This window comes from Rhamphochromis longiceps, linkage group LG13, assembly GCF_057381845.1.
Source record: "Rhamphochromis longiceps isolate RC_006_pf linkage group LG13, R_longiceps_female_GT1.1, whole genome shotgun sequence".
NCBI classification, from domain to species: Eukaryota; Metazoa; Chordata; class Actinopteri; order Cichliformes; family Cichlidae; genus Rhamphochromis; species Rhamphochromis longiceps.
The window spans coordinates 32,193,198-32,481,555 of record NC_140569.1 but is presented as its reverse complement, the minus strand read 5'-3'; the positions used below and the strand labels follow the sequence as shown (position 1 = coordinate 32,481,555).

General features: G+C 41.5%; 2 protein-coding genes, 1 long non-coding RNA gene and 1 pseudogene across 5 annotated transcripts in view; 3 read left to right on the top strand and 1 right to left on the bottom strand.

The window, feature by feature from the left end:
- Positions 1-101,302: 101,302 nt before the first annotated feature.
- birc6 (baculoviral IAP repeat containing 6) lies at positions 101,303-229,806 on the top strand. Of its 3 annotated transcripts, none has more exons than XM_085429023.1 (73): positions 101,303-101,731; positions 112,529-112,710; positions 115,930-116,067; positions 121,740-121,933; positions 125,318-125,429; positions 127,360-127,442; positions 127,533-127,758; positions 128,296-128,465; positions 129,161-129,219; positions 130,525-132,183; positions 138,128-138,277; positions 138,365-138,590; positions 139,605-139,765; positions 139,945-140,076; positions 140,246-140,377; positions 140,786-140,952; positions 141,329-141,462; positions 141,599-141,760; positions 141,884-142,015; positions 142,414-142,511; positions 142,612-142,759; positions 142,872-143,005; positions 143,851-143,997; positions 144,082-144,269; positions 144,857-145,168; positions 145,344-145,443; positions 145,648-145,862; positions 145,999-146,207; positions 148,573-148,925; positions 149,050-149,269; positions 152,235-152,371; positions 152,568-152,705; positions 153,573-153,700; positions 153,909-154,037; positions 154,286-154,501; positions 154,597-154,780; positions 155,381-155,584; positions 156,018-156,151; positions 156,837-156,990; positions 157,104-157,220; positions 157,329-157,489; positions 157,934-158,060; positions 158,164-158,274; positions 160,391-160,649; positions 160,765-161,336; positions 161,945-162,120; positions 162,238-162,334; positions 162,894-163,088; positions 163,204-163,404; positions 163,972-164,251; positions 164,329-164,585; positions 165,249-165,357; positions 165,706-165,942; positions 166,065-166,908; positions 167,126-167,269; positions 168,168-168,297; positions 173,558-173,689; positions 173,818-173,979; positions 174,097-174,270; positions 178,290-178,489; positions 178,723-179,056; positions 179,443-179,660; positions 182,712-182,876; positions 183,442-183,613; positions 203,126-203,348; positions 204,731-204,876; positions 207,638-207,748; positions 209,067-209,284; positions 211,862-212,023; positions 212,445-212,522; positions 215,743-215,931; positions 224,401-224,535; positions 228,577-229,806. In XM_085429023.1, the coding sequence occupies exons 1-73, from the start codon at positions 101,521-101,523 to the stop codon at positions 228,754-228,756; spliced, it is 14,994 nt and encodes a 4,997-aa protein (XP_085285149.1). In that variant the 5' UTR covers positions 101,303-101,520; the 3' UTR covers positions 228,757-229,806. The 3 variants fall into 3 exon arrangements, with proteins under 3 accessions (XP_085285149.1, XP_085285150.1, XP_085285148.1); XM_085429024.1 differs by having other exon boundaries at positions 153,906-154,037; positions 155,381-155,554; XM_085429022.1 differs by having other exon boundaries at positions 153,906-154,037.
- Positions 229,807-232,392: 2,586 nt separating this feature from the next.
- On the top strand, positions 232,393-237,976 carry LOC146656132 (uncharacterized; annotated as a pseudogene).
- Positions 237,977-249,066: 11,090 nt separating this feature from the next.
- ttc27 (tetratricopeptide repeat domain 27) overlaps positions 249,067-288,358 on the top strand; it is an 80,721-nt gene continuing 41,429 nt past the window's right edge. Inside the window, exons 1-9 of the mRNA XM_085429033.1 lie at positions 249,067-249,373; positions 255,879-256,062; positions 258,421-258,544; positions 261,236-261,379; positions 265,475-265,577; positions 268,548-268,706; positions 269,933-270,072; positions 275,914-276,026; positions 284,845-284,911. Of these exons, the coding sequence (XP_085285159.1) occupies positions 249,280-249,373; positions 255,879-256,062; positions 258,421-258,544; positions 261,236-261,379; positions 265,475-265,577; positions 268,548-268,706; positions 269,933-270,072; positions 275,914-276,026; positions 284,845-284,911 (1,128 nt within the window). The 5' untranslated portion in view covers positions 249,067-249,279. The remainder of the gene's footprint in view (positions 249,374-255,878; positions 256,063-258,420; positions 258,545-261,235; positions 261,380-265,474; positions 265,578-268,547; positions 268,707-269,932; positions 270,073-275,913; positions 276,027-284,844; positions 284,912-288,358) is intronic.
- On the bottom strand, positions 262,709-264,167 carry LOC146656131 (uncharacterized). The gene is made up of 2 exons (XR_014914352.1): positions 263,927-264,167; positions 262,709-262,808 (listed from the first exon to the last, which is right to left on the bottom strand). It is a non-coding gene; the product is annotated as an uncharacterized LOC146656131 (long non-coding RNA).

Sequence of the window (288,358 nt, the reverse complement as noted above, 5' to 3'; positions counted from 1 at the left end):
GAGAAACGCACTGTCTTGGCGAAAGAAAGCGTTTTTGTACAACTTCATATAAATAGCTGTAACTTTTGATAGAAGACTCGGATACACATGTTTATGGCTTTATCTTATAGAACTCAAGGTCTCCGTGCTGGGCAAACAGGTTTTGCAGCTGTTTGAGCTAAGATTTCCAAGTTATTCACATAATGAAAACCTATACTTTGTTTCGGTCGAGTTCCCCATTCAAATGCATGTAACAGTGAGAAACGCACTGTCTTGGCGAAAGAAAGCTATTTTGTACAACTTCATATAAATAGCTGTAACTTTTGATAGAAGACTTGGATACACATGTTTATGGCTTTATCTTATAGAACTCAAGGTCTCCGTGCTGGGCAAACAGGTTTTGCAGCTGTTTGAGCTAAGATTTCCAAGTTATTCACATAATGAAAACCTATACTTTGTTTCGGTCGAGTTCCCCATTCAAATGCATGTAACAGTGAGAAACGCACTGTCTTGGCGAAAGAAAGCGTTTTTGTTCAACTTCATATAAATAGCTGTAACTTTTGATAGAAGACTCGGATACACATGTTTATGGCTTTATCTTATAGAACTCAAGGTCTCCGTGCTGGGCAAATAGGTTTTGCAGCTGTTTGAGCTAAGATTTCCAAGTTATTCACATAATGAAAACTTATACTTTGTTACGGTCGAGTTCCCCATTCAAATGCATGTAACAGTGAGAAACGCACTGTCTTGGCGAAAGAAAGCGTTTTTGTACAACTTCATATAAATAGCTGTAACTTTTGATAGAAGACTCGGATACACATGTTTATGGCTTTATCTTATAGAACTCAAGGTCTCCGTGCTGGGCAAATAGGTTTTGCAGCTGTTTGAGCTAAGATTTCCATGTTATTCACATAATGAAAACCTATACTTTGTTTCGGTCGAGTTCCCCATTCAAATGCATGTAACAGTGAGAAACGCACTGTCTTGGCGAAAGAAAGCGTTTTTGTACAACTTCATATAAATAGCTGTAACTTTTGATAGAAGACTCAGACAAACATGTTTATGGCCTTATATTATAGAACTCAAGGTCTCCGTGCTGGGAAAACAGGTTTTGCAGCTGTTTGAGCTAAGATTTCCAAGTTATTCACATAATGAAAACTTATACTTTGTTTCGGTCGAGTTCCCCTTCAAATGCATGTAACAGTGAGAAACGCACTGTCTTGGCGAAAGAAAACGTTTTTGTACAACTTCATATAAATAGCTGTAACTTTTGATAGAAGACTCGGATACACATGTTTATGGCTTTATCTTATAGAACTCAAGGTCTCCGTGCTGGGCAAACAGGTTTTGCAGCTGTTTGAGCTAAGATTTCCAAGTTATTCACATAATGAAAACCTATACTTTGTTTCGGTCGAGTTCCCCATTCAAATGCATGTAACAGTGAGAAACGCACTGTCTTGGCGAAAGAAAGCTATTTTGTACAACTTCATATAAATAGCTGTAACTTTTGATAGAAGACTTGGATACACATGTTTATGGCTTTATCTTATAGAACTCAAGGTCTCCGTGCTGGGCAAACAGGTTTTGCAGCTGTTTGAGCTAAGATTTCCAAGTTATTCACATAATGAAAACCTATACTTTGTTTCGGTCGAGTTCCCCATTCAAATGCATGTAACAGTGAGAAACGCACTGTCTTGGCGAAAGAAAGCGTTTTTGTACAACTTCATATAAATAGCTGTAACTTTTGATAGAAGACTCGGATACACATGTTTATGGCTTTATCTTATAGAACTCAAGGTCTCCGTGCTGGGCAAATAGGTTTTGCAGCTGTTTGAGCTAAGATTTCCAAGTTATTCACATAATGAAAACCTATACTTTGTTTCGGTCGAGTTCCCCATTCAAATGCATGTAACAGTGAGAAACGCACTGTCTTGGCGAAAGAAAGCGTTTTTGTACAACTTCATATAAATAGCTGTAACTTTTGATAGAAGACTCGGATACACATGTTTATGGCTTTATCTTATAGAACTCAAGGTCTCCGTGCTGGGCAAATAGGTTTTGCAGCTGTTTGAGCTAAGATTTCCAAGTTATTCACATAATGAAAACTTATACTTTGTTTCGGTCGAGTTCCCCATTCAAATGCATGTAACAGTGAGAAACGCACTGTCTTGGCGAAAGAAAGCGTTTTTGTTCAACTTCATATAAATAGCTGTAACTTTTGATAGAAGACTCGGATACACATGTTTATGGCTTTATCTTATAGAACTCAAGGTCTCCGTGCTGGGCAAATAGGTTTTGCAGCTGTTTGAGCTAAGATTTCCAAGTTATTCACATAATGAAAACTTATACTTTGTTACGGTCGAGTTCCCCATTCAAATGCATGTAACAGTGAGAAACGCACTGTCTTGGCGAAAGAAAGCGTTTTTGTACAACTTCATATAAATAGCTGTAACTTTTGATAGAAGACTCGGATACACATGTTTATGGCTTTATCTTATAGAACTCAAGGTCTCCGTGCTGGGCAAATAGGTTTTGCAGCTGTTTGAGCTAAGATTTCCATGTTATTCACATAATGAAAACCTATACTTTGTTTCGGTCGAGTTCCCCATTCAAATGCATGTAACAGTGAGAAACGCACTGTCTTGGCGAAAGAAAGCGTTTTTGTACAACTTCATATAAATAGCTGTAACTTTTGATAGAAGACTCAGATACACATGTTTATGGCTTTATCTTATAGAACTCAAGGTCTCCGTGCTGGGCAAATAGGTTTTGCAGCTGTTTGAGCTAAGATTTCCAAGTTATTCACATAATGAAAACCTATACTTTGTTTCGGTCGAGTTCCCACTTCAAATGCATGTAACAGTGAGAAACGCACTGTCTTGGCGAAAGAAAGCGTTTTTGTACAACTTCATATAAATAGCTGTAACTTTTGATAGAAGACTCAGACAAACATGTTTATGGCTTTATCTTATAGAACTCAAGGTCTCCGTGCTGGGAAAACAGGTTTTGCAGCTGTTTGAGCTAAGATTTCCAAGTTATTCACATAATGAAAACCTATACTTTGTTTCGGTCGAGTTCCCCATTCAAATGCATGTAACAGTGAGAAACGCACTGTCTTGGCGAAAGAAAGCGTTTTTGTACAACTTCATATGAATAGCTGTAACTTTTGATAGAAGACTCGGATACACATGTTTATGGCTTTATCTTATAGAACTCAAGGTTCCCGTGCTGGGAAAACAGGTTTTGCAGCTGTTTGAGCTAAGATTTCCAAGTTATTCACATAATGAAAACCTATACTTTGTTTCGGTGGAGTTCCCCATTCAAAATGCATGTAACAGTGAGAAACGCACTGTCTTGGCGAAAGAAAACGTTTTTGTACAACTTCATAGAAATAGCTGTAACTTTTGATAGAAGACTCAGACAAACATGTTTATGGCCTTATATTATAGAACTCAAGGTCTCCGTGCTGGGAAAACAGGTTTTGCAGCTGTTTGAGCTAAGATTTCCAAGTTATTCACATAATGAAAACTTATACTTTGTTTCGGTCGAGTTCCCCATTCAAATGCATGTAACAGTGAGAAACGCACTGTCTTGGCGAAAGAAAGCGTTTTTGTACAACTTCATATAAATAGCTGTAACTTTTGATAGAAGACTCGGATACACATGTTTATGGCTTTATCTTATAGAACTCAAGGTCTCCGTGCTGGGCAAACAGGTTTTGCAGCTGTTTGAGCTAAGATTTCCAAGTTATTCACATAATGAAAACCTATACTTTGTTTCGGTCGAGTTCCCCATTCAAATGCATGTAACAGTGAGAAACGCATTGTCTTGGCGAAAGAAAGCGTTTTTGTACAACTTCATAGAAATAGCTGTAACTTTTGATAGAAGACTCAGACAAACATGTTTATGGCCTTATATTATAGAACTCAAGGTCTCCGTGCTGGTCAAACAGGTTTTGCAGCTGTTTGAGCTAAGATTTCCAAGTTATTCACATAATGAAAACTTATACTTTGTTTCGGTCGAGTTCCCCATTCAAATGCATGTAACAGTGAGAAACGCACTGTCTTGGCGAAAGAAAGCGTTTTTGTACAACTTCATATAAATAGCTGTAACTTTTGATAGAAGACTCGGATACACATGTTTATGGCTTTATCTTATAGAACTCAAGGTCTCCGTGCTGGGCAAATAGGTTTTGCAGCTGTTTGAGCTAAGATTTCCAAGTTATTCACATAATGAAAACCTATACTTTGTTTCGGTCGAGTTCCCCATTCAAATGCATGTAACAGTGAGAAACGCACTGTCTTGGCGAAAGAAAGCGTTTTTGTACAACTTCATATAAATAGCTGTAACTTTTGATAGAAGACTCGGATACACATGTTTATGGCTTTATCTTATAGAACTCAAGGTCTCCGTGCTGGGCAAATAGGTTTTGCAGCTGTTTGAGCTAAGATTTCCAAGTTATTCACATAATGAAAACCTATACTTTGTTTCGGTCGAGTTCCCCATTCAAATGCATGTAACAGTGAGAAACGCACTGTCTTGGCGAAAGAAAGCGTTTTTGTACAACTTCATATAAATAGCTGTAACTTTTGATAGAAGACTCGGATACACATGTTTATGGCTTTATCTTATAGAACTCAAGGTCTCCGTGCTGGGCAAATAGGTTTTGCAGCTGTTTGAGCTAAGATTTCCAAGTTATTCACATAATGAAAACTTATACTTTGTTTCGGTCGAGTTCCCCATTCAAATGCATGTAACAGTGAGAAACGCACTGTCTTGGCGAAAGAAAGCGTTTTTGTACAACTTCATATAAATAGCTGTAACTTTTGATAGAAGACTCGGATACACATGTTTATGGCTTTATCTTATAGAACTCAAGGTCTCCGTGCTGGGCAAATAGGTTTTGCAGCTGTTTGAGCTAAGATTTCCATGTTATTCACATAATGAAAACCTATACTTTGTTTCGGTCGAGTTCCCCATTCAAATGCATGTAACAGTGAGAAACGCACTGTCTTGGCGAAAGAAAGCGTTTTTGTACAACTTCATATAAATAGCTGTAACTTTTGATAGAAGACTCAGACAAACATGTTTATGGCCTTATATTATAGAACTCAAGGTCTCCGTGCTGGGAAAACAGGTTTTGCAGCTGTTTGAGCTAAGATTTCCAAGTTATTCACATAATGAAAACTTATACTTTGTTTCGGTCGAGTTCCCCTTCAAATGCATGTAACAGTGAGAAACGCACTGTCTTGGCGAAAGAAAGCGTTTTTGTACAACTTCATATAAATAGCTGTAACTTTTGATAGAAGACTCGGATACACATGTTTATGGCTTTATCTTATAGAACTCAAGGTCTCCGTGCTGGGCAAACAGGTTTTGCAGCTGTTTGAGCTAAGATTTCCAAGTTATTCACATAATGAAAACCTATACTTTGTTTCGGTCGAGTTCCCACTTCAAATGCATGTAACAGTGAGAAACGCACTGTCTTGGCGAAAGAAAGCGTTTTTGTACAACTTCATATGAATAGCTGTAACTTTTGATAGAAGACTCGGACAAACATGTTTATGGCTTTATCTTATAGAACTCAAGGTCTCCGTGCTGGGAAAACAGGTTTTGCAGCTGTTTGAGCTAAGATTTCCAAGTTATTCACATAATGAAAACCTATACTTTGTTTCGGTCGAGTTCCCCATTCAAAATGCATGTAACAGTGAGAAACGCACTGTCGTGGCGAAAGAAAACGTTTTTGTACAACTTCATAGAAATAGCTGTAACTTTTGATAGAAGACTCAGACAAACATGTTTATGGCCTTATATTATAGAACTCAAGGTCTCCGTGCTGGGAAAACAGGTTTTGCAGCTGTTTGAGCTAAGATTTCCAAGTTATTCACATAATGAAAACTTATACTTTGTTTCGGTCGAGTTCCCCATTCAAATGCATGTAACAGTGAGAAACGCACTGTCTTGGCGAAAGAAAGCGTTTTTGTACAACTTCATAGAAATAGCTGTAACTTTTGATAGAAGACTCGGATACACATGTTTATGGCTTTATCTTATAGAACTCAAGGTCTCCGTGCTGGGCAAATAGGTTTTGCAGCTGTTTGAGCTAAGATTTCCAAGTTATTCACATAATGAAAACTTATACTTTGTTTCGGTCGAGTTCCCCATTCAAATGCATGTAACAGTGAGAAACGCACTGTCTTGGCGAAAGAAAGCGTTTTTGTACAACTTCATATGAATAGCTGTAACTTTTGATAGAAGACTCGGATACACATGTTTATGGCTTTATCTTATAGAACTCAAGGTCTCCGTGCTGGGCAAACAGGTTTTGCAGCTGTTTGAGCTAAGATTTCCAAGTTATTCACATAATGAAAACCTATACTTTGTTTCGGTCGAGTTCCCCATTCAAATGCATGTAACAGTGAGAAACACACTGTCTTGGCGAAAGAAAGCGTTTTTGTACAACTTCATATAAATAGCTGTAACTTTTGATAGAAGACTCAGACAAACATGTTTATGGCTTTATCTTATAGAACTCAAGGTCCCCGTGCTGGGAAAACAGGTTTTGCAGCTGTTTGAGCTAAGATTTCCAAGTTATTCACATAATGAAAACTTATACTTTGTTTCGGTCGAGTTCCCCATTCAAATGCATGTAACAGTGAGAAACGCACTGTCTTGGCGAAAGAAAGCGTTTTTGTACAACTTCATATGAATAGCTGTAACTTTTGATAGAAGACTCGGATACACATGTTTATGGCTTTATCTTATAGAACTCAAGGTTCCCGTGCTGGGCAAACAGGTTTTGCAGCTGTTTGAGCTAAGATTTCCAAGTTATTCACATAATGAAAACCTATACTTTGTTTCGGTCGAGTTCCCCATTCAAAATGCATGTAACAGTGAGAAACGCACTGTCGTGGCGAAAGAAAACGTTTTTGTACAACTTCATAGAAATAGCTGTAACTTTTGATAGAAGACTCAGACAAACATGTTTATGGCCTTATATTATAGAACTCAAGGTCTCCGTGCTGGGAAAACAGGTTTTGCAGCTGTTTGAGCTAAGATTTCCAAGTTATTCACATAATGAAAACTTATACTTTGTTTCGGTCGAGTTCCCCATTCAAATGCATGTAACAGTGAGAAACGCACTGTCTTGGCGAAAGAAAGCGTTTTTGTACAACTTCATAGAAATAGCTGTAACTTTTGATAGAAGACTCGGATACACATGTTTATGGCTTTATCTTATAGAACTCAAGGTCTCCGTGCTGGGCAAATAGGTTTTGCAGCTGTTTGAGCTAAGATTTCCAAGTTATTCACATAATGAAAACCTATACTTTGTTTCGGTCGAGTTCCCCATTCAAATGCATGTAACAGTGAGAAACGCACTGTCTTGGCGAAAGAAAGCGTTTTTGTACAACTTCATATAAATAGCTGTAACTTTTGATAGAAGACTCGGATACACATGTTTATGGCTTTATCTTATAGAACTCAAGGTCTCCGTGCTGGGCAAATAGGTTTTGCAGCTGTTTGAGCTAAGATTTCCAAGTTATTCACATAATGAAAACCTATACTTTGTTTCGGTCGAGTTCCCCATTCAAATGCATGTAACAGTGAGAAACGCACTGTCTTGGCGAAAGAAAGCGTTTTTGTACAACTTCATATAAATAGCTGTAACTTTTGATAGAAGACTCGGATACACATGTTTATGGCTTTATCTTATAGAACTCAAGGTCTCCGTGCTGGGCAAATAGGTTTTGCAGCTGTTTGAGCTAAGATTTCCAAGTTATTCACATAATGAAAACTTATACTTTGTTTCGGTCGAGTTCCCCATTCAAATGCATGTAACAGTGAGAAACGCACTGTCTTGGCGAAAGAAAGCGTTTTTGTACAACTTCATATAAATAGCTGTAACTTTTGATAGAAGACTCAGACAAACATGTTTATGGCTTTATCTTATAGAACTCAAGGTCTCCGTGCTGGGAAAACAGGTTTTGCAGCTGTTTGAGCTAAGATTTCCAAGTTATTCACATAATGAAAACTTATACTTTGTTTCGGTCGAGTTCCCCATTCAAATGCAAGTAACAATGAGAAACGCACTGTCTTGGCGAAAGAAAGCGTTTTTGTACAACTTCATATGAATAGCTGTAACTTTTGATAGAAGACTCGGACAAACATGTTTATGGCTTTATCTTATAGAACTCAAGGTCTCCGTGCTGGGAAAACAGGTTTTGCAGCTGTTTGAGCTAAGATTTCCAAGTTATTCACATAATGAAAACCTATACTTTGTTTCGGTCGAGTTCCCCATTCAAAATGCATGTAACAGTGAGAAACGCACTGTCGTGGCGAAAGAAAACGTTTTTGTACAACTTCATAGAAATAGCTGTAACTTTTGATAGAAGACTCAGACAAACATGTTTATGGCCTTATATTATAGAACTCAAGGTCTCCGTGCTGGGAAAACAGGTTTTGCAGCTGTTTGAGCTAAGATTTCCAAGTTATTCACATAATGAAAACTTATACTTTGTTTCGGTCGAGTTCCCCATTCAAATGCATGTAACAGTGAGAAACGCACTGTCTTGGCGAAAGAAAGCGTTTTTGTACAACTTCATATGAATAGCTGTAACTTTTGATAGAAGACTCGGATACACATGTTTATGGCTTTATCTTATAGAACTCAAGGTCTCCGTGCTGGGCAAACAGGTTTTGCAGCTGTTTGAGCTAAGATTTCCAAGTTATTCACATAATGAAAACCTATACTTTGTTTCGGTCGAGTTCCCCATTCAAATGCATGTAACAGTGAGAAACACACTGTCTTGGCGAAAGAAAGCGTTTTTGTACAACTTCATATAAATAGCTGTAACTTTTGATAGAAGACTCAGACAAACATGTTTATGGCTTTATCTTATAGAACTCAAGGTCCCCGTGCTGGGAAAACAGGTTTTGCAGCTGTTTGAGCTAAGATTTCCAAGTTATTCACATAATGAAAACTTATACTTTGTTTCGGTCGAGTTCCCCATTCAAATGCATGTAACAGTGAGAAACGCACTGTCTTGGCGAAAGAAAGCGTTTTTGTACAACTTCATATGAATAGCTGTAACTTTTGATAGAAGACTCGGATACACATGTTTATGGCTTTATCTTATAGAACTCAAGGTTCCCGTGCTGGGCAAACAGGTTTTGCAGCTGTTTGAGCTAAGATTTCCAAGTTATTCACATAATGAAAACCTATACTTTGTTTCGGTTGAGTTCCCCATTCAAAATGCATGTAACAGTGAGAAACGCACTGTCGTGGCGAAAGAAAACGTTTTTGTACAACTTCATAGAAATAGCTGTAACTTTTGATAGAAGACTCAGACAAACATGTTTATGGCCTTATATTATAGAACTCAAGGTCTCCGTGCTGGGAAAACAGGTTTTGCAGCTGTTTGAGCTAAGATTTCCAAGTTATTCACATAATGAAAACTTATACTTTGTTTCGGTCGAGTTCCCCATTCAAATGCATGTAACAGTGAGAAACGCACTGTCTTGGCGAAAGAAAGCGTTTTTGTACAACTTCATAGAAATAGCTGTAACTTTTGATAGAAGACTCGGATACACATGTTTATGGCTTTATCTTATAGAACTCAAGGTCTCCGTGCTGGGCAAATAGGTTTTGCAGCTGTTTGAGCTAAGATTTCCAAGTTATTCACATAATGAAAACCTATACTTTGTTTCGGTCGAGTTCCCCATTCAAATGCATGTAACAGTGAGAAACGCACTGTCTTGGCGAAAGAAAGCGTTTTTGTATAACTTCATATAAATAGCTGTAACTTTTGATAGAAGACTCGGATACACATGTTTATGGCTTTATCTTATAGAACTCAAGGTCTCCGTGCTGGGCAAATAGGTTTTGCAGCTGTTTGAGCTAAGATTTCCAAGTTATTCACATAATGAAAACCTATACTTTGTTTCGGTCGAGTTCCCCATTCAAATGCATGTAACAGTGAGAAACGCACTGTCTTGGCGAAAGAAAGCGTTTTTGTACAACTTCATATAAATAGCTGTAACTTTTGATAGAAGACTCGGATACACATGTTTATGGCTTTATCTTATAGAACTCAAGGTCTCCGTGCTGGGCAAATAGGTTTTGCAGCTGTTTGAGCTAAGATTTCCAAGTTATTCACATAATGAAAACTTATACTTTGTTTCGGTCGAGTTCCCCATTCAAATGCATGTAACAGTGAGAAACGCACTGTCTTGGCGAAAGAAAGCGTTTTTGTACAACTTCATATAAATAGCTGTAACTTTTGATAGAAGACTCAGACAAACATGTTTATGGCTTTATCTTATAGAACTCAAGGTCTCCGTGCTGGGCAAACAGGTTTTGCAGCTGTTTGAGCTAAGATTTCCAAGTTATTCACATAATGAAAACCTATACTTTGTTTCGGTCGAGTTCCCCATTCAAATGCATGTAACAGTGAGAAACGCACTGTCTTGGCGAAAGAAAGCGTTTTTGTACAACTTCATAGAAATAGCTGTAACTTTTGATAGAAGACTCAGACAAACATGTTTATGGCTTTATCTTATAGAACTCAAGGTCTCCGTGCTGGGAAAACAGGTTTTGCAGCTGTTTGAGCTAAGATTTCCAAGTTATTCACATAATGAAAACCTATACTTTGTTTCGGTCGAGTTCCCCATTCAAAATGCATGTAACAGTGAGAAACGCACTGTCTTGGCGAAAGAAAGCGTTTTTGTACAACTTCATATAAATAGCTGTAACTTTTGATAGAAGACTCGGATACACATGTTTATGGCTTTATCTTATAGAACTCAAGGTCTCCGTGCTGGGCAAACAGGTTTTGCAGCTGTTTGAGCTAAGATTTCCAAGTTATTCACATAATGAAAACCTATACTTTGTTTCGGTCGAGTTCCCCATTCAAATGCATGTAACAGTGAGAAACGCACTGTCTTGGCGAAAGAAAGCGTTTTTGTACAACTTCATATAAATAGCTGTAACTTTTGATAGAAGACTCAGACAAACATGTTTATGGCCTTATATTATAGAACTCAAGGTCTCCGTGCTGGGAAAACAGGTTTTGCAGCTGTTTGAGCTAAGATTTCCAAGTTATTCACATAATGAAAACTTATACTTTGTTTCGGTCGAGTTCCCCTTCAAATGCATGTAACAGTGAGAAACGCACTGTCTTGGCGAAAGAAAGCGTTTTTGTACAACTTCATATAAATAGCTGTAACTTTTGATAGAAGACTCGGATACACATGTTTATGGCTTTATCTTATAGAACTCAAGGTCTCCGTGCTGGGCAAACAGGTTTTGCAGCTGTTTGAGCTAAGATTTCCAAGTTATTCACATAATGAAAACCTATACTTTGTTTCGGTCGAGTTCCCCATTCAAATGCATGTAACAGTGAGAAACGCACTGTCTTGGCGAAAGAAAGCGTTTTTGTACAACTTCATATAAATAGCTGTAACTTTTGATAGAAGACTCGGATACACATGTTTATGGCTTTATCTTATAGAACTCAAGGTCTCCGTGCTGGGCAAACAGGTTTTGCAGCTGTTTGAGCTAAGATTTCCAAGTTATTCACATAATGAAAACCTATACTTTGTTTCGGTCGAGTTCCCACTTCAAATGCATGTAACAGTGAGAAACGCACTGTCTTGGCGAAAGAAAGCGTTTTTGTACAACTTCATATAAATAGCTGTAACTTTTGATAGAAGACTCGGATACACATGTTTATGGCTTTATCTTATAGAACTCAAGGTCTCCGTGCTGGGCAAATAGGTTTTGCAGCTGTTTGAGCTAAGATTTCCAAGTTATTCACATAATGAAAACCTATACTTTGTTTCGGTCGAGTTCCCCATTCAAATGCATGTAACAGTGAGAAACGCACTGTCTTGGCGAAAGAAAGCGTTTTTGTACAACTTCATATAAATAGCTGTAACTTTTGATAGAAGACTCGGATACACATGTTTATGGCTTTATCTTATAGAACTCAAGGTCTCCGTGCTGGGCAAATAGGTTTTGCAGCTGTTTGAGCTAAGATTTCCAAGTTATTCACATAATGAAAACTTATACTTTGTTTCGGTCGAGTTCCCCATTCAAATGCATGTAACAGTGAGAAACGCACTGTCTTGGCGAAAGAAAGCGTTTTTGTACAACTTCATATAAATAGCTGTAACTTTTGATAGAAGACTCGGATACACATGTTTATGGCTTTATCTTATAGAACTCAAGGTCTCCGTGCTGGGCAAATAGGTTTTGCAGCTGTTTGAGCTAAGATTTCCAAGTTATTCACATAATGAAAACTTATACTTTGTTTCGGTCGAGTTCCCCATTCAAATGCATGTAACAGTGAGAAACGCACTGTCTTGGCGAAAGAAAGCGTTTTTGTACAACTTCATATAAATAGCTGCAACTTTTGATAGAAGACTCGGATACACATGTTTATGGCTTTATCTTATAGAACTCAAGGTCTCCGTGCTGGGCAAACAGGTTTTGCAGCTGTTTGAGCTAAGATTTCCAAGTTATTCACATAATGAAAACCTATACTTTGTTTCGGTCGAGTTCCCCATTCAAATGCATGTAACAGTGAGAAACGCACTGTCTTGGCGAAAGAAAGCGTTTTTGTACAACTTCATATAAATAGCTGTAACTTTTGATAGAAGACTCAGACAAACATGTTTATGGCCTTATATTATAGAACTCAAGGTCTCCGTGCTGGGAAAACAGGTTTTGCAGCTGTTTGAGCTAAGATTTCCAAGTTATTCACATAATGAAAACTTATACTTTGTTTCGGTCGAGTTCCCCATTCAAATGCATGTAACAGTGAGAAACGCACTGTCTTGGCGAAAGAAAGCGTTTTTGTACAACTTCATATAAATAGCTGTAACTTTTGATAGAAGACTCGGATACACATGTTTATGGCTTTATCTTATAGAACTCAAGGTCTCCGTGCTGGGCAAACAGGTTTTGCAGCTGTTTGAGCTAAGATTTCCAAGTTATTCACATAATGAAAACCTATACTTTGTTTCGGTCGAGTTCCCACTTCAAATGCATGTAACAGTGAGAAACGCACTGTCTTGGCGAAAGAAAGCGTTTTTGTACAACTTCATATAAATAGCTGTAACTTTTGATAGAAGACTCGGATACACATGTTTATGGCTTTATCTTATAGAACTCAAGGTCTCCGTGCTGGGCAAACAGGTTTTGCAGCTGTTTGAGCTAAGATTTCCAAGTTATTCACATAATGAAAACTTATACTTTGTTTCGGTCGAGTTCCCCATTCAAATGCATGTAACAGTGAGAAACGCACTGTCTTGGCGAAAGAAAGCGTTTTTGTACAACTTCATATAAATAGCTGTAACTTTTGATAGAAGACTCGGATACACATGTTTATGGCTTTATCTTATAGAACTCAAGGTCTCCGTGCTGGGCAAATAGGTTTTGCAGCTGTTTGAGCTAAGATTTCCAAGTTATTCACATAATGAAAACCTATACTTTGTTTCGGTGGAGTTCCCCATTCAAATGCATGTAACAGTGAGAAACGCACTGTCTTGGCGAAAGAAAGCGTTTTTGTACAACTTCATATAAATAGCTGTAACTTTTGATAGAAGACTCGGATACACGTTTATGGCTTTATCTTATAGAACTCAAGGTCTCCGTGCTGGGCAAACAGGTTTTGCAGCTGTTTGAGCTAAGATTTCCAAGTTATTCACATAATGAAAACCTATACTTTGTTTCGGTCGAGTTCCCACTTCAAATGCATGTAACAGTGAGAAACGCACTGTCTTGGCGAAAGAAAGCGTTTTTGTACAACTTCATATAAATAGCTGTAACTTTTGATAGAAGACTCAGACAAACATGTTTATGGCTTTATCTTATAGAACTCAAGGTCTCCGTGCTGGGAAAACAGGTTTTGCAGCTGTTTGAGCTAAGATTTCCAAGTTATTCACATAATGAAAACTTATACTTTGTTTCGGTCGAGTTCCCCATTCAAATGCAAGTAACAATGAGAAACGCACTGTCTTGGCGAAAGAAAGCGTTTTTGTACAACTTCATATGAATAGCTGTAACTTTTGATAGAAGACTCGGACAAACATGTTTATGGCTTTATCTTATAGAACTCAAGGTCTCCGTGCTGGGAAAACAGGTTTTGCAGCTGTTTGAGCTAAGATTTCCAAGTTATTCACATAATGAAAACTTATACTTTGTTTCGGTCGAGTTCCCCATTCAAATGCATGTAACAGTGAGAAACGCACTGTCTTGGCGAAAGAAAGCGTTTTTGTACAACTTCATATGAATAGCTGTAACTTTTGATAGAAGACTCGGATACACATGTTTATGGCTTTATCTTATAGAACTCAAGGTCTCCGTGCTGGGCAAACAGGTTTTGCAGCTGTTTGAGCTAAGATTTCCAAGTTATTCACATAATGAAAACCTATACTTTGTTTCGGTCGAGTTCCCCATTCAAATGCATGTAACAGTGAGAAACACACTGTCTTGGCAAAAGAAAGCGTTTTTGTACAACTTCATATAAATAGCTGTAACTTTTGATAGAAGACTCAGACAAACATGTTTATGGCTTTATCTTATAGAACTCAAGGTCCCCGTGCTGGGAAAACAGGTTTTGCAGCTGTTTGAGCTAAGATTTCCAAGTTATTCACATAATGAAAACTTATACTTTGTTTCGGTCGAGTTCCCCATTCAAATGCATGTAACAGTGAGAAACGCACTGTCTTGGCGAAAGAAAGCGTTTTTGTACAACTTCATATGAATAGCTGTAACTTTTGATAGAAGACTCGGATACACATGTTTATGGCTTTATCTTATAGAACTCAAGGTTCCCGTGCTGGGCAAACAGGTTTTGCAGCTGTTTGAGCTAGGATTTCCAAGTTATTCACATAATGAAAACCTATACTTTGTTTCGGTCGAGTTCCCCATTCAAAATGCATGTAACAGTGAGAAACGCACTGTCGTGGCGAAAGAAAACGTTTTTGTACAACTTCATAGAAATAGCTGTAACTTTTGATAGAAGACTCAGACAAACATGTTTATGGCCTTATATTATAGAACTCAAGGTCTCCGTGCTGGGAAAACAGGTTTTGCAGCTGTTTGAGCTAAGATTTCCAAGTTATTCACATAATGAAAACTTATACTTTGTTTCGGTCGAGTTCCCCATTCAAATGCATGTAACAGTGAGAAACGCACTGTCTTGGCGAAAGAAAGCGTTTTTGTACAACTTCATATAAATAGCTGTAACTTTTGATAGAAGACTCGGATACACATGTTTATGGCTTTATCTTATAGAACTCAAGGTCTCCGTGCTGGGCAAATAGGTTTTGCAGCTGTTTGAGCTAAGATTTCCAAGTTATTCACATAATGAAAACCTATACTTTGTTTCGGTCGAGTTCCCCATTCAAATGCATGTAACAGTGAGAAACGCACTGTCTTGGCGAAAGAAAGCGTTTTTGTACAACTTCATATAAATAGCTGTAACTTTTGATAGAAGACTCAGACAAACATGTTTATGGCCTTATATTATAGAACTCAAGGTCTCCGTGCTGGGAAAACAGGTTTTGCAGCTGTTTGAGCTAAGATTTCCAAGTTATTCACATAATGAAAACTTATACTTTGTTTCGGTCGAGTTCCCCATTCAAATGCATGTAACAGTGAGAAACGCACTGTCTTGGCGAAAGAAAGCGTTTTTGTACAACTTCATATAAATAGCTGTAACTTTTGATAGAAGACTCGGATACACATGTTTATGGCTTTATCTTATAGAACTCAAGGTCTCCGTGCTGGGCAAACAGGTTTTGCAGCTGTTTGAGCTAAGATTTCCAAGTTATTCACATAATGAAAACTTATACTTTGTTTCGGTCGAGTTCCCCATTCAAATGCATGTAACAGTGAGAAACGCACTGTCTTGGCGAAAGAAAGCGTTTTTGTACAACTTCATATAAATAGCTGTAACTTTTGATAGAAGACTCGGACAAACATGTTTATGGCTTTATCTTATAGAACTCAAGGTCTCCGTGCTGGGCAAACAGGTTTTGCAGCTGTTTGAGCTAAGATTTCCAAGTTATTCACATAATGAAAACCTATACTTTGTTTCGGTCGAGTTCCCACTTCAAATGCATGTAACAGTGAGAAACGCACTGTCTTGGCGAAAGAAAGCGTTTTTGTACAACTTCATATAAATAGCTGTAACTTTTGATAGAAGACTCGGACAAACATGTTTATGGCTTTATCTTATAGAACTCAAGGTCTCCGTGCTGGGCAAACAGGTTTTGCAGCTGTTTGAGCTAAGATTTCCAAGTTATTCACATAATGAAAACCTATACTTTGTTTCGGTCGAGTTCCCACTTCAAATGCATGTAACAGTGAGAAACGCACTGTCTTGGCGAAAGAAAGCGTTTTTGTACAACTTCATATAAATAGCTGTAACTTTTGATAGAAGACTCAGACAAACATGTTTATGGCCTTATATTATAGAACTCAAGGTCTCCGTGCTGGGAAAACAGGTTTTGCAGCTGTTTGAGCTAAGATTTCCAAGTTATTCACATAATGAAAACTTATACTTTGTTTCGGTCGAGTTCCCCATTCAAATGCATGTAACAGTGAGAAACGCACTGTCTTGGCGAAAGAAAGCGTTTTTGTACAACTTCATAGAAATAGCTGTAACTTTTGATAGAAGACTCGGATACACATGTTTATGGCTTTATCTTATAGAACTCAAGGTCTCCGTGCTGGGCAAACAGGTTTTGCAGCTGTTTGAGCTAAGATTTCCAAGTTATTCACATAATGAAAACTTATACTTTGTTTCGGTCGAGTTCCCCATTCAAATGCATGTAACAGTGAGAAACGCACTGTCTTGGCGAAAGAAAGCGTTTTTGTACAACTTCATAGAAATAGCTGTAACTTTTGATAGAAGACTCAGACAAACATGTTTATGGCCTTATATTATAGAACTCAAGGTCTCCGTGCTGGGAAAACAGGTTTTGCAGCTGTTTGAGCTAAGATTTCCAAGTTATTCACATAATGAAAACCTATACTTTGTTTCGGTCGAGTTCCCCATTCAAATGCATGTAACAGTGAGAAACGCACTGTCTTGGCGAAAGAAAGCGTTTTTGTACAACTTCATAGAAATAGCTGTAACTTTTGATAGAAGACTCAGACAAACATGTTTATGGCCTTATATTATAGAACTCAAGGTCTCCGTGCTGGTCAAACAGGTTTTGCAGCTGTTTGAGCTAAGATTTCCAAGTTATTCACATAATGAAAACCTATACTTTGTTTCGGTCGAGTTCCCACTTCAAATGCATGTAACAGTGAGAAACGCACTGTCTTGGCGAAAGAAAGCGTTTTTGTACAACTTCATATAAATAGCTGTAACTTTTGATAGAAGACTCAGACAAACATGTTTATGGCCTTATATTATAGAACTCAAGGTCTCCGTGCTGGGAAAACAGGTTTTGCAGCTGTTTGAGCTAAGATTTCCAAGTTATTCACATAATGAAAACCTATACTTTGTTTCGGTCGAGTTCCCCATTCAAATGCATGTAACAGTGAGAAACGCACTGTCTTGGCGAAAGAAAGCGTTTTTGTACAACTTCATAGAAATAGCTGTAACTTTTGATAGAAGACTCAGACAAACATGTTTATGGCTTTATCTTATAGAACTCAAGGTTCCCGTGCTGGGAAAACAGGTTTTGCAGCTGTTTGAGCTAAGATTTCCAAGTTATTCACATAATGAAAACCTATACTTTGTTTCGGTCGAGTTCCCCATTCAAAATGCATGTAACAGTGAGAAACGCACTGTCTTGGCGAAAGAAAGCGTTTTTGTACAACTTCATATAAATAGCTGTAACTTTTGATAGAAGACTCGGATACACATGTTTATGGCTTTATCTTATAGAACTCAAGGTCTCCGTGCTGGGCAAACAGGTTTTGCAGCTGTTTGAGCTAAGATTTCCAAGTTATTCACATAATGAAAACCTATACTTTGTTTCGGTCGAGTTCCCCATTCAAATGCATGTAACAGTGAGAAACGCACTGTCTTGGCGAAAGAAAGCGTTTTTGTACAACTTCATATAAATAGCTGTAACTTTTGATAGAAGACTCAGACAAACATGTTTATGGCTTTATCTTATAGAACTCAAGGTCTCCGTGCTGGGAAAACAGGTTTTGCAGCTGTTTGAGCTAAGATTTCCAAGTTATTCACATAATGAAAACCTATACTTTGTTTCGGTCGAGTTCCCCATTCAAATGCATGTAACAGTGAGAAACGCACTGTCTTGGCGAAAGAAAGCGTTTTTGTACAACTTCATATAAATAGCTGTAACTTTTGATAGAAGACTCGGATACACATGTTTATGGCTTTATCTTATAGAACTCAAGGTCTCCGTGCTGGGCAAACAGGTTTTGCAGCTGTTTGAGCTAAGATTTCCAAGTTATTCACATAATGAAAACCTATACTTTGTTTCGGTCGAGTTCCCCATTCAAATGCATGTAACAGTGAGAAACGCACTGTCTTGGCGAAAGAAAGCGTTTTTGTACAACTTCATATGAATAGCTGTAACTTTTGATAGAAGACTCGGATACACATGTTTATGGCTTTATCTTATAGAACTCAAGGTTCCCGTGCTGGGCAAACAGGTTTTGCAGCTGTTTGAGCTAAGATTTCCAAGTTATTCACATAATGAAAACCTATACTTTGTTTCGGTCGAGTTCCCCATTCAAATGCATGTAACAGTGAGAAACGCACTGTCTTGGCGAAAGAAAGCTATTTTGTACAACTTCATATAAATAGCTGTAACTTTTGATAGAAGACTCAGACAAACATGTTTATGGCTTTATCTTATAGAACTCAAGGTCTCCGTGCTGGGCAAACAGGTTTTGCAGCTGTTTGAGCTAAGATTTCCAAGTTATTCACATAATGAAAACCTATACTTTGTTTCGGTCGAGTTCCCCATTCAAATGCATGTAACAGTGAGAAACGCACTGTCTTGGCGAAAGAAAGCGTTTTTGTACAACTTCATATGAATAGCTGTAACTTTTGATAGAAGACTCGGATACACATGTTTATGGCTTTATCTTATAGAACTCAAGGTTCCCGTGCTGGGCAAACAGGTTTTGCAGCTGTTTGAGCTAAGATTTCCAAGTTATTCACATAATGAAAACCTATACTTTGTTTCGGTCGAGTTCCCCATTCAAATGCATGTAACAGTGAGAAACGCACTGTCTTGGCGAAAGAAAGCTATTTTGTACAACTTCATAGAAATAGCTGTAACTTTTGATAGAAGACTCAGACAAACATGTTTATGGCTTTATCTTATAGAACTCAAGGTCTCCGTGCTGGGCAAACAGGTTTTGCAGCTGTTTGAGCTAAGATTTCCAAGTTATTCACATAATGAAAACCTATACTTTGTTTTGGTCGAGTTCCCCATTCAAAATGCATGTAACAGTGAGAAACGCACTGTCTTGGCGAAAGAAAACGTTTTTGTACAACTTCATAGAAATAGCTGTAACTTTTGATAGAAGACTCAGACAAACATGTTTATGGCCTTATATTATAGAACTCAAGGTCTCCGTGCTGGGAAAACAGGTTTTGCAGCTGTTTGAGCTAAGATTTCCAAGTTATTCACATAATGAAAACCTATACTTTGTTTCGGTCGAGTTCCCCATTCAAATGCATGTAACAGTGAGAAACGCACTGTCTTGGCGAAAGAAAGCGTTTTTGTACAACTTCATATAAATAGCTGTAACTTTTGATAGAAGACTCGGATACACATGTTTATGGCTTTATCTTATAGAACTCAAGGTCTCCGTGCTGGGCAAACAGGTTTTGCAGCTGTTTGAGCTAAGATTTCCAAGTTATTCACATAATGAAAACCTATACTTTGTTTCGGTCGAGTTCCCCATTCAAATGCATGTAACAGTGAGAAACGCACTGTCTTGGCGAAAGAAAACGTTTTTGTACAACTTCATAGAAATAGCTGTAACTTTTGATAGAAGACTCAGACAAACATGTTTATGGCCTTATATTATAGAACTCAAGGTCTCCGTGCTGGGAAAACAGGTTTTGCAGCTGTTTGAGCTAAGATTTCCAAGTTATTCACATAATGAAAACTTATACTTTGTTTCGGTCGAGTTCCCCATTCAAATGCATGTAACAGTGAGAAACGCACTGTCTTGGCGAAAGAAAGCGTTTTTGTACAACTTCATAGAAATAGCTGTAACTTTTGATAGAAGACTCGGATACACATGTTTATGGCTTTATCTTATAGAACTCAAGGTTCCCGTGCTGGGAAAACAGGTTTTGCAGCTGTTTGAGCTAAGATTTCCAAGTTATTCACATAATGAAAACCTATACTTTGTTTCGGTCGAGTTCCCCATTCAAAATGCATGTAACAGTGAGAAACGCACTGTCTTGGCGAAAGAAAACGTTTTTGTACAACTTCATAGAAATAGCTGTAACTTTTGATAGAAGACTCGGATACACATGTTTATGGCTTTATCTTATAGAACTCAAGGTTCCCGTGCTGGGAAAACAGGTTTTGCAGCTGTTTGAGCTAAGATTTCCAAGTTATTCACATAATGAAAACCTATACTTTGTTTCGGTCGAGTTCCCCATTCAAATGCATGTAACAGTGAGAAACGCACTGTCTTGGCGAAAGAAAGCGTTTTTGTACAACTTCATAGAAATAGCTGTAACTTTTGATAGAAGACTCAGACAAACATGTTTATGGCTTTATCTTATAGAACTCAAGGTTTCCGTGCTGGGAAAACGGGTTTTGCAGCTGTTTGAGCTAAGATTTCCAAGTTATTCACATAATGAAAACCTATACTTTGTTTCGGTCGAGTTCCCCATTCAAATGCATGTAACAGTGAGAAACGCACTGTCTTGGCGAAAGAAAGCGTTTTTGTACAACTTCATATAAATAGCTGTAACTTTTGATAGAAGACTCAGACAAACATGTTTATGGCTTTATCTTATAGAACTCAAGGTCTCCGTGCTGGGAAAACAGGTTTTGCAGCTGTTTGAGCTAAGATTTCCAAGTTATTCACATAATGAAAACCTATACTTTGTTTCGGTCGAGTTCCCCATTCAAAATGCATGTAACAGTGAGAAACGCACTGTCTTGGCGAAAGAAAGCGTTTTTGTACAACTTCATATAAATAGCTGTAACTTTTGATAGAAGACTCGGATACACATGTTTATGGCTTTATCTTATAGAACTCAAGGTCTCCGTGCTGGGCAAACAGGTTTTGCAGCTGTTTGAGCTAAGATTTCCAAGTTATTCACATAATGAAAACCTATACTTTGTTTCGGTCGAGTTCCCCATTCAAATGCATGTAACAGTGAGAAACGCACTGTCTTGGCGAAAGAAAGCGTTTTTGTACAACTTCATATGAATAGCTGTAACTTTTGATAGAAGACTCGGATACACATGTTTATGGCTTTATCTTATAGAACTCAAGGTTCCCGTGCTGGGCAAACAGGTTTTGCAGCTGTTTGAGCTAAGATTTCCAAGTTATTCACATAATGAAAACCTATACTTTGTTTCGGTCGAGTTCCCCATTCAAAATGCATGTAACAGTGAGAAACGCACTGTCTTGGCGAAAGAAAACGTTTTTGTACAACTTCATAGAAATAGCTGTAACTTTTGATAGAAGACTCGGATACACATGTTTATGGCTTTATCTTATAGAACTCAAGGTTCCCGTGCTGGGAAAACAGGTTTTGCAGCTGTTTGAGCTAAGATTTCCAAGTTATTCACATAATGAAAACCTATACTTTGTTTCGGTCGAGTTCCCCATTCAAATGCATGTAACAGTGAGAAACGCACTGTCTTGGCGAAAGAAAGCGTTTTTGTACAACTTCATATAAATAGCTGTAACTTTTGATAGAAGACTCAGACAAACATGTTTATGGCTTTATCTTATAGAACTCAAGGTCTCCGTGCTGGGAAAACAGGTTTTGCAGCTGTTTGAGCTAAGATTTCCAAGTTATTCACATAATGAAAACCTATACTTTGTTTCGGTCGAGTTCCCCATTCAAAATGCATGTAACAGTGAGAAACGCACTGTCTTGGCGAAAGAAAGCGTTTTTGTACAACTTCATATAAATAGCTGTAACTTTTGATAGAAGACTCGGATACACATGTTTATGGCTTTATCTTATAGAACTCAAGGTCTCCGTGCTGGGCAAACAGGTTTTGCAGCTGTTTGAGCTAAGATTTCCAAGTTATTCACATAATGAAAACCTATACTTTGTTTCGGTCGAGTTCCCCATTCAAATGCATGTAACAGTGAGAAACGCACTGTCTTGGCGAAAGAAAACGTTTTTGTACAACTTCATAGAAATAGCTGTAACTTTTGATAGAAGACTCAGACAAACATGTTTATGGCCTTATATTATAGAACTCAAGGTCTCCGTGCTGGGAAAACAGGTTTTGCAGCTGTTTGAGCTAAGATTTCCAAGTTATTCACATAATGAAAACTTATACTTTGTTTCGGTCGAGTTCCCCATTCAAAATGCATGTAACAGTGAGAAACGCACTGTCTTGGCGAAAGAAAACGTTTTTGTACAACTTCATAGAAATAGCTGTAACTTTTGATAGAAGACTCGGATACACATGTTTATGGCTTTATCTTATAGAACTCAAGGTTCCCGTGCTGGGAAAACAGGTTTTGCAGCTGTTTGAGCTAAGATTTCCAAGTTATTCACATAATGAAAACCTATACTTTGTTTCGGTCGAGTTCCCCATTCAAATGCATGTAACAGTGAGAAACGCACTGTCTTGGCGAAAGAAAGCGTTTTTGTACAACTTCATAGAAATAGCTGTAACTTTTGATAGAAGACTCAGACAAACATGTTTATGGCTTTATCTTATAGAACTCAAGGTCTCCGTCCTGGGCAAACAGGTTTTGCAGCTGTTTGAGCTAAGATTTCCAAGTTATTCACATAATGAAAACCTATACTTTGTTTCGGTCGAGTTCCCCATTCAAATGCATGTAACAGTGAGAAACGCACTGTCTTGGCGAAAGAAAGCGTTTTTGTACAACTTCATATAAATAGCTGTAACTTTTGATAGAAGACTCAGACAAACATGTTTATGGCTTTATCTTATAGAACTCAAGGTCTCCGTGCTGGGCAAACAGGTTTTGCAGCTGTTTGAGCTAAGATTTCCAAGTTATTCACATAATGAAAACCTATACTTTGTTTCGGTCGAGTTCCCCATTCAAATGCATGTAACAGTGAGAAACGCACTGTCTTGGCGAAAGAAAGCGTTTTTGTACAACTTCATATGAATAGCTGTAACTTTTGATAGAAGACTCGGATACACATGTTTATGGCTTTATCTTATAGAACTCAAGGTTCCCGTGCTGGGCAAACAGGTTTTGCAGCTGTTTGAGCTAAGATTTCCAAGTTATTCACATAATGAAAACCTATACTTTGTTTCGGTCGAGTTCCCCATTCAAATGCATGTAACAGTGAGAAACGCACTGTCTTGGCGAAAGAAAGGTATTTTGTACAACTTCATAGAAATAGCTGTAACTTTTGATAGAAGACTCAGACAAACATGTTTATGGCTTTATCTTATAGAACTCAAGGTCTCCGTGCTGGGAAAACAGGTTTTGCAGCTGTTTGAGCTAAGATTTCCAAGTTATTCACATAATGAAAACTTATACTTTGTTTCGGTCGAGTTCCCCATTCAAATGCATGTAACAGTGAGAAACGCACTGTCTTGGCGAAAGAAAGCGTTTTTGTACAACTTCATAGAAATAGCTGTAACTTTTGATAGAAGACTCGGATACACATGTTTATGGCTTTATCTTATAGAACTCAAGGTTCCCGTGCTGGGAAAACAGGTTTTGCAGCTGTTTGAGCTAAGATTTCCAAGTTATTCACATAATGAAAACCTATACTTTGTTTCGGTCGAGTTCCCCATTCAAAATGCATGTAACAGTGAGAAACGCACTGTCTTGGCGAAAGAAAACGTTTTTGTACAACTTCATAGAAATAGCTGTAACTTTTGATAGAAGACTCGGATACACATGTTTATGGCTTTATCTTATAGAACTCAAGGTTCCCGTGCTGGGAAAACAGGTTTTGCAGCTGTTTGAGCTAAGATTTCCAAGTTATTCACATAATGAAAACCTATACTTTGTTTCGGTCGAGTTCCCCATTCAAATGCATGTAACAGTGAGAAACGCACTGTCTTGGCGAAAGAAAGCGTTTTTGTACAACTTCATAGAAATAGCTGTAACTTTTGATAGAAGACTCAGACAAACATGTTTATGGCTTTATCTTATAGAACTCAAGGTCTCCGTCCTGGGCAAACAGGTTTTGCAGCTGTTTGAGCTAAGATTTCCAAGTTATTCACATAATGAAAACCTATACTTTGTTTCGGTCGAGTTCCCCATTCAAATGCATGTAACAGTGAGAAACGCACTGTCTTGGCGAAAGAAAGCGTTTTTGTACAACTTCATATAAATAGCTGTAACTTTTGATAGAAGACTCAGACAAACATGTTTATGGCTTTATCTTATAGAACTCAAGGTCTCCGTGCTGGGAAAACAGGTTTTGCAGCTGTTTGAGCTAAGATTTCCAAGTTATTCACATAATGAAAACCTATACTTTGTTTCGGTCGAGTTCCCCATTCAAAATGCATGTAACAGTGAGAAACGCACTGTCTTGGCGAAAGAAAGCGTTTTTGTACAACTTCATATAAATAGCTGTAACTTTTGATAGAAGACTCGGATACACATGTTTATGGCTTTATCTTATAGAACTCAAGGTCTCCGTGCTGGGCAAACAGGTTTTGCAGCTGTTTGAGCTAAGATTTCCAAGTTATTCACATAATGAAAACCTATACTTTGTTTCGGTCGAGTTCCCCATTCAAATGCATGTAACAGTGAGAAACGCACTGTCTTGGCGAAAGAAAACGTTTTTGTACAACTTCATAGAAATAGCTGTAACTTTTGATAGAAGACTCAGACAAACATGTTTATGGCCTTATATTATAGAACTCAAGGTCTCCGTGCTGGGAAAACAGGTTTTGCAGCTGTTTGAGCTAAGATTTCCAAGTTATTCACATAATGAAAACTTATACTTTGTTTCGGTCGAGTTCCCCATTCAAATGCATGTAACAGTGAGAAACGCACTGTCTTGGCGAAAGAAAGCGTTTTTGTACAACTTCATAGAAATAGCTGTAACTTTTGATAGAAGACTCGGATACACATGTTTATGGCTTTATCTTATAGAACTCAAGGTTCCCGTGCTGGGAAAACAGGTTTTGCAGCTGTTTGAGCTAAGATTTCCAAGTTATTCACATAATGAAAACCTATACTTTGTTTCGGTCGAGTTCCCCATTCAAATGCATGTAACAGTGAGAAACGCACTGTCTTGGCGAAAGAAAGCGTTTTTGTACAACTTCATATGAATAGCTGTAACTTTTGATAGAAGACTCGGATACACATGTTTATGGCTTTATCTTATAGAACTCAAGGTCCCCGTGCTGGGAAAACAGGTTTTGCAGCTGTTTGAGCTAAGATTTCCAAGTTATTCACATAATGAAAACTTATACTTTGTTTCGGTCGAGTTCCCCATTCAAATGCATGTAACAGTGAGAAACGCACTGTCTTGGCGAAAGAAAGCATTTTTGTACAACTTCATAGAAATAGCTGTAACTTTTGATAGAAGACTCGGATACACATGTTTATGGCTTTATCTTATAGAACTCAAGGTCTCCGTGCTGGGCAAACAGGTTTTGCAGCTGTTTGAGCTAAGATTTCCAAGTTATTCACATAATGAAAACCTATACTTTGTTTCGGTCGAGTTCCCCATTCAAATGCATGTAACAGTGAGAAACGCACTGTCTTGGCGAAAGAAAGCGTTTTTGTACAACTTCATATAAATAGCTGTAACTTTTGATAGAAGACTCGGATACACATGTTTATGGCTTTATCTTATAGAACTCAAGGTCTCCGTGCTGGGCAAACAGGTTTTGCAGCTGTTTGAGCTAAGATTTCCAAGTTATTCACATAATGAAAACCTATACTTTGTTTCGGTCGAGTTCCCCATTCAAATGCATGTAACAGTGAGAAACGCACTGTCTTGGCGAAAGAAAGCATTTTTGTACAACTTCATAGAAATAGCTGTAACTTTTGATAGAAGACTCAGACAAACATGTTTATGGCTTTATCTTATAGAACTCAAGGTTTCCGTGCTGGGAAAACAGGTTTTGCAGCTGTTTGAGCTAAGATTTCCAAGTTATTCACATAATGAAAACCTATACTTTGTTTCGGTGGAGTTCCCCATTCAAATGCATGTAACAGTGAGAAACGCACTGTCTTGGCGAAAGAAAACGTTTTTGTACAACTTCATAGAAATAGCTGTAACTTTTGATAGAAGACTCAGACAAACATGTTTATGGCCTTATATTATAGAACTCAAGGTCTCCGTGCTGGGAAAACAGGTTTTGCAGCTGTTTGAGCTAAGATTTCCAAGTTATTCACATAATGAAAACTTATACTTTGTTTCGGTCGAGTTCCCCATTCAAATGCATGTAACAGTGAGAAACGCACTGTCTTGGCGAAAGAAAGCGTTTTTGTACAACTTCATAGAAATAGCTGTAACTTTTGATAGAAGACTCGGATACACATGTTTATGGCTTTATCTTATAGAACTCAAGGTTCCCGTGCTGGGAAAACAGGTTTTGCAGCTGTTTGAGCTAAGATTTCCAAGTTATTCACATAATGAAAACCTATACTTTGTTTCGGTCGAGTTCCCCATTCAAAATGCATGTAACAGTGAGAAACGCACTGTCTTGGCGAAAGAAAACGTTTTTGTACAACTTCATAGAAATAGCTGTAACTTTTGATAGAAGACTCGGATACACATGTTTATGGCTTTATCTTATAGAACTCAAGGTTCCCGTGCTGGGAAAACAGGTTTTGCAGCTGTTTGAGCTAAGATTTCCAAGTTATTCACATAATGAAAACCTATACTTTGTTTCGGTCGAGTTCCCCATTCAAATGCATGTAACAGTGAGAAACGCACTGTCTTGGCGAAAGAAAGCGTTTTTGTACAACTTCATAGAAATAGCTGTAACTTTTGATAGAAGACTCAGACAAACATGTTTATGGCTTTATCTTATAGAACTCAAGGTTTCCGTGCTGGGAAAACGGGTTTTGCAGCTGTTTGAGCTAAGATTTCCAAGTTATTCACATAATGAAAACCTATACTTTGTTTCGGTCGAGTTCCCCATTCAAATGCATGTAACAGTGAGAAACGCACTGTCTTGGCGAAAGAAAGCGTTTTTGTACAACTTCATAGAAATAGCTGTAACTTTTGATAGAAGACTCGGATACACATGTTTATGGCTTTATCTTATAGAACTCAAGGTTCCCGTGCTGGGAAAACAGGTTTTGCAGCTGTTTGAGCTAAGATTTCCAAGTTATTCACATAATGAAAACCTATACTTTGTTTTGGTCGAGTTCCCCATTCAAAATGCATGTAACAGTGAGAAACGCACTGTCTTGGCGAAAGAAAACGTTTTTGTACAACTTCATAGAAATAGCTGTAACTTTTGATAGAAGACTCAGACAAACATGTTTATGGCCTTATATTATAGAACTCAAGGTCTCCGTGCTGGGAAAACAGGTTTTGCAGCTGTTTGAGCTAAGATTTCCAAGTTATTCACATAATGAAAACCTATACTTTGTTTCGGTCGAGTTCCCCATTCAAATGCATGTAACAGTGAGAAACGCACTGTCTTGGCGAAAGAAAGCGTTTTTGTACAACTTCATATAAATAGCTGTAACTTTTGATAGAAGACTCGGATACACATGTTTATGGCTTTATCTTATAGAACTCAAGGTCTCCGTGCTGGGAAAACAGGTTTTGCAGCTGTTTGAGCTAAGATTTCCAAGTTATTCACATAATGAAAACCTATACTTTGTTTCGGTCGAGTTCCCCATTCAAATGCATGTAACAGTGAGAAACGCACTGTCTTGGCGAAAGAAAACGTTTTTGTACAACTTCATAGAAATAGCTGTAACTTTTGATAGAAGACTCGGATACACATGTTTATGGCTTTATCTTATAGAACTCAAGGTTCCCGTGCTGGGAAAACAGGTTTTGCAGCTGTTTGAGCTAAGATTTCCAAGTTATTCACATAATGAAAACCTATACTTTGTTTCGGTCGAGTTCCCCATTCAAAATGCATGTAACAGTGAGAAACGCACTGTCTTGGCGAAAGAAAACGTTTTTGTACAACTTCATAGAAATAGCTGTAACTTTTGATAGAAGACTCGGATACACATGTTTATGGCTTTATCTTATAGAACTCAAGGTTCCCGTGCTGGGAAAACAGGTTTTGCAGCTGTTTGAGCTAAGATTTCCAAGTTATTCACATAATGAAAACCTATACTTTGTTTCGGTCGAGTTCCCCATTCAAATGCATGTAACAGTGAGAAACGCACTGTCTTGGCGAAAGAAAGCATTTTTGTACAACTTCATAGAAATAGCTGTAACTTTTGATAGAAGACTCGGATACACATGTTTATGGCTTTATCTTATAGAACTCAAGGTCTCCGTGCTGGGCAAACAGGTTTTGCAGCTGTTTGAGCTAAGATTTCCAAGTTATTCACATAATGAAAACCTATACTTTGTTTCGGTCGAGTTCCCCATTCAAATGCATGTAACAGTGAGAAACGCACTGTCTTGGCGAAAGAAAGCGTTTTTGTACAACTTCATATAAATAGCTGTAACTTTTGATAGAAGACTCGGATACACATGTTTATGGCTTTATCTTATAGAACTCAAGGTCTCCGTGCTGGGCAAACAGGTTTTGCAGCTGTTTGAGCTAAGATTTCCAAGTTATTCACATAATGAAAACCTATACTTTGTTTCGGTCGAGTTCCCCATTCAAATGCATGTAACAGTGAGAAACGCACTGTCTTGGCGAAAGAAAGCATTTTTGTACAACTTCATAGAAATAGCTGTAACTTTTGATAGAAGACTCAGACAAACATGTTTATGGCTTTATCTTATAGAACTCAAGGTTTCCGTGCTGGGAAAACAGGTTTTGCAGCTGTTTGAGCTAAGATTTCCAAGTTATTCACATAATGAAAACCTATACTTTGTTTCGGTGGAGTTCCCCATTCAAATGCATGTAACAGTGAGAAACGCACTGTCTTGGCGAAAGAAAACGTTTTTGTACAACTTCATAGAAATAGCTGTAACTTTTGATAGAAGACTCAGACAAACATGTTTATGGCCTTATATTATAGAACTCAAGGTCTCCGTGCTGGGAAAACAGGTTTTGCAGCTGTTTGAGCTAAGATTTCCAAGTTATTCACATAATGAAAACTTATACTTTGTTTCGGTCGAGTTCCCCATTCAAATGCATGTAACAGTGAGAAACGCACTGTCTTGGCGAAAGAAAGCGTTTTTGTACAACTTCATAGAAATAGCTGTAACTTTTGATAGAAGACTCGGATACACATGTTTATGGCTTTATCTTATAGAACTCAAGGTTCCCGTGCTGGGAAAACAGGTTTTGCAGCTGTTTGAGCTAAGATTTCCAAGTTATTCACATAATGAAAACCTATACTTTGTTTCGGTCGAGTTCCCCATTCAAATGCATGTAACAGTGAGAAACGCACTGTCTTGGCGAAAGAAAACGTTTTTGTACAACTTCATAGAAATAGCTGTAACTTTTGATAGAAGACTCGGATACACATGTTTATGGCTTTATCTTATAGAACTCAAGGTTCCCGTGCTGGGAAAACAGGTTTTGCAGCTGTTTGAGCTAAGATTTCCAAGTTATTCACATAATGAAAACCTATACTTTGTTTCGGTCGAGTTCCCCATTCAAATGCATGTAACAGTGAGAAACGCACTGTCTTGGCGAAAGAAAGCGTTTTTGTACAACTTCATAGAAATAGCTGTAACTTTTGATAGAAGACTCAGACAAACATGTTTATGGCTTTATCTTATAGAACTCAAGGTTTCCGTGCTGGGAAAACGGGTTTTGCAGCTGTTTGAGCTAAGATTTCCAAGTTATTCACATAATGAAAACCTATACTTTGTTTCGGTCGAGTTCCCCATTCAAATGCATGTAACAGTGAGAAACGCACTGTCTTGGCGAAAGAAAGCGTTTTTGTACAACTTCATAGAAATAGCTGTAACTTTTGATAGAAGACTCGGATACACATGTTTATGGCTTTATCTTATAGAACTCAAGGTTCCCGTGCTGGGAAAACAGGTTTTGCAGCTGTTTGAGCTAAGATTTCCAAGTTATTCACATAATGAAAACCTATACTTTGTTTTGGTCGAGTTCCCCATTCAAAATGCATGTAACAGTGAGAAACGCACTGTCTTGGCGAAAGAAAACGTTTTTGTACAACTTCATAGAAATAGCTGTAACTTTTGATAGAAGACTCAGACAAACATGTTTATGGCCTTATATTATAGAACTCAAGGTCTCCGTGCTGGGAAAACAGGTTTTGCAGCTGTTTGAGCTAAGATTTCCAAGTTATTCACATAATGAAAACCTATACTTTGTTTCGGTCGAGTTCCCCATTCAAATGCATGTAACAGTGAGAAACGCACTGTCTTGGCGAAAGAAAGCGTTTTTGTACAACTTCATATAAATAGCTGTAACTTTTGATAGAAGACTCGGATACACATGTTTATGGCTTTATCTTATAGAACTCAAGGTCTCCGTGCTGGGCAAACAGGTTTTGCAGCTGTTTGAGCTAAGATTTCCAAGTTATTCACATAATGAAAACCTATACTTTGTTTCGGTCGAGTTCCCCATTCAAATGCATGTAACAGTGAGAAACGCACTGTCTTGGCGAAAGAAAACGTTTTTGTACAACTTCATAGAAATAGCTGTAACTTTTGATAGAAGACTCGGATACACATGTTTATGGCTTTATCTTATAGAACTCAAGGTTCCCGTGCTGGGAAAACAGGTTTTGCAGCTGTTTGAGCTAAGATTTCCAAGTTATTCACATAATGAAAACCTATACTTTGTTTCGGTCGAGTTCCCCATTCAAATGCATGTAACAGTGAGAAACGCACTGTCTTGGCGAAAGAAAACGTTTTTGTACAACTTCATAGAAATAGCTGTAACTTTTGATAGAAGACTCGGATACACATGTTTATGGCTTTATCTTATAGAACTCAAGGTTCCCGTGCTGGGAAAACAGGTTTTGCAGCTGTTTGAGCTAAGATTTCCAAGTTATTCACATAATGAAAACCTATACTTTGTTTCGGTCGAGTTCCCCATTCAAATGCATGTAACAGTGAGAAACGCACTGTCTTGGCGAAAGAAAGCGTTTTTGTACAACTTCATAGAAATAGCTGTAACTTTTGATAGAAGACTCAGACAAACATGTTTATGGCTTTATCTTATAGAACTCAAGGTTTCCGTGCTGGGAAAACGGGTTTTGCAGCTGTTTGAGCTAAGATTTCCAAGTTATTCACATAATGAAAACCTATACTTTGTTTCGGTCGAGTTCCCCATTCAAATGCATGTAACAGTGAGAAACGCACTGTCTTGGCGAAAGAAAGCATTTTTGTACAACTTCATAGAAATAGCTGTAACTTTTGATAGAAGACTCGGATACACATGTTTATGGCTTTATCTTATAGAACTCAAGGTCTCCGTGCTGGGCAAACAGGTTTTGCAGCTGTTTGAGCTAAGATTTCCAAGTTATTCACATAATGAAAACCTATACTTTGTTTCGGTCGAGTTCCCCATTCAAATGCATGTAACAGTGAGAAACGCACTGTCTTGGCGAAAGAAAGCGTTTTTGTACAACTTCATATAAATAGCTGTAACTTTTGATAGAAGACTCGGATACACATGTTTATGGCTTTATCTTATAGAACTCAAGGTCTCCGTGCTGGGCAAACAGGTTTTGCAGCTGTTTGAGCTAAGATTTCCAAGTTATTCACATAATGAAAACCTATACTTTGTTTCGGTCGAGTTCCCCATTCAAATGCATGTAACAGTGAGAAACGCACTGTCTTGGCGAAAGAAAGCATTTTTGTACAACTTCATAGAAATAGCTGTAACTTTTGATAGAAGACTCAGACAAACATGTTTATGGCTTTATCTTATAGAACTCAAGGTTTCCGTGCTGGGAAAACAGGTTTTGCAGCTGTTTGAGCTAAGATTTCCAAGTTATTCACATAATGAAAACCTATACTTTGTTTCGGTGGAGTTCCCCATTCAAATGCATGTAACAGTGAGAAACGCACTGTCTTGGCGAAAGAAAACGTTTTTGTACAACTTCATAGAAATAGCTGTAACTTTTGATAGAAGACTCAGACAAACATGTTTATGGCCTTATATTATAGAACTCAAGGTCTCCGTGCTGGGAAAACAGGTTTTGCAGCTGTTTGAGCTAAGATTTCCAAGTTATTCACATAATGAAAACTTATACTTTGTTTCGGTCGAGTTCCCCATTCAAATGCATGTAACAGTGAGAAACGCACTGTCTTGGCGAAAGAAAGCGTTTTTGTACAACTTCATAGAAATAGCTGTAACTTTTGATAGAAGACTCGGATACACATGTTTATGGCTTTATCTTATAGAACTCAAGGTTCCCGTGCTGGGAAAACAGGTTTTGCAGCTGTTTGAGCTAAGATTTCCAAGTTATTCACATAATGAAAACCTATACTTTGTTTTGGTCGAGTTCCCCATTCAAAATGCATGTAACAGTGAGAAACGCACTGTCTTGGCGAAAGAAAACGTTTTTGTACAACTTCATAGAAATAGCTGTAACTTTTGATAGAAGACTCAGACAAACATGTTTATGGCCTTATATTATAGAACTCAAGGTCTCCGTGCTGGGAAAACAGGTTTTGCAGCTGTTTGAGCTAAGATTTCCAAGTTATTCACATAATGAAAACCTATACTTTGTTTCGGTCGAGTTCCCCATTCAAATGCATGTAACAGTGAGAAACGCACTGTCTTGGCGAAAGAAAGCGTTTTTGTACAACTTCATATAAATAGCTGTAACTTTTGATAGAAGACTCGGATACACATGTTTATGGCTTTATCTTATAGAACTCAAGGTCTCCGTGCTGGGCAAACAGGTTTTGCAGCTGTTTGAGCTAAGATTTCCAAGTTATTCACATAATGAAAACCTATACTTTGTTTCGGTCGAGTTCCCCATTCAAATGCATGTAACAGTGAGAAACGCACTGTCTTGGCGAAAGAAAACGTTTTTGTACAACTTCATATAAATAGCTGTAACTTTTGATAGAAGACTCGGACAAACATGTTTATGGCTTTATCTTATAGAACTCAAGGTCTCCGTGCTGGGCAAACAGGTTTTGCAGCTGTTTGAGCTAAGATTTCCAAGTTATTCACATAATGAAAACCTATACTTTGTTTTGGTCGAGTTCCCCATTCAAATGCATGTAACAGTGAGAAACGCACTGTCTTGGCGAAAGAAAGCATTTTTGTACAACTTCATAGAAATAGCTGTAACTTTTGATAGAAGACTCAGACAAACATGTTTATGGCTTTATCTTATAGAACTCAAGGTTTCCGTGCTGGGAAAACGGGTTTTGCAGCTGTTTGAGCTAAGATTTCCAAGTTATTCACATAATGAAAACCTATACTTTGTTTCGGTCGAGTTCCCCATTCAAATGCATGTAACAGTGAGAAACGCACTGTCTTGGCGAAAGAAAACGTTTTTGTACAACTTCATATAAATAGCTGTAACTTTTGATAGAAGACTCGGACAAACATGTTTATGGCTTTATCTTATAGAACTCAAGGTCTCCGTGCTGGGCAAACAGGTTTTGCAGCTGTTTGAGCTAAGATTTCCAAGTTATTCACATAATGAAAACCTAAACTTTGTTTCGGTCGAGTTCCCCATTCAAATGCATGTAACAGTGAGAAACGCACTGTCTTGGCGAAAGAAAGCATTTTTGTACAACTTCATAGAAATAGCTGTAACTTTTGATAGAAGACTCAGACAAACATGTTTATGGCTTTATCTTATAGAACTCAAGGTTTCCGTGCTGGGAAAACAGGTTTTGCAGCTGTTTGAGCTAAGATTTCCAAGTTATTCACATAATGAAAACCTATACTTTGTTTCGGTGGAGTTCCCCATTCAAATGCATGTAACAGTGAGAAACGCACTGTCTTGGCGAAAGAAAGCGTTTTTGTACAACTTCATAGAAATAGCTGTAACTTTTGATAGAAGACTCAGACAAACATGTTTATGGCCTTATATTATAGAACTCAAGGTCTCCGTGCTGGGAAAACAGGTTTTGCAGCTGTTTGAGCTAAGATTTCCAAGTTATTCACATAATGAAAACCTATACTTTGTTTCGGTCGAGTTCCCCATTCAAATGCATGTAACAGTGAGAAACGCACTGTCTTGGCGAAAGAAAACGTTTTTGTACAACTTCATAGAAATAGCTGTAACTTTTGATAGAAGACTCGGATACACATGTTTATGGCTTTATCTTATAGAACTCAAGGTTCCCGTGCTGGGAAAACAGGTTTTGCAGCTGTTTGAGCTAAGATTTCCAAGTTATTCACATAATGAAAACCTATACTTTGTTTCGGTCGAGTTCCCCATTCAAAATGCATGTAACAGTGAGAAACGCACTGTCTTGGCGAAAGAAAACGTTTTTGTACAACTTCATAGAAATAGCTGTAACTTTTGATAGAAGACTCGGATACACATGTTTATGGCTTTATCTTATAGAACTCAAGGTTCCCGTGCTGGGAAAACAGGTTTTGCAGCTGTTTGAGCTAAGATTTCCAAGTTATTCACATAATGAAAACCTATACTTTGTTTCGGTCGAGTTCCCCATTCAAATGCATGTAACAGTGAGAAACGCACTGTCTTGGCGAAAGAAAGCGTTTTTGTACAACTTCATAGAAATAGCTGTAACTTTTGATAGAAGACTCAGACAAACATGTTTATGGCTTTATCTTATAGAACTCAAGGTTTCCGTGCTGGGAAAACGGGTTTTGCAGCTGTTTGAGCTAAGATTTCCAAGTTATTCACATAATGAAAACCTATACTTTGTTTCGGTCGAGTTCCCCATTCAAATGCATGTAACAGTGAGAAACGCACTGTCTTGGCGAAAGAAAGCATTTTTGTACAACTTCATAGAAATAGCTGTAACTTTTGATAGAAGACTCGGATACACATGTTTATGGCTTTATCTTATAGAACTCAAGGTCTCCGTGCTGGGCAAACAGGTTTTGCAGCTGTTTGAGCTAAGATTTCCAAGTTATTCACATAATGAAAACCTATACTTTGTTTCGGTCGAGTTCCCCATTCAAATGCATGTAACAGTGAGAAACGCACTGTCTTGGCGAAAGAAAGCGTTTTTGTACAACTTCATATAAATAGCTGTAACTTTTGATAGAAGACTCAGACAAACATGTTTATGGCTTTATCTTATAGAACTCAAGGTCCCCGTGCTGGGAAAACAGGTTTTGCAGCTGTTTGAGCTAAGATTTCCAAGTTATTCACATAATGAAAACCTATACTTTGTTTCGGTGGAGTTCCCCATTCAAATGCATGTAACAGTGAGAAACGCACTGTCTTGGCGAAAGAAAACGTTTTTGTACAACTTCATAGAAATAGCTGTAACTTTTGATAGAAGACTCAGACAAACATGTTTATGGCCTTATATTATAGAACTCAAGGTCTCCGTGCTGGGAAAACAGGTTTTGCAGCTGTTTGAGCTAAGATTTCCAAGTTATTCACATAATGAAAACTTATACTTTGTTTCGGTGGAGTTCCCCATTCAAATGCATGTAACAGTGAGAAACGCACTGTCTTGGCGAAAGAAAGCGTTTTTGTACAACTTCATAGAAATAGCTGTAACTTTTGATAGAAGACTCGGATACACATGTTTATGGCTTTATCTTATAGAACTCAAGGTTCCCGTGCTGGGAAAACAGGTTTTGCAGCTGTTTGAGCTAAGATTTCCAAGTTATTCACATAATGAAAACCTATACTTTGTTTTGGTCGAGTTCCCCATTCAAAATGCATGTAACAGTGAGAAACGCACTGTCTTGGCGAAAGAAAACGTTTTTGTACAACTTCATAGAAATAGCTGTAACTTTTGATAGAAGACTCAGACAAACATGTTTATGGCCTTATATTATAGAACTCAAGGTCTCCGTGCTGGGAAAACAGGTTTTGCAGCTGTTTGAGCTAAGATTTCCAAGTTATTCACATAATGAAAACCTATACTTTGTTTCGGTCGAGTTCCCCATTCAAATGCATGTAACAGTGAGAAACGCACTGTCTTGGCGAAAGAAAGCGTTTTTGTACAACTTCATATAAATAGCTGTAACTTTTGATAGAAGACTCGGATACACATGTTTATGGCTTTGTCTTATAGAACTCAAGGTCTCCGTGCTGGGCAAACAGGTTTTGCAGCTGTTTGAGCTAAGATTTCCAAGTTATTCACATAATGAAAACCTATACTTTGTTTCGGTCGAGTTCCCCATTCAAATGCATGTAACAGTGAGAAACGCACTGTCTTGGCGAAAGAAAACGTTTTTGTACAACTTCATATAAATAGCTGTAACTTTTGATAGAAGACTCGGACAAACATGTTTATGGCTTTATCTTATAGAACTCAAGGTCTCCGTGCTGGGCAAACAGGTTTTGCAGCTGTTTGAGCTAAGATTTCCAAGTTATTCACATAATGAAAACCTATACTTTGTTTTGGTCGAGTTCCCCATTCAAATGCATGTAACAGTGAGAAACGCACTGTCTTGGCGAAAGAAAGCATTTTTGTACAACTTCATAGAAATAGCTGTAACTTTTGATAGAAGACTCAGACAAACATGTTTATGGCTTTATCTTATAGAACTCAAGGTTTCCGTGCTGGGAAAACGGGTTTTGCAGCTGTTTGAGCTAAGATTTCCAAGTTATTCACATAATGAAAACCTATACTTTGTTTCGGTCGAGTTCCCCATTCAAATGCATGTAACAGTGAGAAACGCACTGTCTTGGCGAAAGAAAACGTTTTTGTACAACTTCATATAAATAGCTGTAACTTTTGATAGAAGACTCGGACAAACATGTTTATGGCTTTATCTTATAGAACTCAAGGTCTCCGTGCTGGGCAAACAGGTTTTGCAGCTGTTTGAGCTAAGATTTCCAAGTTATTCACATAATGAAAACCTATACTTTGTTTCGGTCGAGTTCCCCATTCAAATGCATGTAACAGTGAGAAACGCACTGTCTTGGCGAAAGAAAGCATTTTTGTACAACTTCATAGAAATAGCTGTAACTTTTGATAGAAGACTCAGACAAACATGTTTATGGCTTTATCTTATAGAACTCAAGGTTTCCGTGCTGGGAAAACAGGTTTTGCAGCTGTTTGAGCTAAGATTTCCAAGTTATTCACATAATGAAAACCTATACTTTGTTTCGGTCGAGTTCCCCATTCAAATGCATGTAACAGTGAGAAACGCACTGTCTTGGCGAAAGAAAGCGTTTTTGTACAACTTCATAGAAATAGCTGTAACTTTTGATAGAAGACTCAGACAAACATGTTTATGGCCTTATATTATAGAACTCAAGGTCTCCGTGCTGGGAAAACAGGTTTTGCAGCTGTTTGAGCTAAGATTTCCAAGTTATTCACATAATGAAAACCTATACTTTGTTTCGGTCGAGTTCCCCATTCAAATGCATGTAACAGTGAGAAACGCACTGTCTTGGCGAAAGAAAACGTTTTTGTACAACTTCATATAAATAGCTGTAACTTTTGATAGAAGACTCGGACAAACATGTTTATGGCTTTATCTTATAGAACTCAAGGTCTCCGTGCTGGGCAAACAGGTTTTGCAGCTGTTTGAGCTAAGATTTCCAAGTTATTCACATAATGAAAACCTATACTTTGTTTTGGTCGAGTTCCCCATTCAAATGCATGTAACAGTGAGAAACGCACTGTCTTGGCGAAAGAAAGCATTTTTGTACAACTTCATAGAAATAGCTGTAACTTTTGATAGAAGACTCAGACAAACATGTTTATGGCTTTATCTTATAGAACTCAAGGTTTCCGTGCTGGGCAAACAGGTTTTGCAGCTGTTTGAGCTAAGATTTCCAAGTTATTCACATAATGAAAACCTATACTTTGTTTCGGTCGAGTTCCCCATTCAAATGCATGTAACAGTGAGAAACGCACTGTCTTGGCGAAAGAAAGCGTTTTTGTACAACTTCATATAAATAGCTGTAACTTTTGATAGAAGACTCGGATACACATGTTTATGGCTTTGTCTTATAGAACTCAAGGTCTCCGTGCTGGGCAAACAGGTTTTGCAGCTGTTTGAGCTAAGATTTCCAAGTTATTCACATAATGAAAACCTATACTTTGTTTCGGTCGAGTTCCCCATTCAAATGCATGTAACAGTGAGAAACGCACTGTCTTGGCGAAAGAAAACGTTTTTGTACAACTTCATATAAATAGCTGTAACTTTTGATAGAAGACTCGGACAAACATGTTTATGGCTTTATCTTATAGAACTCAAGGTCTCCGTGCTGGGCAAACAGGTTTTGCAGCTGTTTGAGCTAAGATTTCCAAGTTATTCACATAATGAAAACCTATACTTTGTTTTGGTCGAGTTCCCCATTCAAATGCATGTAACAGTGAGAAACGCACTGTCTTGGCGAAAGAAAGCATTTTTGTACAACTTCATAGAAATAGCTGTAACTTTTGATAGAAGACTCAGACAAACATGTTTATGGCTTTATCTTATAGAACTCAAGGTTTCCGTGCTGGGAAAACGGGTTTTGCAGCTGTTTGAGCTAAGATTTCCAAGTTATTCACATAATGAAAACCTATACTTTGTTTCGGTCGAGTTCCCCATTCAAATGCATGTAACAGTGAGAAACGCACTGTCTTGGCGAAAGAAAACGTTTTTGTACAACTTCATATAAATAGCTGTAACTTTTGATAGAAGACTCGGACAAACATGTTTATGGCTTTATCTTATAGAACTCAAGGTCTCCGTGCTGGGCAAACAGGTTTTGCAGCTGTTTGAGCTAAGATTTCCAAGTTATTCACATAATGAAAACCTATACTTTGTTTCGGTCGAGTTCCCCATTCAAATGCATGTAACAGTGAGAAACGCACTGTCTTGGCGAAAGAAAGCATTTTTGTACAACTTCATAGAAATAGCTGTAACTTTTGATAGAAGACTCAGACAAACATGTTTATGGCTTTATCTTATAGAACTCAAGGTTTCCGTGCTGGGAAAACAGGTTTTGCAGCTGTTTGAGCTAAGATTTCCAAGTTATTCACATAATGAAAACCTATACTTTGTTTCGGTCGAGTTCCCCATTCAAATGCATGTAACAGTGAGAAACGCACTGTCTTGGCGAAAGAAAGCGTTTTTGTACAACTTCATAGAAATAGCTGTAACTTTTGATAGAAGACTCAGACAAACATGTTTATGGCCTTATATTATAGAACTCAAGGTCTCCGTGCTGGGAAAACAGGTTTTGCAGCTGTTTGAGCTAAGATTTCCAAGTTATTCACATAATGAAAACCTATACTTTGTTTCGGTCGAGTTCCCCATTCAAATGCATGTAACAGTGAGAAACGCACTGTCTTGGCGAAAGAAAGCGTTTTTGTACAACTTCATAGAAATAGCTGTAACTTTTGATAGAAGACTCAGACAAACATGTTTATGGCCTTATATTATAGAACTCAAGGTCTCCGTGCTGGGAAAACAGGTTTTGCAGCTGTTTGAGCTAAGATTTCCAAGTTATTCACATAATGAAAACTTATACTTCGATTCGGTCGAGTTCCCCATTCAAATGCATGTAACAGTGAGAAACGCACTGTCTTGGCGAAAGAAAGCGTTTTTGTACAACTTCATAGAAATAGCTGTAACTTTTGATAGAAGACTCGGATACACATGTTTATGGCTTTATCTTATAGAACTCAAGGTCTCCGTGCTGGGCAAACAGGTTTTGCAGCTGTTTGAGCTAAGATTTCCAAGTTATTCACATAATGAAAACCTATACTTTGTTTCGGTCGAGTTCCCCATTCAAATGCATGTAACAGTGAGAAACGCACTGTCTTGGCGAAAGAAAACGTTTTTGTACAACTTCATATAAATAGCTGTAACTTTTGATAGAAGACTCGGACAAACATGTTTATGGCTTTATCTTATAGAACTCAAGGTCTCCGTGCTGGGCAAACAGGTTTTGCAGCTGTTTGAGCTAAGATTTCCAAGTTATTCACATAATGAAAACCTATACTTTGTTTTGGTCGAGTTCCCCATTCAAATGCATGTAACAGTGAGAAACGCACTGTCTTGGCGAAAGAAAGCATTTTTGTACAACTTCATAGAAATAGCTGTAACTTTTGATAGAAGACTCAGACAAACATGTTTATGGCTTTATCTTATAGAACTCAAGGTTTCCGTGCTGGGAAAACGGGTTTTGCAGCTGTTTGAGCTAAGATTTCCAAGTTATTCACATAATGAAAACCTATACTTTGTTTCGGTCGAGTTCCCCATTCAAATGCATGTAACAGTGAGAAACGCACTGTCTTGGCGAAAGAAAGCGTTTTTGTACAACTTCATATAAATAGCTGTAACTTTTGATAGAAGACTCGGACAAACATGTTTATGGCTTTATCTTATAGAACTCAAGGTCTCCGTGCTGGGCAAACAGGTTTTGCAGCTGTTTGAGCTAAGATTTCCAAGTTATTCACATAATGAAAACCTATACTTTGTTTCGGTCGAGTTCCCCATTCAAATGCATGTAACAGTGAGAAACGCACTGTCTTGGCGAAAGAAAGCATTTTTGTACAACTTCATAGAAATAGCTGTAACTTTTGATAGAAGACTCAGACAAACATGTTTATGGCTTTATCTTATAGAACTCAAGGTTTCCGTGCTGGGAAAACAGGTTTTGCAGCTGTTTGAGCTAAGATTTCCAAGTTATTCACATAATGAAAACCTATACTTTGTTTCGGTGGAGTTCCCCATTCAAATGCATGTAACAGTGAGAAACGCACTGTCTTGGCGAAAGAAAGCGTTTTTGTACAACTTCATAGAAATAGCTGTAACTTTTGATAGAAGACTCAGACAAACATGTTTATGGCCTTATATTATAGAACTCAAGGTCTCCGTGCTGGGAAAACAGGTTTTGCAGCTGTTTGAGCTAAGATTTCCAAGTTATTCACATAATGAAAACCTATACTTTGTTTCGGTCGAGTTCCCCATTCAAATGCATGTAACAGTGAGAAACGCACTGTCTTGGCGAAAGAAAACGTTTTTGTACAACTTCATATAAATAGCTGTAACTTTTGATAGAAGACTCAGACAAACATGTTTATGGCTTTATCTTATAGAACTCAAGGTTTCCGTGCTGGGAAAACAGGTTTTGCAGCTGTTTGAGCTAAGATTTCCAAGTTATTCACATAATGAAAACCTATACTTTGTTTCGGTCGAGTTCCCCATTCAAATGCATGTAACAGTGAGAAACGCACTGTCTTGGCGAAAGAAAGCGTTTTTGTACAACTTCATAGAAATAGCTGTAACTTTTGATAGAAGACTCAGACAAACATGTTTATGGCCTTATATTATAGAACTCAAGGTCTCCGTGCTGGGAAAACAGGTTTTGCAGCTGTTTGAGCTAAGATTTCCAAGTTATTCACATAATGAAAACCTATACTTTGTTTCGGTCGAGTTCCCCATTCAAATGCATGTAACAGTGAGAAACGCACTGTCTTGGCGAAAGAAAGCGTTTTTGTACAACTTCATAGAAATAGCTGTAACTTTTGATAGAAGACTCAGACAAACATGTTTATGGCCTTATATTATAGAACTCAAGGTCTCCGTGCTGGGAAAACAGGTTTTGCAGCTGTTTGAGCTAAGATTTCCAAGTTATTCACATAATGAAAACTTATACTTCGATTCGGTCGAGTTCCCCATTCAAATGCATGTAACAGTGAGAAACGCACTGTCTTGGCGAAAGAAAGCGTTTTTGTACAACTTCATAGAAATAGCTGTAACTTTTGATAGAAGACTCGGATACACATGTTTATGGCTTTATCTTATAGAACTCAAGGTCTCCGTGCTGGGCAAACAGGTTTTGCAGCTGTTTGAGCTAAGATTTCCAAGTTATTCACATAATGAAAACCTATACTTTGTTTCGGTCGAGTTCCCCATTCAAATGCATGTAACAGTGAGAAACGCACTGTCTTGGCGAAAGAAAACGTTTTTGTACAACTTCATATAAATAGCTGTAACTTTTGATAGAAGACTCGGACAAACATGTTTATGGCTTTATCTTATAGAACTCAAGGTCTCCGTGCTGGGCAAACAGGTTTTGCAGCTGTTTGAGCTAAGATTTCCAAGTTATTCACATAATGAAAACCTATACTTTGTTTTGGTCGAGTTCCCCATTCAAATGCATGTAACAGTGAGAAACGCACTGTCTTGGCGAAAGAAAGCATTTTTGTACAACTTCATAGAAATAGCTGTAACTTTTGATAGAAGACTCAGACAAACATGTTTATGGCTTTATCTTATAGAACTCAAGGTTTCCGTGCTGGGAAAACGGGTTTTGCAGCTGTTTGAGCTAAGATTTCCAAGTTATTCACATAATGAAAACCTATACTTTGTTTCGGTCGAGTTCCCCATTCAAATGCATGTAACAGTGAGAAACGCACTGTCTTGGCGAAAGAAAGCGTTTTTGTACAACTTCATATAAATAGCTGTAACTTTTGATAGAAGACTCGGACAAACATGTTTATGGCTTTATCTTATAGAACTCAAGGTCTCCGTGCTGGGCAAACAGGTTTTGCAGCTGTTTGAGCTAAGATTTCCAAGTTATTCACATAATGAAAACCTATACTTTGTTTCGGTCGAGTTCCCCATTCAAATGCATGTAACAGTGAGAAACGCACTGTCTTGGCGAAAGAAAGCATTTTTGTACAACTTCATAGAAATAGCTGTAACTTTTGATAGAAGACTCAGACAAACATGTTTATGGCTTTATCTTATAGAACTCAAGGTTTCCGTGCTGGGAAAACAGGTTTTGCAGCTGTTTGAGCTAAGATTTCCAAGTTATTCACATAATGAAAACCTATACTTTGTTTCGGTGGAGTTCCCCATTCAAATGCATGTAACAGTGAGAAACGCACTGTCTTGGCGAAAGAAAGCGTTTTTGTACAACTTCATAGAAATAGCTGTAACTTTTGATAGAAGACTCAGACAAACATGTTTATGGCCTTATATTATAGAACTCAAGGTCTCCGTGCTGGGAAAACAGGTTTTGCAGCTGTTTGAGCTAAGATTTCCAAGTTATTCACATAATGAAAACCTATACTTTGTTTCGGTCGAGTTCCCCATTCAAATGCATGTAACAGTGAGAAACGCACTGTCTTGGCGAAAGAAAGCGTTTTTGTACAACTTCATAGAAATAGCTGTAACTTTTGATAGAAGACTCAGACAAACATGTTTATGGCCTTATATTATAGAACTCAAGGTCTCCGTGCTGGGAAAACAGGTTTTGCAGCTGTTTGAGCTAAGATTTCCAAGTTATTCACATAATGAAAACTTATACTTCGATTCGGTCGAGTTCCCCATTCAAATGCATGTAACAGTGAGAAACGCACTGTCTTGGCGAAAGAAAGCGTTTTTGTACAACTTCATAGAAATAGCTGTAACTTTTGATAGAAGACTCGGATACACATGTTTATGGCTTTATCTTATAGAACTCAAGGTTCCCGTGCTGGGAAAACAGGTTTTGCAGCTGTTTGAGCTAAGATTTCCAAGTTATTCACATAATGAAAACCTATACTTTGTTTCGGTCGAGTTCCCCATTCAAAATGCATGTAACAGTGAGAAACGCACTGTCTTGGCGAAAGAAAACGTTTTTGTACAACTTCATATAAATAGCTGTAACTTTTGATAGAAGACTCGGACAAACATGTTTATGGCTTTATCTTATAGAACTCAAGGTCTCCGTGCTGGGCAAATAGGTTTTGCAGCTGTTTGAGCTAAGATTTCCAAGTTATTCACATAATGAAAACCTATACTTTGTTTCGGTCGAGTTCCCCATTCAAATGCATGTAACAGTGAGAAACGCACTGTCTTGGCGAAAGAAAGCATTTTTGTACAACTTCATAGAAATAGCTGTAACTTTTGATAGAAGACTCAGACAAACATGTTTATGGCTTTATCTTATAGAACTCAAGGTTTCCGTGCTGGGAAAACAGGTTTTGCAGCTGTTTGAGCTAAGATTTCCAAGTTATTCACATAATGAAAACCTATACTTTGTTTCGGTGGAGTTCCCCATTCAAATGCATGTAACAGTGAGAAACGCACTGTCTTGGCGAAAGAAAACGTTTTTGTACAACTTCATAGAAATAGCTGTAACTTTTGATAGAAGACTCAGACAAACATGTTTATGGCCTTATATTATAGAACTCAAGGTCTCCGTGCTGGGAAAACAGGTTTTGCAGCTGTTTGAGCTAAGATTTCCAAGTTATTCACATAATGAAAACTTATACTTTGTTTCGGTCGAGTTCCCCATTCAAATGCATGTAACAGTGAGAAACGCACTGTCTTGGCGAAAGAAAGCGTTTTTGTACAACTTCATAGAAATAGCTGTAACTTTTGATAGAAGACTCGGATACACATGTTTATGGCTTTATCTTATAGAACTCAAGGTTCCCGTGCTGGGAAAACAGGTTTTGCAGCTGTTTGAGCTAAGATTTCCAAGTTATTCACATAATGAAAACCTATACTTTGTTTCGGTCGAGTTCCCCATTCAAATGCATGTAACAGTGAGAAACGCACTGTCTTGGCGAAAGAAAGCGTTTTTGTACAACTTCATATAAATAGCTGTAACTTTTGATAGAAGACTCGGACAAACATGTTTATGGCTTTATCTTATAGAACTCAAGGTCTCCGTGCTGGGCAAATAGGTTTTGCAGCTGTTTGAGCTAAGATTTCCAAGTTATTCACATAATGAAAACCTATACTTTGTTTCGGTGGAGTTCCCCATTCAAATGCATGTAACAGTGAGAAACGCACTGTCTTGGCGAAAGAAAACGTTTTTGTACAACTTCATAGAAATAGCTGTAACTTTTGATAGAAGACTCAGACAAACATGTTTATGGCCTTATATTATAGAACTCAAGGTCTCCGTGCTGGGAAAACAGGTTTTGCAGCTGTTTGAGCTAAGATTTCCAAGTTATTCACATAATGAAAACTTATACTTTGTTTCGGTCGAGTTCCCCATTCAAATGCATGTAACAGTGAGAAACGCACTGTCTTGGCGAAAGAAAGCGTTTTTGTACAACTTCATAGAAATAGCTGTAACTTTTGATAGAAGACTCGGATACACATGTTTATGGCTTTATCTTATAGAACTCAAGGTTCCCGTGCTGGGAAAACAGGTTTTGCAGCTGTTTGAGCTAAGATTTCCAAGTTATTCACATAATGAAAACCTATACTTTGTTTCGGTCGAGTTCCCCATTCAAAATGCATGTAACAGTGAGAAACGCACTGTCTTGGCGAAAGAAAACGTTTTTGTACAACTTCATAGAAATAGCTGTAACTTTTGATAGAAGACTCGGATACACATGTTTATGGCTTTATCTTATAGAACTCAAGGTTCCCGTGCTGGGAAAACAGGTTTTGCAGCTGTTTGAGCTAAGATTTCCAAGTTATTCACATAATGAAAACTTATACTTTGTTTCGGTCGAGTTCCCCATTCAAATGCATGTAACAGTGAGAAACGCACTGTCTTAGCGAAAGAAAGCGTTTTTGTACAACTTCATAGAAATAGCTGTAACTTTTGATAGAAGACTCAGACAAACATGTTTATGGCTTTATCTTATAGAACTCAAGGTTTCCGTGCTGGGAAAACGGGTTTTGCAGCTGTTTGAGCTAAGATTTCCAAGTTATTCACATAATGAAAACCTATACTTTGTTTCGGTCGAGTTCCCCATTCAAATGCATGTAACAGTGAGAAACGCACTGTCTTGGCGAAAGAAAGCGTTTTTGTACAACTTCATAGAAATAGCTGTAACTTTTGATAGAAGACTCGGATACACATGTTTATGGCTTTATCTTATAGAACTCAAGGTTCCCGTGCTGGGAAAACAGGTTTTGCAGCTGTTTGAGCTAAGATTTCCAAGTTATTCACATAATGAAAACCTATACTTTGTTTTGGTCGAGTTCCCCATTCAAAATGCATGTAACAGTGAGAAACGCACTGTCTTGGCGAAAGAAAACGTTTTTGTACAACTTCATAGAAATAGCTGTAACTTTTGATAGAAGACTCAGACAAACATGTTTATGGCCTTATATTATAGAACTCAAGGTCTCCGTGCTGGGAAAACAGGTTTTGCAGCTGTTTGAGCTAAGATTTCCAAGTTATTCACATAATGAAAACCTATACTTTGTTTCGGTCGAGTTCCCCATTCAAATGCATGTAACAGTGAGAAACGCACTGTCTTGGCGAAAGAAAGCGTTTTTGTACAACTTCATATAAATAGCTGTAACTTTTGATAGAAGACTCGGATACACATGTTTATGGCTTTATCTTATAGAACTCAAGGTCTCCGTGCTGGGCAAACAGGTTTTGCAGCTGTTTGAGCTAAGATTTCCAAGTTATTCACATAATGAAAACCTATACTTTGTTTCGGTTGAGTTCCCCATTCAAATGCATGTAACAGTGAGAAACGCACTGTCTTGGCGAAAGAAAACGTTTTTGTACAACTTCATATAAATAGCTGTAACTTTTGATAGAAGACTCGGACAAACATGTTTATGGCTTTATCTTATAGAACTCAAGGTTCCCGTGCTGGGCAAACAGGTTTTGCAGCTGTTTGAGCTAAGATTTCCAAGTTATTCACATAATGAAAACCTATACTTTGTTTCGGTGGAGTTCCCCATTCAAATGCATGTAACAGTGAGAAACGCACTGTCTTGGCGAAAGAAAGCGTTTTTGTACAACTTCATAGAAATAGCTGTAACTTTTGATAGAAGACTCAGACAAACATGTTTATGGCTTTATCTTATAGAACTCAAGGTTTCCGTGCTGGGAAAACGGGTTTTGCAGCTGTTTGAGCTAAGATTTCCAAGTTATTCACATAATGAAAACCTATACTTTGTTTCGGTCGAGTTCCCCATTCAAATGCATGTAACAGTGAGAAACGCACTGTCTTGGCGAAAGAAAGCGTTTTTGTACAACTTCATAGAAATAGCTGTAACTTTTGATAGAAGACTCGGATACACATGTTTATGGCTTTATCTTATAGAACTCAAGGTTCCCGTGCTGGGAAAACAGGTTTTGCAGCTGTTTGAGCTAAGATTTCCAAGTTATTCACATAATGAAAACCTATACTTTGTTTTGGTCGAGTTCCCCATTCAAAATGCATGTAACAGTGAGAAACGCACTGTCTTGGCGAAAGAAAACGTTTTTGTACAACTTCATAGAAATAGCTGTAACTTTTGATAGAAGACTCAGACAAACATGTTTATGGCCTTATATTATAGAACTCAAGGTCTCCGTGCTGGGAAAACAGGTTTTGCAGCTGTTTGAGCTAAGATTTCCAAGTTATTCACATAATGAAAACCTATACTTTGTTTCGGTCGAGTTCCCCATTCAAATGCATGTAACAGTGAGAAACGCACTGTCTTGGCGAAAGAAAGCGTTTTTGTACAACTTCATAGAAATAGCTGTAACTTTTGATAGAAGACTCAGACAAACATGTTTATGGCTTTATCTTATAGAACTCAATATCCCCGTGCTGGGCAAACAGGTCTTTGCAGCTGTTTGAGCTAAGATTTTAAAATTATTCACATAATGAAAACCTATACTTTGTTTCAGGCGAGTTTCCCATTCAAATGCATGTAACAGTGAGAAACGCATTGTCTTGGCGAAAGAAAGCGTTTTTGAACAACTTCATATAAATAGCTGTAACTTTTGATAGAAGACTCAGACAAACATGTTTATGGCTTTATCTTATAGAACTCAATGTCCCCGTGCTGGGCAAACAGGCCAGCCGTTTGAGCTAAGATTTTAAAATTATTCACATAATGAAAACCTATACTTTGTTTCAGGCGAGTTCCCCATTCAAATGCATGTAACAGTGAGAAACACACTGTCTTAGCGAAATAAAGCGTTTTCGTACAACTTCATATAAATCGCTGTAACTTTTGATAGAAGACTCAGACAAACATGTTTATGGCTTTATCTTATAGAACTCAATGTTTTGCAGCCGTTTGAGCTAAGATTTTAAAATTATTCACGTAATGAAAACCTATACTTTGTCTCGGGCGAGTTTCCCATTCAAATGCATGTAACAGTGAGAAACGCATTGTCTTGGCGACAGAAAGCGTTTTTGAACAACTTCATATAAATCGCTGTAACTTTTGATAGAAGACTCAGACACACATGTTTATGGCTTTATCTTATAGAACTCAATATCCCCGTGCTGGGCAAAAAGGTTTTGCAGCCGTTTGAGCTAAGATTTTAAAATTATTCACATAATGAAAACCTATACTTTGTCTCGGGCGAGTTTCCCATTCAAATGCATGTAACAGTGAGAAACACACTGTCTTGGCGAAAGAAAGCGTTTTTGAACAACTTCATATAAATCGCTGTAACTTTTGATAGAAGACTCAGACAAACATGTTTATGGCTTTATCTTATAGAACTCAATGTCCCCGTGCTGGGCAAACAGGCCAGCCGTTTGAGCTAAGATTTTAAAATTATTCACATAATGAAAACCTATACTTTGTTTCGTGCGAGATCCCCATTCAAATGCATGTAATCGTCAGAAACGCACTGTCTTGGCGAAATAAAGCGTTTTTGAACAACTTCATATAAATAGCTGTAACTTTTGATAGAGGACTCAGAATCACATGTTTATGGCTTCATCTTAAAGAATTCAATTTCCCCGTGCTGGGCAAAAAGGTTTTGCAGCTGTTTGAGCTAAGATTTTAAAGTTATTCACATAATGAAAACCTATACTTTGTGTCGTGCGAGTTCCCCATTCAAATATATGTAATAGCGAGAAACACACTGTCTTGACGAAATAAAGCGTTTTTGTACAACTTCATATAAATAGCTGTAACTTTTGATAGAAGATTCAGATTTACGTATTCATGGCTTTATCTTATAGAATTCAATATCCCCGTGCTGGGCAAACAGGTTTTGCAGCTGTTTGAGCTAAGATTATAAAGTTATTCACATAATGAAAACCTATACTTTGTTTCAGGCGAGTTCCCTATTCAAATGCATGTAATAGCGAGAAACGCACTGTCTTGACGTTTTTGTACAACTTCATATACATAGCTGTAACTTTTTATATAAGACTCATAAATACATATTTATGGCTTTATCTTATAGAATTCAATATCCCCGTGCTTGGCAAACCGGTTTTGCAGCTGTTTGAGCTAAGATTTTAAAGTTATTCACAAAATGAAAACCTATACTTTGTTTCGTGCGAGTTCCCCATTCAAATGCATGTAATAGCGAGAAACACACTGTCTTGACGAAGTAAAGCGTTTTTGTACAACTTCATATAAATAGCTGTAACTTTTGATAGAAGATTCAGATATACGTATTCATGGCTTTATCTTATAGAATTCAATATCCCCGTGCTGGGCAAACAGGTTTTGCAGCTGTTTGAGCTAAGATTTTCAAGTTATTTTCAGGCTCAGGAGGGACTCGGAGGCAGACCGTCACTAAGGTTCACAATTTTATTTACACGTAGACACCAGGTGCGGGTATATACAAGTGAGGGGGCACAGGAAGAGGGTCTCCGGGGAACACAGGCACGGGAAGGGAACGGCTATATACACAATCCACTGAAGCTCAGGTAGCTCGGGCTCCGGTCTTTAGGTCACCAAACGGCGGTCCTCAGGCTGGCGAGAAATCTGGCACAGAGAGGAAATGCAGGTAAGTAGTGGCACGACAGAAACTCGGAAAAAGGGCTCAGATAGGTGATGACACTGACGAGTGTTACACAATAATCCAGCGAGGAAGCACTCTCAGCAGCTGCCTTAAGAAGTGAGTGAGATGATTGTTTGCAGGTGTCCGAGCCAGGGGCTGGAGCCGTCATGACTCCGCCCCGGTAGAGCGCAGTGCGCGGAAGGGGAGAGAGGAAGATGCAGCACAACAAAAACACTTGTAGCCATACAGAGTCAGCTGGGAAGGCACAGGGTCATGACAGTACCCCCCCCTCAACGGGAGCCCCTGGGCGACCTACCCGGCTTACCCGGATGCCGCCGGTGAAACTCGCGGAGCAGACCAGGAGCCAGAACCGCCGACCGGGGCACCCAGGAACGTTCCTCTGGCCCGTAGCCCTCCCAGTCCACCAGGTACTGAACGCCCCTCCCCCGCCGCCGAGAGTCCATAATGCGGGTGATGTTGAACACTTCCTGCCCATCCACGAGCCGGCCGTTGGCGAGGTCAGGCAGTTGTGGGCGTACTCAATCCAGGGGAGCTGCTCGCTCCAAGTAGTCTGGTTGAGAGAGACGACACAGCGGAGTGCCGCTTCGAGCTCTTGGTTGGTACGCTCGGCCTGTCCATTGCCCTGAGGGTGGAAGCCCGAAGAGAGACTGACCGCGGCGCCGATCTGCATGCAGAACTCCTTCCAAACCCGAGAGGTAAATTGGGGTCCCCGGTCGGAAACGATGTCCATCGGAATGCCATGAAGCCGGAAGACATGGGTGGTGAGCAGCTGGGCGGTCTCCAGGGCTGTAGGGAGCTTCGGGAGGGCGACGAAATGAGCTGCCTTGGAAAAACGATCAACGATAGTGAGGATGGTGGTGTTACCTGATGATGGTGGGAGCCCCGTAATGAAGTCCAGCGCTATGTGGGACCAGGGCCGTCCTGGCGTGGGGAGCGGTTGAAGAAGCCCGGCAGGTGGTCGGTTGGGACGTTTGTTCCGGGCACATGTGGTGCACGCCATAACGTACTCCCTGGCGTCCTTGTCCAAGGAGGGCCACCAGAAAAACCGCTGGAGGAAGGTGATGGTGCGGCGGGCTCCTGGATGACAGGTGAACCGGGCAGTGTGGCCCCAGTGGAGCACCTGAGGTCGGACAGCACTAGGGACAAACAACCGACCGGGGGGGCCCGTGCCCGGGTCGGGGTCAGTATCCTGGGCCTCGCGCACGAGAGCTTCGATCTCCCATGTGACAGCGCCAATAACACAGGTAGCTGGAAGAATCGGTTCTGGATCGGGGTCTCCCTCCGTACTGGAAAACTGACGGGAGAGTGCATCGGGCTTCACGTTGCGCGACCCTGGTCTGTAAGTGATAGAGAAGTTGAATCTTGTGAAGAAGAGGGCCCACCTGGCTTGTCGTGAATTTAGGCGTTTGGCGGACCGGATGTACTCAAGGTTCTTATGGTCGGTCCACACGATGAACGGGTGTTCCGCGCCCTCAAGCCAGTGCCTCCACTCCTCCAGGGCCAGTTTGACCGCTAGCAACTCCCGATCACCGATGCCATAGTTCCGTTCTGCGGGTGAGAGACGACGAGAAAAGAATGCACAGGGATGGAGCGTACCTTCAAATCGCTGCGACAGAACTGCTCCCACTCCAGAGTCCGAAGCATCCACCTCCACCACGAACGGTTGCCTGAGGTTGGGCTGACGGAGGATGGGGGCGGTAGTGAACTTCTCCTTTAGCAGGGAAAAAGCCTCCTGAGCAGAGAGGTCCCACTGAAAAGGAACATTGGGGGAGGTAAGTGCAGTGAGAGGTGAGGCAATCTTACTGTAGTCCTTTATGAAGCGTCGGTGGAAGTTGGCGAATCCTAGGAACCGTCGGAGTTGCTGGCGGTTCGGCGGTTGAGGCCAGTCCACCACGGCCCGGACCTTCTCGGGGTCAGGTTTGAGATCCCCCCGAGAGATGATATAGCCCAGGAAGGCCACCGTGTCGACGTGAAATTCACATTTCTCCGCTTTCACGAACAACCGGTTCTCCAGGAGGCGCTGCAGGACCTGCCTCACGTGGCTCTCGTGCTCTGCCTGGGACTTAGAGAAAATGAGAATGTCATCTAGGTACACAAAAGCACATCGATCAATAAAATCCCTCAGAACATCATTAACTAGGGCCTGGAAGACCGCGGGCGCATTGGTTAAGCCAAAGGGCATAACGAGATACTCATAGTGTCCGATATGCGTGTTGAAAGCGGTCTTCCACTCATCTCCTTCCCGGATTCTCACCAGGTGGTAAGCGTTCCGCAGGTCTAGTTTGCTGAACACCGTGGCCCCCTGGAGTAGCTCGAAAGCAGAATTCAGGAGGGGAAGAGGGTACTTGTTCTTTACAGTGATCTTGTTGAGGCCGCGGTAATCAATACATGGCCGGAGCGTCTTGTCTTTTTTTGCAACAAAGAAGAATCCTGCCCCCACGGGGGAGGATGACGGGCGAATTAACCCAGCAGCCAGAGAGTCGTTGACATATCTCTCCATGGTTTCCCTTTCGGGCTGTGTGAGGCTGTAGAGGCGGCCAGAGGGGAGAGGCGCTCCAGGGAGAAGATCAATGGCACAGTCATTGTGGGGGAAGCGAGCCCGCCTCATCCTTACTAAAAACTGCTGCGAGGTCATGATAGACGGAAGGAACCGAAGATAGCTCTGGTGACTTTGAAGGCTTCCCGGGGGGGGGGGGGGGGGGGGGGGGAGAGGGAGCAGACAGCGTGGCGGCCCGAAGGCAGGTCATGTGGCAGCCCATACCCTACCCCATAACTTGCTCTTTCCTCCAGTCGATGTGTGGGTTGTGTTGTGAAAGCCATGGATAACCTAGTACAAGCGGGGTCACTGGTGCCTTAAACACACAGAAACAAACGTTCTCAACGTGGTTACCGGAGAGAGTGAGTGTGACAGGTAGGGTGATGTGCGTTATGTCAGGCAACCGGTGACCGGACAGGGCGGACACGCGGAGAGGATGAGGCAGTGGCCGTGTGCCAATGTTGAGCTTGGAGACTAGCGACGCATCAATGAAATTCTGTTCTGCACCAGAGTCAATTAACACAGAGAGGGAATGGGACAACGACCAGAGGGTGAGTTTTGCAGGCAGCAAGAGACGGGGAAGAGGCTTGTTGCTGGACAGGTCGCCCACCAGTACCCTCTCAATTACTGGCGGGCGCCTCCTTTTGCCAGCGCCGGGCAGGCAGAGATGAAATGCCCCTTGCGACCGCAATACAAACACTCACCCGCGGAAAACCGGCGTTGTCGATCCGCAGGAGTGAGTCGAGAACGTCCCAGCTGCATGGGTACCTCCTCCTCAGTTCCAAACGCTCCAGCCTCCCGTGCGTCGGGTTGGGGCTCCCGAGAAGCCAGAGGCTCGCGAAACTGCCGCCTTCGTGAGCTCTGGCGCGCCCGCAGGCGATCATCCACCTGAATACACAGGGACATTAATGCATTCAGAGAGGCAGGAAGCTCCCGCATCATTATCTCATCCTTGAGCTCTTCGCAGATATTATTTAACAGAGTGGTCTTCAGAGCCTCAGGTCCCCATTTGGTCTGTGCAGCTAGGGTCCAGAAATCAACAGAAAAGTCAGCCATGCTTCGCCTACCTTGCTTCAGATTAATCAAACGATAGCCAGCTGCCTCCGTACTAGAGCCTTTATCAAACACCGACTTGAAGCGCGACAGGAAGTCGTCATAAGACATTCCGGGGCAAGCCTGCAGCTGGGCCTGGGCCCAGGCCAGGGCTTGATCACGTAGTAGCTGGGTGACGTAAGCGATCTTAACCCCGTCAGAAACAAACACATGGGGCAGTAATTGAAAGTGCATAGAACACTGCAACAAAAATCCCGCACATTTTCCCATCTCCCCAGAAAAAGCCTCAGGTGAAGGCAAAAGCTTATCCAGTGAAACCGCGGAGGCTACTGAAGCAGCCTGGGTAGCTGTGGCTGTTGTAGTGACGGCAGGAGCGTGTGTTACCTGGGGAGGGGCCGCGGGAGGCTGGTCCTCAGCCAGCGGAATCCGTTGGGCGAAGGCCTGCGTTAGAGACGCCACGTCTCCGCTGAGCTTCACCAGCATTTGTTCGTGTCGGTGCAGAAGCTCCTCCAGAGACATGAGGGCTGTCGCTGCCGAGGCTGGGCCTGCTGAGTCCATAGCGGTGGCTGGATTATTCTGTCAGGCTCAGGAGGGACTCGGAGGCAGACCGTCACTAAGGTTCACAATTTTATTTACACGTAGACACCAGGTGCGGGTATATACAAGTGAGGGGGCACAGGAAGAGGGTCTCCGGGGAACACAGGCACGGGAAGGGAACGGCTATATACACAATCCACTGAAGCTCAGGTAGCTCGGGCTCCGGTCTTTAGGTCACCGAACGGCGGTCCTCAGGCTGGCGAGAAATCTGGCACAGAGAGGAAAGGCAGGTAAGTAGTGGCACGACAGAAACTCGGAAAAAGGGCTCAGATAGGTGATGACACTGACGAGTGTTACACAATAATCCAGCGAGGAAGCACTCTCAGCAGCTGCCTTAAGAAGTGAGTGAGATGATTGTTTGCAGGTGTCCGAGCCAGGGGCTGGAGCCGTCATGACTCCGCCCCGGTAGAGCGCAGTGCGCGGAAGGGGAGAGAGGAAGATGCAGCACAACAAAAACACTTGTAGCCATACAGAGTCAGCTGGGAAGGCACAGGGTCATGACAGTTATTCACATAATGAAAAACGATACTTTGTGTCGGGCGAGAACTCCATTCAAATGCATGTAATAGCGAGAAACGCACTGTCTTGGCGAAATAAAGCGTTTTTGTACAACTTCATATAAATAGCTGTAACTTTTGATAGAAGATTCAGATATACGTATTCATGGCTTTGTCTTATAGAATTCAATATCCCTGTGCCTGGCAAACAGGTTTTGCAGCTGTTTGAGCTAAGATTTTAAAGTTATTCAAATAATGAAAAACTATACTTTGTGTCGGGCGAGAACTCCAAACGCATGTAATAGCGAGAAACGCACTACCGTGGTGAAATAAAGCGTTTTTCATGGTCTTCATAAAGACAGTTGTAACTTTTGATAGAAGACTCAGATATACATATTCATGGCTTTATCTTATAGAATTCAATATCCCCGTGCTGGGCAAACAGGTTTTGCAGCTGTGTGAGCTAAGATTTTCAAGTTATTCACATAATGAAAACCTATACTTTGTTTCGGGCGAAAAAGTACAGGAAGTGCAGAATTATTAGGCAATTTGTATTTTTCAGGAATAATTTTATTGTTGAACAACAACCATGTTCTCAATGAACCTAAAAAACTCATTAATATCAAAGCTGAATGTTTGTGGAATTAGTTTTTAGTTTGTTTTTAGTTTTAGCTATTTTTGGGGGATATCTGTGTGTGCAGGTGACTATTACTGTGCATAATTATTAGGCAACTTAACAAAAAACAAATATATACCCATTTCAATTATTTATTTTTACCAGTGAAACCAATATAACATCTCCACATTCACAAATATACATTTCTGACATTCAAAAACAAAACAAAAACAAATCAGCGACCAATATAGCCACCTTTCTTTGCAAGGACACTCAAAAGCCTGCCATCCATGGATTCTGTCAGTGTTTTGATCTGTTCACCATCAACATTGCGTGCAGCAGCAACCACAGCCTCCCAGACACTGTTCAGAGAGGTGTACTGTTTTCCCTCCTTGTAAATCTCACATTTGATGATGGACCACAGGTTCTCAATGGGGTTCAGATCAGGTGAACAAGGAGGCCATGTCATTAGTTTTTCTTCTTTTATACCCTTTCTTGCCAGCCACGCTGTGGAGTACTTGGAAGCGTGTGATGGAGCATTGTCCTGCATGGAAATCATGTTTTTCTTGAAGGATGCAGACTTCTTCCTGTACCACTGCTTGAAGAAGGTGCCTTCCAGAAACTGGCAGTAGGACTGGGAGTTGAGCTTGATTCCATCCTCAACCTGAAAAGGCTCCACAAGCTCATCTTTGATGATACCAGCCCAAACCAGTACTCCACCTCCACCTTGTTGGCGTCTGAGTCGGACTGGAGCTCTCTGCCCATTACCAATCCAGCCACGGGCCCATCCGTCTGGCCCATCAAGACTCACTCTCATTTCATCAGTCCATAAAACCTTAGAAAAACCAGTCTTGAGATATTTCTTGGCCCAGTCTTGATGTTTCGGCTTGTGTGTCTTGTTCAGTGGTGGTCGTCTTTCAGCCTTTCTTACCTTGGCCATGTCTCTGAGTATTGCACACCTTGTGCTTTTGGGCACTCCAGTGATGTTGCAGCTCTAAAATATGGCCAAACTGGTGGCAAGTGGCATCTTGGCAGCTGCACACTTGACTTTTCTCAGTTCATGGGCAGTTATTTTGCACCTTGGTTTTTCCACACGCTTCTTGCGACCCTGTTGAATATTTTGAATGAAATGCAAAGCAACACAAGCCCTGGTGAAATGTGGATGTTATCAACGAGTAGCACAGGCTCTGGTGTAATGTGGATGGCCTCATCCAGCACCACATGCCCTGGTGTGGTGATGATGGCCTCAGCCAAAAACAGTGGCCCTTCTGTGTTGTTGATGTCATCAGCCAGCAACACAAGCCCTGGTGAAATGTGGATGGTTTCAGACAGCACCAAAGGGCCTGGTGAAATGTGGATGGTATTGGCCAGCACCAAAGACCCTGGTGTAATGTGGATGACCTCAGCCAACACCACTGGCCCTGGTGTAATGTGGATCGCATTAGCCAGTATCACAGGCCCTTCTGTGTTGTGGATGTCATCAGCCAGCGACACAAGCCCTGGTGAAATGTGGATGGTGCTGTCCGAAACTACAGCACCAAAGGGCCTGGTGAAATGTAGATGGCATCAACGAGTAGCACCAAAGGCCCTGGTGTAATGTGGATGGCCTCAGCCAAAAGTATAGGCCCTGGTGTGGTGAAGATGGCCTCACAGGAAGCACTGTCCCTGATGTAAAGTGTATGGCCTCAGCCAACAACAGTGGCCCTGGTGAAATGTGGATGGTATTGGCCAGCACAACAGGCCATGTTGTAAGGTGAATGTCCTCAGCCAGTAGCACAGGCCCTTGTGTACTGTGGATCGCATCAGCCAGCGACACAAGCCCTAGAGAAATGTGGATGGTATCAACGAGTAGCACAGGCCCTGGTGTAATGTGGATTGCCTCATCCAGCAACACCACAGGCCCTGGTGAAATGTGGTTGTTTTCGGCCAGCACCACTGGCCCTGGTGTAATGTGCATGATATCGGCCAGCATCACAGGCCCTGATGTGGATGGCATCAACGAGCATCAAAGGCCCTGGGTAGGTAAAGATGGCCTCACAGGGAGCACTGTCCCTGGTGTAATGTGGATGGTAGAAGCCGGCATCACAGTCTCTGGTGTAATGTGGATGGCCTAAGCCAACAACAGTGGCCCTGGTGAAATGTGGATGGTATTGGCCAGCACCAGAGGACCTCGTGTAATTTGAATGGCTTCAGCCAACAGCACAGGCCCTCGTGTGGTCAAGATGGCCTCACAGGAAGCACTGTCCCTGGTGTAATGTGGATGGCCTCAGCAAACAACACTGGCCTTGGTGAAATGTCGATGATATTGGCCAGCACCACAGGCCCTGCTGCAATGTAGATGGCATCAGCCAGTAGCACAGGCCCTTGAGTATTGTAAATGGCATCAGCCAGCAACACAGGCCCTTGGGTAATGTGGAAGGCTAGCAGCACTGGCCCTTGTGTAATGTGGATGGTATCAGCCAGTAGCACTGTCCCTGGTGTAATTTGGATGGCCTCATCACACAACACTGGCCCTGGTGTAATGTGAATGTCCTCAGCCGTGACCACAGGCCCTGATGAAATGTTGTTGGCCTCAGCCATGACCACAGGCCCTGGTGAAATGTAAATGTCCTCAGCCAGTAGCACAGGCCCTGGTGTAATGTGGATGGCCTCATCCAGCAACACCACAGGCCCTGGTGAAATGTGGTTGTTTTCGGCCAGCAACACAGGCCCTTGGGTAATTTGGATGGCTAACAGCACAGGCCCTGGTCTGGTGAAGATGGCCTCAAAGGAATCACTGGCCCTGGTGTATTTTCGATGGCATCAGCAAGCAGCACAGACCCTGGTGTAGTGAAGATGGCCTCAAAGAAATCACTGGCCCTGGTGTATTGTGGATGGCATCAGCCATCAACACAGGCCCTCGTGAAATATAGGTGGCCTCAGCCAGCAGCACAGGCCCTACTGCAATGTGAATGGCCTCAGGCAGCAACACAGTCCCTGGTGTAATGTTAATGTCCTCATCCAACCCCATGGCCCTACTGCAATGTGGATGACCTCAGCCAGCAGCACAGGACCTGGTGTAATGTGGATGGCGTAATCTAACAACACTGGCCCTTGTGAAATATGGATGGTATTGGTAAGCACCACACACCCTGGTGTAATGTGGATGGCCTCATCCAGCAACACCACAGGCCCTGGTGAAATGTGGTTGTTTTCGGCCAGCAACACAGGCCCTTGGGTAATTTGGATGGCTAGCAGCACAGGTCCTGGTCTGGTGAAGATGGCCTCACAGGAATCACTGGCCCTGGTGTAATGTGCATGATATCGGCCAGCATCACAGGCCCTAATGTGGATGGCATCAACGAGCATCAAAGGCCCTGGTGGGGTAAAGATGGCCTCACAGGAAGCACAGTCTCTGGTGTAATGTGGATGGCCTAAGCCAACAACAGTGGCCCTGGTGAAATGTGGATGGTGTTGGCCAGCACCAGAGGCCCTGGTGTAATTTGAATGGCTTCATCCAGCAGCACAGTCCCTCGTGTGGTGAAGATGGCCTCAAGGGAAGCACTGACCCTGGTGTAATGTGGATGGTAGAAGCTGGCATTACAGGCCGTGATGTTTTCTGGATGGCCTCAGCCACACACCCTGGTGTAATGTGGATGGCCTTATTTTACACCACTGGCCCTGGTGTAATGTGGATGGCCTCATCCAACAGTACAGGCCCTGGTGTGGTGAAAATGGCCTCAAGGGAAGCACCGTCCCCGGTGTAATGTGGATGATAGAAGCCAGCATTACAGGCAGTGATGTTTTCTGGATGGCCTCAGCCACACACCCTGGCGTAATGTGGATGTCCTTATTTTACACCACTGGCCCTGGTGTAATGTGCATGATATCGGCCAGCATCACAGGCCCTAATGTGGATGGCATCAACGAGCATCAAAGGCCCTGGTGGGGTAAAGATGGCCTCACAGGAAGCACTGTCCCTGGTGTAAAGTGTATGGACTCAGCCAACAACAGTGGCCCTGGTGAAATGTCGATGGTATTGGCCAGCACCAAAGGCCCTGGTGTGGTGAAGATGGCCTCACAGGAAGCACTGTCCCTGGTGTATTGTGTATGGCCTCAGCCAAGAACAGTGGCCCTGGTGAAATATGGATGGTATTGGTCAGCACCACACACCCTGGTGTAATGAGAATAGCCTTAGCCAACACCACTGGCCCTGGTGAAATGTGCATGATATTGGTCAGCACCACAGGCTCAGGTGTAATGTAGATGGCATCAACGAGCAGCACTGTCCCTGGTGTAATGTGTATGGCCTCAGCTAAGAACAGTGGCCCTGGTGAAATGTGGATGGTATTGGCCAGCACCACAGGCCCTGGTGTAATGTGGATGGCCTCATCCAACAGTACAGGCCCTGGTGGGGTAAAGATGGCCTCACAGGAAGCACAGTCTCTGGTGTAATGTGGATGGCCTAAGCCAACAACAGTGGCCCTGGTGAAATGTGGATGGTGTTGGCCAGCACCAGAGGCCCTGGTGTAATTTGAATGGCTTCATCCAGCAGCACAGTCCCTCGTGTGGTGAAGATGGCCTCAAGGGAAGCACTGACCCTGGTGTAATGTGGATGGTAGAAGCTGGCATTACAGGCCGTGATGTTTTCTGGATGGCCTCAGCCACACACCCTGGTGTAATGTGGATGGCCTTATTTTACACCACTGGCCCTGGTGTAATGTGGATGGCCTCATCCAACAGTACAGGCCCTGGTGTGGTGAAAATGGCCTCAAGGGAAGCACCGTCCCCGGTGTAATGTGGATGATAGAAGCCAGCATTACAGGCAGTGATGTTTTCTGGATGGCCTCAGCCACACACCCTGGCGTAATGTGGATGTCCTTATTTTACACCACTGGCCCTGGTGTAATGTGCATGATATCGGCCAGCATCACAGGCCCTAATGTGGATGGCATCAACGAGCATCAAAGGCCCTGGTGGGGTAAAGATGGCCTCACAGGAAGCACTGTCCCTGGTGTAAAGTGTATGGACTCAGCCAACAACAGTGGCCCTGGTGAAATGTCGATGGTATTGGCCAGCACCAAAGGCCCTGGTGTGGTGAAGATGGCCTCACAGGAAGCACTGTCCCTGGTGTATTGTGTATGGCCTCAGCCAAGAACAGTGGCCCTGGTGAAATATGGATGGTATTGGTCAGCACCACACACCCTGGTGTAATGAGAATAGCCTTAGCCAACACCACTGGCCCTGGTGAAATGTGCATGATATTGGTCAGCACCACAGGCTCAGGTGTAATGTAGATGGCATCAACGAGCAGCACTGTCCCTGGTGTAATGTGTATGGCCTCAGCTAAGAACAGTGGCCCTGGTGAAATGTGGATGGTATTGGCCAGCACCACAGGCCCTGGTGTAATGTGGATGGCCTCATCCAACAGTACAGGCCCTGGTGTGGTGAAGATGGTCTCACAGGAAGCACTGTCCCTGGTGTAATGTGTATGGCCTCAGCCAACAACACTGGCCCTGGTGAAATGTGGATTATATTGGCCAGCACCACAGGCCCTGGTGTAATGTGAATATCCTCAGGGCCATTGTGTTTTCTGGAACGCATCAGCCGGCAACACAATCCCTGGTGAAATGTGGATGGTATCATCGATTAGCACAGGCCCTGGTGTAATGTGGATGGCCTCATCCAACAGTACAGTCCCTGGTGTGGTGAAGATCGCCTCACAGGAAGCACTGTCCCTGATGTAAAGTGTATGGCCTCAGCCAACAACAGTGGCCCTGGTGAAATGTGGATGGTATTGGCCAGCACAACAGGCCATGTTGTAATGTGAATGTCCTCAGCCAGTAGCACAGGCCCTTGTGTACTGTGGATCGCATCGGCCAGCAACACAAGCCCTGGAGAAATGTGGATGGTATCATCGAGTAGCACAGGCTCTGGTGTAATGTGGATTGCCTCATCCAACATTACAGTCCCTGGTGTGGTGAAGATCGCCTCACAGGAAGCAGTGTCCCTAGTGTAAAGTGTATGGCCTCAGCCAACAACAGTGGCCTTGGTGAAATATGGATGGTATTGGCCAGCACCACAGGCCCTGGTGTAATGTGAATGTCCTCAGCCAGAAGCACAGGCCCTTGTGTATTGTGGATCGCATCAGCTAGCAACACAAGCCCTGCTGAAATGTGGTTGGTATCAACGAGTAGCACAGGCCCTGGTGTAATGTGGATGGCCTCAGCCAGCACAACAGGCCCTGGTTTGGTGATGATGGCATCACATGAAGCACTGGCAGTGGTGTAATGTGGATGGCCTGAGCAAACAACACTGGCTCTGGTGAAATGTGGATGGTATTGGCCAGCACCATAGGCCCTGGTGTAATGTGGATGGCATCATCCAGCACCACAGGCCCTGGTGTGGTGATGATGTGAAAACTAAGTCCTGTGAAAACTAAGGTCTCTAATCAGAAGTATTTGACTCCGTGGTATAATTCTCAAACATGTAGCCTAAAGCAGATGACTCGTAATCTGGAGAGGAAATGGCGTGTCACAAATTTAGAGGATCATCATTTAGCCTGGAGAAATAGTTTGCTGCTTTATAAGAAAGCCCTCCGCAAAGCCAGAACATCTTACTATTCATCACTGATTGAAGAAAATAAGAACAACCCCAGGTTTCTCTTCAGCACTGTAGCCAGGCTGACAAAAAGTCAGAGCTCTTTTGAGCCAACCATCCCTTTAACGTTAACTAGTAATGACTTCATGAACTTCTTCACAAATAAAATTTTTATCATTAGAGAAAAAATTACCAGTAATCATCCCACAGATGTAATATTATCTACAGCTACTCTTAGTACCATTGATGTTAAGTTAAACTCTTTTTCTCCAATTGATCTTTCTGAGTTAACTTCAATAATTACTTCCTCCAAACCTTCAACGTGTCTTTTAGACCCCATTCCTACAAAACTGCTCAAAGAAGTCCTGCCATTAATTAATTCTTCAATCTTAAATATGATCAACCTATCTCTAATAATCGGCTATGTACCACAGGCCTTCAAGCTGGCTGTAGTTAAACCTTTACTCAAAAAGCCATCTCTAGACCCAGCAGTCTTAGCTAATTATAGGCCAATCTCCAACCTTCCTTTCATATCAAAAATCCTTGAAAGAGTAGTTGTCAAACAGCTAACAGATCATCTGCAGAGGAATGGTTTATTTGAAGAGTTTCAGTCAGGTTTCAGAGCTCATCACAGCACAGAAACAGCTTTAGTGAGGGTTACAAATGATCTTCTTATGGCCTCTGACAGTGGACTCATCTCTGTGCTTGTCCTGCTAGACCTTAGCGCAGCATTCGATACTGTTGACCATAATATCCTATTAGAGCGATTAGAACATGCTGTAGGTATTACAGGTACTGCACTGCAGTGGTTTGTATCATATCTATCTAATAGACTCCAATTTGTGCATGTAAATGGAGAGTCCTCTTCACACACTGAGGTTAATTATGGAGTTCCACAGGGTTCAGTGCTAGGACCAATTCTGTTTACATTATACATGCTTCCCTTAGGCAGCATCATTAGAAGACATAGCATACATTTTCACTGCTATGCCGATGACACCCAGCTCTATCTGTCCATGAAGCCAGATAACACACACCAATTAGTTAAACTGCAGGAATGTCTTAAAGACATAAAGACCTGGATGGCCGCTAACTTTCTGCTTCTTAATTCAGATAAAACTGAGGTTATTGTACTCGGCCCTGAAAATCTTAGAAATATGGTATCTAACCAGATTCTTACTCTGGATGGCATTACCTTGGCCTCCAGTAACACTGTGAGGAACCTTGGAGTCATTTTTGACCAGGACATGTCCTTCAAAGCACATATTAAACAAATATGTAAGACTGCTTTCTTCCATTTGCGCAACATCACTAAAATTAGAAATATCCTGTCTCAGAGTGACGCTGAAAAACTAGTTCATGCATTTATTACTTCCAGGCTGGACTACTGTAATTCATTATTATCAGGATGTCCAAAAAACTCACTGAAAAGCCTTCAGCTAATCCAAAATGCTGCAGCAAGAGTACTGACAGGGACTAGAACTTTTTAGAAAGAGAGAGCATATTTCTCCTGTTTTGGCTTCCCTTCATTGGCTTCCTGTTAAATCCAGAATTGAATTCAAGATCCTGCTCCTCACATACAAGGTCTTAAATAATCAGGCCCCATCTTATCTTAATGACCTTGTAGTACCATATCACCCTATTAGAGCACTTCGCTCTCGCTCTGCAGGCCTACTTGTTGTTCCTAGAGTATTTAAAAGTAGAATGGGAGGCAGAGCCTTCAGTTTTCAGGCCCCTCTTCTGTGGAACCAGCTTCCAGTTTGGATTCGGGAGACAGACACTATCTCTACTTTCAAGATTAGGCTTAAAAGTTTTCCTTTTTGCTAAAGCATATAGTTAGGGCTGGACCAGGTGATCCTGAATCCTCCCTTAGTTATGCTGCAATAGACGTAGGCTGCCAGGGGATTCCCATGATGCATTGAGTTTTTCCTTTCCAGTCACCTTTCTCACTCACTATGTATTAACAGACCTCTCTGCATTGAATCATATCTGTTATTAACCTCTGTCTCTCTTCCACAGCATGTCTTTTATCCTGTCTTCCTTCTCTCACCCCAACCAGTCGCAGCAGATGGCCGCCCCTCCCTGAGCCTGGTTCTGCCGGAGGTTTCTTCCTGTTAAAAGGGAGTTTTTCCTTCCCACTGTCGCCAAAGTGCTTGCTCATAGGGGGTCATATGATTGTTGGGTTTTTCTCTGTATCTATGAAGCGCCTTGAGGCGACTTTTGTTGTGATTTGGCGCTATATAAATAAAATTGAATTGAATTGAATTGAATGATGGCCTTACAGGAAGCACTGTCCCTGGTGTAATGCGGATGGCCTCATCCAACAACACTGGCCCTGGTGAAATGTGGATGGTATTGGCCAGCACCAGAGGTGCTGGTGTAATTTGAATGGCTTCAGCCAGCAGCAGAGGCCGTCGTGTGGTGAAGATGGCCTCACAGGAAGCACTGTCCCTGGTGTAATGTGCATGGCCTCAGCAAACAACACTGGCCTTGGTGAAATGTCGATGGTTTTGGCCAGCACCAAAAGCCCTGCTGTAATGTAGATGGAATCAGCCAGTAGCACAGGCCCTTGAGTATTGTGAACGGCATCAGCCAGCAACACCACTGGCCCTTGTGAAATGTCGATGGTTTCGGCCAGCAACACAGGCCCTTGGGTTATGTGGAAGGCTAGCAGCACTGGCCCTTGTGTAATGTGGATGGTATCAGCCAGCACCACTGGCCCTTGTGTGGTGATGATGGCCTCACAGGAAGCACTGTCCCTGGTGTAATTTGGATGGCCTCATCCAACAACACTGGCCCTGGTGAAATGTGGATGGTATTGGCCAGCACCACAGGCCCTGGTGTAATGTGAATGGCCTCATCCAACAACACTGGCCCTGGTGAAATGTGGATGGTATTGGCCAACAACACAGGCCCTGGCGTAATGTGAATGTTCTCAGCCGACACCACTTGCCCTGGTGTAATGGGGATGGCATCAGCCAGTAACACAGGCCATTGTGGATTGTGGATTGCATCAGCCAGCAACACAGGCTCTGGTGAAATGTAGATGACCTCAGACAGCAGCGCAGGCCCTGCTGTCGTGAAGTTGGCCTCAGAGGGAGCACTAGCCCTGGTGCAATCTGGATGCCCTAAGCCAGCAATACAGGCCCTGGTGTGGTGATGATGGCCTCAGCCAAAAGCACTGTCCCTGGTGTTATGTGTATGGCCTCAGCCAACAACAGTGGCCCTGGTGAAATGTGGATTGTATTGGCCAGTATCACAGGCCCTTCTGTGTTGTGGATGTCATCAGCCAGCAACACAAGCCCTGGTGAAATGTGGATGGTATCAACGAGTAGCACAGGCCCTGGTGTAATGTGGATGGCCTCATCCAGAACCACAGGCCCTGGTGTGGTGATGATGGCCTAACATGAAGCACTGGTAGTGGTGTAATGTGGATGGCAACAGCCAACAACAGTGGCCCTGGTGAAATGTGGATGGTATTGGCCAGCACAACAGGCCATGTTGTAATGTGAATGTCCTCAGCCAGTAGCACAGGCCCTTGTGTACTGTGGATTGCATCAGCTAGCAACACAAGCCCTGGTGAAATGTGGATGGTATCAACGAGTAGCACAGGCCCTGGTGTAATGTGGATGGCCTCATCCAGCAACACCACAGGCCGTGGTTAAATGTGGTTGTTTTCGGCCAGCACCACAGGCCCTTGGGTAATTTGGATGGCTAGCAGCACAGGCCCTTGACTGGTGAAGATGGCCTCACAGGAATCACTGGCCCTGGTGTATTTTCGATGGCATCAGCAAGCAGCACAGACCCTTGTCTAGTGAAGATGGCCTCACAGAAATCACTGGCCCTGGTGTATTGTGGATGGCATCAGCCATCAACACAGGCCCTCGTGAAATATAGGTGGCCTCAACCAGCAGCACAGGCCCTACTGCAATGTGAATGGCCTCAGCCATCAACACAGTCCCTGGTGTAATGTTAATGTCCTCATCCAACCCCATGGCCCCGGTGCAATGTAGATGGCCTCAGCCAGCAGCACATGACCTGGTGTAATGTGGATGGCATAATCTAACAACACTGGCCCTTGTGAAATATGAATGGTATTGGTAAGCACCACACACCCTTGTGTAATGTGGATGGCCTCAGCAAACAACACTGGCCTTGGTGAAATGTCGATGGTATTGGCCAACACCACAGGCCCTGCTGTAATGTAGATGGCATTAGCCAGTAGCACAGGCCCTTGAGTATTGTGAACGGCATCAGCCAGCAACACAGGCCCTGGTGAAATGTGGATGGTATCAACGAGTAGCACATGCACTGGTGTAATGTGGCTGGCCTCATCCAGCAACACCACTGGCCCTTGTGAAATGTGGATGGTTTCGGCCAGCAACACAGGCCCTTGGGTTATGTGGAAGGCTAGCAGCACTGGCCCTTGTGTAATGTGGATGGTATCAGCAAGCACCACAGGCCCTGGTGTGGTGATGATGGCCTCACAGGAAGCACTGTCCCTGGTGTAATTTGGATGGCCTCATCCAACAACACTGGCCCTGGTGAAATGTGGATGGTATTAGCCAGCACCACAGGCCCTGGTGTAATGTTAATGTCCTCAGCCAACACCACTGGCCCTGGTGTAATGTGGATGGTATTGGCCAGCACCAAAGGGCCTGGTGTAATGTGGATGGCCTCAGCCAAAAGTACAGGCCCTGGTGTGGTGAAGATGGCCTCACAGGAAGCACTGTTCCTGATGTAAAGTGTATGGCCTCAGCCAAAAACAGTGGCCCTGGTGAAATGTGGATGGTATTGGCCAGCACCACAGGCCCTGGTGTAATGTGGATGGCATCAACGAATAGCACAGGCCCTGGTGTAATGTTTATGGCATCATCCAGCACCACAGGCCCCGGTGAAATGTGGATGGTATTGGCCAGCACCACAGGCCATTGTGTAATGTGGATGGCCTCAGCCAACACCACTGGACCTGTTGAAATGTGGATGATATTGGCCAGCACAACAGGCCATGTTGTAATGTGAATGTCCTCAGCCAGTAGCACAGGCCCTTGTGTACTGTGGATCGCATCAGCCATCAACACAGGCCCTCGTGAAATATAGGTGGCCTCAGCCAGCAGCACAGGCCCTACTGCAATGTGAATGGCCTCAGCCAGCAGTACAGGACCTGGTGTAATGTGAATGGCATAATCTAACAACACTGGCCCTTGTGAAATATGGATGGTATTGGTAAGCACCACACACCCTGGTGTAATGTGGATAGCCTTAGCTTACACCACTGGCCCTAGTGTAATGTGCATGATATCGGCCAGCATCACAGGCCCTATTGTGGATGGCATCAACGAGCATCAAAGGCCCTGGTGGGGTAAAGATGGCCTCACAGGAAGCACAGGCCCTGGTGTAATGTGGATGGTAGAAGCCGGCATCACAGTCTCTGGTGTAATGTGGATGGCTTAAGCCAACAACAGTGGCCCTGGTGAAATGTGGATGGTATTGGCCAGCACCAGAGGCCCTGGTGTAATTTGAATGGCTTCAGCCAGCAGCACAGGCCCTCGTGTTGTGAAGATGGCCTCACAGGAAGCACTGTCCCTGGTGTAATGTGGATGGCCTCAGCAAAAAACACTGGCCTTGGTGAAATGTCGATGGTATTGGCCAGCACCACAGGCCCTTCTGTAATGTAGATGGCATCAGCCAGTAGCACAGGCCCTTGAGTATTGTGAATGTCCTCAGCCAACACCACTGGCCCTGGTGTAATGTGGATGGCATCAGCCAGTAGCACAGGCCCTTGTGTATTGTGGATGGCATCAGCCAGTAGCACAGGACCTGGTGTAATATGGATGGTATTGGCCAGCACCACAGTCCCTGGTGTGGTGATGATGGCCTAGCCAACAGCACTGTCCCTAGTGTTATGTGTATGGCCTCAGCCAGCAACAGTGGCCCTGGTGAAATATGGATCGTATTGCTCAGCACCACACACCCTGGTGTAATGTGAATGGCCATAGCCAACACCACTTGATCTGGTGAAATGTGCATGATATCGTTCAGCACCACAGGCCCAGGTCTAATGTGAATGGCCTCAGCCAACAACAGTGGCCCTGGTGAAATATGGATCGTATTGGCCAGCACCACAGGCCCTGGTGTAATGTGGATGGCATCAACGAGTAACACAGGCCCTGGTGTAATGTGGATGGCCTCATCCAGCACCACACGCCCTGGTGTGGTGATGATGGCCTCAGCCAAAAGCACTGTCCCTGGTGTTATGTGTATGGCCTCAGCCAACAACAGTGGCCCTGGTGAAATGTGGATGGTATTGGCCAGCACCACAGGCCCTGGTGTAATGTGGATGGCATCAACGAATAGCACAGGCCCTGGTGTAATGTTTATGGCATCATCCAGCACCACAGGCCCCGGTGAAATGTGGATGGTATTGGCCAGCACCACAGGCCATTGTGTAATGTGGATGGCCTCAGCCAACACTACTGGACCTATTGAAATGTGGATGATATTGGCCAGCACAACAGGCCATGTTGTAATGTGAATGTCCTCAGCCAGTAGCACAGGCCCTTGTGTACTGTGGATCGCATCAGCCATCAACACAGGCCCTCGTGAAATATAGGTGGCCTCAGCCAGCAGCACAGGCCCTACTGCAATGTGAATGGCCTCAGCCAGCAGCACAGGACCTGGTGTAATGTGAATGGCATAATCTAACAACACTGGCCCTTGTGAAATATGGATGGTATTGGTAAGCACCACACACCCAGGTGTAATCTGGATAGCCTTAGCTTACACCACTGGCCCTAGTGTAATGTGCATGATATCGGCCAGCATCACAGGCCCTAATGTGGATGGCATCAACGAGCATCAAAGGCCCTGGTGGGGTAAAGATGGCCTCACAGGAAGCACAGGCCCTGGTGTAATGTGGATGGTAGAAGCCGGCATCACAGTCTCTGGTGTAATGTGGATGGCTTAAGCCAACAACAGTGGCCCTGGTGAAATGTGGATGGTATTGGCCAGCACCAGAGGCCCTGGTGTAATTTGAATGGCTTCAGCCAGCAGCACAGGCCCTCGTGTTGTGAAGATGGCCTTACAGGAAGCACTGTCCCTGGTGTAATGTGGATGGCCTCAGCAAAAAACACTGGCCTTGGTGAAATGTCGATGTTATTGGCCAGCACCACAGGCCCTTCTGTAATGTAGATGGCATCAGCCAGTAGCACAGGTCCTTGAGTATTGTGAATGGCATCAGCCAGCAACACAGGCCCTTGGGTAATGTGGAAGGCTAGCAGCACAGGCCCTTGTGTAATGTGGATGGTATCAGCCAGTAGCACAGGCCCTGGTGTGGTGATGATGGCCTCACAGGAAGCACTGTCCCTGGTGAAATGTGAATTTCCTCAGCCAACAACACTGGCCCTGGTGAAATGTCGATGGTATTGGCCAGCACCACAGGCCCTGGTGTAATGTCAATGTCCTCAGCCATGACCACAGGCCCTGATGAAATGTTGTTGGCCTCAGCCATGACAACACTCCCTGGTGAAATGTAAATGTCCTCAGCCAGTAGCACAGGCCCTGGTGTAATGTGGATGGCCTCATCCAGCAACACCACAGGCCCTGGTGCAATGTGGATGCTCTCTGCCAGCAACGCAGGCAGTGGTGTGGTGAAGATGGCTTCATGGGGAGCACTGTCCCTGGTGTAATGTTGATGGCATCAGCCAGTAGCACAGGCCTTTGTATATTGTGGATGGGATCAGCCACCACCACAGGCCCTGGTGAAATGTAATTGGCCTCAGCCATGACCACAGGCCCTGGTGAAATGTAAATATCCTCAGCCAGTAGCACAGGCCCTGTTGTAATGTGGATGGCCTCATCTAACAACACTGTCCCTGGTGAAAGATGGATGGTATTGGTCAGCACCACACACCCTGGTGTAATGTGAATGGCTATAACAAACACCACTGGCCCTGGTGAAATGTGCATGATATCGGTCAGCACCAAAGGCCCAGGTGTAATGTGGATGACATCAACGAGCAGCAGAGGCCCTGATGGGGTGAATGTGGCCTCACAGGAAGCACTGTCTCTGGTGTGATGTGGATGGTAGAAGGCGGCATCACAGGCCGTGATGTAATGTGGATGGCCTCTTCTAACAACACTGTCCCTGGTGAAATATGGATGGTATTGGTCAGCACAACACACCCTGGTGTAATGTGAATGGCCATAGCCAACACCACTTGATCTGGTGAAATGTGCATGATATCGTTCAGCACCACAGGCCCAGGTGTAATGAGAATGTCCTCAACCAAAACCACTGGCCCTGGTGTAATGTGGATGGCATCAGCCAAAGTGTTTCCTCACTTGGCTCATGCGAGCCCAGCCCAATTTTTACTCTTTAAGTGTGCGCGTGTGTGTATGTGTGTGTGGGTGGGGGTGGGGGGATATATGTGTATTGAGAGTGTGGGGAGTGAGTTGGAGGGTGGGGTGGGCTGCTTTTAACTATGTAAAGCACTTTGTGCTACATTTTTTCTGTATGAAAAGTGCTTTATAAATAAAGATTGATTGATTGATTGATTGATTGATTGATTGATTGTGTATTGTGGATGGCATCAGCCAGTAGCACAGGCCCTGGTGTGGTGAAGATGGCCTCACAGGAAGCACTGTCCCTGGTATAATGTGTATGGCCTCAACTAAGAACAGTGGCCCTGGTGAAATGTGGATGGTATTGGCCAGCACCACAGGCCCTGGTGTATTGTGCATGGCCTTAGCCAACACCACTGGCCATGGTGAATTGTGCATGATATTTGTCAGCACCACAGGCCATATTGTAATGTGGATGGCATCAGCAAGTAGCATATGCCCTGGAGTGGTGATGATGGCCTCACAGGAAGCACTGTCGCTGGTGTAAAGTGTATGGCCTCAGCCAAGAACAGTGGCCCTGGTGAAATGTGCATGGTATTGGTCAGCACCACACACCCTGGTGTAATGTGAATAGCCTTAGCCAACACCACTGGCCCTGGTGAATTGTGCATGATATTTGTCAGCACCACAGGCCCTGGTGTAATGTGGATGGCATCAGCAAGTAGCACAGGCCCTGGAGTGGTGATGATGAACTCACAGGAAGCACTGTCGCTGGTGTAATGTGGATGGTAAAAAGCCAACAGTACAGGCCCTGGTTAAATGTGGATGTATTGGCCAGCCCCACAGGCCCTGGTGTGGTGATGATGGAATCACAGGAAGCACTGGCCCTGGTGAAATGTGGATGGTATTGGCCAGCACCACAGGCCCTGGTGTAATGTGAATGTCCTCAGCCAGTAGCACAGGCCCTTGTGTATTGTGGAACCCATCAGCCAACAACACAAGCCCTGGTGAAATTTGGATGGTATCAGCGAGTAGCACAGGCCCTGGTGTAATTTGGATGGCCTCATCCAAAGACACTGGCCCTGGTGAAATGTGGATGGTATTGGCCAGCAGCACAGGCCCTGGTGTAATGTGGATTCCCTCATCCAACAAGACTGGCACTGCTGAAATCTGGATGTATTGGCCAGTAGCACAAGACCTTGTATATTGTGGATCGCATCAGCCAAAAGCACACTCACTGGTGTGGTGAAGATGGCCTCATAGGAAGCACTGTCCTTGGTGTAATGTGTATTGCCTAAGCTAAGAACAGTGGCCCTGGTGAAATGTGGATGGTATTGGCCAGCACCACACACCCTGGTGTAATGTGGATGGCCTCATCCAACAGTACAGGCCCCTGTGTGGTGAAGATGGCCTCACAGGAAGCACTGTCCCTGGTGTAAAGTGTATGGCACACACACACACACACACATACACAGTATTCTTTGTTCACATGTATACCTATGTAAGATGTTATATGTTAATGACCCATATTCATGTAACCACAATAAAAGGAGTGCTATGGGGGACCTGGCTGAGAGTCTGACGGAGGTCAAGTGGTGGAACGACACTTAGCTCCAGGCAGGTCTCCCTCATGCATGAGTAACATGAAGAACTTTGCCTACTTCGGGTCTTGCTTGCTGTGTAATTATATTGCCTTCAACGTTCCAGCGAATAGGTTCAAGCTACAAACCTATCAGTACAGCACTTCAGAGTCACACAGCTAGCGATCGAAGATTTATATGAATTCGACAAGCTAAACGCATTATGTACTGTACAGCAGCGGTCTCCAACATTTTTTGCATCACGGACCAGTTTAATGTCAGATGGACCGGCCTTTAAGGTGTTGTGGATAAATACAAGAAAATAAAATTATACAGACAAAGATAAAAACTGTGGTATTTTCTAAATATAATAATAAACGCGAATTCAGCTGTGTAATTGTGTAACTGTCATGAAACTTAGCAAGCAGTTTGCTAACTGTAGCATGGGAGATGGGTGGTCTCGTAGGGTGTGTTGCATTGAAATCTGCTGCAATGAATTACTGCGTTCACCAGATATCAACACAATTTCGATCCGCTCCTCACGTGTTAACCTCTTCGACATGTCAATGGCTGTGAACAAAGAGAAACTTGTAAATAACTCATGAATGAATAAAGTTACGTTGAAACCAAGCACACCATTGTTTTTCTTGTGACATTACCAATAAGTTTGATGTGTCACATGGCCCTCTTCCTATTGAAAAAACAAAAGTTGTATCCAAGATGGCCGACTTCTAAATGGCCACCATGGTCACCACCCATCTTGAGGAGTTTGCCCCCTCACATATACTAATCTGCCACAAACAGGACTTTAATATCACCAACCATTCCCATTTTATTACAGTGTATCCATATAAATGGCCCACCCTGTATTTCATTCAATTGTATATAGTATTTTATTTTATTCTATTCTATTGTGTACAGTATCTTATTGATATCTTATTCCAGTTTATTTCTCTAATTTTTCTATGCAACTTTGCACTGTCCACTGCTGTAACAAAACAAATTTCCCACGTGTGGGACTAATAAAGGTTGTCTTATCTTATCATATCTTATATTACCTGAAAGGGCCAAGCTGTATTGCAAGAGTAACACTTCTGTTGCCATTGTCACATAGGGCAATAATAGACTGGCACGTGTGAGAGTGACACAGTTACACATTTATCTGTACAGATCATGGATTTATCTACAAATACTAGATGTTGAGGTGTGGATATTGACTAAATTCATTTTAACATGGATGAAATGAATTTTGAACTAGATCTTGTTTAGAAAAAATTGGTACAACACAACCAAAAAACAAAGATAGCGACCTGTCTTTGGTTTGTGATCACCAGTGGGTACTATCACACGCATTCACTTTTGAGAGAAAAAAAGAGTTGAAGAAAACATATGCTAGCTATCTAATCAGCATTTTTAAGTTAGATTTAACGAACGGCAGCAATCATCAATACTTCAAATCACTACTTCAAAGCAGTGTATTAAAATAAGTCATTTTTATTATATAAAGATGCTGAATTACAGTTAAAAACCAAATTGTACCAGTGCTAGATTGCATTTTTTATTTTTGCTTAACAGATGCCAAAGAAATCAGTGGCAGACAAAACTGCAGTATCTGAAGTCCCCTGTTCTTCAAAACAAGCAGTCATAAAAAATGGAAACATTCCAACATGGGATGACATGTGGCAAAATCTGTGCAAACAACTTGGTGAAAAGATGACACCAAAAGCCCTTTAAACCTCTGTCAAATTAAACAGACACAATGTTTGGGCTGCTCTGGATTACAGTAATGAAAACAGAACCACTGACACAGACAGCAGTGACAATGACAATGCTTTTGAACCAAGGACTCTCCTTCACAAAACGAAGACTGCAAGACTTTAAATGTGGATCCCATTTGAACAGTGATACATTTGATACATGCGATTCCAGATAAAGTCACACACAAAAAGAGGGGGAATACACCATTTTGAAGCCAGGTACATGGACTCATGTAGTAAACCAGGGAACCTCGAAAGAAAGCCAAGGTGTACCCACAACTGTGTTTTGTTTCATAAATATCAGAGGAGGAGCGTATTGGCCAGCTGTATATTACATGTGAAAAGGAAGCTGAAATTCACTGGCCAAAGGTGCTGAAGTGTGTAATGGCAAACACAGATGAATCCATGCACACTGGCCTTTTCCAGAAGTGTGTGGGCACAAGTAACAAAAGAACTTTGTAAAGGCAAACTGCAGCCCCGTGTATGAAGAGCAAAAAACCCAGCAAGTCTGTTGCAAAATCATGAGTTGGATACCAGCGTAAAACACCTGCATGATAGAACAACCGCGCTTTATGAGGAAAGGTAATGTGAAAACTGTTGTTTGTTTGATTTGTTTTTAATTACTGTGAACATTTGGTTTATGGTGGAGTCAAATCTGATGTTAGCTAACAGTTAGTGTGCTTTGCTCAGAGAGAAGTGGTTTTAAAAAAAATGGAGAAAAGTATGAAAACACAATGTTTCTGTGATTTCTGTCCTTTGCTAAACATCAAAAGTAGCATGCAATGCAGTTTATATATATATATATATATATATATATATATATTCTAATTTTTGCCTCATAACTTTTGCACTGTCCACTCCTGCTGTGACAAAACAAATTTCCCACGTGTGGGACTAATAAAGGTTATCTTATCTTATCTTATCTTATATATATAGTCAGTTAGTTAGATAGATAGATGTGGATGTTCCTTGTCTCATCCTGGATTGTGGTGCTGACACTCACCAGTCCCTGGCCTCCTTCCTTCCGCTTAGCGTACAGCCTCAGAGTGTTAGACTTGGGGTGAAACCCTGCATGCATGGTAAGGGGCTTTCTTGTCTTGATGTTTATTATCCCAGCCTGATCACGGGCAGGGCATAGGTGTTGATAGCCCGGATCTTGTTCTTACTGTTCAGCTGACTCCTCAGGACTTGTCTGACCCTCTGCAGGTACTTGGTGGTTGCAGCTTTCTTAGCGGCCTCTTCATGGTTTCCATTTGCCTGTGGGATCCCCAGGTACTTGTACCTGTCCTCAATGTCTGCAATGTTGCCCTTTGGTAGTTCAATCCCCTCAGTTCCCACTACCTTCCCTCTCTTTGTTAACATCTGACTACACTTCTCCAGTCCGAACGACATTCTGATGTCATTGCTGTATATCCTGGTAGTGTGGATCAGTGAATTGATGTCTCGTTCACTCTTGGTATACAGCTTGATGTCATCCATGTACAGGAGGTGGCTGACAACTGCTCCATTCCGTAGTCGGTATCTGTAGCCAGTCTTGTCAATGATCTCACTGAGGGGGTTTGGGCCTATGCAGAAGCAGTGGGGACAGAGCATCTCCTTGGTAGATCCCGTACTTGATGGTCACTTGTGCTATGGACATGAAGTTGGCCTCTAGTGTTGTACACTGTTAGGTTTAATGTATGTGTTGTAGGTTGCCATTTAAAAAGCTAGAATGCTTCTGTTTGCTATCGAGGTAACCTACGCATATGACTACGTGCAGGACCTTGATAAGGGGAACAAGCAGCCTTGAGAAGAACAGATTCTACTTACATATCACCGCCTCTACCCAGGGGATGCCATATCCTGCATTTACGGACTTCCTAAGATCCACAAGGAAGGTGTCCCACTCAGACCCATTGTCAGTAGCATAAACTCAGCCACTTACAACATCTCGAAACACCTTGCTACCGTCCTAGCACCTCTTGTGGGGAACACCCCACATCACATCAAGAACTCCACCGACTTCACCGACAAGGTCCAGAAACTTACCCTGGACCCAGGTGAAACCATGGTGTCCTTTGATGTAGTCTCCCTCTTCACTTGCATACCCACTACGGAGGCCGTGGAGACTGTCAGAAAACGACTACAAGAAGACAGCTCCTTGGAAGACAGGACCAACCTCACACCCGATCAGATTTGCACACTGTTAGACCTCTGCCTCACCACTACATATTTCAAATACAACGAGGGTTTCTACAGACAAAAACATGAGATGAGATGAGATGATGAGATAGCCTTTATTTGTCAGTTGCAGGTCTTTTGCCCACAACCGAGATGACAGACCTTGCCGACTGTACATACAATACACAAACATCACATTGGGGAGACAGGTCAAGCTAGGTAGTGAGGGAAAAAACATCGAAATGTGTAACACAGAAGGATAATACAGGAATGCACAGATATCAACACACCATAGCACAATAAACACAGACAGCAACATGGGAAAGAGTTCCAGTGTGTACATCTGATCTGGGACCGCTGCAATCTTCGACTGCGCCTCCAACTGACCCAATGTCCACATCAGAGGGGAGGTAAGCGTTGGAGGTGGCGTTGGATCCGGGGTAGGGAGGCCTCTCCAAGATCTTATCCGTGCTGACTCAATGAGCCCATTTTGAGAAACTCACGCCTCTCCCATCGTTCCAATCCCAGCGGGCAGCCTTGTGGGGGTTTGAACAGCCGGTTCAAACCCCCATTTCTTAATTCTTCAATAAGTCAGGGCCAAGCCAGCTCCGATCAGCCAGAAACCTGTTACCATGGTTTCGAACAGGTAGATATCTTCAGCACTCAGGCTCACCCAAGCCCAAACTTCTCGTTGAGAAAGGGGTGTCAATTGCATTTAGGGACCAGTTGATCCAATCCATAATTCCTCTTTTGGGTTTTAGAGAACAGACTGTGAGAGAATGTTCCAGGAAAAATACAAAAAAAAAAACACGAGACTAGACAAGGACATAAGCAGGGAAGATAAGGGAGAGGAGAAAAAGTGCATCCGCCTCCTCCGAGAGCCAAAGGTGACACGGGGGAGCCATGGGCGAGAATGCCCAGACCTCTACATCGGAGAGACCAAACAGCCACTTCACAAGCGCATGGCACAACATAGAAGAGCCACCTCCACGGGACAAGACTCAGCAGTTCATCTGCATCTAAAGGACAAAGGTCATTATTTCGAGGATGCCAATGTTCACATTTTGGACAGAGAGGACAGATGGTTTGAAGTGAAAGAAGCCATTTACGTCCACTGTGAGCGACCATCTTTGAACAGAGGCGGTGGTTTACGACACCAACTGTCTGCCATCTATAATCCAGTTTTGAGATCCCTTCCCAGACGCTTTAACGCCCACTCACATCCTGGGCCATCTGACCTCAGGAAATCACATAATAGGGTGGGGCCAGGTTTCACAATCGGCTGATTGGGACCCACACCCACTTTCACACCTCAGCTCATGTGATTAGAGGATCACCAGGGGGTCCTTTGTCCTTCTCTGGGGGGAAACTCCCACTGGGTTTAAATTTGGGACTCTCCACCATTTGACCTTAGAACTGAAGAAGCTTCTCGGGTGAGAGGTGAAACGTCTTCAGGCAACTCAAAGAAGTCCAGACGCTTTTCTTTCCAAGCTCCTTAACAACACTTAAACTCCCGGAGAGCAGCCATTTGGCTTTTCTACCTTTAAAACCCGGAGAGCAGCCAAATGGCTTTTAGCTAGGCTTTAGCTTCAGCGAAGTGGAAGCTAAATTGGCTAGTCATTCATATGTAAATTAGGTTGTTACCTGGGAATTCTGGAGGGAGTGTCTGTCTAGATGTCTGTCTAGTGGATTGAGGAATTTTCCTGCGAATCTTGTTGACTGTGCCGAGGATGGTAGTTTTCCGTCTAAGAAGTTTTTGCGCAAGTGAAAGCGATGTGAAAAAATTGTCCTTGGTAACATTTCTGCCCTTGTCTAGGGATGGTTCCATCAGCCTCATTACTACATTTTCAGAAAGTCTCTCCCCAGTGGGACGATTGGGGTCCTTGCCAAGATATGGGAAGACATTGCAAATGTACTTGGATTTTAGGTCGCAAGCCACCCAAAACTTGATCCCAAACTTGTCAGGTTTACTTGCAATATACTGCAGGAAACAGCACCGAGTCTTTGATGGGAAAAGCTGTTCATCAACGGTGATATGTAGACCAGGGTTGTAGCACGTGATGCAGTTGGTGACAAATGATCCCCACACACTGGAAATGGCAGCGAACTTATCAGTCTTTGCTCGATCACTGCGGGTGGACTTGTCATCAAAGCGTAGGTGTTGCATGATGTCTTGGAAGCGGTTTCGTGCCATAGTTCCAATTATCTGTGGGTTTCCCAGGTTTGCTGACCAGCAGTCATTTAGAGATGGAACCCTGTTAACCCCCCGCAAGATGACAATTGCAATAAATGCCATTAGTTCAGGGAGGTCCATGAACCAATGAACATGCTCCGTGCACCACTCAGCAGGCCATTTGTAAATATGTGTACAAATGGTTGGTTTTTTGTACTGTTTTTATCAATAAATCTCAGCAACAAAGGACATACACCCATGTGTGTTGATTTCTCCCTAAGATGGCAAACTGAAACACTCCAAGTTGGTGACTTTTGGAGATTTATTTCCCTGGATGATTGAGAATGCATCAAGACGAACACAAAAGGAAGTTCACAGCTTTTAGCAGCTCCCCCACCCCCTCAATCACACCCCCCCACTCCCCTCCCTCCAGAATTCCCAGGTAACAACCTAATTTACATATGAATGACTAGCCAATTTAGCTTCCACTTGGCTGAAGCTAAAGCTTAGCTAAAAGCCTACCAGCCATTTGGCTGCTCTCCGGGTTTTAAAGGTAGAAAGGTAGAAGCCTGGCAGTGCTACTGTTAAACTACAATGACCTGGGTGACTGAGAACCACAGATTCTACCGACAACAATCTGGGAGAGCTGCACTCCCATCATATAACCACACATTGTATAACCATGCTTTCACAGCACAATTACACTTTGTAACCAGATATAGGTAATACAGCAACATGCTTTATGTGCGTTCATGTGTGTAACCAATAAAAACAACTTGAAGGGGGAAAGCAAGTTGAAGTGGGTTGGAGACAACTGCTTCCCTCTCGCGAGTGAAAACCTGAGCTCTGTGTGACTTTGTTCCTGAGTGAGCTTCTGTTTCTCCAGCAGTATTAGGGGTAAAACTCTGACAAACTCCCCCAAAGAAACCAAATTCCAAGAAATCCTAAGATGGAAATGCTTGCACACACTTGTGATTATGTGCAGAGGTCCACCCTACCAGCCAACCTCAGATCTCCACACATGTACAAACTAAGGTACATAAGTCTGCACACATCCAGATATTAACAGATACACACACATTATGCCGGCTTGTACACATACACGAGAGACACGAGAGTTCTTCTTTACTGATGTTTACTGTGCTTCTCTTAACATACACAGGTACACCGTAGAACTGGTGAATACAAATGTACAAGAAAATTATATTTCAGCATATTAGAATATAAAATTCACAAAATATAAACAAACATACCACTTTGGCCTGCAAGTAGACAAACCGGTGTAATTGGAACTTAGGACTTATTTCTTCTTTAACATTCACACGGCTAGACCGTCACCATGAGCAGCTTCTCTGACCTTACTTCCCAAAACAGGAAGTGACCTCTGCCCTTACCTTATACTTACAAAATTAACCGGTTATTTTCCATGTATCAAATTAACTGTACACCAATCTGGTAGGCAAAAAAGGAAAATGTTAACATGCTCAACACAAAAATAAAACATACAAAATAAAATGCGTTAATTACATTATCATTACAAGAGTTCCGCCTAGTGGTCAAATAATAACATTTCACCAACTGTTACACTCCCACCATCACACTATCGCAACAGCATGTGTGATCCTAAAGGAATTTGACCCAACAATGAACTTAGCGAAGGTTAACCAATAAACATTATGTTTAGTTTTTACTCTGCTTCAAGTAAAAGTATAGTCTTATGTATGGGTCTCTCTAAAATCGTCTTAGTTGTGTGCTTCCCCTTATTGTCTCTAGTAGAGTCACCAACGAGAAGCTTAACTTTTCTGACTCTGCCGTCAGCTCCTGGAGTGACTTCCACAACTTTGGCGAGTTTCCATTGATTTCTTGGAAGACAGTCTTCTTCTACGTCTACCAACAACTGCTCACACTGCCAAACCAATTCACCGGACAATTATATCCACGCTCTTTGGTTCTGTCCACCAGTTCAGAAGTTTTGGCGCGAGATATGTGAAGACTTATCGAAGTGTCTGAAATGTAACATTCCAACTTCCCCCTTAGTGTGTTTGTTGGGCAGCTTAGATAATGTCACTTCAGAAAAGAATATCGCCCATATGGTTTTCACTGCCCTATGCATAGCCAAGAAAACAGTCCTCATGAACTGGAAAAATAAAAATAATCTTAATTCTAACCAATATAGAAATTATCTATTAGATTACATTAGTCTTGATACAGCCTCTGCCACCACATCAGATCAATTGCTCTGGGCTCCTTTGATCAGCTCCATCACCTAGTGGGGGTGGGGGGTCATAGTTTGGTCCCGCCTTCACTGTTGTGATTGGTGTGGGGGTAGGGACAGGCTTAGGGCGTCGGGGGGTTCCCCGGAGGCATCTTCCTTGGGGGGCTCAACCCGGGGTAGCGGTCATGTCCGGTTAGGGGCTCTGTTGGCTCTCAGGTGACTGTTTCCTCGCGGCTGCGTGCAGTGGGGCTAGGGGAGGGTCTGTGCTGACGGACGTGGGTTACTGACCTGGTAGCCTGGCTGCCCCTGGGTGGGTCCGGGATGGGCGTGAGGTTCTGGGGGCGCTCCGTCTCTGGGCTGGGGCCCGGGCCGGGCCTCGGGGGCTTGGGTCCTGGTTGGTGTGTTGCCGGGGTTGTGGGCGGGTGGGTGCATGGGGGCCCAGCCCTGGAGCAGGGTGCCGCCGGTACATCGAGCCACCTGGGGGGCTCTTCAACTGGTGGGGGAGATTGTCACATCTTGCAGGAGCTTTCCTCTCCTCGGGAGCTCTCTCTGCAGGAGGGGGAGATACAGGAGAGGTGGAGGAAGATCTCAGCCTGGGTGTTTATTGTCTTATGTAGTCTGGAAGATGAGTGGATGGTGGGGTGGGTGCAGTTTTCTCTGTGGTGGGGTTGGGTGGACTGTCCCGGGCTCTGTGGGGCCGGGGGGCGCTGCTGCACTGGGCCCCGGTCTGGATGGGCCTGGGCCCCCTTTCCCTGGCGGGTCGCGGAGTATGGGGGTGCCTACTGGGGTCAGCGGGGGAGCTGGCCCCAGGGAGGGGTCACTTGCCCCTCCCTTCCTTCCCTCCCCATCTCCAGCTGCCTCCCTCTTCCCGCTCCACCACAACCACCCACACATGCAGGACCTTGGAGTAGGGGTATGTCACCAGGGTGCAGAGGAGGCTACCCCCCCCCCCCCCTCTGTCCCCTTCTGGCTGCCTCTGCCTCAATTTTATCCCACAACTTAGACATTCACATTACTCACACTCTCATTACACATACATATAGGATCTTGGGGGTGGGCACGATACACGGAATCCAAAGTACCATCAGGGTGTACACCCCACCCCTGGCGTCGTTGCCCACCTCTCAAGGTTAAATACACGTAGACATTGAGGGCTAGCAGGAGGGACCATGCGCTTACCTGCTGCTCTCTGGCAGGTAGCTCCATGCCCTCCTGTGTTTTAATTGCACCTTAGAACACACATGCATCAACACTACAATGAGCGGGTGGAGGGAGGTTTGGAGTCTTCTCTCACCCCCATTCTCTGCGACCTGCTGGTGCGGGGGGGCTAGGAGGAGGAGTTGGCCGTCCGACTGCGGTCTGGAGTGTGGGGCCTCCCTGCTGCTGCGGAGTCGGGGCGGTCTGCCTCCCCCCACCGCAGGGAAAAGGGTAACACCACCTGGGTCTGGGTGCAGTTCCCCCTCCAGGGGCAAGGGTACCTAGACCCGGTTTGTAGAGTACACTTGGGGAGTGTGATCGTGTGTACAGCGTCTCGTTTTTTTTTTCTGTCTCCACGTTGGTTGAGTGTGGAGTAAGTGCATATGAGAGCATGAGGGTGGGAATGGATGTTTGTATATGTGTGTGCCTGTATTTCTGTGTCTATATGTCAGGTTGAGTGTCAGGCGCCACCTCTCTGGGGACATCTTAGGCCCTCCAAGGTTTGGAGGCCTATCTCCCCCCACCACCACTTCCCCTGCCAGTGGCGGACTCCCTCAGATATCGGTGCGTTGGTGGTTTTTTGTGTCCGGGGATGGGCGTCCAGGTACACACTGGCTCACTCCTTGGCGGCCGCTTATCGGGGCCTGGAGCCTGGGGCTCGCTCGGGCCACTTCGGAGGTGGGGTGCCCCTGGCCTCTAGGCCTGGGGCTCGGTCACTCAGGCACGGCTGGCTGTCGGCGGAGCTCACGGGCGCGTCACTGCAACTGCCCCTGGCTTCTACTCCGTGGCTGCTGAGTGAGCCCTCATCTGGGACTCTCCTCAGCTCTTTCTGGGACAGTGGCGCGGCTGCCCCTCTGTTGGTCTTCCTTGGTCTCTTGTGTTCTGGGGGCCTCTGGATGTCTGGAGTTTTTATCTCCTCCATACCTGCTTCATGCCCTGGAGGACGGGGCTGTGGCCCCCCCACACCCTCTAGCAGATCATTACATGAAGGAACCTTTTAAAAAAAACAAAAAAACAAGCGTGTCCATGCTCACAGGTGTACACACGGGTGATCACACCCACAAACTACACCCTTTTCGGCTCCTACCTCAAAGCACACTGTGTTCTGTTGATCTTATGTGCTGCACAATAATGTTTAATATTTAGTATTTACTGTCATATTCCCATATATCATTGTGATGCTGTTTATTCTATTACTCTTGTTCTCTTCTGCTTGTTTTCTTTTTTCTTTCTCAGCAGGTGATCCAGGTGATTGATATCTGCATTTTTTTTTCTGCCCGTTCTGTTGGTTTTTGTTTTTTGCCCTTCTCCCCCGTCCCTCTTCTCAGCTGTTTCTCTTTCCCTCTTTCTTTCTCCCCTTCTTTCCCCCAGTCAAGTCTGTCCCGTATTCAGTAAGTGAAAATAAAAGAAACAATAAAAGGTGAATCAAATGGACCATTACGGCAAGGCTGGGATGGTCAATTTGGTAAAGTAAATCCATTGGGCATCTTTCTTTGCCTTTAGACAACAATTCTGATGGCAAAAGAGCCAAACGGGACAGGCCAAAAAAAAAAAAAAAGGAAGACAGTCTTCTTGTAATAACACAATGTCATTTATTTTTGCATTTCTTCTGTTTTTATTCCATTTGCTTCTCTGTTGCAGGTTTAACAGATATTCCTTTCTCCACCTTGTCCAAAATACATTCGCCAAATATTGTACTCGTTTCCATCTTTTCTGGAGGTAGAGATCTTTAGCGAATTCTCCAGGTGGTGGTGAGATCACTGCTGATTTCATCATCAAAATATGGTTGGGTGTCAACGGCTCCAGTCCTACAGGGTCGGTGATAGACTGTACAGTCAGTGGTCGACTGTTCACTATTGCCATAGGTTCATACATGAATGTTCTCAATGATGAAGTGTCTAATCTTGAAGCTGACTGTCAGGATCTGACGGCGCCCTGACCGGTCGACCTGCCAGTGTGTGTATATCTGTGTGCGTGTGTATGTGTCTCTCCTATCGCCCTGTCTTCCCCTCCGGCTCCGCTATGATGTGTTAGGAGGTAACCTAGCAACAGGCTACCTCCGACCCGGAAGTGCTGTAGCCCGGAGCTGCCGCACCTGCAGTCAATCCACCAGCTGCTGCCAATCAACTACCATCTTCAGCAGGGCTACTTAATGGTGTGGCTGAGCGACAGACAGCGCTGGAGTATTGCACTAAGCCTGGTAGTGTTTTCGAGTCGCTAACGTTATTGAAGTGCTGTCTGATCTTCGTACTCATTCTGCTGTCGTGTGTGTGTGTTCACCCAGAGATTGACAGAGGATTTACGGACACTAAGGAAGCACTTGGAGGAGAGACGGGCACTTACTACCACGCACGGGCTTACGCGGAAGGAGGGACGCACTATCACCATTGTTGCACATTTGAACTGTTGTCACCTTGCTGCACTGTAAATAAATGCACTGTCATTATTTCTGAGCTCCGCGCCTGAGTCCACTCTTTAACAACCTGACACTGACTGGTCAAGAATGGATTTCAGAACATTTCTTATTGTCCGAATCTGCCTCTCCCAGACTCCTCCCATGTGGCTAGAAGCAGGTGGGTTGAAAACGAAAGTTATTCCCAGCTTTTTGACCTTCACTTGAGTTGCTTACGTTAGAAGCTCGTTTCTTGCACCGATAAAATTGGTGCCTTGATCACAATGCAGCTGACCTACGTTGCCCCGTATTGCTATGAAACAATGGAGTGCATTGAGAAAACAGTCTGCACTGAGATCATCTAGAACTTCTATATGTATAGCTCTCGAGCACATACATGTAAACAAGAGTCCATATCTCTTCAAGTCTTTCCCCCCTTCTTTTACACAGAATGGTCCGAAGCAGTCCATACCGCTGTATGTTAATGGAGGGGTAGCTTCCAGTCTTTCTGGTGGCTGGTTGCCCATCCTTTGTTCTTGATTGCCTTTCCTGTACTTTCTACATTTGACACATTTGTATATAAATAACGATACTTCAGTACTGCAGCCAATTACCCATATGCCATTGGAGCGTATCTCATTTACTGTCATCCCTCGGCCTTGATGATGCGTCTTCTCATGAAAATGTTTGATGAGCAAGAGCGACACATGATGTTTCTTTGGCAGAATGGCTGGGTGTTTGATGTTGGGATGGATTGACGCTGTTGTAAGTCTTCCTCCTACCCTCAAGATATTGTGTTGATCAAGGAATGGACTTAACTGAAGTAGCTTTGAGTGAGATGGTCTGACTTCCTCCTTATCCTTAAGATCTTAATTTCTTTTCCAAATGCTTCTCCTTGAACTGTCCGTATGATGAACTCCTCGGCTTCTTTCCTTTCTTCCAATGTAGTACTTTCATTGGACATTTCCTTTGAGTTATTTGCATACTTTACACGTCGTCTTAATCTTGCTATTGCTTTCACAACTCTCGTCCAATCTGAGAATTTTTCCAGTCATTCTAAAATGGATTTCTCTTCTTTTGCCTTAACTGCGAATACTGTTGTGACTTTGAGTTCTGGATCTTCGATACTGATCTCTTTCACTTTAGCATCTTCTTTTGGTATTGACTCTTCTTCAACACTTTTTTCAACAAAGTCCATCTCTAGCACATTAAGTGTCTCGGCTGGAGTAAGTATTTCTTTGACTTTGTTTCTGCTTACAAAGTGAACTTCTGTTTTGAGCTTGTGAGCTGGTCCTACAGCTGGCAAGACTTGTCTAACAATAACACGATGGCTTACTCCTATTTCATCTTCACAATCACCTTCAGAGTCACTGTAGCCAATGATGCTCCAGCCAAGCAGAGATTTCTGTGCAAATGGCTGGTCTCGATCACCACTGACCACCGCTAGAGGGAGCAATGCTTGAGGACAGTTATATTCGATCAGTAGTCCAACTTCACAATCAAGCTTGGGAACCATCTCCTTTGATAAATGTTTCAAATGTGACCAGTTCTCTGCTGTTTTGTTTGTGGGAATATGTGATCTGTTAGCAGGAATGTAGTCTCTGCTATAGCTTGTTGGTAGTTTGATTCTCGTTTCAGAGTAAATGCCTCTTACTTGTAAGTCCTTTAACTTGCTGCTTGGAACAACTTTTGTTTTGGACGTTATAGTGGAAATCTTGAGTTTAACTGGCTCTAACATGGCGTTGAGCGACTGAGCTGTGTCTTTCAAGATGAAAGTGGTGTCACTTTGAGTATCGAGCAAAGCATACACCAACTTTTCATTCTCTGGTTCATCCACAGTTGATACATAAACTGGGATAACTGAGGAAGTACAACCTTCTGACTTTTGTTGCACAACTCTGTTGGATGTAACTTGGTTAGATACTTGCTCTTGTACTTCAGAAACCTCTGTTTCCTGGTTAGTCTTTTTTATTTATTTATTTTTTTACTTTTTATTTTATTTATTTGAACAACTCACCTGTCCATTACGCATACAGTTTCTTCAGAATAACAGAATACAAAGAGAGTCACAAACTCAAGACAGTGAAATTAGAAAGAAAAAGAAACAAACAAATATATATGTATAAAAATATAGATACATAAATAATAAAATTAGAAAAATAAGATAAAGTAAAACAAAAGAAAAAAAAAAGGAAACATGCCTGTGGTGTCAAACATTTCCATCGTTCATTTCACTTTTTTTTTTCTTCTTGTATGCTCATCTTCATTCAGTTCAGTCTTTTTTCCCCTTCCGTTGTACGTCAACCATTTTCCCCAGTCCTTCAAAAAGCGGTCTTCCTTTAATTTCAGTTTATATGTAAGGTTCTCCATCTCCATAATGTCCTCCACAATTGCTACCCACTGCTGCTTTCCTGGTGTTTCTGTCTTAAGCCAGTTTTTGGTGATGGCCTTCTTTGCTGCCAAAAGGAGAATCTTAGCCAGGTAACGATCCTTTACATCTACAGTACCTTCCAAGTACCCTAGATACAAAACAAGGCAGGTTCTAGGAATAATATAACCTAATATATCACAGAGAGCTGAGTGAATTTTAACCCAGAAAGTGTGAATTTTTCTGCATTTCCAGAAAATGTGTGTATGGTCTGGTTCATCCCATCCACACAGCCTCCAACATTGTTGTTGTGTATTGGTTTGTTTATTTTTAATCTTAGGTGTAATAAAATAGCGAATTTGATTTTTCCAGATGAATTCTCTCCACCTCAATGAGTGAGTTGTATTCTTATGTTCTTTCCATGTTTCATACCACACCCCCTCAGTGATTTCTTCACTCAGCTCTCTTTCCCATTTTACTTTAACATATACAGTTGATTCCTGTCTTGATTCCATCAAACATTTGTATAGGGTAGACACTGTTTTTGGAATAACACTTTTATATGCCAGTATAATTATTTTTATAATAGGATGGATTTTGTCTTCCTCTATTTTTATGTTTTTATTAAAGTAATCTCTCACCTGTAAGTATCTGAAAAAATCCTTGTTTTTTAAGTTGTATTCCCGTTTTAATTCTTCAAAACTTTTAATTTCTCCTTTTTTGATTAATAAACAAATTGCTGTGATTCCCTTTTCATTCCAATTTTTAAAACCAAGATCCAATTTTCCTGGTCTAAATTCTTCATCGAAGGCTATCCATTTTAGCAAACCAAGCTCTTTGCCAATCCTGAACTCCCTTACTGTATCATACCATACATTTAATGTAAAGGATATTATCGGGTTCCTATCTTGGTCTTTAGTTACGTATTCAGGGGTCTTTTTCATACCCATGTTTGTTTGGATTGGGACATTGAGTGTGGAGAGCTCCACATCCTTCCAGCGAGCCCCGTAATCATCACTACACCAATATGTTATCTGGCGTATCTGTGCAGCACGAAAATATTCTTTTAAATTAGGAAGCGACATTCCTCCTTTCTCCTTAGTAAGCTGTAAAGTAGTGTATCGTACCCTTGGCCGCTTGCCTTCCCAGACAAATCTAGATATATACTTATCCCATTCTGAGAATTGGGTTTGAGGTATGCTTATCGGAAGAGAGAGGAATAAATATAGCAATCGTGGTAAGATATTCATCTTTATCACATTTATCCTGTCACTAAATCCTAACGGATATGTATTCCATCTTTCCATATCCTGCCTTATCCTGTTATTTATATGTCCATAGTTACTTTGATATAGTTTGTCATAGTTTTTGGTTATATTTATACCTAAATATTTAAGGGTTTTTGCCTCCCACTTTATTTCCCATTCCTTAAGATTTTGAGTTGGTATACAATTAAACATTAGAACTTGAGTTTTAAGTATATTTACTTTGTAGCCAGAAAGCGTACCAAATTTTCCTAACATTTCTGTAAGCTGCATAAAAGAGTTTGTGGGGTTTTTGAGGGCTATCAACACGTCATCAGCAAATAGACTAATTACATGCTCTTGTCTATTGATTTCTATTCCTGTTATTAGGGCGTCTTGTCTAATCATTTGTGCCAATGGCTCAATATACAAGGCAAATAAGGTTGGACTTAAACAGCAACCCTGTCTAGTTCCTCTCTCTAGTTGGAATGTCTTTGTCAATGAGCCGTTAACTTTTAGTCTTGCAGTCGGTTTGTCATAGAGAGATTTAATACATTGGATTGATTTCGTAGTGAACCCGAACTTTGCCATGGTTAGGTACAGGAAGTCCCAGCTGACTCGATCGAAGGCTTTTTCTGCGTCTAAACTTATCAATGCAGCCGGTATCTTGTCTTTATGTATTTGGTGTATGATGTGTAGGGTCCTTCTAATATTGTCTTGTGCCTGTCTATTTTTGACAAAACCTGCTTGGTCCTCATCTTGACAGACGTCCCTCGGTGCTCTCTCTCTCCCGGCTGTTTATCCCTTTTTCCACGTTGTACCCTCTCGCTTGCAGGTCGTTAGCAGCCTCCTCCGCGTTGCCATAAGTTTTCACTCCATTTGGCCAGTGGATTCGCATCTTGCTGAGAGGAGTCTGGAAGCGGATGCCTTCTTTCTTTAATATCTTTTTGATATTCACGTACGCTTTACGTTCTTGCACCATTCTCACCAAGTAGTCGTGGTCAAAATAAACCCTGCTTCCGTCCAGAGTGACTATTTTCTTTTCCCATGCCTTTTTAAGTATCATCTCTTTAGTTGTGAATTGTTGGAAATTGACAACGACTGACCTTGGGGGGAGACCCGCTGCCGGTTTCGGGGTTAATGCTCGGTGTGCGCGTTGAATCTGGAGGGTGATGTTAATATTAAGCTCCTCTCTGAGCCAGGCTTCCAGAAACTGGGTCAGCGATTCTGCCTTAGATTCGGCTCCCTCTTGTATTCCGTAGATCCGCAGATTGTTACGTCTGGATCGCAGTTCCAAGTCATCCAATTTGGTCATCATCGCTTTTTGTTCTCTCATTAGTTCTGTCAGGGTTTGATTGGCCTCGTGGCTCCATGTCTCCATTTCTTCCGTGCGCGTCAGCGCAGCTTCTAATTTCCCTTCTTGTTCTTTAAGTTCTGTAGTCATGCTCTTAAACTTCTGGTCGATATCTTCTTTGAATTTAGCCAGTTCGTGTCTCATTTGGCCAGTAATTTCTTCTTTGAACGTCGTGAAGTCTGATTTCAATTCATTTTGGAGTGATTGAATTTGTTTGCTAATACAATCCAGTCCGTTTTGAAGCCCGGCCATATTAGCTTCAGGTGCTAGCTTGTCCTCGTTGTTCGGATGTTTTATGTCTTTACCTTGGGTGTCCGTAGTTTTTTTACTCTTTGCTTTTGTTGTCCCTCCGCTCATCTTCCAAAGTTGTTCTGTCTCACGCTTCAATTCGTGTTTTAGCGGAGTTTATCTACTTGGCTTACGGGAGCTCTGTACTTATGCAACCATACTGCTCTACCGCCACACCGGAAGTCCTCCTGGTTAGTCTTTGATTGTTGTTGGCTATTCTTTCTTTGTTCCTTGTCTCTTTTCTCTCTGTCTTGATGTAGACAAGTTGGGTGAGGCTTTTGGCATTTGTCACACACACTTCTGGAAGTACAGTTCTTAGAGTTATGACCAGTCTTGAGGCAACCAAATCACAGTTTTTCAGACTGCACGAACTTTACTCTCTCTTCAACTGGTTTGTCCATTATCTTGCGACATTTCTGAAGCGTGTGACCAGGTTTCTTACAAAAGAGACATGTGAGATTTGTCCTTTCACTAGAGCTAGTACTAAGTGACTTAGCATTCAGCATGTAGTTTCTTTTGGGCTTGTCTTTGAATGCATGCTTGTCTTGTTCAGTTGGCTTTATTGCAGGCAGAGAAGTAATAGTATTACATGCAATTCTTGCTTCTTTATTCAGGAATTTGACAAAATGACTAAAATCTGGGAACATTCTGTGTTCATCTTGAAACTCTGTCACCGTTCTGTTCCATCGTGCACTTAGCCAATCAGGCAGCTTTGCAGCTATCCTCTGATTTTCCACGCAATCATGCAAAACTTGTAAACCTTGAATATAAGGTATGGCTGACTCAACACTGCTTAGAAAATCTGCAAACTCACGTAGATCTTTAGTGTCTTTGTTGTTAATTTTTGGCCATGACTGAATCTTGTCACGATTTGATTTGCCTATCACAAAGGGATCTCCAAACCTGTCGTTGAGTATCTCCCAGGCAGCATGATAAGCGGTGTCTGTTCCAACCAGAAAATGTCCTTCAATAGCCTTCTTCGCTGGACCTCCAACATACTTTCTCAGGAAGAAAAGCTTTTCTTGAATTGGCAGATTCTTGCGGTCAACTAATGTTTGAAAAGACAACTTCCAGTCGTTATACTGCAGCGGATCACCTGTGAAGACTGGAGGCTCTGGGATTGGGATTCTGTTTGCAGTGATAGCTTCAGCGAGCATCCTTACAAGATCAGTAGAGGGCGTTTCATTTGCACTACGAATTGCTGTTTGAGGAACAGAGGCTTGGAGAGGTGCAGTTTGTTGCGGAGCTCTAACTTGAGAGGGGATGAATGGTTTCGAGTTCACATTTGGAAAGCTTGGTTGCGGGGAGTAGAGTTGGATGTCTCGAGACCGGTCTTGGTCTCGAGACCAGTCTCGAGACCACTTTTACGTGGTCTTGGTCTCGTCTTGGTCTCGACGGACTTTTGTCTTGGTCTCGGTCTTGGTATCGCTGTTTCGGTCTTGAGTTCTCAAATCGACATAGTGTTCGGGAGATTTGGAGTCAACCATCAGCGGAGCGGGGGGGTGGCTTACTGGGCTTAAGCCCAGGTCATTTTTTCAGAAGCATGGGGTCTTTTGGAGCGTAATTTGTTAGTTAGATGCCTGACTGACAACTGTATAAAACAAAAACAACACACGAAGCACAGAGTGCACCGTCGTAAATTCCCCCTAATTTTGGTATGATCCGAGCTCAGGCACTAGGCGACTGAGCACAGCACCCATGTGAGCGAGGGGGGTAAAGCTGCTGCCTGCGAGTTTGCTGCAGACAGAGGACAGCTTAAGTTTGACCAGGTACCAAAGCAAATCATTCGTACTGAACTAATAATGTATATATGACGGTGTATCACAAAAGATTGATATCAAACTGATCACTTGGTTGCGTTACTTGCTCTTCGAGTGAATCAACAAATGGATAAATAAAAAGCCGAACAGCAATGCTGATTTTTTAGAGAGTCTTAGCTTACATTTCATATTTTCAGTTGTTTCCCTCCACGGATAAACAAACTCTCTAAATTGTACTGATGTACACAACAATGGACATAAGGAGCTTCTTTCAAAGAAAAAACTCTGGTAGATGTTATTTTATATATTATGCTTTGGATGTTGCTTAGTATATCTATGCAAAACAAGAGGAATTTCAATACACAGCAGTATATTCACAGTTGAAACCAGATATTACATACACTTTATGGAGAAAACATAAAAACTTTTTTTTACTGTTAAACATCAATTTAGAGTAAACTTCTGTTTTAGATAAATAAATGTTGAAATATCTTTTGAATTAGTTAAATGTCAGAATAAAAAGAGGGAGCTGTCTATTTTAATCACTTTCATCAAATTTAGGAGTACATATACACTAAGTTTATTGTTAATTAATAGGAAAACTCCAGACGATTCCATTCTGAGCTGAAGAAGCTTCTGATAGGTTAGTAGAGTCCATGTGAGTAAATTGGTGGCACACCTGTGGATGCATATAAGGCAAAACACAGAGCCTGTTTCTTTGACATGGGAAAATCAAGAGATGTCAACCAAAACACCAGGAAAAGAACTGTGGAGCTCCATAAGTGTGGCTCAATTTGAATACAATTTGGTGCCATTTGCAATAAGAAATACAGACAGTTTCTCTCTTTACTCTTAAAGTTAACAAATATGTTTTTTATATTTATCAATCTAAAAAAATAAAAGTTTAGTCTGATTTGATGTTACAATTAAAAACGTGTTTGTGTTTTTATCTGAAGAGTACATAAATATCTGGTTTCAACTGTATATTTGATGATGTTGGTGTTTGGCTTGACTGTCAGCACAAAGAGGGAGAGAGAGGAACAGAGAGGGAGAGAGAGGAGCAGAGAGGGAGAGAGAGAATGACGACAGAACAGAGATGGAACAAGAGCAGGTGAGACACACATGTTAGTCAAATGGTTGTTTGCCAAAACTCATCAGAACATGTATCTAGTACCTAGTGTTTCTTTTTAGATACCATTTGTTACTTTTCAAATTCTATGTTTATTAAGTTATGCAGGCTTGTTTGCACAACAAGGCTAAATAATTATATAAACTTTTCTCAATCTAAATATTGTACTTTGGTAGAATTAAAAAATAAGTGTAGTGCAGGTCTATGATGATTTTTAGTGCTACTATCATCTAGTTCTGATTCTGGTTCTGTCTTGGTTACTGTTGTAGTCCTGTTTTAATTCCGGATCAGTTCTGGGTCTGGTTGAATTGGGGTTTAGTCCCTGTGTCTTGATACAGGCTCGACTTTGTTTAAAGACTTTTTTTGTCTCGGTCTCGACTCGGTCTCGGTCTTGGTCTCGTCTCAACTTGGTCTTGGTCTTGTCTTTGTCTCGATACCCTCTGGTCTTGGTCTTGTCTTGGTCTCGGATTAGGCGGTCTTGACTACAAGTCTAGCGGGGAGGAACTATCTTGTCTTACTTGGGAATGAACAGGAGACTTGTCTTCATCCTCACTGTTCACACTTTCAGCATACACCTTCAGTCTTGCTTGTGCTGCATTACGCTTTTGCAATGCTTTCAATAGTTCCACTTCCTTTCTCTTTTCATTTAACCTTGTCTTTATTGAGGTGCTCTCAGTTAGAAATTGAGCTCTTTTCCTTGCATCCTCAACTTCAAGTTCTCCGATTTCTTCCTCACACTCATGCTGTGTTTTCATTATTTTAATGACTTCTTCCGTAGCTGCTACTTCAGCTGCAGCTTCTTGTCTTTGTTGTAGTGTGACCAGAGATGATTGCTTTGACATCCCAGAGATAGACCTTGACTTATATGTGATCCTTGAAGAAGTGCTGGTTGAACTGCTGTCATACACGGGCTCTGAATCAGGCCAGGGTATACTATTTGGATCACCATCTTCTTCTAAAAGGCACCGAGCCTTTGCTCTGGCAGTTTCACTGATAGCCATGCACACATCACATCTTCTGCGCATTTCAATAACAGGACTTTGTATTTTCCTGATCTCATCATGAATGTTACAGATGTCAGTCATACTAGCGTCTATAACACTTACAGCTTCAGGTATTAACTCAATGTCTTTACTCTTCACCATTCTTTTAAATAAGTTTATGTGGTATTTCCACTTCTTGTAAACTCACTCAAAATTGTTTGTCAAGTCATTTAACTTGGCTTCTTGTGTCTATATGTCAGGTTGGGTGTCAGGCGCCACCTCTCTGGGGACATCTCAGGCCCTCCAAGGTTTGGAGGCCTATCTCCCCCTACCACCACTTCCCCTGCCAGTGGCGGACCCCCTCAGACATCGGTGCGTTGGTGGTTCTCTGTGTCCGGGGATGGGCGTCCAGGTACACACCGGCTCACTCCTTGGCGGCCGCTTATCGGGGCCTGGAGCCTGGGGCTCGCTCGGGCCACTTCGGAGGTGGGGTGTCCCCGGCCTCTCGGCCTGGGGCTCGGTCACTCAGGCGCGGCTGGCTGCCGGCGGAGCTCACGGGTGCGTCACTGCAACTGCCCCTGGCTTCTGCTCCGCGGCTGCTGAGTGAGCCCTCATCTGGGACTCTCCTCAGCTCTTTCTGGGACAGTGGCGCGGCTGCCCCTCTGTTGGTCTTCCTTGGTCTCTTGTGTTCTGGGGGCCTCTGGATGTCTGGAGTTTTGATCTCCTCCATACCTGCTTCATGCCCTGGAGGACGGGGCTGTGGCCCCCCCACACCCTCTAGCAGATTATTACAAGAAGGAACCTTTTAAAAAACAAAAAACAAGCGCGTCCATGCTCACAGGTGTACACACGGGTGATCACACCCACAAACTGCACCCTTTTTGGCTCCTGCCTCGGGGCGCACTGTGTTCTGTTGATCTTGTGTGCTGCACAGTAGTGTTTAGTGTTTGGTATTTGCTGTCGTATTCCCATGTATCATTGTGGTGTTGTTTGTTCTGTTGCTCTTGTTCTCTTCTGCTTGTTTTCTTTTTTCTTTCTCAGCAGGTGACCCAGGTGATTGATATATGCATTTTTTTCTTCTCTGCCCGTTCTGTTGGTTTTTGTCTTTTGCCCTTCTCCCCCGTCCCTCTTCTCAGCTGTTTCTCTTTCCCTCTTTCTTTCTCCCCTTCTTTCCCCCAGTCAAGTCTGTCCCGTATTCAGTAAGTGAAAATAAAAGAAACAATAAAAGGTGAATCAAATGGACCATTACGGCAAGGCTGGGATGGTCAATTTGGTAAAGTAAATCCGTTGGGCATCTTTCTTTGCCTATTAGACAACAATTCTGATGGCAAAAGAGCCAAACGGGACAGGCAAAAAAAACAAAAAAAAACAAAAAAACAAACTTGGCTTCTTGTAAGGATTGTCCTTTTTCAGTGAGAGTGCGTCTGCGCTGGCTTCTGCGTAAGCTTTCTGACTGTGTGCCTTCAGTAAATACTGAGCACTGTGGAGTTTCTTCTCCATTTGTCTGCTCTTTACTTTCATCATTTTGAAAATTTTCATCAGCACTTTCTTCTTCAGTGGGCTGTATTGCATCTTCTTTTTCATCTGCCATGTTGTCTTAATAGTATTTTCACTTGACTTTAACATTTACTTGATAAATCTTGATTTTAGCTGCTCCTTAATATGAAAGGTCACTTTGAATTTCAAATGGAACTGAGGCTTGATAACAATTTACAAGTGCTTTGTTACTTCCAAAACACGGACTTTTGTGCTTGCTTGATTATCTTTCACTTGTTAGCTTGCTTCTTTACGTATCCAATGCATTTGCTGGAGCATGTGATACTTCTCTTGCTAGTAGCTTCTCTTGCTAGTAGCGTCTCTTGCTAGTAGCTTTGTCACTACCCGATCCGTACCGGAAACCCGATCGGTACCCCGCATGCGCAAATCTTACGTCACTTCCTCTCTTTGCCAACATTGCGACATTCAATATATTTGAATGATACCGTTAGCGCCCAGTTAGCTCCTAGCATTTCTCAACAGCTCTGCCTCCTTTTCGACTCCCCGGGACATTTAAACAATGGATAATCCGTATACAAAGAAATTCATGCTTTTCTCCTCAACAGAGAGCGTCCCCCGATTGAGCAACAGCGCCGTAAAATAAGAAGAATGGCGCCTAATTACAGAGTTAATAATGCAGACTTTGTAATATCTCACGTGTAGATTCATCAGCCAGATTAAGTGTTTACTGACAATTGACAGTGATAGCGCACATCATCATCACTATTCCAACAATCCTCTCCTCACAGACAAGCATAAACACACTCGACTATCGCTAAATCAGATTTAACACACGTTTGTAATGACGATAATTCAGTTTATAATAGGGTTTATTCGCTCGGTCAGCAGGTGGCGGTATCCTCGTACACTGGGGAGTAAACTGCCATTAAACGAACAGAAGAAGAAGAAAACATCTGCACATGCGCGGTACGGATCAGGTAGACCCGATTTGTACGTTCAGACTTTACACACGCGCAGTAAGGATCGGAGAGTCCTGATCCGTAACTTTCTTTTTATTTTTCGTTTTTGTCTACATTGTACTGAAATGCTTCATTATTGCAAACATTTTAAGATGTTTGCAATAATGATGTTAAGAATAACAAATTCTTAACATCTTAACAGATACTCTGACCCATAACTATCGTAAAACGCTACGACCGGAAGTAGAAACCTTTCGCGCATGCGGGGTACCGATCGGGTTTCCGGTACGGATCGGGTAGTGACAAGCTTCTCTTGCTAGTAGCGTCTCTTGCTAGTAGCTTCTCTTGCTAGTAGCTTCAGTCCAACCATCTCATTGCCTTCTCCGGAGCAGTGTAGTGTTCTACTATGCCGGCTTGTACACATACACGAGAGACACGAGAGTTCTTCTTTACTGATGTTTACTGTGCTTCTCTTAACATACACAGGTACACCGTAGAACTGGTGAATACAAATGTACAAGAAAATTGTATTTCAGCATTAAAACATATTAGAATATAAAATTCACAAAATATAAACAAACATACCACTTTGGCCTGCAAGTAGACAAACCGGTATAATTGGAACTTAGGCATTTCTTCTTTAACATTCACACGGCTAGACCGTCACCATGAGCAGCTTCTCTGACCTTACTTCCCAAAACAGGAAGTGACCTCTGCCCTTACCTTATACTTACAAAATTAACCGGTTATTTTCCATGTATCAAATTAACTGTACACCAATCTGGTAGGCAAAAAAGGAAAATGTTAACATGCTCAACACAAAAATAAAACATACAAAATAAAATGCGTTAATTACATTATCATTACAAGAGTTCCGCCTAGTGGTCAAATAATAACATTTCACCAACTGTTACACACATGGCCACCCTTTATATCGGTGGACCTCCACCAGGCGTCACTGCCCTCTCCTTAGAGAAACCCTCAACAGAAGAGTTGAGAAACACAAAACTTGTGAGATCTGTATGTCCTTGTGAGTCTCCACCTGTTACTGTGGCATCGTGGCTCAAGAGTTGGGAGTTCGCCTTGTAATCGGAAGGTTGCCGGTTCGAGCCCTGGCTTGGACAGTCTCGGTTGTTGTGTCCTTGGGCAAGACACTTCACCCGTTGCCTACTGGTGGTGGTCAGAGGGCCCGTGGGCGCCAGTGTCCGGCAGCCTCGCCTCTGTCAGTGCGCCCCAGGGTGGCTGTGGCTACAATGTAGCTTGCCATCACCAGTGTGTGAATGTGTGTGTGAATGGGTGGATGACTGGATATGTAAAGCACTTTGGGGTCCTTAGGGACTAGTAAAGCGCTATATAAATACAGGCCATTTACCATTTACCATTACCGCCTGGACTGTCTCAAGACAGACCAGACCAGGTGCACCACAGACACTTCAAACCTCATCTCAGGACAAAAACTAAAAGAACAACATAAAAAAGGAGAAAACTTGCCTTAGAAACATGCAGGGTTAGAGGAGACGGCAGCCGTGTAGAGGTGAGCCTGTGTGCGTCTTTTTTCTTTTAGTGAACAACAGAAAAACAGAAAAATGAAAGAAAACTTACCTTAAAAATCTGTAGGGTTTTCTCTGAGACATGTTGGAATCTGTAAACAGTTGCTCCCAAAAGGATCCAGATGTTTCAAAATACTTCTCTGGCGAACGTTTCAATTCTGAGAACATAAATGCTGTGATTAATGGACTAAAAGTCATCGCTTCTCACCCCTATTTATGGATCCAAGGATCAAAGGATCAAATTGGTGGTAAGATTCTAAATATATGTGATGTCATAATCCTGTTAAATAGTCCCAATTTCAGACCTCATCTGAGGGCAAAAACCCCAAGAACAACATAAAAAAGGAGAAAATGTACCTTAGAAACATGCCGGGATGCAGGAGACGGCAGCACTGTAGAGATGAGGACACGCATCAGTTTGAAATAAACAAAACAATAAGCACAGTTGTACAGACACATACACACACACACACTCCCAAAAACTAGCCAGCCCTCATGAGGAGGTTTCGATGCGCTCCAGGTGCGAGAAAGAAAGCAGGAAAAACCGGGAGTGGGCCGCCTCACCGCTCTTTACATTAATGGACCGCCCCAAAGAAATCCAAACACTGAAATGTTTGCAAACACGTGATTATGCATAGACGTCCACCCTACCAGCCAACGTCAGAACTCCACGCATGCACACATTAATGCACATACATCTGCACACATCCAGAGAAACACTCCCCCAAAGAAATCGAAACATGGAAAATTTTGCGCACACTGCACACACACTCAGAGAATGTTCTGGTGAGTCTCCACCTGTTGCAGGTGAGTGCAGCCTGGACTGTCTCAAGACCAGTGTTGGGAAGGTTACTTTTAAAATGTATTCCATTACAGAATACAGAATACATGCCCCAAAATGTATTCTGTAACGTATTCCGTTACGTTACTCAATGACAGTAACGTATTCTGAATACTTTGGATTACTTAATATATTATCATGCTTTTTACAACAACGTGAATGTACTATTGCTGTGTGATTTATTACTGTTACTGAAGGTCCGCGACTCCGAACTGTAGTAAAGGCACCTCTGACTAATACGGCGGGGTCCCTGTCGGCTCGTAGCCGAAAAATAGCTTTACTTTGTTGTGTGGGTCAACTTTTCTTGCGAGAGACAGAGAGAGGCGTTGAAAGGCTGCTCCAACAGAACTTATTGTTTCGGAGGAAAACACGAACACGGTGTACAGTCGAGTCTTAATAGCTTACTTACAACTGGGCTCGTCAGGCTCTCTTCTTGGCTGAAGTGGTTATTATTATATTTACATGCTTCCAGCTCCCGTTTTTCCTCGATGACAACTCGTACCTTTCCACTCCCCTTTTTCTCCCTCCTCGCTCACAGACCCATAACGTGTATGGCAGTCCATTCTCCCTGCAACACGGACTACACTGCCCATGATGCTACATTCTTTAGAGCTATGCTTGTAGCATTCTGCCTGTTAGCTTAGCACAACAACAACAACAACGAAAAGGCGCTCTCTCACCCAGGAAACACACAGTCGCAGAGAGAGAGCGTCGCCCTGTAACCATGGCAACCGTAACGCTGCCGCCTGGAACAACAGAACGTAGCTGTCAAACAAAACCCAAACAGTCCTGACCCGCGACAAAATGAAACAGGAAAGTACCGCAGTGTAATCCATTTATTTCAACAAAGTAACTGTATTCTGAATACCACCTTTTTAAACGGTAACTGTAACGGAATACAGTTACTCATATTTTGTATTTTAAATACGTAACGGCGGTACATGTATTCCGTTACTCCCCAACACTGCTCAAGACAGACCAGATCAGCTGCACCACAGACATTTCATACCTCATTTCAGGAGAAAAACTGAAATAACAACATAAAAAAGGAGAAAACCGACCTCAGAAACATGGCCAACATCTGTTTGATTAGACTAACAAATAATGGTTGGCCATTTTCAGGTGCTCGCCTAACCTTCAGTAGTTGTTCGAGCTCATCGAGACGCTTAAGTTTTATATATCGAGTTTCCTTGGATTGATAATCTGTCTCGTATTGAAATTGTTCTTTGGTCAGTTTTGCCTGTTGCCAGAGATGGGCAGTAACGCGTTACTGTAATCTGATTACTTTTTTCAAGTAACGAGTAAAGTAAGGGATTACTATTGCAAAAACGGTAATTAGATTACCGTTACTTTCCCGTAGGAACGCTGCGTTACTGCGTTACTAAAACCGTGATTTTTTGCGAGAATGTCTCACGACAGTGACGTAAGCGAGTGCGCTGTTCGTGACAACAGCTGTGTGCAGATCAACAATGGATCACATATCGATTGTGGGAGAGAGTATGAGCGTGCAGCGTTTAAAGCGTGGAAGTACTGACGTTACTTTGAGTTTGATTCCATAAAAAGTGACAAAAACATTAGCGTCCATCGTGCGTGGGAAGAAAACTTCTTTTTACAGCGAAAAAACCCCCTAAATTTCCAAACAAGCACCGAGTGCGCAACGACGTAATGGGAAATTCACAGAGAAACTCGCGGATTCTTCAACTGACCACGGCACACCTGCACCAGGGTAAACCTCCGCCTACCATAGTCCTGCTTTACAGGTGAAAATAGAGCAACAGGACCACTGAGTCTTTGACTTTATTTATTTTCTGCTGTGTTTTACTTGCATCTATTTGAAAGAGTGAGTGTAAACACAATTTTTTTTTTATTTTATGTGCTGGAATGTGTAGAAAATAGGTTTAAATGTTAAACTAATTTATTCAAGTCAGAGAATGTTGCATATAATTAAATTTTTGCTTGATGCATAAAGTTAAAAGATTAAAACTAATAAAACAAGTTAAAAAAAAGAGACTTTTCCATTTGATTACATTTTGTATGATGGATTATGCAGAAAAAGTAGAATTGGGCTGAAAGATCTATCGCTTTATCACCTCTTCAGGTTGTAAATCGTGTTTTTAAAAAGTAACTAAGTAACTAAGTAATTAATTACTTTTGAAAATAAGTAATCAGTAAAGTAACGGGATTACTTTTTGGGGGAAGTAATCAGTAATTAGTTACTGATTACTTTTTTCAAGTAACTTGACCAACACTGCCTGTTGCAGATTGACTTTATATTTTATAATTTGGTGGCCTGAATACTTTGAACATATAGAGATAACTTGTGCTATTTTACCAATGTTAGTGAGAATAGAAACCTAGTTCCTGTCTATATGCCCCTTAAATTTAAAAATTGCCATTTAATCTTTAGGACATTAAGTTCCTTGCAAAAAGGAAAGTCAGAGGATAGTGGATTGGAGAGATGGGTGTGTCAGTCCAAGTCAAAGAAGAGTTGAGTCTGACAAAACTACTTTGAATGTTGTGTACATGAATTATTCATATATCAACTCACATACACTTACACCATGTAAGGAAAAATCACAAAGAAAATGATCCATGTTCTCTGTATAAGTACTTAGTGCCCAGGACCTTTAGGCTCGGTGCTGACTGGTGAGACAAAGCTGATGTAATCAGTCAGTTGGCAAAGTATTGAGAACTGTAACCTCTTAAGTTATCTTGTGTGGAGAAAAACAGTCCAGGGATTTACTTAATATGTTTAATTTACTTAACACCTTAATGTGAAAACTAAACTGCAAATTCCATGATGTATTTTTTAAGCAGGAACCCACTGTGAATTCTCTCTGAGGCCCAAAAAACAGATGGTGAGAGTACTATCAGTTTGGTCATTGTGTTGTAGTAGTTTTGATTCCAAGTTTTCAGGGTGCATCATTGGCTATAGCAGATGTTTTAGAAGAAAAGGTGAATTAAGTTCTATGTATTTTTAAAAAAAATGATCTTGCTTTTATTCATTTTATCTGTTTTAATTCTGTTATTATGAGAGGATCCCACTCCTTACAACAGCGCTGCCAGTTTCCCATGATAATAAAGTTATTTATATAGTTATTATAAGTTCTTATCTTTATATTGATTAAAAGACTATGCTCTACACAGTCCTGTACATTTTCTGTTATTGAGAAATGAATATAAAATCTGCCCTAGCACTTGCACAAGTGATGGAATTTCCTTATACATTAATTTTAATACTGGCAAACGACTTATTAGAGTTGCATAGAATTTAAAAATAAAATCAGTTTCCTCTCGGGTTGACCCCAGCAAGTTTTCAGGGTTTAATTGTTTTCTCACATTACTGTGCAGTTAAAAAAAAGGTCTGCTTAGGTTGCATTCCAATTCTAACTGAAAAAAAATATTGCAGGAAACTCTTTTTCTGGGCAGTGCTTTTCCATGATGCCCTAATTTACATTTTTCACTTGAAATATCAAATTCATCTGTGTTTAGTGTTTGAAGCCGATGATCACTGTAAAAATTCAGTTAACGCATAGAACCAAAATATAACCAATTTAATGTACTTTTTGTTGCGGAGCCACTGTTTTGTTGTTCTTAATGATTTGTCCAGCCGATGTTCTCGTTTGGTGTCGGCGTTATCGCGGGATGTGGTGCCGAGATACGCTAGCTCCGTTTACCTAGAGTGTAACTGACAGAAAGCCCAGCCTGGAGTTTGTCGGCGCTGATGGTGAATAGCCACTGCTGCGGTGACGGCCGGAGGAGAAGAAGCCGCAAAAGGAGTCAGCAGTGGCAGAGGAGTGACAGTTTGGACTTAGTCTTATAGATTTAGCAGTATTACGTCTACCATCGGATCTTTACAAACCTAAAAGGGAAGGGAAGGGAGAAATAAGGAAAGATGGCGGCCGCGGCCTCGCCGGGCTCGGGCTCGTCCACCTCCTCAGACTGGATTGTGCTGAGAGACGGTTGCCTGCGTTGCGACGAGGAGGGCCTGCTAAGCCTGTCCTACCACCCGGCCCTCAACGCTATCTTGGCCGTCACCAGCCGCGGCAGTATTAAAGTAATTGACGGCACTTCGGGGGCCATTCTTCAGGCTTCAGCATTGCACGGTAAATATCGGAGTCCTCTGTCAAGCCATTTCACCAGCAGTTTCAGTTTTGACAAGCCAAACACTGACTGTCAACAGACACTAAACACGACACTGGCTGAGTTGTAACCTCAGCCCGCTAATGTTAGCTCTTACTAGCATGGCCTAGTCAGGGTATTTGGCAACTAGGATTTATGTAGCCTTTTCTGCCTAAACCAGGGTCATCGTCTTTGGACATTGGTGTGTTTATGATCAAACAAGTTCAAGTTCTTCTTGAACACCTGCGTTTGCTAATGTTTGCTATAGCTGCAACTTGACATATCTCCCATGTCTGCTAATAGCTGGAAAGTGCCAGTTAGCCGGTTAACCTTCCCGGTCAGTTTCTGTCATATTGGTGGTCATGTATGATGTGTCGTTAAAACTACAGTTTACACGGTGGCTATCTGAAGTATCAGAATTACTATCACCCGCTTGGATGTGGTACTATGTTCTTCGCTGAATTGTTGTGATAGTCAGTAGGCTAGCTAGCGGCTCCCCGGGTGCTTTACTTCACAACCCACCGGGTGCACTGTCAGTTGTTTGGAAGTACTGGTGTGATGTTCAAAGTAAACTCACTGTGCCAGTGTAACAGTGTGGACGTGTTTGTTCACATCAGTTAACTTAATAAAGCTTTAGAGAGTTTGTCAGAAAGTTACTTTTGACGGAACATGTTAAAGCATTGTATAGTCAGGTATAGGAGGAGCACGACGTGCTCCTCCTATACCTGACTATTATACCATGGTGTTTGAACATTAGTGCATAGATGGAGTTTTTACAGAACTGGTGAAAGAGAAATTCATTACCATTGTTGGTTTGGGTGCCCCATAGGAAGCTTTGGTATTGTTAACATATTAATGGCACCCGTTTGCTAATGGTTGCGTGTCTTTCATCCTGACTTTTATTATTTAATAAAATTTGCATATTTTGAAATGTCTGTTTATTAGGATTCGTTTCTTATAATGGCACCTGTTATTACTTTGTCTAAAGAGGTAATAGGTAGAACCTTACAACAGCTACGTTTTTGGTGCTCTTGGTCTCTTTGACTCTGCAATATTGTGTAAACAAACAAACAAAAAACCCTGCTTGCTTTTATGATTTGCAGTCCAAGGTGGATTGATATGGGCAAAGGAAGAACCCACTGAATTCTGGTGGCAATCTGAATAGAGGTCTGTTGATTTGGCTGAGGAATCTCATATCATATCAGAAAGGAGTATTGGCTTTGGAAATGGTATTTGCTCATAATGTTCACCTCTGATTTCCTCATCTTATAGAGGTCCACCATATTGGACGTGATGTGCGGTAACAATCATGTTATATGTATGGCCAATATGCGTACTTAACATAGAAATTATTGTTCCCCCCTCCTCACAAGGCCTATATCATGCTGCGTGGTTAGGTACATTAAAAATCAAGGACAGAAAGAGATTTTTTTTTTCTAAAACACTATCCTGTTGTTTCAGATAACAGAATTGGAAAAAGGTCAGATTAATAGTATAACAATCTTACATTATTTGACCTTGTGAAATCACCATTGTCAGTTTCAAGCAATATTTGACCATTTAAAATTTTTACATTTATATTTTCGTGATATCTTTCTAGGTTTTTTTTTTTTTCTTCTTTCTCATCTTCTTCAGCTGCCTATTCCGGGACTACTCTTGCTTTCTCATATCCACCTCATCCTCTCTCCTCAACTAAACTTAGGGTTGTAACATAAGAAATTCTACATAAGCACATTTAATTTAATTTTGTTATTGTCGCAATTAGCTATCCTTAGCAGATCAGACATGCGATGCTGTCGTCTCTGGACAGCTGACATGAGATGGCTAAACAACAACATAATGTTAAAAGCTAGCGTCATGCCAGCTAACATTAGACTCTAGTGTCCTAAAACTTTTAAACTATCTCCACTCTGATCACCAGTTTGATTACATTCTCACACCACAAGAGTTCATTTGGCTTCAAAGAAGTTTCGTTAACAGCCATGAATAGCAGCAAAAAGGAGCTAACAGCTGCACAGCAGTGGAAAATTCTAACAATTCACCTCAGTATCACTGTCATTAATCAGAAATGAGCTATACTGACTCGTTTACTCATAGTTGCTATAGTTTGTCCCATTTACATAATTTTTAACAGGTTTTTCATTTTGTTTCAGAAGTTTTACACATCCAAAATGGTCAACAAGTTAATATCACATGTCTGCAAAACCTCTATAGAGCTAAATGACTTGGTGCTTGCATTATAAAGTGTGTTGTTTTGTGGCTAAGAAATGGGAAGTGACTGAACTCATGATACAAAAATCCATATTGTTTTACAGTTGTTCCATCTTACTTTACCATAAAGACCACGTGGAGCTGTTCAAGTATGCTGGGTCACTGAAAGTTGTATTGCTCAGCTAATGAGGGAACTGGAAAAGCATCAGTAAAGTTTTTTTTAATTTTTTGTTGATGATTATCCAATGGTTCTTGTTGGATGCAAGTAGGTAAAAATCACTGGAGGCACTTTGACTTCATGTTGAGTGATTACAAAGAGACCAATGCCTATCAAGTCTAAGTCTTAATCAGGGTTAAACTCAGAGCCAGAATTAAATACCAGCAATTAGCAGCAATTTGCAAACATCTGAGGCATATTATAGAACCCCGAAGAACATCAGAAATAAAGGATCTAAAGCATTTTGGATTTATAACAAAGGGGATGAATCTCGACATCATTATGAATTTATAACACATTAATAGTTTTATCTTGATGTCTTATCTTGATTGTGTTGTTTTTAATGATTACTGAAGGTCAAAATTATTACAGTAGATAAAATTATAGATCAGATTTGATGTAAACATATAAACATTATTACTACACATAGTCTCTCTTGTAAATGTCAGACTTAAACCAAAAAATTACTACGATTAAAATTTTTAGCCCCCATTGGTAATAGTCAGTTGCATAACCCTTTTGCTGGTTATCATCCTGCAGTTGTTTGTTGTGATTTTCAATATGTCTCACACGTTTTTTAACAACCCAAACTCAACTTCCCAGACAAGTCTCTCAAACCCCTGCAGATTTAATGTCGTCTGACATGGACCTTGGTCTTCAGTTCATACCACAGATTTTTAAAGATTAAAGTCAGAACTTTAAGAAGATGCCTGTCTGTTTTTTTCCAGTTTTTTTTTACTTCCTACCTTTCTACCTTATCTTACCTTAAAGAAGAGCAAACACAACAGTCAATGAGTATTATACTCGGACAAAAAAAAGTTGATCTGTGTATAAAGAGTAATTGAGATGTAAAACATGAGAGAAATCAAGTGGTTTGATATCAGAGCTTATTTGTATGTATTATGTATTTTTCACTATCTGAACTTTTTTTTGTTTTGTTTTTGTTTTTTTAGGTTAGAAAAATCAAAGCACTGCTTTTCCTTTTGTTTTCGTGCAGTCTGTGCTGCCGTGTATTTATTATCACTGTGTTAATGTTCATATACTGATTGTTTTGCCTCTCGTAAATATCATATCACCGTAGGGCTATGCGATATCACCAAAATCTCATATCCTGATATAAGACATTTTTCGTCCCGACAACGATATTTATCACAAAAATTTTACATTTTCTGTAAATTCTGTGAATCTCTTTGAACTCGACTTGTGCAAAGTTTTTTCAGCTGGACGTCGTGTACCTAGAATCGAGTGTTACATAAGTTGAAACGGAGGCAATTTTCTTTGTGAGTATTTATTACCCCCGTGGTGCAGGGGAAAGCCTGTCCTAAGGTTTTGTTTTTTTTTTCTTAGCAGCTGATGGCTCTTTTTAGCTTCTCATCTGAAAACACTCTGCGATTTGGTTTATTTTGAAAAATCTCAACAGGATCTTCAACTTTATTGTGAAAGGTCAGCCCTATAGAGAACCATAGAGTGGTTCTATATAGAACCCTATATAGAACAGCCCTATATCACCGTAAAGGTGACTCCTTTAGTATACCCAGTCTCTCAAACCTTCATTATACTCTACAATGTAATATATAATATATAAAGTCTCATAGTCACAAAAAATTGGCAGGCACGTGGACATCTTCACAGACCTTTGTGCTCACTGTCTGAAAATGAAATTTATGTCTACAGACTCAAGGACATGAAAAATCTCAACTCCTAAACTAGAGCTGGGCGATAGAATGATAACGATATGTATCGCGATATAACTTTTTCTCGATAGAAAAATTAAACTATTGCGATAGACCTCGCCGCTCTTGTCCTCTTAAAAAAAAAAAAAAACAGCCAAACCAAATTAAGTAGTGCAGAGCCGAACCAATCACAGCCGCAGCGTTATGTCACGTGACTTGTTACGTACAGCACAAGTGCCAAGCTGCACATGTGTATTTGTTTGGGAAGCAGCCAGCCACCGTACCGCCCGGGTAATGGAGGAAATGAGTGTGCCGACTAGAAAAATCAACCGAGCGTGACCGAAGAGAAAACAGATGATGGTTCCAATGCCGGAGAGATTGTCGAACGGAAGAGCCATAGAAGTTCCGTAGTGTGAAGGTATTTCGGCTATTTCAAGTCTGACAAAAAACAGAGTAGCGTTCACTGTAAATTGTGCCGAAAGCAAGTCTGGAAATACAATAAACTGGTGCATGCTCAGGCTACGTCCACACGTACCCGGGTATTTTTGAAAACGCAGATTTTTCTATGCGTTTGCACCTTTCGTCCACACGTAAACGGCGTTTTTGGTCACTGAAAACGAAGAGTTTTAAAAACTCCCACCAGGGTGGATATTTTTGAAAACTCCGTTTTTGCATTTACGTGTGGACTAGAAAAACGGAGAAAACGCAGCGTCAAAGGTGTGCGCATTTTTTGACGTCACACTGTGCGCCACGTTATTGTTTCGGTGAAATGAATTTCTACAATACTGTTACTATTAATTCTACTCTCTGCAGTGTTTAAATGCTTACATATACACACAGTTACTGTCCCTCCACACATACGACTCTGTTCTGCTTCTGTGCCCCAGCTTAGTTTACTTTTTCCCACCGAGGCTTCTAGACTTCTGATTGGCGATTCCTAACCGTGGACCTAGGAACCTAGGATTATTTTTTAAAACGGAAAATCTCCGTTTTCAAAAATACCCGTGTACGTGTGGACGTAGCCTCAGTCTCTGACTGGAAGCGCTAATTCGTCATTCGGCTTTTGTCAGACTAAAGTAACTGTTAAAACTGTTTGAAAAGCTAAGCTATACAACAAGGAGAGATTGAGAATTTCCTTTTAGTTCTCAGTAGAGCTGGGCGATAGAACGATAACGATATGTATCGCGATATAACTTTTACTCGATAGAGAAATTAAGCTATCGCGATAGACCTCGCCGCTCTTGTCCTCTTAAAAAAAAAAAAAAAAAAAAAAAGGTCAGCCAATCTAAATTAAGTAGCGCAGAGCCGAACCAATCACAGCCGCAGCGTCACGTCACGTGACTTGTTACGTACAGCACAAGTGCCAAGCCGCACGTGTGCTTGTTTGGGAAGCAGCCAGCGGGTAATGGAGCCAGCGCGTAATGGAGGAAATGAGTGTGCCAACTAGAAAAATCAACCGAGCGTGACCGAAGAGAAAACAGATGATGGTTCCAATGCCGGAGAGATTGTCGAACGGAAGAGCCATAGAAGTTCCGTAGTGTGAAGGTATTTCGGCTATTTCAAGTCTGACAAAAAACAGAGTAGCGTGCACTGTAAATTGTGCCAAAAGCAAGTCTGGAAATACATGCGTCACACTGTGCGCCACGTTATTGTTTCGGTGAAATGAATTTCTACAATACTGTTACTGTTAATTTTACTCTCTGCAGTGTTTAAATGCTTACATATACACACAGTTACTGTCCGTCCACACATACGACTCGGTTCTGCTTCTATGCCCCAGCTTTGTTTACTTTTTCCCACCGAGGCTTCTAGACTTCTGATTGGCCAACATTTCTGCACGGTTAGGAATCTAGCGCCACCTGCTGCTTTGGCATGTTCATAGCAGCGTTTTCCTTCATTTCTGCCTTTATGTGTGGACGGGATTATTTTTTAAAACGAAAACGGAAAATCTCCGTTTTCAAAAATACCCGTGTACGTGTGGATGTAGCCTCAGTCTCTGACTGGAAGCGCTAATTCGTCATTCGGCTTTTGTCAGACTAAAGTAACTGTTAAAACTGTTTGAAAAGCTAAGCTATACAACAAGGAGAGATTGAGAATTTCCTTTTAGTTCTCAGTTTATTTGATATTGACAAAAGTTAGTCAGTTTTGTCTGTTCTTCTGTAAAACAAACTAAGATTTATTTTTAGAATTAATATTTTGTTTCTAAGTGGAATTGACAATTTAGTAGTCTGTTTTGTTTGTTCTATTTTGAAACTTAAACGCTTTAGCGGCTGCCTTTTGTGTAGTTTGCAATATTTGCCTTTATTTATCTGAAAAAGTCTCATGTTCCTTAAGTACATCTACCCTGTTGAACTTATTATGGGAAATAAATATTTAAATAAAAACAAGCTGCTGATTATTTCACATTTTACTTGTGAGCAACAGCACATTTAAATCTTACAAATATAGTTATTTGGCTTATATCGTGATAGATATCGTTATCGCCTGAAATGAAAAAAACATATCGTGATATGAAAAAATCTCATATCGCCCAGCTCTAGTTCTCAGTTTATTTGATATTGACAAAAGTTAGTCAATTTTGTCTGTTCTTCTGTAAAACAAACTAAGAAACAAAATATTAATTCTAAAAATAAATCTAAGTGGAATTGACAATTTAAGTCTGTTTCGTTTGTTCTATTTTGAAACTTAAACGCTTTAGCGGCTGCCTTTTGTGTAGTTTGCAATATTTGCCTTTATTTATCTGAAAAAGTCTCATGTTCCTTAAGTACATCTACCCTGTTGAACTTATTATGGGAAATAAATATTTAAATAAAAACAAGCTGCTGATTATTTCACATTTTACTTGTGATCAACGGCAAATTTAAATCTTACAAATATAGTTATTTGGCTTATATCGTGATAGATATCGTTATCGCCTGAAATGAAAAAAACATATCGTGATATGAAAAAATCTTATATCGCCCAGCTCTATCCTAAACTTAAATGCTTTTTTTGAAATTGTTTTTAAGGCACTTGCACACATGATGGAATTTTTTTTCCCCCCCCTGGAAAGTTCATGTTTGCTAAGAATTAGGGTTGGGCGATTGGTCGATATAATTGTCCAATCACCTTTTACAAGGGTGGTTTATTTATTTATTTGCCCATGAGTAAGTTTGTTAATAATGATGGAGCTAATAGAAACAGGCAACAGAAAAAAAAAAATAGCGCTGTTTTAGCAGCACCCTCTTTCATCTGTGAACGAAATGCACCCTCCTCAGAGTGCGCCCAAGTGCTTGTTAATGGAGCTGCAAAAGCTGGTGATAGTCGTGGAATTTAGCCGTGTTTGAGTATTTTGCTCGCACTATATGTCTGCACAAGTGACACACCGCTTTAGTTACATCCTTAGGTTTACCTCTTTCATCTAGTTTTTTTTTTTTTTTTTTTTTTTTTTTTTTTTTTTTTTTTTCTTTCATCTAGTTTAAAGCCAAAGAAATCCCAAATTGGTGACTTGTTTTTTTTTTTTTTTAGCGCTTCCAGCGTTAACACGCCGTCATCACATCTGGTGCGCAGACTGAGTCAAAATCAGGTGGGTTGAGAGAGTTAAACGCGGTCATCGTGATTAAACTTTTTAAGCCACGTTAACGCTGATGCGCATATATATATATATATATACATACATACATACAACACCCAGCACGCCCCTGCGGGCGGTTTATCCTTCAAGCTCGGGTCCTCTACCAGAGGCCTGGGAGCTTGAGGGTCCTGCGCAGTATCTTAGCTGTTCCCAGGACTGCGCTCTTCTGGACAGAGATCTCCGATGTTGTTCCCGGGATCTGCTGGAGCCACTCGCCTAACTTGGGAGTCACCGCACCTAGTGCTCCGATTACCACGGGGACCACCGTTACCTTCACCCTCCACATCCTCTCGAGCTCTTCTCTGAGCCCTTGATATTTCTCCAGCTTCTCGTGTTCCTTCTTCCTGATATTCCTTCCGCCAAGTAACCCCGGCGGAAGGGGCTACATGAATAGGATGAGGGACCTATATATATATATATATATACACACACACACACACACACACACGAAACCATAAAGCTGCACTTTCTTTTTGCCTTATAGTCTGATTTGTCATAACTTCTCCGTTTTGTGGTAAGCTTTTCTTTGGCTGTCACTTCTTCACCCTGACCTGTCTTATTTGGCTCAGCAGAACTAAAATATATATCTGTCTGTGAAGGTTCTCAGTCATCCAGGTCATCATAGTCAAATATAAATCCTGCTGCTTTTACACACGCACTCACATAAGCTCAGCGATTCTCTGCGCGATCAACCTCTCACATGTTTAAGCTTGCTGCGGGAGATTTCACTTGTCATGTTTGCATAGTAAGCTAACAATTAATAAGACGATGTCAGAGGAATTGGTGCGCAAATTATCATCACTCACAGATCAGTGCTGTCACTCTCTATACACAGTTCGCGCGATTGCAAAGTGAAAGCAAAAAAACAAGCGCAAATTCAAACGCGATTTCAATATGTCACATATTGACAGTGGCTCACCAATGCCAATGACATAATTACTCAGCTACATTTCCGAAAGAATGCAAAAGCATTGACATATATTTTTCCTTCCTACAATAGCCCGACGGGCAGGGCAGAGATAGATTTTGGTACCCCAACTGAAAAAATCGCTAGCCCCGGGACGTTGGGCTAGCGATATTGCGAGCCCTGTATCTGATTGAGGAATCACTCATCTTTGGAAAAGAGAGTTTATTACAGAGAAATGTCTCTTTCCAAAATAAAAGCTATACTATACGCTTCTTCTGGGCTATATTCTCAGCAGCATAAGGAGAATCATGTGCTAACAGCTGTCTAAATGACTCGGCTAAAGTTAGTAGCATGCTTGTTGTTTTTGTCTTTGCACTAGGATGATGTCGGCGCAAATGTGCAGTCATATTCGTTGTGTTCCCACTAGTGCTTTCAGGTTAATCTCGTTGAAATGACCTTAACGCCACAACACGGCAAATCTCCGTTAACGAGCTACCGCCGATCGCCCTGTGCATGGGGCTAGACGGCCAACACGTTAACGAGCTAACTGCGCTAACATACTAGTTCCCACCCATGTAATTGAGCATTGCATGGCACATCCAACATACTGTTTTACTTTAGTCCATGACTCGCTTACCTTCAGGGTCATACGTCACATGAAAACCAAAATAATTCCAAACGCCAGATCTGAATGAGGGTGGGGGAGGTGCCCTGCGCTCTTCCTTCTGTCTATGCTGTCTGTGTGGAGCGCTCAGTGGATCTGCGCTCGACAGTGCAGCCTAGGCAGAGTAGTCGAACGCAAATTCACTGAGCGCTCCACACAGACAGCATCGTCAGAAGGAAAGTTGATAAAATAAATTACAAATGTTGTATTGTTCGATACATATGCGTACCGAACCGAAAGCACTGTATCGAACGGTTCAATATCGATACGAATATCGTTGCACCCCTAATAAATATATAAATATATATATATATATATACATACACACACACACACACACACACACACACACACACACTCTCACTCACTCACTCACAGATCAGTGCTGTCGCTCTCTATAAACAGTTCGCACGATTGCAAAGTGAAGGCAAAAACCAAGCGCAAATTCAAACGTGATTTCAATATGTCACATATTGACAGTGGCTCACCGATGCCAATGACATAATTACCCAGCTACATTTCTGAAAGAATGCAAAAGCATTGACATATATTTTTCCTTCCTACAATAGCCCGACGGGCAGGGAAGAGATAGATTTTGGTAGCCCGACTGAAAAAAATCGCTAGCTCCGGGACGTCGGGCTAGCTCAGAGACCAAAAACAGGAGGCTTTGGGGGAAAAAAAGGTCGCCAAATTCTTTGCTTCTAGTTTTGACTTTTTCCTATACCTCAGCTGATGTGGAGATTTTGTCTGAAGAAGAATATTGTTGTTCAAAAGAATATTGCAGCGGCACTCACACCGTAAGTACTGGTATAAATGATATGGAGCTGTGGTAATGTCATGGTCGCCGTGTGAAGCAGAAGTATTGGAATGGCCAATCTGCCTGCAGTGATCTCTATTTTTGTTGATGGAGACAATATGTGGTACAACCACTGTGTGGGACAGTTTTGCTTGTACTGTTGTTGGTCTGTCATCCAGATGGAGAACAGTGAAACTATAACATAAAAAGTGCTCAAGTGGATCCAACTGTTTAAAAACAATAATTGTCCACTGCAGTAGACATTTTTTGTGCTTTTCCCTTCCTTGTTCCAGCTGTCCCTAATCACGTCCAGTGATTTGCAGTTAGGGTTTTGGAGGACAGCACAAAAGCTCATGTGCAGTGACTGAAAACCTCTCTTTAGCCCCTTGTCTGAACAGAAATGTATACATTGATGAAAAAGTTTGCAGAAGCAGAAATTTTGCTTGAGGAGCTCTGATTTGCAGATTCACAACCCTGTTGATGAAACTCTGAAGTAATCAGTTTGTGGAAATTTACCATTCTTCTTGCATCTGATAAATTGCTTGCTACCAACAGTGAATGGCAATAAAATATCAACTGCATTGATTTTAATGGACACGTAAGTTGGTTCCAGCATGTTTTGCATATAATGCATTAGTGACATATAAACAGCCTTCAGACATTCACATTATGTGGTGTGTGTCCTCTGTCTCTGTCCTAGCTAAACCTGGTGGCCGTGTCAGGTGTCAGTACTTTCCCGCAGTGGACAAGGTGCTCTTCGTGGACGACTATGCAGTTGGATGCAGGAAGGACCTGAATGGCATCCTGCTCCTGGACACAGCCCTCCAGCCACCAGTGGCAAAACCTGAGGATATGGTTCAGCTAGAGCTACCGGTCACAGAGGTGAGAGAACATATTTGCCCTTCAATTCACTGTGTACATGGACATCTGGTCTCTGTTTCAGAAAGTTAGGTGGAAACTGAGTAGCTTAAGCCTGAGATTAAACTTTGGGTTTTCTGTTACAGAAACTAACCAATTTCTGTAACTGTAATGGCTCAGTTACCATGGTTGCAGACTCTAACCTTACTTGCTCGATGAGAGTTTTTTTTTTGTTTTTGTTTTTTTTCTTCAATTGAGTTTTTGTCTGACTCCTCCCCTCCTGCTGCATTTGAAGCACTTGTCTGACTCTTTCATTTCCTCATTCACAGAGTGCGTAATGAAGCTCACATCGGATAATGTTTGCAGAAGTTTTACATTTTAAAAAAACCCTGAAATCCCACTTGGGTATTATTTTGTTACCCATTTCTTATATTTACCATTTATATTGATCAGTTTTATAACTAATCAGGACTGGACAGATTTATTATCAGCTCAGAATAACATGTATTGCCTGTGATTCTGTAACTGTGGAAAGTAAGGCATCTGTCAAGTTGTCAGCCTCTTCCCTTGCACTGAAACAATCACTTTAAAAAATAAATAAAATGGTTATTCTTCCTGTTGTGATTGGCCATGCTGCAAAGAACATTCCAATCATAACTGTGATCATGTTGGATATTATTGGAATATTTCTCAGTGAATATGATCCAATAAAGTTATAGAAATGCACTCATTAAATGCTGTCAAGCAACTTTTGGAAATGCAATACAATTTTAAACTTTGAGCCTTGACATCTTTTTCACACCAAATCACCTTAATTGTTACTATGGATGCAGATTGTAATTTAATTTACAAAGGTCAATGTCCATAAACTCTGTTAATTACATGTAAAGACAAATCTTTCAAGCCTGTTGGTTTAATTTGTAATGTCCTTGGGATTTCCATACACCTGTAGCCATACTTCAGTATATAAGTGAGGTTTATTTTTAACACACCTTTCACAATTAAGGTCACAGAGTGCCTTACACCAAGATGCAAACACTAAAACAGACCCATGAACAACACAAGGTCATACACATAATTGGCCTAATGCTTTTCTGAATAGGAAGAGGTATTTTTAGAGGTTGCCTCAGAATAAGTCAAACAAGGAATGAGGAACACTGATTCCAGAGTTTTGGACCCACTTGCTAAAGACCTCTGTGTAAAAACTTTTTAAAATGACTATGAGGTATCAACCATAATCTCAAATGTGAAGACCGAAGAGACTGGTTAGAAGAGCTGGTTCATATAAGCTCTGAGATATACTGGGGTGATTAACATGTTTTTACTTAGCAGTGTTCCTTAGAGGGAAAAATTTAGGAATTAATCTGTTTCTGACATGACATTCCAGGAAAACACTACAGGAATAGAACATGCAAGCTAGTTTTAGAGGAGGAGCTTTCTTTGACACTTCGGATGATAAGAGTCTCTGTTTTGTCATAATTTACATAAGGAAAAGGAGCATTTAACCCAGACTTGATAGCAGTCAGACAGGTTTGTGGATCAGAAAGTTTGTTAGGTCAGAAAGAACAGGGCAGCTGGATATCATCTGCATAAAAATCGTAACATGCGTTTTTCATATTGATGATTATCTGTCCAAGAGGCAACATTAACAAGGTAAATGTTACAGGTCCCAAATCTGATCCTATGAAACACCACAGGATAAGGCGGCAGAAAGAGAAATTAAATCTTGAAAGTCCTGAAATGAAATACTCTGTTATACAGATATAATTTTAGCTGTTAGCATAATTACAGCAAATAAAGTTGTTAAAGATTTCACTTTACTGTAGGGTTGGTGGGTGATGAAGTTCCAACCAAAGTTTTGCAGGAGAGCGGCAGTTTAATGGGGGACGTGTGCAGTGTCGTGAAGAATGCTTACGCACAGTGCGCAACTGTGTTTTTGGACCAAAAGGGGGTATTGTTGGTTGACTTTCTACCTGTTGGGACCACAATAAATGCTGACAGGTACTGTGAAACACTGGAAGAACTCAGAAAGGCATTTCAGAACCGGAGAAGAGAATGCTGAGCAAGGGCGTAAGCATTCTCCACGACACTGCGCGTCCACACATCGCCCGTCAAACTGTCGCTCACCTGCATTAGTTTGGTTGGAACTTCATCACCCACCCACCCTACAGTCTGGACTTTGCACACAGTGACTACGACCTGTTCCCAAAGTTGAAAGAACACTTGTCCGAAAGGCGATTCTGCAGCGTCGGCGAGCAACTATGACATGGGCATTGTAAAACTGCCACAGTGTCTACAAAAATGCATTGACCGAAATGGCGATTATGTAGGAAAATAAGTCTTCAAGCTTTAAAATGATGTAAATATTCTAGAAAATAAACGGTTATTTGTATTTCTAAAACAATAGGACACCTTATTTTGGGATTGCCCTTGTACTTCTAAAAGTCCGCTTGAAGGCTGCTGGCTGGACACGTGTAGTTAGTGCAGTGTAATGTGAATTCTCTGTGCATGAGTCCGCACAGTCCCAAAAGTGGCTGGCACAAGGATGTCCACATGGACCTTTGCGCTCACTGTCCAGTGATGAACCTAGCAAACCCACTTACACTGTTCGGGAGTACACTAGCAATATGATAGCCTGATGTGGGGTTTGTGTGTTCTTTTGGTCTCACACTTTTGTGTGAAAAGTTCACGTGAATGAACTGCTACACTATCCACCCAGTAGTACACAGAATATTTAATTTAAGAAAGTGTAATACATGTGCACATGATCCAAATCTGTAAGAAACTCTTGGATCTGTTTGTCACAATTTAGATATAATTGTTTGTTTGTCTTTAAAAAAAAAATTGACAGTTTTTATCTTTCATAAATTGTAGGGTAATAGGTTGGTTTGTGTAATGGTTTGATATGCAGTTTGTAATTATGACTCAGTCCACATTATGGCATCAAATGGCAGGAACAACCTAGGAATCCATTAATTATAGTGGGAGAACTAATGCCTAATTCAGCAAAAGGGTAACAAACCACAAGCAGCAATACGGTGACCCCAGATCATCGTAACTAAGTGGAGCCACAGCCACAAAGCAGATGACAGTATAGTGAATTGTTCTAGTTTTGCATCACAAAGCTTAAAACACAGGACTGCAGAGACAATACAAATGTCCTCAAACTGAGGTTGTAGCTTTTTTTTTTTTTTTTACTGAATATGTAAGTGTTAAATCTAATATGTGTTTGTGTCTGTTCAGGCCCAGCAGATACTGTCAGCCTGCCAGGAAAAGATTGATGTGTCAAACACTGAGGGTTACGAACTTTTTATCACCCAGCTGAAAGAAGGCCTGAAGAATACCTCACATGAGACAGCAGCTAATCACAAAGTGGCGAAGGTGAGTTTAATTTAAAAAAACCTTTTGTTTTCTAACTGTATGTCTCTGAGCTTCTGTACTGGAATTACTGTTCGGAAACTGTTCTTGAAGTATACTGAGAGATGTGCAGGAAATGTGATTTTATCGTGGTGGAAGCAAAACAGCAAAAGTATGAGGGAATTCATGACAGCGTTTATCAAATGTGAAGCATAGTTTTGATGTTCTTTGACTGTTGGTTCAGTCAATTTTGGTTAGAGAGAGACAAAACCTGCAGTTTCAGAATCTAGAACAAAAAAAAGATGTAAACACAAAGCGTGGACCCGCCGACGCATCAGAAGCTGTCGGCTTTCAGCCCTGGCGTGTCTGTGGACGTGCCAACTGGTGAGAAAGCCGACATCTCACTAATTCTGATACGTCGGTGGGTCCACGGTTTACGTTTACGTCTTTGTGTGGAATCCGTTTACCTGCTCTCATTTACTGTTTTAGTTGTTTGGTTGTTGTTGAAATAGTTTTGTGAACTTTAACCTGAGATTCTGGCATTTCTGGCAAAGTACATTTATATTTAAAAATTTATTCAGGAATAAAGTGATGAATCCATATTACTTATTCAAGTTACTGATCTCTCTCTATCTATCCGCCAGCACTTTCAAACATGCACACAAAAGGCTACAGGAGTATCTGGACAACGGCCAATCAGAGAGGTCCCACCCCTGACTATCTATGATTGGTTTAGACCATGATATGGGTGTAATTGTGTGGTCAACAACAAAAACATGAGTTGCGGAGACTCTTTTTGTTTTTGTTTTTTACTCAAACTGCTGGTCGGTGCAACCTATAATTTTTTTTATTTTATTTTTTTTGTCGCACCATTAAGAAATTAAGTCGCATACATATGCAGTGTGCTGGGAACGTCTAGCAGAGGCCCCAGTCCGCGAGATCTTCAACGCACACCTCCGGCAGAGCTTCAACAGCATTCCGAGGGAGACTGGGGACATTGAGTCCGAATGGACCATGTTCAGCGTCTCCATTGCCGAAGCTGCTGCATTGAGCTGCGGCCGCAAGGTGGTTGGTGCCTGCCGTGGTGGTAATCCCCGAACCAAATGGTGGACACCAGAGGTGAAGGGAGCCACCAGGCTGAAGAAGGAGTCCTATCGGGCTTGGTTAGCCTGTGGGACCCCGGAGGCAGCCGACGGGTATCGACAGGCCAAGCGGAATGCGGCTCGGGCAGTGGCTGAAGCAAAAACTCGGGTGTGGGAGGAGTTCGGAGAGGCCATGGAAAAAGACTTTCGGACTGCCTCGAAGAGATTCTGGCAAACCGTCAGACGTCTCAGGAGGGGAAAGCGGTGCTCTACCTGCACTGTGTATAGTGCTGGCGGAGCGCTGCTGACGTCGACTGAGAAAATAGTCAGGCGGTGGAAGGAATACTTCGAGGACCTCCTTAATCCCACTGACACGTCTTCCGAGGAGGAAGCAGAGTCTGGGGATGAGGGGAATGACCCGCCAATTTCCGGGGGCGAGGTCACTGAGGCAGTTAAACAACTCCTTGGTGGCAGAGCCCCTGGTGTTGATGAGGTCCGCCCCGAGTTCCTGAAGGCTCTGGACGTTGTAGGGCTGTCCTGGTTGACACGCCTCTGCAATGTTGCGTGGAGATCAGGGGCAGTACCTGTGGACTGGCAGACCGGGGTGGTGGTCCCCATCTTTAAGAAAGGGGACCGGAGGGTGTGTTCCAACTACAGGGGGATCACACTCCTCAGCCTCCCTGGGAAAGTCTATGCCAGGGTGCTGGAAAGGAGAGTTCGTCCATTAGTCGAACCTCGGATACAGGAGGAACAATGCGGTTTTCGTCCTGGTCGCGGAACACTGGACCAGCCCTTTATCCTCTCCAGGATACTTGAGGGTGCATGGGAGTTTGCCCAACCAGTCTACATGTGTTTTGTGGACTTGGAGAAGGCATTCGACCGTGTCCCTCGGGGTGTCCTGTGGGAGGTGTTGCGGGAATATGGGGTGTCTGGCCCATTGCTACGGGCCATTCGATCCCTATACAACCGTTGCAAGAGCTTGGTTCGCATTGCCGGCAATAAGTCGGGCTCGTTCCTGGTGGGTGATGGGCTCCGCCAGGGCTGCCCTTTGTCTCCGGTTCTGTTCATAATTTTTATGGACAGGATTTCTAGGCGCAGCCAAGTGGCGGAGGGCTTTCGCTTTGGTGGCCTCAGAATCTCATCTCTGATTTTTGCAGATGATGTGGTTCTGTTGGCTTCATCGGGTGAGGGCCTCCAGCTCGCACTGGAACGGTTCGCAGCCGAGTGCGAAGCAGCGGGAATGAGGATCAGCACCTCCAAATCTGAGGCCATGGTTCTCAGCCGGAAAAGGGTGGAGTGCCCACTCCGGGTCGGGGATGAGTTCCTGCCCCAAGTGGAGGAGTTCAAGTATCTCGGGGTCTTGTTCGCGAGTGATGGGAGAAGGGAGCCGGAGATCGACAGACGGATTGGGGCTGCAGCTGCAGTAATGCGGACGCTGCACCGGTCCGTCGTGGTGAAGAGGGAGCTGAGTGTAAAAGCGAAGCTCTCAATTTACCGGTCGATCTACGTCCCTACCCTCACCTATGGCCACGAGCTGTGGGTAGTGACCGAAAGAACGAGATCGCGGATACAAGCGGCAGAAATGAGCTTCCTCCGAAGGGTGGCTGGCCTCTCCCTTAGAGATAGGGTGAGAAGTTCGGCCATCCGGGAGGGGCTCAGAGTAGTAGGGGCTGAGGTGGTTCGGGCATCTGACAAGGATGCCCCCTGGGCGCCTCCTGGGTGAGGTGTTCCAGGCATGTCCCACCGGGAGGAGGCCCCGGGGCAGACCCAGGACACGCTGGAGAGATTATATCTCTTGGCTGGCCTGGGAACGCCTTGGTATTCCCCCGGATAAGCTGGAGGAGGTGGCTGGGGAGAGGGAGGTCTGGGCCTCTTTGCTTAGGCTGCTGCCCCCGCGACCCGGCCCCGGACAAAGCGGATGAAGATGGATGGATGGATGGACATATGCAGCCAAATTGGTCGCACTCTAGAGCCCTGCATATAGATAGTCTTCTCACAAAACCCTACTTTTGTATTTATTTTTATATTTTGGTGCCAAAAGCAAATATTACTCGTGATTCAAGGAGTTATTTACACCTGGGTCTGTCTAATGGATATGGTATGTTAAAAGGTCCTGTTCACACCATGTAGTGCTTTCCAAAATCAGTACTTGGTTTTTGTTAACTGTTACTGTGTGTACACAATGTGTCACTGTAATCCTGGAACACTGAGCTAGTACATTGGATTTAATTGTTCTGCTGGCCAGTTTATTCCCAAATTTGGCTGCAACTGCAAATTTAGGCCATTAAGGCCAAATGTGTTGGAAGGACATTTTGAAGTGACTGTGGTTCTGTGGCCTGTCTCCCCCCCCACCCTGGACCCCCACCAATTCGCATACAGTCAGAACAGGAGCACAGAGGATGCAGTCTCCATCGTGCTGCACTCTGTCCTCTCACACCTGGACAACAACAACACCCACGCCAGAATGCTGTTTATAGACTTCAGTTCAGCATTCAATACAATCCTCCCTTCACAACTCATCAGGAAGCTAACAGACCTGGGCATCAGTTCCCACATGTGTAAATGCTTACTGGACTTCCTGACCAACCGGCCCCAACGTGTCCAGCTGGATAACCACTGCTCATCTACCATCACAATGAACACTGGTGTACCACAAGGCTGTGTGATGAGCCCTTTCCTCTACTCCCTCTTCACCCATGACTGCAGACCTGCCGATGGTTCCAACGCAATCATTAAGTTTGTAGATGACACCATGGTGATTAGCCTCATCAATGACAACGATGAGGCCGCCTACAGGGAGGAGATGGATCGGCTGTGGAGCGTGTTGAGCAGCTTCAAGTTCCTGGGTGTCTACATCTCCGAGGATCCCAACTGCTTCAAGCTGGAGGACTCTGAGAAAGAACCACCTGTCCTCAGACATCCTGGTGAAGTTCTACCGCTGCACCATCAAGAGCACTGTACACCGTGTACATTGTAACATACCCATAATAGACCCATATTTTTGTATCTGCTAATATATATTTTGTAATATATCTATATTATTGCTAAAGCACTTTCTGGATAGATGCAAACTGCATTTCGTTGCCTTGTACTGGTGACATGTGCAATGACAATAAAGTTGAATTCTATTCTAAGTGTTCTGTGTGTAATTTCTGCTGATAAGTTTTGTAGTAGTAGGACAGGACAAAGCAGGACAAAGCTGCTGCTACTGGCAGGTGTGCTGCTCTGCAGCACTTTTCCTTTGATGCCGTAACAATTATCTGTAAAAGAATTTTGATGATGCATGCATGCATGTATGGATGATACCTATTTGTGTGAATGTTATTCTGGATTTCATTGGAAAATCCAGGCCGCATAAGGCCGCTTGATTTTGTCCCTGTGTTTCTCTCCGTTTTTGTGTTTGTTTGTTTGTTTTGTTTTGTTTTGTTTTTAAACCCAGGACTCCCAAAAAGCAGCCAGTTCAGTTTATACTAAGATACAGCAGTGCAGAATTTTGTTTACATTACATATTGTTTATGTAACCCACTTGGTTTAATGGTAGACCATTAAATTGTCGACGCATGCCACACACTGTGTTTAGGATGTAGGTTTTCTTTATTTACAGTGATGCAGTTTACTCTTTCAGTCTGCCACGTCCGCCAGCTCCACCGTTGTCTCCAACTCCACACACCTCCAGGTGCCGGTACACTAGTGAAATAGGGGAGGCATGATTAGGCAGTGAACACCATCTGTTTTAACCAACCTCCCCTGGCAACTACCGACAGAACCCACTGCACTCCTTCCCTGCAGCCGAGCCACAGACCACACTCCGCTATAGTCTACTAAACTATTATTTTCTTTTAAATCCCCAAATGCAGCAGTGGTATATAGAAATTTAAGGATCAATGTAAACCACCAATAACATTTGAAATGGCTCATTTCAAACATGAACTTTAAACAACACTTTGAGTTTAGCACTCTGAAACATAAAACCGTAAACCCAAATAGGCCGATTGCTATCTGCTACTGCCACAGACTACTAAGAGCTGTTGCTACAGCTCCATTCTTTGTACCCATGTGCAATTTTAGGAATGCACCAAGCTCTCTATAGGTTCTCATGTGTGGCAAGAGATACTTTCCTGACAGCTCAATATTAAATTAATAACTGAGTAATATTTATTTGTATAGCACGTTTTATCAATAAAAAATTTAAATCCCAGCACTATCTGAAGCAACACTGAATACCACTGTGCACCCTGAATATAACAAAGTTTGTCAACATCTCACTACACATAGTCATCACCTCAATGCACTTATTTTTGTAGTTCAGTTTACCAAAAAGACAACGCACAATAAACAAAGTTAAGAAGATTCCTGTTTGGTTTTAGTTATTTTTATTTTTATAAAGATACTTCAACAATACGGTTGTCATGAAGTTTTTGTTTTACACACAGCTATCGTGAAGTGAAAAAGAGTGTAGGCCGAGTTGCGAATGGGACCACCAAAGTCATGGTTCTATTTTGATGCTGCTTAACTGTTGTTTTGTTTCAGATATGATTATATATAGACCCAACTCTTTCCTTTGACTATGCTCATAACTGCCTTTCCTTTCTTCCCCTATGCTTCTGATCTCAGTGGGCAACAGTGACCTTCCATCTTCCCCACCATGTGCTGAAGCTCGTGGCTAGTGCCATTGTCAGCGAGCTGAAGAAGATAAACCAGAACGTAGCTGCCTTGTCTGTGGCCTCATCCATCATGGACAGGCTCTCCTACCTCTTGTCAAGCGCCAGACCTGAGCTTGGGGTGGGCCCTGGGCGCTCTGTAGATAGGTGAGAGTAAGCTTTGTGTCACATTGTGCATATTCAGGTCATTTGCACTTGAATCAGAATAAATTTTTTAGGTATAATGCAAGTATGTTTTTGATTGAGCTTTTTAAACACAATAAAGAGTTTGTGGAGTAGTGTGTAGAGACGGTACCTTGCTCAGGGGTACTGCAGGGTTGCAAATGGTGGATTTGAACCCCTGACTTTCTGATCATGGGGCGAGTGCTCTACCTACTGAGCTATCCCTGCTCTATCTTTCAACTTAACCACTTAACTTAACCCTCTGAGACTTAAACATATGACAAAGTTTTCACACATACACTGCGTTCCAAATTACTATGCAAATTGTGTTTAAGTCTCATTAAAATTAAATAAGTTGTTTTTCAATTAAACCCATGGATGGAATAGTGTGTCAGGGCTCTTTGGATCACTGAAATCAATCTCGGACAACTAGGATCATTAGTTTGCCAGCTGAGCCCAACTAAAGGAAAAACTACTAAAGAAGGATGTTCCACATTATTAAGCAGATCAGCATTTTCAAGCAATATAGCAAGGAAAAAGGATCTCTGCTGCTGCTGAAAAGCCTGAAATAGTTGAATGCCTTGGACACGTAATGAAAACCTTAGATATTTCACGAAAGCATGATCACCATAATGTTAAGAGATTTGTGGCTGAATCAGAGCACACATGGGTTCATGCAGATAAAGGTACAATGATGAAGGTTTCTGCCAGACAAATACATCAGGGGGGCAGCTGCTAGAAGGCCATTACAAAGCAGCAAACAGATATTTGAAGCTGCTGCCGCCTCTGGAGCCCTGCGAACATCAAAGTGTAGGATCCTCCAGAGACTTGCAGTTGTGCATAAACCTTCTATTTGGCCAACCCTAACCAATGCTCACAAGCAGAAACGGCTGCAGTGGGGCCCAGAATTACTTGAAGACTAATTTTCAAACAGTCCTGTTCAATGATGAGTGCAGTGGAACCCTAGATGGTCCAGATGGATGCAGTGGATGATGCTTGGTGGATGGCCACCATGTCCCAACAAGGCTGCAACGTCAGCAAGGACGTGGTGAAGTCATGTTTTGGGTCAGAATCACGGGGAGAGAGCTGGTTGGCCCCTTTAAGGTCCCTGAAGGTGTGAAAATGACCTCTGCAAAGTATGTAGAGTTTCTGACTGACCACTTTCTTCCATGGTAGAAAGAGATGAGCTGTGCCTTCCGCAACAAAACCATCTTCATGCAAGACAATGCACCATCTCAAGTTACAAGGAATACCTCTGCATCATTGGCTGCTATCAGCCTAAAAGGAGAGAAACTCATGGTATGGCCCCCATTCTTCCCTGACCTTAATCCTATTGAGAACCTTTGAGGCATCCTCAAGCAAAAAACTATGAGGGTGAGAGGCAGTTCACATCCAAACAGCAGCTCTGGGAGGCTATTCTGACATCCTGCAAAGACATTCAAGTAGAAACTTTCCAAAAACTCACAAGTTCCATGGATGCAAGAATTGTAAAACTGCTATCAAATAAGGGGTCCTATTTTAATATGTAACTTGACCTGTTAAGATGTTTTTGTTTGAAATAGCTTTTGATTTCAGTAAAATTGATTTACTAATGCTGCCAATTCAACAAATGACCATTTTCAATTCTCTACAACCTATAAAATGTTTTGAAACTGTGTGCGTAATAACTTGGAACAGTGCATTTTAAGTTTTTTATTTTTGAAAAACGTACTGTTTTCATTGGGAGTTTTGTTCAGTAACATTTGAATTATACTCTTAACCCTCCGGCTATCCTGGGCCCTTTTTGTGCCACTTTCATGTTTTAAATGCATGCCATTTCCACTGTGTTCAGTGGAATATAACCAAATTTGCCAAAGGATAGTTTTTTTTCTGTCAATTTTAATATTTCAGTGTGAATTTCTTAAATCAGCCTAAAATGGCTGAGCAGCAAAAATCCCCACACCTCAAACCCTGGGGACCGTTTTCGGCCCATTGACTTCCATTATAAACGCTATTTTTCACTGCAGAATTATTACCGTTAACATCTGGGTGACGGCTTAGGTTTCGTTTTTGTTTTGTAGAAGAGGCCTTAGAGTTGTAATTTTTTTATTTGTCCACCAGGTGGCGCCCTTGCTCCACATTTGACCCCTGCTGGAAAACAGTGGGCTGCTTAGAGAGACCTGCGGGAAATGAAGCCTCATTTCCGGCGTGCAGCAGCGGCTTCGCCCGCTGATCGGGCGGGACCATTTTCGGCCCCTAGGACCGTGAGAGGGTGCTTTTTTTTTTTTTTTTAGTCAACAGGAAATGACGTATTTGTTGTCACGTGGTATCGGGCGTGTGTGCTGGAAAAAGGGGTCCCCGGTGATCGTGCCCCGGTAATCGTCGCGACTTACCCCGGCAAGATGCACTTATTTCGGCCTAGAGGAGGAGCATTTGCCGCCTGGAGACCATTTTCTGGACCTGAAAAAAAAAATAAAAGGCGATCGAAATGAATGTTGGTGCCAATCTTTAGTCCATCTAAAGGCCTAATTATAATAACAATTGAATATTACCTCAAATGTTTTTTTTTTGGAAAATATTCAAGTTTTATGTTTTTTGGGGCAAAAAAAGCAGTGCGCTCATGTGACGAAACCGGGATATAAAGGGTTAAAATCCGCGAAATGTAATTAAAACTTGACATGAATATTTCAAGGAGAAGTAGGTCTAAAAGATTGGCTAATTTAAAGTGGAATAAAATATTAATATATAAATTTTTTATAGCACTTTTTTGGGCGTGGTCGATTAGGACCGATAGTGTGTGCATTTTATGAAATGCGCTCCTGCAAAAAAAATAAAAGTGGATCGAAATGAATTTTGGTGCCAATCTTTGGACCATCCAAAGGCCTAATTATAATAACAAACAAATATTACTTCAAATGGTTTTTTTTTTGGAAAATATTTAGTTTTTTTGTTTTTTGGGGCTAAAAAAACGGTGCGCTCATGTAATTAAACTGCGATTAAAAGGGTTAAAACCCCCGAAATATAATTAAAACTTTACATGAATATTTCAGGGAGAAGTAGTTTTAAAAGATTGGCTAATTTAAAGTGGAAAAAAATATGAATATATAATCTTTTTATAGCATTTTTTGGGGCGTGGCCGAAAACGGTCCCCAGGGTATTAGGTGTGATTTTTTTTTAAAGGATCGCCAGAGGGTTAATGGTTGATGACTCAAACATTATGCTGACTGTCATTTGAATCGACAATTTCAGAAAATCAAAGAAAAATATAATTTGCTTAATAATTTGGAATGCGGTGTAGTGTAAACTACAACAACGATGTAGTCAAAACAGCATACCAGGTGTAATTTCAAGAATGCCTTGTATTATTCTAAAAGGTCTTGTTCTCTGCAGATCCCTGATGTACAGCGAGGCCAACAGGAGGGAAACATTCACATCGTGGCCACATGCTGGGTACAGGTGGGCTCAGCCTGATCCAATGGCACAAGCAGGGTTTTACCACCAGGTGGGTTCTGTGAGAATTCTAAACTGCCTTTACATCTGTCAGCTCTGACGAGCAATGTTATATGCACACATGTGGTTCACATGAATCACAATATTTGCAAGCACTCAAAGGGAAGATTTGCATGGTTAGTGGAAAATGTTGACATTCTACTTGACTGCAAGATTATGAAGTTAAAGGAACACACATGGACTCATCCAACCATATAACCATGTTAATTTGCTTTGTAATGCAAACTAGCTAAAGCTATGACAACTTTAAGTGCACCATTTGATAGGTTTGTAGCTCGAACCTATTCGCTGGAACGTTGAGGACAATATAATTACACAGCAAAGCAAGACACGGGTAGGCAAAGTTCTTCATGTTTCTCGTGCACGGGAGAGACCGGACAGGCGCCGTTCCTTCGCTTGACCCCAGTTGCTCTCGTCCGTTCTCCCGTAACACTGCCCTTTTATTGAGGTTACATGAATATGCATAGGTTCATTAACATATGACGTCTACATACAAACAAAGAGTACCTTGCCTGTGTGAGTGTGTGTGTGTGTGTGTGTGTGTGTGTGGTGTGATTTGTGTGAGGTCAAGATGTGACCCTGTGAAGACTCCCCAAAGCTGGTGCCAGGCGTCTAGCAGATCTATCTAAACAAAAGGCTCTTATACTTAAAGAGATATACGTGTGTTTGCTATACCATATATCAACAAAGAGAAGATAGGACCTCTCTGATGTTCCTAGACTGTGGGTGTGCATTCTAGTGTGGAATACACACCAAGCCTTTGCAGCCTGCTAAAGATCACAGTCCTATCACTACACAATTGATTATACACCTCTAAGCATATATGGTTAAATATTTCTAAGCATAAATGACAATCAACAATACAAAACCTAACACCATTTTTATCTGTAGTGATTTCATGTTTGTTTGTTTTTTTATTAGTGCTGTCAATAGATTAAAAAAAATTAACTAACTAATCTCACAATTTTCTGTTATTAATTGCGATTAATCTCAATTACTTTATTAATAGCCTGGCTCCAATTACATTTTTTTATTCTTTATATTTTAAGTAATTATCGTTGTTCACCGAAGTCCAGTGGTCTCCGGTGAGAGCGACATTCCTTACTTGCACAAGCTTGCTGGACTGCTGAGCCCTCTGGTCCCCATACAAAGTGTGCAGTCTCGACACAATGATTCCTCTCGAGGGCAGATTGTAACACTCATCTCCTGATGCAGCACGAATGACTTCTCTCAGTCCATCATCTTCTACTATGCTAACTGGTCGGCAGTTTTTAGCTATCCAAACAACCAAGGAATTGGTTACCTTTTCTCTCACATTTTTTGTTATTCGTCCACAAGCACCATACTCCTGAAGCGTAGACTGGCGAGGTCCCGTAGAGGTGGATTCAGTTGGGTGTTTTGCTCTCAGGTGATACGCCAGTGATGAACTGCTTCTGTGGTACTTGAATTCAGCGTTGCAAATTGTGCATCTTACTCTCGTTTTGTCCAACAAGCCATCAGGCAACTTCTTAAAGAGAAACTTTCCACCCAAAAGTCCGCCCTCGTCCATGCTTGCGTGTGTTAGCTAGTGTTAGCTAGATAGTAGCATGGTGTCACTTCTTCTTCTTCTTCTAATCATTTCTGTCAGGCCAAACGCCAGCATAGCACACTGTTGCCCCCTCCTCCAGAGGTGCTCATGAATTTAAAGGTCTTAGATTACAGGAAATTAATAAAAAAACAAAATCAGCGTTAAATTTTTTTAATGCATTAAACATTTCGCGTTGATCTTAACAATTAACGCGATAATTTTGACAGCACTATTTTTTATATATATTTATTTTTTACAACATGTGCTGTACAAACACTACATTCTTTACAATAAAAATCAGCAGGGAAAGTAGGCGGTCAGTGAAATTAACCCCCTCCCTACTGTGTTCCTGCAGCCTGCCTCATCAGGGGATGACAGAGCCATGTGTTTCACCTGCAGCGTGTGCCTGGTCTGTTGGGAACCAACAGACGAACCTTGGTGAGTGGATTATTAAATAAACACACATGCATCTTACTCACAACATAATAATTGTATTATAATGGCAAGCGTTTCTTTATTACTCCCCAGGTCTGAACATGAGCGGCATTCTCCCAATTGTCCATTTGTGAAGGGAGAGCACACACAGAACGTCCCACTGTCGGTGACACTGGCAACAACACCCGCACAGTTTCCAAACAGTCCTGATCGTTCAGACAAGATTGCTTGCTATGGTTTTGGCAGCTGCCCACAGTTCCTGGCTGCTGCCACCAAGAGGGGCAAGATTTGCATCTGGGATGTCTCCAAAATGATGAAGGTCAGAGTACCAACCAATCCTTGCCTGGCTGACTCTTTACCTGCACAATGGAATGCATGCACAACACAGCACTTTATAGTGCCCTACCAGGTCTTAGAACAAAAAGCAATGCAACAGTGATATCACAAATCCATCGACCTACTTTATTGGTAAAAGGCATGATGCCAGCAAGGGCACTCAAAAATGTCTGGTTAAAGCAGCTGATTAAAGTAACTGATCCTTGTTACCAACCCAAAGCACGTCTTTTAAGTTATAATTTCCCAGATACACATGGTGCATAGAAACAGTTGAGCAGCTTTGTTTTACTTTGTTACCATATCAGATTTGTAAAGAAGTCACACTATAACTAAGTCTATGTACGAGCCTCAGCAGGACACTAATACACTTCCTGAGGCTCTTTTCAACATGTTACATGATTTGATTGCTTACTTGCTTAGCTTGGAGCATAAGCAGACAAAAGTTGAGTGAGTAGGGCAGTCTTGTTTATGTTGTTGACTATGACTCCAGGTAAAAAGTGTGTACCTGTGTGTTCAACAGGTGCACTTGAAGTTTGACATCAACCCATATGACCCAGCCATTCTGAGACAGTTGATCCTGTCTAGTGGTGAGCAGGGCCAGCATGCACTAACTGAGTCTCGGAGACCAACTTTGGCATGGTTAGAAGAGTCATCCTCCTGCTCCGATTTACCCAAACTCGAGGGAGACAGGTAAAACACATTCACATTTTAATTCATTTAAACTTGAAAGATAATTTTATAGGAATATTGTGTTTGAAATTATTAATAAGGGTACAATGTTTTAGAGTTGACCAGCCCTTTCAGACTCATGGATTTTATAGTATTTCCAGTACAGAGAATGTTCCTGATACAAATTGAGAAGAAAATGTTCTTTGTTGCAGCATGTTTCTCCTGACAAACTCCAGCATACATTTCTATTCTGTATTCAACAGTTTATTTATTAAATTAATTATCTATAAAAACCCTATACAAAATGTATATTCAAAAATTAACTGGTTGAGTGTGGGGGGAGCATGTATAGCCAGTATCAGAAACTAATTTGAGCGTATAATGGCATCTGCTTCTTGGGATTTTTGTGGTGAACTTAGGTTTGAACTGATTGGTTTGTTCTGCTTTAAGTAGATGATAATGACTTGTCTGTGACATAAAATGTGACAGTTTAGCAAGAGGTAATGCTTTTCTGTTATGTGAGGAAAAAAGGTGAAAGTGTTTAAAAGGGGGGAAAAAAAAGAATAAAGAAAACCAAAAAAATACAATAAACAATGTAAAAATAAAAGTAAAAAGAAAGAGGGATTTAACTTAGTATTTGTAAGTTTTTACAGTCAGGGTTCTTAGTTTTTGTTTTATGATATTAGTCTTGATTTTTCTCACTTGTTGTTTTCCAGTGATGACCAGTTGGAGGACTCAGACAGTGATGAGCATTCCCGGTCAGAGTCAGTAACAGGTACAAGCATTTGTAACTTCCTTTTTTTTTCTTCCTTTTTTTTTGTAAAAGTTCAAAGAAACTATTGACATTGTTGTAGTTTCATTTAGATATTTCTTTTTATTTTGACTTTGACTTAACATTGATACTAATATTACTTTGTTTCAAATATTTCATGTGTCTAGCATCTGGTATTTAAAGTTTTATATTCTTTTTGTTGTTTAATGATTGTCAGCAAGCATCTTCTAGGTACATTTTTTGGCAGTAGGAGCCTATTACATTCTGCAAATTGCTGGGAAACCAAGTGAAAGTACATATTTCAGGGCAAAAAATTGTCACGGAGTTCAGTGTTTCTCTTTTTTAATAAATAGAATGAATAAATAGAATGTTTTAATAGTCTGAAATCATAACAATCATGAGATACTATGAGTGCACTAAGTTCCCAGTAGGGTTGGGTGACTGGACAAATATATCGACGATAGGCTGAGCCCATCGGCCATCGTTTTTACAAGGGCGATTTACTTATTCATTTGCCCATGAGTGAGTTTGCTAATAATGATGGAGCAGTCAACAGGAAAAAATAATAGGGCTGTTTTAACAGCACCCTCTTTCATCTGTGCGCAAATGCGCCCTCCTCAGAGTGCACCGAAATGCTCGTTGATGGAGCTGCAGAAGCTGGTGATAGCCCAGCATACTCAGCGGTGGACACGTACATGCTGTGCAAGTTTGTGGTGTTTCAGTACTTTGCTCGCACTATATGTCTGCACAAGTGGCACACTGCTGTGGTTACATCCTTAGGTTTAACTCTTTCATCCCAAATTGGCAACTTTATATATTTTTTTTTAGGGCTGTCAGCGTTAACGCGCCATCATCACGACTAACACAATTATCAGTTAACCCATCTGTTGTGCAAACTGAGTCAAAATCCCTGAAATGTCTCTGTCAACGCATTTCGGGCAGTTTGTCCAAAGTTTATTCATTCTGTGCTCTAGATGGGTTGAGCGCGTTAAAAATTTGAATCGCGTTAATCATGACGACCGCGTTAACGCTGACAGCCCTAATTTTTGGGGGAAATTAGTTCGTCCATGTTTGGACTTCTGTATTGTTAACACACAAATCAGTCCGTGCATGATTACATTGCTCCGCCCATCAAAAAGTCTGCGAATATTTTGCCCATCGTCGATTATTGGACTGATAATTGTTGGTTGGAAGATTTTTACAACCCTATTTCCCAGCCTCATTTAAATAATGTTGTTTGAATTACTGATTTTGTTATAGTTTGGCGAAGACTAACTTGGACCATTTTTTTCCCCCCTTCTCTTTCAGGCCAGCCGTCCCAGTGGGAGAGCATGGATGTGAGCCTAGGAGTGACGGCACTGAGTGTGCTCCAACAGCCTGAGAAGCTTCAATGGGAGGTAGTAGCCAGTGTGTTGGAGGATACTGTTAAGGACCTCGAGGAGCTTGGTGCCAACCCTTCATTAAACCAAACTAAGATTCATAACCAGGCCAAAACAAAGGACAAGGCCCCTGACCACCACAACATTCCCTTTCCTTGCTTGTTGGCTGGAGGCCTGCTCAGCTATCGCTCAGCATCCAGTGTTCCCATGGTTCGACCTACAACCACAACCACAGCTACAACACGCAGGACCGCAGATGGTCCACTTAGGACTCATGGGACCGAGCCCTTTCACCCTGGACCTCTACAGGAACAGGGTCCTATGGAGATAGAGACTTGTAATCCTCAAACTGCAGCACAAGAGCAGGGTTTCTCTAATTTAGCAGGTTCCCAACCTGCTAGCCCCTCTTCTCTTCCAGCTGTACGCAGGACTATACCTGTGCTTCTGCTGTACAGTATCAGAGAAGTAGATGACAAGTCCTCAGGACAAGTCTTTGCTCAGATGAATAACCTAATGAGCAAGGGGCTCCATGAGGAGGGCTTCACTGTGCCACAAATCATTGAGATGGAGTTTGACACCCACGAGCAGCTTCTTCTTCAGGACCCCCCCATCACTTATATTCAGCAGTTTGCTGATGCTGCCAATCTGGCAGGGTTGGATGGGCATATGGAAAAATGGAGCACACTGGCTGCAGCAACAGCCTCCAGTCCGCCTCGACCTGGAGCACTGGTACAGTGCTTGAGGCTGCCCAAACAGCTCGAGGAGGAGAATCTCTATGTGGACTCGATAACACCCTGCTGGGATGGTGTGCACCTGCTGGTTGCCCTGCAGCCCTGTGGCTCTGAGTCTCTGAGTGCTACAAACCAAGTAGAAGCTCTTAATAATCTCAACCGCCTGCACTCTGCACTCTGCAGCCAACGAAAAGCAGACCCCTTACATCCAGTTGCAAATGGGGTGGAAGGCCACCACCCAGGTGGATCGCCACCACAGACACCGCTCATCCTTCCCCCAGGAGACCAGCAGCAGCAAAGGTCCCCAAGTGATGAGAGTGGAGGTGGATATCTTGCACTATACAAGCTCAACTATTCCACCCGTATTGTCACCTTGGATGAGGAACCTATCAAAGTACAGCAGATCTGGGACTCTCGGGATGCCATTACCTCCCTTATTTTGCTTCCTCCTGATGTGCTTGACAGCAGGGAAGATGACAGTGAAGAGGCTCCTGAGGAGGCTCTCCCAACAACTCCAAAAAATAGCTCTTCTGGGCTTGGAACAGGTCCGTCAGGCTCTGCTGAATCTGGAACTGGGACTGTGTGTGGAGCAGCTACCAACAGCAGCAATACTACTGTTACCAGTCCCTCCACCTCTGCCTCCACCCACAAAGACTCCAAGCGGCTGGAGGTGACAGGCCTGGGCCACCTGGTGGTAACCACACGGGCTGGGTTTATTATGATACTGGACCTGTCCACACTAGAGGTCCTAGCTAAGGTGGAGCCACCTAAAAAGGAGGGGTCAGCAGAGGAGACGGACCCATTTGTCTCAGTTACCTATTGCTCTGGGACAGATCGCCTTTGTGCCTGCACCAAAGGTAGGTTTTTCCCTTCTTTTTGTTTCTGCATATTTCCCTGCTGACAGTATTGCTGCTGATGGAATAAATAAACAGACTTTATCTTTTTATGAAAGTTTTTCTTTCATGTGTGCAAATTTTCTTAGACTTATATCATCATATTATGTATTTTATGTTATAACTCATTAAGTCTAGTGTAAAAGTAGTGCCCTTTTGTTCACAAAGTTTATGGGTGTTCTGTATAAAACAATTAAGGGTCGGATTTATGTTAGATTCTTATTAGTAATCTCAACATAAAATCTGGGCCATGTGTATGTCAGTACTTTGGAAATTCCTTACTCATCCATCCATCCATCCATCCACTTTCTTCCACTTTATCTGGGGCCGGGTCGCGGGGGCAGCAGCCTAAGCAGAGAAGCCCAGACCTCCCTCTCCCCAGGCACCTCCTGTAGCTTATCCACTCAGCTCGTGGCCATAGGTGAGGGTAGGGATGTAGATTGACCAGTAAATTGAGAGCTTCGCTTTTATGCTCAGCTCCCTCTTCACCACGACGGACCGGTGCAGCGTCTGCATCACTGCGGCCGCAGCACCAATCCGTCTGTCGATCTCCGGCTCCCTTCTCCAATCACTCGCGAACAAGACCCCGAGATACTTGAACTCCTCCCCTTGGGGCAGGAACTCATCCCTGACCCGGAGTGGGCACTCCACCCTTTTTTGGCTGAGAACCATGGCCTCAGATTTGGGGGTGCTGATCCTCATTCCCGCTGCTTCACACTCGGCTGCGAACTATTCCAGTGCAAGCTGGAGGCCCCCACCCGATGAAGCCAACAGAACCACATCATCTGCGAGAAGCAGAGATGAGATTCTGAGGCCACCAAAGTGAATGCCCTCCGCCACTTGGCTGCGCCTAGAAATCTTGTCCATAAAAATTATGAACAGAATCAGTGACAAAGGGCAGCCCTGGCGGAGCCCATCACCCACCGGGAACGAGTCCGACTTATTGCTGACATTGCGAACCAAGCTCTTGCAACGGTTGTATAGGGATCGGATGGCCCGTAGCAATGGGCCAGACACCCCATACTCCCGTAGCACCTCCCACAGGACACCCTGAGGGACACGGTCGAATGCCTTCTCAAAGTCCACAAAACACCCCCCAAGTATCCTAGGGAGTATAAAGAGCTGGTCCAGTGTCCCGCGACCAGGACGAAAACCGCATTGTTCCTCCTGTATCTGAGGTTCAACTAGCGGACAAACTCTCCTTTCCAGCACCCTGGCATAGACTTTCCCAGGGAGGCTGAGGAGTGTGATCCCCCTGTAGTTGGAACACACCCTCCGGTCCCCCTTCTTAAAAATGGGGACCACCATCCAGTCCAGGGTTATTGCCCCTGATCTCCATGCAACATTGTAGAGGCATGTCAACCAGGACAGCCCTATAACGTCCAGAGCCTTCAGGAACTCGGGGCGGACCTCATCCACACCAGGGGCTCTGCCACCAAGGACTTGTTTAACTGCCTTAGTGACCTCGCCCCCAGAAATTGGTGGGTCACCCCCCTCATCCACAGACTCTGCTTCCTCCTCGGAAGACATGTCAATGGGACTAAGGAGGTCCTTGAAGTATTCCTTCCACCGCCTGACAATTTTCTCAGTCGATGTCAGCAGCGCTCCACCAGCACTATACACAGTGCAGTGCACTTTTTCCATGGCCTCTCCAAACTCCTCCCACACCCGAGTTTTTGTTTCAGCCACTGCCCGAGCCACATTCCGCTTTGCCTGTCAATAACTGTCTGCTGCCTCCGGAGTCCCACAGGCTAACCAAGCCCGATAGGACTTCTTCAGCCTGGTGGCTCGCTTCACCTCTGGTGTCCACCATTTGGTTCGGGGGTTACCACTATGACAGGCACCAACCACCGTGCGGCCGCAGCTCAATGCAGCAGCTTCGGCAATGGAGATGCTGAACATGGTCCATTTGGACTCAATGTCCCCAGTCTCCCTCGGAATGCTGTTGAAGCTCTGCCGGAGGTATGTGTTGAAGATCTCACGGACTGGGGCCTCTGCTAGACGTTCCCAGCACACCCTCACTACGCGTTTAGGTGCCCCGGGTCTGTCCAGCGTCCTCCCCTGCCACCTGATCCAACTCAACACCAGGTGGTGATCAGCTGACAGCTCAGCCCCTCTCTTTACCTGAGTGTCCAGAACATATGGTCGCAGGTATGGTGATACAATTACAAAAATCAATCATCGATCTGCAGCCTAGAGCGTCCTGGTGCCATGTGCACTTATGGACACTCTTATGTTTGAACAAGGTGTATGTTATCGCCAAATTGTGATTTGCACAGAAGTCCAATAACAAAGCACCGCTCGGGTTCAGATCAGGGAGGCCGTTCCTCCTAATCGCCCCTCCAGGTCTCGCTGTCGTTACCCACGTGAGCATCAAAGTCTCCCAGCAGGACAACAGAGTCTCCAGGTTGAACTGCCACTCGCAGATGACAGTCAGGACCCGTTCCCTGACCCTAAAGTGAAGAAAGAAGAAACCCCCTCATCCACCAGGAAGAACCCCAACATCCTTACTCGGTTTCTCTTGTTTTATTTTAAGTAGTTGAATTATTTTATGAAATAATTGGACTGTGATTTTTGAAAAATATAACATAAATTTTTTTTAATGTTTTATTCTCTACATGATGCAGTATTATTTCTTGAATGAAAGGACATTTTGCATAACTAGTGAAACAACACTGTGTTCATAACAATGATGGAAGATGTCATCGAGTGACTCATTGGTTTGTTTAAAAGCTGTTGACTAGAAAGATTCCAGCATTTGTTTATTTTCTTTTTCTTGTGTAATATATACGGTGGGACTAATGAACCAGCAAACACAGATTTAGGTTGAAATCCAGCTCTTTGCGTGAAAACCTTTGTCTTCAGTGAATACACATGAAGAAGTTAAACAGTGTAATGGAATGCTATACTGCAAAAGTCTTAAGCCACGTATGATTTCGTTATATTCTACAAGGAAAATGGGACATTGGTGCAGTGATTTATTGAAACAAAAATAAAAAAGAATTCTCAAGAGCTTAAAAGTCAGTATTTGTATGTTGTAGTATGGTTGTCTTTTATTCTTTAGGCACGCCTTCTTGTCATTTCTTTAAGTAGTCTTCAGGGTTCTTGAAGTACTTTCCAAAGCTCTTCTTTGGATGTTGGCTTGATTTTGTTCTGTTGTCTATGTAGATGATCCCACACTATTTGAGGTCTAGGATCTGTAGGTAGGCCAATCCATGGTGTTCCATTCTGTGTTGAATGTAGGTATGTGTGGTGGGGCGTGGTCTGTGGTGCCGCATGGACGCACCTGCACGGCATCTGCAAATCACACCCGCGGTGTTAAATCACGGGGAAGCAGGGTTGAGAGGGTTGTTATGGTGGTGTAACAAAGAGGCAGTTATACTGTCAGCTCATCTTGATTTATTTTCCTATCTCTTAAATACATGATTTTTAGATACTGTTGATCTGTTGTAGGTAATTCCCTTTCATTGAACTTACTCAGTGCAGCAAATATAGTATGGGATGTCATGTCCCTCTGTGTCCTGGCTGAAGATGCCTATTCATATCTTTAAGACAGATTGCTCGATTGACTCACAGGTAATCTTCATCCAACTCCAAAGGCAAGGAGAAACCTGTCAATGTACCTGCAGCGAGCTAGACTAACCACAAGGAGTATGTTAATGAATTAGCTGAGAATGAGCCAGAACCATGCAAAGGTGCTGTTTCCCCTCATGTTCTTGCTCCCTGAGAGATGCAAGTTATGATTATTTCTTCATGATGTAGCTCCTTATCCCTTATCCCCCCGTAGTCATTACAGTTGTGCACATAGACCTTGTTCTTGAAAATATATATAAGTACACTGTCTTCCAAATTATTTTGCTAATGATATTTTTCTCTGATTTTCTGAAATAGTCAATTCAAATGACAGTCAGCATAATTTTTGAGTCATCAACCATTAGTGTAATTCAAATGTTACTGAACAAACCTCCCAATGAGAACGGTATGTTTTTCAAAAATAAAAAACTTAAAATGCACTGTTCCATATTATTAAGCACACAGTTTCAAAACACTTTAAAGATTGTAGAGAATTGAAAATGGTCATTTGTTGAATCTGCAGCATTAGGAGTTCATATTTAGAGAAATCAAGTTTTTTTTTAATCAAAAACATCTTAACAGGGCAAGTTACATATTAACATAGGAACCCTTATTTGATAGCAGTTTCACAGTTCTTGCATCCATGAAACTTGTGAGTTTTTGGAGAGTTTCTATTTGAATGTCGTCGCAGGATGTCAGAATAGCCTCCCAGAGCTGCTGTTTGGATGTGAACTGCCTCTCACCCTCATAGTTTTTTGCTTGAGAATGCCTCAAAGGTTCTCAATAGGATTGCGGTTAGAGGAGGATGGGGGCCACACCATGAGTTTCTCTCCTTTTAGGCTGATAGCAGTTAATGATGCAGAGGTATTCCTTGCAGCATGAGATGGTGCATTGTCTTGCATGAGGATGATTTTGTTGCGGAAAGCACGGTTCTTCTTTTTCTACCATGGAAGAAAGTGGTCAGTCAGAAACTCTACATACTTTGCAGAGGTCATTTTCACACCTTCAGGGACCCTAAAGGGCCAACCAGCTCTCTCCTCGTGATTCCGACCCAAAACATGACTTCACCACATCCTTGCTGATGTTGCAGCCTTGTTGGGACATGGTGGCTGTCCACCAACCATCCACGACTCCATTCATCTGGACCACCCAGGGTTGCACTGCACCCATCAGTGAACAAGACTGTTTGAAAACTAGTCTTCATGTAGTTCTGGGCCCCACTGCAGCCATTTCTGCTTGTGAGCATTGGTTAGGGTTGACCAAATAGAAGATTTATGCACAACTCACAAGTCTCTGGAGGATCCTACACCTTGACTTTTGCGGGGCTCCAGAGGCGGCAGCAGCTTCAAAAATATCTGTTTGCTGCTTTGTAATGGCCTTTTAGCAGCTGCTCTCTTAATCTGATGTATTTGCCTGGCAGAAACCTTCCTCATTGTACCTTTATCTGCATGAACCCATGTGTGCTCTGATTCAGCCACAAATCTCCTAACATCATAGTGATTACGCTTATGTTTTTGTGAAATATCTAACGTTACATGAACATTAACGTGTCCAAGGCATTCAACTATTTCACTTTTTTAGCAGCAGAGAGATCCTTTTTCTTTCCCATATTGCTTGAAAATGCTGGTCTGCTTAATAATGTGGAACATCCTTCTTTAGTAGTTTTTCCTTTAACTGGGCTCACCTGGCAAACTAATGATCATAGGTGTCCGAGATTGATTTCAGTGATCCATAATGACCTGAGACACCATTCCTTCCATGAGTTTAATTGAAAAACAACTTATTTAATCTTTATGCCACTTAAACACATTTTGCATAATAATAACAAAGGATGAAGCAAGCTGTTTTATCTGTTTACCCTTGAAGGTCCATCCTTTAAGATCTACTTGCTGATTGGCTGCCCCTTGGAAATAGAAGGTTGAGTTGCTGGTGGTTTAGGGTTATGTGCTCACAACCAGAGGCGTTTGTCTGAGAGCAGAAGGTCGTCTTATGTGGCCTTTCATAATGTTATGAAAAAGTTGAAGCATTACCAGGACAAAAATTAGACCATTTTGTTTCCTTTTCATATTATTTAAGACAATTTTCAAATTGCTAAATGACAGTTAGAATTTTCTTAGAAGTTCTTCGAATTTTTTTGTCTGAACAATTTCACTGTGAAATTACTACCAGTGTCTATATTTATTTATTATTAGAACAAAATAACAATAATTTAATATGAATTTATTATATGAAACAACATAAAATCTCCTGAATAAGGATTAATATTTCTGAAAAACTGGAGGTTCTTTTTAGAGTATCTTTTTCTAATGTTTTTTTTGTTTCTGCTCTCCTGAAGGTGGAGAACTTCATTTCCTTCAAATTGGAGGTGTGTGTGAAGATGTAGATGACGGAGACATGTTTATTGATGGCCCCCTTTCTAAAGGGGCTGAACTGCTGCTTGAGGGGGCCAAACCCTCCTCTAACCCTTCTAGCCCCGGGATTACAGGTAGACCTGTCTCTAGACACACTGAGTCAGTAATTCACTACATCAGTTTTGATGCGTAACTTAAAAAGTGTTCTGGCCTTTGTTTAGGAGTGGACCTACTGGTAGATCAACCACTGACCACAGAGATTCTGATGTCCCTGGTAGAGCTGACACGCTTTGAGACTTTGACCCCACGCTTCTCAGCCACAGTTCCCCCGTGCTGGGTGGAGGTGCAGCAGGAGCAACAACAGCGACGCCACCCACAGCACCTTCATCAGCAGCACCATGGAGATGCAGCCCAGCACACACGTACTTGGAAACTTCAAAGTGACAGGTAGCAGTTTTAATTATCTGTACTGTTATGTCTGAGCTAGTGGCTTTATAGTGTAGGGATGCAAATTTGCCTAACAAGTGAAAGACTGCAGGAGAAAACGCAGTCCCACAGGTTTGTGAGGAGATTTTTCTTTAAGAATCACTCTTCCTTGAAATCTTTGCCTGTTGCCAACAAAGATAACAAAATACTAACTTTTTTTGTATGTATTAAGTACCGACTAGTGCTGTTGTACTGGTTTCTCCCTTCCCTGCTTTTACTGTCAGTGTAAATGGACCTCTCACATAGTGAGCAGACAAGAGAGGTGGAGCAAACATTTGAGCCAAGTTTAGTCTCTTAGATAACTGTTAGATTGAGCAAGAGAAGCAGACAGGGAAAGCATTAACGAGCTAAGCTTTTTAATTTTAGTCAACTTGAGTTTGTGCTAAAGTAAAAAAAATGTACAGAAAAAAGAAGCTGTTGGTGTAAAATCATCAGATCCTTTGCTCTTACCCTTAGCTTTAGTATGCTAGCCCACTAGCAACAGGTACACTCCAGCTGACACGCAGGGTAGAAAATCCAAAACCGTATAGAAATGACATGTACGGATCAACTTGTTGTCACCAGTCTGTGTTCCGGGTATCAGTAACACATCTCCCAGTTGATAACCAACATTTTGAATATTTATTTATGAATCTGCTGCTAATGTATCAAAACAGTTGTCAGTCTTGTTTGCTAGTCAGGTCTTCGCACATGTTCCAGTCACACTTAGACATAACTCATGTTTTGAATCATATGTACTTGAATCTCAGCTATAATCAACAGTTCTAGAGCAGCAAATTCTACTTTTGGTTTCTGTTTTGTATCTGAAATCTTGATCATACTTTCCTCATCTACTGGAGTTACAGACATTTCACCATCAACTGGTATGCTCACGAGTCTGTGTGTAGCTTGACATGCTTAATATTTGAAATGGTTGATAATGTGATCGTGTAGGAATACTTTCTTTAATAATGATGACCTCTGTTCTGTCTTCAGCTCTAGCTGGGATGAGCATGTGTTTGAACTGGTGCTGCCCAAGGCCTGCATGGTGGGCCATGTGGACTTTAAGTTTGTCTTGAATGCCAACATCGTCAACATTCCTCAGATCCAGGTCACTCTGCTTAAAAACAAAGCACCTGGGCTGGGCAAAGTCAGTGGTGAGGACATTGTTTTTATACAATTAATGATTGCTTTTAACCAGCAGTGTTTCAGATTAAAGCAGCTTTCTTTTGGGGGGGAAGTTTTCATCATTTCTCATTCAGTTAGTATGTATTTTATTCTTACTAGATAGAACTGACTTTATACATCTCAGTATTACTCCTTATCGCTTCAACAGAAACAGCTGTGGACAGGCAGATCTCGTTCCCTCTTTCCAATGTCCTTCATGCAAATGGAGAGAGAAATGGCCAACCTGTAATGCAAGACTTCACAGAGGACATCCAGTTCATGGACATAGAGGAGACATCAGGTCAAACATTTTAGGCAGTTTGAATTTATAAACACTTATTTGCCCTGCAGATGATCACTCACCTAGAACCTTTCATTTCAGATGATGATTCGACTTTGAAATTATTTCTTTCTTTTTGTAAATAAACTGTATGTAAACATAAAATTGTGGTTTCATATGCTTATTGCAGGCTCCATGTTGTGTCCATTCCTGGAAGACCACAAGGAGGACATCCTGTGTGGTCCAGTATGGCTGGCCAGTGGGCTAGACCTCTCTGGCCATGCTGGTATGCTCAGCCTCACTAGCCCCAAGCTGGTAAAAGGTAATAAACACATATACTGAAAATTAAGACCTGGCTATCAGACTAAAGCAGTTTCTATAGCCACCTGAATCTCGTACTGGTTTAGAATTAATATTTGTTTCTCCAGTGGCATTGGTGATCATCAAGACTGCCAAACACACAGTTCATTTCAAGTTGATGTAAATATAGGAATGATGACAATAAAGTTAATTTGTCAAACCAGTATTCCAAACTACTTTGGAAGCCCTTTATTTGGAAATTCATGGTCAAACTCCTAGATCGTCGTGACATAAACAATTCAGTGAGATGGTTATAATGCTGACTGTTAGATGTGAAATGACTTCCTGATCATAGCCTGCAGTTCATATTCATCTACACAGGTGTGTGTCAGTGTTTTACAATTGTCCTGTTGATCCCTCTCTGCTGCAGGCATGGCAGGAGGGAAGTACCGCTCTTTCCTGGTTCACATCAAGGCAGTAAGTGATAAGGGCACGGAGGAGAACCCCCGCCCCGTGGTGAGAATGCCTAGTTCCAAGCCTCAGGGCACCAAAGCGCACTCACTGTCAACCCTCCTTCAAAGGGCTCAGGCTTCTAAGGTACACAATTACAGTTCCTAAGCCAGTCAGATGGCACATAAGTGTTGGATTTCATCAAGTTACAGCCCGTTTAGAGTAATGTTTCTATATGTTTTGTCAACCGAGGCTGTCGGCTCATTTGTTTCCACTGAAAGTGGAGAGTTTATTTATTTTTTAAATAAAGAAAAAAACGGAAGATGTTAACTTGATTGGTCCAAAGTGAACTATTGAATAATTCTTATACTATGAAAAGTCTTGCTTTTGCAATCATTTTGTTTTCCAAGATAAAAACATTCCAAAAAAAATGAACAGCTGGTCTACCCTTGACTTTGTGAAACTACCAAATGCCAAACAAAGCCACATTCATGTATTTGCTACCTTTTATTTTTGTGTGTAGGAGAAAGTCTCCGCAGTGAAGACGGAAACCTCAGCTCCATCAAAGAAAGTAGAAAACCTGCGAGGATGCGACCTGCTTCAGGAAGTTTCAGTCACAATCAGAAGGTTCAAGAAGACGTCAATTCCCAAAGAAAGGTCAGATAACTGCTGAGGTGCTGCTGGCACTGTGGTCAGGTTAAACATTTAACACAGATACATTTTTGCTTAGATGGTTTTTGTGGTGGTTTTTTACAAGTTAGCTGGTCTGTGTCTGCTGCTCTGTCGTTTTCAGGGTCCAACGCTGTGCAATGCTGCAGTTCCCAGACTTCCATGAGAAGCTGCTGGATGCACTGTGTCGGCGAACAGAGGGCGACCCAGCCACGGAGCATGCCCAGAGCCTCATCCTAGATATCTTGTGCTGGCTGGCTGGGGTCTTCTCCAATGGACCTTGCAGGTAGAAGTCAACCTGGAGACATACAGATATAAGATAGCATTACCATAAGGGCTCTAGATTATACATGACCATCACGTTCACATTGTACTAATTGGAATATTGCATTTTGTGTCCTGTTTTTAGCCTAAAAGAAGGAAAGGAGAGTCTGCAGGTGAAAACCAGGACGAGGCTTACCGATATTGTACGGGTGTGTTTCTTTGAGGCTGGCCGGAGTATAGCACACAAATGTGCTCGCTTTCTTGCACTTTGCATTAGGTAAGAAGCCTGTTTGAGCCAAAGATGCAGACAGTTCTTTTACAATTGGGCAAATTTACAACTTAACACGCATAAGGTAGAGGCCTTGTTCACTGATGGAGTGCTAAGATGCTGTTTGTTAGGCAGGTCCACTTATTTGAAAAGGGAAGAGAGACAGAGTGTGCAGTTAATTTCTCACATTCGGCATAAAAAGAAAGTAATGGGTGCTCTGCTGAATGCGTGGTGTCAGCCAACATTATGTTTTTAAGGGTGAGAGGGCTCTACCACAAGTCAAGGCTTACATTAGGGGTTATTAATTTCTTGTAATGTAACATGTGTTCTCTCTTGGTATCTTGTGTTTTGTTTTTTAGGTTTACTTAAATAAAATAACAAGCACGTAGTTTTGTTTCTTGTTACAGTAATGGGAAAGGAGAACCAAGTCAGCAGGGTTTTGGCGTGAGCCTTCTGAAGGCTCTGCTGGACAATATGCCTTACTTGCCTGCAGCAGCAACTGGTGGTGAGTGATTGAGCAACATCTAGCACTCTCCCTTGTCTGTGTTTCTTGACTGTCCAGACTTGATGTTTTACCCTCTCCTCTTTCTTCTGTGGGCTTCCAGGCTCAGTGTTCTGGTACTTTGTGTTGTTAAATTACGTGAAGGAGGAGGACCTGGCAGACTGCAGCACTGCTTGTGCCTCCCTGCTCACCGCCATCTCTCGACAGCTGCAGGACCGCCTCACACCACTGGAGGCCCTGCTGCAGACCAGGTATCTGTATAGCTCTTTAGTCTAAACCCTAGGTTCATAAATTACGTTTTTCTCATCTTATCGTCACCTTATTTTATCCCCCTTTCTTGGATGTTTATCTATTCGTTCCCAGGTACGGACTGTACAGCTCTCCATTTGACCCAGTGCTCTTTGACTTGGAGGTCAGCGGTTCCTCATGTAAGAATGCCTTCAACAGCAGCATCGGAGTGCAGTCTGATGAGATCGACCTCTCCGACATACTCTCAGGTATGAGCACTAAAACTTCACAGGAATTTCTTTCTGTGACCACTGACCTGAACTTGCAGATCTTAAAGCACTGCTCTCCTTTATCACAAGAAGGCTCTATAATGTGAAAATGAAATACATTTTAATGACCAAGTCTGCTCTGACACCTAGTTGAGAGGGGAAAAAAACTCAAAGCATCTTTTACCTCGCAGGGCTTTTTAAAGTACAGTGTGCAAAATATACACTGAACAGTTTCATAATATCTACTATATAATAAATCATTTCAAACTACAGACTTGTCTTGGCTTGTCAGATTTCAGTGAGACTTTTTGCAACTTCTGATTTGGCCTTTCCTGTTGAAGCTGCAACTTATGTGGGTCTACCCATCCACACACCAAAATTGCACCTTCACTGGACCTGAAAGATTCCAGTCAAGCTTTATGCAAAAAAAAGCAAGCTAGTAAACTGAGAAACCCTTGAAGCCCATCAAGTGGAGACACTTCTGTTGAAATAAAATTCCACAGGGTAACTTGAAAGGAGGCTGAATAAGGTGCCCCTGAGTCCTCCCTTAGTTAAGCTGCAATAGGTCTGTACTAAAAAGTGTGGGGTTTTTTGGTGTGTGTGTGTGTGTGTGTGTGCACCCTCTCCAGTCACCGTCAACAAGCCACGGCAACTGGCTGCTCCTCCATTTGCCAGTTCTGCTGGGGGTTTCTTCTTGTTAAAAGGGAATCTTTCTTTCCCACTCTGACCAAGTGCTTATGGAAAAAATTAAAAAGAGCATTATGTTTTAAGGGTGAAAGGAGGAACTCAAATGCTTGTTAAGCATATTTTTTTTCAGTTAGTTTTGAATGTTGTATGTTTCGTAGGGAATGGAAAAGTGAGCAGCTGTGCAGCAGCAGAAGGCAGCTTCACAGCATTAACAGGACTCTTGGAGGTGGAACCTTTGCACTTTACTTGTATCTCCACCAGTGATGGCACACGGGTGGAGCGAGATGACGCCAGCATGTTCACTGGTAACCATTTGATCTTAGCTTGGTTTTAGCTGAGGTTTTAGTATGGGAACTGTCCTTTCTTGAAGTTGTATTCTTTGTTTCCAGTGAGTACATTTGGTGTGACCCCAACAGTGGGCGGCCTGTCAACGGGAACGGTTGGAGAAGCTTCTACGGCTCTGAGTTCTGCAGCTCAGGTGGCTCTCCAGTCGTTGTCTCATGCTATGGTGTCAGCAGAGCAGCAGCTGCAGGTCCTGCAGGAGAAGCAACAGCAGCTGCTAAAGCTGCAGCAGCAGGTGAAGAACTAGTTCAGTTATCTGGCCTGTTTAAGCTGCAGGAGCTCAACAAAACTCAATGACAGGAGTGCGGTCATATTAGCATTTTCTTACCCTAAGACAGACTAGCTATTAGAACACAATAGAATAGAACAGAATAGAAATGGTTCAAAAGTAAATAATCACACACTAGGTAGAGAAGTGATGAAATAGGAGTTTGTTTGGCACTGGTTTCTGAGAACCAAATGACCAAACTTATTTAGCAGAAATCTTTATGACATGATGATGTAAGAAAAAGTCTCAAAGGTTCATAAAGGATATGAAGCCAAATGTTACAGATTGTTAATTTCTTCCACCGAGAAATGCTATTATTGTAGCAAGGACTTGATACAGTTTAAAAACCTAACCACAGTTCATGGCTGTGGAAACCATGTTCTGACTGGACACTAAATGTTTGCACAAAACTGAAGAGATCCAAGAAATTAAAAGACAAGAAATGCTGAAAGCTTTTTCCAGTTTTGGATTTCTCTAAAGTTTGCCATGTTGCTCTAATACAAATCTAGTGTTTTTATCCTGTGGCTGTAATATTCTTTGTATGCTGTAAACAGAAGGCCAAGCTGGAGGCTAAGCTGCATCAGACCACCTCAGCAGCAGCAGCTGCTGCCTCAGGCGTGGGACCTATACACAACTCTGTGCCTTCAAACTCTTCCTCCGCGCCAGGCTTTTTCATTCATCCTTCTGACGTCATCCCCCCAACACCTAAAACCACACCCCTCTTCATGACCCCTCCTCTCACACCCCCCAATGAGGTGGTTTCTGCAGCCTTCAGTGCTGAGCTGGCTCACCTGTTCCCTGGTTCCATGATGGACCCTGGGCCTGTCAACCTGGCTGCACACAAGAACACACAGAAAGCCAAACCAGTTAGTAACAAGTAGCTCCATGCTTTGTGGCTATTTATCCCTGAGTCATTGGGATATTTATATAGCTATTGCTGCATATATCACTTTCAACAAATGATTTTAGATCTAGATAGATTTATCTAACTTGATAGATTGCTTTGCAGTAAAATGAGAAATGTCTCTCTTTCTGCCTCAGAGCCCAATGGGCAGTGGTCTGGCTTTGGCCATTTCCCAGGCATCTCACTTCCTGCAGCCTCCTCCACATCAGTCAATCATCATAGAGCGGATGCACTCGGGTATGTCATGTAGGACTATTCCATATTGACCACCTAACCTAGTGCTTAAATGTCAATATTTTAAGACTGGAAGATTCTGAAACTTTCTGAAAGTTTTAATCATGTTTCATTTGTTGCTAATTACGTTAGGAAATACCGTCAAATTAAATATTTGTGGAAAATAAACTGAGCTTGCTCATGAGTGTGCTATGTTTTTCCTCCCAGGAGCTCGCCGTTTTGTAACTTTGGACTTTGGCCGTCCTGTTTTGCTGACGGATGCTCTGATCCCCACCTGTGGCGACCTGGCCTCTCTGTCCATAGACATCTGGACTCTGGGTGAGGAGGTGGATGGCCGCAGGCTGGTGGTGGCCACAGACATCAGCACCCACTCCCTCATTCTGCATGACCTGCTGCCACCACCTGTTTGCAGGTTCATGAAGGTCTGTTTCTCTCTGTTTTACTTTGGGGCAGAGTTGTGGGTTGGCTTACGTGATGTTTTAAATTTCTTTGTTGAGTTAAAAATCTGCCGCAATGATGGATGTAATACTGCTATTGTGGGCTGCCTCATATTCTCAGATCACTGTGATTGGGCGCTATGGCAGCACCAATGCTCGTGCTAAGATTCCACTGGGCTTCTACTATGGCCACACTTATATCCTGCCTTGGGAGAGTGAACTGAAGCTGATGCATGATCCTCTTCGGGGAGAGAGCGAAGCTGCCAGTCAGCCAGATGTGGATCAACACCTGACCATGATGGTGGCTTTGCAGGAGGACATCCAGTGCAGGTGAGACAGGAAGTAAAGCAGATACAGATGCCTCATTTGAGTTTGACTATAGCTTCATTGAACAGACTTGAGATATTTGGTGGTGTCTGTGGCTCAGGAGGTTGAGCAGGTCATCTCCTAATTGAAAGGTCAGTGAGTTGATTCCTGGCTACTCCAGCCTGCATGCCAAATATCTTTGAGCAAGATACTGAACCTTAAGTTGCTCCCGATGTGTTTATCACAGTGTTAATGTGTGTGAATGCTAGATGGAAATGGTTAAACAAGACATGTATAAAGCACTACAATGTCGTGAAAAAGAGTTTGACCTCTTCCTGATCTCCTAATGTTTGTGTATATTGTATATCACACTTTTTATATCACTACGTGTATCACAAGGTTTCAGATCATCAAACAAACTTAATTATTAGATAATGATAACACAAATAAACACAAAATTCAGTTTCCAAATGAAGTTTATTATTATTAAGGGGAGCTGGTTGGTTACCCTAGCAGCAACAGCTGCAATCAGGTGTTCACAGTAACTCCCAAAGAGTCTTTTACCGCACTGTGGAGGAATTTTGGCTCACTCATCTTTGCAGAATAGTTGTAATTCAGCCACATTGGAGGATTTTCAAGCATGAACCCCCCTTTTAAGGTCATGCCACAGAATCTCAATTGAATTCTGGGTCAAGACTCTGACTAGTCCACTCCAAAGTCTTCATTTTGTTTTTCTTAAGCCATTCAAAGGTGGACTTGCTGGTGTCTTTTGGACCATTGTCCTGCTGTGAAACCCGAGTACGCTTCAGCTTGAGATCATAACCAGACAGCAGAATTCATGGTCCCATTTACCACAGCAAGTCTTCCAGGTGCTGAGGCAGCAGAGCAGCCTCACCAGCTTCACCACTGTTCAGAGTTTTCTCCATTTGTGTATAATGGATCTGACTGTGGTTCAGTGAAGTTCCAAGGCTTAAGAAATGGCTTTTAGCCCTTTTCAGACTGATAGACATCAGTGATTTTGTTTCATTAGATCATGGTCTGCTTCAATTTGTCAGATGGGTTCTATTTAAGTGGTTTCTTGATTCAACAGGTCTGCCAGTAATTAGGCCTGACTATGTTTAGTAAAACTGAACTTAAATATCCAAAAGTTGATTCTGCTCATCTGGACGTAGCATTTTGTGGGAGAAACGTTTCGTCACTCATCCAAGTGACTTCTTCAGTCTCAGCTGACTGCAGGTTTCCCCAATCTTATAAACAGTACATTTACACAATGACTGAACCCAGCCCACTGAAGGAACAATGGGCTGGGAGGTCAGTTCCTTAATCTTAATATGCAAATTCTCATGACCATTGATCAACAACCACTGACCAAAACCCACTGATCAAAGACCACTGATCAATGGCCATGAGTACCATTCACAGAGTTGGGGAATGGCTGCAATCATAGCATTGTAAGATGGCGAAAGCTGTACCCTTAAGCCCCCTCCTCAATTCAGAGATGGTCTTTCCCTTTTCACGTAAATGGCCTCCTTGACTCCGCGCTCAAACCAGCGTTCCTCCCTGTCCAGGATGTGTACATCCTCATCTTTGAAAGAGTGTCCACTAGCCTGACGAGGTAGCTCTTCTGTGTTGTGCCGTCCGCTTCGCCAGAGGTTGTTTGGTTTCCCTGATGTATAAATCCTGACAATCCTCCTGGCACTTAACAGCGTACACTATGTTACTCTGTTTGTCTCGGGGGACCCGATCCTTGGGGTGGACCAATTTTTGGCGCAGCGTGTTTTGGGGTTTAAAAGCCACAGAGACCCGGTGTTTAGAAAAAATGTGTCTCAACTGCTCCGATACTCCTGACACATATGGGATCACTACAGGGTTCGCTTGGGCAGCGGTTGTCCTTCTCTCCTGGATCGGCTGGAGCTTTCTTTAGGTGCCTTTCCAGTTTTGACAAAGGTCCACCTGGGATAACTTAAATAATGTAGTGATTTCATCTGAGGGGCGATCGTGGCTCAAGAGTTGGGAGTTCGCCTTGTAATCGGAAGGTTGCCGGTTCGAGCCCCGGCTTGGATAGTCTCGGTCGTTGTGTCCTTGGGCAAGACACTTCACCCGTTCCCTACTGGTGGTGGTCAGAGGGCCCGGTGGCGCCAGTGTCCGGCAGCCTCGCCTCTGTCAGTGCGCCCCAGGGTGGCTGTGGCTACAATGTAGCTTGCCATCACCAGTGTGTGAATGTGTGTGTGAATGGGTGGATGACTGGATATGTAAAGCGCTTTGGGGTCCTTAGGGACTAGTAAAGCGCTATATAAATACAGGCCATTTACCATTTACCATCTGCAAAAGAAGTTTGTAAATTTTTTGGTGGTGTTGTGAATTTTCCAATTTTGTATTTATTTACCAGGTATAATCTAGCTTGCCATCGGCTAGAGACTCTTCTGCAGAACATCGACCTGCCACCTCTCAACAGCGCCAACAATGCCCAGTACTTCTTAAGAAAACCAGATAAGGTTGTTGAGGAAGATCAGCGTGTTTTCTCAGCCTACCAGGACTGCATCCAGCTGCAGCTACAGCTTAACCTGGCTCACCATGCGGTTCAGCGGTTGCGTGTATCACTGGGTACCAGCCGCAAGTCACTCTCAGCAGCTGGGGCTCCGGAAGCAAAGGAGCTAGTTCACAACTCCTCCACAGAGCAACTGAGAACCATCATCCGCTACTTGCTGGACACACTGCTCAGCCTGCTGCATTCTAATAATGGTGAGCTGAACTCTGCTGGATCTGCTTTTTAGTGAAGTTGTACATTTCACAGATGACTTTGTTAGTAACGTGTGGATTGAAACGCTGTTACACATGATTGATTCATTTTTATGGGTATTTTTAGGCCATTCTGTCCCCTCGGTGCTCCAGAGCACATTCCATGCCAAGGCCTGTGAGGAGCTCTTCAAACATCTTTGCATCAGTGGGACGCCCAAGATCCGACTTCATGCCGGCCTGCTGCTGGTGCAGCTTTGTGGAGGCGAGCGCTGGTGGGGCCAGTTCCTCTCTAATGTACTGCAGGAGCTCTACAACTCTGAACAGCTGCTCATCTTTCCCCAGGACAGGTAAAGAACTATCAGATTCCATATAGTCACAACATTTTAGATTAATGTGAAATTCAATAAATAATAATAATAAATAATGAAAAAAGGTAGGGTTTTTAATGAAAAATAAAATAATTTTTCAGTCCCACAGGAAAATCTAATCATGACATTACACATTGGTTTGTATCAAAATGTTGACTTCTAATGAACGGTTAAAAAAAAAAAGAAGGAAGGAAAGGAAAGGAAACATAAACCAAATCAAAACCAACCTCTCCCAGTCGATGTTTAACCCTCTGCAGTTGATGGATACGCTGGCACGTCCAAATCACATGACCAATTTAAGATGACACAGCAACAAGATGCAACGACCCAGATTCTTCATTTCAAAAGTGTGGATGTGTGGACTGTATATGAATTTATAATTGTTGATCGGCCATGTAAACCCAGAGTTATGATAAAAAATACATGTGGTGTATTTTTCTGAATAAAACAGTGGTATTTACTCCTGGAAGAAATGGTAGAAACAGTGTTTTCTAACTACAGTGCTATAGCAAGAATTCTCCGCTTGCAGAGCAAAAAGAAAGGAAAAGAAAAAAAACACCCCTTCCCTATTGGTGTTAAAGTGTACCATGTTGACCAATCAAAAAAGTATATGGCAACATGTGGTATGTGGTTGGCTAGGGTGGCACTAACAAAGGCAGAGCAGTGAATGAGGGATGGGGCTCTCACATGTACTCTACCCACATAAACTGTCTGGAACTTCTGGCAGTTCACCTGTCGCTAAAACATTTTCTGCCTTGGCATAGAGGTCATCATGTTTCATTGAGATCGGACAATTCCACATTTGTGGCCTACATCAACAGACAGTGCCCCAAGTTACACACACTGGCACACAGACTGATGGTCTGGAGCAGTGTTCACCTGCTGTCTCTGAGAGCAACTCGCATGCCATGGATCTTGAACTTTGGAGCAGATCTTCTCTCTAGGGGCAACTCACTGTGTGGAGACTGGAAGCTTCACCCGAGGTGGTGAAGCAGATCTGGCTGCAATTCGATCAGGCGACTGTGGACTTGGAGAATGCTCAGTGTCCCGTTTTTTTTTTTTTGTTTGTTTTGTTTTGTTTTGTTTTGTTTTTTCCCCCCTGCACGATTAGAAAGCTCCACTGGGGATGGATGCTGTGGCTCACAATCTCCAAGAACCCTCCTCTATGCCCTCATTTCTCCAACTCTGCCCAGAGCGAGAGAGAATGGTCACGTTGTCATCCTGATAGCCCCACACTGCCCAGGGAAGCACTGGCTGGTGGAGATTTTTCAGCTGCTGCGCAGAGACCTCCTGTCTCTTGCATGGGGGAAATATTCCATCCCCACCTAGAGAGGCTAGCTCTATGTGAGTAGTTTAACCTGAACACTGTGGGGCTTCCCCACAGTGTTATCGACGCTAGTCACTGTTCTAGAGCGTGGCGTGTGTTTGAAAAGTGGTGCTTAGAGCTGCATTCTCTTGTTTCCCTTTTGAATCCCTGGAACAGGTTTGAGTTAACATTTCTGTCCTTGAAGACAACTCTATATGAAGGTCAACCTTGCCTTTATCCCAAAGGTTCTTGGCACATGTTCCTCTGTAGAACTGCTGGCCTTTTACCCACGCCTTTCACCTCAGATTCCCACATATGGGAAATCCTGTGTATAAACAGCGCCTTTCCTATTGGATAGTAGGAGCAATTGCCCTGGCCTTCACTAGCAGGGGTCTTCAGCCTCTTGCCCCACTAGAGGTCTGGCAACCTCATGGGCTCTCTTTAAGGGAGTTTCTATCCAGGAGGTGTGTGCAGCTGCATGGTGGGCCTCACCTCACACATTTGCTAGGTTTTACAGGCTAGATGTAACAGCGCCTAACCTGGTGCATTCAGTCCTCTGTCTTCCCAGGTGGGAGCTTCTCCCCTGTGAAGTGCTATTGGTGACAGTTGTCTTCTCAGCAGGCATGTCTGTCAATCTGGGAGTTAGTCTTCCTCCTATAGTGAGACACGAAACAAATGCTATCAAAGAGAACTTCAGGTTATGTATATAACCCCGGTTCTCTTGAGTAGCATGAGTTAGTGTTTCACCAGACCACCCGCCTTCTATGGAAGCAAGGAAGAGGTGGACTTGCTTTGAATGACATCTGAGGCACTAGCCCCTCATGACATGGGCGTCACTTAGCCAGCCTGTAAAGACGTAAATGTATTTGAGCTTCTGATGAGGTCACACAGGAGGCCTTCTCATAGTGAGACACTCACTGTACTATGCTACTCAGAGAACTGGGGTTATACACATAACCTTAGGGTTTGTTTTTTGTTTTTGTTTGTTTGTTTAAAATAAACAAATCCACAAACTAGCTGATGTTTAGTTCTAACTTCGGCTCCTGAAGCACAGAGACTAACAATATCCAATAGGGAGTCGCACATGATGATGGGGACCAGTAAGAAGTTCGCCATCAAATAATTTATACAAGCAATGAACAGTCTCACAAAGACTTGCATGGCTATGTGAACAAACAGAGAACACTCAAAACAATCAACATCAGGGCACAAACTGCAAAGAATATGGAATACACCAAAGACTATCATGAAGCCATGCATATCCTGAACATGTAACTCTTCCAGCCATGTTATTATGCTTGTAGGTGTATTTTGTTTTTAAAGGGAATTGTACTTAATTTTCATGTCATTTATTGTCACAGCTTGGATCATAGATGCTTGGCTTTTAGTGTTGCCTTTTCTCTGGTTACTATGCTGAGGCAAGTCTAAAAACTGCAAAAGTATTTCACTGCAACACAGTAAAGTGCCCTCTCAGTCTTTTGGCTGCTTAGATTTGTCTACTCATACATGGAGATGCAGAAGCACAAATTATGTAGCACGTCGTTTGGCTTGTTCTTCTGGAGACATCAAACTTAGCTTTCAGGTCTTATGGATGCTGTGGATACTAACTGCAGTATGCTTAATCTGTATTCATGTTAGGGTATTCATGCTCCTGTCATGCATTGGCCAAAGATCCCTAAGTAACAGCGGTGTTTTGGAAGGCCTTCTGAATCTCCTGGACAGCCTCCTGTCTCCACTGCAGCAGCCACAAGCTGCCGCTCAGCGCAGAACTGAAGGTAAAGCAACTGAGAATAGCGTCTTTGCAGCACCTGATATGTTAACTTGAGTTAGTAGAAGTTACAGATAGAGTTAAAGTCAGTGTTAATTATTATGTAGTCAGATTTATTTATTTTTAAACAGACTGGTTTGTTCAAGAGTGTGTTTGAAATGAAGTTGATTTTTTGTTTGTTTGTTTTTGTAAAAATTAAACAGGTGTTTTGGATATTCCCATGATCAGCTGGGTAGTGATGTTGGTCTCCAGACTGTTGGACTATGTAGCAAGTATCGAAGATGAGGCCTCAGGAGGGAAGAAGCACCTGGGAGGGAAAGAGCGGGAAAGACCTGTAACAGGTAAAATACCTGCATTCTACATTTCCCTGATATGTGTAAATGTTTTTTGTTTTTTTTAAATTTTCTTTTTCTTTTTTTAATCTATAGGCACTGGAAATTGTGAAATTGAAACAAAACATAAACAGATGTTGATTGTCACTGACCAGTTGCTGATTGCAGTTTTGCTGTTAATTCATTGATAGCTTTGAAAGGGTATCAATTACCAAACAGCAGAAGCTTAATAGTAATCTTTATGAATATCAACTCAGTGAGGAACTGAATAGATATAAATAGAATATAAAATATTGCACATATAAAAGGCTCAGACAACGCTTGCATGAAGTGGTTGGCAGAATATCAACATTTTTACTCACTACGCAATTAGATGACACAATGCAATTGCTTTTTTTTTTTCATTCTCCAATTTAGAAGTCTACAACTGCAAGAGAGCACAAAACAAAATTATGGTTAAACATTTAGCAATGACTGCTTATTAAGGTAGTTCCTAAATATAGGTAGAAAGATGGTATCTGAATAACTAAAGAGAAAAAGTGGTCAGGATTTTTACTCTTTACTTAGTGGTTGGACTTTGTTGAAAAAAGTCTCAAATCCATAAATCTTTGATGCTTATGCTTCAAATGGATGATGATTAACAAGATCTTGCTAACTCAGCTGCACATTAAATGACATCAATGCAAACATACATCTTTTACATATGATTGGAAATGGTTACAATCAAACTGCACTGTATGCTAAAGATGTTTGTCGCAGTCCTCAAACTCAGCTAAATCATTTGGAATTAAGCTGTTTGATTGTACGTCATACTCCTTAGTTGTTTGTCAGTCTTGTGTTACCTTCATTAATGTGCTGTATTTTTTTGTCCTGCAGGTATTCAGTGGAGTTTCATAAATAACAGCCTCCAGTCTCAGAACTCCAGCAGGTCAGCCAAAGGCAGCAGCAGCCTGGATCGCCTGTACTCACGCAAAATCCGTAAGCAACTTGTCCATCACAAGCAGGTAAATGTGTCCCATTTCAAAAGCAGCACACCTTCATATTTGTTTTTCTCAATTTTTAAGTGGTTAATTAAAACTTGATTTGAAATTTGCATTTGTTAGAATCAGGTTAGGGATTGTTTCCTATATTGGAATGCATCCAACAAGTAGATATTTCTGGAGTGATACTTTTACAGTACATAAACTTATTGTGGCCTTTTCATTGCAGCAGCTAAATCTATTGAAAGCAAAACAGAAGGCTCTGGTGGAGCAGATCGAGAAGGAGAAGATCCAGAGCAACAAAGGCTCCTCCTACAAACTGTTGGTGGAACAAGCCAAGCTGAAACAAGCTACATCCAAGGTGAGCAGCTCACCACACACTCAAAAAGATTAGGCTGTGAAGGAGGGCTGCAACTAAATCTGCCATTTCTTCTTTGATTAGTTGATTAGTCAGTGATTATTTCAGTAGCTTGCTGAGGGCAAACCTCCTGTTCTCCTGTTCCAGTACCTACTCCACCTGTGAATATCACCCTTTTGTCTCATCCCAATTCTGTGCATCACGGAGATTAATTTTCAATACTACAACTTGTTAATTTTTTCCTTTTTCAGCACTTTAAAGACCTGATCCGTCTGCGGCGGACAGCTGAATGGCCCCGTTCCACATTGGATACAGAGTCCACAACAGCCAAAGAAGCCCCAGAAGTAGAACCTCTGCCCTTCACTTTATCTCATGAACGCTGTATCTCTGTGGTGCAGAAGCTGGCCCTCTTTCTCCTCTCCATGGATTTCACCTGCCATGCTGATCTGCTGCTCTTTGTCTGCAAAGTATTTATCTAACACTGGGAGTTAATCTAACACTGGGAATATATATACACAAATTTGACAGTCTAAAACTACAAATATTTATCTTATTTGTTTAGGTCCTGGCTAGGATAGCCAACGCCACAAGGCCCACAATCCACTTGTGCGAAGTGGTGTCTGAGCAGCAGCTAGAACGCCTGCTTCTCTTGCTTGTGGGAACGGATTTTAACCGGGGGGACATCTCCTGGGGAGGCGCCTGGGCACAATATTCCCTCACGTGTATGCTACAGGACATCCTGGCTGGTGTGTTTTCAGCTTAGCGTTACATTTGTTTGAATCTGATTAAAACGCACTGTTTGTGAGGCGAGCGGGTGACATATTAAATCTTGTGTGAAGCTGAACATTTAGTTTGGCACATTGTTGTTGCTGGAGTTTCAATTTGGCTTTAGAGCAGATTATTGTACCAATTGTTGTTGTTTTTTTAATCTCTTTGAAAGTTGGGGAATTATATTTGTATGTTCTCACATTAGCTTGAGCAAAAAACGTGGTGTGCAGACTTTGGTGCACATATTTGTTTCAACAGGGTCCTTTTCTTTTTTTGTCTCTAACTTTTTCCAACTGTAACATTTTTTTACTTTAGTTTTGACATAGTACCATTTTCACAGAGCCACTGGTGTGGTTGTACAATGTTTACAGAGCACATTTCACAAGCTTTTATCAAAGCAATAATATAGAATATAATGAGGCACATTAAGCACATGGATTGTAAATTTTCTTATTGTTATTGATGTAAAAATTAGACTTGGTATTCAGATTTTCTGTTTCATGTTTGGTGTCCTTTAACAACTTCATCTTCATTAAGTCGGTGCATGTCTGGTGTACTTGAACATGTATTCTTCTCAGGTGAACTGCTGTCTCCAGGCTCTCTAGATGTCATGGATGAGGTGGTGGTGTGTGAGGAAGCCGGGACATCGTCCTCCTCTGCGGGAGCAGATTCGGAGGACTCGCTGTCCCAGCCAGCACCCATCCCCCTGGTAGAGAGCATTGATGAGGCCCTTGTGCCTGATATCATCGCAGGTACTACCGGGACCTCCTCAGTATTCCAAAGTGCGTGGGTAGCCCTCTATAACACCCCCCCCCCCCCCACACACACACACACACACACACACACACACTTACACTGACTTGAGTGACATGTTTATTGTTTTTTCTCACAGTGTGTTGTTATTATTTGTAGCTATTATGAATTGGAGTGAGCAGTTCAGGCATAGTTCCAGCCAGTTTTAGGCCTTTAATTTTTGCACAATTTCAGTGTGTATTTTATTTTTCCTTGTGCCAGTTTACCTCACAGGGTGAGCAGGCAACTATATTCAGCAAGGCTAAATGCAGTGACCTAGCTAAAAAAAACTACTCCCATACAAGACTACAGTTTTAGCTGGATTGGGGTTAAAATTGTCTACAGATGTGAGAGATTTTCTTGCTTGTATGTTTTTGTAATGTGCGTGCTTGGCAATATTAAAGCTGTTTTCACTATCCAAAGGTGCTCCACCTCTGTCATCTTTGGAAAAAGATAAAGACATAGACTTTGACTTGCTACAAGACCTGATGGATGTTGATATTGATCCTTTAGATATTGATTTGGAAAAAGATCCACTTGCTGCCAAAGTGTTTAAGGTATGTGCATGATAACAAGCTACTTTCATTCTTTCTGTCATGTCTCTACTGGAAATTAATGCAGTGACACTCACTAAGGTTGGGTGATTGGACTAATTTATTGGCCATCGATGATAGGCTGGGCCTTTCACAGATCGTTTTTACAAGAGCTATTTATTTATTTATTTGCCCATGAGTAAGTTTGTTAGTAATGTTGGTTGAAGCTAGGAGAAACAGTCAACAGAAAAACTAAAAGCGCCGTTTTCGCAGCACCCTTTTCCAGCTGCAAGCAAATGCAGTGATTCATTTACTCAAACTCATACCAGAAAGAAAGACAGGCAGTAGCCTATGTTCAGAAAAACATGTTGTTGTTAAACCTGAAATAAAGGACTTTTTTCTCTTGCTTAAAATCACAGTTAAGATATAAACTAATGTTGCTGTAAGATCAAACAACCTGAAAAGAGTAACAAGCTATGTTTGTTAGCTAAGTGATCTAAAGCATCACAGAAAACGAACTCATTGCAAATGACGTTTTCAAAGTAATTCTTCTGCCTTCATTTGACTACTTTGAACTTGATGTAATTATTAAGGTTATGTTTGCTGTGGAAAACTAAAAAAGATTCAAAAGCAAATGTAGAAATGAATTCTGTCTGCAGACAGTTGATGTCCTTACATTTACCATCCCCTTTCTCATGTTCATCTTTAGCCCATCAGCAGCACGTGGTATGACTACTGGGGTGCTGACTATGGCACATATGGGTACAACCCATACATTGGGGGGGTTGGTATCCCAGTGTCCAAACCTCCAGTTGTTGCTGAAAAGCCAGGGTCGCAGGGTCTGTCAGTGTCCGTGTCACAGGGTGAGGAGAGGCCTAATTTTATCTTTTAGGGGTTTTTTTCTCCAATATGGACCTGAACACATTTTCTGCATTCTTTCCATGCCACTTTTTGAGCTTCTGCCTCTGTTTCACAGCACTGGATGCCCGACTAGAAGTGGGCCTGGAGCAGCAGGCTGAGCTGATGCTAAAAATGATGGCAACTCTACAAGCGGACTCCATTCTACAAGCACTCACTTCCAGTTCATCCACAGGTAAATGAAGTAACAGTTTAAAAGTGAAGTGAAGCACACATTCTTTCCAGTGTTCCAGTGTTGGACTTGTGCTGATGGTCTGATACTGATTTTCTGTTGTGCTTATAGTGAGCCAGTCTTCCAATGGGACTGATGACTCCCTGCTCAGAGCTCTCCATAGTGGAGGCTCTCCCCCAAACAGCAGCCTGATAGTCCAGCCCTCATCCATCCCAATTCTGAGTGCCTGCTTCAACAAGCTCTTCTCCATGCTGCTGGTCCACCATGTACAGGTCAGAACAGCCACTAACTGGAATCACAGTTTAAGATGCTTTGATTCAGATGCTTAGTACTCAGGAGTACAAAGTCATTGGACCCACAAGATCAATTACTCTTACCTGCTGTTTAGTCCAATGCTCTACTTTAACTTCTTTTAGAGTAAATTTGAAGTATAATATCTAACTTGTAACTTAAAAGATTAAACAAACCTCTTTTTTCCCTTCTGAAACATGTCTGCACTTGAACAACCACACTGTACTGTGCTGTATTTATTAAACCTTGTAAATTGAACATCTGGAATGTACTGACAGAAAAGTGATTTTATTGGTTGGACTCTTCTGAAAGGACTTATTTTTAAATATAAGTGGTGACCACTGCAGAATTTTGTATGTATGACTTCGATAAAGAAGAGTAAGGGAACACCCACAGACACTAAATGTTATTTTCTCCACTCTCAGCTGGAATCCCTGCTGCAGCTCTGGCTAACGCTCAGTCTGAACACTTGTTCTGGGGGCAGCGAGGAGAGCGGGTCTGACATCTTTCTGTTCAATGCCAGCCGAGTGCCCACCATCCCGCTCAACCAAGGTTAGGGCTTTTCTACTCCGCTCTCTAATTTGGAGCTGTATGGAGTTTATATATGGTTACATTGCTTTATATTGTTCTTTTTTGTGTTTGTGTCTGTGTTCAGCATCCATCAGCAGTTTCCTAACCGTGCTGGCGTGGTACCCCAACACTTCCCTGAGAACATGGTGTCTGGTTCTGCACTCTCTCACTCTGATGACTAATATGCCAGCTTGCGGTCAGTACTCGGCTCTTCACTGGTTTGTTTACCAGTGGATTTTCTTTTCACATTATTTTCAAATGACTCTGCAAGGGGTATCATTGAGAAAGTTGTTTAATAATGGATTGCATTTATATAGTGCTTTTCTAGGCACCCAAAGCGCTGTGCAATTCCACTATTCGTTCACTCTCACATTCACACACTGGTCCAGGCAGACCACAGTTGTAGCCATATCGCACCATCGGCCCCTCTGGCCAACACCAGTAGGCGGTAGGGTAAAGTGTCTTGCCCAAGGACACAACAACCAGGACAGAGGTGGATCGAACCGGCAACCTTCCGGTTACAGATGAGCTTCCCAACCACCTGAACAACGGTCGCCCCCGTTTAAGCATTCTTGTATGTTTCTGTTTTCATGTTTATGAAAAAATGTTAAAAAATCCAAACTAATCCACCTTTTTATAGTGCACCCGCGTTTCTTTTCAGTCATTTCACTCGTTCAGCACATATCAACCCCACACATGTCCTGGCTTAAGACAACTCTGTTGACACGTTCAAGGCAGGTGACCTGTAATGACATATGTGCGACCCTCTTGGACATCTATAGTCCTATCACAGTCATTCCTCAGTTTGTACACTCTTCATCACGGTAACAACACCTCTGCTGAGTCGGGCTAGCTAGCTACTGTTAGTTAGCTCTGTTGTCTACCAACTTTAAGGTAGCCTTCATTGTTGTTAGCCATCACTGCCCGGTTGGAATGTGGGCTCCTTCAGCAGCACTAATGTTGAAGGTTTCCTGAGCATTGTTTCTTGCTTTGCGTTTTGATATGAGTATCAAATCCAAGCAAGCAAAGCAAAAATGTTGTGTTCACCCCTTTCCTCAGGTGTGTGGTTTCACTTTCCATGATAAGGTGTACCCTGTTTGCCTGGGGATTGTCCACACTAGGGTGGATTGGCTGAGCCCATAGTTTGTGACTTTTGCCGCCATGTCCCACATTTGGTTCTGAAAAGATGGGTGACGTTTGTGGATAAACTGCTTGAAAGATGGCTATAACATGGATTGACCCTCTCCTCTCCAAATTTAGGGAACATGCTTCATCTGAGTCAGATGATATCAGATTAAGCAATTGATGCCAGTCGATGCCCCAGCAAATAGATGACCACATGATGTATGTTGATGAGTTTCCCAAGTGAGAGACGAACTGTGCAAGAGCACTGGCCAACCTCAGTCTGAGTTAACCACTCAGCAGGATGACATGCTGGGCATCGGCCTGAATATGCATGGTATGTTAGAGGATGAGCTGTACCAGCCATGACAACATGTTTCCTGTTTTCTGCATCCACCTCAGAAAGTGGAATGATTCACAGGCGTTTTCCCTCAGAGCCAACAATGGTCAAAAGCTGCCTACCCATATTCCCAGATTTTAATGACACGGTTCGCTCAAGCAACTGTCTACCTGTGTCACTGTGTCCTGCTATAGACAGTATGTGGCGCTGAATGGTGTGGAAGTGGCTGGCTTAGTCAGTCCACCTCCTGCCGAGCCATTCCTGGTGGCTTAATAGTCCCACAACCGTTGGGGCCGTCCACTGTGAATGACTGTTAGTCCAATAATCTCACAGTTGACATTCAAACTCCAACTTAAATGGTCACCTTCCTTTGCACCACCACCGAAAAGCCAACCCTCTAAACTTCTACTCCCCCATTCATGCCTGCGCGTAGCCATGCCCCCGACACTTGCGCAGTAGGTTACATACATCTTAACATGATCCTTGTTGAACCATTGCATTGTAGGTGGCTTACAACAACGGCTATCAGCCACCTGCATGCAATGGAGTCTTGCTATCCCTTGTCGTTTTTTTTTTGTTTTTGTTTTTTTAACATCTTGGCTCTAATGTGTTGACTTGCATGATCAAAAGTGGGTCAGTGACCCTCAGGACTATGTCAAAGGGAACAGCTCACTAGGGATTAAATACCTGTGACTCTCTATCATTTGAGTAAGACATGAAATGTCTTCATAAACCTAAAAAAAAGTCCAGCTGACCCCCCCCAGTTGTCTAGATTACCATAACCTGCTTTTATTATTATTATTATTATTATTACTATTTTGTTTAAAAAAAATAACTTCTGAAATTCTAGTCTCCAACAACGGGATGAGCTCTCAGGAAAGCACAGCTCAGCAGATGGTGTCTGATCCCAACCTGATCCATGTCTTGGTGCGCTTCCTGTCTGGCAGCAGCACCAATGGGACAAGCCAACACAGCTCTCAGGTGGGACCAACTGCCACCCAGGCCATGCACGAGTTCCTGAGCCGCCTGCAGGTTCACCTGTCCTCCACATGTCCACAGATGTTCAGCGAGTTCCTGCTCAAACTCATGCACATCTTGTCTACTGAGAGGTACATTTTCACTTTTTTAGTTGTTAGTGTACATTAGGTATAATCAATAATTTTGACAGTAAGTATAATGTTTAATGGTATGAGTGGTTCTAATTAATGGTTCTGAAACTCTCAGGGGTCCATTCCAGTCAGGCCAGGGTCCATTGGATGCCCAGGTGAAGCTGCTTGAGTTTACTCTAGAGCAAAATTTTGAGGTGGTGTCAGTGGCCACTATCACCTCAGTTATTGAGTCCATCACGTTCTTGGTTCACCACTACATTACCTGCTCAGATAAAGTGGTTTCTCGCAGTGGCTCAGACAGCTCAGTGGGAGCCAGAGCTTGTTTTGGGGGTCTGTTTGCCAACATAATCCGGCCAGGAGACGCAAAAGCAGTCTGTGGAGAAACCACACGTGACCAGCTAATGTTTGATCTTCTCAAGCTGGTGAATGTGCTGGTGCAACTACCTTTGTCTGGAGACAGAGAGTTCAGCGGGCGGCTGCCACCATCAGGCAGTGGAGCAGCTGATAGCAGTGTGTCTGATGAAGAGAAGGTCTGTGGCAGCAAAGAAAGTGTAGCTGGTGGATCAGCATCCAATCAGGGCCCTCCTGCAGGTGTGGCTGATCTGGTGCTTGCCAATCAGCAGATAATGAGCCAGATCTTGTCTGCGCTGGGCCAGTGCAACAGCAGCGCCATGGCCATGATCATAGGTAAGACAACTCTACAAAGAATTATGTGATCTACCAAATATTTCAGCACTCAGATAAACCTTGCTTCTGGAATTAAAAACACACATATCACCGAAATAGTACACAACGCACCAAATGGTGCACAAAGATAGTTTGAACAAAAGCCAGTGAACAAAGTTGAGTTTCTAGCAGGCAGAGAGCCTGATATTTTCTTGGTAAATGACAGCCAAAAATTGTGCAACATTAGCAGTAAATGTTGTTTTTACATCACCTGGCCACAAACTCTTAAGTGAAGCTGCAGTGGGATAGAAATATTAAGTGTTATGTTTAGGATGTTAAGCACGGTTTGTGCAGAAGCAGCCTCTTGGTCACAAAATACATTTGTGAGGTTAGCTAATTTTATACACACTTGAGTTATAACTAACTAAATTAGTAATGACAATTGTATACCAGTAGCCATCTAACATTAGCAGCACTACCATAAAACTCTGTAAGAGTAAGAATGCGTCTGATAAAATTTCACTTGTGGCTGAATTGTTCCTTTAACAAAGCACCAAACATATTTAAATGTATGTGGACAAGCATTGCCTATAACTATGAGCTGACTATTCTTGCTCTGTGTTCTGCAGGAGCCAGCGGTCTCCACCTGACTAAACATGAGAACTTCCACGGTGGTCTAGATGCCATCTCAGTGGGTGACGGCCTCTTCACCATCCTTACCACTCTGAGCAAGAGAGCCACCTCAGTCCAGGTCATGCTACAGCCCATCCTCACTTACATGGCTTGTGGTTATATGGGCAGACAGGTGAGCTTCATTCTGCTGGGGTCTGGCCTTTGATCATCTGAACAAATACAGAGCAGTGCTGACGCATATTTATTTATTTATTTATTTTCCTCCATCTTGTTATTGCACATTCTTTAGGGATCGCTCTCCACCTGTCAACTGTCAGAGCCTCTTCTGTGGTTCATACTTCGAGTGTTGGATACCAGTGAGGCTCTTAAGGCCTTCCATGACATGGGTGGGTGTATACACCTAATATCTGTATATTTCTTTGATTGTCAAAGCATTGTGTCCATAGTACTACCAAGACCTTACTCATAGTTTCAACATTCATGTCAGAGAGCCCCAAGCTTTAAGATTTGAATAGGTTTTAAAGTTTTGCTGTTGAGTTTCTTTGTAAACCAAGTATTTGAAGTACAAGTTACTCCCTCATCCATGTTTCTTAGCTTGCAGTTCCATCTTCCCAGCTTTTGTTTGCACATTGAGCCATATCTTGTTCAATAGAATAGTATTTAGCACAATTAGGTGTTAATGGTCATGGAAAAATATCTCCATAACCATTAAAACCCACATGGAGTTTAAGTCACAAAAGGTTCTTTTTGTTGATCAGCGCCCGAAGAGTCACCTGACATCTTTGTCACGCCACTGATTGTGGAAGGAATTGAAAAATTTAGCAAAGTCAGATTTTTTCAGTCGTTTCTAATTGAAATTGAACATAGGTGCATTGCATAAGAATAGCAGTCAATGGTTTATGCTGTACTTGATGTATAAGAAAGCATAACTTTGTCTTTAACCAGGAGGTGTCCAGTTGATCTGTAACAACATGGTGACCAGCACTAGAGCCATTGTGAACACTGCACGCAGCATGGTGTCCACTATCATGAAATTCTTAGATACAGGTCCAGGAAAGACGGCAGATGGAAACCTCAAAGCCAGAGTGATGACATCGGAGCCGGACAATGCTGAGGGACTCCACAATTTTGCTCCTTTAGGTGCTTTCAGCTAATTTTGAATTCCATCACTCCATCTCATAGGACAATACCTGAATAAAATTGACAATCGTATTCCTACTCTTCTCTAATCTGCATGATCTGTGTTGCTTCCCAGGTACTATCACATCCAGCAGCCCAACAGCACAGCCTGCAGAGGTCCTCCTCCAGGCCACCCCTCCACACCGACGGGCCCGCTCCGCTGCCTGGTCTTACATCTTCTTGCCAGAGGAGGCCTGGTGTGATCTCACTATCCATCTTCCAGCTGCCGTGCTGCTGAAGGAGCTTCATATCCAGCCGCACCTAGCTTCTCTAGCTAGTGAGTAGGAATTTCTTTAAAGATGAGTGGGCCACAACCTCTCTTGAGATTTGTGTAAACCTGGTGACCAATAAATGTCTAACAGCTGTGCTTGCCACAAGGGTTTCTCAATCAACTACTAAGCCATTTTTTGCTTTGTGATTGAATATTCAACTCAATGACATGTCAACTCAATGACATGTCAGTGTCATTGAGTTGACATGTCATTGAGTTGAGTTGTAATTTTTTGTAATTACATAAAAATTACAAACTTTTATGTAATTTGTTTTTTCTGGAATTTTGGTTGATATTCTGTCTCAATTAAAATGAAACTACCAACAACTGTTCATTTCTAGTTAGTAAGCAAACTTAGAAATTCAGCCTGGGATAAAGTAATTATTTTCCCTACTGTAAATAAACTATACTAAAATGTTGGTCAAGAGGACACTGCTTTTCCCTTCACATTGAGCTAAATTCCTGTTAATTAAAAAAAAAAACAGTGGCAGACATTATGGTGTTTATTCAGTAATCTTCGTTTCACTTCAGGAGTTCACCCATTCATTTTCTGCCTTTCGTCTTACCAACCAGCCTGTCCCTCCTCGGTCTCAGTGGAGATCAGTGCTGATGGGGTCAACATGTTGCCGCTGTCCACGCCAGTCATCACCAGTGGCTTGACGTACATTAAGATCCAGCTGGTGAAAGCAGAGGTGGCTTCGGCTGTTTGTCTGAGGTTACATCGGCCTCGTGATGCCAGCAACCTGGGTCTCTCTCAGATCAAACTCTTGGGTCTGACAGCATTTGGTAACACCTCCTCTGCAACAGTCAACAACCCCTTTCTGCCTTCTGAGGACCAGGTCTCCAAAACAAGGTAATCATGATGCATCCTGTATGCAGTGTGTGTCTATATTTGGCTGTTGGTGTGAACTTCTCCATCTCCCTGTACAGCATTGGTTGGCTGCGTCTTCTCCACCACTGCCTGACCCACGTCAGTGACTTGGAAGCCATGATGGCCAGTGCTGCAGCACCCACTGCCAACCTGCTGCAGACCTGCGCCGCACTGCTCATGTCACCTTACTGTGGCATGCACTCACCCAACATTGAGGCTGTGCTGGTCAAGATCGGCTTGCAATCCACACGCATTGGACTCAAACTCATCGACATTCTGCTGAGAAACTGTGCTGCGTCTGGCACCGACCCTGCCAGTGAGTCACTCATAGCTGAGTCACTACTGAGACGTGACTATATGTCCTTAAAAAGCATAAAAAACCCCCATTGAAAATAGCCACATTTATTACAATGAGAGATTATTAAATGATGTGGCGGTTTGAAAGATTAACAAGGTCAAGTTTCACATGTTGTTTTGCCATTTAGAAAGGTTTTTTCTAGCATTAATGAATCTGGTGCTGTATTGTTTTTGCGCTGTGTGATTGCAATACATATAGCTGTAAATGTGATCTTATCTTATTATCTTATCTGTCTGGTGTTTTGTCTTGAATTTTTTTGTAAATATTTATCTGATATTGCATTATCCAAATACATTTGGTTTAACTACATTTTATGGGGCAAAAATACAAAATATTTGTTAGTGGTCTGATTATTAATTACAGACCACTTGTGATTCTTAGCCTTAGTAAAGTGTTGAAATTGTTGTGTAAAGCAATGGATTTAACAAGACATTACACAATACACAGTGCAATGTTAAACTAACCACTTCCCAGTAAACCTGTTAATATTTGGACTGTGGAAGAATTTTCTGACACATGTGCATCATGTTCTGGGCAGGCAGCATGACTTTGTCAGCATTTTTATTTTTAAAAATGTTTCAATAATTTAACATCATCAAAAAATGTACTGTTTCTTTAAAGATTTGAACAGTCCTCTGCTGTTTGGACGACTAAACGGCCTTTCCTCAGATTCCACCATAGACATTCTATACCAGCTGGGCACCACACAGGACGCAGGGACCAAAGACAGGTACTCCTCCGTCTTTGCCACGACTCAACACTCCCCCTTTAGGTTCTCTCAAAGTGCATAAAGTGCATCAACTGATGAGAAACAGTCTCCCGTCAAGGTGATATTCCGGACAGACTCATAAGCTGATAGTAAAAAGTGTCCTTTCACTCTCCTTTTCATTTTTTTTTTTTGTCTTTTTACTGTCATCTCATTGTTTGTTGCATATAAATTCTGCCCCAAGGTGGTTCTCACTAAGAAATTGAGGACCTTTTTTATGTAAAAAAAACAAACAAACAGAAAAAACATTACCGTGCCCAGCACTTGAGCCATTTGACTTATTTGTCAAATCTCTGAATTCTAAACCTCCAGGATCCAGGCTCTTCTGCAGTGGGTCCATGACTCTTCCCATGTGGCAGCCCATAAGATGAGTGGTCCAATGGGATACATTGGGCATGCTGCTGGCTCTTCCTCTGCTTCATCAAGGGAGTATGGTCTCCTTATGCCATCGCCCTCCCACCTCCACTGTGTGGCAGCCATCCTCTGGCACAGCTATGAGTTGCCTGTCGACTATGACCTGCCTACACTGCTCAACAGAGAGCTCTTTGAGTCAGTCCAGTGTCTTGTAGTTATTACACATGCATGTAGTTGGATTCATTAGTGGGTTTAAACAATATTCTTCTTAGCAGATTTATTACTGATTCCACTCTTTTCTTTGCTGTTCCCTTCAGGTTGCTGTATAACTGGTCCATGTCGCTGCCATGCAACATTGTGCTGAAGAAGGCCGTGGACAGCTTGTTGTGTTCCATGTGTCACATCCATCCCAGCTACTTCTCCTTGCTAATGTCCTGGATGGGGATTGTCTCACCACCCATCGCCACTCACTCTCAGGCTCAGCAGCGACGTCTTGCCATGACTGATGATGGCAAAAAGCAGCATGATGCTAACACCACTGCGGCGGGACTTACCGACGACTCCAAGCATGCCAGGCCACACATTAATCTGTCAGAATCCCAGCTAACCACACTAGCGGCTGCCTCCCAGTCACCAGGAGCAATAGAGCAGCTGCTGGATTCAGGCTTGCCCTCGCTGTTGGTTCGCAGCTTGGCTCAGTTCTGTTTCAGCCTCCTGGCCAGTGCAGACCTGCCTTTGCCCGCTGGTCAGGCCGAGAGACGACACCATCATCACCACTTTCACTCGTCCTCACACAATCGCCCGCCTCTCTCGGCAGAGCTGGCTGCTCCAGTGCTCCGGTTTCTCACAGAAGTAGGCAACAGTCACACCATGAAGGACTGGCTGGGAGGACCAGAGGTCAACCCACTGTGGACGGCACTGCTGTTCCTACTGTGCCACTCCAGTGCCAGTGCTGGGGCCAATGCTGGCTGTCAGCCTGGATTTGCTGCAGGTTCTCCTCCATCCCAACCTCAGCCTTTAGGCTCACGCTTCTCCTTGGCCTCCTCAGGGCAGACAGGAGGACTCACCACCCAGCAGAGGACAGCACTGGAGAATGCCACTGTGGCCTTCTTTCTCCAGTGTATCTCCTGCCACCCTAACAACCAGCGCCTTATGGCACAGGTCCTCTTACTAGTTATTATAGATGAAATAATAATAAAAATTAAAATAATAATGTTTTTCTTTTAACTTGTTAGATGTAGATTTGCACACATAATTAGACAAACGTGTTATTTAATGATTGCTAGTTGGTAAGCTAATTTATTTATAAATTGAAATTCAAATGTAGATATTCATTGGTTTCGGTCTTGGTTTTTAAGACTTCTGTCTTTGGCTGCAGGTTCTCTGTGAACTCTTCCAATCAGCACCTCAGCGAGGCAATGTACCCGTCTCTGGAAACATCTCAGGCTTCATTCGAAGACTGTTTCTGCAGCTCATGCTGGAGGATGAGAAGGTCACAGTCTTCCTACAGTCTCCCTGTCCGGTGGGTAACTCAATTATGTGGTCAACAGCGTTGCTCAGAAGTTTTACACAAACTATTGTGCTTTTTCTTAAATAAATGTTATTTCATTAAAGACTTTGAAATGAGGATGTGACATACAGCAAATGCCTGATGAAGTACTTGCTGTGAGCTTAAGGTGGCAGTGCAGCAGTATGAAGCATATCGTTAGCTTCATAGCATAATTGCCTAAGTCATTTGACTAAGTCAATGACTTAGGCACTTATGCTATGAAGCTAACGATATGTTTGTTTGTTTTTTTCTGTATCACAACGGTCCCTTCACACTGATTCATGCCTGGCATTATGTGTTCTCAGTTACACCCTAATGGTTTATACTTTCTACTGCTCAGTTGCTGACTGTTACAAAAGCTTTGGAGACATGAGTGCCTGGAAGCATTGTATGGAGAAATTGGTTAATTACCCAAAGCAAGTCATTTTTCATTCATCTAGCTGAAATATCTCAATAATTGAGTAAATTTAGTGCAAACATTTATGGATTCCAGGTACTAAAGGTGATGTGATTTGAAAAAGGCATAAAGTTCTGGGCAACTTTGTTTAGGGCCAAATTGCGACACCTACTTAACAAAAGATGCTCAGACTAGGGCAGCTGTTTCAGTGATTCGCATGAGGCGTACAGCCTGCACCATGCAGTGAAGTCCCAAAAACTACAAAATTAAGAAAACCTTGGGGGTGGCCAAGATGATAGAAAGATGTCAGAACACACAGTGCTTTGTATGTTACAGAGCAATGGACTATTTGGCTGTAGACCAGAAAACAGCTAAATAGTCCCATATTGACAGCAAGTACAATATACTCTTTATGTTTAGTTTCTGCAGCTAACCTGATTGTGGTGTTTTCTTTTTTCCTTTCCTCCTCCTCAGTTATACAAAGGACGGATCAATGCAACCAGCCACATGATCCAGCATCCCATGTATGGAGCAGGCCACAAGTACCGCACCCTTCATCTACCAATTTCCACCACATTGGCTGAAGTCTTGGACCGGGTTTCTGGTATGTTTCAAGACAGAAAATTTCTCATTACAACAACAACAACAACCACATAAAGACTTCACTGCTCATAGTATGTACCAGTACATGTAGATGTTCCTGCCTTCAGGTTACACTTGCATTGTAACTGATGGAAAATGTCTTCTCTGCTCTTGACTTGAATGAGATTGCATGCACTTTGTTTGGGAACCACAACACTGTATAGTATTCACTGACCTTTTTTGACCTCCTTTTCTTCTTTCCCCTCACACCTTTTTTTCCCGTCCTGGGTGGTCCATAAAAAAAAAAAAAAAAAAATTCCCTGTGCATCTCCTCTTAGCTCCAGAAAGCTTGAGAGGGGAGGTGTAATGGAGTCATCTTGACCACCTCAGCTGGCTCCTTTCAGTGCAAATAAGCAAAAGCTCAGTTCCAAGCTTTCTCAAGTCATTCCAAAACACAAAACTGTTCCAGGACTCTACAGTCCAATTAATTTTTTCAACAAATCTACTTTTCCATCAACGTTTGATTAAATATTTTTTCTTTTTTTTAAAATCAGTTTTGAGAGTTACAAGATTTCAGAAAATTTAAGCTCTTGCTTGTTCAGACATCTTTTAGAAGTCTTTGTTTTTGCCTCCATCAAGTCCTTATGTAAAGTTTTGTCAGTGAAACATCTTTCTATTTTTTTTTCTTCTTCCAGCTATTCTTTTCCTTGAAGAAAAGATGCTCATTCTTACACTCACATGAAAATGTCCTACTATAGCATAAATTTTCTCCTACCAGTATCGATTGGAAATCTTTCTTGGTGTAATAAAACATTTCTTTTAGCTTTTGAGAATGCTGTATAGAAACTCCGTCATGCTAGCTAGCACGCAGTACGAGTTATTGTAACTGACTGTAAAAAGTCAGCATAACGAAAATAAACTCCACCTAAACTTGGTTTATATCTGACCAGATAGACTGCAGTCATAACTTCTTACCTGAAGTTCAGTTCACCTGACACTCAGACCGGCGGCCGCCTCGGGTCTCTCCTCCTCCTGCCTCACCTTCCCTCATCTACCCACTGGCCTCTGTGGAAGCCCCGCCATAGCCACCACCAAACAACTGAGTTATTTTTACACATCGGCCAACATCTAGCCAATCCACCACCTCTCATTGTTCATGCCGTTACAAATTAAAAAAAAAAAAAAAAGCACTTTGGGTGCCTTGAAAAGCACTATATAAATGCAATCCATTATTATTATTATTATTATTATTATTATTATTATTATTATTATTAAAAAAAAATCATCTGCCCATAAAAACGAAAAATCACCATCGGGCATACCGGGCGATGGCCAGTCCAGCTATGTCTTGCAGTAACAGTGGCTGTTTTCATATTTGCAAACTCATGAAGCCAGGAGGCCATTTTGGAAGAGTTTGGAGGAGAAATACACAATTGTTGTGCCAATAGAAACTGTTTGAATGTAAGCATTTGACAGATGAAGGAAGCTGATGTACGGGGAATATGTTTGCAAATTGTAATAGGAAAATCAAATTATGTTTTTTTGTGCTCTAAATATGTTAGACCATAAAAGTTTCACACTAAATTATTGTCAAATAATGTTTTGAAGCCTCTAAACTAGCTTCAATAATATTGTCTTGCCTCACAGCTCGCAAATGTGTACTTCACTGTCCTGTACAAACTTGCACTGTGTTAAACAGGACAAGGCAACTGCTTCGGTTAAGCTTCCCATTGGAGCATTCCTCCTTTGGTCTCTCTTTGAATTTTAAACACCATCTTGAAGTAAATATGTTGTAACAAGTTTGTAGCACAGCAAACATAAATTACAGCATATCCCGCTGAACACTGTATTGTCAGTGTTAGTTTACTGTCTGATTCCTATTGCATATTTATCAAAGTATCTTGTTTACAATTCTTTGTTCAGTGAATGTGAAACGTAGTAATCCTTCTCTTAATTTCAGAAGTAAGTTTATTCCCAGAGATGTGTGCTCATTAAAGGTAGTATCAACAGTAGTGATAAAATAAATGGCAGAAATTACATTCTTACCACCAACACAGAATTTGGGAGTTGATACTTAAGTCCAAAAATACACTTCTCTTTCAGTCTTCTGGCCGTGGTTATCCAATGAGCAATCGTTACATTACCCTGGATAAGAGACATTAAACATTCATTTAGACTTAACATTGGTCCATAACCAAAATGCTACCGAACAGTCAGACTTTGCTAATTTTGTATCACTGAAAGTGAAAAAGATACTTAAAATTGGTCCCTGCCTCTAGTTTTTAAGGTATGCTAATAGGTCCATTCTAAGACTGAAATGTGAAACCTTTTGGGTGGCTGTGCTCAGGAGGTCGAACAGGTCATCTACCAGCTGGAAGTTTTGTTGTTTGATCGTGGCTGCTGCATGCAAACATATCCTTTGGCAAGGTACTGCTTTGGGAGTTACTTAACCCTTAGATTCATAATCCGGTGGAGTAAAAACCTATGTGAATGGTAAATGGACTGGTTCTTTATATAGTGCTTTTCTACTCTTGAGCACTCAAAGGGCTTTTATGTTGGATAGAAAGCACGTGGGCGTAGGAAAAAAGTGATCATGTGACTCTGTGAATGAAGCATGTTGTATAAAACACTTAGAAATGCTCTACTAGAGGAACCCCAAAAGTTGATTCAAAAGCATCGTAGTATGTAGTAATATTCAGATGGGCACTCTCTCTTAAGTATTCTGCCACTTTTGTTTAAAATAGAGTCTTATGGATTGAATTATACAAGTATAAAAGGCAATTGAGGGCAGCATAGTGGCACAGTGATGGGGAGTTTGCATATTTGCAAGTTCTCTCTGTGTTTGCATGGGTTCTCTGGCTTTCTTCCACAGTCCAAAGACAGATGCAGTTGGTGGGATTAGGTTAATTGGTGAATCTAGTTGTCAATATGAATCGTTGTTTTTGTCTCTATGGCTACGTTCACACTGCAGGTGAAAGCGCATCAAATCCGATTTTTTTGACCCTATGCGACCCATATCCGATCATGGTGTGACAGTGTGAACGGCACAAATCCGATATTTTCAAATCCAATCTGGGTCACTTTCGTATGTGGTGCTGAATCCGATACATATCCGATGTTTCAGAAAGCGACTGCTGTTTCAATGGTCATGTCGCATTAAATCCGTCTTTTACATCACTGACACAAGACAGACGCCAATTATCAGCTCCGGAGAAGACATCGTGAACGCTTCCTGTCCATCCAGTGAAACTGTTGGGAAGACAACGTTGGAGAAACGTGAACATTTTATATGTTCTGTATAATCTGCAGATTCTGACAGAAATCTGCAGCTATCCTTGGAAGCACAGCTCCTCTAAAACAGCAATAAGGATCATTATTAGGTTATCTACATTATTATGTAAATAACAAATAACTTAAAGCAAAATTTGGGAAATGTAAAGTCCGAAGTCTTTATATTAAGGGCCATCAGTCAAACAATACTGTTTGCTCTGGGTCTAAACAGAGCCGTTGTGTGTGTGACGTCTTCTTTTGTGCATGCGGGCCGCTTTGAGCGTTCACACTAGAGCGCGTTTGCTGTCGCATTTTATTTGTAGTGTGAACGAGCAGACAAAAAAATCAGATTTGATCAAAAAATCTGAATTGAGCATTAAGACCTGCAGTGTGAACGTAGCCTATGTGTTGGCCCTGCGACAGACTGGCAACCTGCACCCTGCCTCTTGCCTTATGGTAGTTGGGATAGGCTGGATAAGCGGAAGAGAATGGATGGATGAAATGCAATTGTAAAGTTTGGGTTGGGTGGGTTGGTTGGGACTTATGCTGGCTGGTGTCCTTTGCCCCCTGGTCCTTTACAAAGTGGAATTGGACCTTAACTATCTCTGTTCTTTTAATGTGCAGCAGTAGCTTGGCACATGCAAGATTTAGAATAGCTTCATTTACATAGAGATGTACTACTGATGTTGGGGGCAGGCTGAAATGGTGGTTGGGAGTCACATTGCGCAACGGGCTTCCCGTCAGCAGTCGGTGAGTTGGGTGGCTGCCCTTTGAGACTGCAGGGCTGCCCTAGTACCATGATTGTGCTCGCTGGTGTCCTTCTGCATCTGATTATTGTCTCTTTGCTTGTGCAGTGCTATGGACTCCGCGTCCTGAATGTCTGTGCTGCCTGGGCGGGAGCAGGATATACACCCTGGCCTCAGTTGGGTTAAAGAGTAACCCCAAATACTGGTGGAGAATATTTTGTCTGGCTTATCGTGCTTGCACGCTATTGGCTTCACTGAGGATTGTAGCCACTTGGGGTCTGAGCTCATAGTTTCTCATCAGTGTTACGATATTTAAACTTTGGTGAGTCGTTTGACTTTGATGTGGGGAGGGATCAAAAAAAAAAATCTAAGAGAGCTACACGGTAGCCTGGCAGAAGTAGGAAGTGGAAAATTTCAGATTTTGTAAATGAGACTAGTGAGGTCTAAAGGCTACAGAACCACTGCCAAGACATTAGTGCATGACTTAGCCAAGTCAGGAATTGTAGTCTCAAAGAAGACCATTACTAGAAAGCTGTACAGGAACGAACTGCAACGTTAAAGACCACGAAAAAACACTTCTGAAGAACACAAATCCAATCTGAAGTATGCTGATGCAATTGGGAAAAAGAATATGCATGCTACAAGTAGGTCCTTTAATCAGTTGAGACAAAAAAACTAGAGCTCTTTGAGCATAGAGATCCTGTTTATGTTCGGAGAAAGAAGGGAGAGGTGATCAACTCACGCTTTTCAACTTTAACTGGCTTTGTAAAGTAAGGACACAAGGGGGCAGCCCTTTCTCAAATTCCAAGCAAAATTTGATTAATTAAGAACTGGAGAAGTCATGTTTTTCAGTTATAAGAGCTGCAGTTTTAATTACAGCCTAAATTATTAACAAAATATCCCAGCAGTCAGCTCTGTCCTTGCAGTTTAATTCACTTGGCATTCTCTGGCTATCAAGGTCAGCTGTGCAGCGCTGATGCTGTGAGCTTCGGTATTACCTGTTAAGTACAAGGCAGCTATGATGAATAGCTCACCCCCTGGGACCTTGAAAAACCTGATACACTGCTGCTGTTACAGGGCAGTATGCATGTCTATAAGACATATCATCTTCTGGCTGTTCTTGTGTGGGTGAACAAATTTTGCATCTGATGCATCTTTTCTTTCCTTCTTTCTTTTAGCTTGCTAATGTTATTTAAACCAAAGCAATAAAAAAAACCAAGAAGTGTGACAAAATATATATTTAATTTTCTGTGTCTGTTTATCCAGATACACCCAGCATTACTGCCAAACTGATCAACGAGCAGAAAGAGGATAAGGAGAAGAAGAATCATGAAGAGAAAGAGAAGATGAAGGCAGACAACGGCTTCCAGGACAACTACAGTGTTGTAGTAGCCTCAGGTACAGTATGTGTGTCTTGTGTCATTTACACACCTAATAATGACACAGTATATAAGCTATGATGCATTTTGTTGAAAAACAAATATTGTTCTGTATTTCTGTATTTTTATTTTCTTCTCTGCCTTCAGGCTTAAAGTCCCAATCAAAGCGAGCTCTTTCCACCCCTCCCCGGCCTCCATCAAGGAGAGGCCGTGTCATGAGTGACAAGTTAACTGCTTCATCCAGTGTGGATCCTTCAGCTAAAACCATCAGTGTCCCTGTCTTCCACCTCTACCACAAGCTGCTTCCAGGTGCCACATACACAACCGATTCATATCAGACAGCAACAAGCGCAGGTCTTTGAGTAAAATGTAAAATGTTCACATATTACCGAAGAGAAACGGTGTGTACTCTATCCTCTTATCCAGGTCAGCCACTCCCACCTGAGATGACCCTGGCCCAGCTACTCACACTTCTGTATGACCGCAAGCTACCGCAGGGCTACCAGTCCATCAGCCTGACAGTGAAACTGGGCTCCAAGGTCATCTCTGACCCCGGCCTTTCAAAGACTGACTCGTTCAAGAGACTCCGCACTGAGAAAGGTAATAAAACACACAGCTCCTAAGGAGGAGTCAGTTCAGATATTATACTGATGTCCCACTAAAAATATGCTTTAAAAAAATCAATACAGCTGACTTATTTATTACTTTAACTGTAAAACTTTTGATGATTAATTACAATTTTAACTTTTTGTAAGCAGTCTAAATTCCTTCACTGATAATTTAGAGATTTCTCTTTTGCACATGAGCGCAAAACATAAACAAGCCAAATCTTTGTGAAAGATGCATCAAGCTGCACCCAATACGTGAAGTCAGACATATGAACAGCACCAAACATCCAGTCATTTCTAAACTAAAATGCAGACACCCAGCCATATATGCAGCATTTTCTAGGATGTCTACATACCAAATAATTGAGATACTGCAGCTAAAATGCAGCAATATTATAGAAGTAAAGCCAAAGGACCAACAAACGAAAAAGGCTCTGCCTGCTGAAAAACTCACAGGACCTTAGTTACAGTGTGCTTAAGTTGATCCTCTCACTTTGTCATCACATGATGTTGTGATTGGCTACTTTGAATTCACACCCCTGACTACCCACATCAGGCTCTCCCTCAGCTGTCCCAAACCAAAGACCACGCTAGTCCTGGTTAGAGGCTGAACAAACTCTTAATTTGTAATGAGTCCTGCACCTGTTCTGGTGTTTTTTCTCAACTGTGCAAACAGTATCTTTCAGATTATGTCACATTTGGGATTTTGGCACGGTCAGCTAGTCTATTCAGTGGTGCCTCTGTGTCAAATTCACATATCTAAATATGAAATGAAGGTTAACTTATCAAATAGAAATGGAAGAAACTAAGATTCTTCTCATTTTTATTATTATTTCAAGACCACTTCAGTAACTATGATCAAGTAAATAGAAATGGAGTTTTTAAAATGTAGTAAAAATCCAGACCTGTTTTTTTCCACTCTACTCTCACATCAAGATTTAATGGAATTGTACTTTGATCTGAACTCAATTCACATCACCTTGGCTGCTTCTCAGGCTGTACTGAGAGGCTTTGAAGTCTAAAAGCTTGCAGAGTGGTTTTTTTTTTTTTAGCACAAACTGTTCAAACACTTTCCTGCTTACCTTTGCATTCATTTGGGAGTTAAGCCTTTTCATCCTTATATGTTGCTTTGGTACAACATTTATAGGGACGTTAGTGTTGCATTTGTGTCTCTAAACGATTGTGAACATGAGGTTTTTTTTATGGCTGAAAGATGGTATATTTGAATTTGTGCCCACTTACTGTGAGAGTCTTACCTATTGACTCACATTGTAAATTGCTATTGAATTTCATTCAGTCAGGACAGGTTGTTGCTTGAATCCAACTGCTGATATCCCATTCAAAACTATGCTGTCATTCTGTAGAAGTGGTGACTTTCAGGCTGGTTATATTTAGCGTTTTGATTCTGCAGACTCATGGGTCAGTACTCGGTCAAATTAATTTTTAATGTCAATGTCAGCACTGGTGAATCTGCAGATATGCTCATATTCCCTTTATCCATGCGACATGTCCTATCCACAATCCATATTTTCCATCTTAACACTCATGTGTCACTGTTTAAGAAATCATAGGGTATGTGAAATGAGACTTTTATAACTACCATTTTTACCCTTCGGCTGTAAAGGCTGATGGGCAGATGTTGTCAGGTGAGCGGGCGGCGTAGATACCCGAGTTTGTGAATGTGAAAGCTATAGAATAAAGTGACTTACGAGCTTCAAATTGATATCATAGGTACATGTACTAAAAATCTTGGAAGTTTTTGGATCCTGGTGACCTTGACCTCAATGTCAGAAATAATGTTTTCTGAAAATCATGTGAATGGCATAACTTGAGAAAAAGGCAATATAGAATTTGGGTGACTTGGGTGAACCATTCTTTAAATCAAAATACACTGTATTTCTAAAAGTATTCACTCCTCCATCCAAATAAAGGATTCAACTGGTCCAGTCATTGCCAGAAGTGTATGAAATCAGCAGCTAGGAGTGCAGACTAATTCTGCACACATTGAGTTGCTCTCATGAGCTTTGTGAATTACAGCGAACCATAATGCCACCTGCACGTAAAATTTATCCACTACTGCTAAATATTCCACAGTAAACTGTGGTATTGTAATAAAGTGTAAGTGACTGGGAACAGTATCAACTCAGCTACGAAGTGATAGGCCACAAAATCAGAGCAGGGTCCATTGCAGAGGTCACCAACGTCCGATCGCTTCAGACCTCCAAACTTCAGGTGAACTTCAGATTAATTGAAGAACAGTGTACAAAGAGGTTCATGGAATGTGTATCCATGTTTAGCACCTGCATCCAAACCTTACTTCCCCACAACTCAATGCAAAGTGCCGGATGCAGTAATGTAAAGCACACACCAGCTTTGGATCTTCTGGAGCTAAATGAGGCCACCCAAACACATGAGATGTCATCGATAAGGCCAGGATGCCCTTAGTTGAGCACATCAGGACTTAGTAGTGGAGCTCAAATAAGTCAAAAGATATAGAACAAAAAGTAAAATCCCAGGAGGACATACCTTCAAGAAATATTTTAAAGAAATCATTGTTTATTAACTTTTACTTTATTTTATAAGATATTTTTCTTTTATGCTTGCTCTTTTCTTTTTTCTTGTTGTTTTTTTTTGCTCCATCATCTGGATGAATTGTACACCTTTTGAGTCTTTTCTATCCACAAATTTCTTGTGAATACTCACTGCCTGCAAATACAGACAATTCAGATATTTAAGAAAAGGAAAACTGTTAACGGTTTTCACCCCAGTTACATACCTTGAGTATGTAACTGAGCAGCTCAGTTTTTCTTTAGCCATTACCTTCACATAACGAATGGGTACTGACTCATCACTTCCTTCCAATGAACTCGAATAAACTACCCAAATGTGCCCACTGCCCAGACACTAACTGCTTGACGGGGTCTGTCATTATCTTCATTTAACCAATAGATTCATCCTCTCTGTGGATCCTGATTCACTGTGTCATTCCATAACCTGTAGAGATTAGACACCTGCAGTACAGGACAGCTTACCGATGACAGGGATTTGTGGCTCGGTGAAATCTCTCTCTGATTCAGACTTTGCATCAGGGATTTAATTTCATTAAGGGAAATTCTTTACATATTTTGTAAACCAGTTGGTTTTCTTTTGAGAGAAAGGACCTTGTCAGGCTTCACTTCCACAAACCTTATTATTACAGAATTAAACTTACCAGTTTGTGACAGTGCACAACTGTGACACACAGTGTTGTCTTCAGTTAGAATCCTCAGGATTAATACAGACGTTGGATAAGGATTGCAAGAGTGATGAAACTCTGGGAAAGAGTTAAATATGGTTAAAAGATTCTGTTGATTCTATTTAACCATGAGTTGACACAATGCAACAATGCATAGCAATCAGCCCAGTTAATCAAGTTCATCACAAGTAACGTCACATCTTTATTCACAATGACCAAGGAGTTTTCTCAAAGTAGATATAACCTGCTATTGCCTGCTGCTTTTTTTTAAGACAATTAAACTTTTTGTGATTTGCAGTTCAGAATAACCTGTAATTCAATCAATCTCTTTTATAAAGCACTGAATTCACTTTTCTTCCAAAAAGATCTTAGTAATTGTTAAAATTTGTAGATATTTTCGTTAGTTCTGTCATCAAAAATGTATTTGTAAACATTTTAGTTTTAGTAATTAAACATAAACATTTTTAGTTAAATTATTTAATGCTTAAACCAGTTAGACCTGCAGAAAGGCGTTAGATTCTCCAGATTTAGCTTAAGGAACCCTGCAGGGAACCTTACCTTCTCTGTGTATAGTGTGGTTGAACCTCAGAACATATCACATAATAATGTGTGTAAAAATATTTATTATGGACAGAATTAAGACAAACATAGCAGGTGGATTTACAGGAGATTACTGAACTGTTAAGAGTTTGCTGAAACAAACAAAAGGCTTGTAATTGTTTTCAGTCTCAGCCAGTGGATGAACGTACAAGGTCCTCTCTTTGCTCTACTTGCAGTGGATCACTGTGACATCCTGAATAGCTGCCCTGAGGATGAACCAATGATGCCTAATGAAGAATGTCTGGATGCCGCAGCTGATGAGTCCCTGCTGGAGACGAGTCCCATTCAGTCACCTCTGCAAGTCTTTGCTGGCATGGGGGGCCTGGCCCTGATAGCGGAGAGGCTGCCCATGCTATACCCCGATGTCATTCAGCAGGTAAAACTCAGCTTTCAAGAGGCACAGAAAATTAGAAATTGAACAACTTGCATACATACAGCAGTTCTTTAGTATTAACTTTTTATTTCACAACAAATGTTTTGAGCTTACCTGCTCTGGCTCCTCTGATGCCCTGATAAAGAGCCTTGTGTGTCTCCTAAATTCACCTGTCAGCATTGTCTTGCATTTCACACCTTCGCTGAGCCTTTACTCGTCGTTGCGGTTGTTCACAGGTCAGCGCTCCTGTGGTTCCCTCCAGCACACAGGAGAAGCCCAAGGACAGCGACCAGTTTGAGTGGGTGACCATAGAGCAGTCGGGTGAGCTGGTGTATGAGGCACCAGAGTCCATTGCAGCGGAGCCACCGCCCATCAACAAACAACAGTCCCAGACATCCTCATCGTCATCATCCTCAGTGCAGACCATGTCGCCCATCCCTGCCCACTCACTGGCAGCTTTTGGCCTCTTCCTGCGCCTGCCAGGTTACGCAGAGGTGTTGCTAAAGGAGAGGAAACATGCCCAGTGTCTGCTGCGGCTGGTACTGGGTGTCACAGACGATGGAGAAGGCAGTAAGTCTGAAAACACGTCACAGCTGTCCGCACTGAAATTCACCTTGGGCTTTGAACTTTTAGCTTGGGAAGTATTTAATGCCAGAAAAAGTTTGAGAATTGCTAAGCTATTTGAAAGAAAGCTCTTGCAAAGATCCTTTGCACACAGCTATTTCTCCTGTCTGTCCCCAATTGACTAAAATATAAAATTTACTGTGTTTTCTAACCAGCGAGAGTTTGTCAGCACGGTGTCTTATTTTCCTTTTTGCCCCCCCCTTCAAGAAAAGTAAAATAAAAATGGATTGTTCATGTGTGATTTAATCGACTAAAACACAAATCTAAACAACAAATATAAAAGCAGCATCAAAACCTTCTTATTTTGAGTGTCTGCTTTGACATCTTCTTAGGTCACATCCTGCAATCTCCATCAGCCAACGTGCTCCCCACACTACCATTCCATGTCCTGCGAGCACTGTTCAGCAGCACCCCTCTGACCACAGACGACGGTGTGCTTCTGCGTCGCATGGCTCTGGAAATCGGTGCCATCCACCTCATTCTAGCCTGTCTGTCAGCTCTGAGCCACCACGCCCCTCGCAACCCCAATGCCAATACCAGCGTCTCTGAGGTATGACCCATATCACACATACATTCTGTTTCTAAGATTTAAAGATTTATCACGATATACATTTGAAATTTTGCGATAACGATATAACTGACGATATAATTGACACTAGACAAAACACTTTACAACTCCACAACTTTATTAGTGCAAAAAAAACATCTATGTATTTTCACTTAAACAAGCAGCTGTTTTATGTGCATTAAAGTTATATAAAAACGTAACAGTGCAAATTCCTTGACAGTTTAACCAAAAGGCATTTCCAGTGGAAACTGGCCGACATATCCTCAGCATAACCATGTATAATATCCACAAAACTTCAAAGAAGTTATACACACACAATACGGTAATATTATGTTGGAGCACAGTACGTATCACTCCGCGAGGCTCCTGCCTATGAAAGCCGTAATGCTCCGACAATCTATCAAGTGGTGCGGCTTCGTAGCTTAGCAAAGTCGTACTAAAACATTTGACAGATTTTCGAGCACCGTGTACATAAAATCGTTTCGAGGTCAGTAAACACAACCAGGATTCAAACATAAGGCACACGGGATTATAAGGGGCTCTGTCGACTTTCAGAAAAATCAAAGGATTGATTTTAAGTGTGCCGTATTTTCCAAACAACACGGTAATAACGACGGCCCGCTAGCATGCTCTACCAAAAATAGTGCTTTGTTGTGTATCTGACGGATGAAAGCTAAACCAGTTCCACACCACTGAAGCTGCAGCATTTTTACAAACCAGTTCAGCTTCATCTGTTTCATTCAACGATCCGCTTTCGCTCTTCTCATTCGGCGTCGCCGCCATGTGCGTATGTAAACAAAGGCACTGCGCATGCGCGTTTTACCCATATTCTATCACGATATGTCATTTTCCTATCGTTGCCCAAAGTTACCGGTATTACCGTGAACGGTATGATATAGCCCAGCCCTACCTGACGATACATTTTGGCTCTTTTAAATTTGTGGCTGATGACAGCTTCCTGTCGGTGTTGCATTGTGAATTATTTCTTGAACCTTTCACCAGCCTGTGAGATGTCTAAGAAAAGAGAGTCCTGTCCAGCTCTTGTCATTTTCTTACTTCTGTCAGACTAACCCAGCTTCATGCCACTGGCTACTCTCACTTTGCCTGAGTGTTTTGCTGTTGGCAGTAATGGAGTAACTGAGGATAAAAACGATTGCCGTTATTAATGACCCTCTGTCTTGCTGCTTTACTTACGGCTTCCTTAGCGTACCTTTGCCTGGCAAATGGCTTAATTGTTCATAGTGAATGATAAAAAACAAACAGCTGCAGGGAGAAAAGGCTGTGCATCCGAGATGTCTTTTGTATAATTGATGTCTGCAGGGGGAGAAACGGGTAGTACCTCACCTCGACTTGCCTGACTCTGCTAACTGCACATCTTCTATGACCTGAAGAAGTGCAGATAGGGCTGTTCGATATAACAATATATATCAGATGACGATATAAAAACGTCTATCGTTTCATTTTACGCTATTGTTTCGTGGTGTCGCAAAAGAAACCGTTTATGGCAATATTTTTTTCATTGTTTTGATCGCAGTCATTGGTTTTTATGTGTTGTCGTCAGCAACAACGACAGTAAAACCATCACGTGTTGGCTTGTTTATTTTCCGCATAAATCTTTCAAAATAAAGCTTAAGATCCTGTTGAGACTTTTCAAAATAAACTGAATCACGTGAAAGAGCAGATTGTTTACAGATGAGAATTAAAAAAGAGCCGCCAGGTGCTAAAAAATAAACCTTAGACTCAAACGTTAGAACAGGCTTTCCCCGCAGCACGCTGTGTAATAAATACTCAAAGAAAACTGCAGCCTTTACAACTTATGTCTAAAAATGTATAGTTTCATGCCTCTGTTAAAACACTCAACTCCAGGTACACGACGCCCAGCTGGAAACACTTCACACAAGTCGAGCTGCCCGAGATTGACAGAATTTACAGAAAATGTTACATTTTTGTGATTTATATCGTTATCGGGACGATAGATGTCTTATATAGGGATATGAGATTTTGGTCATATCGCACAGCCCTAAGTGCAAAGTATATGGACGTTTAGCTCTTGAAACAAAAAAATTAAGGATGTGCTTTACATACAAATGTAGAGCAATTTACAAACCATTCTGACAGCAATATAGCATCAATGGGCTTTTAAATAAAGTCGGGAAGAGAGAGCCTGGTTTGTGTTTGTATGCATTTAATGGCAGCTTGTGTTAATGTGTAGGAAAAATCAATGATTGTTTTCCTAGTGTGAATGGCAGAGGTCACATCTGAAATCATAGTTACTGTGATCTCAGGTGTAGGTCTTCAGCGCTTTTTTTTAAATTTTAATTTTTATAAATTAAAGGGGCCTCAAAGAGAGGCGTAAGAACAGAGTCAACAATGGTTTGGTATCCCAGAAAAAGAATAAACCAGTTAGACCTGTTTTCTTATCATGTTTCAAACACCAAACTGAAAAAATTAAAACATATCTAGCTAAAGCATATGAGCTTATGAGTTTTTCACCCCCTGAGTGGAGGTGTTGTCACTGGGTTCCTGAAGCAGACCTGCCTTGTTTTTGTTGTGGTGGTGATGTGTCCGGTCTCATGCTTGTTCAGGGACTGTGTGAATACACAAATCTGAGCCAAACGCATCACACTGGCAGTGGTTGACCTTGATCTCCTGAGACCCATGTTCTGGAGTGGTAGCACTGGTGTGAGATAAGACACTGTGTTTTAAACATGAGAGACAATTGAACAAAACATTAACTTTAAACTTCAGGGACCAATTTTCTGTCTGCTCCTTTGACTCATTTCTTGTTTGACTCCATGTGACCATCACAAATGTTTTATGGCAGCTTTCTATGTAGGCCACAACCAACTCTGACCTTTTTGAATACATGATAAAACGTGATGAAAAAGCAGCAACAGTGTTTACGCCTGAATTTCATTAATAATTGTTAAAGGGAAGTAAAAATGCAAAATCTTTGATTTGTGTGTGTGTGTGTGTGTGTGTGTGTGTGTGTGTGTGTGTGTGTGTGTGTGTGTGTGTGTGTGTGTGGGGCAGCCACAGATATCCAGCTGTCATGGTGGGGGGACCAGTGAGGAGCAACAGCTGTACTGGGCTAAAGGAACAGGTTTTGGTACTGGATCTACAGCGTCAGGCTGGGACGTAGAGCAGGCCCTCACCAAGCAAAGGCTAGAGGAAGAGCATGTCACTTGTCTACTCCAGGTAAGTGCAAATGAGCATTTTTTTTTTTTTTAAGGTGGGTTATTTTTGCCTGGTATTCCCTATGAAACATGGGCCATAAATGAACCCATTAATTTTTTTGTGAACTTGCACTATAGTATTCAAATTCAACAGACTGACCAAACTACAAGACGCAAATAATGAGCAGACAGCTGGGTTAAATGGAGGGCAGGGAACTAAAACGGCTTGTTTCGGGCAGGGGATAAAAAAAGGGCTGCAGCAATGCTCAATTTAAGATGAGTAAGGATTCATTTGAACCATGAACCACGCAAAGGTATCATATCTAGCTATGTTTAATTTCTTTTGATGTTACTTACTGTGCCTTGTCATAGTGAGAGATGAGCACCCAACAATACAGTTGGTGCATATATTTGATTCCCAATAAAGAGGTATGCTTATCATCCTGGCAGTTGTGGTGTGTAGGAAGGGACATCTGAAGACACACAGTGATCAAAAACATGGATTCTCCCTCATCCAGAGCAGGTCACATGAACGCTTTTCTTCATAAAGGGTACATTTTAATTCTGCATTTGTTTTTCTTTACTAGGTCTTGGCAAGCTATATCAACCCAGCAGGCTCAAGTGGCTGCCACATTGCTGATGCCTCTTCAACAGCCAGCAGAGCTCACAACAGCTCAGCACTGCCAGCAGTGCTGCTAGAGCTGCTGAGCCAGTCCTGCCTCATTCCCGCCATGTCCTCCTACCTACGCAACGACTCAGGTAGGGCCCATGTCTTTGCAAGTGATGAGTATGACCAACAGAGAGACGGATCTAGCCTCTGTGCGCCTTGATTCCTAGGCCCCACCGGTTGGCTGAGGAGAAGTGATTTGAACCTCTGTATATTTCAGCTCAACAGAGTGATCACGTAGGAATTTCTACCATAAACACTAAGCAAGAAAGATGACTCTCCTGTCACACTGAAGTGGACATGAAAGGGTTATCTGTAAAAATAATGTTGTATCCCTTAGATCTTTCGTTCTATTCACTGAAATGAATAGTGCTTACCCACACAAAGGAAATAGGACTTTTGTGGTTTACATCAAACATGACACAGACCTTTAGGCAACATGTTAAATTCTCTAAGGAGAGACTGCTGATAAGTGATGGTAGCTGAGTTTGTAAGAGATTAATGACACAGAACTATAGAACAACTGAGAATGCAATCACGAGAATGAAAATAAACATTTCACTTTTTATTAGGCATCAAGATGGGGATAGTTTACGGCTCAAGTCACCTTGAGTCTTCATAACATCTTTATTTACAGTCTGTTTGCTGAGACCTGGTATGCATCTTACCAAAAGTAACATGTAAGTTACTGTCTGCTTGATAGTAACTTACATTTTTCACTGAGAATATTGATCAACTCAAGTAAGTCTGTGACAAGAACAATGTAATATCCTGTAATTGAATCTAGCTTGCCCACTATAAAAATGCAGAAAGCTGCATACTTCCAATAGGCTTGATAAGTTTGTGGTTATCATTGCTCCTATAGTATGTGTTTAGAAATCTGTCATTAAGAAGTCTTACCGCTCCATGTTTCATTATTTAGATTCTACATACTCGAAAACATCATGAAATCAATTTCCTGAAGGGTTTCTGGCATTTGTGTTTGTGGGCAGATTTTAAAAAAAAAAGAAAAAAAAAGACCAATTTTCAAAAATGATAAATTTAACTGATTGCTATCAACCTGGGAAGCAAAAATCAGATAAGCAGTCTGCTACTTAACACTCGGTGTTCTGTGGACACAGAGAGAAAGTAACACCTATATGCCACTTTAAAGTTTTTGTTTACACAATTAACCATAGCTGTATGCTCACTGGCTAAACGTGTTCGTTGTTGTTTATACCTAAGAGTCTAGCAGGGATACTGTTGAAGACAAAGTCAAAGGAGCTTGCAAAGAAGAAGACAAAGCTACAGCTTTGGCATGAAATCTTGGATTCCAGGGACTTTAGAGTAATTTTATATTGTATAGCAAAGAGAGAACTCCAATTTCAAAAAGTAAAAGTGCTAAGCAGATAAATATATACATGAATGCAAGTGAATGTAGACGGTGCTGCACAGTTAAGGTTAGGTCAGCCCACTGCTTATATCCTCGATCGTGGCTCAAGAGTTGGGAGTTCGCCTTGTAATGGGAAGGTTGCTGGTTCGAGCCCCGGCTTGGACAGTCTCGGTCGTTGTGTCCTTGGGCAAGACACTTCACCTGTTGCCTACGGGTGGTGGTCAGAGGGCCCGGTGGCGCCAGTGTCCGGCAGCCTCGCCTCTGTCAGTGCGCCCCAGGGTGGCTGTGGCTACAATGTAGCTTGCCATCACCTGGGCATCTGGTGATGGCGACACATCATGTGTGAATGGGTGTGTGAATGGGTGGATGACTGGATGTGTAAAGCGCTTTGGGGTCCTTAGGGACTGGTAAAGCGCTAGTATCATCCCAGAGCCTGTTACAGTGAGTGTATGCTACCTGTGTGTGCCTAATGCTGCTGGTTGTTTAACTTTGCAGGAGTATGTAAGCATGCATGCTGGCTTGTATTAATGTGCCCCTGGTCTCATAATTAAATAACAGCTGATAAATAGCATTGTGAGTGTTGTAATTACTCCTCATTATCTGGTAAAAGCCTCTGACGTGTGTTTAAATCCAAGTGTTTCCACATGCTGTGTTAAAGCATGTCCTTTGTAATACTTTTAAAACTGATATATTTATCACCCAGCTTAATAGCACATAGGTATAATGTCATGTGTTGAGTAGACATTGATTAGAGTTAATTGAAATCATGGTGTGTCCTGCCAAATAGAAGCTGGGAGCAGCTGGACCACCTTTTACATGAAAGCCAGGTGGCCAGGAGGTCCAAGGTGTGAATAAATGACTGACCAGAGCTGACTGTAGTGAACACTGGTTTTCTCTGCTTCTCTAACATTATTGTCTATGCTCTGCTTATTTAATTTAGCATCACATTGACTGCACGCGCACAAGAAAAAATACAGTCCCATAGAAATTTTGCGTCCTTTTTTAATATACTCTAGTCTGTGAAGCTTTTAGTAAAATGTTGCTATTTTTGTTTCTTTTTTTAGCCATGTTCTGTAGTATCCTTAACTGGCAGTTTAAGTTTCTTCATTCTACACCTTAGCCTTCATTGCCTCTTTCAAATCTGATAACTGGCTCGAGGTAACATTTATAACGGGCACTTTGACACACATCGAGAGATGGAGCACTTAATTCATTGTCATCTCATTTTTAAATACAGCATGGTCCAAAACACAAAATATGTCTTTTTGAAAAATAAAACCTTTTTTTTTTTTTCAATAAGACAATTTATTAAATATAGCTGAAATATTTGTAAGATTTTTCATATTTTCGGCTAAAACATACTTTGTTTCAGAATTTTTAACACTAACATAATTCAGCTGTTTGTTTTTTTTGCTCCTGGTGTCAAAAAAGATACTTGCATTGCCTTACCTTGGCCTCAAGTAACAATGTGAGGGATCTTGGGGTCTTGAACTTTTATCCTCCTTTTGTTGCCCTGCAATAGGCTACTGGGAGCTTCCCATTCTGGACTATCCTGCTTCTTCACTCACCTATTTCATTTACTGTATGTTTATACACCTGTCTGCATTTAATCATTAGTTACTTTTCATCTCTGGCTCTCTTCTGCAGTGTCTTTTGTTCTGTCTCTCTGGAGATTGTGCCCCTCCCTAATCTCGGTTCTATCTGAGGTTTCTTCCTGTTAAATGGAGTTTTCCCTTCCCACTATTGCCAAATGCTTGCTCAAATTGGGTCATGTCTTGAATATAAAAGAGACACAACAAGTTTTCGATAACTGAAGAACCAAAAACTGCGAAACTCTGCCCACTAGGCTGAAGAAATGCCAGAGAAGCAGAGCCCAAGAGAATGAATGGCCTGCTTGCCAAAGATCCATTCAGAGTATATGTTCAGCTACAAGGGAGCAATTTCACAATGGAAGACACAGCCAGAACTGAAATTGAGCGTACCATAGCAATCTTCCAGAGCAGAAACAACGAGTCTCCAGAATAAAGACCTGAACAGCACCAGAACCCAAAATGACTCGTACTAGCTGAGGAAGCTAACAGCACTCCTTGATTGCTTGACTGCACAAATAAGGGCGCTGCTATGCGAGTACCTGAAAGGTTGAGGGTGAAGATTAGTTGGTTTCAGGGCCTTGGTTGGTTTTAATCTGCCACATGGGATGTACCATTGACTTACACAGGGAAGTGGCTGACATCAATCTTACCAGTGGCTAGGAAGGACAGAACAGAGGTGTTCTGAGCATGGTAGAAAGGAAGACTGCTACAAGACTGCCCCAGAGACTATCAAACACATAGTAGCAAGATGGAAGATGTGAGCTGGAACTATGTACACTGAGAGGCACAACCAAGTGGCTTATAGTGTCCAAGAACATCTGTGATGCATAGAGATTAGAAGTCCTCAAGCCCCAATCGAACCAATATGGGACACCACTAAAGGTGATGATGAATTAAAAACAGGGCGACGGTCAGTGGAATTTCTACCTTCACACAGAGAAGCAGCTGTGACCAACCAACCAGACATAGTTGTGGTTGAGAAGATGCAGAAGACTGTAGGTTTGATAGATGAGACAACAACATCAGGAAGGAGGAGCACGAGAAAATAGAGAAGCATCAAGGACTGCGGGAACCACTGGAACAGGTTTAGAAAGTTAAGTTCTAAGTGGTCCCAGTGGGATTAGGAGCATTAGGACCTATAACTCCCAAACTGGAAGTGTAATTCCAGGCTTAACATTAGAGGTATCTGTCCAGAAGATTGCAGTCCTACAGTGCCTACCACTGCAATGAGTAAGAGGAAGATTTGTTTTAAATATCCAAAGGTGGGAACTGACAATGTACCTTGTTAATTGTACTCGAGTATTTACACAAATCTGTTCTTTTTACTCCTCATATTTTCAAAACAGGCTTGTAACTTTAGGGTTTAACACATTTGAGGAAAGATTTTTGGCATCAGTGTGAGCCTTCAGACCTTTAAACTGATTTGATCCTAAATGGATGAACAATAGCACACAAAATACGATATTATTTGTGTATCACTGGATTATCACATACAAAAACATTAAAGATGCAAATACATAATTTATTCATCATTTATAGTGCTATACTGAGGAGTTGAGGTTAACTAGGTTGAAACGATTTGGAACAGTGTTTTGGTTGAAAATGTCCATAATTGTGGTCATGGTGCCAATTTAGATTGTGTATTAGATCGTGAAGATCCAACATCTGGAGGATGTGCAGGATAAATTGATTAGCTTGTCATACTGTGGTGAGTTTATAGTAAAGCACTGTTCTGAATTGGTGCACAATGGCTGTGTTGCTAATGGTTACTGTTAGGTGGTTAGATGATACTTAGATTTCTTTTTTAATTCACTTAATTCTAACTTTATGCAACTTGATATGATCTAGTTTAAGGGCAGTGTAAACAGTATACTGATAATGGCTGGAGTCTAAGCAAAGATGGCTCGTGAAACATCTGTTTACATCTTATGTACAGTGGGGCAAAAAAGTATTTAGTCAGCCACCGATTGTGCAAGTTCCCCCACCTAAAATGATGACAGAGGTCAGTAATTTGCACCAGAGGTACACTTCAACTGTGAGAGACAGAATGTGAAAAAAAAATCCATGAATCCACATGGTAGGATTTGTAAAGAATTTATTCGTAAATCAGGGTGGAAAATAAGTATTTGGTCACCTCAAACAAGGAAAATCTCTGGCTCTCACAGACCTGTAACGTCTTCTGTAAGAAGCTTTTCTGTCCCCCACTCGTTACCTGTATGAATGGCACCTGTTTGAACTCATCATCTGTATAAAAGACACCTGTCCACAGCCTCAAACAGTCAGACTCCAAACTCCGCCATGGCCAAGACCAAAGAGCTTTCGAAGGACACCAGGAAAAGTATTGTAGACCTGCACCAGACTGGGAAGAGTGAATCTACAATAGGCAAGCAGCTTGGTGTGAAAAAATCAACTGTGGGAGCAATCATCAGAAAATGGAAGACATACAAGACCACTGATAATCTCCCTCGATCTGGGGCTCCACGCAAGATCTCATCCCGTGGGGTCAAAATGATCATGAGAACGGTGAGCAAAGATCCCAGAACCACACGGGGGGACCTGGTGAATGACCTGCAGAGAGCTGGGACCAAAGTAACAAAGGTCACCATCAGTAACACACTACAACGGCAGGGAATCAAATCCCGCAGTGCCAGACGTGTTCCGCTGCTGAAGCCAGTGCATGTCCAGGCCCGTCTGAAGTTTGCCAGAGAGCACATGGATGATACAGCAGAGGATTGGGAGAATGTCATGTGGTCAGATGAAACCAAAGTAGAACTTTTTGGTATAAACTCAACTCGTCGTGTTTGGAAGAAGAAGAATACTGAGTTGCATCCCAAGAACACCATACCTACTGTGAAGCATGGGGGTGGAAACATCATGCTATGGGGCTGTTTTTCTGCCAAGGGGACAGGACGACTGATCCGTGTTAAGGACAGAATGAATGGGGCCATGTATCGTGAGATTTTGAGCCAAAACCTCCTTCCATCAGTGAGAACTTTGAAGATGAAACGAGGCTGGGTCTTCCAACATGACAATGATCCAAAACACACCGCCCGGGCAACAAAGGAGTGGCTCCGTAAGAAGCATTTGAAAGTCCTGGAGTGGCCTAGCCAGTCTCCAGACCTCAACCCCATAGAAAATCTGTGGCGGGAGTTGAAAGTCCGTGTTGCTCGGCGACAGCCCCAAAACATCACTGCTCTCGAGAAGATCTGCATGGAGGAATGGGCCAAAATACCAGCTACTGTGTGTGCAAACCTGGTAAAGACCTATAGTAAACGTTTGACCTCTGTTATTGCCAACAAAGGTTATGTTACAAAGTATTGAGTTGTATTTTTGTTATTGACCAAATACTTATTTTCCACCCTGATTTACGAATAAATTCTTTACAAATCCTACCATGTGGATTCATGGATTTTTTTTTTTCACATTCTGTCTCTCACAGTTGAAGTGTACCTCTGGTGCAAATTACTGACCTCTGTCATCATTTTAGGTGGGGGAACTTGCACAATCGGTGGCTGACTAAATACTTTTTTGCCCCACTGTATATCCTTAATGAGCAGTAAATCTCAGAGCAGCAGCAGCACAGGTCAACTAATCACAGCCTGTCCAGCAAGATAATCTTCTGTAGGTCATAGGTTTTTGACTTTTACTTGACTAAAGACATTAAATTGGTCCGTCAACTTTTACGAGGTTTTGTTTTGTTTTTTTTTATAACTCCCCTGAACTAAAATATGTCTGCCCCCCTTGCCATCTCTGCATACATCTCAAAACTGGAATTAAGTAATCTGGAATCCATTTCATAAATAGAAATGACACATGTCCCCTCCACCTTACTACTTAATTCCAGTTTTGCTTTGTCTCAAACAGATATGATTTAAAGTTAAAATATGTTGTATGCAGTTAATGGCCATTTTGGTACATCATTCCTGCTGATTAAACATTAGCATAATGTAGGAGAGTAATGGTCGGTAGTGATTCATCATGTGGCAAAGAAAGCAGTTCCTTTGTGTTTTCCAAATGCATAGGCCTCACAGTTTGTCCACTCATTTGTTTTAACTGTTTTTTCACAGCAGGCTAAGGAAAACTATGTTTTTGAATGAAATGCTTGACCTTGTGCACAGAAAGTCTTTTGTTCCCTATACAAACCCGTACACACTTCAAGGATTTCCTACATCACAAGGCATATTATTGACATCAGTACAAGGTGAAAGCTAAATACGCCACAGCACCACCTTCATTCATTACCACAATGTCCCTGTGGATTTGTGAATTTGCAGTTTATCACTGCTCACCCGTGGAATTGTAGATTCTATTACCACACGCTTCCCTCCTTGCAGTTAAAATGGGTAGATGAGCACTTTGAAGTGGATCAGGGCAAAGGTGAGACGTAAGATGCCACCACCAGTGATCATTGTTGTAATTAGATCCCATTCATGTAAAGTTATATACACGAATCCTTCTACGCAAACACCTTGGGGGTTTTCACAGATGAGGCTGGAAACTCATTCTTATTGTTATTCTTGGGTGTTTATTGTTCAAATGTCCCCCAATTCCACAATACATCTAGACGTTATTCAGATATTTATCAAAAGCTTTTTAATACAGGAAAATGATTGCTGACACTACCCTTAAATGAATATGAGCAAATAAATGAAGAGACCTCTGCGATCCCTCTGCACCTGACACATTTTACTCACACTCACCGACTTTCAAAGATGGACAGAGATGAAGAAAGAATATAGAGCATAAGCCCCATTTCAAATGGAAACTACATAGTTTAATTACAAGTTGATCCCATTCCTTAATGTCTTGCAACTGTGACTTCTGTGTAAGACCTGTGTATTATCAAAAATAGTTTCACACTTTTGGGGTTTGGGAAGCACTTCTAGAACACCTCAGTATAGTGTGAATTTGTGGTACACATGATGTGAAGTTGCAGGTCTGTCGGAAGTTGTTGTACAGCCACATTGCTTAGGAAGAGTGCTGTATTTGTATTACTGTAAGGGCCCTGAATCAAACACATTTTGTGGCCCTGAAGACTTACAGGTGACCAGCAGTGTTTCCAGAAGCAGCTTCCAGTTGTCACTTTATAGACTTTGCCTTTAATCATATTGTTGAGAACTCCTTCCAGACAAGTAGCAATTATGGTCCCCAAAGTTTTGAATTTAAAAAGAGAGAAAATATATCGGGTTTCTACAACACTTCTTTCCAGTAAGTACAACAGTCCAAAAAAAATCTGATCTAGGGAAATTTTGTTTTTCCTCTTGGGCCACACGGGGGAGTCAGTCCTGGCTGGGAGCTTGATGATGTCCATCTGGCATACCCTGGTTCCAGCCTAGTCCTGTTCCTGCCATGTCTCCCAGCCCTTTGTTATCTTGTCGGCTCATGGCTGTGGCTTGGCAATATGGCTTGTTTGTTTACATCTTTAACCAGTCTGTTGATTTCCCTTCTCCTCTCTCTGGGATAGACTTTCATTTCAAACTTTTTTCTCCAACATGTGTGGCTTTCTAATTAACCCCGTCCTTCACTACTGCTCACTTCAGCTTTTCTGGCATATTTTCTCTGATTTAGAAATCCTTTTCTTCAGTTTTGGTATGTCACAGTGTGGTGTAGATATAAACAAAAACGATTACAAACAGGTTAAGAAATGTGCCAATGATGCCTAGCATGGCCAGTATGGACTCCTCCTGCTCCTCCTTGAGCTCCAGTGCCCGCACGTCATCAAGGGTGATGACTGTAGTACCCATGGTGCTGTTATTCACCTAACCTGGCAAGGGTGCACTTATCTGGAATAAAAGGAAGTGAAGGGGACTGTGTCAGACAAGAACTGAAAGTAACATCAAATCATAATTGGGTGTCTTTTCATTGCTCAGCTGCATCCTTTTTACTGTACTACTAATCTGCTAGTTTTTGCTCAAAAAACACATTCAAACAGCCCTGGTTCAGGCAGTGCCAACATAATCTCTCCCACCCCACCAGCCACAGGAAAATTAATCATGAATCAAATACAACAATGGCTGCATAGAGTGGAATGGAGATTAGTCTTTGAAGACTGCTTCTTACAACCTGCTACAGATTGTAGCTGAGCTCCTCAGTTGTGAGCTAGGAGCCAGCACTTAGTCAGCCTCATTTTAGGATTACTTGGAATGAAGCTTTTAAATTGTTAGCAATGATGCTCATTGGCATTCTCCATGTTAAAATAAGTTTGATTTAAAGATTGAGCATGCTACACCCACCTCCTCTGTATAGGTCTTAAATTAATAATCCCCCCTATCCCAGGCTCCTTGAAGTAGTTGTTCTGAGCATAATTCCCATTTTCCCTATGGATAAGTCTTAGAAGGTAAAAATTAGGAGCAACGATGTTGTCTGAAAGATGAACAGGATATTTCTATCCTTGGGTTTATAATAGAATAACATTCACACTCTTTCCCTTCAAGTCTGGAAAATTATTCTTAAATTCAGATAAGTCAAAAGCAATAGGGTAGGAAGGGGAAAGTAGCTTACCCTAAAGCGCCTTAGGTGTAAGACATCATCATCCGGCATGCTTTTTGGGTCCTCACAGAAAAACCATGGCTTTAAGGGCATTCTACATGTGGAGAAAAAAAAAGAGGTGGGGAGGCTGGGTAGAGACTGTTCCAGTGCCTATAAGCGACAGACCAAGTGGCGGAGAGAGACGGCGATGCCACGACAGCTTCTCGGTGCTCAGCGACGCTTCCAATGAAAACCTCCTTGTGACACTTGTCTCCTTCTCCTGTTTATAGCGCCACCTGTCAAGTTCAACAACCCTACCCACAAACTTCCCTTCTGATTAAGTTCCCCCTTTGTCTTGCCAGTTTTTTTTTTTTTTCTCCTTTTTTTCATCAGCAGGTTTGCCTTGCTGCTGCTAAAGCACCAGCAGCCTCTGCGTATTGGAGAGGAGAGGGGTTCTCCTCATTTGTTCCCTCCCACCTCCCCTGAAATACTCCTATACTGACCGTCTGCTCCTTCTCTTGATTTCCCTGTAACGGCTTTGCTGAAACCCCCCTGCCTGCCTACACCTTATGCTGTAACACACTCTCCCCAATTTTCTACTGGCCTCTATTAGAAATGAATGCCTTTAAAAAAACAAAACAAAAAAAAAGCCTTGCAAGCAATGTGATTATTTTTTCTGAATGAACTGATAAGTCTCTCTGTCACCAAGCTTCCTCTGAGCTTGGTAAGAACATGCAGCTCCCCAAATTAGCAGTCTGTGGCAGGTGATATTCCAGAGGAGCAGGAGAAGCTGTAAATTCCCATGGAGCAGATTTCTGTAGAAAACCAAAAGCAGTCGGGGTGTCAGACAATCGATATGACACTATGGATGCGCGCCTACCACCAGTGACAGCACTGTTACGGCGGTTCTCCAACACCAGTTAGTCATCGTGGGAGGACTATGCATTGCATAATCAAGCAGAATGATGGCAAGAGAGCGAGAACGGATCCTGATGTCCATGGCAATGAATTGGAAGAAGCATGAGAACGAGAGAAGGGGGGAGGGAGGAAGTGAGGAGGAGCAGGAGGAGGAAGGGGGGAGACGACATCGCTCACGCTTAGAGTTGTCTCCTCCCTCCACTGCTGTGGGTGCTGGTGGAGTACATATACTCATGCACACACTCGCTCATTTACCACCTAGCAAAACACAAGACAAATATCCAAAAAGGAGGCAAATTCAGCCTCTCTGCGCTGCTCTCGGCTGAGTTCAGTCGTGCCCGTCATCAGCTGTTGTTATTCTGGAAGACCTGCAGAGAGGGGAGGAGTTGAGGAGGAGGAGGCAGCAATAAAAGGCGGTGGGGAAATAAAGGATGGATGTGACTGGTTGGAGGACAAAGAGGATGAGGCCGTGAAAAGATGTGGGGGTCTGCACGCAGTTAGATATATTCATCTCTAACCAGTGGCTTCTGAAACGGACACCAAGCCTGCCTATTTTGTCTTTCTAACTTCCCCCTTTATTTTGTGATAGAACCTCCTCACTCTGCTGTAACCTTTTTCTATGCTTCTATGAAATATTTTACTACCTTAAAACAAACTTGATGTTGATACGTTTTTTTTTAATGTGTCATCTTCCAGTCCTCCTGTAGCACCATTGAAAACCATTAGTGATATTTTTTTTAATAAAGGAAAAGAAGGTCAGTGTTGTTGGGCTCAATTACTATGTGTTCAGTTAGTTAGCTTGTACTAAATGGTAAAGTGACTGGTACATAATTGAGCACTCAAGGTGCTTTCTTGTTAATCCAGTCACACTCATTTATAGAGTACTTTTATCTAAGCACTTTTGAACATTTGTGCACACACTCAGTCTAGTGGATGGATTGGAGCAGCTTGGAGTTCAGGATCTTGCCCAAGGAATGTGTAGGCATGCAGACTAGAGGAGTCTGCTTTAAGGCTTTTTCTGCTTCAATCCTCTCTTAAGCTCTTGTTTCATTTCTGTTCATATGCACACATTTATTGCATCTATGTATGGGATATGTTTGCTTAAACATTAGTTGATACATTAACGTTAAATTAATTAATTTTAGTTATCAGACCTTAAATTTAAGACTGAATTAATTTGGCTTCAGCAGTATTTAATTTACCTGGTAACCAGGTACAACAGAATGTTATAAGTAAAAGAGTCTATCTCAATATACTTCATCAACATCAAAAAGGTGAATTTTTGTAACAAATAAGGAGTTTCTGCTGGGTTTTATTTATTTATTTATTTATTTTGGTATCATGTCTGGTTAAGAACCTTTTGTCTTATTTATGAGGTGGGATGTAGGATAATTACATGATGAACTGGGATAATTATGAATTTCTTTTAGTTGTCATTTTAGTCATAGTTTGGAAATCATTGCTAATTTATTCATGTAACTAACTTTGATGAATTAAAATTTTTGCATACATGGCAGAAACAAAATGTTTATCTAAGGAGGCTGGTGGGTCTGTCTAGCACAGACCCACCGCTGGAACGAGACAATTCTACTGCAACAGCAAAGACACGAGTCGGCAAAGTTCTTTGTATTGCTCGTGCACGACGGAGAGAACTGTGATGAGCGTTGTTCCTTCGCTTGACCCCAGTTGCTCTCGTCTGCTCCCTCGTAGCACTGCTCTTTATTGTGGTTACACGTCTATGCACAAGTTCATTAACATATGACGTTTTACACAGGCATACATGTGAACAAAGAGTACCTTATCCGTGTGTACGTATAGGCATGCGTGTGTGTGGGATCAACATGTGACCCTGTGAAGAGTCCCCAAAGCTGGTGCCAGGAGTCCAGCGGTCCACCTAAACAAAAGGCACTTATACTTACGCAGATGCAGATACAGAGTAGGTGTCCTCCTATAGTATAAATCAAGAAGAGAAGGTATGACCTCTCTCATGACCTTAGGGTGTGTATGTGCATGCCAGAACACTCTGGAAGGCACACACAGTCTTTACAGACTGCTAAGGATCAAACCTCTATCAGTCTACAAACATTTATATACTTTCTAAGCATAAATGATTATAAATTTCTATGCATAAATGGCAATAATAAAACATAAACCCAAAAGAGGCTGTTTTTTCTTGGCCCCAATAGTTAGAAATAGAAGCGAGGAATTGTGTTTATTTATTTATTTCTTGGTAGGCACTTTGTTTTCCTACTTATTCTAACCCAGTTACTGTGTTCACAGTGTGTGCCAACCCAAAACTAAGTAACCTGAGTAGCTTGGATTGTAAAGGGATTCTTTTTGCACAAAAATGCAGCCACTATTTCTTCTGTGCTTTAAAATGGTACAGAGCTCCAGGCTACTTTTTTCTGGTTGTTCCACACAGACTTTCCTTGATGCACATTATCTACGGTGTCCACTCAGGCAGACTGTGTGTTGGCGGAGGCATGTCACAGTCTTACTATTTCAGCTACTCCCCGCTCTATTCCTTTGCCCTATAGGGGTCAGGAAGACCTGACACTGTCCAGCCGTGCTTGAGTCACAGTATTTGCCACCCACTCAGTGTGACCCGTGTGCTCAACACCCGTCCCTTGTAGCAGCAACCTGCCTACGCATCAACTCTCCTGTTTCCCCATTAAAGCGGACTCAGTGAACACTTGTTTAATGTTATTTAACTTGGTGTTATTGACCGTTTTAATTACTAATTGTGGTGGTATGTAAAGTTCATGATGAAAGGTGTCAAAATCTGTTGTCTCCTTGGGTGCTAACATTAAGAAGAGCATGTTGTTACAAAGAGATCAGCAAATGTCAGATATCTTTTTAGTCACTTGAACAACTAGCAAACTTAGAACTTTAAAGTAGCAGTTAGCGGTTTAAGTCTTTTGTTTTTCCCCAACCATTGTTTACAATAACTCACTGCTAGATCAAAAACTGTTTACATCAGTTCACAACACTTCATCTTCACTTCAGTGGTCATAATGTTATGATTAATGAGCGTATACTTGCAAGAAAGAAGTTGAGTCCTTTGGAATTCTGCATTAATGATTAATAAAGCATCTGAGGTGGTTGTAGCTCAGGAGGAAGAGCAGGTCATCCGGGGCAGTCACTCTAATCGGCAGTTAGTCTCTAAAGTATATCCATCATTATGAATGTGAATGATAGATAGAAAGCCTTTCTGTAGAAGAAGCATTGAAAGAAGTTCTTGTATGGCCGGGTGTGAACGGTTGACTGAACATGCTACACTAACGCGTTTCCTCACAGAGTAAGAAGGGAGTGTTGTTTCAGAAGTCTTGTGATTTATTCAAATGCTGCTTTGCAAATCTAAGATCTGCTGCTGTGTTCTTTTTAGAAGGATGAGGCATTCTTATGGCAACCCTTCTAAGCAAACCATCCACGAGGTCGTGACGAATTGTAACATTTAATGTGCTGAGCTGAGCTTTTTTTCTCCTCCCAGTTTCTCTGACCATTGCACAGTCTGGTGAATTTACTGGGATGTCTGCTTCTGGGAAGATTTTCAAATGTCTCAAATCTATTCTACTTGTGAATTATCTTGATGCATAAAACCTTCAAATTGAAAGCGTGTGTACTTGCATTTTAACATTTTGAGAGCAGGTGTTTCTTCTTATGTCGTCTTTCCTATTAGGTGTTTTTCTTACAGTGGCTAATTAACAGTTCTAATTATGTTTGGCTCGAATTCTTAGATTCTGTGTCATTTTAGCAGGACTCCCCCTTCTATGGAAAGAAGCAATAGTCATGAATTTTCTCCTTTAGATCATTTGTCTTGTTTTGGATTGATGAGCACTCTGGTTTTTAAAATTCTTCGTTCACAAGAAGTAAGCTTTGTTATAATGAGCAGACAAATGTTGGACTTTTAAATAAAGAAAGGGGTCCTACAGCTCACAGTATTTTAGTGTTTCCCTGAAATAACTGTTCTGATCCATAGTATGTGACCAACCGTAAATTACTCCACATCCCCAAGCAGACAGGAGCATCAGCCAACACTGAATCTAAATGAGTATTTCACTGTGGACACTGTTTTTTGATACCAAAAATTGTCAGTACGGCTTTAAATTAACACAGTGGTTAATTGAAAAGTTAGGGGAGAAAATTACTGCTTCTGTCTACTAAAGAGACTTTAATCGAAGACTGCCTTTAATATCTACATCTTAACATCACTGTGTTTCTGGAGGTATGCAACATATGGATGCATAATTTCAGTAAGACGATTGATTTAAAACTAGTGGAGATTAAATGGGTGAACAGGATCCAGCAGTAATACTTTTGTTTCAAGCAGCTCTAATACATGCCACACTAATTCATCACAGGTGCTTTCCTACAGGTCTATAGGCCTGATAACTATTAATCAGGCTGAACATCCAGAATTGCTGCGCCAAACACCTGTCTCCATATTGCCCTCTGAAGGCCTTAAATCACACAGAGTGGAGATTGTCTGTTCTCAGTGCTGCAATGACTGCAGGTCAGCACTACCAGAATGGTCATAGTTTTGATGGATGTTCATCCTCTTTGGGTTGCAGCTCATCTTGTGGCTGAGCACAAAAGGTCAGATTCTTGTCTTTGCCGTTTGCTCTACATCATTGTTCAGTTTTCCATTTGGTGATGGAGACTACAGATATCATGGATATTAATTTATTCAGAGAGAGCTGTGATATCCAAATGAGTGTTCTGCACATTTTGGATTGGCAGAAATTGTTAGAATCCGTCTGTGTGTAATATGGATGTTCCATCCAGTAGTTGTTGAGTCGTTTCACTTTGAAACTAAAATCTCTGTCACGCTAGTTTAAATATTATAAATGTCAATATTTCCAAGTACATCTTTTGCCCATGACACATTTCTGTGGATTAAGATTAAGCTCATATTTCAACAAATGTTGGAACCAAGCATTTCATAGCTGAGCTTGGTGTTTTCTGTGGGGAAAAAGGTTACTGATTACAGGACCTGTGACTTTGCAAAGAGTGGTTTCCAAAGAATTTTAAATTAAATTATTTTACACTGAAATTTGCAAAGCTAATCTGAACCCTAATAATAAATCAGGTTAATGGGTCCCCTTTAGGTCTCAAAGCGCTGCTTGTAGCTCAGAAACCCCAAGTTGAGGAGTCCGTTGAAGTATGAGTGTGTGCATAGTTGAATCAGCCAGGTGGTATGAAGAAGCACGATACAGGGAGTGCAGAATTATTAGGCAAATGAGTATTTTGTCCACATCATCCTCTTCATGCATGTCGTCTTACTCCAAGCTGTATAGGCTCGAAAGCCTACTACCAATTAAGCATATTAGGTGATGTGCATCTCTGTAATGAGAAGGGGTGTGGTCTAATGACATCAACACCCTATATCAGGTGTGCATAATTATTAGGCAGCGTCCTTTCCTTTGGCAAAATGGGTCAAAAGAAGGACTTGACAGGCTCAGAAAAGTCAAAAATAGTCAGATATCTTGCAGAGGGATGCAGCAGTCTCAAAATTGCAAAGCTTCTGAAGCGTGATCATCGAACAATCAAGCGTTTCATTCAAAATAGTCAACAGGGTCGCAAGAAGCGTGTGGAAAAACCAAGGCGCAAAATAACGGCCCATGAACTGAGAAAAGTCAAGCGTGCAGCTGCCAAGATGCCACTTGCCACCAGTTTGGCCATATTTCAGAGCTGCAACATCACTGGAGTGCCCAAAAGCACAAGGTGTGCAATACTTAGAGACATGGCCAAGGTAAGAAAGGCTGAAAGACGACCACCACTGAACAAGACACACAAGCTGAACCGTCAAGACTGGGCCAAGAAATATCTCAAGACTGGTTTTTCTAAGGTTTTATGGACTGATGAAATGAGAGTGAGTCTTGATGGGCCCGATGGATGGGCCCGTGGCTGGATTGGTAAAGGGCAGAGAGCTCCAGTCCGACTCAGACGCCAGCAAGGTGGAGGTGGAGTACTGGTTTGGGCTGGTATCATCAAAGATGAGCTTGTGGGGCCTTTTCGGGTCGAGGATGGAGTCAAGCTCAACTCCCAGTCCTACTGCCAGTTTCTGGAAGACACCTTCTTCAAGCAGTGGTACAGGAAGAAGTCTGCATCCTTCAAGAAAAACATGATTTTCATGCAGGACAATGCTCCATCACACGCGTCCAAGTACTCCACAGCGTGGCTGGCAAGAAAGGGTATAAAAGAAGAAAAACTAATGACATGGCCTCCTTGTTCACCTGATCTGAACCCCATTGAGAACCTGTGGTCCATCATCAAATGTGAGATTTACAAGGAGGGAAAACAGTACACCTCTCTGAACAGTGTCTGGGAGGCTGTGGTTGCTGCTGCACGCAATGTTGATGGTGAACAGATCAAAACACTGACAGGATCCATGGATGGCAGGCTTTTGAGTGTCCTTGCAAAGAAAGTTGGCTATATTGGTCGCTGATTTGTTTTTGTTTTGTTTTGAATGTCAGAAATGTATATTTGTGAATGTGGAGATGTTATATTGGTTTCACTGGTGAAAATAAATAATTGAAATGGGTATATATTTGTTTTTTGTTAAGTTGCCTAATAATTATGCACAGTAATAGTCACCTGCACACACAGATATCCCCCTAAAATAGCTAAAACTAAAAACAAACTAAAAACTAATTCCACAAACATTCAGCTTTGACATTAATGAGTTTTTTGGGTTCATTGAGAACATGGTTGTTGTTCAATAAATGGTAAATGGCCTGTATTTGTATAGCGCTTTACTAGTCCCTAAGGACCCCAAAGCGCTTTACATATCCAGTCATCCACCCATTCACACACTGGTGATGGCAAGCTATATTGTAGCCACAGCCACCCTGGGGCGCACTGTCAGGAATTTTTGAGGAATAATAACATTATTCCTCAAAAATACAACTTGCCTAATAATTCTGCACTCCCTGTATAAGAACCAGTCTATTTACAATTTGCCATGTTAAAAAAGGATAGAAATATTACTTTTGCTTATAGAAAGTGTCAAAACAAATTATGTGATTTGCTCAAACAGAGGTTTTTGCTGTGTCTTTAAAGCAGTAAAAATTTTAAAACTAACTGCCTATGTTCCTTCTGAAACTGTCTGATTTTAATCTTGTGTTTTGCTTATGTGCTTAAAAGATGCTCGAATATTCTTTTTTTTCCCCCCATTCAGTAGAGCCTGCTTAAATTGGTTTCCTCTTCCTTTTAAGGTTGGAGAAAACAACCGGACATTGACAATTCATAGGAGGAATTCGGATTCGATTGCCCCCAGTAATTACATAGATGTATCAAAAGGGGATTGAGATTTCTTGCAAGGTGTCATCCACAGACAGTGGTTAAAGGATTAAAGCTCAGTGTTGTGCAGATGCTAGGAGTAGAACAGAAAGGACTTGGAAATTTCAATATAAATGTAAAACAGTCTGGGAGCCACAAACAAGAGCGGAGGCTGACACTGTCTCAACAGACCCTTGTATTCGATGGCTTCTGTAAGGTGCTGCTTCATGCAAACAATAACTGAAAATGAGCCCAACACTGAGTCATAAATCACATTTGCCAAATAGTTTATTTTCTAAACAAACAAAACAAAAAAACAAGCGACCTCTTTCAAACACTTTCGGAATCCCTTTCTCCATTCCTGTGGCTACTTGTCATCAGACTTTTACCGAAGGCAGCCAAACCTTGAAAAAGAGACATTGTCAAACACTGTGCTCCTTGTAGCCAGACTGGAATATCCTCAAACATCTTGAAATAAAACTACAAGACTGACTTCACACTGGGCGAAAGAGCTTTTTTGTTAAGTAGCTAAGCATCTAGGCAAGTTCACTGTTATTTATGGTCGTACATATATTCTTACCGAAGACATTCTTCAGGGTGTTTTGGGCTCTGATAGAGGCCTTTATGTTTTCTGGCACTACGCAGTGGTGTGGACTGCAGCTTGATCTTGAGCACTGTGGGTTGCGGCTCCATGAGGTCTCTGGGTTTGTGTGGCCGCTGAGCTGCAAAGCCCTCAGCTACCAGCGAGGTTGAAAAATTGTCACCGCCGTCTCCCCTGGATGCCGACGTGCAGGAAAATGTACAAGTCCGAAAATGTGAGGGTCTACAATCTGTGGCCCGCTGTGCAAACTGGGGTTGTAAAATCTTGTTTTGATGGTAAGAAATTGCCAAATGCAAAAAAAAAACCCAGGGAAGTATATGTTGCCTGTTTTCCCCGAGCTACTCAATGAGATAGCGGTGACGTGGAAAGCAAAGCCATACAGTGAGAAAACACCCCATCGTGGGGAGCTCCCTGCTGGATTGTAAGGGGGATGGAGTCAGTCAGCCTCCGCCAGATGCCGCAAGTGGAGCCAATGGTAGTAAGCCATCTTCACCCGAAGATGTCTCTACCCTCATCGGCTCCATCCCTCCCCTCCAAGACAGACCGTTTTTAGTCTAGCCTTATGGATAAGTGCTACAAGGCAAGCAGCTCTGTCGGTAAGAGCCCACAACATCTCCATGGTAATGGCTTACTAAGCTGAGCTAGAAGAGGCCCTGACAGCTAAACCAGATTCTACATCCATCCATCCACTTGTGCTTATCCTTTTCAGGGTTGCGGGGGGCTGGAGCCTTTATCAGCTATCTTAGGGCGAGAGGGGGGTACACCCTGGACAGGTCACCAGTCTGTCGCAGCGTGAACACATAGACAGAGATAACCATTCGCGCTCACGTTCACACCCACATCCACACCTATGGGCAGTTTAGAGTTCCTTTGGACTGTGGGAGGAAGCCGGAGTACCCAGGGAGAATCCACGCAAACACGGGGAGAACATGCAAACTCCACACAGAAAGACCCCGGCCTGATGGTGGAATTGAACTCAGGACCTTCTTGCTGTGCGGCAACAGTGCTAACCACCGTGCTGCCTTCTTGTGAAATTCTACTTTTTTTTTTTTTAAATTGTTATACAAAACAAAGTGTAATGCAAGTCTTTGTTATGTTGTTGGAAAACCTCCATCTCCTTTAGGCTACAGGGCAGAAGTCTTTAGTCATTAGTTTGCCTTCACAAGTGTCTGGAAGCTGCAGAAAGGACTCCACTACTTTGTTCATAGGTTCTGCTGAAATATTGAATCATGTCAATAGTGGCAGCACTGAACAGATGGTGAGCAACTTCACAGCAATCAGTTTTCTGGACCATGATGTTGGGAATGGTGACCCTAGATTAGGTTATATCTACCAGCAAACATGTAACGCTGTATCCACGTTGTCTCTACAGTTCTAGATATGGCACGCCACGTCCCCCTCTATCGAGCACTACTGGAGCTGCTGAGGGCCATTTCTACCTGCACGGCACTGGTTCCTCTGCTGCTGCCTCTGACTGGAGACCCAGGCCAGGATGAGGAAGAAGAGGACGAAGAGCATGCTGAGGGCCAAACCTCTGTTGGGATGCTGCTGGCAAAGATGAAAACATGCGTTGACACATACACCAATCGCCTCAGGTGACACAAATAAAATCAAGTGGGAATAACTCTTTTCACCTTAAGAGAAAGCTTTAATGAGTTTAAGGTTTTAAATTTTTAAGTGATCTCAATTATTTAAACCATTTATGGGCTTGTTTTGTTTATTTGTTTTGTTTTCTTTTTTCTTTTTTTTCATTGCATTTTAGATTACAAAAATCAGATCCTTTATGTCACCACAAATTTAAGTTGAATATTGGATGTAGCCAAGACCTTACTATCCCAGTTCTTCATTATCATTAACAAACAATACTGCTGAAGATGGGCTCTTTATCTCTCAAGCTGTATTCACACTTACCATTAAAATGTACCCCAAAAGGGACACTGCCTGTGCTCTGTAAAAAAAAAAAAAATGTATGTGCATTTTTTATTATATCCAGCACGCTCAGCTCAACCACTGCTGCTGTAAGCTTTTTGACAACATACTGTAGTGAGATTGACACACACACACACACACACACACTGTGTACATACATGTCACAGTGCCTTGTTATGAATGATGCATTTGAAGGTATTTTTAGAAAATGCCTGCCATGAATGTTGCAGTAGCTGTCATGCTGCCAGCATAGTTTATTTAACATACCAAGGGGCAGCAAACCTTGTAGTTCATAACAGGTTAGTGAGAGCAAGATAGCTTATTGAAGGCATATAGTGGTTGGTGCAGGTAAGATTTTGAGCCACAGGAGTTTAGAATCCATGTCAGGTGTAATGGGAATGTCTGTGATATAACCTAAGGGACAGATGTCATTTAAAATGACAGACCTTTATTGCATTGCGTTGCCTTTCTTGTGTGGAGCATCATTTTGATGGCCATAGGACATTATACAAGCACAGTACTCACATTCCAGGTCCACACACAAAATAGGGACTTTAATTTTATTTTTTTTTAAAAACTGAAGAAAAATACCCAGGCACTGAGAGTGATCACTTGAACTGTCAGCTGTGTTTCCTAGGGACTTGTCTTCATTTTTAAGTCACAATTCTGGGTTGATGAAAGCAGCTGTTGAGCCCATATATTTGGCAGAATGTAAAATACTGTTTTAAAATGTGCAGAGCAAAGTTCTAAGAGTGGCCATGGAAGAGAAGCACCACACAAACACATTGTTATCTTATATAGCAATTTTATTTTCTTTCAGGGTAAAAATGTGTAAACTGGGGATGGGGATTGTTATCTAGATTACTGACGTGGTTATATTCCCAGAGAAGTGGATAATTTAAATAACAGGCAACAGATCTTAATAATAATAACAATAATAATAATTTATAGCAATAAAACCTGCATCCATATAATCATCTTTTGTTTCAGAAAAATTTCTAAAAAAAAAAAACAAGTTATTAAACAGCACAATCTGTGTGTGTTCCAGGTCAAAGAAAGATAAAAGTAAAGGTGTGGCAAAATCAGAGAGCTCAGACCCAGAGCCCGAGGGTTTGACTCTGCTGGTGCCTGACATCCAGAGGACAGCTGAGATAGTCTACGCTGCTACTACAAACCTACGGCAGGCCAACCAGGGTATGTATACACAGCCTAACATGAGGCTTTATTACCTAAAAAACAACTGTGTTTGCCGAGTTCTCATTCTCTGCACTGTTTGCTCTAAATCTGAAGGCTCTCAGGTCACACTGTTCAGTACATTTAAGTGAACACACCACATACCCAGATTTGTATAAAAACAAGTTTGGAAATCAAATATTTTTTAAAAAATGTGAAGCTCTGAGACGCCCCTCCCTCCCTCCAAATTTCCCGTGTCACAACTTGAGCTGAATGATTTTAGCAGGTGCCAGATCTATTGTCTTTAGCTTATCAAAGTCTAAATGACTGACTGCAGCCCAACAATTTAATTTCAATCAAGGACACCATTGGACTGTTATTGAAAATTTGAACTTGACCAAACTGTCTGAAACTGCAGGTCACATTCACTGTTATCTAAATCTGCTTCTAATGTTACCCTGTAGCTTTTGTGGTGGATGATGGACTATATGCTACTAAGATAAGATAAGATAACCTTTATTAGTCCCACACGTGGGAAATTTGTTCTGATGTCTTGTTTAAATTTGCGCCACATTCCTTGGCCTATGTTTTGTTTTGGGTTTTTTTTTTCTCCCTCCTCCAAGGTGGGTTCTGAAATGTCGTATGAGCCCTACAAAGATAAACAGTCAGTTAAAATTGTAACACAAGATTCAGACTGAAGAATAGAAAAGGCCAAAGTACATATGACCTAACATGTATAAGACATCGAAAAATAAAGAGAGACAAGTCATTAGCCATCTTAAGGTAGCAGTGCCATCAGTAAAATGTCTGTGTCATGATGAAGCATGACACAGACAATATTAGGTTTCTCCCACCCATCCATTTCTTGCTACTCCCTGCATTAAGTTTTTATGCTCTGTCTACATAAATTGGTCATCTAACTGAGCACTTAGGTGGGGAGCTGGCTATTAGACTTGATGGAAGTGTGCATGTGAGGTAGGGGGCTATAGATAAAGATTAATGTTCTGTCATTTCATGTAAAGAAATCCATATAGCAAAGGGCTCTATGATTACCAGTTATGCAGAGTTGTCCAGTGTATAGCTTTGCAGCATTAGTGCACAATACATGAATAATCTTTTAATTAGTGTAGAGGCTTTAAGAAATGTCTCTGACATGAGTTACCATCCTCCTCTGTTTTGATTATATTGACTGAGAAGAGAAAAAGTCCCTTTGAAGTGTTCAGTTATCTGAACAGGCCAGATAATGATATCAGCCACTGCTCTCTACAGTTTGTATTCCTCCAAGATTCAATTGCAGTTCTGTTTGTTAAACATATCCTTATGGAAAAATTGTATAATATTCTTTCTTGAGCTTGTAAATAATTGTCTCGCAATTGATGACTTGTTGATGTGCTTGAGAGCAGGAAAAAACTGTGAATTTGATTTAATGGTGGAGGAGTAGAGTACTTTTGAGCATATTGCAATTATAGGGTTCATGTCTGTTAGCACACCTGCAGAAACCCTGAATTCTAGGTTCTATTTTAAAGCTTTAGATAATCTATTCCACAGAAAACATTGGCCAATCATAGATCTTTTAAGTAAGAGGGCAACATTTTCTGTGGAATAGGTTGTCTAGATTATCTTTTACATTCTGTAAAAGATCTGCATATTCATCCATTAAGTTGGTCTTCGCCTTTGAAATCTTCCAGGACAATTAGCTGTGCCTTTGCTCTATAGAGTAGGCAGACAAAAAAAATTTGAGTCTTATATTGTAATTATATTGCTGCTGTTGCCACTATTTCCTTTTTACACTTAATCTCAGCAGTGGAAATGGAGAGCATAGCCTTTGACCCATTCTTGTTTTTCTCGTAAGTTTTATCACTTCTATCATTTTTCCTGTGTTTGTGAAAGCTGCTGAGATCACCTCAGTGGGCCAGCAACTATGAGCCTGCCGCTGAATTGTAAAATATTTTGTCACAATACTATTTAATTGCCTTGTTGCTTATGTCTTGGTAGCTAGGTGAAGACAGTATTATTATGCATTAATCTCAGAAAATACAGTTACTAAATGTAACACTAATAGACGTAATGTATGCTGATTGAAATTCAGTATTTATCCAAAAGTCTTAGAAATAACTCATCCCTTTATAGCGCCTTGAATTAAATAAACAAGGCTGAATAACTGTATATAATGCAATGTAGGTCAGTGACATCTAAAATTGAAGCCTCCAAACTGAATTGACTTAACACTTCAAACTAAAACTGAATATTGACTAGAACCTTAATGAAGCAAGAATTTATTACAGAACCTTTATGTTTGAATGTATTGGTTTTAGTTTGTACCTCATCAATTTCCATTTGTGAATGTAGCAGGACATAATTTATATTGCACTTCCTCAGTCTTCATTTGAGTTAAAGGACACTTCATTTCTAAAGGGACTCTTAGATGCACAGAAAATATCCCTTTGTTCAGTGGTCCTGGCTACATTGGTCAGACACACACAAACTGTGCACCAAATGGATTTAGTTGCATTGGTTTCTGAAATCCCATTTTGAAGCCTCTAGCTGAGTATTTGTCATTGTCGTCTTGGTGTTTTGAAACCAGATGTGATAAGTGAGAGGTAGAGTTGACTTTTATTATTAACTCTCAGTATATAACAAACCTGTTGGGCATGTGGGAGGTTTTGGTAAAGATGAGCACAGTGAGAAACACCTAAACATAAAACACACACATTCCTAGGTCTTTTTCCTTATTCTGGGCTTTGATATTTTTGCTCCCTACTCTCAACCTTTTCTTTACCAGAGAAGAAACTAGTGGAGTCTTCAAGGAAGGTGTCAAGCCGGCCGAAGCCCCTGTCCGTACTCCGATCTCTGGAGGAAAAATATGTAGCTGCCATGAAAAAACTACAGTTTGGTGAGTTTCTATCAATCAGTAAATATATACACACAAAAAGTGATGCACCATTCTGCTATAAATCTTCTTGTTCTATCTCATGTCTGACATGCTTACTAATGTCTTCACACCAGTATTCTGAAAGGGAAGCAGAATCAGGCTACTTTCCCATCCAGCTGATCTCTTTTGTCTTGTCCATCACTCTCCACTCAGCCATGTCATGATTAATTACACTGTTTTTGCTGTCTTGCAATTGATTTTGTAAGCAGGTTGATGTCTGAGGTCATTGTAAGTGACTTGACTGTAAACAGTGTTTGGGTATGCAGACAGCATAGAAATAGACAACTCAAGACAGGGTGGCTGTTTCATCTGAATGTTTCTCACGTTATGACTCAAGCTGTATATTGTTTAAACAATATACAGCAATATCTGAGCTTTTTTTGTAGCATTTTAGCTATAAAAGATATTGCACTTGTTCAGTAACTTACACACTTTTGTTTTTTGTGGTAAAAAAGTACAGTCAGATCGGGAGTTAAAAATAAATTCAATGAAGGTACAAGAGACTTGTTGCATAAGGATGTTAATAAAAATTGTGTGCAGTATGTGTCATTTTAGCATTTAACTAAAAAACAGTTTTTCTTTTAAATTTTGTTTTGTTACTAATCCCTGTTATTACCAGTTTATTCACAAGAAGTTCACATTCCTGGCCATAAAGCACAAACATCGATGTCAGATCAGTTGGATCTGAGATCTTAAAAAAAATAATAAATATATTCGCTATGAGACTTGTTACAAGTACTTGTTACAAGTATGCTGACAGTGAGCTAACCTGGGACACACAGAATTCATTAGCCTTTTCTCTGGAAGAGTCCAGAGTTTTTAGTGCTAGCAGGGCTGCTGTGTCCATTTTATTTTATTTATTTATCTTTTTTTGTCATGGTTCTATAGTGTCCATCTTTCGGTGTGTGTGTGTGTGTGTGTGTGTGTGTGTGTGTGTGTGTGTGTGTGTGTGTGTGTGTGTGTGTGTGTGTGTGTGTGTTGTATATGTAAGTGAATAAAAATGAATATAAAAGATCTGATTAATTCTGGAATGGAGTATGAGGTTCATAAACTCAGAACAGCAGGTCGATCTTCCTGTAACGGGTAACATACCACGACCACAAACAGTATTTCATCTCCCTTTATTGCTTTAATTATTACCGTGAATTTAGATCGCATTTTATCTGTTTGAATATGGCTTATAAAAGAAAAAAACTCCATTTTCACTTGTGTTTATAATTGGGTTGAGCACAGTAATGCGCTGAACTTATCCTGACCTGTGTGTCTGTTCTCTGTCCAGACACCTTTGAAATGGTATCAGAAGATGAGGATGGAAAGCTGATGTTCAAGGTGAACTACCACTACATGTCTCAGGTGAAGAACGCCAGTGATACAAACAGCGCAGCCAGATCTCGCCGCCTTGCCCAAGAGGCTGTCACTCTGTCCACCTCTCTGCCTCTGTCTGCTTCTTCGAGTGTCTTTGTCCGTTGCGATGAGGAGAGGCTGGATATCATGAAGGTAATAGAGCTTATCCGCTATTTTAGGCTTAGGGCTACAGATTTATAGCAGGCTACGATGACTTCACACTGCATGATAAGAATACAGAGGATACATTGTGTGTTGTAGTAACTGTTTTGATTGAGAATGCACTCTGGGTTTAGTAGAATCCACTCGTGTGAGAAGTGGGTGAGTGAATCAACACTCCCAGGATTTTTGTGTGCTGTTTTTCTGTGGTGCTCCTGCCATATGAGTTGTCATCAGCAGCTCTTAGTCATTCCCCTAGTGACATTTGATAAATGGCTCTTACACCGCAAGTTGATTAATGGCAAAGTCTCCTTTGCTAAATGTCAAAATTCTCATCTGTTTAGCTCCATTTTGGCAGGAAAATATTCCAAATAAAGACGCAGCATACTAACAACAAAGCTGACATATGATTAAAACACTGCACACAACAGTGCAACATTGACATTGATTAGTCAAGAAATGCAATGGATGGATGTATATTCTTATCTGTAATCACAAACTGAAGTAAGAAAATATCTTTGACCTCAGTTAACGCCCCTGTTATGCAAACATGTTCAGAATTTACCAAAATTAACTTCCCCCTATAATAGCATGGCCCAAGGAATAGCATGAGCAGAGAGGGACAGTGGCTGATGAGGTGGAAACATCAAGATCTGTGAGGGGTCAGTACATCCTAGTAGCTCACCCCACATCCTTAAATTAATAACCAAACAGCCAACTGCATTTATTCAGCACTCTCCAGGTGGCACAGTCAGTTTCAGTCTCAAAATGCTTCCACACCAGATTTACTTGACTTTGGTGGAAAGTGCAATGAAAGTGATGTGCCTGAATGTTCATGTCAAAATAACCTTAATGCATGAGTGGCACCCAGTGCCCTCCAGAAATCTTAGTGTAGCTGCTACGTAATCTCAGTGTTACAAAACCCCTAACACTACTCAAGACCAATGTGGTCGTTTGCACAAGGGTCAGGATGTTCGCATTATGAAAGGAAAACACGTCTACCTTACTTAGGACTAGAATATGCCCGATATAAATTCAGTGAGCACTTCAGTATGTGAATAGAATATCTTATGCAATGCACCTGCATAGATATGTTCACTAGAGGTATTTAGAAGTTCTTAGTCCAGACTTGGTCCAGCAGCACCATACACCTACCTTTAATTGAGGCATTAATTCAAGCACTTGATAGTGAGGTTGAATAATTTTCCAAGAGGAATGATAGAAACTCATAAAAGAAAGATGTGCCAAGGTTGAAAATTCATTCCTAAGATGACTTGAGGTCATTGAACCCAAAGTTGTTCTGAAGTCCTTGATTTCAATAGAATATTTAAATCTTTTATCTGGCCCATTGTTGTAGACTATTTGGTCCCTATACGTACTACTGTAGTGACTTGTGTTGTTCAAGTAGCCAGTATTAAGTAGGACGTTAACCCAGTGGGTTTTAGACTGCTAGAGGTGCCCTTGGTTGCCGATTCTGTTTGTAAACTTTTGGACTTAATTTGTGAACTTTAGACAAGGGAAAAAGATTCAGTGGTCTGGGAGTCATGTCATTGCTTTTTGCCAGTGATGTTGTTTAGATAGAACTTTATTAATCCCTCGGGTAGGTTTCTCTGGGAAATTCAGTTTCCAGTAGCAGAACACTGACAGAAATTGCACAGTAAGAAATCAGAATAAAACAAAATTGGTGAAAAAGAGTGTGTGTGTGTGTGTGTGTGTGTGTGTGTGTGTGTGTGTGTGTGTGTGTGTGTGTGTGTGTGCATGCATATATTAGGGGTGCAACGATATTCGTATCGATATTGAACCGATTGATACAGTGCTTTCGGTTCGGTACGCATATGTATCGAACAATACAAATGTTTCAATTTATTTTATCAACTTTCCTTCTGACGATGCTGTCTGTGTTGAGCGCTCAGTGGATCTGTGCTCGACAGTGCAGCCTAGGCGGAGTAGTCGAACGCAGATCCACTGAGTGCAGGCAAGCTAGCAATGAAATATACTCATTAATGAGATGTAGCAGCCAAATGGTCTATGGCACAGTATATTGCATAGTGACTGCTTAGTTGTCCCCGTTGTTTGTCAGTGTTATCAGCCAATATCCTTGTTGTTGTGGTAAAGAGAGCTTTAAACATGAAGGCAGGGTTGTTCATTTATTGGGCAGTCAATGTCCCTGCCCTCGTCTGTGTTTATGAACTGTGCTGTGTGAAGCAACTCTAGTTAAACAGCAAGTCTACTCAATATCAATTAGACATTATATTTATGTTTGTTATATTTAGGAAATAAATCAGATTTTGCCACAAATGCTCAGCAGTGAGTACTGTAGTTAGAATTCTCCTCTAATTTTACCCTTTGGCCTGTTTGTAATTACTTTGTTGCAGCTGTGAAACAGCATTAGCTGTGTCTGCGCCATTTCTCCATTAAAACTTTTGCCATTTGCACTTTTGTTAAAATCTAAATTTACTGTTATCAGTACATTCACCTTTCTCCAATTAACCCTCTTTCAGCGTGATAATGACTAAGCTGATAACTAATCTTTGTTTATATTTAAGCTTTCCCTTTTGTTTGTTTTCATAGGTTCTCATCACTGGTCCAGCTGACACACCATATGCCAATGGCTGTTTCGAATTTGATGTTTATTTTCCCCAAGACTATCCCAACTCACCACCTCTGGTCAATCTGGAGACCACTGGCGGACACAGTGTGCGCTTTAACCCAAACCTCTACAATGATGGCAAAGTAAATGTATTTTTTTTCTTCTTTTTAAAATGTGTATTAATTGCAAAATCTGCCAACCAATTCACTGAATTCTCAGAATTTTGGTACTGTAAGTAGAAGAAACAAGCTGTGCAGATAATCTGATTAGATGGTTGAGCACTTTGCTGTGTGTGTGTGTGTGTGTGTGTGTGTGTGTGTGTGTGTGTGTGTGTGTGTGTGTGTGTGTGTGTGTGTGTGTGTGTGTGTGTGTGTGTGTTTGTTCACTGAAACAAGCTTCAATGAATATCTGAACCACTCTATAGATCAGACAATTTGCCCACATCCCATATTAAGTCTGAGAGAGGGGTAACAAAAATCTACTGGACTTAAATATTGTATGTTTAACATTGGTAATACACATGGATTTTGGCACATAATGTTTTGTTTGTCTTTTATTAATCAGGTTTGTTTAAGTATCCTCAACACATGGCACGGGAGACCAGAAGAGAAATGGAACCCACAGACCTCAAGCTTTTTACAGGTAAGATGGTTTTCCATCATAACAATCACCTGTATCAATGGATCAGCAGGCTTCTGTCTCAGTCTTTGTGTCATAGGCTATAGTTTATTAGGAACCTTGTATTAATGGCCCTGGGGTTCTGACAGCTACCATGAAGGATTCTTTTTAAAGTTCTGTTATTATTTTTCTTTATGACTGTGTGGGTGTTGATAAACCAAACACAAACCACTATCATTTCAGCCTCTGGGTTATGCCTGCTTACACACATCACTCATCTGGAAGTTGCAATCAGTTGACATGTATGCCCAAGATGCCATCTGTCATTAGACTTGATTTTGTAGACTCTTAATCTGAAATGTTTCTAATTTTAATTTTATTTCTTTTTTTCCCCTTTTCGTTAAACCTTTCTTTGGATGTAGACATAAAGATGCCTCTCTAAAATCAGATGTAGATGAACTGAAAATTCGATATCATTCATTTTGAAATAGGATTAGTAATAAAGGTTGATGGTCTGCATGTCTTTATTTCTTGATGTGTTTGCTTGCTAGAAGAATTTACTGGTGTTTCTTTCATGTGTGTGCATATACCAGTGACAGTATTGTTTCCAGTACTCCTCTTTCAGCATAAAGTTCATAGAGCAGTAATAAATCTGAAAATTAAAATGGTATGGTACCAAACTGATTATTGAAAATTTTCCTGCCAGTGGTGTCATCCAATGCCCTTTTACTGGTCTCTCTGAGAGAACTGGCATTGACAGGCGCAGCAGTGTTCCACAAGCTGAACTTTAGCAACTAAGAACAGTGTGATTACCGCAAGAAACAAAAACAAAAAAGTATGTGCTCAGGGGGTTTTACAGGGGGTCATGTATACATACGACTATATATGGGCTCCATATAAACTGTGAAAATACACATACACACTATTTTGTTGATTTATGATCAAGTAGCCCAGGCCAGGTACCTTTGCAAGATTTGGCCCAGAAATGTTATATCCTAAAGGATCTGTATTGAAACAAAGTGTGTTTTAAAGCTGTTATTCAAGAAAATACAATGATGAGTAATCCACATAAAGACTTATTTTAAGTCTCAAACCTAGCATAGTTATTATTAGCCCTCCTAGTGATGTATCATTAAACATTTTTCACTTTTCTTTAACTGTATATTGTTTGCCATTGATGTCCCAAAATGTATAAAATTAATATTTCTCAATTGGAACCATTAGTTTCTATTTAGGAAAAACGTATTTGGACTTGAATCTCATTGTACAGGGTGGGCCATTTATATGGATGCACCGTGATAAAATGGGAATGGTTGGTGATATTAAAGTCCTGTTTGTGGCACATTAGTATATGTCAGGGGGCAAACTCCTCAAGATGGGTGGTGACCATGGTGGCCATTTAGAAGTCGGCCATCTTGGATACAACCTTTTTTTTCAATAGGAAGAGGGCCATGTGACACATCAAACTTATTGGTAATGTCACAAGAAAAACAATGGTGTGCTTGGTTTCAATGTAACTTTATTCTTTCATGAGTTATTTACAAGTTTCTGACCACTCATAAAATGTGTTCAATGTGCTGCCCATTGTGTTGGATTGTCAATGCAACCCTCTTCTCCCACTCATCACACACTGATAGCAACACCGCAGGAGAAATGCCAGCACAGGCATCCAGTATCTGTAGTTTCAGGTGCTGCACATCTCGTATCTTCACACCATAGACAATTGCCTTCAGATGACCCCAAAGATAAAAGTCTAAAGGGGTCAGATCGGGAGACCTTGGGGGCCATTCAACTGGCCCACGACGACCAATCCACTTTCCAGGAAACTGTTCATCTAGGAATGCTCGGACCTGGCACCCATAATGTGGTGGTGCACCATCTTGCTGGAAAAACTCAGGGAACGTGCCAGCTTCAGTGCATAAAGAGGGAAACACATCATCATGTAGCGATTTCAAATATCCAGTGGCCTTGAGGTTTCCATTGATGAAGAATGGACCCACACCAAACCATCACTTTTGTTGTTCCAACAGTCTTGGAGGGATCGTGGGAGATGGATGGTCTCGTAGGGTGTCTTGCATTGAAATCTGCTGCAATGACCCGGTTACTGCGTTCACCAGATATCAACACAATTTCGATCCGCTCCAAGATCCAAGATGGCCGACTTCTAAATGGCCACCATGGTCACCACCCATCTTGAGGAGTTTGCCCCCTCACATATACTAATGTGCCACAAACAGGACTTTAATATCACCAACCATTCCCATGTTATTACAGTGTGTGTGTCAGTACAGTTGTCTGGACTTTGCTGAAGCCTAGATTTTGTTTATTTCAAGCTAAATAATTATCTTACTCTTGTAATTTCTTGTGTTAAATTCAGTCTGCTACATTGTCTATGGATAAATACATATGTCCCTAAACATGAAATGTTAACACATCCCTCAGATCATTATTTGACTGAGACAAAGATAAGTGGAAGAGAATGAATCGATGAATGGATGATGTCTTTTGATTATAATGTGTGATCAATATTGGAAAATATGTTGAAAAAGGAGACCGGAGTTGGCTAGAATAAAGTGGTCATCATCTGGAGTGGATTTTGGCTCTGAAATTAGGCAGCCTAGTTTAAGAGGAGCAGACTGTATCAATTGAAGGTCATTGGTATCAACTTGATGGAGCATTTTCAAGTTCATCCAGCTCCACAGTGGCTCAGGCCAGCAGGCAGGCCTCCAATCACAACATCGTCATTGTTGGTTATGTAGTGGCTTGGAACAGACAGAGCAATGCAGGAAGATGTCCTTAGTCTCCTTGAGACAGGCCGAGGCATTAATGGAGCTGTTAATAAAGATATATTGAAGGCTGTATTTTTATGGGGCCAAAACATCCCTTGCTTTTGTCAGACTCTTAAGTGTACACCATTGCCAAGATCAATTCATATGTTGAGGACACTGAGGGGATTTCAGGCTCATTTTGTCAGTGTATCAGGATTATACCCAACTTGGTTGTAAGTCTTAAAATGTGTTTGTTTGTTTTTTGGTTTTTTTTCTTCCTAGCTTATCTGGAAGCTGCACTAAGCTATTATTACTGTTATTGTTGTTATTATTATTATTATTATTATTATTATTGTGGTGGTGGTGATGATGATGATGATGATAATAATAATAATAATAATAATAATAATGCCTGCAATTGAAATCCTGAATCACATTTTCCATTTTTCCCATATTTCCTTTAATTTGCAAACCAGGTGCTAGTGTCAGTGCAGTCCCTTATCCTGGTGGCTGAGCCTTACTTCAATGAGCCAGGGTATGAACGATCTAGAGGAACTCCCAGTGGCACCCAGAGCTCTCGGGAATACGACGGCAACATCCGACAGGCCACTGTCAAGTGGGCCATGCTGGAGCAAATGCGCAACCCTTCTCCATGCTTTAAAGAGGTAGGGACCATTGTTTTTTACACTTAAACCTTGTTCTTCAATTTGCTTTAAAAAAAAAAAAAAAAAAAAAAATCCTTCTGGTAGAAAACAACACAAAAACTGGACCCAGGTGAGTGTCGACTTTGATGTTGTTTGGATGATCAGTTGTCATATTTTCTTGTTTTTAACACCAAGCTAAAAATCACAACTAATTCTCAAAACCTAACTCTACCCTGAACCCAGTTCTAGCCGCTAATATTGAATAACGTGAAAACTGCTGGCTGACACCAGATCCAAAGATTTCTCCCCAGACCCAGGCCCCTTAACGTTTGTAGACTTGGACTCAGTTTGAGTATTAACCCTGGTATTCACATCAATGTACTGAGCAACTACTTTAACCCAGACAGCTTAATTTACTTTTTGATCTCGTGCTTCTATTTATTATTATGTATTTTTATACTAAATCTTATTTTTCCTTTATACTTCTGTAGTCAATACAACATTTTGGATGATTCATCCTCGTAGTAGATTGGTTACATGCCTCTCAGCATCACATTTGAAAACCGAAAACAAAACCTCTCTTCCCCAAGAGCCATTTAAAAACAAATAAGTAAATAAATTCCTTTCACAAGAATTTCTTGGTGGATCGCAGCATCTGGAGGTGGGCCTGCCTCTCCTCCCCCCTCTCTCCCTCACAGTTTTTTGATTTCCTTGCAATGTTTTAAATGGCCTGTGGTGAGACAGACAGTGCAGGGGAGGATAACAATCTTTCAACCTGCTCATCCAAAGCAGGCTCATTCAGAAATGTCAGGAAAGCAAAATGAAGGAAGAGGAGTGCTTTAGAGATGAAAATGAGAAAGGGAGAAATGAACAGAGGGAGAAAAGGAAAAAAATCCCATCATCATGATGACACTACATGAGAAAAACAGACTAAATGGAACAAATCTAAATAAATATATGGCAGGCGACCACACATTTTACCTTATACTTTACTAACATAAAAATTTCTTGCTTGAGGAAATGTGGAGTAAATGTTAGTCATGAATGGGATGGACATAACGATACTGATAATGAACAATCTGTTCAGAATGTTAGGATTGGAATCCTGTTTTATTTTCCCGTCTCAGGAGAAGAAATATAAGAAATTCAGAAATGATGTTTGTGCTTTTTTTCTGCTTTATAAAGAATGAAAACTGTTAGAAATGTCCCTGACCTGTATATTCAAGTTGAAGTTCATACAAAAAATGCATTAAACATATTCAGAATTTCTTCATTCGAGTAAAAGCCAAATTGTCTCCAGTTGAATTTGTTTTTAAAAAAATACCTGGACCAATTTCACTAAATGGTTTAGAGAGGCAGAGCATGATGAAGAGAGAACACATTACATTTTGTTGTTGATGTTAAAAGGACATCCTCTGAATGCCCTTCTAGTAAGAATGATTAGAGCTAGCAATGAGCTTTCAGCTTTAAAGATGCATTTCTCTCCTTTGGTAAATGTTCAGGATAATTGGACATCATTGGACAGACCAGAGGCTTGGTGTTTATTCATCGTTTGGCGGGTCCATTAACCTGAGCAGTATGAGTTGAGAAATCACACATTCTGCCTGTTAATGCATCATACAAAAATTACATACCACACAGTAAACCAATTCCATCCATCCCTTGTGCCCTCTGCTCTGTCAAGAGTGTCACTGTGTGTGAAGTCACACTTGCCAGGTGCCAAAAAATTGTATAGAAGTGGCAAGCTTTGGGACACACTAGCCATTTCTCTGGCAGAAATACAATCTTCAAATTCAACATCTCAAATAATTTATACTGCCATCAGTTGGATCTATTGAGATTGTATCCATCATATGTTCCTTGTCATTTTCATTCAGGTGTTTCCAATATGCTTCAATTGCCTAATATTCTTTTGACGTTGTTCTTTCTTCTTCTTTTATCATTAGAATTTATAACAATAAAAAGAAGATTTTCAGGCATTTCTTAACAACATGCATGAGCTAAAGCTTTCTAACCAAGTAGTTTATTCCATATGTTTCTTCCATAAAAGATGTGTTCCATCTTCAGAGTGTAGGTTTTAAGTACAAGCTTAGTGTTGGAGGGTTTTATTACCATCCTACCACTTAAGGCTATTTGGATTGTAATGGCTTAATCTGGCAGACCCTCTAGATGAATATTACACCACTAATCAGTATGCAGTAGGCATAACAACCACCACTGATTGGTTTGACTAACTTGCTAAATTAATGTTAATTACCTGTGGCATATCTGGTGGAGTCAGCATCACCCTGGTTTGAAGTTTCACATTGTTAATAGACTCAGTGCAGGTTTACAAAACTCTTTGTCATATTGAAATTTTAATTTAGAAAAAGTTGTTCAAGCCCAATTTGAGTAACATTACCATAGAATACATCTGCTACAAGAAAAACATGTTTCGGTTTGAGAGTGCACAGGAAAGAGAGTAGAAGACATGCCAAAAAGACCAACGTGGGACCCTTCACCGGCATTTTAGTAAATGAGTCGTCTTCTCAACTGGGTGAGCTGTACCAGTACCCAGTACTCATCTTTTTTTTTTTTTTAAATCAAATGGCCAGAAAGACAGAAAATACCTTGTACTCACATAAAGTAACACTTATGACTATGGAAATGCTTATGTACACAGTCATCCAGCAAACATGCCCAAAGATTTGACTTTTAGAAAACTGTACTGTATAAAATCAATGATGTTTTTTTGTTGTTGTTATGTTTGTTTGTTTATTTATTTTTATCCCTGACAACATCCTCTGTCACATCAACCCTCTGAATGTCCTCCTACAATACAATAATCCATACATTCCTCTTTTCTTCCTGCTCGCAGCTCTGTCTTCTACATCCTTTGTCCAGTATATCCACTGTCTCTCGTCTATACATGTCCAAACCATCACTATAATCTCACCCTTGGCTTTGTCTCCAACACACTCAACCTGATATGCCTCTGATATGCTCATCTTTAATCTTGTACATCCTGGTCACTCCAGATGGAAATCTTAGGCTCTTCACTTCTGCCACCTCCAGCTTGGCCTCCTGTCTTTTTGTTAGTGCCACGGTTTCTAAGCCATAGACCATGTAGGTCTCACTACAGTCTGTCCTCCTGTCACAAATCACCCCTGACACTTATTCACAGTGTATTCTGTTGTGTTTCTGCTGACTTTCATTCCTCTCTAGGGTCTCATGCACTTGCTCCCTATGTCCACTACAGATCACAATGTCATCTGCAAACATAATTGTCCACAGACACTCTGCTCAGGCAGACCTCATTTATCATCACTGCAAACAAGAGGAGACCCATCTCTGATGTAATCCCCAAGTTCCTCTCTTGGCATTCTTTCCACAGACCCAGTGCAACCCCTTCTGACATTCTGTTTACTTCCACCTTCTCTGTACTTCTCCATCAAAACTCTCAAATACCATGTTTAACGTGTTCTCTGCATGAAGCCATACTTTTGCTCACCAGTTGTTACTTATCTTCTCAACCTAGCTTCACCAACTCTTTCCCATACCTTCTTGGTATGGCTCATCAATTTTATCATTCTAGTTACTACAACTCTGCACATCACCCTCATTCTTGAAAGTCAGCATCATCATACTTCTTCTCCATTCCACAGGTATCTTCTCAGTCTCCAAAATTGTTAAACAGTATGGTTTAAAAAATCTTCTGCCTTTTGTTCCTAGACCTCTTCATTCCTGCACAGGTATATCACTATGACCAACTGCCTTTCCTCTCCATGTTCTTCACAGAGTCCCAGGAAATCAGGAAATTATGTTGCAGGACATAATTGGCATGTATCCACAATCAATGTTGCTTGTATTCTAGTGACATTTAAAGGCGAAACAGTAGAAACCCCTCTGGCCTTTATACAGAAGTAAATGCTCAAATTAAATGTAAAAAATGAATCTGTGACATCTAGTAGGTGAAATGGAGTATTGGAGCAAAAGATATTGAGGAGACATAAGTAGGACTTGACAATGCCACCCAGCTGAGCAATAACACACGTTAGGCGCAAGGAAATTTAATGAAGCTTGGTGAGGTACTCCCATGTGCTTTTCTCACCACTGGCCTTTTAGCACCTTCATGTCCTCAGCTGAGGCAGACATTGACACAGAGTGTTCCAGCTGGTTGACTGGAGGTTTGACTCTCATGCATTGAAGCACAAACTGGGATTTATCAGAATGCTACAACACAGAGTTAACACTATCCCCAGGCTAACAGAAGAATATCTTATCAAAAAAGCCCTGAGTAAAGGTTGTTATTCCACCTTTGTCACAGCTATGACGATACCTAAAAATAATCCAGGCAATCCAGGACAGGAGAACGACAACCACTGCCTAAACAAGACTATTAGCGATCCCTTATGTGTCAGGAATATTGGGATGTCTTTTTTTTTTCTCTTCAAAACACATCTCTGTGGCTTTTAAACCCTAAAGCACACATCACCAAACTTTAGTCCAACCCAAGGATCTGGTGCTCCAGCACAAAGTAATATAGTGAATTAAACATGCAGGAACCAAACAACCTCTGGCTAAGCAGGTGGCACAACTCAGATGAGCTACCTCACCACGCAAGCGTACCATAATCTGTTTACACCTTACAGGCCAGTGGTCATTGTTTCAGTGATGATGTGCACATTCTGAACAGGGAGGAATGCTCATTTGAGCAGGGAGTCGAGTCCATTTATGTGAAAAGAGGACAACCATATGTGAATTGAAGAGCGAGACTCGTGTCAGTCATTGACTAGCGACCTTGTAAAACTCCTCTTTGGTGCTGAAGATGCAGTAGTGTATTCTGACACGGTGGTCTCAGCTGCAGCTCAGCTGATCTGTCTTGAGACAGATTCTGTCGCGTCTCTAACTTGCCTAAGTACAACATGTCATTTCTCGTACAGGATAACCTTCAGCACCTAGATTCCTGACATAGGAAGGTGACACTTTGATGAGTGGGATGAGAGGAATCCTCACAATCAACTGCCTTCATGGTTGAGCACAGATATAATTACTGGAAACCTTCCTTGTTGCATTATTTTTGTCTAAATAGTAGCGATATATTTCACATGCATGTGAAGTGTTGTGGTGTTTGCCCTACAGATTCATCAGAAGCCTACATATTGCTACATACAGTGGGGCAGAAAAGTATTTAGTCAGCCACCGATTGTGCAAGTTCCCCCACTTAAAATGATGACAGAGGTCAGTAATTTGCACCAGAGGTACACTTCAACTGTGAGAGACAGAATGTGAAAAAAAAATCCATGAATTCATATGGTAGGATTTGTAAAGAATTTATTCGTAAATCAGGGTGGAAAATAAGTATTTGGTCACCTCAAACAAGGAAAATCTCTGGCTCTCACAGACCTGTAACGTCTTCTGTAAGAAGCTTTTCTGTCCCCCACTCGTTACCTGTATGAATGGCACCTGTTTGAACTCATCATCTGTATAAAAGACACCTGTCCACAGCCTCAAACAGTCAGACTCCAAACTCCGCCATGGCCAAGACCAAAGAGCTTTCGAAGGACACCAGGAAAAGTATTGTAGACCTGCACCAGACTGGGAAGAGTGAATCTACAATAGGCAAGCAGCTTGGTGTGAAAAAATCAACTGTGGGAGCAATCATCAGAAAATGGAAGACATACAAGACCACTGATAATCTCCCTCGATCTGGGGCTCCACGCAAGATCTCATCCCGTGGGGTCAAAATGATCATGAGAACGGTGAGCAAAGATCCCAGAACCACACGGGGGGACCTGGTGAATGACCTGCAGAGAGCTGGGACCAAAGTAACAAAGGTCACCATCAGTAACACACTACAACGGCAGGGAATCAAATCCCGCAGTGCCAGACGTGTTCCGCTGCTGAAGCCAGTGCATGTCCAGGCCCGTCTGAAGTTTGCCAGAGAGCACATGGATGATACAGCAGAGGATTGGGAGAATGTCATGTGGTCAGATGAAACCAAAGTAGAACTTTTTGGTATAAACTCAACTCGTCGTGTTTGGAGGAAGAAGAATACTGAGTTGCATCCCAAGAACACCATACCTACTGTGAAGCATGGGGGTGGAAACATCATGCTATGGGGCTGTTTTTCTGCCAAGGGGACAGGACGACTGATCCGTGTTAAGGACAGAATGAATGGGGCCATGTATCGTGAGATTTTGAGCCAAAACCTCCTTCCATCAGTGAGAACTTTGAAGATGAAACGAGGCTGGGTCTTCCAACATGACAATGATCCAAAACACACCGCCCGGGCAACAAAGGAGTGGCTCCGTAAGAAGCATTTGAAAGTCCTGGAGTGGCCTAGCCAGTCTCCAGACCTCAACCCCATAGAAAATCTGTGGCGGGAGTTGAAAGTCCGTGTTGCTCGGCGACAGCCCCAAAACATCACTGCTCTCGAGAAGATCTGCATGGAGGAATGGGCCAAAATACCAGCTACTGTGTGTGCAAACCTGGTAAAGACCTATAGTAAACGTTTGACCTCTGTTATTGCCAACAAAGGTTATGTTACAAAGTATTGAGTTGTATTTTTGTTATTGACCAAATACTTATTTTCCACCCTGATTTACGAATAAATTCTTTACAAATCCTACCATGTGGATTCATGGATTTTTTTTCACATTCTGTCTCTCACAGTTGAAGTGTACCTCTGGTGCAAATTACTGACCACTGTCATCATTTTAAGTGGGGGAACTTGCACAATCGGTGGCTGACTAAATACTTTTTTGCCTCACTGTATCCACGTTTGCTGTTCTGACTAAGCTAGAAACAGCTCCACTATTCTCCAGCCCTGTCATCAGCTTCTTGCATGTATCAAGCATCTTGGCCTTGTTTTGAACACTGCTGCCTCCTCATCACAGAAAATGTCTTCTAAAGCTGTGATTACCATATGAGCTCAGCATGTCAATCAAATACTGCTTGAGCCAGAGTCTCTGAAAAATTCTCTCTACATTTGATTTTATGGAAACAATTGATTTGCTTAGTTGAGAAAGTTGCCTGCGTGCTGTAGACCTCCTTGCCAGCAGTTGGTGTATTTGTACTAATAGTATACTTATCTTACCAAAAAATGTTGTTTGTGCTGCCAGTATCAGTGACTGAGACAGCACAATCTATTAATTTAGGGTTTCTTCTACCAAGAACATTATATTTCTTATCATGGGGCTGAATCACAGTAGCTCATACTCTGGACATTTTAGTCAGTTAGCCAATAAAGACAGTGAACACTGGGTGAGAATCATTTGAACATATTCAATGGGAAATGTTTTTTTGTGACCTTGTGAGAAAACTATAATCTCCCATCTACAAATGTCTTGAATATTTAAAGCTTGTGCGGTGTTTATTTGCATGGAGTTCATATTGATAGCATCTCATTCACCACATAACCAGTAAACCAGTAAAAATCTGCATATTGTGGTTTTGGAGGTAATACTGTCGTCACTCTCCTACCACCAATTTTGTTGAGCTGTGTAAATGTAAAAGTTCTAATGGCATAGGTAATATTTGATTTTTGGCACAAGAATGTTTGAGAGTCCAGTGTTGTGACTTACTATTTATAGAGTACATGCTTGAATTATGGAGCAGCAGGTTGTCAGGTGTAGTTAACATGGGGTTGGATGTTAAAACATTGATGTGTGTCTGTTGAGGACAAAGAGAATGCCTGTGAAGTATGCTTGTGTAGATGTATAATATTACAGCATATGTTAAATTTACAATTTTAAAAAGAATCACTAAATTATGGCAAAGTACATTATCTGCATCAAAAATAGGGTGAAGTACTATTAGAAAGTACTTGATTAGAAAACTATTAGAAATTGTATCTATATGGAATATATACATTTTCCAACAATATTCTTGATATTTGGTATTTGGTTTGCCTAAAACAGATAAGAGAAGAAATACTAAAGTTATACCATTTGAGCGGAAAAGATGGAATTGAGATGGAGAGGAGGGAGTTGTAGAAAGGAAAGATGGATTAAAGCATTCCCTAAACCCCCTCTGCTGCCTGTTCTGCTTTTTGTTTCTAATAAACAGCAAATCAGCAGCCACCATGATAACTCATCCCCTCCCTCCAATAGCAACAAATAGCAGCTACAGACACATCTAGCACCGCACTCCCTGCATACTGATAGCACAGCCATGGCGACTGTTGCTAGGAAGTTGACTGTAGGGGCAGGGAAGCAAGAGACTTGGGTGTAGATGGCTGACATCAAGCAGTGTTGCACAAATAATATCAGCCTGACTCTTGAGACTAGAGTGTGCCTCGTTTGTGGAGGAATGCGTTGTTTCAGTTATGTGTTAGAACCTGGGTAGCTATCAGTAGGTTGGAGTCCTGTTTGTTTGTTTGTTTGTTTTTTATTTCTTAATGTGCTAAATGTTTTTAATGTTTCTGTAAACATACACGGCAGAGCCAGTGACAGTTTCATAACAAAGTTTATTCTCTTTTGAATAAATGGTGTTGTTGTGTGTTTGCAGGTGATCCATAAACACTTCTACCTGAAGAGAACAGAGATCATGTCTCAGTGTGAGGAGTGGATCGCTGACATCCAGCAGTACAGCAGCGACAAGAGGGTCGGCCGCACCATGTCCCATCATGCTGCTGCTTTAAAGGTAAAGATATTGCCAGTACTTACATAGTTCTTTTCTACTTTGGGTACTCAAAACATCTATCGTTTCTACTATAATCCATCCATGCAAGACTTTATTCCATGCCTTTAAGTGTCCCAAGGGCGCTTGGATATGCAGACTAGTGGAAGAGCAGCAGCTCTTTAATTTGTGGATGGCCAGCTCTTTTTATGTGAATCCTGAAGTGTGTTGACGTTTAATACAATATTTGTTTAATTTTGCTGTCAGTTACTGAATTTAGTCTCATCCACTTTGGTTTAGTTCACCTTTTAACACTGCAAACTTTGGCAAGTGACCTATCAGAACATGATAATCCAGCAGAACAGTAATGATGTCAGTGAGGAAATTGCTGCTAATAAACACCCAAACCTCAAAATGTTTAAAATGATAAAGATCTTCACTTTCACTTCAATTGTATGCTTGAGTTTCTCCGTACATCATGATGACGATATGTCCGCCACATATATACACTTCCTTTTGCGCTCCCCTGAAATCTAGGGTCGATCAAGGAACAGTATGATTTTGTGACTTTACATTCAGAAGGAGAATCCTGATATAATAAGAGACTGACAAACATCCTGGTTACAGATTTTTTTGACCACTTTTTTGCTGTTGTACACTGACTTCACACTCTGTTGGATGATGCCAGGCCTTGTGTTTCAGATATGAAGCTTTACAGAGTTAGCTAGCCAGCAGCAGTGCATGTAAGCGCTCTCCTGCATGTCGCACTAATAAGCAGTGAGCTACCTGCAGGGGACAGGGACTCGGCCGGCCTAATTCCTGTCCCCACCTGACTTCCTTTTGAGACAAACAGGAGTTTCTAACACACACAAAGTAACACTGTAACCCCCACCCGCAAACTGAAGCTGCACATAACAAGTCCTTTCTCTAAATAACAATGAGCTCTATTTAATAAGAAGCTTCCATGGCTGAAAATGACAGGTTCTGCTTCATTTTCTGCCTTTATTTTGTAGTATAGCAAGAAAAGAAAGGTTACAGCAACACTAATACACTGTTATCTGAAAACTGACTGATATTGAATTGGCATTATGTATTGTTTAGATTTACAGATACATCTATATGTTAAAGCTTTGTTTAGGGGCAGTGTTACAAATATGTTTTGAGCTGCTTATCATTTATGTACTTGTTGATTCTATAGCTTAGCCCCTGCTGCAGAGAGGACACAAGTCAGAGCTTCTTTGTAGTGAAATAGATTTTAAAAGATATTCGAAAGTAATAAAGTCCTTACTACAGTCATTGATCATGCTTTTTGTGCATTTCCACTCATTTTTGTTTCCTTTTTTCACATTTCTTTGTCTTCATTTGTCCTTCTCTATTGCTGTGGCTTCCTCCTTTGTTGAATACTGTTTCCTGTACTGCTGTAACAATTACTATTTTTCCTTCGCAACTTGTTTTCTGCCATAATGACTGTTAAACCGGGATTATACTCTGTTGAGGTCACGGACAGGTGGTGACACAAAGCATGGGTACTTGTTACTAGGGCTGGGCGATATGACCCAAAATTCATATCTCGATATTTTTTAGCTGGATGGCGATATAAGATATATATCTCGATATTTTTTTTAAGCCATAAAGTAAGAACAAAAAGAGTTCTTAGTCAAAGCTGTGTCCCAGATGTCACACAGGCACTTTTATTAACATACAGCACAGATGTACATGAAAAATTACTCAAAATTAAATTATGAGCATTCATTAAATAATAATGCTCCATAAATAAAAGAAAACAAGGTTGTTTTTGTGCTAAACAAAGAGCTCACAATTGTGCAGTCAAAATGTAAACTAAAAGACGCTGAGCATAATAACAAAGACAGACAGATTTTACAGCTGCTCTGTTCCCAAGTTTTACTGTGTGACTGATAGCCTGGAGTTTGAGATCCGCTTCATAACCACGTCTCTTACAGGTGCCATTTATGGTCCTTATACACACACACAATACGGTAATATTACGTTGATGCACAGTACGTATCACTCCGCGAAGCTCCTCGGTAGCCGTAATGCGCCGACAATCTATCAAGCGGTGCAGCTCCGTAGCTTACCAAAGTCGTACTCAAACATTTTTGACAGATTGCTGAACGCCGTGTACCATATAAAATCGGTTCGCGGCCACCAAGCACAACCAGAATTCATACATAAGGCGCGCTATCAACTTTTGAGAGAATGAAAGGATTTTAGGGTTAGCGCTGTTAGCTCGTTAGCATGTTTAGCTCGTTAGCACGTTGACGCCGTCCAGCCCCACGCATGGGGCGATGCGCAGTAACTCGTTAACGGAGATTTGCCGTGTCCGTCTTGTCGCTGCCTGCACGTGAAGCGATGGGGTAGGAGGGGGAGTTGTCTTCAGTGAAGGCGAGGCGGAGTAACGTTGCGTAGAGACAAAAGTGGACGAAAGAGAGGCAAACTTGCGGCTCCACAACTATAATTATAACGTAACATAGACTATATCGATATAAAGGATATTGTCACATCTTATATCTCGTATAAAAATATATCGATATGTTTTAAAAACTCGATATATCGCCCAGCTCTACTTGTTACTAATATAGGCAGTTGAAGTCTGCTTTAAGTACCCGTGTGGAGTTGGTGCAATATAATCTAAATTCTCTGCGGTCACAGAAACACTGGCCGGTTCAGAGACGATTGCTCAATTTCTAAAGACAAAATTTATGTAAGTCAGACCCAAGTGGACCCTAGCTGACTCGCAGACATGTAAACTATAAAATGTACATGGAGCTTAGTTCACGGTGATCAGATTCACTCCAGCCAGACTTGCTGCACACTTGGTCTGGGTGTCATAGCTCAGACAAAGCATCTCCCACTCTGTATTTTGTGAATCTCTGAGCTCCGATTTGATATATCACTAAAATAACAGAAAGGACCAGCCAAATCACACTTTTGCCTCCCCAGCCCATTCACTCTATGTGCCACAAGTTACAAGAGGTAGTTATAAAAGGTCCATGGCAAGTCGAAATGACAGCAGATCATGCTGCAGACCAGCAATTGTAATGTGGTGACAGCAGTGAGCATAAACGGGTCATTGTGCTTATCTTTTACTTGGCGTGAGCAATCCACTTCATCATTGACACAAGTAAAGCTGTTGCTCGTTTTTTTTTTTTTTTTTTTGCATTTGCATTTGCATTTGCATTTGCATTTGCTGTTCTTCCTCTGTGGTATTTTTGCTATAACCACCACAGAATTATAGTAATATCTTGAAATCTGCTTCCCGAAACCCCATTCTGAGCCGTCTGCTGCTCCGGTGCGCCAGCTGGAGCATAATGGCCTGACTTCAGGCCCGTCAGTGGTGGTAATGAGTTTGTCATTTTCACGATGACAAGAATACCCAGCTTTCCCTAAACACAAAAATATTTGTCTGTTGAAAGATGCGAGTTATTTGTTTCCAAGTGAAAGCAAAATGGCAGCAAAAAACTCTGATGTGAACATAGTTTTTAAAAACTGTTCAGCAGGTTAAATGTTTGTTTGCCCACCCAGATGGTTAGAGAAGGAGTCTGTTGATAGTGTCTGGTGGTACTTAACCTTTCCAGAAACTAAGACAGATGTTTAACAATGAGAGGCACAGTCTCAGCCCACTTGAAAATACTGATTTGCAGATATTTACCATGTTAGCCAACTAGCACCAACTCAGAGCAGCTGATGCCGTAAGGAGTGGTACTGCAGTTTTCTGTGTCCCCACAGATACTAGCATGGCAAAAACCCATTAGAACATTGGTCCCTCCCTGGTGTACAACTTTAGTGGCAGTTTATTGGAAAAGTCTCCTTCTCAATATTTTCAGTACCAAGACTCGGGTATCATTTTTTCATCATTGTCCTCTTTCAACGTAAATAGGAATGTCACGATTTGTTGTTCGGGTTTGTTTCGCTGTTAAATTTTGTCCCAAATGGTTTCAAAATTGTTACAATAGCCACCTTTGAACTCTTCACGTGAGACGTGGGAAAACAAATTAAGGCCAAAGAAGTAACCAGGATTCTAACACTAATTCATCTCTTGTGCAGAGACACACAGCTCAGCTCAGAGAGGAGCTCCTGAAGCTGCCCTGCCCTGACGGACTGGAGCCCGACGGTGATGAGTTTACAGAGAAGAGCAGCGCCCTCATCCTCAAAGAGCTACCCAGTCAGGACACAGAAAAGCCCGGTGGCAGTCAGGACAGCCACTGCAGTGAGGGCCAGCTATGAGCCCTTCCCACCTGCCCCCTTCCTTACCCTTCCAGCATCTCCAGCCCTTACCCTCCTCTTCCTTATCATCTTCCTCCTCTTTCATAGACTTGGTGGCTTCAGAGCACGAGCCATCACTTTGTCCATATTTGTATGTAAAGGTCTAACTAGAATAGCAGAGAACGAGGGGACGCGAAGGCGACAAGAGGAACTCTGATCTATGCTACGCCTTTATTAAAGAGTTGACGGAAACTTTTATTTACCTGTAAAGGAGTGTAAACATTTTGTGCTTTTTCCAATTGTGAAATAACCACTGATTGGTATGTTATTAAACTTGTTTATGTATACACGGCAGAGGAAGATTACAGATTATATAAGGGAACTACCTTAAGAGAAGAATGTTTACTGAATGTTCGTTTCCTTTTTTTTTTTTGGACTGTTAGAGCAAGAACAGTTGTAACCAAGGATGTACTGGTCTTTAAGGATCCTAAAAAAACACAAAAAAACGCACACACAGGTAACACAATCCGAGATTTTTAAAAAAGCCCCTCTGCTCATGCTCGTCTGCGTTCTCTAGGATCATATCCACTTGAATAAGGTTCAGATGGACATTCTTAAATGCTATGTTATCACTTTTACAGGCTCCAAATTAAAAGCACCATGCTCTGGATAAACATTTGTTGCCTCTCAGAACTCCTCCATGACCGCTTTCCATCGACATGACTGTAGATCACAGCAAGACTGCGTCAGAGCCACAGGGGCAATGTACTTTGAAGGCTTTTGCATGTGTATGTGTGTTTTCTGTGCGTGTGCAACAATCCCCAGTGAGATACAAAGCTGTGATGTGCCTTTGATCTACACCATACCACCAAATGCTCCCAACTGATTTTACTGATTTCTTTTGCTATTTCTACAAAATTAAGAATATTCTGCTCCATTGACATAAAAGAAACTTCTTTGATCTTTTTTATGTTGAACTCCAGTGAACAAAAAATGCACTTTCTATTTTACTCACTCTTTAGGGCAGTCACATTCTCCTTTTGCTAGGACATTAAATGGAGCTTGAAAGTATGTGACTGACTGAATGCTTTTTTTTTTTTTCCTCTGTATTTCCCAGCGCCTGATTTAGAAAGCGTGTTAGGGGAAAACAACTGGAGACCATGTCGAACAGGGAGACTGAGATTCTCAGAACATTTTATGAAAACTTGGGGATTTGAGTAGCTTACTCAGGAAAACCTGGGCTGAGATCCAAAAAGCAGGAATTTAGAGAAGAATTTTCAAATGAAACCTCCAGTTCTTCTCTACTAGGGTATCTTTGCCTAATTTAGTTAACAATTACAGGTTGGTATGCAGACTTGTTGATGAGTTTGACTGAAAAGTCATTGAAGAGAGAAGTTTGAAAAATCAAATGGAAAAAAGAACTGACTGCAGCACATGCAAGGGTGTAGCTTATGTTACTGGCTGGTTTTGACACTGCTCTGTGGTGATCTGGGCAAGTCCAGCTCTTAATAGCACCTACGCCAGGGGTGCACAACTCCCTGCTGTATGTGCTATAAAGCTATGGTGCAACCCCTGGGAAAATTAGGTCATTGGCAAGAGTATAGAACTTGAGTGCATGCTGAAGTGGCAACCCCTAACCCCACTCTAGTAAATGTAAGTGTTTGGAAAAATCTACTTCTAAAAGTACTTTATTGCACTATGTTCATTCACTCATGAGCTGCTGTAACATGAATCAAATAGCTGAATGGCCACCTCAGCATGCACTCAAGTTCGATAGAGTCTTCCTAATGACTTAATTGTATTTAGATGTGTTGCAACAGGGACACATGGAAAAGTTTCAGGCCTCCAGCCTTCGAGGACTGGAGTTTAAGACCCCTGATATAGAACCTGATACTGCCTACATCTTATCTGAGCAACACACCTTGTGTGCTCAACAATTAATAATACCAAGTTTGGCAACTAGCTTGCAAATGGTTCGTGAAGCACCTCTGAGACTCTTTCAGGTCCTGTTTGGAGGATTTTGGTCCATCCTCTTTGCTAGCACTGGCTGATAAGAAATTGGAGCTCCTTGTGTGCCTGTACTTCTAAGGTCTTTCCACAGATATTCAGTGATGTTTCGTTTGAACGATGTGAGGATCAAGGTGAAACCTATTGTTTAAGATCATTATTCTCTTCCATCTTCAGTATTCCAGGTCTTACAAAGTATGTTTCCAAAATTTGCTGCTGTTTTATCGAACATATTCTTCGGTCCATCACTGATATGTTGAGAAGCATAAATTTCTGTTTCAGCTCAGTAACTCTAGGACCAAAAATGCATCAGACCATAAAGTTTTCTTCTGCTGGTTCTTACATTAAAGTCATATTGTTCAGGTATGGCTGTATGGTAGAATCACCATCACTGTGGTTTCTGATTTACTTTATTAGCAATTCTGTAAGCAGTTTTCTCTTCCTGACCTCCACTGTTGCACGTTAATGCTGTTTTTAATAACAGTACAAAGTGATGAAAAAATCCCTGGGAGAAAAAAGAAAGTTTGTATATATGTATGTATATAACGTGGCTGTAGCGTAGGACGTAGAGCAGGTCATCTACTAATTGCAAGGTTGGTGGTACAATCCCTGGGTACTAGTCTACATGTCAAATATTCTTGGGTAACCCCAAGTTGCTCCCAAATGCATCAATTGGAGTGTGAATAAAAAATGGAAAGCACTCAAGCACAGAAAAAAATGCTTGTGCCAATGGAGGAAGTTGTGTAAAGTGCTATTTAAGAACCAGTCCATTTACCATTTACGTACATACATACATTTCCTGTACTCTGTTGTGGCACTCTGTATATGGGCCCAGCTTGGTTCTTACATGCTGCTACTATGTGTTGAGCAGTCTCCAGGGCACAGTCTGCACATCTGTTGGCTATGGTAGACTCCTGCCTCTGTGGATCTGGTGCTTGGGATGTGTTTGTGTGCTGCCATGTTCAGAGCCTGAGTAGTGTCCTTCAGGCCAGCCTGAACACTGTTAAAATGCCCTGTCATCAGTGCCCAGTTCACATGAAACTGTTTTTGTACAGTAATTTATCTTTGATATGAATAATCAAGAATTGACACTCTCACATGCAAAAAATATTAAACTTGTTATTTTTATCAGTAGTAGTAGTGTTACTGGGAAAAAATAGTTATAGTGGGTGCCAAGCAAGTGTACTGTTCACTTATGTCTTTTGTTCACTTATGAGAGTCACTCTAGGTGGACCATTGGAGAACAGGCCATTTATCCTCCCAATTACATGTGATCTGGACTGAAAATCAGGGGCAACGGGTGTTATGGAGTGATGAATCCAAATGTAAGAATTTTGGTTCAGTCCATTAACAATATGTTCAGAGAGAGATCCAGCAGTGAGTGTCTGCAGCCATCTGTAAAACACCGGAGGTTCTGTCATGTTTTGAGGCTCCATTTCAGCCGGTGATGTTGGAGATCTTGTCAACATTAATGAAATTATGAATGTTAAAAAGTACTGTCGGGTTTTGATCCATCAAAAGGAAAGCATTTGATTAACGAGGGCTCCATTCTTCAGCATGAAAGTAATGCCAAACACTGTCAATGCTGTAGAAAAACACAATGCAACACCAGCAGTCCACACCTCAAATTTATTAAAGCAGTATGGAATCATGTCAACACAAAATGAAGCCAACATCCAACGAAGAGTTTTACCATATCCAGATTTAAAGGTAAGGAGTGTTCAGTGTGTAGGTCCTTATGTTTTTAAATTACATGTGACATTATGGGATTTTTTTTCATATAGTAAAACGTGCTGCAAATCAGACCGAGGTAGGCTAACTGTTATTTAAAGGCTGCATGAAAATCCTCTGCAGGTTAGTGCAGGATGAGCAGGTTAGTTTGCTGCACTGTGATGGATTTACAGTACATTGGTACACAGTGGCTTTGGTTTCATGGTGAGAGTAAGGTTACATCAAGTGTTGCAGAGATTCATTTGGACCTTTAATGATGATTATTAGATTAGGACCATTGACCAGGACAACTCCTGAAACATCTGCTGATATCTGGTTGAATTAAGCTGTGTACATCGACAAAGAGCAACAGGTCAGTTGATCACAGCCTGTACACTAAGAAAATCTACTGGGGTTCGGGGTTATGATTCTTTTCCTCACACTGAGCCATTACAACCAGTTTAGTGTTCCCCACGTGCTGAATCCCACCCGTTTGAGGCAGTTACCCTCTACAACGTAGGCAACAGAAAATAGATGTTTATTTTCCTCTTTTTCTTCGGAGGCAAGCTTAGCATAATTAGAATTTTTAAAAAGTTAGACTAAAGTTGTAGTCGCATATACTGATATTATTTTATTGTTATGTTAATATAGTAAAAGGTTCAGTTAGCTTTACACAAAAATAGAGGCGTCCTCCAAAGAGATCCTACTTTCATACTTTGAGTGCATTTCAGAGCCTGTAATTTTTTACTTGAGTAAAGAAGTTAATTGAGTATTTTAACTTAATATTAGTATTTGTACTTCCACTTAAGTACAGAATATCTGTAACTGAAGAAAGAACACCATGCCATTTGATGTCATGTATCTTGATGATGTGCCACTGTCATCAGAGGCACCTCAACTAAACAATTTTCGCTTGGTAAATGTTTTATTTTGTTTTAGTAATTTAGGAATTCATTTGTCTGATTATTTAAAATAATACATGAAATTGCATCTTGGGATTTTTATTTATGTAATTATTTCTGCAAGCATATCTTAGCTTTACTTTAAATATGAATAAACATGATGAGAGAATTTGTGGTGCTAGTTTTCATTGCACAGAAATAGTAAGAAATATAGTACGACACTGTGAAGCAGCTGAAAGCACATCTCTAAGGATACAAATGTTCTTACAAATGGAATGGATGTGTTGACCAAAAAAGTGCAGTACTTCATGTATAAACCCTTTAAAACCTAGACTCTTTCGACTATAGTGGGGCCCAAAACCTGTACGAATAGGAAGCTAAATAAGGAGTTTGAGCAGTAAAACAACTGCACACAAAGGTTTGGGAAAATTGCTTATTTTGTTGAATCTTTTCAAAGTGGAATGAAGCAAATGCAATCCCTGCAGCAAACATCAATTAAAAATGAGCGGTATATTAAATTTTAATATAATTCAAGTCACATGACAGATATGATTTTCAAAATTTACAATATTTCTTTTGTGACTGAATATGTAAAATTAAGATCAGGACTCTTTTTTTTTTCCTCCTCCTTGTGCATATCTGTCTGGAATCAGTCTGATATGTCTGTGAAGGTTCTCAGTCATCCAGGTCATCGTAGTCAAAGGAGCTTGCAAAGCAAAGCGTCTGGACTTCTTTAAGTTGCTTGAAGACGTTTCACCTCTCATCCGAGAAGCTTTTTCAGTTCTAAGGTCAAATGGTGGGGAGTCCCAGATATAAACCTAGTGGGAGTTTCCCCCCACAGAGGGACAAAAGGACCCCTAATGATCCTCTAATCGCCTGAGCCAAGGTGTGAAACTGGGTGTGGGTCCCAATCAGCCAGAGTTTTGGGTGAGTTCACTGTGACACCTGGCCCCACCTTATCATGCGAATTCCTGAGGTCAGATGGCCCAGGATGTGAGTGGGCGTTAAGGCGTCTGGGAAGGGATCTCAAAACTGGATTATAGATGGCAGAGAGTTGGTGTCGTAAACCCCCGCCTCTGTTCAAAGATGGTCGCTCACAGTGGACATAGATGGCTTCTTTCACTCCTCTTTCAAACCATCTGTCCTCTCAGGACACTTGCTGGGGATTTATTTTTGTCAGTGGAGTCAAATGGTAAGTTACAATTTGTGCATTTTGTCATACTGGAAACAACACAGATTATATTGTAGCTTAATAGCTCTGTAGAACAAATGATATAAAGATTGTAGTGTCAGGGTCCTTCTAAAGAAGTAATATTGATGATCGCATGCAGGTGGCATAAACTAAATATTCAGACGTGCTACCAACAAATGATTCATTAACAAAGCAGTGGAGCAGACTGTTTAGGCTCTTGTGGTTGTAATAACATCCATAACTGCAGGTTTGTCATTCATTTTTTTTCAGAGGTCTAGATGATCACATCTGTCTTTGTCATTTAAGTGAGGTGGACTCTTGGGTAAATTGCTGTCCACTACATATACACAGAATGTGCACAGTATTTCAGATATAAAAAGCGAGTATGTAATGGACTCGCTGGCTTTAATGTAAAAAGCCTGTTGTGTAACTTTAATGAGGCAGTTGGACTAAAGCAGTGTTGCTCATCAAGGTAAACATCTGAGGAATAAGGAAATTGTTACTTGTCCTTTTACTCAGTGTTCTTTTAATCACACGTTTACTAAAGTTTTACATCACATAAGTCATTTTCACAATCATTCTACTTTAAAAGATTTCAAGACAGAGCTTATTGTTCTCTGAACTTCCTTGTTTGCTGAACGGCAGGTAACGTGCATCTTTTTGTTTGTTTGCTTTTGTGCGTTTGTGTTTTCTCTAATGGGCCTCAGATGACGGTTTGCTTAAATTTGGGTCTCAAAGCATTTTTTAAAATTCTGCCTGTGCTCCCCACCCCTCTTCTTCTGTTGCTCAGGCTGAAGCAGAATTTGCCCGTCTTACATCTGTTGACCTGAAAGGGTTCCTTTTTGCTGTGCTTGACCAATATGGAGAGGTTCATGGAGCTGTACAAAATCAAGAGCGGCATAGGAGGGCTGACTAGGCTCATAAAATGCTTCGGTGATGATGTAAGTGTTCAACTGCGAAATCTAATCCTTTGTTTAAGTTTCAGGTTATCCAGTTCAACTGATGAACTCATTGAAAGAAAGCTGATAAGTCTGTCATCATATTTCACAACTGGACATTTAGTGTGGTAACTTTTACAGAATCTGTGTATATTGGTGGTAGGTTGGATATCATATTCTACTTGAATGTCCTGATATTATTGATGGAATTATGTATCAAAAAGCTGTGAACTTCATAAACACTGTTTAAAAAGTGCTTTTGTTTTCTTTTTGACTTCTTTGACCTTTGACTACACAAAGGAAGAAGACAGAGGGCCTCATCTTCTAAAGGAAGATCCCTCACACACTCTCAAGACTGTGAAGGTTAGCATTGTTTATTTTAGTAAATTTAATAATGACAGCACCACAGTGGATTTTAAATGAAACAATAGATGCCACATGATAACATGTGTACTTCTTCCTCACCAAATGTATTATTACAAGATCTTTGACACTGCAGATGGTCTGGGTTTCAGAAAAACAAACTGGCAAGCTAGCATTGATATTATTAGTGTCTTGTGTTTATTCATGTCTTCCCCAGGGTCTTTGACATTTCGCTGCTGTACTGTTCACTTCAGCTTTACGTTTGATTTCTCATATTGTATATAGTAATGGCAGAGATATTAGGATATTTAAGGGGCTGCACTGCTACAGCTGTGGGGGGCAATACTTTGGTGAAGTGTCCTGGACCCTGGAAAGAGACTGTGTAGACTGGGTAAGCAATTAAAGGTTACTGGCCCAGAGTCATTGGGCAGCTGGGTAAAAGCAGATGTTGATATTCAGTGCCAGTTATGCAACGTGTCCAGCCATGTCTATATGCTCTTTTTTCATGCTGTTAATATAAGAGGAAAAAATAAACTCTTTACTGATTAAAGAAGCATGGTCTGTGGAGCCACAATCTGATCCTGTAGTGTAGCTGCAGTTTGCACATTTCGTGTATTCTCAGTCACATTTGGTTTAGAGCACAGCCAATATTTAGCAAAAGTAAATTTAAATTCACACACTGGTGATGGCAGCTACATTGTAGCCACAGCCACCCTGGGGCGCACTGACAGAGACGAGGCTGCCGGACACTGGCGCCACCGGGCCCTCTGACCACCACCAGCAGGCAGCAGGTGAAGTGTCTTGCCCAAGGACACAACAACCGAGATTGTTGGAGCCGGGGCTCGAACCGGCAACCTTCCGATTATAAGACGAACTGTCAACTCCTGAGCCACGATTCAGTCATCCACCCATGTGTGTGAATGACTGGATGTGTAAAGCGCTTTGGAGTCCTTAGGGGACTTGTCTTTGAACCCTTTTATAGCCGACAGGTATTGAAGACACATTTACTAAGAGGATGAAAGTTGGCATTGTGTTGGTGAAAGAAGAAGACATCATCCATGTGTTGGTTGTCCTTGAGGCGGCAGTAATCCTGTCTAATCTGAGGGATGTCTCAAGTGCCATTTCCATGCTGATGGGCCTTCTTTTTACCTTCAACATAGACTATCCAAAGGAACTTAAGGGCATCTTTGAAGTCATTCAGAACGTCCTCGTGAACATTGGTGGAAGGCAGTGCGTCTCACTAGTGCATGGTCCAAGAAACAGACTCTTGCAGAAAGCCATACAGAACTGTAATTGTATGCTCACAGCATACAATTGCCTTAGCGTTATTAAGGACAGTTTTTATTTTACTGTTTGTTTTTTTGATACTTGCAAGTTCTCATTCTCACTTTTGTATGTCACTAAATGACTACACTTTACATTCCAGATTAGACAATTACTCATTTGTTCATGGTTTAAGAAACGTCTGTGAACAACAATATAATGGTGGACTCTGCAGATGCTTATCTCATGCAAGTCAGTAGTTTTTCCTTTGTTTTGCAATTGAGCCGACTGAAACTAATGTTTCTGAAATATTCATATTATCAAATGTTTCAGGAGCATGCACTCATTTTCAGAGCTGTTGGTTCTGTGGAATTTGTTGCAATTGTAAACAAAGACAAATACAAGAGTTTGATGTCTTAGTTGTTATAAACTGATCTTTACTGTCACTTATCAAAGGTTTTGTACTATTTTAATATTTCAAGTTTTATGCTAACAGGTGTGACTGAGCACAATGAAGTTTAAAAATTTTGCAAATGTAAAGAATAACTTTTGTAAAATAGCAAGTGTCCCGTTGATACATTACAATAATGCAGACTTTATGTTGTTACTTTTAACACAGCAGTATTTATCTCATCTTGTTGAAAGTCTGATAAGCTCATGCCATGGTGAGGGTTCTGTTGACCAGCTGTCCACAATTCACAAGAATCCCTCCTGCTCCAGAGTATTGGTCAGAATTTAATCTTCCCCCAAACTGGGCTCAAGACCAAGTTCAAATTTATTGTTTCACAGCCAGCAACTTTTGAGTTTTGATGGATTGTGAGCCTGATGAGTTACGTCACTGATTTTTCTGTTTCTCAGATGACTAAGATGGCGCAATAAATGTTGAATGTTGGGTGCTCCTGAGTAATTGTCATGTTTTTAAAACAAACTTTCTGCATGAATTGATCAGATACACTTTTAATAGCATCTGTGGGTTTTAATTTTTTTCTGTAAACAACAGAAATTTTAAAGGAATGTAGATGTTTAAACCTGAGATCTAAGATAATCCTAACAAGTAGTTTTGCTGAAATAGATGTTGGAAAGCTAAAAAAAAAAAAAAAAAAAAAAACTTAAGATGTTCAATACACATTTTTCTTTACATCCAGTCAATCAACTCTGATAATTAAAATGAAACTGATTCACGAGTTCACTCAGATACCTTAAGGAGCTCAGTTAATTAACTCATTCACTGCCAGCCATTGGCAGTGAATGAATTAAACCCATTGACTCATTCACTGCAATTGACGGCTATAGACGTCAATGGCAGTGAATGAGTCAATGGGTTTAACTCATTCACTGCAATTGACGGCTATAGACGTCAATGGCAGTGAATGAGTCAATGGGTTTAATTCATTCACTGCCATTGACGGCTATAGACGTCAATGGCAGTGAATGAGTTAATAAACTTAAATCAACTTGGCTAACAGATTACGTTAGTTAAGCTAAAATAGATTCCTAAGTTAAAAGAACTACTAAAGTATTTGAATTAACTAAAAAACCCAAGTCAACTGAACTAGGACAAGAGTTTAAACAATAGATTATTTTAATTTAGCTGAAAGAGTTTTCCCAAGTAAAAATGACAATTAAAGCAGTTGAACTGACTAACAAATCTCAGTCAACTAAGACGAAAGTTTAGACAACATGTGATTTTTCATCAACATGACATTTGGTTGTGTTACAAGAACAAACTTTATTTCTTGACTTAACTTAAAAATTTAAGCAGCCCTTTACATCATATTTTTAAGTTGAAACAACAAGTTATATTTTACAGTGTACTTGTGTTTTATTTACATTAATGATGGGCGTATAGTAGAAAATGTTATCACTTTTCTAATTTTCATTAAATTATTAATACAAGCTCAGTTCTTGCACTATATACTGTTAACACTTTTTACCAAATGTAATGTGCTTGCAGCCAGAAGGTGGTGTTAATGCACCTAATGTTTGTGGAAGACTGTTTAAAAACCAAAACAGAACAAGGAAATTTCAATTATTGGCGTGCAATACTGCAAACTTTCATCTCAATCCAATACCAAGTAAATGCAGGGCCAGTGTTGCAGACATCAACACCGATACTGAGGGATATTACGGACACTCATTCTATCACTAAGACCGATCATGCACCTCTGTGACAGAAAAGAGTCACACCAGCATATCTTAAAATATCTTAATTTTCTCTTAAGAAAAAATAAAGAAAAATTACTTAGTAAACAATTATTAGTATCTGCCTATGCTTCCTCACCACATGAATTAACACCCTGAGAAAACTAAAACTAGAATTAATTGAAATATTTAAGAAGAAAACACGATGTCAAACTTTGGACATGGCAACAAATCTAAAAGAAAATCCTTGCTAACCAGTTAAAACTAAATATAGAAAAAACAGCTATTTATTCTAAAGATTGACTGGGAGCATTACTCATGATCCACAACAAATCAATAAATAAAGACTTTTACGAAGCTTTATAGTCATCACAGATATCCAGATAAAACAGATTCACAAAGCCCTGCAACATTTCTGAAACAGTTAAGCCCCACATCCAGGTGGCTTTCCAGAAGAGTTTTACAAAGAATTTTGGTCTACGCTGGTTTATGCTAGTACGCTATGACAGGTTTTTTTTTAAATGGCAACTCAAATTCAGAATGAGGACACACGATCTTCAAACATGAACTCTGCCATTATTACAAATACTTCTAAAACCAGGGAAGGATCCTACACTCCCATCCACCTCCTGCCCAATCTCATTCATAAATGTAGACCCTAAAATACTCTGCAAAGCCATTGCCAGAGCATTAGAAAAAATCACTCCATCGACACACCCCGATCAAACAGGTTTTATCAAGGGTCGACACTCAGCCAGCAATACATGCAGACTAGTAAATGTGATAGATTCTTGCTCCATCCACAAATTATAAACCACAGTTGTCTCTTTGGGAGACAGAATTTGACCCAGTAAACTGGACATTTCTATTAGCAGTTCTACACAAATCTGGTTCGTTCTTCATAAATTGGATCAAAAGGTTTTCCAGCTCTCCAAATGCATGTGCTAGGACAAATGTTCTTCCTTCCCAAAACTTCAGTCTAAACAGAAGAACCAGACGGGGCTGCCCGCTTTCATGGATAAGTTCTCATCCATGTCAGACTGCTCTGGTAAGTAAATGAACAGTTCTGCTGCTGAACTGCAAATTAGACATTAGATATTAAATTTTTCCTACGGACTCTCAGACTTGGTACGAATGACCTTATATTTCTCCACTAAAAATAGTAGAAGATGATCTTACATATTGCAGTACCTACATCACTCATGGGAAGAGAGGCCATAGTTGAAATGATGGTTCTGCCTAAAATAAACTACTTATTTTCTGTGATCCCCAATAAACCCTCTGCTGCCTGGTTTAAGTCACTAGACTAAAAAATCTCTAAATTTTTATAGAAAAATGAACCGTCACAAATAAGTTTGAAAACTCAGTGGTCGTCTAGAACTACCAAATTTGTATTACTATTTCTTATTTTATAGACTGCTATATATTTCAAAATTAATTAAATCAAGCTCGCTAGACAGCCCATGGCTGGACCTAGAGCAAGTATTCTGTGGAAACACAAAATTCTCTAATCTGCCTTTTATAAGCAACGGTATTAAGTATCATAATTGCTTTTAGAGCCTTAATATAAAGACCTGTATAAAATGTATAAGTTACTGTTAAAAATTGAGAATTCAATCCCCCTCCCAACCACAAAGTGAGAGTGAGATCTTTCCATTAATCCAGATCAAAACCTCTGGACACAAATCTGTTCAAGTACTTTCAAGTACCCGTCTAAAGCCCCAACTTACAACTCATACAATACAAAACTCTCCATATAATGCACAATACAGGACAAAAGATGTTCCAAAAGGGGTCTCTTTTGAGCCTGACAGCATGACTGACAGTCAAGGGTCACAAATATCCAGATTTTGAGTCGATTTTGTTTGTTGAAGTTCAGAATACTAGAGTTGTGATGACTAAAAAAATGCCTGGGATTACTAAGGTCTCAGTTTCAGAGACAATGGACCTCATTCATATAACTGTGTGTATGCACAAATCTGTATGTACATGGTGTGTACAAATGTTACACATACAAAGTAGTGATTCATCAGTATATTAGTACCTATATTTGTTAATAGTCTATTTGCTAGATGATGCTTTCTTCAGCTGATGCATACAAATAAATGATGCGTTTCAAAAAGTTTAAACAATCTTTAAAATTATTACTACTAATAATGATAATATTGTATTTTATCTTATCTTATATTACATTTTTAATGTACATGACTGTGGGCAGAAGCCCAAAGATGCAGGAGAATCTGGATTGGGTTTTTTTAGTGCGGTGACTTTCTCACCTTTGAGCAACAGATCGTGTGGTCCCTCCATGTTTTTTCTTCTTTTACTCTATTAGTCTTTTTCATGCTTAATGTTGATATCCAAAGTAATCTCTGATACTTAAGCATGATATATACTTTGATAGTTGAGAGTGAGAACTCAAAAGTGAGCCCAACCCTTCAGTGGTCATGCAGATGAAGGAAATTCAAGAGTAGATGCCAAATGGTCACCACAAGTCAAGAAAGCAGAGTTTCTTCAAGTCTCCAGAGACTGAAGGCAACGCCTTAACACCACCAATGTGCTTTCATACCGGTTCAGTTTCTCACTTAGTATTATGAGAATCTCTCAAAGCGTATCTGCGTGAAAAAATTATTTCTTTCTCAGTTTAGCATAATAGGACTTAGAACGCCAATTTTACGGTGGCCCTGAGAGGCCAAATGGACTGCAATTTAAGAAAACGCCAGCAATAAGAAAAACACTGCAAAAGCACACGAAACACAACGGAAATAGGAAAAAACAGATCTCCAAAAGCACAAGGGAAGTGTTTCTGGGGAGACAAGTATGGAGGACCACAAGAGCCACGCGCATCGAAATAAAAAATGCTGTGCTTAATTAATGAATTGTAGAATAAAATCTGCATTCGTAAATTCATTTTTGAATTCCAATTTAATAAACTGACTTTTAAAATGCTTTTTAAGTCTTCATTTCAAAAAACATTTTCGAATTGCACTTTAATAATAAAACTGCTGGCTGAGAGGGATGACTCGTACATCACTAGAGCAAGTGCACTGACTCAGCTAAACAGGTCCTTGGTGGAAGGTCCCCTAGGTTGGGTAAGATTCACTTGGAGCTCCTAAAGGCTCTGGATTTTGTAGAGCTGTCTTGGTTGACATTCCTCTGCAACGGCATGTAGGGATATGAGGGGGTGCTTCTGGATTGGTAGACTGCGGTAGTGGTTTCCTATTTTTAGGAAGGAGGCCTGAAGGGTGTGCTTCAATTAGATGGGAATCACACTATTCAGCCTCCCTGGGAAGGCCTATGCCAGGGTACTGGAGAGGATAAAATCAGGTATTCTGTGGGAGGTACTTCGGGAGTATGGGATATCTTGCCCATCATTGCAAACCATTTGGTCCCTGTGCCACTGCAGTGAGAACTCACTCCCCATTGCGCGCAATAAATCATGCTCATTCGCAGTGGGTGCTGGACTTTGCCGGGGCTGCCCTTTGTCACTGATTTTGCATAGAATTTTTACAGATAGAAGTTCTAGGCATAGCCAAGGGCCAGAAAGCTTCTACTTTAGTGGCCTCAGGACCTCAGCTCTGCTTTTTGCAGATGACGTGGTTCTGTTGATTTCATTGAGTGTTGTTGAGTGCGTGCCAAATATCCTTGGGCAAGGTACTAACTCCGTGTTTGCCTACTGTTGGTGGTCAGAGGGCCCGGTGGCGCCAGTGTCCGGCAGCCTCGCCTCTGTCAGTGCGCCCCGGGCAGCTGTGGCTACAATGTAGCTGCCATCGCCTGTGTGTGAATGAATGGGTGAATGACTGAATGTAGTGTGAAGCGCTTTGGGGTCCTTAGTGACTAGAAAAGCGCTATACAAATGCAGGCCATTACAGAAAATTATGGAATTGCACAGTCATAGGTATTATATGTATATCCTAAAACTTCTAAATTGCACCCCTAAAATAACATCAGTAACACGTTATTTTGCATCGTATCAGTGTGCTGTTACGAGTAGTATCTATCAAAAAATGTTCATCTGTCAGTTGTCTGTTTGAGGTGGTTGTACACAAAGCTGAACACTGCTTTGTTCATAACACACCCACATCAAAAAGCTGCATTTGGCTCCAATGATGTGACATAATTAGGCTGCCAAGAATAAATATCAGTCAAAGGGCTATTTATATCTCTGTGTCCTGCTTATTTCCATATCTGTCACAGCACAGTTTTTAAAACATAGACACTGGCCTGTGTTATTTTATAAAAATAGACTGAATTCAGTGAATGCAAGTTTAAAGATTTCTGTGGTAATCACCACTTAATTGCTGACTTTTGCAACTGAACTGCTTTAGTTGGTCTTATAAAGGAAATATGTGCTTCTCCTTGTTTGAGTAACTGAACAGAGAGTCTTTGTTTGTTTGTGTTTCAAGCATTGTTTTAAGACTTGCTAGGATTAAGACAATTAGGTTGCTAACACTTGGAAAAACACAGCTAATTTTACATGTCATATTTCTGCAGGAATGACCAAAAACTGTGATACTCCAGTTTAGTATGGGGAAGAAAATTATACAATAAAATTAAAGCAAAGAAACAGGTGAAAGGATCAAAATTGTGCTGCCAGTGATGATGATCTATGACATGTTTCTGAAATGTGGTGCCAGGAGTGAACCTGGTTAAAAACCCAAGACACGCTGGAGGAACTGAGGGCCAGTTTCAGTGCATCTTCTACCCTTTCCCACTTGGTGAAGAATCTAAATTTGTGTAGTCATACTTTTGCTGCTGCAAATATCTCATGGGGTGGAATTAGGCTGCACTCTCCTTTCTCTGATGGAAACAAGAAGATGGTAAAAAGACTGGTTCTTATTTGCTATTTTACTCAAGCACTCACAGTGCTTTATACAACTTGCTCTACTCATCCAAACACTATTTTCTACACTTAAATGCTTTTTATTTAACATTCACACTCCAATGAGCACATTGGAGAACAATTTGGGGTTCGGTATCTTGCCCAAGAATACTTAAGCATGCAGACTTGAGCAGCCAGTAGTCGAACAACCAACCTTAGTAGATACCCGCTCCACCTCCTAAGCTACAACCACCCACAGGTGGATGCATTTTTATCCATTACTTTTTGGAAAACTTTCCTATTTCTTTCAATTCTCCCATTTATTTTTTTGTTTGTTTTTGATCTTTGTTGTTATCATTTATAACAAAATGCCTGCATCAGTATAGTCTTGGTAATTCTAGGTTTTATAGCACTTTAAAGCCTGAATCATTAAATGATTGCTTATTTTCTTATTCTTATTTTCTAAAAATGGAGAGTTTATCGAACCATCAGATGAATTTGTTTTAAAAATTAATAACATTTTCCATCCATCCATCCATCTTCTTCCGCTTTATCCGGGGCCGAGTCGCAGGGGCAGCAGCCTAAGCAGAGAAGCCAAGACCTCCCTCTCCCCAGCCACCTCCTCCAGCTTATCCGGGGGAATACCAAGGCGTTCCCAGGCCAGCCGAGAGATATAATCTCTCCAGTGTGTCCTCGGTCTGCCCCTTGTCAGATGCCCAAACCACCTCAACTGGCTCCTTTTGATGTGGAGGAGCAGCGGCTCTACTCTGAGCCCCCTCCCCTCCCTTCTCCCATCACTCGCGAACAAGACCCCGAGATACTTGAACTCCTCCACTTGGGGCAGGAACTCATCCCTGACCCGGAGTGGGCACTCCACCCTTTTCCGGCTGAGAACCATGGCCTGCTGATCCTCATTCCCGCTGCTTCACACTCGGCTGCGAACCGTTCCAGTGCGAGCTGGAGGCCCTCACCCGATGAAGCCAACAGAACCACATCATCTGCGAAAATCAGAGATGAGATTCTGAGGCCACCAAAGCGAAAGCCCTCCGCCACTTGGCTGCGCCTAGAAATCCTGTCCATAATAATTATGAACAGAAACGGTGACAAGGGGCAGCCCTGGCGGAGCCCAACACCCACCGGGAACGAGTCCGACTTATTGCCGGCAATGCGAACCAAGCTCTTGCAACGGTTGTATAGGGATCGAATGGCCCATAGCAATGGGCCAGACACCCGATACTCCCGTAGCACCTCCCACAGGACACCCTGAGGGACACGGTCGAATGCCTTCTCCAAGTCCACAAAACACATGTAGACTGGTTGGGCAAACTCCCATGCACCCTCAAGTATCCTCGAGAGGATAAAGAGCTGGTCCAGTGTTCCGCGACCAGGACGAAAACTGCATTGTTCCTCCTGTATCCGAGGTTCGACTAGTGGGCGAACTCTCCTTTCCAGCACCCTGGCATAGACTTTCCCAGGGAGGCTGAGGAGTGTGATCCCCCTGTAGTTGGAACACACCCTCTGGTCCCCCTTCTTAAAGATGGGGACCACCACCCCAGTCTGCCAGTCCACAGGTACTGCCCCTGATCTCCACGCAACATTGCAGAGGCGTGTCAACCAGGACAGCCCTACAACGTCCAGAGCCTTCAGGAACTCGGGGCGGACCTCATCAACACCAGGGGCTCTGCCACCAAGGACGTAACATTTTAATTTCCATATAAAAATTTTAATTTGTATCATATTTGCTACATCCGCCATTTTTAAAAATTGCTTAAAATGTATTGTGAAATTTATTTTGGTTTTTCAGGGGAGAAAAACACACAGCTCATGCAGAAAACTGTGAATATCAAATATGATACACCAGGCATTAAGGGGATACCCATTTCCACTTTAACAGGCTTTTTGGTTTGCACTTCATGTGCTGGACTCTCTACTCTGGGCATACTCACACTTGGCTGTCTGTAGGGTAACTAAATATGCTTAAACTAGACTTTGGTTGTGCTAGAGCACATTTCAAAAGTGTGTGTGTGTCAGTGAAGGAGCGGTAGAGTAAGCAGGAGAGAGTTGAGTTGAGATGCCGAGGCATCAACACTGTGTAATACCAAATTCTGTGAGCAATAACCCGTACTGTATTATACATAACACTATTTATTTACATATTTACTTTTTTACACCGGATTATATATCTGTACATGATGTACATGATGTTTGCATTGAGTTGGAGATGCTCTGTATCTCATTGTACAACTGTATAGTGACAATAAAGACATTCTATTCTATTCTATTCTATTCTATTCTATTCTATTCCACCACTTCCTCACTTTAGTACAGCAAGATCACTCCTTTCACCAGTTGTATGCATGCATGTAGAATGTTATCACAAGTGGGCCTGAAATGTTATTGCACCTTCACAGAGAGCCTATAGTAAGTTGAAGACATCCAGGTACCCTGCTCAAGGGAGGTGATCGGTGGTCGTAACTTTTCTTAGAGTGGGAGGGGGTCAAGGATGGGCTGGACTGAAGGTGTAGGGATACGTGATGTGCTGTGGAATGTTCTTTGTTTGAATGTCTGTGTGGGTATATAAGATGTGAGGGCGGTGGCCAAATTTCAGAGATGATCCTAGTGTTTGGCTAGCATTTTTCTCTCCACATTGCAATATGTTTATTAAACCCACTTCAAATTACAATCACTGGGTGTGTTGCAGGTGGTTGTCATAATTTCCATAACAGTACATAATCACGGTCTTTGATAGTTTTTGGAAAATAACATGACTTTTGTGGAAGCTGCGGAGAAAAGATTCTCATGCAGGAAAAGGTATCATACTGTAATACAAGAAAAATCCTTTGCTTGTCTCCAAACTCGTAAAAAAAGGACAAGCTCTGGGTCTCATTAGAAAGCCTACGTATTATATTGTTTTCAAAGTATCAGTAATCAGTCAAATATGCAAAGTCTGTTTACTTGTCAGATATGGGCCTCATTTTCTCTTTAAAGTGTTGAATTCAATAGTTAATCCCGCTGTGATGCTGTGCTCTGTCCTGCACTTTGTGAAAACTCTTTTTGCAAATTTTTTGTGGAAAAAAGATGTAAGATCTTTATATTCTCTATCAGACTGTGTTCGCCTTTTGACTCAACAAGACCAACTATACTTGCTCTGATAAACAATTCTCTTGCATCTGGTTGTATTCCAGCTGCCTTTAAACATGTTGTTTTGCAATCACTTATTAAAAAGAAGAACCTAGACCCTGCTGATCTTTCAAACTACAGACCTATATCTAAATTATCATTTCTGTCTAAGGTTCTTGAAAAAGTTGTTTTAAACCAAATAAATTAATTTTTAAGCTTACAGGTTCTAGATCATATCATAGCACAGAACAGAGACTGCTTGTTTTGAGAGTTTTTAATGATCTTCTTTAAATCGTTTACTCTACTAGCCCTGCAGTTCTAGTGCTTCTGTCTGTCAGCTGCCTTTGAGACTGTGGACCACAAGATCCTTCTGTTTCATCTAGAACATGAAGGTGGAATCCAAGGCACAGTTCAGACTTGGTTCAAATCATACCTGACGAACAGAAGTTTCTCTGCACTTCTACAACAGCACCACTCACTTGTGGAGTGACTCAAAGGTCCATTCTGGGCCCACTTCTTTTCATTGTATAACTTGCCTCTAGGTTCTATCTTTAGAAAACAAAGTATTTCTTTCCACTGCTTTGATCTTGACCTCCGGGTGTGTATGCTCATTCAGCTGAACAGCAGAGATCCATGGAGACCTCTGTTAAACTGTCTTAGCAACATCAAGTCAGTCATCTAACCAGATGCTTTTACGCAAACCTAAAACCAGATTAAAACAGAGAAGTGGTTAATAGCAATACATAAATGGAATAATGCATATATCCATGGATCTATCTGCACAGGTAGGACATTTACATTTTTATTAAAAAATAAAATTATACTTAAAAACACATTTTTCTCCTTATTTTTTGGCACCAGTGTGACATCCTTTATAGACTATACTTTTATTTATTTTTATTTAAAAAAAGTATTGAGATGATTTGTTGTGAGATATTGTGAGTTGAGTTATTGTACAATTCTGTTCTTTAAATGTTTGACAACTTAATAAATAATTCATTTATTCTAAACAATTTATTCTTATTTCTTTAGTTGAATACATGTAAATGCCAAGACAAGACAGTTTGACAGGTACAAAATATAATTTTTTGATGTTTTTTTTGTATCCATGCATCTGTAACACCTGGTGTATAAGGGATAATTAATTTCACCATAATAACATCTAATTTGTAAAGATGAAATATAATTATTTTTGATATTTCCAAATTATGATGTTTACAATATCAATCTTATATTACTAAATTGACACTTAACTATTGACACATTAACTTATGAAGTCAAGTTTACTGTATTTATGGACTATATCAAAGTTTAATGTCGGCTAAATCTACTCAAGTAATGGGATTTCAAGCCAGGTGAATTAGTTGAGCCTACAAATTCACCTCTTTTCCGAATGTCATTTTTTGCGTTTTTGTTAGGTGCACATCATATACGTGTATAGGTAAAAAAGTAAGTATCCAACCACAGTGAAAGTTGTGAAACCTTCTTTACTGTGGGAATGATATTTGATTAACTATATTCTTAAATACAAATTTACTCAAAGGGGGTGGACCATGTTTGGTTGAGGAGTGCAGTATAGCACACTTATTTTAAGACAGTCGATGGTTGACGTAATCATTCATAGATGTAAATTAATTTTCCTGTTTATAAACATACAATAAGCCCCATCCTTATCCTGTATTTTATTATTTTATGTTATTTCATTGTTGTCAGTGTGATTAGGTTAATCAGTTTGCGAACAGCACGAAAGGACCAAAGAATGTCGTAGCATCTACTAATATCCTGAAAAAACAACAACAAAAACCCCCCAGACTCCTCCACATCCCCGGGCCATGTGCAGACTGGAAATGCTCTGCATCTCTGTGTGCGCGCCTTGATTAATTTTCCCACAATGCAACGCGGATCTGTCATGGCTGCTCACTGATTCCGCTTGCTCCACATGGGCAGAAATAAACATTTTATCACTGATTGAGACGCTCCGAATCGGCTCGTTAGCACAGCGCTTTATAGCTGGCTTTTATCTGGGACCGTCCTGACTGAAGGCAGCAGCTCCAGCTTGACTTTGGCAAGAACCAAATCCGTTCAGTCATGCCGCCGCTAGACGTGGAGATCGCAGCACTCCGAGGGTTTTTAACTGCCGGTGAAACAGCGGAATGGAAGCAGAACATTTTCAGTATTGCAGGTGAGGCAGCCGCTTGATTCTGCTCCTTTATTCACCACGTAGCTATTGACACTGTCATAACGAGGTTAGTTTTGTCTCAGGTTCTCAAAGCTGTCAGGTTGTGCTCGCCTGCCAAGCGAAGGCACATTTAAAATGTAGAAGCATTTGACGGTAACAGCTCTGGTCTAAGTCTTTAACGGTATTGACAGGACTTCCTGTGTTGTCTTAATAAAAGTGTTGAGTGCTAGAGCAACAGTCTAAATGAATTCATGTTCATATAATGTCTGCTAAGCAAACTTAGCTACGGTACGTGTCATTCGCGCTCTGGTGGATGTCACACCAAATCCCGTTTATTTTTTTGGCAGTAAAAACTTGCATTGCTTGTGGGCAGCGGTAGCTATTGCGTCTTGTATTAATGTAAAGCGATTTAAAATGTGGTATGTAACTATGCTATTCGGCGTTAATCTTATACTGGGATTGATTTTCAGTAAATGATGAAGTCGATTTAAAAGAAATTAAACATTAGCTAACGTTAGCTTTAGTTCGCCCAGTTGTCCCAATGTTCACCGGAGACGTAGCTGGACGGAAACTAGATGGTTATGTTGAAAAGCTATGAACTACAGCTAGCGTGGTTGTTTTTTTTCCTGGTAGGTTTTATCATTAGAGTCTAGCATGACGTCTTCTGTCCATACACCTGCGTCCAGTCGACTCGAGCCGCATCTGTCAGCTGCGTTTAGAACCCTGAAACTAATCCACAACTGCCAGAAAGCCCCAATGGTAGACATCCTGTATTAAACAGTGCTGTCTGTTTAACTGGGGCTCTCTTTGTTACCAGCAGGCTTTAAATGGCCAGACTGCGAGATTCCTGCTGGATAACCCGTCTCTAGTGTGACTTCAGTACGGTTTGTTCCTAGACCACGTCTTATTTCTGCCGCAGTAATTGACAGTGCATTAGCATTTAATTAAACTGGAGAGATTTGTCAGTGGAGATATGAAAGAAACTTAAGGTAGGGACGAAAATTGCAGTCTTAAAGCACAATATTCAGCAACTAGCTGTAAATCTATTATCCAGTTCTTGGAAGACAATTTCTTATAAGAATGAAAGAGCCTTTCACTGTCAGTTTAAAGGTAACATGATAGTCATTTTTTTCTGTTGAAATAAATAAAATGGCCAGATTGAAATATTTAGGAAAGCATTAGCTTTGGACTGCATAGCAATAGTCAGACTTTACCCCAGATGCTCTGTTATACTGGAAGGCTGAGGCTGTAGAATAAAGTAGCCTAAAACAATGAAGGAAACGAGAGATGGCTCTTTATTACAGGGTCCCACTGTAGCCAGGTAAGTACTTAATGACCTGTACCTCATTTGATTTCGGTGTGACACGTTTTCTATGTTGACAATGAAACAGATATGTCTTTAAATTGGACACAGCTCACAGTGAGTGACACCACTGTTGTTCTCGGGCTGTAAATGGTTCGATGCGCTCTGCTAAGGTGCTCTATGTGCCAGGATGTGTGCAGGCATGGTCCATCTCTCTGACATCCACACTGTCTTCTTATGGGCTTTGTTGGTTGAGTGGCATGGTTAAGTGCTGTGATCTTTTGCAAGATCCCGAAACAGTCATACTGGTTTCTGTTTTATCCTTGAAAGAGATACTTTTTCTCTCTCCATTTAACGTCATCAGACACCTTTTCTTCATAGCTGGCTCTAGAGTTTTGTAGTTTGCTGCATCTAAGGTGCTCTACAGTACAAAGAATGAAAAGTCCTCTGTACACCATTGCATCTGTATGCAGTTTATTTTGGGTTTTTTCACACAAAAAAACATGGATGGAAAATCAGTAAATGTAGCTGAAAAACTGCATCAGTGCCACAAATTTGTTTGTCATGATCTTTATATGTTATCCAGGTATGAATACAAAAAAACAGTTTCCTTCCTGCACTGTCATTGCGAGATGTGTTCATGCTGTTGGTAAGAAAAGTCTGTCGATGGTTTCATGTGATGAATCACATTTGAAGATGTAATTAATTTGGTGCAAAAAACCGCAGGCACTGCTCTCTTTTTTTATTTGATGTGCTTCATTTGATGTACGTACTTGTACAGATGGACTTGTTAAAAATTTGTTCTTAAAAACTTGTTATTCGTATCAGATCGAGAGGTCTTTCTGTTTACCCGATCCACTGTTTTATTGTACAGGTATTCAGGTAACAGTTTTTTGTACTCTTACCTAAGTTTAACTGCCACTCTTTGATACTTTAAATTGAAACTGCATACTTTTATTCAACAACTACATTATCAGTTATGTTTAGTGTAAGTGCTGTTTGTAGTTACTTCATGTTTTCATTTGAGGTAATTTTTTTGATGAAATTTGATGTTTGAGAATAATGTATATTGTTATCATTTCAGTTTATTTTGGAAAGTCTCAACAGGTTGTTGAGCTTTATTGTGAAAGGTTGATGCGGAAAATAAACAAGTGGACGGCGGAGCCACACGATGGTTTTAACGTCGTTGTTGCTAACAAACCGAACGTAAAACAGTCGCATGTCCGACCGTAGTGTTATTATTTTTAATATAAGAGAAAGAGAGAACTATAAGAAGAAATGAACATAGCAGCTACATTTAGCTAACATGTTCATCTAACAGTTTAAGATGTTTGCCAAATAGTTTGCAACCTACAATACTGTGCATAAATCTTGAGCCACCCCTGATTTCTTTATAAACTTAGCACAAAAAGTAAGGAAATTTGTGTTTGGTTAATTATGTCTTTGTTGTAACAATGCTTCTTGGCAGTAAATCATATACTGCTGGAAACCCTGCGTGTTTCCCCGTAGTAAGGAAAATGCATGTGCAGCACAACTAAAAATGAAAAAATCAACTCTGCTAACTTAAGAAAAACTTGCCAATGTGAAATTGGCTACTCTGTTGGCTCATGTTTGGTGTCATTTATTGGTTTGGATGAATAAACAAGACCTATTGGCAATTAATCAGTTGCAAAACCATGTAAATCACAGTTCAACAAAAGAATGCTTAATACTAATACAGTGAATTTGAAATGAAACCATATATGTATAGGCTTTCATCTTTAATTCAAGGGGTTAAGCCAAAGTATTGTATTTATAACAGTTTTATGCATCGTCCTCCATTCACAGGGTGATAAAATTAATTGGACAAAATAACATCATTTGAAAAATAACTTACTGCAAGATTTGGATAGCTCTAGCAGGCAGAAACTAAAGACTGCAGCCGTCTTTAGTTTCTGAGATTAGCTAACTGACTTGGCCAGTGAAGAATATCCCATTTCTTTGCCCTGAGAAACTCTAGGGTTGCTTTTGCAATATGTTCTGGTTCATTATCTATCTGCACTGTGAGGTGGCATCCAATCAGTTTTGCAGCAGTTGGCTAAATCTCATTAGAGAGCATAGCCCTTTGTACTTCAGAATTCATCCGGCTATCAACAGTCGTATCAGCAAGAAACACTACTGGCCTGGCTCCATTGGCAGACATACATGTCCATGCAATAACTTTGCCAGATGACAAATGGTAAGCTCTCCCTTCCCTTTTCCAAACTTGTGTAGCTACTCCATACTTTTCACCACCCTTGGTCAATCTTGGTTTCATCTGAAGCATTAGATTGTTTTTTATGTGAGAATTTATGGGAGTAAGTTAATTTGACACCGCTTGTGTCGAGCCAAATGAGATTGTTTGACTTTCTTGGCAGGTAATCTTTCATAAACCATTGTTCTTATATCCCCTCGACCTATTACCATGGAAGTGTTGTGGCAAGATTTATGATGAACTGACATCTTCTTCTGCATTATTTCCCAAAAGTGTGTCGTATCAGAGGTGGTGTAGGGTGTAGATGATCGTAGAACATAACACTCAGAATTAAAGCCAGGCTAATGCAGCTGATTGAGCTTTTATGCAGATTATCGAAGCTGTATGGACAGCCCTGCTTCAAGAAAGACAAGCAGCCCGTGACTGTGTGCATTTTTTAGTGTTTCACAGAGAAATTGGGGTTCCCATGTGAGCTATTCCTGATCTTTCATCTTGAATCTATATGGCTTCTCAGCCCTGTACGCGTTTGCAAATTCTATTCACCATTTCCTTATTAACTGCAGCTCAATGCCTGAACATTTATGAATTATGGACTAATTTGAGGGCCCCTGCCTTGTTTTCCATAATTGCTGCCATTTCAACAGTAGACCTGAAGAGTAGTTGAAATGTCATTAAACATGTGGCCATACCTCAGGCTTTCATTTTCCCCTCATAAAGCCAGAGCCTTCCTCCTCCCGTCTTCTCCCTCCCACCTCACTGCGCTACTATGGCAGCCCCTGGGTTTCATTAGATCAGCAGTCAGATGAAAATCTCCACACCTCTTTTACAGCACCAGTCACACTGCAAGCATTTATTAAAGCCAAGTGGACAGTTGAGCGACCATGTGACTGACCTGTGGATGTGGGCATGTGGGATAGGCTCACACTCCTACATGAAAATAGTTTTCCATCTTTGACAAAACTATGGTGTTTGGATTCAAGGATGCGTGTCATTGGTAAGGGGGATGCATCGTCTTATTGTTTCTAACAGCTGTCTGGAAATCAACTAAGCAAACCTCTTTTGGATATAGAGATATTTTATTTATTTATTTTTAATTTAAAAAAGAAAAGAAAGAAAAATGGTTGTAGAGAGCAGTGAAGCTGGCACAGGTTCTCTGACATGACACATCTGTTATTAGTGTTTAGGTTATTTGTTGTCCACACCTGGTTTGTGATGGAGACAATCTTGTCTGTTTCTCAACTTGGCCAGGCTTTGTTATGCAGCTCAGAGCACAATCTACTTCCTCCCCTCTATTCCCTCCACCAGGGTAACACAAAGTAATCAATGCTAATGAGCCAAGCCAGTCTCCCCGCTCAAATAAAAAGCTAATGAAAGACGGGGAGATGTTGAACGGAGCACTCGGGCAACACAATTATTTCTTGTTGGCAAGCGGTGGCCCAGCAGCTGCCCTCTGTCTTTCAATAAATCGACATTTCTCATCATCTCGGTATCAGCCTTTTCAGCATGTCCTCTTTATCTCACAAGTGTACGGTGGTTTTGGAGCATGAGCAAGGTAAATACACACTGTATGCAGTATAGGTAGGGGATTGTTTATAGCAGAATAAGGCTACAGTGGAAATAAGTGCATTAGCACCACTGATGTCAACTTGGGCTTGGTCATTGTTTCAACATCAAACTTTGTCCCTGTTTACATTGTTATACAGCTAGATTTTGCAAAGCAAAGCTTTCTTGTTCTTTTAAGGGGTTTAAAGAAAAGACTCATTATAGAGAGCACAATGTGTTTGGTGCCACAGTGCAGTCAGATCACAGTTCTGATTGCAAAAGCTGCCAGACCAGACAGGACCAAACAAAAAATCAGACCAATCGATTCAGCTTTACACACAAACTTAAACTACACTTTCTTTGTAGCAATTGTTTTTTTGTTTTTTGCATTTGGGTATAGCAGATCTACATAGTTTTGTTTCTGTCATTTATGTTAAGTACAGTGAATTTGTGTGTCATGAAATGCAACTCATAAATAAAATTGCCATTGCATAAAAGGTGTTACCTGTTTCTTTGTTTGCTGCAAAAGAAGTCAAACAGTGTTTGACATCATCTGACAGCTTGACAACTGCAAGTATTAACTCATTCACTGCCAGCCATTGGCAGTGAATGAGTTAAACCCATTGACTCATTCACTGCAATTGACGGCTATAGACGTCAATGGCAGTGAATGAGTTAATATCAGTACCGGCCTAAAAAAAAAACCTCTTATACGTTGGAATATCCTTTTGAGCAGTGAGTGTCCAAGGCATTGATCTTTCAGGTCTAACCAGTTACCAAAGGCTGGCGTGATGGTTTAGAGTTCAACACCACATAGCAAATTGCCAGAACCACAATGGAGCTTCTTCAGCAGAAGTTTGCAACGGACTCCGTCAAAACACGGACTCAGCGCCACAGAACACTGATGGAAAGACCCGAAGATGGCAGTTCAGATGTTTTACAGACATCTGAAACTCTAGAACTGCAATTACTGCTAAAGACTTGTTCTAGCGCGCGCACACACACACACACACACACACACACACACACACACACACACACTCCTTTTTTGCCTGTCTATGATTGCACCAGTCACTAGGCTTTTTTTGTAAACATTGAAACAATGTAATTGTTATGAGATGGTCAATCCTGTGTTGGTATAATGTTCTTTGGTCCTTGGGGTATGAGGGTTTTCCGTATGAGTGCAAATGAGTCTTTTCTAGACTAAGAAGCAGCGACACTAAACATGTTCTTTTCTTTTGGCAGTAAACAAAAGTCTGTTCTTATTCACAACATGCTGTATTAAAGCAATGTATGATATTTCCTGGCAATATTGGGATCGTCATTCATGTACTTGATCCAAATTTCCTTAACTGCAGTACACAGCATTATTTTTTTTTAGTTACAGAAACCAAACGGTAAACTTCACTTCTCCAAACATTGTCTTCCAGAGGCAGGCCCTCTGCTGGAGTCCCTTATGGAAGGGGACTTTGAAGCAGTTCTGCTGAGCACGGGAGTGACAGATCTGCTCAACGGACATGGCGACTACCACGAAGGGGAGAACATCGAGTCCTACCTGGAGAGACGTTTACTACTGTACCTGACCGATGGCACCAATGATAACCAGACCAGCAGGTACTATTAGGGCTGGGTCACTTGATGTCTATAACCGATTCAATTCTGATTCACAAGGTCCTGATTCAATTCGATCTCCAAGTGGAATTCAATTTTGACTCAGTCAGAAATATTATAATTCTAATCGTTTATCAGTACATATCCATCCATCCATTCGCTTCCGCTTATCCTTTTCAGGGTCGCGGGGGGTGCTGGAGCCTATCCCAGCTGTCATAGGGCGAGAGGCGGGGCACACCCTGGACAGATTGCCAGTCTGTCGCAGGGTTAACACACAGGGACAGACAACCATTCGCACTCACATTCACTCCCGCATTCACACCTATGGGCAATTTAGATTTGTCAATTAACCTATCCCCACAAAGTCATATCCATCATTTAAAAAAACCCAGCAGTGAACACAGACTGGTGCATAATAAGTGAACGAATAATACAGAAAACAGATTTTTGATGGCAAACTGGTCTTGAAGTACACTGAGCGAGAGAGCACTGTGCAGGAAGTGTGATTTTTAACCGTGATGGATGCAAAACAGCAAAAGTAAGAGAGAATTCATGACATGTTTTTCAAATGGGAAGCGTAGTTTTGATCTTCTTTTGCTGCTGGTTCAGCAAATTCTGGTCCGAGTGACAAAACCTGCAGCTTCAGAATCTTTGAGTTGTCGGCTTTCAGCACTGTCCGTGTATGTGCAGCTGGGTCGTGCTTTGTGTTTGCATCTTTGATCGGAATCCATTGACCTGCTTTTTCAGTTGTTTGGTGTTTTAACTCTTTGGCAGTTTTTGAAATGTTTCATGACCTTTAAACTGAGATTCTGGCGTTTCTGGCAAAATATATTTATATTTAAAATCGATTCAACATTTAGTATTGCATTATTCAAACTAAAATCGATTTGAATCGGAAAATTGCTATTGTGTATTACTGGCATTTTGCAAACTTTATTGATGCATGCTCAATTATCCAGGTAAGGAAATCGCAGATTGTGTTGATCTGGACGTTGATAAACATTTCGTCACTCACCCAAGTGACTTCTTGGATTCCATGTGAAATCCACACACCACATGGCTGGATTTTATTTCACTGGGAATAGTATGACTTATGTGAATCTCATAGACTTTTCTAAACTCTATGGCTATGCCAACCAAAATAATAATTAAATAATTCAATTATTTGCATTTATAAATATCAGTATTTGCAAAAACTACTGTAAATTACTACTGTGGGGCTTTTAAAGACCTTTCCCATTTAATCTGGCTGATATGGTTCATGCTAAATTAGATGGAGAGTTTAAGGGGAGTTGCACAACAGTAGTGAGCCAAGCTCCCTTCAGTCATTCATTTCTACATGAATCACTTAACAGCAAATATACTGTGCTGGTAATATGTGTTTAGCATATATCTGGTCTGGGTGGCTTTTGTTTGAGCTGCACTAAAAATAAATTAAGATGATGCATGTTAACTTCAGTTATTTTTTACATTTGCTGTAAATTCAGCAAAGTACAAAAACTGAGTTTTGTTCATAAAGACAAACACTATCACCTGTTTTTACAGGTGAGCCTTTTGTGGCTGTTACCTAATCTTCCTACATCCGAGTATACTCATGTCAAGAACTAGACTTTCAGGGCACAGTCGCACTAGGCACAGCTACTTTAAACCACATATTAACACTTTCCTATTTTGACAAAGTAATTAAGTTGTGGTTCTTCTATTTTTAATGCTAATATTAAAAAGCCTGCCCTTTCCTTGTAAGCAATGGGTACCAGGGAAAGTCTGTTTCTATTACCTTGCAGTATTAATGTGTCAATCAAGCCTGAGCACCAACATGGCAGCTTAGAGCTTGAAGAGTCAACGAGTATCTCTGTTGTTACTTTTGTAAACTAAAAAAGTGAGTTTTCTGAATTGAGGACACCAAGATGTCCATGGTGGCCCAGAGATGGACAGTGTACATCATTGTTTCTTTCTCTCCATTCACCCCCAATATTCCTTTTGGCATGAAATATTAATTCTTTAATAAGTTCAGGTTAACATCTCTCACTTCTCATTCTCAGGGCAGAACTGTACGTGAGTAAATGTTGAATCCAGCTCTCGTTCCTTCTCGTCCTCCTTCACCCCTCATAATTTTTTGTCTCTTCCATCACCCTCCATCATTTTCTCATCCTAATTGAAATGCAGCAAAACATGTCGATGGTTGTCCCTTCCATTGCCAGAGTTTCTGGCTGTAGTCTGTTTTTTCCTAAAGACCTGAATGAGCATCTCTCAAAAAAAGTTCACTTGTTTTTCCTCACTTCTGAAAAGTATTGTTGAAAAATCTCTCTGCAATATTTCTGTGCAGTAAATCTGCTGTGTGTCTTGTCCTTCTGGCTGCAGGGAGTTGGCAGTTTTGGCCTTGGCTGTCTCATGTCTCCACATGTTTGCCCAGAGTAACTGGACCGGTCCTCCGGTCTCCTTCGATATCTGTGATCTGCTGACCCCAGCCCTGTTGTCATCTCAGGTATGATTTCTTCCTTCTCCTTCATCATCCTGTCCGTTCTGCAGTGATTTATAGGCTGGCGAAAATTTGAACCGACCTCTGTCAAGGTTTTGTTGATATTTTTTTTCCATGGGCTTATCAGTAAATGTCAACATATATTGGAATTAAGTCAGTTAGCTTAGAAGTTAAATGGTGAAACTGTAATAGAGGAAACTTGAATAGTCTTTTGGGAGAAGCAAAGGAGCTGAGTGTCAGCTAAACTGAAACAGATATGTGTGATTTTCTTCATGTTTGGGGATGCAGGTTGTTTGAGGTTGATTGACCTTGTTGATTGTATAAAGGTTATTGCATTATTGAATTTCAAAGCAGAATTTACACAGCAAAATCTCTGAAATGAAAAAAAAAAATGCTTTGGAGACAAAGTAAAGATGTGTAAATTTCAAGTCTGCCATACAGCATCACTGCTGTTTAACAGAAATCCTAAAGAACCAAATAAACTTAAGATTTGTGCTTTTGTATTAGAACGAACACACACACACACACACACACACAATCTATTGGATTCAGGTGTTCCAGTTGCTTCTACAGGTGTAAAAAATCAAGTACAAAGCAAACATTTGTGAAAGAATGGCACTTTCAGGATCTGAGTGAATTCCACCGGTAATGTGATAGGATGCTAAACTATCTGTTTAACATCTGTTTAATCTGTTTATCCGGTCAGCTCTGAGCAGTGGAAGAGCTATAATACTGCTAAGCATTTGGAAACGAAAACAACTTGGCCACAAAGTGGTAGGCCATGTAAAATCACAGAGCAGGGTCAGCAAACACTAAGGTGTATAATGTGCTGATGTCAGTCACTACAGGCCTTCATGTGGCCTTCAGATTAGCAGTGTAAAGAGCTTCGTGAAAGAGCTTCCATGGCCGAGCAGCTGCGTCCAAGCCTTGCATCACCTAGGCAGGTGGAGTGGTGTAATGCATGCCACCACTGGACTCTTCTTTGTCTGGCAATCTGATGGACGAGTCTGAGTTTGCCAGTTGCCAGGAGGAAAGTACTTGTGTGACTTCACTGTCAAAGTGTAAAGATTATAGGCTTGATTTTCAGGAGCTGAGCTCAGTCCTTCGGTTCCAGTGACAGGAACTGGAACTTAATGCTTCAACATACCAAGACATTTCAGACAATTTCATGTTTGTAAATTTGTGGGAACAGTTTGGTGGATGGCACCTTTGTGCTCCAACATTACCAGTGCACAAAGCTAGGTCCATAAAGACCTGATAGAGTCAGGATTTAGATTTGGGATGAATTGGAGCAGAAGCTGCGATCCAGGCCTTCTCGTTCATTTCCTGACCTTACATGTGCTTCTGGAAGAATGATCAAAAATTCCCATAAACGCACTCCCACACTTGCCAGAAAAGCTATAGCTGTTATAGCTGCAAAGAATGGGCTGAGATCATATTAAACTCTATCGAATAAGAATGCGATGTCACTCGAGTTCATATTGAAGTGAATACTTTTAGCAATATAGTGGAATTATGAGAGCAGACTTTTAATTGACTAAGTTATTATTTGAAGGAGTAAGGTACTTTAAATTACAATCTAAATAACATCCCAATTCCTACTGATTTGTAAGTTAGCATATTATAAAATATATCAAGGAATCATAGTCTTGTCAAAGTGGTCAAAGCTTCCTTTTAAGTTGGTGTATAAAGTGACCTGAATCGAGCAGAGCCAGACAGAGCTCTGTGGACTAGAGCTCAGTACTGAAGCATCTCTGGAGTCCTAATTACTTGGGTTTAGGAGATTGCTTCCCCCTGGCACTGCGATACTGTGAGCACAATAGAGCATTTCACCCTGCCATAACACCAGAAGAGAGGACCAATCCTTTTATCAAAGTAATTTCTTTGGTGTCAGTGATTTATCTCTGCTGTCACATGAAGGAGGCTGCGGTATGAAGCAGGTCACCCATACATGCGTGGCAGCATGCGTGAAAGGGAGGACAAACATGGCAGAGCCATAATCGTGTGGAATTAATTCTGATAAAAAAATTAAAAAAAAAAAAGAAGTTAAATGCACTTCTGAGTCCGATTAATGTAGATGATCTTTTTCAAATGAATTGTGACAACAAACAAACAAACTAGGGAGAAGGGTTAAAAAAACTCATCTAAAAATCCGTTTTAGTCATGGGCTGCTAGGACACTTGAATAGAACAACTCTTAATGTGATGGTAATAAACACACTGTTTTCCTACAAGTTTGAGCACCTGCTGTGAAATGAGTTTTTCTTGCACTGTTGTTGTGAAGGGGAGCCTGGATTTCATCTCTCATTCATGTTAGTGAGACGAGAGAGTGTGACGGAGAGGATGACACAATGAATTTAAGTAACTGAAATGATTCTGCATGTATGCTTGGCACAATCACCTGAGAAGAGAACATGCTGTAAAACTGGGAAACTTCAGTAAAAGCTGAACTCAGATCTAGCTAAACAATTTTGACAAAACATGTTGAAATGCCATCTAACTTAGTGTTTGCAGTATAGGCAGGTCCTTTTTGTGCCTTAATGTGCCTTTAGGCTTCTAATCAACAAAGTTGATTTGCAGAGCTAGGCTGAAGCAGCAGCGGCGACTCAGCAATAGTAAGAAAGCAGTCCTAATGTCAGACCTTCATTTAAGTCAGCCATTTGTCAGTGTGAGGACTTAATCCTAATTTCCTGACTAGGAGCCTCAGATGCTGGTTGATGCCATCCACTCCAGCCTGCTCCTGGATGGGGAATCGGTGTATAGCCAGGTGGCCAACCCCTTTCTCCTACTGTTGGCCAGGGTAATTGTCACCAAATGCTTCCCCAAGATGGATAGGCTTCAGGTAAGTCAGTCTTTCTGTTACAATGATCGTAGAATTATCTGAACTTATGTATTCATTATAAATATATGCATTATAATAATAATTTTCATTGATGTTTACTCGTGGCCTGCAGAATCTTTTTAAATCAATTTTACAAGTCATTGTGTTGTTTCCATACATAACGAATCCATCCAAAAATATATGCTAACACTTGATGACACAATCTACACCAGAGATGAAAACTGGAGACCAACTCACATCTACTTCATAAATTTTACGGTCACTACATCAATAGGATGTGTGTTTGTAATTGTTAAGTCTAATTGTTGAATGTTGTCATTGGGTTTCTTAAATTTGTACAGTCTTGGTTCAAGCAGTAGGATCAAAGCTATTCCTTTGTTCCTGACCACCTCTCCAGCCACTCTGTGCTGGGGGAGGTTTTACTGCAGATTCATGCTATCTGAAAGATCTGTTTCTTGTGTTGTAAGCTTCCTGCTTTTACGATCCTTTTGGTCAGCAGGAGGTCACACACACACACACACACACACACAGTGCCTTGTCTTAGGCTACGTCCACACGTACCCGGGTATTTTTGAAAATGCAGATTTTTCTATGCGTTTGCACCTTTCGTCCACACGTAAACGGCGTTTTCGGTCACTGAAAACAGAGATTTTTAAAAACTCCCACCAGGGTGGATATTTTTGAAAACTCAGTTTTTGCATTTACGTGTGGACGAGAAGAACGGAGAAAACGCAGCATCAAAGGTGTGTGCATTTTTTTGACGTCACACTGTGCGCCACGTTATTGTTTCGGTGAAATGAATTTCTTCAATACTGTTACTGTTAATTCTACTCTCTGCAGTGTTTAAATGCTTACATATACACACAGTTACTGTCCCTCCACACATACGACTCGGTTCTGCTTCTATGCCCCAGCTTTGTTTACTTTTTCCCACCGAGGCTTCTAGACTTCTGATTGGCCAACATTTCTGCACGGTTAGGAATATATGGCATGTTCATAGCAGCGTTTTCCTTCATTTCTGCGTTTATGTGTGGACGGGATTATTTTTTAAAACGAAAACGGAAAATCTCCGTTTTCAAAAATACCCGTGTACGTGTGGACGTAGCCTTAGAACCATTGGGGGGGGTTTACGGTGGGAGGTGCTTGTGTTGTATTGCATATTGTAACTCAGGGCCGTGCAGTGACGTTTAAAGGGGCGGGTGCTCAAAGTTAAAAAGGGGCACATTGAACCAGGCTGAATAACAACAACACACATTCATCAAGAATCTTAATATGGGATCGCATCATACTATATCACTGTTGTGAGGTGGCGACAAGGCAAAGCAAATGTAGCCGATGTTTTACCTGATGGGTACAATGTTGCTGTTGAGGGGTTGCTGCTGCTCCTGCTGCTGATAGTGCTGGAGGGCAGGGCTGTGTTGATCTGAGACTGTAGACAGTAAAAAGTCCACAGGAGAGATGGTAGCTGATTAAACAAGTGTCATGAGATAATAACAAAATGCAAAGATTGGTGACAGCACTTGGAACCATAAGGCAACAAAAAACTGTGAGAAATAATTTAGGCTCTGCCTGTGAATCACTCTTTGCTTCTCTTCTTCCTTCCATCCCATCATTTCATATATCACTCTCCACTTGCTGTCTATCTGAGAACAAGGCACAACTTGCTATTGCAATAAACTATAATCTAATTATCCACACCTAACAACTCCTGCACTTAATCTAAATGATGACAGAAAAATGTTATAGCCCTGCCTTTAGTAGCCTCACACAGGTCCTGCTGTTTCCTCCTCATGTCCTTACCAGGCATGTCTGGACAATGTTATATCCTGAGTAATAATTAAAAAAAAATCCATACACATAAAACAAACACATGCACACACACACAGTGACATTTTAGACCTTCTTCAGAATACTGTATATACTATGGGCATCAGTGTGCTGATCCAGAATCCTTACATTATTATTTATTACTAGAGCTACAATAATAAAGCAATGAGGAGGGGGAAGTAATAAATATGAAATAATGTCATTATGATGATTCCATTTGTTTCACTATCCACTCTGTGCAGGGGCAAAGCTTATTACATTTTTAAACTGTAGAGATACAATCATTTTACTGCTGTAAAATCAAAATTTTGTCTTATTTAAAATATAAATCTAATATAATCTGCTTGTGTTACAGCGTGTTTTTTAAAATATTATAATGCATAATTATGTGGACATGCATATTAGATCGTTTTTAGTGAAATATAATCCCTCCAGAAAGGCAGGAAAAGCCCGGAAACTTACTTTAAAACTAAATATGTTCCCTAAAACGGTGACAGAGCTACAGACCCATGACAGCCTTACACAGGTAGCCAGCAGCTATGACCAGCACTACTTGTGCAGTTAATAAAAGGACAGGTAATGTTTGTCGCGCTGTTGCACGCACAGCACGCTCGTTTGTTTCAGTTCGTCAGTTGCAACAAGACAACTTACCAACGTGTACGTAATAAGCTGATACTCCTGGGTGCTACACACTACAGTGTGCGCTGTACACCTACTTACTGGTTTTGTCGCATCAGTCTGTGTCTCTGAGTTAACTTGTGTTTCTCCTACAGCTCCGGACCGCAAAAAATGCGCGTGCTCTTTGTGAGCTCGTTCCCGGCTCGTAACCAGCGCGTTCTGCCGTCAAGGGCGATCATTGGTTAAATGTGATCATGTGACTGATGCAAGCCAGATCCTTTTATTTAGCAAAACTGTGATTAATAGTTAAATATTATTGTTGAGGGGCACAGACAGGACTCCGCACGCACACACACATAAAAAAATAAATGAACAAAAGGGCACTTTGGGCACCCATCAGGAAAGGGGCGGGCGCTCAAGCCCCCCCCCCCCCCCCCCCCCCGCACGTGCCTGTTGTAACTGTCATGTCAATAAATAGCTACGGGGACAGCTGCTCTTTGAAGGATTTTGGGCATGAGACAGGTTAGGAGCGTGAGCTCCAAGAGCTGGTTCTTGACCAAAAACTTTCCTCGTTAGCGAGTGAAAAACCGGTTGAAGATGTTCTGTTATGTCTTGTTTTCTTCATGATGAATAAGTCTCTAAACTAGCAGGGCTTGTGGAAACACAGACCCAACAGTAGTAGTTTGAAAATATTTGTTTTACGTCATTGATTTAGATCCTAGTGGTACAGATCATGTTCCTTGCTATCCATCAAGGCCCATCATTATTCACACTGAGTGGACTTAATTTCTCTTTAGCATAAGGTTTGAAGGAAAAAAATGTGAGTGCATACTGATTCATTGAGACGGGCAATTAAATCTCCATGTGACTGTGCATCCTCGCTAACACACGAGTAAGATTTTAACATGGTTCACTTGCACTCTACCAGTGTGTGACAAGAATGGGAGGTTGCAAGGTGTAAGGAGGTTTTGGTGTAAGGGGAAATAAAACACTCCTCCTCTCTCTCTGCCACTTTCTGTTCTGTTCAGATGCAAAAAGCTAAGGAGTGAGCTGTTTTTAGTGCATGCTCAGCACTTAGCTCCAGGATGCAGCACTCTAAATGCTGGTGTTGTATTTGTCCTGAAGGCGCCTCGAGATCAGCATTATGTGTTTATTTATTCACCTATGCTCTGAGGGGAGTGCTTGTTATAACATTAAGAACAGAGTAAAAATGTCTTCCCTTTAAACACACGTTGCTGTGTAAAAACACTTACCCTCACTAACCAAAAACACAACAAACTGATAATGTAGAAATAAAAAAGAAAATCAAAACATTATTGTGATGTAGTTTCCAGATATGTTGATCTTTAAACATTCCAGCTTTTCAGTAGATTACCAGGCACACAGGCTGGAACTGTGACACAATACTGTTTGTATCATGGCCTCAGTCTTGCCTATCAATATTTTAATTGCATTATTTTAGATGGTATTTGTGGTCTTCAGACTAACAAGCAAGAAACTGAAGCGTGTAAGAAGCTTAAGCACAAATGATCTCATCTCTGTATTAAATCAGATGAAATGGTAATAAGCTACAACCCTGTTGTCAGAGAAGTTGGGTCGTGGCTTTCGTTTAATAAAAACTTGACTCACTTTGTTCACATGTACATGCAGCTGCTGCCCTGCTGGACCCTTCGCTACATTAACCTACACCAGCAAATTCTAGAGGCCCGTTCCCCACAACTCTTCAGCTTGGCCCAGATCAGCATGGACAAAGGTCTGTTTGTTTTTTGTTATTGTTATTGTGTTGTGTTATATGCTCGTGAGTGTATGTGGGAAAGAATATTTCAAACCTAAGTGAGCATTTAGCCAGTTTACCACGTCAAGCATCAGCCGTTTCAGTGTATTCGCGCTGTGTGTGCTACAGTTTGGACAAATTGACGATAGAGTTGTTTCCAGCTACGTCTGTGGTGTCAGAAGTAGTGAATTCTTTGTGGTCCATTTGGACTGCACCATAGTCAGCAGTTCACTCTGAGCTGCTGTGCTGCTGATATGTATCAGTATCTTATTTAACTGTTAAACTGGCTGATGAAATTAATGCACATTTATTGCGTACATGAAACGAAAAAAACAAATCGTGAATTATCGCAAAATGTTTTAAGGTTGGTTGAGGCAGAAAATTTAATAAATGCCAAAACTATATAGAGGCTGGGAGGACACAAACAGCCTCAGGGTGACAGGCTTTAGTTTGTTGGCAGATCAAATTCAGTATGTGAAATAACTGTTCTGCGTAAAGCAAAGCTACTCTCCCTTTCCCATCGTCCCAGCAGAGCTTTTATCAGCATTTGGATTGTTTATGTAATTATTGTTGGGTTTTTTCCACAGCCTTTCCAAATGGCTGCTTGCTGGAGTTTGTTTTTTAAAGGCAGTGGGTTTGTTGGAGCGCAGTCTGTTGTGTGGCAGTTAACAGAGTGTGAAGGGCGAGCCGACTGCACATACTACAAAACATACTGATCCGTATTCCAGAGGAGCAGTTGGACACGATGCTTTTACGAGTGGTGTGAGCAGAAAGGTGATGCTGTGACAAGCATGCACATCTGTTTTCTGCCCATGGAGGTGCTGCCATGTCTGGCTTGATTTCCTTTTGTTTGGTGCGCAACAGGAATATTTTTGCTGAATTAATGTCCTGAACATTTTTACTGTTGGCCAGTTGCCTTTAATTATAACAGGGTTTTTTTCTGTAAGGACATTCTTTGAGACTTACTCTGAGCTGCAAAGTCAAAGTGTCTGCATGTTTGAAGGTGCCCACTGATATTGTCACAGCTTAGCTGATCAGAGTAGTTGTTGGGTTAGAATGGGGAAAAAAACACACCTATAAATATCTACAAAGGGTGTGTGTGAGACATATTTTACATATAAGTCTATTTTAATATGAAAGGTTGAGGTTATTGTCACTTGGAAAGAACAAAATCGGCAGCTTTAGGCACCCAGTACTTTGATGGCTCACAGTTTGTACCAAAAATGTTAAAAGAAGTCCCATGAAGCTAGAAACATTTGTGATGTGTATGTTTTGCAGAGATTTACCATATAAGTAAGCAAATCAGTATGAACGCTGCATGTTTATTTGCTTCTGTGAATCAAACTGTAGTATATAACTGTTAACACGATGTGCTCGCTTTAGTTAACGTGCAAATAGCCAACCGGCGACAGCGCAGTAACACCTGTTACAAATGAATCCTGCTAGCCAGCCGATATGGTTGGCTTTGCTTTGCATTGCTTCTGTTAGTAAACTTCCAAATTTTTTTTTTTTTTTTTTTTTTTAACAGAAGCCATTGCAAATGATGTCGGTATTTATCTTGGCCTACAGAAAGTGTTTGATACAGTAGATTATTGTCAGTTATTAAGGAAATTAGAGAGATGTGGAATAAGAGGAATAGCCTGTTCCTGGTTAAAGCTCATTTGAAAAATAGACAACAGTGTGTGCAAATTAACAAAACTGTTTGAATTTAGAAAGGTTCAATGTGGGGTTACCTCTATGATCAGTGATTGGTCTAAAACTCTTTAGACTTTACATTAATGATATAAACAATTTACTAAAATGAGTAAATTGTTTAAATTTGTTATTTTTGCAGATGATTTAAAGATTTAAAGGATATTTTGTGTGCAAAAGAACGTGAGTATGACATTCTTAACAAGAAAACTCAATTCATGCTTTTTGTGACCAAAAAAGGATGTAAAGAAAATATTGAATTAAAGGTTTTTAATACCAAAATTAAAACAGTCAGTGATGTAAAATCCTATGAACAACATTTTCATTATATTATAGGGAAAATGTCAAAGTTATTATGTGTTCTTTATAACACTAAGCATCTATTAGAGCTTTACATATAATTTCCTGTTCACTTGTATTTTTTTCTTGTGTGGAGTTGTGGGAGTCGGCTTTTAAAACAATAATAAATTCAATACTTATACTACAAAAAAAAAAAAAAAGAGTAATCCGAGTCATTAATAAGACTGGTTATGATCACACTGAGGCAATGTTTCTAAGGTCACACATAATGAAAGTGAACGATTTGGTGTTTTTAAAGTAATGAAAATGATGTTTAAGCAAAAAACAAGTTACTCCCAAACTGTGTTCAAAGGTTTTCTCAATAATTAGAGATTTTTGTCATTTTACTGTAACAAAAGCAAATAAAGAGATTAAACAAAGGTGTACTTCTGTTGTTGAGGTTTAATTGTCGAATGATGTTGATATGTGTTTAAAAATAAAAAATGCAATTCATTTGCAGTCTTCAAAAGAATGCACTACAAATATATTTATCGAGGGTTATATTTGATTTGTTAATGTTAGTCTTGTCTATTTGGAAAGGTGGGGTACCTTAAATGATAAGAATGTTGGCCAGGCATAAATATAAGCAGGGCTGCACATAAGTGGTCCGCAGGTGCGCATTCGCTGTCAAAATAAAAGAATGAGGGAATGAGACTGCGCTTTCCTCTGTCCATTCCCATCGACTCCATGCTCAGTGTGTCTTTTTAATGTCTCATTTCAGGGCCTGAGTTCTTCGAGCAGGGTTGTAAGGAGCATAGATATATTTGGTTCATGCATAGAAAAGAAACTGGACCCCTGGTGTTTTCTCAGCTACTTTGACAATCTCTGAACATTTTAACTGCAAAATCACAATGTAAGATGGCTAATCTGTGTTTCATGTTCATCCTCACTGGAATGTTCTTCCCTTTCCTTTTACAGTGCTCAAATGCCAGTCTGTGTTATCACAACACAGAAACCTGGCTATTCAATTCCACCTCGAGTGCGTCTACACTAGTCTCACCTACTATGAGTACCAGCGTGCCAAGGAACACATCGAGAAGGCTCGGGAGCTTTCGGGGCTCACCATCAACATGACTGGTAACTGAAGTACACACCTGGAGAAAAGAATGCTGAATTGACAGATAACCATAGGAGGCCTGTATAATCAGGGACATGAAACACAATTTGACAGTTTAACAAATTATTATTAGCAAACCCAAAGCTACTAGAGCTGCAGAATTAGGTCTCCAGTAGTTTAGCCTATGTTGAACTCTTGGAGATCTTATTGTTTAGGAAGGAGCTTTAGTTTTAGTCAGTGACTCGTTATTTCTCGAATTCTACAAACAGGATAAAGTATAAACTATTAGCTTCTTAAGTGATAAAGTAACATTAACCTTGTGCCCTGGCTGTGGCTCATCTTTCCAGTGTGCTGCAGCGCTGTATTATAGGACTCTATGAAGTACTGTCCAGTTATCATTTTACACCCGTGCAGCTTTTTATTGGGAAAAATAAGTTTTTAAATACTTATGCTGTATTTTTATATTTTAGTTCCCGTTTTGGTAAATGGGCTGGTTCTTTTATAGCGCTTTTCTACTCTGAGCACTCAAAGCGCTCATCCACACAGCGCTTTTTTTTTTTTCTATGTTCTTTCTATGTAAGTAGCACTAACATGGGGTTCACATGTGTTCACACACGGGGTTAGTATCTTGCCCAAGGATATTTGGCATGCAGACTGGAGCACCACCAACCTTCTGATTAGTAGGTGACCTGCTCTGCCACCTGAGCTACAGCCACCCCTTTTACCTTTATCTTTTATTAAGAACAATTTAGCCCATAAATTAAACTTCTCAGATATGTTATTTTTGCTGCAGTGTCTACACTAGTAAGATCTTTTTATATAAACGAACATAACTATTATCTTTCTCACCGGCATTTTTCAATCATTCAATCAACTTTCATTTCAAAAGTTATAGAGTTGATGTGATTTTTTTTTTTTTTTTTTTTTTTTTTTTTTTTGTAAGAAATTGATATTCAGAGATATTCAAGAGATCTTTAGATGTCAGCTGCTGTAGCTAGCTAGCTTTTTGCTAACTTTATATTCAGCATAACCTCATAAATCCTTGATATCCTTGATTTCAGATTTGGGTGTGTTGAAGTATGGACAGAGCAATAGTTGTCCAACATTCTAAGCTGGACTGACAACATGTTGCATTATTGCATTATTTGTTGAATAATGCAAATGTAGTTACCAGTGGTGATGCTGAATAAAATGTCCAAATTTAACCATAGTATATCTAAACCTTTTAAGCTGATTTCATCTGTAGGTGCCCTTGGCAAACGTACCCGGTTCCAGCAGAACTACTTGGCTCAGCTCATCCTTGAAGTCAAAAGAAAGCAGGACCAGCCTTGTCAGATCAATGATGAGGAAACTCCCACCCCTACACCTCAGGCTAGTCTTCCCAAGGTATGAGCGTCTGTTTGTCTTCTTCCCAGCGCACTTTGGTTGTTCGGCTGACTGACTGTTGAGCCTCTATCTTCTATGTTTCAGACACATTTATTTAAAGTTCGGTAACTTGCAACATGTCCCTTAAGCCCACTTACACACACATTGATAACACATCGTCTTTTCCACCTTTAAGCTAATGTCCACACACTCACAATTTACCTTTCAAAACTGAGAGAGATTCCATGAAACCTATGTGTTTATTGTTGGTATTTATATTCTTGGTTAACTTGAATTAACCTTTTTATTTTGCCTTTATACACTCTAAGACCATTTGTACTTGAACTGTCTCTCTTATTCAGTTTTGTGATTGCATAAGTATTTGAAGTTTGATGTGTGACTTAAAATGGGTATGTTTGAGTTTACTAGGAGAAAATCTTTAATGGCAGGGGCCATACTATAAACAGACAAGAGTCTAACCTTGACTCCTCTAAAAATGGATAGCTTATGGAAGCTGTCTCGTTGACTTGGCAACAGTCTGCCCATTTAACCTTTTCTGCTAGCCAAAATTTACAGAGGTGCAAATGCTTTTTAATACCCACCATCATCAGCAGAGGGGGGTGTCTACTTCTGGACCTTTTATAATACCCTGTGAAACCTGTTGATACTGTTGACCCTGTTAGTTCTCTGTTACAAGTTACAAGTTCTCAATATATAGGCCTTTAACTCAATCTTTCTCCTGAAATGGGAAAAGAAATGAACATTTTTATGCTGGAGTGCAGTTAAAATTCATATTCTACCTCTAATACTTTGCATGTGCAAGACCAACAGCATATCAGGCAGGTGTTGTCATAATATTTTTGATTATTGACATACATGCACATAGTCATGCATACGTAAGTCTTTATAGAGAGGCATGGTTTAGGCTGCATCAAACCCGGTCCCTGTAGCCTTTTGGCATATAGGTTGCCTACTTAACCAAGTGAATGATAACTGACAGTGGCTTATGAATCTGATTGTTTGGTAGGTAACCAGAACCTGAAGTAGCAAAGCAACCTTAAACCATGATGTTGATACGTGGAGTTCCCACCACTATGCATTTGTGTCACAATGACGGGTTTTGTTTGTTTTTGCACACTGTTCTTCTAAAATTTTAGGAAAAGTTAATATTAGTGCCCAATGAACATTGTCTTAGAAATGCTCTAAAATGTACCATGACACATTGTATAATGTAATGAACTCACATTTATTTAGCACTTTTTTTCTAGTCTTACTGATCACTCAGAGTGCTTCAACTACTTTCTTTTTAACCTCACATGAATAGTTTAGAGTTTGAAGTGGGAGCTATCATCATCTGAGTTGAACATCTGAACCAATGTACCACCCACTGTTTCCTTCATGGTGTCCGTCCACACTGTTCTTATTATTTCTTTTTTTTCTTGAGGTGAATATAAAATTTAACCTTGTTTTAAAACTGTATTGGTTTTGCTGTGACCCAAGTTTTTGTAAATGGTTAAGAACTTTTATTTATAGAGAGGAGAACCTGTAAAAGCCCAGACTTTTTTTTCTGTCTTTATTTTGGCCACATTTGACAGGAACTGCATGCTGATATCCTCATATAAAACCTTTTTACAACAACTGTTAATAAACTAAACAAGAGCAAAGATATTATGATCCAGATTGATTTTTGCTGGGTTTTTTTGAGAATGTCAGAAGAATGTCAATTATCCTTGTTTCTATTTGATATGTATTTGTACAATTACTCAAACATCCTGGGTCTAGTTCTAGATTAAACTTGACTTTAAAAGGTAACCACTTCTAAGAGCTACCTCTCATGTGGTTTTCATACCTCTGGTATAGATTTGTCTGACTTTTTGCGTAAATCGGCTGACAAAACAATCCTTTGCTATCCACTCTGCCAAAATCAGATTGTCCTCCTTAGTTCGGTCCTCTTTACATTTATATTAAGTTTAGTTTGTGTGTACGAAAGAGATCTTGGTGTGTGACAACCTATTTTCCTGGTGTCTATGAAAACTAAAATATCACTTTGCTTCCCTAAATTCCCTCTCTGGTGTTTCCCAAAGTTGCACAGTCAGATCTCTAGTGCTCAAATGTGTCAGCCACTTCATGATGAAGTACTGGTCAGATGCCCACCACAGTGTGCTGACACACACACTCTCGCACAAAAACACCAACAAGCAGAAAAGAGAAGAATGGTTACTGTCTAAATGTTTCATTATGCTCTCCAGGCAGAGAGAAACTTGCTTTTAAATGGTCTGTAAAGCACAGAGATTTAAACGATCTCCCACACACACTGCACAATGACTGTCTAATTTCCCTCCATCATACCTGGTAAGTCTCCCATTCATCCTTACGCTACGCAGGTTTGGTTTTAGGTCCCTACACAGTCAATCACTCTCTCTGGCTGACTCCTTTTGTTCTTTTTGCCAGCATTGTGTGCTTACATGGAGGTGGTTTATTTACCTCACACTGCTGGATGCTGTGTAGTCTGGCAGTGAGCTCGGGCTGGGTGATTCATTTCATTTTCAGACAGGAATTTGACTTAAAACATTAACATTAAAAGCAAGTTAATCAAGCGAAAACAATCACTGTAACACATTTTATTCACAGTGATGGTCTTGATTTGTTACATGTTAAGCAGATCCGTGTCCTCTTGTGAACTGGATGTAAAGTGGATTGTACAAATGTGAGGCAGGGTGGTTGTACCCTGCTGGAAATGTGTTGTTGTTGTGATAGTAATCCTGCTTAGTATCCAGAGATTCAGGCATCTAGTCTGTATAATTGGATAAGGAAATGAAAACCCCTTTTCTAATCTAAAAGTGACACCAAAACCCTCCACTTTTTTTTTGCTAGAGTTTTATTGTCCATGTTAACATTGTTTTGGAGCACAGGGTGGCTAGGCTGAGCCTTCGACTTAGGATAAAAAGCTTAGATATTCAGGATTCATGCTACAACTTCCTTTGCATTAAAAGGAGCCACTCTGTCTGTCTGGTATCTGATAAAGTGTCTGCCTCTGGTGGTTTTTCCTATCATGTGTAACTGGTATGAGATTGTTAATCAGATCAAGAACATGGTAAGAGATTATATACGTTGTCTAGCTTGTTAAGACCTAGAAAAAGTCACAATGGACAGAACCGTCTCTCTAGCTTTCTCACTGGGGATTTATCCTTCATCTGTAAATCTATGCTATGGTGACATTGGAACCACACCCCTCTTAAACTACTTACTATAACCTGTGACCTAAACCGATATTAAGCCAGATTTAGACCACAGAGGTCTAAATCAGGTGTAAGACCTGATTTGTCCCCCTTGATGGACAATGATTCATATTTTCTTTTTTATTGATCTGATCTAATAAATTCAAAATCTTTTCCAAAATATTTGCTGGAAATTCACAGGAGGAATCAATGGTACTCAGCAGGCTAATAGCAATAGTTGCAGACTGCATCAACCAGATGTGCATTCACTCTTCTGGGGGGGGGGGGAGGAGGATTAGGTTTCAGAGTGGTTTGCAGTTCCTATTGAAGCATAATTCCCCAGTTAGTCATCTGCCATTCAGAAGTAGCCAAGCCAAAAAACTCTGTTTCTGATTTGTAATAATTGCAATAGTTCTTTTTTCCCCATCAGTTTCCCAAATATTTCACTTACTAAGTGTTTTTGTTTCCAGCTAATCACATATTTCAAGCTAATCTAACATTTAACCGTAGCAGTGGCAAAACACAATTACAAAGGTGGAACTTTTCCTTGATCTAGGGGCTAACATTTCACTGAAAGCTGTCAGGGACATTTTGTTGTGTTTTCTTTTTTTTTTTTTAATATCATGCTAACAAAAACCTTATTAGCTATGTAGTTCAGTCCATGTACATTCCAAGATACTGGTAGTCGGTGCTAAAGAATTTAGGAATGAGACACTGGTTCTAGCTTACAAACATTTTCTGAAATCTTTCGAGCCTTACCTGTAGTGTGCCCATAGAGCTCTTAGTCTTGTAGCCATGGCTCAGGTCCAGTTCCTTGTGCTATGTTCAAACCACTAATACCCTCATTACTGGTGGAGGGGAGTAAATTGGCTCAATCAAAGCTGTCATTAACTAGAGCACACAGTCTCCCCATCTCAAGTGGATAGAAGGAAAGTAGAGAGGCAAGGAGTAGGGACTGTTTATCACTGGCCAATCAAACCTAGTGCCAACCGGGAAACGGGGCCATTTCTGTTGCTGTGGGTCTGAGTGGACTTAGAAGTCAGATCCAGGGCTTCTGTTTTTTTGCTGATGCCAAACCACATTATCACAACAGAGGATTTGATTGAGTTTGCTCAGACCAGAGGAATGCACTTGCCTGTCACTGACAGTTACTGATCATTAAGTCCAGAATTTTTGAATACCTCATAATTGGTAAAGTAGTTTGAGCCTTAGCTCATCCTGACTGCATGGTGTTCTTATGCAGGACTCTAAAAATTCAAACTGAGTGTGTACACGTGTAGGTGAAGGTTAAAGATGTTATGTGTGTTATGTCTGAATAATCTATCCATATAGGCCTACCCATTAGCTTGTTGGTTGGTAGGTGCAAGGCAGTCTGTCTTAATGAAGCACCTCAATTACCAAAAACATCTTTAGAAAAAAAAGGCAGAATTACATATACTGATTTTTGTGCCTTTATTTCTGATACTTGTGAGTGTGAGTGACATCTGACATGGTTTAATCAAATGTGACTGTGCAATCAGCAGTGTAACAAACTCAAATTCAGCTTTGAAAGCTTTGGAAGTGGAACTTGCACCTTAGAAGTTTTGTTTTGTTTCTGGGGAATACCAAGCTAAATATTATTAAACCAGTACTAATCACCTCTGAACATTACCCTCTTAGCCATCAAACAGCATCTCTTTTTAAATATATTCCGCAGTTAAACAGGTCTTTTAAATCAATTCATTTCTAAGATCTTTCAAAGATCCAAGCTATTACATGCAATAGGCTTATAGTTGTATGGTTGGTATTTCATTCCAGTTATTGGTCAACACTGTTGTTTTAATATGTGCTATATAAATAAATTTTGATTTGATTTGATTGGTCCAGTGAGAACTGCTAGTCCATTTGAGTAAAGCACACCCTCTCTGGGCAAAAAGATGGAGTATTGGTTGTTTGGTGATTTTTCTTTTAGCAATGAGGTTGATCAGAAATGCATAAAGTTTATACGTTAAAGCACTGCATTAATGTATGGTTTAATATACCTTATATTCTAAAGCTCTTTAAGAATAGGTGAGGTGCAAGAGAACATTTCTCTTGATGCAGAGATACTATGGGTCGTTCCTGAATGACATATCACCTTATCGTCTTTAGAGGAATTCCAGACACTCTTTCAGTCATAATCCACTGCATGTGGCTTGGGCAGTAAATCAGCCTTGACTTCATACTCAGCTGTCTTTACCACAACAGACCTCAGTTTGGCACAGAAACCTGAGAAAATTGAGGCCTAAAATATGGAAGTCCTAATTTGCAGCCACTGTGTGGCAACCTACCTCTACCTCCAATCTATGTGACCATATTAACAGAATCACTAGTTACCAGCAGTTAACTGAAATCTTCATTGTTTAGCTTATCTTTGAATGCTCAGTAAAACGAGTTATTTTCTTGCTAATATCCATATTGAAGTGATGGCCCCAAGTAGCAGCATGTTTGAGACAGTCTTCAAATTTAAAACCCTTACCCTTCTTAACATTGTAGCTCCAAGCAATTTCTGAAAAGTAATGCTACATTCAAAAATGTATGCTTAGTCGCTTGGCAGAACCTTATAGTCTTCATATTCAGTGGTTTATGGCTGCTGATTGTACACATTGTGTTTCTTTGCCTACAGGACTATAGTCTGGGGGATGACACACTACTGGATAAAATCAATTTAGCAGAGCCAGATCAGTACCACTTGCCTGACCTAACTGCTGAAGAACAGGCCGTCATCCTGGGTATCTGGTAAGTCTGCTGCCTCAGAGCTGAACTGTAGCTGTGCGTAAAATTGCAGTTAGAATTGTTTAAAACAGTGGGAAAACCACTAAGAGTGCAGGTATATTGTAATACATAACGACGACGGTAGCCTCATAAGGAACATTGGGTTAATAGTTCATCTGTTGGATGTCAGAAGAAATTGTGTCTCAGGCCTGAAGACTGAAATAATTTCTCACCATCCTGCACATCTATTTAGATCTAATGATCCCCTCAGTTCAGTTTGCCCCTGCATGAATATATGCCATATTCTAGGGCTGCTCGATTATGGCAAAAATGATAATCACGATTATTTTCACTGAAATTCAGATCTCGATTATTTGACGATATTTATTTAACAATAACAATGTGTTGAATAATGGCTTAAAAGATGGTCAAAAAATAATATAAAATAGTGTGCAAATACTGATAACAGTGCAAATGTTTGCAATATAAAAAATAAATGAAAAATGTAAACATCTGTGTTTAGTGAACTTCAAAATACTCCATAATATTTATGCATACAAATAACCAAACATCAAGGCAAGCTGTGTAGCCACACAGTGTACAATTGCATCAAACTGACATTGAGGTATGTCGATTTACCGTGTGAGCACCGGCTCTGTGGTGCAGCTACGACACCGTAGCAAAGTTTACACACTGTCTTGATCCACGTCTGACTCCGCGAACCCATAATGTTTCCACACCACTGAAGCTCTTTTACCTCTCTTTTCAACCAGCGGCATTCTTTCTTCAGCAGCCATTATCCTCTCCTCTCCAAATAAGACGAGGAGGCTACCCCCGTCCCCCGTCCCCTTCTGTCTGCCTCAATTTTATCCCACAACTTAGACATTCACATTACTCACACTCTCATTACACATACATATAGGATCTTGGGGGTGGGCACGCTACATGGACTCCAAATTACCATCAGGGTGTACAACCTCACCCCTGGCGTCGTTGCCCACCTCTCAATTTTAAATACACTTAGACATTGAGGGCTAGCAGGAGGGACCATGCGCTTACCTGCTGCTCTCTGGCAGGTAGCTCCATGCCCTCCTGGGTTTTAAATGCACCGTAGAACACACATGCATCAACACTACAATGAGCGGGTGGAGGGAGGTTTGGAGTCTTCTCTCACCCCCATTCTCTGCGACCTGCTGGAGCGGGAGGGTGTAGGAGGATAGGTTGGCCGTCCGACTGCGGTCTGGAGTGTGGGGCCTCCCTGCTGCTGCGGAGTCGGGGCGGTCTGCCCCCCCACCGCAGGGAAAAGGGTAACACCACCTGGGTCTGGGTGCAGTTCCCCCCTCCAGGGGCAAGGGTACCTAGACCCGGTTCGTAGAGTACGCTTGGGGAGTGTGATCGTGTGTACAGTGTAGGGCTGCTCGATTATGGCAAAAATGATAATCACGATTATTTTCACTGAAATTGAGATCGCGATTATTTGACGATATTTATTTAACCCTTTAAGACCCACCATAGAACCAAGTCCGCCAGAGCTTATATTATTTTTTAGAATAGAATAGAATAGAATAGAATAGCCTTTATTGTCATTGTACAGAGTACAACGAAATTGGAGTGCCACTCCCTTGGTGCAAGTTTCAATAATAAATATAAATGTAAAATATAAAAAGTACAAAAAAAACAATCGTAAGTACTCAAACAATAGTATGTACAATATATACAGGATAGCAGCATTAATATAATGACAGTATGAATAGCAGCATAATATAATGACAGTGACGGTATGGAATAGGTTCAATTGTTTTTGTGCTTATTTACTACGGTGATAGCTCTGGGAAAGAAGCTATCCCTGAATCTGTTTGTCCTGGTTTTATGTGACCTGTACCGTCGGCCTGACAGTAATAGTTCAAACAGTTGGTTGCTGGGGTGAGAGTGGTCCTTGATGATATTGCCAGCTCTGCTGAGGTACCGAGAGTTTGCAGTGACCTCCAGGCTGGGCAGAGAGCAGCCAGTGATCTTCTGGGCTGTGTTGATGACCCTCTGCAGTACTTTCCTGTCTGCAGCTGAGCACCCTGCATACCATGTTGTTATGCCGTACGTTAGGATGCTCTCTATGGTGGCTCTGTAAAATGTCACCAGCAGCCTCTCCTCCAGGTTGTTCCTCCTGAGCACTCTCAGAAAGTGGAGACGCTGCTGGGCCTTTTTAACCACCGCTGTAGTATTTGCAGTCCAGGAGAGGTCATCAGATATCTGCACGCCCAGAAACCTCATGGAGTGTACCCTCTCCACACAGCTCCCGTGAATGTAAAGTGGGGCCGGGTCTGCTCTGCCCTTCCTGAAGTCCAAGATAAGTTCTTTAGTTTTCGTGGTGTTCAGTTGGAGGTTGTTAACTGAACACCACTCAGTCAGTCTGTTGACCTCATCTCTGTAGTCCGACTCCTCCCCCCTTGAGATGAGTCCAACCACTGTGGTGTCATCCGCGAACTTTATGATGGTGTTTGAGAGATGGGTAGGGGAGCAGTCGGATGTGTAGAGCGTAAACAGGAGGGGACTGACAGGAGTCTGACAGACTGTGGTCTATTTGTCAGGAAGTCCTTGATCCAGAGGCAGATGGGGGTGGAGAGTCCCAGGTGAGACAGTTTCTGGACCAGGATCTCCGGGATGATATGATTGAATGCTGAGCTGAAGTCCAGAAAGAGCATTCTCACATAGCTTCCTCGGTGCTCCAGGTGACTCAGCGCAGTGTGGAGCGCTATGGTGATAGCGTCCTCGGTGGAATGATTTGTCCTGTAGGCAAATTGGTGGGGGTCCAGAGTGGGAGGCAGACCGGCCCTGATGTGCTGACAGACCAGTCTCTCAAAGCACTTCATCACTACAGGCGTAAGTGCAACAGGCCTGTAGTCATTTGTGCTGGCCACAGCTGTCTTCTTGGCGATGGGGATGATGGTGGAGGTTTTGAGGCAGGGCAGGACGTTGTTTGATGACAAGGAAAGGTTGAAGATTTTAGTGAAGACTCCGGTCAGTTCGTCAGCACATGCTCTGAGAACCTTTCCATGTATTCCATCAGGACCTGCCGCCTTCCTGGGATTCACTGACCTTAGAACACACCTCACTTGGTGCTCCCTAAGTGTTAGTGTGCCAGTGCTGGGGGCGGGTGGAAGTGGTGTGGCAGCTGAGGGCTTGGTCGTCTCAAAGCGGGCGAAGAAACGGTTTTACATGTTGTAGTGCCGTTTGTGGGAGCATTTCAAGTTGCTATGCAACTGTTATAGCCCATATTTTAATAATATGTATGCATTAAGTCCATAGTAACTACATTAATTGCAAAAAAGTGCAATAAACTACAAAAAAATTGAAAATCGTTTTTGTTTTTTACATATATTTCTACTTGGAGAAATTTAAGAGGTTTATCCCTCAAAACTTTAAATACAAAAAAGTTGCAAAAAATAGTTTACAACAACAGGAAATTTATTTTGAGTGTCTTCATAGTTTTATTTTGGAGATACAGCAATTTTTATATACTGCAGGAAAAACAAAAAAACAATCCTATGATGCAAATTTGCAAAGAAAACAGCAGGTGCATCAAAATAAACTATTTCCAGCAGTGCAATTCGAGTTCTAAGCATCACAGAAACTATTCAGAAAAGTCAAACATGACCAGTATCCGGTTGTTCAGTCTGACGTCACTAGCAGTGTCTGGGTCTAAACTCCGCTGCGGGTCCATATATCAAACGATCACTGTGGCATTACTGAGAGTTGAAAAACTGTCTAAAGTCTTTCATCTTTAATAAAATGATTAGTGTTCTGCTCTACCAGGTGTAACAACTGAGTTTAACATCCAGGCATCCAAGAAAACGGAATTTATGACATTTAACAGAGTTAGAAGTTAGCAGGATGTTAGCTCGCTAGCTTCTATCTAAATACAATATAGCATGTCCCTGACTGCGGGGTTTTGGAAACAAATTTAAACGTACAGCTTTCTTATCACTTCCAACATAAATGAAGACAGAAAACTAAAAAGCAGTGACGTTTGTAGGGTTACTGAACTTGGGCTAGCTGATATATAATGATGTGCTACGTGACCGCTAGCGACACAGCTATGTTAGCATAATATAAACAAGCTAACCTTTTTTCCACTCGATAAAAGTTACCGTGAGTGTTCTCGGTGGTCAGGAACAAATGTAATCGCATGGCAGGATGCTGTAAAAGGACCAAACTTCAGCCAGGAGAACAACTGAGATAATCCATCCACAATACGAGGTTAGTCATTCATATACTGCTGCATGGGCTGGGCTGTAGTTACATCCTAAGGTTTTAAAAACTGAGCTTAAATAAATGATTAGCGGTAATAAAAGCCGAGGGAGGTCAACAGGGATCACTGACTGTTTTAGGAGCTTTTTGAGATCAAATAGAAGAAAATACAAAACATTAAACATGTTAACAACACAAAAGCCATATTAAACGCAGACTACTTTAGACCCGGAAGTAGGATTCGTCGCGTCATCACTGAACAACCGGATAGGTTTTTAAGGCGTACAAGTAAAAAAAAATACATTTTCCGCGAAAATGACGTCACTTCCGGTTTCGGCCAGGAAATGGCGGACATGCGACAGTTCGCGCTGACGTCTGTTTCACTGTGGGAAGTGTTACGAACAGCTGATCGGATCGGCAAAGCGTGTTTCTGGAATATTATGTTTTTGTTCCTGCAAGCGCTTTTTATGCAATTTTTGCAAAGCTATATGTGGAAGGAAACCGTGACCGAGGACAAGCTGATGGCATCAGATGTAAGTACAACTCCTCCGGTTTCATATGCAAAAAAAATTATTGCGCTAGCTTACACGGTTCAGGTTCTACAGGGATTTAAAAATAGTTACGCAAAACGGAGCGTGCTGCTCTGACCGGCTTTAAAGGGTTAACAATAACAATGTATTGAATAATGACTTTAAAAAATAATATAAAATAGTGTGCAACACCACTGAAGTTTTTTTTTTACCTCTCTTTTCAACCAACAGCAGTCACTCTCCAAATAACTTCTGCTTAGCTTTCCGGGCTTCCCTCGGGTCCTCTTAATCAGGTCTCCAACCTTTTTTGTGCCACGGACCGGTTTATGCCCGACAATATTTTCACGGACCGGCCTTTAGGTGTCGCGGATAAATGAGGGAGGGGCTAATAATCGGCTCAGTCATTTTTAATGATCGTTGAAAGCCCAGATCGTAATCGTGATTAAAATTCGATTAATTGAGCAGCCCTAGTACAGTGTCTCTTTATGTCTGTCTCCACGTTGGTTGAGTGTGGAGTAAGTGCATATGAGAGCATGAGGGTGGGAATGGATGTTTGTGTCTGTGTGTGCCTGTATGTCTGTGTCTATATGTCAGGTTGGGTATCAGACGCCACCTCTCTGGGGACATCTCAGGCCCTCCAAGGTTTGGAGGCCTATCTCCCCCCACCACCACTTCCCCTGCCAGTGGTGGACTCCCTCAGGTGTCGGTGCGTTGGTGGTTCTTTGTGTCTGGGGGTGGGCGTTCGGGTACACACCTGCTCACTCCTTGGCGGCCGCTTATCGGGGCCTGGAGCCTGGGGCTTGCTCGGGCCACTTCGGAGGTGGGGTGCCCCCGGCCTCTCGGCCTGGGGCTCGGTCACTCAGGCACGACTGGCTGCCGGCGGAGCTCACGGGCGCGTCACTGCAACCCCCCTGGCTTCTGCTCCGCGGCTGCTGAGTGAACCCTCATCTGGGACTCTCCTCAGCTCTTTCTGGGACAGTGGCGCAGCTGCCCCTCTGTTGGTCTTCCTTGGTCTCTTGTGTTCTGGGGGCCTCTGGATGTCTGGAGTTTTGATCTCCTCCATACCTGCTTCATGCCCTGGAGGACGGGGCTGTGGCCCCCCCACACCCTCTAGCAGATCATTACATGAAGGAACCTTTTAAAATAACAAGCGCGTCCATGCTCACAGGTGTACACACGGGTGATCACACCCACAAACTACACCCTTTTTGGCTCCTACCTCAAAGCACACTGTGTTCTGTTGATCTTATGTGCTGCACAATAATCTTTAATATTTAGTATTTACTGTCATATTCCCATATACCATTGTGATGTTGTTTATTCTATTACTCTTGTTCTCTTCTGCTTGTTTTCTTTTTTCTTTCTCAGCAGGTGACCCAGGTGATTGATATATGCATTTTTTATTTCTTTTTTTTTTTTTCCTTCTGCTCATTCTGTTGGTTTTTGTCTTTTGCCCTTCTCCCCCGTCCCTCTTCTCAGCTGTTTCTCTTTCCCTCTTTCTTTCTCCCCTTCTTTCCCCCAGTCAAGTCTGTCCCGTATTCAGCAAGTGAAAATAAAATAAACAATAAAAGGTGAATCAAATGGACCATTACGGCAAGGCTGGGATGGTCAATTTGGTAAAGTAAATCCGTTGGGCATCTTTCTTCACCTTTAGACAATAATTCTGATGGCAAAAGAGCCAAACGGGACAGGCAGAAAAAAAAAAAAATTGAGCAAGTGTGTTACCAAACAAGACACCTTAATAGATAGCCCATGACTATCTGGCACTGGACTTTGGCCCTTGTGGGACATGATTGTCGCGGGTGGAGGATAACCTGTGCTATACGCTCCCCACTCGTCTTTACTGTTTTTAAGTCTCTCTTTTTTCCTCTTCCTTCTTCTATTTATCTCTTTATCACTTCTTCTCTCTTTTGCTAACCTGGCCCTCACCCCCTGTCAGCTCTGGGGGTGAGGGAACCTCATGATCCTTTATATTTCATAAATATGTGACACCCCAGGCAGTTTTTCAGCCAGTAAGCCCCAGGAGTTTGCATGAGTTAGCTGATGTCGTCCCAACTGTTTTGCTATGTTACATAGCTATGAATTCTGCCTGGTTACCAGGCAGAGCAGTATTAACTTACATAAACCAGAAAAAAGCCAATATGGGGTCAGCATCAAAACCAAACAAAGGTCCGTCAATGGATCGAATTCCCTGATTCTTAAGATTTAATTATGTCTATCAGTGGTGTACTAAGGGCTGTGCTCTGGTCTTAGATGACAGTCACTGGAATATAGTGCAGTGGGTACTAAACTGAATGTGTGACTGTGTACATTTACCACCTGCACAAACATTTTTCCAGAGTCAGTTAATAAGTTGTATGTTTTTCTATGTAAAGTTTAGAGTTCATCAACACTTCTTTTACCCAACCCTTTCTTTTTTTTGTGACCTGTAGTTTTCTCTAAATTTATAGCTGAGTGACTGTTATTTGTGAACGTGTTTGTCCTGGTGGTTTAATCCAGGCAAAGGGATAAACAAAATAGAGACTAAAATGTAATATATAAAAATAGTTATCTTCACAGTAACCTGGTGATTAATTTTCTATGCTGGTGCTGGAACTGAATGGGCCAACTGAAGGTCAGTGGAGCAGTCAGTGAGATTGCTAGGAGATGATTGATGAGCAGCAGGTCTGTTTAAATTAAAGGAAGATCTGTACACCCTGATACCACTACAAAACAGTGTTAAGAACAAGTCTCTTGTATAGTGTGTGTCTTCCAGAGTGTTAGCAGACCACATTTATTCAAAAATTAAGCTAGGTAGTCATTTGACACTCAACCTAGTATAGAAACCTTGAGAAAATATAGATATCGCTAGCTCCGGGACGTCGGGCTAGCGATTTTGCGAGCCCTGTATAGTATATTTAAACATTTTAATAACTTGTCTTTATTGTCACTGCTTTTTGTATTAATGAGTGCTAATCCCAGGATATAATCAGTATTTATTAATTCCTTGCCAAGGGCTTAAACAGCAGAGACTCTGGTTATGAATTCTCCATGGTCCCTTTAACTCTGGGAATGTGACCTTGTCTGGTTTCTCTTTTCTCCCTCTTGAGCTCTTGGCAGATCTGAAATTTACCTCTTAGAAAAAGTACTTTTAAAGCTCACTGTGGATTCTGATTAATTCCCACGCTGACTTATATATAATAATTAAAACAATTTCTAACGGTCTACCCTTTATTGATTGTAACAAATCATAAATCATTCCCAGGCGCTTGCATGGTTGGCTGATGTTATCCATTGGCTCAAGAGTTGTGTAAAAGACCATTTTTGATCTTGGAAATCGGTGGTCCGAAATGTAACAATCCAGCCTCCCCCCTAGTTTGCTTGTTGGTCAACTTGGATGACATCACTACTGAGATGAATAAGATTGTACTCATGAACTGGAAAAATAAAAATAATCTTAATTCTAACCAATATAGAGACTGTCAGATAGATCATATTAGTTTTGAATACAGCCTCTTCCACCACTATAGATCAATCCTTCTGGGCTCCTTTAGTCGGCTCCATCGCCTAGTGGGGATGGGGGGGGGGGGGGGTGTTCCGCTTTCATTACTGTGGTTGATGCGGGGGTAGGTACGGGCTTGGGGTGTCTGGGGATTCTCTAGGGACAGATTTCTTGGGGGGCTCAACCTCGGGCTGTGTTCATGACCCGGATGGGGCTCTGGTGGCTCTTGGATGGTGTTTTTCTGGCGGCTGCCTGGAGGGTCTGTTTTGGTGGACGTAGGACACTGGCCTGGTAGCCTAGCTGCCCCAGGGTGGGTCTGGGGCAAGCTTGGAGACTTGGGGTTCTGGGGGTGCTCTGCCTCTCTGCTGGGACTCTGATAACAAAAGGTTATCAAAAATAAAACAGGAAATAGGCATGGGAAACTAAACGGGGGCAAAGCCGAAAACACCGGGTCAACGACCCAAATTCCCTGACACACCGAGGGGATCTGGTTAATTAAAGCTCAAGTTACCAGTTGTTTTACTTGTTAAATAGGATATTTGTATTAATCTTTCCACTATTTATTCACAAATATTTTTGTCTGCAGCACTGACTTCCAGAAGAATAACCCTGTGCACAAACTAACAGAAGAAGAACTCCTGGCCTTCACGTCTGTAAGTCATTGTTTACTTTTTTATGACCAGCATTGTAAGTTTTCCCTGTAATACTAAAGAGAAATGACTTTGGTAGTATGCCTTGCCTTTTTTAACCCAGCCGACACATACACTCCTCTGATTAACAGTGAAACTTAGAATTAACAAAATGAAAAATAATGCAGCAGTGTATAAATCACTATTTGGGCCTCATTCATCTTGCTTATACAGGCAATAAATAAGATATGTACAACCAGACTTGCAGTTAGATTGGTAAACATCCTAAATGTAAGTTTTTCAGCAGAGTGCTGAAAATATCGTCGTACCAGCAAATTGAAGTGGACATACAAACATAAGCCACAATACAAAAATGATGAAATGGCTCACCCAAAGGTGAGCAGTAAGAAAGCTGAGCTCATGTTGAGGGAAACGTAACCATAAATCTTTAGGGACACTCCCAAAAACAACCAGTAATTTTTATGAAGGCAATTCCTGAAAACTTTAATGGAACTTTTTGTAGTGGCAGACAAACTGTAGTGGGACCACTACTACGATTTTATCGTTATGATGATGTTAGTTGGAAGATATAATTACACGCTAATCAATGTATATTCATGAGTACAACATAATTGTTTAATTAAATAACCTAAAAATCCCTTTTTAAATAAAGCTGTATTTGAGATGAATATTGTCACCATAATTCACTCTGGAGAGCATGCACGTCTTCAAAACTTCAAACCATAGCTTTGCTGTAATTATTTGGTTAGCCACTAGGATGCACTTTAAATTTGTACTTGGCAAAAAGAAGCAACAAATACTGTACTGGTGGGATTATTGAATAGTTCAGTGTGTCCTACTAGTTGTTCTGGCTTGCTTAAGCCTGATAATAACGCTTTTGTTTCCTTTCATGAGGTCTTGGAACACATTAGATTTGATTGTTAAAATGACACATTGTCACATTCTCACCACTGGTCCTAATATAATGATTCAGTCTTTGTCACTATGGCTGTAAATTGACACAGCACTGTTATTTACACTTAGGATATGAGTGGTTGTAACTTTTTGAGCTCATGATATGTAAGACTTTGTTTTGCAAAGAAAGTAAATTGGAAATACTAGAAAGAAGAGTATGTGGCAGTCAAAGTCAGATCAGAACAGCTGCTCTGTATTTCTTTGAAAAATGTTAATTACTTTGTCCTGTACCTACATTTTTAATCCTGGTGCATTACCTGAAATCCTAACAAGATAAGGCAATATGCAAGTCTGCGTGTCCATGTTTATTGGTGCTATCCAATTGGAAACAAATATATTTGTGGGTACATTTGTACTATGCCAGTGGTTATTCTCTGTTCATCACTTTTCTTTGAAGTTGAGCAGTAGTTATTATGAAGCCAGCTGTGTATACAAAATAAGATGGCAGCATATCTGCGTTGGCTGGAAATGCTGCTGCAAGCAGCTGCTGGCTCTGTGGGCAGGCATCTTCCCAGCCTACATGTAGATCCAGGAATCTGCAGGCTGGTTAGATGGTTGTCACATGTCTGGCTGTCTTCGTCGATACCTGAATCCTATCACCTTACTAGAAGAACATCTCTCAGCACTGCTAATGTGTCAGTTATTACAGGAGCTTTTCGCCCATGATTTGAGTGTAACAGGGAATATTACAGGCACTAATAATAAGCTGCACAAAAATCAACCGAGTTGTTTCATCTCTGCAGTGAAACTTTGAATTCATTCTAGAGAGAAGCTTATGAGACTTTGGCAGCTTGTGTAGGGTTCAGGCAGCAGTATCACAGGGATTGATGATGCACCTCAGCAAACTACCAGCTGCTGGAAACCCAACAAAGAGGATTTAAGGATCTGACTTGTGTCTAGGTTCCAGTTAGGACCATTATATCTATATCCCTTTCATCTCTGCAAACATGCTTCCTCACAGATCTCTCTGTCTGATCTCTATTTCTGCACCACTCGTACATCAGAACACTGCATAGTAAATATGTCAGGTTTTTTTTATTATTTTTTTAAGAAAAACAATGATCTTCAAAAACAAAAAGAGACCGTAAATGTAGCAATACGGATTTATTTATTGCCCTGGCTTTAATTCAATAAATCTGTTAATTTTGGAGAACTGTACCAAAGCACGTGTACGGTAGGTGACAAGGCTCTGCCCTACCATCCGAACAGAAATCTTTATGCAGATCGATGCGTTTGCAGGACATGAATTATGCTGGAAGAAGGGTAAATTGGCCTGACTCCCTTTGCAACTGAAGAAGGTGAAAGCCTGGCCCACAATAAGAGTTCATGGTATTCTGCAGTTAATGAATAAATTGAACCTCATCTCAGGGTTGCAGTAAAAACTCACACAGGTCTTATTCCCATGTGACACAGCCTGATGTCTCCTCTCACATCCAGATGTTTGTTCAGCCCCAGTCTACTCTTTGCAGCATTACACACTGTCCTAAATGCCTCTCACATTAACTCAGTTTTGATCACCATACTCAGTACCTACAAAAATAAATACATAAATTTAGTATAAGTATAACCTGCTCCCAAGCAAACCTGTCTCCTCATAACAGAGTCTCAGTTTCTTGTCGACAGCTGTCTGCTGTATTGAATCTGTCCCTATCGGACTTCATCAGTCTCTCAAATTGTTGTATTGTAATTTTGACCCCCTCTTCATTTCATTGTGGGTATTTGTTTATGCACAATAGGAGTGAATGATATGTAGTAATGATATGCAACAAGGACACTGCTTTCAGTTTGTACGCATCTTTAAGGTTCTAAAAAGCATCGAGTTTGGACGGGTTTTACTACTTGTAATTATGAAGTATGCAACATTTTTTCTAAGCTTTTTTTCTGTTACTCCAAAGCATTCAGTCAAACATAACAGAAAATAATCAATATAATAAGTGGATTTAGTCGTCACCATCAAAACTTCCTCTGTCTTCTCGTTGCTGTTAAGAAACACCCATTTGCATCAGGAGCGACATGACAAACGCTTTGGATGCTTTATCGTTTGATTTTTTTTTAAATTGCTCAACGATTGATGTTGGTAGAGGAATAACTGCATAATTAGGACAATTTACTGTTGCATTAATGACTCCAGCAAGACTTGCTAAGCATCCATAAAGATCATTAGTGTTTGTTTATCTCACCTCGAACCATGTATCTCTTTTATCACGCATTTCCATTGTCATAAATATACAGTGTGTAGAAAGTTACTGTTGTATAACTTGTTCTGATTAAAGATGAGTCGAGACATGAATTCAGATGAAAAGCTTCAGTCGTCTCTCTCTGACATCTACCTACCAGTAAATCTGCTGAACACACCCTCCCCGCTTTCCCTTTAATCAGCTCATCTAAAGCTAAACCACTAAGCTGTGCCAGCTATTATACAGCAGATTATCACCACAGCACACAGATAAAGACTTTGTGGCTGTAATAGGTTTTAATAATTAGGTGTTCTCACTA

Excerpts from the sequence above, each read along its gene's own strand:
- birc6 (XM_085429022.1), top strand. The coding sequence starts at position 101,521 with ATGGCGGCCGCGGCCTCGCCGGGCTCGGGCTCGTCCACCTCCTCAGAC. Across the intron at positions 143,006-143,850 it reads CCTCTCCGACATACTCTCAG|GGAATGGAAAAGTGAGCAGC; the intron begins GTATGAGCACTA and ends TATGTTTCGTAG. Across the intron at positions 215,932-224,400 it reads CTTCTCCATGCTTTAAAGAG|GTGATCCATAAACACTTCTA; the intron begins GTAGGGACCATT and ends GTGTGTTTGCAG.